This window comes from Hemibagrus wyckioides, linkage group LG17 (genome assembly GCF_019097595.1).
Source record: "Hemibagrus wyckioides isolate EC202008001 linkage group LG17, SWU_Hwy_1.0, whole genome shotgun sequence".
Lineage (NCBI taxonomy): Eukaryota > Metazoa > Chordata > Actinopteri > Siluriformes > Bagridae > Hemibagrus > Hemibagrus wyckioides.
The window spans coordinates 6,065,239-6,353,596 of NC_080726.1; the positions used below are offsets into that span (position 1 = coordinate 6,065,239).

At 38.0% G+C, this 288,358-nt stretch overlaps 4 protein-coding genes and 1 pseudogene across 18 annotated transcripts in view; 1 reads left to right on the forward strand and 4 right to left on the reverse strand.

Annotated features, from left to right (window-relative positions):
* Nucleotides 1-79,830, reverse strand: part of dchs1a (dachsous cadherin-related 1a) — a 120,169-nt gene extending 40,339 nt beyond the window's left edge. Inside the window, exons 1-2 of the mRNA XM_058413785.1 lie at nt 79,510-79,830; nt 65,460-67,280 (exon numbers count right to left, since the gene is read on the reverse strand). Of these exons, the coding sequence (XP_058269768.1) occupies nt 65,460-67,259 (1,800 nt within the window). The 5' untranslated portion in view covers nt 67,260-67,280; nt 79,510-79,830. The remainder of the gene's footprint in view (nt 1-65,459; nt 67,281-79,509) is intronic.
* Nucleotides 79,831-108,305: 28,475 nt separating this feature from the next.
* Nucleotides 108,306-108,496, forward strand: LOC131368574 (U1 spliceosomal RNA; annotated as a pseudogene).
* A 7,837-nt stretch (nt 108,497-116,333) lies between these two features.
* Nucleotides 116,334-136,123, reverse strand: brca2 (BRCA2 DNA repair associated). Of its 4 annotated transcripts, none has more exons than XM_058414209.1 (27): nt 135,965-136,123; nt 133,589-133,673; nt 133,117-133,332; nt 132,625-132,697; nt 131,996-132,045; nt 131,532-131,560; nt 131,317-131,434; nt 131,214-131,239; nt 130,286-130,352; nt 129,483-130,169; nt 125,860-129,390; nt 125,679-125,771; nt 124,557-124,620; nt 124,101-124,468; nt 123,503-123,687; nt 123,199-123,386; nt 122,947-123,117; nt 121,866-122,226; nt 121,322-121,477; nt 120,941-121,088; nt 119,936-120,045; nt 118,970-119,162; nt 118,448-118,614; nt 118,167-118,305; nt 117,462-117,715; nt 117,048-117,179; nt 116,334-116,937 (listed from the first exon to the last, which is right to left on the reverse strand). In XM_058414209.1, exons 2-27 carry the CDS (start codon nt 133,620-133,622, stop codon nt 116,665-116,667), a joined length of 7,833 nt encoding a protein of 2,610 aa, XP_058270192.1. In that variant the 5' UTR covers nt 133,623-133,673; nt 135,965-136,123; the 3' UTR covers nt 116,334-116,664. The 4 variants fall into 4 exon arrangements, with proteins under 4 accessions (XP_058270192.1, XP_058270191.1, XP_058270195.1 ...); XM_058414208.1 differs by having other exon boundaries at nt 131,184-131,239; XM_058414212.1 differs by lacking the exon at nt 129,483-130,169.
* A 2,947-nt stretch (nt 136,124-139,070) lies between these two features.
* frya (furry homolog a (Drosophila)) lies at nt 139,071-230,257 on the reverse strand. 9 transcript variants are annotated; one of them, XM_058413151.1, is made up of 62 exons: nt 230,104-230,257; nt 203,539-203,729; nt 195,806-195,859; nt 193,587-193,726; nt 193,053-193,143; nt 192,527-192,606; nt 192,364-192,444; nt 191,509-191,677; nt 189,869-189,961; nt 188,632-188,730; nt 187,302-187,403; nt 187,023-187,126; nt 185,519-185,627; nt 183,952-184,038; nt 183,575-183,746; nt 182,985-183,117; nt 182,045-182,152; nt 178,411-178,666; nt 177,348-177,530; nt 176,691-176,774; nt 175,497-175,756; nt 175,213-175,402; nt 174,944-175,068; nt 174,330-174,387; nt 173,171-173,262; nt 172,504-172,676; nt 171,862-172,022; nt 171,135-171,245; nt 170,752-170,906; nt 169,400-169,499; nt 169,131-169,305; nt 168,771-169,030; nt 167,601-167,747; nt 166,334-166,502; nt 164,996-165,086; nt 164,737-164,819; nt 164,115-164,265; nt 162,841-162,944; nt 161,877-162,044; nt 159,280-159,481; nt 158,749-158,870; nt 158,371-158,558; nt 158,154-158,248; nt 156,730-157,343; nt 155,933-156,030; nt 155,673-155,843; nt 155,030-155,170; nt 153,725-153,907; nt 152,554-152,724; nt 152,218-152,292; nt 151,956-152,126; nt 149,589-149,795; nt 147,913-148,056; nt 145,682-145,839; nt 144,554-144,797; nt 144,233-144,382; nt 143,223-143,321; nt 143,056-143,139; nt 141,486-141,503; nt 141,151-141,261; nt 140,539-140,744; nt 139,071-140,303 (listed from the first exon to the last, which is right to left on the reverse strand). In XM_058413151.1, exons 1-62 carry the CDS (start codon nt 230,159-230,161, stop codon nt 140,045-140,047), a joined length of 9,078 nt encoding a protein of 3,025 aa, XP_058269134.1. In that variant the 5' UTR covers nt 230,162-230,257; the 3' UTR covers nt 139,071-140,044. The 9 variants fall into 9 exon arrangements, 8 of the variants coding, with proteins under 8 accessions (XP_058269134.1, XP_058269128.1, XP_058269129.1 ...); XM_058413145.1 differs by lacking the exon at nt 230,104-230,257 and adding an exon at nt 222,129-222,513; XM_058413146.1 differs by lacking the exon at nt 230,104-230,257 and adding an exon at nt 222,129-222,512 and having other exon boundaries at nt 169,131-169,302.
* Nucleotides 230,258-233,537: 3,280 nt separating this feature from the next.
* On the reverse strand, nt 233,538-275,761 carry rxfp2b (relaxin family peptide receptor 2b). Of its 4 annotated transcripts, none has more exons than XM_058412834.1 (19): nt 275,473-275,761; nt 266,007-266,147; nt 264,688-264,765; nt 264,300-264,405; nt 261,935-262,006; nt 258,373-258,444; nt 256,868-256,939; nt 252,735-252,806; nt 252,347-252,421; nt 245,994-246,065; nt 243,933-244,004; nt 243,779-243,850; nt 241,493-241,564; nt 240,247-240,318; nt 239,905-240,134; nt 237,059-237,469; nt 236,747-236,919; nt 235,809-235,855; nt 234,735-234,870 (listed from the first exon to the last, which is right to left on the reverse strand). In XM_058412834.1, exons 1-18 carry the CDS (start codon nt 275,567-275,569, stop codon nt 235,826-235,828), a joined length of 1,989 nt encoding a protein of 662 aa, XP_058268817.1. In that variant the 5' UTR covers nt 275,570-275,761; the 3' UTR covers nt 234,735-234,870; nt 235,809-235,825. The 4 variants fall into 4 exon arrangements, with proteins under 4 accessions (XP_058268815.1, XP_058268818.1, XP_058268817.1 ...); XM_058412833.1 differs by having other exon boundaries at nt 236,747-236,965; XM_058412832.1 differs by lacking the exon at nt 235,809-235,855 and having other exon boundaries at nt 233,538-234,870; nt 236,747-236,965.
* Between the last annotated feature and the right edge of the window lie 12,597 nt (nt 275,762-288,358).

Consider the following 288,358-nt stretch of genomic DNA (forward strand, 5'->3'; position numbering starts at 1 on the left):
GATGAATGAATAAATGAATAAAGGCTAAATACATTGTTCAGCGTCTGTGGTGGTTTTTGTCCCGATGTGATCCAGATGTTCTTAAAAAAACACACAGTGAATAGTACACCTCCTTTTTCCTAAACATTTGTATTTGTATCTGTTTATAGCACATTATTTGTTCATTCTGAATGTATTCAAACTCACTATATCCCCAGTATTCATGTGAAAACCATGTTGAGGCTCAAAGAGACACAAAAGCTTTATACAGTGTCCTTTCTTCATCCTCATTGTTTTCAGCACAAGATTTGTGGAAAGGGACTAAAAAAAAGATGAAATTTACACGTTGTCTAAACACCCCCTTCGGACTGTTTACCTTTACTTAAAGACTAAACATCGTAAATGCTTTCAGGTGTTTTATGAGAGACCAGAGGATAGTGTTTATGGAAAGGATATTTCCATTGCAACTTGGTTTTAAGCTCAGTGGAAACAGTAATCATGGAAAAGTGGGTCAGAGACAATGGCAGTCAAAGTGTGGATTATGATTGAGCAGTGCTGGAAGATACAGCTGCAAAGGCCAAGCCCTTCCCGAACATGACTACATCTTCAACAGGAACAAGCTATTTTCAGTAAATGTAAGGTTTCACTGTTGTTAAAAGAGTAGAGTGAAAGTTAAAAAAACAGCAACAACAAAAAAGCACCTGCTTTTAACAGTGTTTGAATCACTTCCATCGTAGTTAAACTCTTTACCTCGCCATGGTTTTGTAGACATTCTTGCCATGGTCATGTTCTTCATATTTGCTGGTGGCTGGTTCAAATTTATAATTCTATGATCAAAGCATATATTTATGAGGAAACAAACAAATACAACACCAGCCGCATTCCGTCTCTGGTGTGTTTACAGAGTGGGGTTAGCGGGTTGATATTTTGAATAGCACTCATTTAGGCAGATAAACATGACAGCATGGTGAAAGACTCGACGTTCATTTCCAAAAGGAATAAAATCACAATGAAACAGTGTCACATCCTCTGAGTGCAGTTCATCAGTTAAATATTCCACTGAACTTTATTGAGAAGGAGTGGACACTGGAGCACATGCTTTGCACATCACACCACCACAAGAGAACATTCACGCTGTCTGACTCGGCAAACACACTCTGCCCTGACACAAGAAAGGGTAATTACCAATATTTAGTGCACGTCTGCCTTTTTCTGACCTGGCGCCATCATGTATCCACAGAGAAGCGTAGCTATGAAGACTTCCATCAGAACAAAAGTTTGGCTCATGCTCTGAGCTGCATCTGCATCTCATCAACAAACCATCAGCCCAAACACAGAATGTGCCACAACATTGCCTCACACTCCAGCACAACACAGCACAACACTGAGAAATGAGACCATGTTAAAACAACAGCATATTGCCTTCCAAGTTCCCTGGCTGGCAACCCCACACACACACACACACACACACGTTTCTTTTTCCGTGTGGCCTCAGGCACAAGACAATAGGTAGGTACTTTGTTAGACCTTGTGAGCACCTGGCAACAATGCGTTCTCTGACAGCATCAGGCCTTTAATCAAAGTCTCTGTGGGAGAGAAAAAAATCCTCTCATCCCTCTAGCTCATCATGAGGTGCCACTGCCAACTCTGTGAGCCTGTGCTACATTTAACTCTAGTGGTTCATACTACAGCAGCTTCCAGTCAAGCTGTGTTTCTGTTTTAAAAGCCAGTTTCAGTTTTGTGCCAGTACGGGGACTGTGGGAACCTGTATTCACAAACCAGCCACACAAATGTTGGAACTTCTATGCATGGTGGGGAAGCCAAAGCGATGTGGTACTCCATTTGGAGCACTGGGAGAAAAGTCTTTTTCTAGAAATCTATAAATAGGATTAAAGTGTAAAGGAAGAAGGAAGGTCAAATGGTTTGGATGTAAGTAGGAATGAATAAATGCCAAATTAAAAATGTTAAGGAATGCTAAGTATGCTAAAATTAAGTAGTCTGGGATAGATTTGTCAGATATGTGCCATAACAAGCTCTAAAAATTTCATTCATTAAATTAAAATGAATGTGTAGTGTATTGTTCTGTAATGGTTACTTATTTGGCATCTTACATTTTAAAGAATTTATGCAGTTTCCCTAAATTATTATTTTGCCAAAGGTCTTTTTTTAAGCATCTGGCAGACTCCTTCCACCCAGAATTCCTTCTTATGTCCATCGCATATGTCGTCATGCTACTACAAATAGATCAGCATCTAAGAATACAATTACGCTAAAACTCGGATGGAGTGGAATTAGTTTGAGTTGGTACAGCACCAAAACTATAACAAAATGGACAATTAAGTTCATAATGCAAGAGCAATATTAAAATATTTTCATATTCTTGGGAGGTAATATTCATGGTTAGCATATTTGCCTTGCACCTCCAAGGTTAAGGGTTTGAGTCCAGCCTCTGCCCTGTGAGTGTGTGTGGAATTAGCATGTCCTCCCCATGCCCCTAGTCCAAAGACATGTGCTCTAGGTTGACTGGCACCCAGTGCAGGGTGTCCTATGCCTCATGCCCTTGAGAGAGGCTGGATAGATTGGTGCATGGGTGGATGGATGGATGGATGGATGGATGCGTTGAAAAAAATTCAAAGAAAACTTGCCAAAAGCAAGACCAATTTGCTGGGTATAATAATGTTAATTATTAGATTATAATATGATTTATTATAGATTATTATTCTTTATGATAATACTTTCTATCCATATATCGTATTTAGTTACCATAGCTAATGTTTACTTGATAATTCACTATACTTTTTTATTAAAAGTTATCACAGCCCCCAAACCCACCAACACCTAAAAAAATAAGAAAAAATAAACAACCAGCAACCCAAGAATATTTGAAAACAGAATACCTGGCAACCCTGTTCAACAAACATCTGTTTCATTTGATATATAACTAATGGCAAACTCAAAAGTAAAACCTTGCTAACTTACTTTTACTTTATTAAGTCCTTTATCCCATTTTTAAGCACCTTTTCCCCTCAATAAACAAGTTAAACACATCCCACACATTCTTATCTTAACGATGATACAAACATCATTATACCGTACAACGGCTCTCAAACCTCTTCGGAATGAAGCGCTCAATACACTGTAGCGCCACTCACTACAGAAATTAATCATTTGGAGTGCGGCGAAATGGAGTGGACACGGAGACAAGAGTCTCTCGTTATCAAGTGCGTGAGGGTCAAAGGAATCATCTCAATTTACTGAAAAAACGCTCCATGTAAACAGTTTCGGGCCCATGCCATAAACACAGTTACACTCTGCTGCCTTTAACAGATATCTCTGAGACATGGGTTTGTCTAAAAGGAGGTCACTGCTCCTCTGCTGCAGTCCAAGCAGAAAAACACACTGGGTTAACGTAAATGGCGTAGAGGGTGTGTGTTTAGATTCAGCTCTGTAGTTTTGCTGGCAGGCGCATTAGTGAGTAAACAGATGAACGCTTTCATACACATGGGGCCTGGGAGGAAGAAAAAAAAGAAGACTTTTCTCAGTTTAAGATCCAGGAAGATGTGCCAAAGATGTGTCTGAAAAACATGGAAACAAAAAAAACCCCATAGTTTAAGAATAATTAAGCTGTCCAGTACAGTTTTGTCTCAGCTGAGTAAAGCGTGGAAAGGATCGACGCTGGAATAATGATAAGGTGTAGGGACACTCATGTGGAGGCATGTGTTTTGATGGATGAAGTGGCTAATGCACGTTTGTGTGTGCAACAGCCTGCGCAGCTGTGAGTGTGCCTGAAACCGAGATTAATTAAAGCTGGTTTGGATGTAAACCAATAATTATTCTTGTTAGCATTTAAAATTTGCAGCATTATGCGTGTTCTTTTTTCCTATTTTCCTCTTTTTCCTTCAAAGGAAGTCAAATCCTGATTGTTGTTTCGTGAAAAACTGCTTATTAAGCCACTCCAAATATGGTCTTTGATGAAATTTTGTTCCTAGGGCTTCTGCCCAGTGCAAACAAAATGATTTCAGTGGAGTTACATTTTATTGTGCAATGATTTGGTGGAATGCATTGGGCTGAATCAGACAAAACATTACCGCATCTAGATTGAAATCAGAGCAGGACACGAACAGCTAACTGTCCAGTTTGCAGCTAGCGTATAATCATACAGCACTCAACAGTGTCTCTGAGCAAACAAATGAGCTTATTCTGCATGCTAAGTGAAGAAAATATTATTAAGCCGGATTGAAAAAGGCTCCAATCGAGAGTTCTTCTAGCTCTGGGTTCTCTGCAATATGCTTTATGGTAAACTGCTTATCCAGCTGCCAACAGGACAAAATCCCAACAACCCCCTGAAGTTTTATAAATTATGGTGACGGTTCACTTCCAGGAGAATTAAGACGTTTGTGATTTGTGTGCCACTTTTAGCAAAGTTGATACATTTGGAAGCAAAAATGGAAGGTTATGAATTACAGTAATAAAATCCTCATGGATGTTTCATCAAATCCGACATAAATTAAAACAAAGAGAATAGTAGAATTAGTCACTCCTCACTCTGGAAATCCACATTGAGCATCAATTCAGATCTCATTTTATCTTAAAATCATGTATCTGGTTGTATATATTAAACACCTACATTAATTATCTTAAGCAGCTAATTACTTACATCGTGAACTAGTTATAACTGGTAGCATTCGGGGAATGAAGTAAGGGATAAACTACCCTGTGATGTACTACAGTCTAAACAGGCTCACTGGTTTTAACTGGATTGAAAGTGAAAGAATGGAAAAAGTCCAAGTGATGTTACCTATCCAGTTTCGTTGAATTTAAGCCCAATGTAGGGTCAGATTCCTGTTCAGGATTAGATCCCAAAGCGGTTTTCTGATGTTGTAGACCATCTGCATTAAAGTTTGATTTGTTTTGTTTGTTTGATTTCGCTTTTCTGATCAGTACAGGGGTAAAGAGTGGTTATTTGAGTTCCTATCAACCTGAACAATTGATATAACATCAGTTAAAATCTAAAAAGAGACTGTTGGATTCTGTTCTACAAACCAGTTACATTTACATTTACATTTCTGGCATTTGTCAGACCCTCTTATCCAGAGCGATGTACAAAAGTGCTTTGAAGTCTCTATTAATGAATTCATTAACACTAGTTCAATAGGTCACAGACTTAGGATACCATCAGCCTAAAAACTGTTAGGAGGATTTTCTTAAATACAAAACATAAAACAAAAAGGGAAAATAAAAGCTAGTTTAAGTGTTTCAGGAAGAGGTAGGTCTTCATCCATCATTTGAAGATAGCCAGTGACTCAGCTGTTTGGACATCTAGGGGAAGTTCATTCCACCACCTCGGTGCCAGAACAGAAAAGAGTCTAGATGTATAACCAACCTCTTACCCTGAGCGATGGTGAGACCAGTCAAGCGGTCCTTGTAGATCTGAGGGAGCGAGGTGCAGTGCGAGGAGTAATAAGGGCTTTGAGGTAAAAGAATGCTTGTCCATTCTTGGCTTTGAACCAATGGTCTGTACACCAGTACACAGACTGTACACAGTCTGTTCACTCTGTCCACTGTCCAGTTAAATCAGATGACTTCAAGATTTCGTAGACTTTAAAGAAAATCACACTGAATCAGTGTAATTATCCTGTAACGAATGGCTGTAGCAATGAATCTCGCAGCTGTTTAACTTTTTGTCAAATGATCAAGACTTTAGCATCCAGAAAGTGACCTTTAATTGTAATGCGATTGGCTTGCTGTTTCTTTGCCCCTCCGTTATACTGAGCAGCTCCACTTCTTCTTGGAGCAGAGTAAATATTATGAAAAAGAAAGCTGAAATGATTAAAACAGTGAGATCTGTTTCATAGTATTGGTTATATTTTGGGCGGCAAAAGTATAAGAAAACAAATCCCAAAATTCTAGAGAAATCGTTGATCTTTTTAAAAACATTTTTCCCCAATCTAAGAACATCTTTAATCCATTGTGTATGGGAATGAGTCATTTCCAGTTCATCAAAATCAAACATCTAGCTCGAAGTGGAACAAACGCTATGACATCTTTTTTGATTGGGAGTGCCACTTCAAACATTAAAACAGTCGCTGGGTTCAATTTTCTCCCGACTAACGTCTGAGATAATGTTGGCGTTGTGCCCTAGCATACACGTAATTTTCAACCCTGGTTCATGTGTCGTGTCAAAACTTTCCCAGCCCTCTATGAAAGCTTGTCTTGACGTAACAAACTGCAAAGTGTATTCTAGTTCTCTTTTACACTATCGTGCTACGATATCAGAAACTATCACATATGTAAGTTTTTTCCAGCGAGTGTTATCAGAACAGTCCATATTGCGATCTGAACATTTCCTATGCAGTCCATTTGGGTGGAAGCCTTCACCTAGGAGGCCAAGAACAGGTTCTTGAGCCCAAGACCAGCCTCCATACAAAGTATTTGAAGTTGTAGGGTTCTGCACCATTTATGGTAGAACAAAAGATAAGTCTGATTATGTAGGAGAAACGGGGTCAGTGGACCCACAGCAAAACCGGGCCTCAGGCTTAATTCATGGTTATCATAGATCAGTTGATAACACAGCACAGCTCATTTGATCACAGACCCCTTCCAGGTGGGGGGATAATTACTGTCTGAACAGAGAACCCGAGTCATGAACTGTGGTATCGGGTGGCGTAAGGTTGGACCATTGCACCACAGATGTTCAGCATCTTTCACACTACTGGACTTTTTATGATCTCACCATTTAGCAGCGTTGGAAGTAGACAGGATCTTGCGAGCCTAGATGTCATTTTTTTATGCTATAGTCTATTGTGATTTGGATCAGTGGGTTTAACAATATAAACATTTTCCAATTCACCAGACAGCATACTCACAGGGCTATTCCCTGACACCTAGGTACTATAAGGCATGCTTCATTGAGCTCTTCCAGTTTGCTTCAAAGAGGTTGTTAACCCACTCTAGCTCATGCAAGTGCATTTTTTATTATATATAATACACAATACTCCAATTGTTAACGACCAGCTGACTAAAATGAACAATAAACCATTTATTTGTCTACATTTTCTATATGTGCTTATGAAGCCATTACCATTTTCCAGGCTTTTAGATTAAAAACGTCAACTTTAGAATGTATGTGAGCCAGAGAAAAGGTTTTTAAATCTCTTGAAGCGCCGGAGTTTATGATTTATTATATAGATGATTTTATAATACAGAAAACTAATTAAATAAGGACAGCTAAATCTTTGTGGAACTTATTAACTGTATGCTCTCAAATCCTAATGAGACTCGAAATGTGTGCTTTAATAAAGGCAGGTACACTTGAAGGGTAAAGCTGTGAAGCGTATAGATACACACACACACACACACACACATATATATATATATATATATATATATAGGGAATGTCAGGATATTGCAGCCCAATCAATCACTGATCCACCCCGTGCTTTAGTCTGGGCATGCAATAGTCCAGGGGATAATCTTCTTTGGGGCTTTTGTACACCATAACTCTCTCAGATATGGGAAAGACATTGAAGATGTACTCATTAGAGAGCAATATATGTTTCACATTCTCCACAGCTCAAGATTTCCCCTGCTGGCATCACTGGAACCAGTGTCTGGCATTTTCAAACCTTTGAGTGACCAAAGGTTTGGCTATAGCAATCCAACCATGAATATTGACCCTGTGGAGCTCCAGACCAACAGCTTTGATGGAATCAGGAGAGTCAAGATGCAAATTTAATTCTGTTGAGTTTAGCAGCTGTGGTTTTATGTTTTTTTGGATACAATTCAGATTAATACTCAGACATCCCTTTCAGAGAGCTTCCTCTTGCGTCGACAGTGACTCCTGTTGGATGTGGTTTGTCCTTCGTTGTGGTGTGACGATGTTACCCTGGATACCGTGGCTCTCGATTCACCATAAAGACTTGCTGTCCTGGTCACAGATGCGCCAGAAAGACACACACCAACATTTTGTCCTCTTTGGAACTCTGATACGTTTTATTTTAGTAATATATTATGTCCAGCTGTGCTGTTACTCTGCTTATTCAATCTTCACAGTCTGCACTTATTTATAGAATGTGAACTTTTCACATGTCCATCAGCCTGTGTATATATAAGTGTGAATCCTCCAAAAATATATTGGCATGTGTTTTAATTAGTTAATGCCAACATTTTAGAATAAAAGTTTATTAAAGAATGACAGCTCATATATTTTTTTTCCATTTATACTTACACTTATACTTAATTATCGTGTCTGTGAAACCAGTTAATTCCTGCCATGTAAGTCCTTATGAATTAAGTATTCCATTAGAAGTGAATGAACACATTAATATAAACGATTTTATATTAATGTGATTTTTTTGCGACTTTTCTGAGAGCTGCTCTGAATAGAAAATTCGAATCAGATTTTAAAATTCCTGTTATAAATGACTGTAAGACAATCAGGATTAATGATCCGCATGCTGAGACACACCCCAGAGCAAGCATCTGTAATCGGATCAATCACTGGGTGGGGAAAGCATACGAGTGTCAGGGTCACGGGTCATGCAGATGGCCAACTGCTCCATCATGACCTTTCACCTCACTGCTGTTTCATGTGCCTTTTATTCATGTCCCACATATGAGAGAATGGTCAGTTGTATGTTCGTCATGTACGTACGACTGCTCTGGGACGTCACCGGGCATTTACAACCGAGAGGAGAGCACATATGGACGTGTTAACATGATGCATCAGTGTGTTGGAACATGGAGTCAGTGTAGAAAACCGGAGCCTTCAATTACACAACCAAAACATGGCAGACCGCAATATGGAGTAAAATCTAAGCATGGATGTGAATGACGTTCCCAAGAGCAAATTTAACGTCAAATTTAATCCCGATCCCTACTTTAGTCCTAAACACTAACAGCCATAAATATCTTTTTTTTTACCAAACTATTTAACTTTCAGGGCCACATTATATTTTTAAATCCGTAATACATAAGTCTTTCTCTATAATTAGAAACACATCATATTTAGCTACCTCTTAGCCATAGAAACATCCTTCAAAAAACCCACACAAACTAGTGTCATTAATAAAAGTGAACCTTGAAGATGGAAAGTTTTCAGCCAGCGCAAAAAAATAAAAAATCCTATTTGTCTGCGTTATTGCGAGACGGTGCCGATCGGAGCTTAATCCTATGGTGGAGTCCGACGAAAAGAATGCTGATTTCATGAAGATCAGCTCAACCACACAGCTCTAACCCAGACTGGGCGATGAGTCAGTTTTCTGTACCACTGATGCTATACCATTACCCTAGGGTGACTTTAAGAGTGGGGTGTCTTACTCTCAGAGGCCTGGCATGTCTGTATATCTGGTAAATATGTCACGTCAGATCATCTTGTACACATCAGACATTAAAAGTCTTTGTAAAGGATCCTTTAAATGTTGAGTAATAATCTTAGGGATGTGCTGGTATAGGAAAATAATCAACCTGACGGTCATGTGATGCAGCCTATGATTTTCCATTACTTTTATCCATTTGTGGCACTGAAGACTCCTTTCACAAATGTTACATTAACATCTCCTTACTGAAAGGTTGGACATATCACTGATTACAGATTTTCTGATTTATTTATAACTTCATTTGTATTTTTTTGCAATACAGTACGTCAGCTATGTTACTATGGAAACAATTACACAAACCTCCGATTTGACGTATAAATGACGTTACCGTACGTTGCTGAAAAAAAAAAAATCATCTATACTTTCTAACCAATCACATTCGAGAATTCAGCAGCAGTGATGTGTTACGCAAAATCAGTGCACAACGTGTTTCTCTGGAGCTTCGTACGGACCAGACAATAGAAGTCTTTAGCTGGGATCAGCTGACATTTTAACTGCCAGGGAATATCTCATCATCTCCAGAACATTTCTACATAAAACAGCTTGGCCATATGAAACCGATGACAAGAACATTAACGGGGCAAAGTCCATGTCTTTGATTTTCAATGGATTCCAGCTCACAATGCATGAGCTTTCAGTTGTGACAGCGTTGCCAAACCAGACCCCGCTGGTCAGCGTTAAAGTTCAGTCTATTAAGGCATGATTTTCATTTTCGACTGACATTTCCCTGCACGACTCTGAATAAAACGGGGTGTTGCTCTCATTCAACCTTCTAAAGAGAAATGTCAGTCTAAAATGAAATGACTAGAGACTAGTTTGTTAAACGCCGTTGCAGCATATAGACTGTAAACCCTTGCGTTCACTGTAACATATGGCTCATGACAGGAATTTTTCTTCATTAAATCACAGAAATTAAAGGAAGGTTCGCTGATTGTTTCATAAATTAAACCCTCAAAGTAATGAGGCACATCATGTTTTGTCAGAATTCTTTTTCAGCCTCATTTATCACGGTTTATCAAGTGTTGGAAAAAGAATAGACTTTTTATACAGTATCTAGGACTGAATGTATTCATTCTAATTATAAATCGATGTAAAACGAAGCGCTGTGCATTGAACTGCTGAACATCCTGAGGACCAAATCATGTTCTTTTTTTTTTTTTTTTCCAATCCAGCTCACTCCCAGACACAAATGGCTCCTTGTGGCTCTTCAGGGACTTGACCTGTAACTTGACAAAGCAATTTACAATCTGTTTCACTGACTCGAGATTCGATAACCAAGCACTAAGCAACTTTTACACCCAACACGAAGAGAAATCCATTGCTTTTAGTCTGTTTCAAACAAGAAAAAAAATTGCATTTCCTCCTGTTTGGTTGTGTCCATGTTCAGTATTGAATATCTCACTCCACAGTGGTGGTTAATATGAAGCTCATATGAAAGTAGACACTCAGAGCTTTAAGAATTTGGAGTGTTTCATAAGTATTTCTGTTTTTACCTAGCCGACTAGGGGTTAATATATTCATAGAAAAGTTCCACAAAAAACAAAAACTAATGGGTCTTTTTTCCCACATAAATGTCTCTATCTTCAAAGTAAATGCTGATATTAAACCCATTTCTGCTGTCTGAGATGATGCCCTAAGTGCTTGTTCATAAGCATCTCAAATTTGAAGGTGTTTATCTTCAACCACTAAAATTATGTGTAAGCTTATCCAACAGAGGGAAAAACACACGTCTCACACTGAAAGCTAACAGAGTCCTGACTCATTTTATATCAGAGTTTCGGCGAAAAAATAATTAGTTTATACTGATTGAAAATGACCGATAAGATGATTTCCATTTTTTACCGGAATGAAACACCGGTGTGCGTTGGGTTTTAACTCCCACACATTGTTTCATTCACTCACAGTTCAAGTGCATGAACTGATATCAATCTATACCATGTGCTGAATGCTTTCTTTTAGGCTGGAAAGCTTATCTGTTGGCATTTTTCAACCATTTTTGAGTTGTATTTGCCATTTTGTTTACCTCTAAACTCTTTCAGCCTTCAGCGAGTGCTCAATGATTCAGTGGGTCATTTATTGTTTTTAGGGAGTTTTTTTGCTTGTTGTTTTGTTTTGCTTTTAAAGATATTTTTTTTTTAGATTGCCCTGCATCTAACATGCCATGATGATTCACTGGCAATGAACTGTAAAGTAACATCATGGATAGCAAAATGTTTTCTTCTGGATTGTGAAACAAACAATCAGACCTCAACAAAATAAGAGAATTGCAATATTATAAAAAATAACAAAAAATCGCAATGATTCATTTTAGGTGTGATTAGACCATATATCAATTTGTCCAAACTAATTGACTCAACAGATGACTCCGAATCAATGTCTTAGCTTATTGAAACCGAATGACTCATGTCTTGTTGAGCGACTCAACGATTTCAACTCTGACTAATTAGGAGCAAAACCTTATTGCTAAATCCATTGTAATGATTTCTTTTGGATTGATGAGCACTCTCTAACATTTATTCCTGGTTTGAACTAAAAGCGATGGTATATATTTGAATTGTGCAATGTGATGATTTGTGAATAATTCATCCTTATCATATATTTCAAACATCCTGCACTGACCAGGTGCTGTTCCTGAAAAAAGCTCAGGGCTCAGGGCACATTCCTCTGAGATCATCCGTTGGCCCATTTTTTCCCCCTTTCATCTCCACCTACATTGTCTCACTGCAGGGTTATGCAACATGGTGAAACATATTTCAGCTCAGAGACATGTCATGCACGAGAAACCGCTCTATACCGAGGTTAATGAAATCTCGTGACGGAACAAGATTTATCATCTGAGCCTCTCCATCAACAACCGTCCACGTCAACTCACATATGGCTCATCTGTCAAATGCAGATTTTTATGTTTTCATGTTTATGTATTAGGCAAGACTTTGAAAGCACCTGTGACATGAAACACAGCCTTGTCTGTGCGTGTTTCATACATGGTTTATAATGTAGGATATGTCTCCAAACAGTTCTGCCACTTTTCTGTATAAAACTGTCAGCGCATATCTTTACGCCGGATGCTTCCTTGAAGGAACAATGCAAGGGTCTCATGTCGGATGGACCGAAAATAAGGAGGTGGAAACGGTCTCTGCGCTGAGATTTCATTAGAGGAGTAGGGGAGGTTAGCGGTCCTTGACGAGAAGAAACACCATCCTGTAAGTTTTGGTTCTCTGGACGAGAGGGTCGTTAAGTGATTTAGTGTTTAAAGCAAGCTGCATAATAGCAAAAAAAATAATAATAATAATTGGTGGTGTGTACAATTGTTGAAATAGATTCAATCTGATTAAACATACATGGCAGAAATATAAAAATGAAAAATATTGTGCTTTTTGTAGAAATTAGATTGCAGAAATAACCTTCAATTATTTGTCTTTTATTCAGAAAAATCCAAACAATTGGCAAAATTCATAAACAGTTATTTACATGAAATGATTATCCATCCCCACTGAAATCCTCCAGTACTGCACAACTGGTCCCAACATCTCTCAGGGAACATTTCTGTTCATCTGTTGTATATAACCTCCCAAGAGAGTATTTACACTGATGATACTCCTATTCTGTGACCTAGTGAACCAGTATTAATGTACTCATCGATATAGAGATTTCAAAGCACTTCTGTTAGTAAAAGCCAAATGCCATAAAGGTAAAATAACGATATAAATATACATCATTCAAAACGGGTTGTAAAATGCATTAAAGTGTTCCTGATTCATAAAACAGTCATCCATGAATCAACCGTCTTAGATGATTGGTTCAAAATGGTAAAAAATATTTCTGTAACATATAGAAAGTACAAAAGACTTGACTTCTGGATTCATACTGATGCACTGCTTCTGATTCTGATGGTCCAATATGACCAATCTAAAGATCTGGACTTGTCTAAATCACATGCTAGCTTCAGATTATAATCATACCTGAATAATACAGATTTGTAGCTACTGCTGTAATTATAAAGCCTATCCTGTCCTAATCCAAGGGTTCACAATCTGCTTATAAATATCCTTATAACAAAATTAATACAGTTTATCTACATCTGTGATTCATAATCCCTTTAACCGGCTTGTCACCCAGAAGAGGAGCTTCTCAATGCATCTTACATTTATGGCATTTGGCAAATATCCTTACCCAGAGCGACTTACATTTGCTAGGCTCAGGGGCCTAGCAGTGGTAGTTTGGTGGACTTGAACTCACAACCCTCTGATCATTAATCCAACACCTTAACCACCAAGCTACCACCTTCCACCAAATAATACTGTACTGATTTGAATGTCTGCTCCAGCTACAAGCAGTAGTATATTTTATAGCGTCTGATGTCTCGAGAGTGTACAAAGCCTCGTCGACAAGAAGTTCAACAAGTTCAAGACGTTCTTGCCAGATTGGATGCACTGTTTCAAGTCCAAATTGCGGTTCAGAACTCACCCCAATTCACTGTAAATCAGCCCTGAAATGTCACTTTGACAAATTACAACCTCCAGCCCAAGGACATTTTCTTTTGGCATAAAACAAATATAGCATCGTTATGGGGGATCCTGTGCAATCTGGCAACATCGAAAGTGCATGGAGGTGTTGATGAGCAGCACTTGAAGGTCTGTGAAGGATTTTTTAACTGCTTAATGCAAATCAAATCATTCGTAAGTGTTGTATTATGATGTACTGTAAAACTGCAGCAGTTTAACTGGAAACTTTAAGTATTTTCTAGCTCGTTTTTATTCTTTTGGCGCCAAGTGGCATGACTCATTAGGTCAGAATTTGCATTAGACCTAATATAATTCGTGTGCAGCATAAAATTGTAGTGTTGTCAGTGCCACATGTGCTCCCAAGAATAAAAATGTGTCAGTTTGGACCACGAGGAAAACTACAAGCAAAAAAGTGCTGAAGTTATGGTTATAACCAGTTCCATTAATAATTATGTCACTGAAAGGTCCTTACAAGGCTAGTAAGACAAATGTGTGTGTGTGTGTGTGTGTGTGTGTGTGTGTGTACAGAACTGAAGGATAAGGCCCCAGGACATTTCCCTGTTTGGAGTAACAAAATACAGAATTACACACAAAGACAGTACAGTATTTTCAACAAAAACACATCAAAGACTATCTGTCTAGACAGACTGCGTCTCCAACGTTGTATCTGGCAAAAAGAAGACGCTGGGCTGATGGGAAAATATCTAGCGCAGCTTAAAGACAATTTGGTCATATTATGGCTTTTCTATTAGAGGGGAAATCTGCTGATGAGGCACAGAGGGCCTGCTGGTTATGGAAATAGAGCCACATAAAACAACATGAAGGAAGCGCGTCGCTCAACACGGATTCGAATAAATAAGTAGCTCTTTAATCATTTTGATGAGGTTTCAGTTATTTTGACACGCTGTAATCTGGTGTACCATCACAAAAGAAAACCTGAGATTTACAGCGTGTGGTCGGTTATATGGCTAAGGGGTCATTTGGTATAGCTCTGTCCTTAAACACGGAGCAACATCGGAGCTTCAGGATAATTTCAGTAAGATATTATAAACAGAGTCATTCAAAGTTCAATATATACAGCGTGGCTTTTTGCATGTTTGTATGTTACTATAGTACAGCCAACCGAAAGGTTACACAAATGTACACAATACATTAAAAAATATAATGTATTCATTCATTTTCCATAAGACAAACTGGCTCCAACTCCAACTAGATTATTGTAATATTTTAATACAGTATGTAATCGGGGATGTGGTAGCTCAGAGGTTTAGGTGTTGGATTACTGATCAGAAGGTTGTGAGTTTGAATCCCAGGTCCACCAAGCTGCCACTGCTGCGTCCTTGAGCAAGGCCCTTAACCTTCAATTGCTCAGTTCTTTGAAATGTAAGTCGATCTGGATAAGGGTATTTGCCAAATGCCAGAAATGTAATTGTTGCTATGGTGACATTTTCTTTAAGGAGATGTTTAGCATTTTTGGAAGGAGTCTCCAGTGTCAGGACTTTGTAACAGTCTTTTTTGTTTTTTTTGTCTTATCAAAAACAGGCTGGTGAGATTCCTACCCTTTGTAGCTTCTATAACATAACTGATAACAGGAAGTAATGGCACAGCATTATATGCAAATATAAATAGATATACAAACTACTCCAGAATGTACTGTTCTAATAAACTAATCAACAGGCAACATTACAGATTCTATAATGAACTCAGAAACTACACTGACCTATTAGTTCCTCAAGAGCTCTTGGTTGCTGTTGTAGAAAGGACATTATCAACATTTACATTGTTTACTGTCCAGTTTCACCCAAATGAGGATGAGGTTCCCTTCCGAGCCTGGTTTCTCTCAAGGTTTCTTCCTCATATCATCTCAGGGAGTTTTTCCTCACCACTGTCACCTCAGGCTTGCTCATAAGGGATAAATGTTACCTTAACTTTAAACTTTATATATTTTTTCTATGTTTCTATACTTCTGTAAAGTTGCTTTATGACAACGTCCATTGTTAAAAGCGCTATACAAATAAATTGAATTACGCCATAGTGCTGCTGATTTTTTTCCCTTATATCAGTAGATCCAATGTGTTTTCTTCCTTATATTGAAATAAACACCTGAACGTAAGATCCTTAGCTGACCTCCAGGATTAAGGCAAATAACAGATTTACGAAAATAACAGATTTACAAAACCCTGGAAACGCTACTAATACATAACAAAGACCATTGTTGTATTATAAGACTGAAAGAAAGAAGGAAAAGAGAAGGATTAGAAGCTGAATCATGGGATCTTGTGAACTTTCTAAAAAAAATTTAAGCTCATTTGATGGGCTAACTATTCCGTCGTCACATGATAGCGGATGGCATATCCTCCAGCATAAGTGTGAAGGGGTTTAGAAGGTAGCGAGTGGGTGTATGATAAGGAGATCAGCCACTTTTCAAGGGGATTATATGTCATTTGGCGAAGGGGTGTGTGCAGACGAGACCACCGTGTGTAGCCTTAAACACGGCACGTCCGATTGCTAACATCAGATACTGCTGTTCAGCCGAGAATGCGGTGTCAAAATAAACCAAGACTGAGTGGACGACTGCTGGTTATATCTCAGAGGCGAAACGTGATTAAACGATGAGTAAAATCAACATGAACGCCAGGCTCTGGGACACATGGCTAATCTCATGCTAACTGTGTAAACGCTGATGAGATCAAGCTGAATGTGACTGAGGATATTGTAAAACCATATGGTCAGCAGAAGTGGAAGTCCAGGATAAGTTCAATCCACTGATAAAATACACCACTTCATATAGAGATTCCTTTAAAATCGTATTTTTAGCTTCTGAGCAGCATTCTAGTTGATGAAGCGCACTCCAACTTCCAGCTTTGGCCTTTTCAGCAGTTATATATTGGGTTATTGCCTGAAGACAAAACCAATCCACAATGTTCTCTTCTTGCTTATGAAGCACTTTTTTTTTTAGTCCAGCAGAACACAGCACTGAGCACAACAATGAACCCAGAACAGCTGATTTCATATTTTCACTTTCTGGAGACTTTTGTTAAGTTTATTACTGAAGTAAGCAGCAATTCCCTGAACATACAACTGAAAGGTGTTTTCCCCCTTTTTTTCTTTTCTTTTTTCTATCTATCTATCTATCTATCTATCTATCTATCTACTGTCTATTGGCAATATAGTGTACATATATATATATATACACACACACACTACCAGTCAAAAGTTTGGACACACCTTCTAATTCCATGGTCTTTCCCGATGTTTATTTCTTTCTACATTGTAAAACAATGCTGAAGGCGGCCGAAATCCACAATAATGTTGTTTGAACAGTTGATATTGAGATATGTCTGCTACTGATGCTCTGTAAATCCTTCATAACGGCTCTAATCTGAGGTGCTGTTAATTGGTGATTTCTGAGGCTGGTCACTCTAAATGAACTTCTCCTCTGCAGCAGAGGTCAGTTTTGGTCTTGCTTTACTGGGATGGTCTTCATGTGAGCCAGTTTCATCATGGTGCTTGATGGGTTTTGCAAATGCACTGGACAATACTGTTCTTGCAAGAACTATTCCAGAACACCTGACCTTCGTGTCTTAAAATAACAACTGACTGTTTTTTGTTGTCATTACATATGGATTACTTAAGTCCATGTGTGTTATTTCATAGTTTTGAAATCTCCAGTATTGTTCTAGAATGTAGAAAATAAATCCCTAAACAAAAAACATTGAATTAAAAGGTGTGTCCAAACTTTTGACTGGTAGTGTATATTATATATATATATATATATATATATATATATATATATATATATATATATATATAAATATATATATATATAGAGAGAGAGAGAGAGAGAGAGAGAGAGAGAGGGAGAGATTTAATAAAATAATTAGAAAAAAAGAAAAGAGGTAATATTGAACAGTATTCAAATATATACAAGTTATCCTGCTTCATCCATGATATGGTATCATACTGTATAGACATTGCATTCTGGGAGTCATATAATGGTCAATATTTGAGCGACCTTTTTCAAAATTGTTAACATAAACAATAAAAAAAGAAAAATCATACAAACAAGAAAACTCAAATACTCTTCACAAAATCACCAAATGCACATTTATGTAGAGTTCTACAACAAAGCTGGCAGAATCTGAAGGCCTATAAAATGTGAAAAAATTACAAGCTGTAGAAGTTTCTAGTTCTAGAAGATTCATTTTTTTGTACTTACTCACTTATCAGTTCAGGATTTGATGGTGACATCTTTTGTGCAACTTCGTCACCTTATTTGCTGCACAGAATTGAATGGAACAAATAATTGAATCTATAATTGTGACATACCTTGTTCATTTTTTCTAGAAAAAACAAAAACAAAAAACTGAATGATTAATCAAGTAACTCTAAAAATAGTCACTTTATTTTTTTGATTGATTTATTACTTTGATTTTTCTAATCAATTTTAATTGTATGATACAGGTTTATTTTTACTTGAGTTTCTCTGTAAAGACACAAAATACATATTTTCCCATTTTGTCCTTTCCATTACTTCTTAATATTTGTCACATTTTCATTCATTTGTTTTCTTCACCAGCAAAATATTTCAGCAGATGATACTGACTCATCTAGTCTTCTAAACATGAACCATCCCGAATCCTGCAGCAGATTAGCAAACTAATGACCTAGCTTGTTTTTTTTTTTTATTCAGAAGAAGAATTTGATGACAAAACATCATAATGTTTAAAAATGAATGGATAGAAAGATATGTGTTTATTCGATCAGTGTCAGACACGAAAAGACATGGCTCATCTGTTCGGAGTCTGCAGCGCTAGACAAAAGTGGAAATGCTAAGTGGCGCTATGAAACTTACTGATAACAAAAACAACTCTAATTAAACACTAACCGTTGTTGACAGTGAATCATGCTTGCCACTAGAATGCTAAACATTTTATATAAATAGACTTTTATAAATTTAACTCTTTTTCCCCAAAGACCAGAAAATGGAGTTTACTCTCGTTTGGTTGTGTCCATGTTCAGCATTGAATGTCTTTGTCATGTCTCACTCCACAGTTGAGGTTAATATGAAACTGATATAAAAGTAGACACTCAGGAATGTAAGAATTTGCTGTTTTTCATAAGTATTGCTGTTTTTCCCAAGCCTACAAGCGCCAACAGATTCATAGTTTTCAAAAATTTTCTTTCACACAAATGTAAATGTTGATATGAAACCCATTTCTTTTCTCTGAGATGCTCCAAGTGTTTCTTCATAAGCCTCTAAAATTGGAAGGTGTTGATCTTCAACCACTAAAATTCTGTGTAAGGTTATCCAACAGAGGGAACAACACACGTCTCACACACACTGAGTCCTGACTCATTTTATATCAGACTTGAGGCGAAAAAATGATTCATGCGTTTACACTGATTGAAAATATCATTTTACTTGTAAAAAGGGTTAATGGAATTCCTCAGGCTCCTCCACTCGGGATTTCAGCCTGACTTGCCATTTGTTCCCATGTCCCATAACACAGCACATTTACAATAACTACAATATGCATGAAGTGGTTTATTTAAAGAAGGGAGTACAATCTGAATAGATTTTCCATTATGTTCGTTTTTTAATTCTTCGGTTACCTCCTGAGATAGAACATGATACCCGGTGTGGTGAAATAGTGCTGGCAGAAACGTTCCAGTGTCGTTCTTGGATTTGAAACTAAACAAAGTAGCATTGGGGGAGTTGTTAAGAAACGTGCAACTGCACTTAATGCAAAATCCTCAGACAAACTTTTTGTCTCTGTTTAGGGGCCAAAAAAGAAAAAGAAAAAAAAAAAATCCTTGGCACATGCAGCATCTACAAGTGGAGCGCTAACCGTAATTCCCTCAGGAGAGTGTACAGTAGGTCTTTCCAGTTTAATCATATCAACGTCGCATTCCTGAGCGTTTGCATTGGATGTCAGATGTTATTCCGCACTATAAGATACATCAACGTTCTGCTTATATCCAGCCGACCGTGGGCAAGGGTTCAGAGATTAACGTGGCTGTAAAACAAACTTCACAAGTTGCGAAGTTTTGTTTTTAGCTGACTTGAAACATTTTCCCTGACTAGCAAGAAACGGTCATCTTTACGTTGTTTTGCTTTGCAGTGGGCGACCTGGAGGAAAGCTGGACTGACTGGAGATTCCAGCTTTGATAGGAGTGTGCTTTTCTGTGTAATGCAACATTACAGTGTATTAAGGCGTTAAAGTCGAGTTGTGTACATCATTGATATCATTGATACATCAGCATATTTTAGTATACCATTGGGTCCAGTTATCCCATGTCGGTTTATGTCTATTTTATAGCGTTACTGGTTAAGATTCCATTAACACACAATATGAACAACTCAGCATCAGAAACATTAACTAAATAACTAACACTTTTATTGATTGATGATTTTAGCCCAATAATTCAACATTCTTGTGGTTAATAACTGATAAAATTCTAAATTCCATATATAATTGTAACTTCAGTAAACTTTCAATTGGCTGTCATTAAATTTTAACTAATTAGTTTGGATTTTTAGTCATGGAATAAACAAACTGTCACTGAGGATCTATTTCATTAACATTTAAACAAATTAACACTCCTGATGTTTTATTCATTAAATTCATGATTTGTTAAATGTTAACTAATGCGATAAACATCTACGGAATAAAACCTTGAGAATTATATCTCAGTACCATGCTGAAAATAATTAGGGTTGGTGATGTGATCTAACGACCCTAAAGTGGAGCTAGGGTTGATTATTTTTCTATAACCGCACATCTCTAAATGTTTTAATCCTCTTACACCACAGACATTTCCCAAGGCTAACCATTTTTTGTATTTATTAAACAAGGGCATACTGTTTCTTTTAGCTGTTTACAGTTCCATTTAATGTTGTTGAACATAATGAAACAAGGTAGTTCCTGTTATCACTTGTGTTATAACAGCTATAAACACTCATTCCATCACCAGGCTTTCTCTCTCTCTCTCTCTCTCCCTCTCTATTTCTCCCTCTCTCTAACCCCCCCACTCTCCCCCTCGCTCCCCCCTCCTCTCTTTCTACCTCTCTCTCTCTCTCTCCCCCCTCGCTCCCTCTCTCTCCCTTCCTCTCTTTCTACCACTCTCTCTCTCTATTTCTCCCTCTCTATTTCTCCCTCTCTCTATCCCCCCCACTCTCCCCCCTCACTCTCTCTCCCTCCCCTCCTCTCTTTCTAACTCTCTCTCTCTCTCTCCCCCTCTCCCCCCTCGCTCCCTTCCTCTCTTTCTACCACTCTCTCTCTCTCTCTCTCCCTCCTCACTCCCTCTCTCTCCCTTCCTCTCCCTCACTCTCACTCTCTCTCCCTCCCTTCTCCCTCCCTCCGTCTCACAACTACAAAAAACCCAGCTTGTTCTCTGTACTGAGCTAATATTTAATATTTAATATAATCCTTAATATTACAGCTTTTCCTCTGACTGTTACAAAACACAAACACTGAAGTCTCCTACCATAAGTTCGAAATAAAGCAAGTATTAAATAATCTCCTCATGGAAAACGTTAGCATTTGAACATGAACACAATTTTTTATCTGTTTTAATGTGCAGGATCTACAATTCAACTTAAAGTTCAGAATTTAAATTCAGAAAATTAATCAACACGTTCTGACCAATCAGATTAGGGAATTTAGCATTCAGCACAATGCTAGTTAAGTGAACCTGATGTGAACTGTCACCCAGATGAGGATGAGGTTCCCTTCTCAGTCTAGTTCCTCTCAAGGTTTCTTCCTTATATCATCTCAGGGAGTTTTTCCTTGCTAGAGTCACCTCAGGCTTGCTCATCAGTGATAAATAGTAACTTATGATTAAACTTTATGATTTTTTTTTGTGTTTCCATACTTCTGTAAAGCTGCTTTAAGACAATGTCCATTGTTAAAGGCGCTATACAAACAAACTGAATTGAATTTGTATAGCACTTTTAAGAATGGAGCAGATTTATAAGAATATAAAATTTTGAAATAGAAATAAAAATTTATATACATCCCTAACGACCAAGCCAGAGGCAAAAACTCTCTGAGACGACACGAGGAAGAAACTTTAAGAGGAACCAGACTCAAAAACAACCTCATCCTCATCTGAGTGACACCGTATAGCATGATTATAAATAATTTCCCTTCTAAAACTGTACACTATATAGTCAAGTGCTTAACTTAATATAATAGTGTTTATAGCATGGTTCATTATGTTCTGTACATGGTACATGTCCTCATATACACACCAATCTATGACAATTTATAGCAAAAGCTTAGTAGTACTTGCACTAAGGAGGCCCAGAGAGAGCTGTTTACCTAGATAAAGCACAGTACATGAACTCAAGCATGACTCTTATCACCCAGTCACACAAACAATAAAAATCCAATACTTTCAAGCCCAGGTTGGACCTTCTTTCCTCCAACTATTCAACAGAGAAGACACTTTTATCTCAAAAAAAAAGAAAAAAAATAACCCATTCGGAAAATGTGATGACCTCATGCAAGTATTCGTACTGGAATGAGATAAACGAGCACTTAACTGCAATCAGCGCCGTACAAAAGGAAGATGTATACCCTGTAATGCCTCACAGCCTATAGCTGCACGCACATGCCTCTCATAAAAACTTGGGACAAGGCCATGAACACAGTGACCTGACAAAGAGTTCACTCCACGTTCAGGGAGTTTTGCACTGTTTGTGATTCATGTTCGAAATAAGGCCAGTGTGAATGGAAATATGGTCCCTAGAGGACTCCAGATGCTCCATAAATGATTTGGGAGGCCAGAAAGGAAGCTTCTTTCAAATGAACATGCAACAAGTTATAATTTTAGCTCATCGGTAGGTGGAAAAAGGGGATGAGAATATACGTCCTTAATTTTCCGACATCTACAGCAACCATTTTTGCTAGGGTTTGTATTGATGCCATGCTGGATCGGTCCACGATGGGAACCTTTCCAATATCAGACCAAACAACCTATGTCTGATCATGTGACCATGGTGTGACCATGCGTGAAACCCACAAAGCCATAAAAGTTTGATAAAATTACACTGTATTTCTCTAAAAACATGGAGGCTCGTTTCAGTGGTAATTACAGCCGAATGGCCAGGCTTTGAACTTTAGTTTCCGAGTTGGCCGAGCTCAGGGAGAGGAGCTCCAGCTGTCTTTGGCTTCATCGATTCTCCAGATGGTACGTGAAGAAAGGCTGAAAAGAGTCTTCCTCAAGGGGCTAACTAGCTGGCCCTGACTGAAGAATCCCCTGCATTCAAATTGAGAAAATGTTTGGACACGTGAATGTTAAATTGCCCCAGAATGTGGTTTTAAACCATCAAAAAATAATAAACACTGAATTATACATTATATTTTTATTGCCCAAGAAACTACTCAACTGGCATAATCATATCTCTACACCTCATAAACTATGCAAGACCTCCATTGCTTCCTGACATGTCAAATACAACCCTAGGTTAGCTATAGCATCTATAGCATAGTAAAGTCACGAAGAGACATTTAGCTTCAGTTACTAATTTGTACTACAAACCGATTCGTTTACTGACATTAATCAGTGCTGCTATAAAACTGCATTTACTTCAGGTAGCATTATTGTGAAGCTTGCCAGCTAAGCAACCGGATGGGTATCCAGCTAGTTAACAGGCCAGGTAGCTGACTGTGTGTCCGGCTAGCAAGCCAGCTAGGTAACTGGCTAGGTAACTTAAAAGAAGACACATGTTCGGTCTCTATTTACAGTATGTTCACACTATTTTCTCCATCATATATCAGCTAAACAAGCTAACTATCAAACTACAGTATTTAGCACTCTGGTTTGCTAACAAACTGAGAGTATGTATACTAGTTAGCGTAAAATTGAAAAAGATTTTGAGTGGTACAGTGACTTCTGCCCTTTTCTTTTCTTTTTAACACATACTAAAAAAAATTTATCACTTTGTCTGCTCAGTAAATTGGCTATAACTTAATAGGAAAGCACTACTTGATGCCCTTGAATTTAATTGTCTGTTCAGGTCAAGTCTCAAACATCACCACAAACTAAAGACTAAAGTATTGGCACCTGCTTGGGTTTAGGTGCATGAGCAGCCATTAAGTACAGGTTTGCTGATTTGTATCTTTATTAAAAGTGAAGTTTTGCCCTGCTTGTGTTTGTGTTAGAGAAGCAACACACACACACACCACACATACACACACCACACACAGCATAGAGGCAATCCTGGGATTTGATTTGTTGTCCAGTGCAGCAGCACTATAAAAATAAAAAGAAAATTATTCTTTTTTTTTAAAAAAAAAAAAGGACAACACTCATCACCTGAACTTGGCCAGCAAACATGGATTTCAGTGAAGAGAGGAAAATGTTATGCTTAAATTCAAATCACAGAGGCATGCTTTCCTTCACGAATATTCACTGCTTTGTTCTTGAAATTCATCATCCCAATCCTCACTCCCCCTCCAGAGCCACACACATACAGGACGACATGATGGAAACACCACCCAAACAATGACTAACCGTCTGTCTGAGTAAAGCTGTGATTGGGAGCACATGCCAAAACCGACCACCGTTACGCTGCTTTATCTCTGTATCTTGGTGTTGTAAACTGATGGATGAATTAACATTTTACAGAATACAAACTGTTGTTTGAGGAATCTTCAGAGTCCAGTTAGAAGTACCTATGTAATCATTTACAAATCAAATGTTTCTCTCTCTGTGATGGACTGGCGACCTGTCCAGGGTGTACCCCTGCCTTTCGCCCTACGTGCACTGGGATAGGCTCCAGCAGACCCCCGTGACTCTAATTAGGAATAAGCGGGTATAGACAATGGATGGATGTTTCTCTCTTTATATACTGCTGACCAGGACTAGAGCCTTAAAATGCCTTATTAATAGCACATAATAGCTTGATACTAAACACAAGCTAAGACATACAGCATTCAATTATTCAAACCTTAGTTTCCCAAATGAATCGGAAAATCCCACAAGACTTAATTAAAAATGCTTGGCAAAAGCCTTGATTTTGCTAAGTGAAAATGGATAAAAAAACAAAGCTGTTGGTGTCACTCCCCAGGAGAATGTGACATAACTTAATGCTGAAACTTCTGAAACAAAATAGAATAGTACTGCAGTAAAGGAAAGTCATTTAAACAATTTTACTTCAAACCGAGCACCGAGATTATACCCACATGCCATTTACTGAATTGAACAATAAGTTACACTTTCTACAAGTTTCTTTATTGAGAGCTTATACTAGTAGCTTCAGGTTCCATCCATCCATCCATCCATCTCTCTCTCTCTTCATCTACCCACTCATAGAACCATCTGTCTGCCTGTCCATCTATCTGACCCCCATATCCACCAATCCATCCATACATCCTCATATCCATCCATCCATCCATCCTTCCATCCACCTGTTTATCCATCCCCCCCTACATGTCCATCCATCCATCCATCCATCCATCGACCATCTGTCTGCCTGTCCATCTATCTACCTGCCCACCTGTCAGCCTATTCATCCATCCATCCTTGAATCCATCCCCTTTTCCCCATATCCACCCAACCATAATCTACACACCCACCCATCTATCCACCTACCTGTGCATCCATCCATCTAACCTTTCTTCCCTCCATACATCCATTTATCCACACATCCACCCTCCCACCAATCAATTTATCTATCCATCTGTCCAATTTATCTATCCCTATCCACCTTACAGAAAACAGTCAGATGGAGAAATTGGAAAATCAGGCTGAGCGTGTAAGTCTACAGTGACTGACAGTCAAGAATCGGACAGGTGGGCAAGCACAATAAGCTGCTAAAAGGCTTTTGTGAGAAACTGGAGAATGCCAGAGACAAATATGATTGCAGGAGTAAAAGACTGATGGCGAGCGAAAGGTCAGACCATAGTGGACCACGTGATTAGGAATTTTACTTAAATTACAGCTGGTTTTGTTCACCGTTCGGTTCCAGTTGTCATGGAGATGGCAGCAAAGTAGAATAGAGTCTGAACCTGTGATAACAAGCTCGAAGGAGGGCAGTGTTTTATTTTTTTTTAGAAACAGATTTCATGGATTGATCTTAAGAAGTAGAAAATGCATTGATGGAGACTATTACTAAATCTAATCACTTAATCAGTCACTCAATCAATCAAACAATATATTTCTTTCTTTCACTATACTGCCTTGAAATACTAAGGTACTAAGTTTTTTTTTTAGATTTTATTTAAAGCAACCAATTTTTTTGCTTATTTGTTATTTGTAAATTTGCTTATTTGTTTAAATATTAATCCTTTATACTTCTTTTTAATGGCATCATGTTGATATAAAGAAATTGTCTAATAAATTTGCATAAGCACTTGTGTTACACATCGAACATTCAGAAGCAGTCAGCTGTTCAGTGGTAAAATAAGTTATGGGATATTTCAGATGATGGAAGTGCTGTTTTTAATCCATCTTCAGTGACAATGTTTTTCAGGAGCAGAAGGAAGCCTCTTGTACCATATCCAAAACACACTGAAAATGTATCATCTTTTAATGGCAGCATGCAAGTCCCTACTTTATGCCTGTTATATATCAGAAGAGGAAATAACTTTTCCTCAATGTTTATGGGGACTTTAACTGAACATTTGATGAAAATGAAAAAGGAAGCTCTGTCAGCCAAGTAATCCAAGGTAAATGCATTCCACAGAGAGCGGGGCAACACTTTGGAAACAAAGAAATCGATTCTCCTTAGATCAGCGGAACTCTTCAAATATTTATTGGCACACAGAAAACGCTCGAATGCATTTTTGTACCTGTGTGGGTAAGTAAGAAAGAGATCTAACAACAGCAGGTTTTTTGTTGTTGTTGTTTTTTTTTAAAAAACCATTACCATTATGGCTTCACCCTCAGAAACACAAGCACTTTAAGGTGCTTTATACCATGGAGCTGTCGAGTTCTTGCTTCTGAGTGGGCCGAAAATGTAAATCCATTTTCTAAAGCAGCTGCTCAAACAGTATTTCTGGTCAAATAAATTTTATTGTCTCTCTTTCAAAAGAAAAAAAAAAGAGAGGCTGGTGTGGGAATGCCTGTTTATAGCTGCTAGAATATTACAGGTGATAACAGGCCCTACTTTCTTGAATGCACATGCATTAAGTGCAACTATAAATAGATGAAAAATTAAAAGTCTGATGTGTAATTCTTTACTCAATGAAAACTGTCAATTACCAGTTTCTGTTCTTTTTGACATACCTTCATAGAAAACTTAACTTGTGTTGCTAAATATAACTTTGCTTCTCTTCAAGCCACATCACACCACCCCATCATGGATATTTTCCTATAACAGCACACTCCATCATGTTTCATTCCTTGCATAATTTATAGATCAACCACAAGACAAGATTATGTGCCACCAGTTTGATCGTAAGTTTAAATCTAAGTTCGCTATGTAAATCTGACGCCATAAACCAAACAAGTGGCATTTGTTTCCAATCATGCATTTACAGGAAACTTCTGGCTGGTAGCGGGCTGATTAATTTACTACAAAAAAACAACAAAAACAAACCCCAAGACAATCCCTCCAAGCGCCACATTCGCTGCCAACAGACCTCAACAGTCTCCAAGGCCAACAAAGTAAGAATGGATGGCGCGTGGTGAAGAAATCCTGTTAGGCCCTCTGTTGACGGGCACAGACTTTGTGGCTGTGGAGACAATGCCTGTGTTCTGTTGCACCGGGGTCATTTTCATCAATTAGCCCACATAGCACTCAAAGGCTAATCCAATCGCACGCTGCAGCCTTTCTCACGCCTGCTAACACTGACTGAATTAGCCATGTGGGCTGTCGGAGCAGCAGACCCGGACGCAACAATGTGGCTTTCGGAACAGATGGAGAGAGAAACGAGAAAAGGGAGGAAGATTTAGATGTGTGTGGCGTGGAAGGAGAAATGGAAGTATGACAGAAAATCCATGACTAGTTTCTCAATCTGCTCAGTGAACCTTTCCACGAGCTCACGTTCTGAAAGCTATAATTCAAAGAACGCAGTAGCAACTTCAGATTTTCTGAATGAATGCCGTGGGATTCTAAATATAGTGAGTGTAGCATAGCCAGCCAGGACCAGCCTATCATTTACAAGTTGTACTGCAGTCCGTCAGCGCAGTTCAGTTTGACTGCAACTGAATGAAATTTTGCGCTAGCTGAGTGGATGTAAATAAAGGTAAACATCTGGCAAGTTCACTGACGAGCTCAGCCCAAATGGGAGGACGGAGTATCAAATGCCCGCTTTCAGCCAAGAAAAGTTTTATTCTAGTGACAAATCCGAGGCACAGTGAGATAACTCTCCTCTGGGGAAGAGATCGCACTGATTCATTGAAGATGAGGTGAACTCCACGCTGGCCAAAGCGTGAGTCACTTTTTCCAGAGCTAATGTGTGCCGAAAAACTGAAGAATTAAAACGTCGGTTCAGGCGAGGAAAAGGGTGCAGTTTGGAGCCAGTAATGCGTTCTAGCAAAAACTGTGGCACAAACCTTAGAAAATAAATATTGCTGGCTGCAATAAATAAGGCACTCCTACACTCGCCTCATCTTTATATGGACAACAATAGGAGACTTTGGCTGAACACATGGGCAGGCCCAGTGAGCTGAGGTATTAAAGAGGCATTAATCTGGTGTTAGCTCCTGCTCAGCCTAGCTGACAACTGCTTTTGCTCTTTTGTGGATGGGGGTCTCTTCTCTGCCTGGCACTGTAGTTAGTTGTGAATAGATGGTTCAGACCTGTGGTACACAGACTTGCACAGAATCAAAGCAATTTAAAATGAATAAATGATTTCAATTCAGTGTTGAAAGTTTTAGGAAAATAATCAGCAATAAAAGTGGTTTGATGTGTTACTACATCAGTGATGATTACTTTCCATTTCCTAAGATGGTATGTCCCAAATTTCCTCCTACACTACAGCAACTTTTTCAATCTACTTCATGTTACATGAAGAAAGTAAGTAAGTAAGTAAGTACTCTAAAAAGTAAGTAAATAAACCACAATTTCCTCATTTTCTTTTGAAGTTAACTTACAAAATAAATCTACTGAAAGCTTTCCCATTGTGGAAAACGTACTGAAAGCTCTGACACTGGAGACTCCTTCCATAACTGTTAAACATCACCATATCAACAAATGTCTTAATTCAAAACACAATTTATTATCAGTCATTGATTACTTCAATTATTTGTACTGCCATACAAATCTGTGTAAACAATCTACTATAGAAATTTCTGATAACAGTTTAGAATGAGGAGATTAAAATAAACCTGTGATTTTTATTTACAGCTCTACTGTTGACCATTCAGATTCAAGAACTGTGGGCACTTTTCAACACTCTGTAATATATCAGGCTCAGACAGATAAGTGATGGGCCTTGCTTTATCCATCTAACATTTATGATCTTTATTTATATCAATCACCTTCTCATTTTGTCTTGTACCCAGCTCTGATTTTCAACATTTAGAACCTCCTTTTTAGTTCTGGATAGGCATGAAACTGTAAGTGAGCCATCCTGGGGCCCATTAGGAATCTTTTACAGCAATTAGCCATGCAGAAGCCCAAGGGAGAGAGATAAAGCTGGCACACTGGAAGTCATTACGACAAGTGCCTTAGAGCTGTGTGTGAATTCCAGACTCCTCACTTACACGCACAGGACTGCAATAAGACTGCAATAAGAGCGAGATGCCGGTTACTTAGAACAACTTAATGATAGTTTGTAAACAAAGCAAGTATAAAATTTTCACCAAAAACTTTTAGAGGAAAGTTTATAGCAATACATAGAGGACAAGTGTAATAGAAATAAATAAATGAAAGAAAAATCATTAGAGTTGCTCTGTGCTGCAACTAAAGTAAGCTGTCTGTAGCTACTCTATGTGTGTGTGTGTGTGTGGGTGTGTGTGTGTGTGTGTGTGTGTGTGTGTGTGTAGTGCTATGGAAAAATCTTGAAAAGAAATTCTGTCAATTCGGAAAAAAGTTGCCTTCAAAATGAATAATAATGACCAAAATAACAGTTGATACCTAATAAATTCCAATTCATTATTTTTAAAGGAAATTATTTCCAGAATTGACAGATTTTCTTTTCAAGTGCCTAAGAACTTTCCACAGTACTGTACAAGCACCTTATAAATACCTAATAAATTTCAATTTATTATTTATGAAGGGAAATTATTTCCAGAATTGACTGATTTTCTTTACAATTTTTCCACAGTACTGCACACACACACACACACACACACACACAGCCTCAGAGATGCTCCACCCACACAATATAGGCAGTATATTTTACAAAATTTTCTGGCCACAATCTTCACAAATGTTAAAGACTACAGTAATATTAGCCTTGTTTTTTTACAGTATTGCATGTTTTCTGGTTGGCTATCTTCCATGTCAATCAATTTGCTTCTTTCTCTTAAAGTAGGTGGGTCTTAGCCATGTACATTAAAGAAACACACTCGATTCTGAGTAGGCACAGTAAATAAATAAAAAATAACTTTTTGGAAAACAAATAGATCATATAAATATCCTCTATTTAGGCATGCACATACACTATATTGCCAAAAGTATTCGCTCACCCATCCAAATAATCAGAATCAGGTGTTCCAATCACTTCCATGGCCACAGGTGTATAAAATCAAGCACCTAGGCATGCAGACTGTTTTTACAAACATTTGTGAAAGAATGGGTCGCTCTCAGGAGCTATATTCCACAGTCAACTGTCAGCTGTATTATAAGAACGTGGAAGTGTTTGGGAACGACAGCAACTCAGCCACGAAGTGGTAGGCCACGTAAACTGACGGAGCGGGGTCAGCAGATGCTGAGGCGCATAGTGCGAAGAGGTCACCAACTTTCTGCAGAGTCAATCGCTACAGACCTCCAAACTTCATGTGGCCTTCAGATTAGCTCAAGAACAGTGCGCAGAGAGCTTCATGGAATGGGTTTCTTCCATGGGTTTCTACCATCGTTCTCTGGAGTGACGAATCGCGCTTCTCCATCTGGCAATCTGATGGACGAGTCTGGGTTTGGCGGTTGCCAGGAGAACGGTACTTGTCTGACTGCATTGTGCCAAGTGTAAAGTTTGGTGGAGGGGGGATTATGGTGTGGGGTTGTTTTTCAGGAGCTGGGCTTTGCCCCTTAGTTCCAGTGAAAGGAACTCTGAATGCTTCAGCATACCAAGACATTTTGGACAATTCCATGCTCCCAACTTTGTGGGAACAGTTTGGAGCTGGCCCCTTCCTCTTCCAACATGACTGTGCACCAGTGCACAAAGCAAGGTCCATAAAGACATGGATGACAGAGTCTGGTGTGGATGAACTTGACTGGCCTGCACAGAGTCCTGACCTCAACCCCATAGAACACCTTTGGGATGAATTAGAGTGGAGACTGAGAGCCAGGCCTTCTCGTCCAACATCAGTGTGTGACCTCACAAATGCGCTTCTGGAAGAATGGTCAAAAATTCCCATAAACACACTCCTAAACCTTGTGGACAGCCTTCCCAGAAGAGTTGAAGCTGTTATAGCTGCAAAGGGTGGACCGACGTCATATTGAACCCTATGGATTAGGAATGGGATGTCACTTAAGTTCATATGCGAGTCAAGGCAGGTGAGCGAATACTTTTGGCAATATAGTGTGTATATATATATATATATATATATATATATATATATATATATATATATATATATATATATATATATGTATAAGATGTTTATCTGTACATAACAGTGTTCCATTATAGTTGCCTTTGATACACAGGTATCAAAGACATGATAAAGTGGAGATAATGCATATGCTATTTTTTCTGAAAAATATGTCCGGAAAATTACTTCAAAGCATTATTAAATATTAAACACAGTGTTGCTGGACCATATAAGAATAATCTTCGAAAAGCAACCACAAATATGCAAATTTACCGTTTACAAATTGGCATATTGATAGAAATGTGACTTTACTGAAGACGGTGAACATGTAGGCAAGTTTGGGTTTTTTTATGTATAATGGTACTCTATGTTTAAGTGCCATGCTAAATATATTATTAGTCATTTAAAGTCTTCAAACAAGTAAATAAAGAGCTAGTTTATAAATCCATGTTGCAGCATTAACCAAGTGCAAAAGACAGCACGACAAACAATTTACTCCTTATCTTCCAGTAATCATAAACAAATGAACTGGGATTTAAATACTGGTCAGCAGTCATTTAGATGCATAGCTGTTTACACTAAGGCTTTTGTATGTTGCGTTTGTAGCAGACGGAGGACTCTGGTAGGTAGCAAGATTACGATCAGCAGCATATGAACGGTGCACAGACCGTCCAGTGTATCAGTGAATTTGGAGACAAACCGGAGGAATGTGAGGAAGCCAAGAGGACAGAGGAACCTGCCGGGCAATCTTAGAAAAATATTATTCTCCGGTCTAGTCAGACCACAGCGGTCAACTGGACTAACTCACCATGACATTCAGCTCCCTGACCCCCCCTTCCCCCATCACCTCATCAACTGCCCCTACCAATGGCAAGCCAAGCAGGACCCATGGGATGGCGGCTTGAGGAGGGGTGCAGATCTCTCGTTTCTCAATTTCATCCCTCGGGGAGTCCGGCTTGTGTACCGTTTCACAAACAAGCCAAAGGCCAGAGTTCCAGGATGTGGGAGGAAGCTGGGCAGGGGGAGTGTGTGATGAGTGAAGACCAAACAACAGAGCAGTTCTCCAGCCATATCAAGCAAAAAAATTGTGCAAAACAGTTTAGATTTGTTTATCAAGGAATGATTTTATTCATCTGCAAGCACCAAGTGAATAGAATATTTGCTGCGACTAAGAGGAAGAGTTTCTGAGCATGAGGGTACATAAGACCGAGATCAAACAAATGTTTTTTCCAAAAGAGTTCCAAGCAGCAATGACAAAGACGCTGAGACGCTTGTGGAGAATTTTAGTTGATGGTTGGCACGTCATCACACTTGAACACTCATTTGTGACTGGCTTAGCGTAGGCGTGACCTGAGTATATGTTTGGGGTGTCTGGAGCCAAATGTGACACTGTGTTTGGTTATACATCACCATCTATTGCCATTCATAGGAATGATGGACTGCACCGTGTAGCAAAGGCAGGATCAGGCTGAGCTTCGTGCAAAATGGTGATGACATAAATAGCTTAACTAAGCACATTTCCTAGTCAGAGATGGAGCAGCTGCACATTTCTGGCACTCTGAAACATGGTAACAAACTTCTTTCTGGTGAAACAAGAAACTATCCTTACTATCCTTGTTTTAAGGGACCGTATCACAGACTGAACAGTAGAAGACCAATCTGCTGCCTCGTTCAGTGTTGGCTTTGTGTGTTTGTGTGCTTATTGATTGCTAGAAGTCTGCCAGATGGTTGACACTGCCAAAGCAATGTCACAGTGTAATGTTACAAACTTGGAGGAAAGCATTATCTGCCTTCTTCTGCATTCGCTACGATTGGCTAGTCTTGCTCTGATTAACCGGGGGTTAGATTAATAACATCTTTCCCTCTCAGAGACCACAGCCAATTTTGTTCTCTTGGCATCATTGGGATCTTAACTCTGCAACCTCCTGATGATAGAGCAAACGCTTTTCTGTTGGGCCACTCAGGAGCCACAAAGCTATTATTTGCTTTTTGAGCCTTCCTGGAATCCCAAAATTGTACATCAATGGAATTTTGGTTCGCTTTGAGACATGAAATGAATTCACCATGTGCAAATCAACAGCCTGCATATACCATACTATATTAACAAAAAATCTGGTAGTAACCTAAAAGTCTTTGAGGGTTCCAAGATTTTTGATTGGTTTGGAAAGCTCTGTGGAAGTCAGAGGTAAGTTCCAGACACCAGTTCCAGCAGGAAGAGATTTCCCAAACTGTACCGAGATCCTAGCACCATGTATCGGTCATCTCCCTAGGAGTCTGTCACTGCCAAATCAAAGACCTAAGTATAGGATATTAACCTCTACTGTTGGCCTGGTTTCCTCTGGAGATATTTAATAACGGGTGAGAAATCTGCTACTCGGCTCCAGTTTCAGGCCCTGACAGCTGCTTCTTTGAAGAGCGTCGTAGCCGTGGACCCGGCCCTGTCTTGGCCTAATCAGAAAGCTCTATCTCTGGGCTATTGACTTGCATGGGCTTGGGAGCACGGAGAGCCCATGGCTGGATGATTTGGCCGTTTCATTTAAGGCGGCTTTGTTCAGAGACACTCTTCATTTCCTCCTCAAGCACACAAGCGAGGGCAGACATCCAGCATCCCATAAGCCCCAGACGCAGCCCTGCACTGACCTTCCCAGGTCTCTAGCGAGCTGAAGTGTGTTTGTTGCGTGCGTGTTTCAGACAGAGATATTGAGTTCAGAGATTGCTGATTTATCTGCACAGACGAGCTGCTAATATAACTCTGGATCCTGGTGCTTTAGGTCTTCCGAGGAAGCGGATATGATAGGGCCCATTTATGAGGGATACGGACTTTATACCCTCTCAATCCTCTGGAGCATTAGCTGTGCCTGTGCTGAACTGTGATCAAAAGAAGGGCCTCTGCTTATAAGCTACCAACATGAATGAGAAATAAACACTTATCTTTTCTGCAATGATTATGTGGAAATTGCCTATAAAAATTCGAAACAAGGGTTTAAGAAAAAATATATAACAGAATTGAAACAAATGATCAGTGACACAAATTCGGTTGCTTTGATTTATCGATACGCAAGATTTAATCTGCGACACTGAATAAGAGCCTGTGAACATTCATTTTCTTTTATAACCTCTAAATCTTTTCAAAGACTGTACCTCTGAATATACGAGAGCTAAGGATGCATAGACTTTAACTGAGAGATATACAACCCATATTTTAGATAACATCAGCAACCTGACATAGCTATGATATAAATACTTGCGTTTATGGGAGAGCATATGATATAAATGTTGCAGTTGAGTTTGTAACTAGCATTGCTAGTCAAATCAGATTGTTAGCTACACTAACATTAGCTGAAGGTATTTTTAATATATTCTTAAACACTAATCAGTGGGGATAAGCGAGTGAGAAAAGAAGAAAGAACATACATACATACATGCAGAGAAAGATATCATTACAAACCAAAACGTTTAAGTCAAACCAGTTTATGCAAGAATTGCAATGACTAACTTTTTATTCATGCAAATATGAGGCCATGCTGATAATAATGGACCCGATTCAATCTATTTCACCTAAAATTGATGGAAGTGGCCTTAAAAGTGCGACCTTTCACTTTAATCTAAGTGTTTCATTTTAGATCCAGTGAGTAAAAGTGCAGAGCAAAATGGTGTCATTTTCCCGTTTCTTTTTTTTCTGTGATTAAACTTGGACTGTATAATTTTTTTTTTTTAATGATGCCGACCTTCTCAGTTCTCACATCCATTTTGAGCAATTACCTGCCATATTAACCAAAAGATCACTGATTCATGGTGTGATGGGTAACAAATGGAGTCATGACATAAGAAAAGCAGTGCTGTGTTTTCTTTTAAAATTAGACAGGCACATGGTTGATCATACCACCATCATCCATCACTGAACGTATACATTCTCCTTTGCAATCTGCAGCCCATTTCACTCGACTCTACCTAAACATGGTTCAGGGACAATCTGGCAAACATGAAAAAAGACCACCCTAATCATCCATCCACACGCTGCTTGGGAGGGAACTAAATTCAGCACCACTCCACTGCAGCACAGGGTTAATGAGCAGACAGTAACCAGGGACCAAAGGATTGGCGTGTCATTAAAGAGACCAAGCTTGTCTCAAAAATAAACGCTCGGCGTGAGAGAGCTCAATCGTGCGTCAGCCTCGCCCAAGAGCAATTACGTTCAAATGGGACGGTTTCGTTGGGATTTTTCCATTTTAAAAGATCATCTATTCATTGCCACGTTTACGTTCAGCCCCCTCCCCACTTTCCAATTTGCCGAGGGGTGGATGACAGTTGTTGATGGATTGGGCTTTTGGTGGCTGAAGCGGGCTTGGAAGGAGATTGCTACCAGATGAGAAGACCTTCATTGCTGTCTCCTCATTTCTGATGGTAGAGCCCCATTTTCCTTTCGCTTTGATGAGAGTGAGGGTAAACTCCCATGCGCCCCCACCACCACCACCACCCTCCTTCTCCTTCTCTAACCCTCTCAACCCCCTCAACTCAATCTGATGGTAGACTCCTGGAAAAAAAAAAAATCCTCGGACCTAAATTAATATGAACAGAATCCAAAGACAGCAGTGAGGATGGTGAGCGAGTGAGCGAGCGAGCTGCAGAAAATGAAACAGTTGTCCAAACTAAAAACCCCATCCTGGAGAAGCCACGTCTGTTCTGCGAGCCTAGCCAGGAGGCCAGAGACGCACATCATGCGGTAACATTTAGAGCACAGTCTGGGGGGGAAAACGGGTCTCAAGTATTCATAAGGCTTATTGTAATGAAACAGATTGTGGATGCGTGAGATGTAATGAACTGTTAAAGAGTGAAACTTATGATTGACAAAACGTTTTACTTTATAAGGAGGTCTGTAGAGATGGAAAGAGGTGGCAGATGCTTGTAGCTTTGTAATGAATGACTTTTGAGTGAGTCGGGAAAAAGAGAAGAGCCGAGGTTCTGGTTATTAAGTCTGGAATTTTTATAATAGAGCGGGTGCCTTTGAGTGCCTGGAACAAGCTGAGCTAATCTCCTCATGAGTAATGGGACTTTACTTTTACAGCAAGAGAACTGCAATGGTAGAGAAGTCAGATTTTAGGGCATGTGCACACACTTAGACAAGCACAAACACACACACACACACATGCAGCCCTTAATCAGCTGTAAGCAGATGGGGTGTATCAGATTGCACCTCATGCTGTGACTGAATGTAAATATTATCCTTTTCGTAAGAGAAGTATATGTACTAATGCAATCTTAGAGAGTATGAAGACAAAAATACTGCATTATCATCCTGCGGTTTGATCAGTGTACAGAGCCAAGTGCATTAACGTAAAAGAGCGCATGCCGATTTGTTCGCAGAGACCAAAGGAGGTCCCATGGGCTTTTTTCCACAGCACCAACAGTGCACTATAGCACATTCTCTGTGGGCTAGATAACTACATGTCTCAAGTCTCCACCGTCTATTTATATTCTCCTTATTTTTCGGAAGAAAGATTAAAGAAAAACAAGATAAAAACACACCAAGTTTTTTTTTTTTTTAAATCCTCCCCCTAAAAAGTCAAAACCTCACTCGTGGTCAGAAACAGAGAGAGAGAGAGAGAGAGAGAGAGAGGGGGGGGTTCAGAGAGAGAGACAAGCAGTATAAGGAAGGAGAACAATGTCAAAATGACATACACAGAGAAATGAATTACTGTCTACAAAACGTATCTAACGTGATCCAGATGTCTCCCTGAAAAAGAGAGAGAAAGAAAGAAAGAAAAAAAAGGCTGTGTACAGGCTCCTTAGTCCATTAAAATCTAAAGATTTCCAAAAGAAAAATATTTTTCCATGAATTTAGTTCCAAAAAGATGGAACATATAGGGCTGATTTTTTTTTTTTTTTTTTGGGCTTTCCTTACGCATTACTGTGACGCACAATAGCTTATCAAAGTGTTTACTACAGTTCATCATGCTCAGATCAGACGTTCATCAGCTTCCAACTTCTTTCATTCTTTTCACTGTTGTATTGTCAAACTAGCATGTTGCCAACCATAACTAGTCATCATGCAAACCAGTGCAATTTTTTATAATTATGATCTGAATAGATAGATAGATAGATAGATAGATAGATAGATAGATAGATAGATAGATAGATAGATAGATAGATATAGATATAATGTTACAGAAAAACTGCTCTGTTTATTGCAAATATTAAATTGTATTTATCCTTGTCAGGGTTGTAGTGCATATGGATCCCAGGCACACAGGGTGCAGGGTACATCCTTTACCCATTGCAAGGCATTACACACACACACATATACTCTTTCACCATGTACAGATCATGCTAGACTTCTAGCTAGATGTGGTGGCTCAGTGGTTAAGGTTTTAAGTCACAGACATGAAGGTGGTATGTTCAAATTCCAGCACCACCAAACTGCCCTGACTGGGCTCTCTGAAAAGACCAAAGCTTAGAATCAAAACAGGTAACCTAAAGATATAAAGTAACAATAAAACTTGCCTTAGCACCAATCAATTAATTTTAAATAAATGAATAATAAATATTTTAAATAAATAAATAAATATAATAAATGTATTAATATATTTTTAATAAATAAATAAATATAATAAATAAATATTTTTTTCTCTCATTTCTATCTCATTTTCTTGACACATGTCTCTTTGTAAGTTAGTCCAGGTGAAGGAGGTGTGGCTAATGTCAATATCAGTTCCGATCAAGTAGTATGGCTTCTAAAGTGAAGTCTGATTGAAGTGGGTGTGGCCTGAGTGTCTGTCAGTAAAGAAGGTGTGACCTCTGTGCCTGTTAGTCTAAGTAAAGGAGGTGTGGCTATAGCAAATGTAAGTTCCGGTGAAGTGGGCATGCCCTTTGTACCTGTAAGTTCCAGTAAAATGAGTGTGGCCTCTGTACATGTCAGTCCAAATAAAGGAGGTGTGGTCACTGCACACATCAGTTCCATTGAAGGAGGCATGGCTTCTGTACCACTCAGTTCCAGTGAAGTGGGCGTGGCCTCAGTGAGTAAATAAGTTCAGTTAGTTACAGAGGGTTATTCCAGGGATATTTGTTTGGCCATTGCTTTAGAAAATCTTTAGATAATATAGAATCAATTATAACAAAATAATTTCTAAAGAACTGCACACTCACATTACAAATAATTACCAAGTATTTTCTTACATCAATAACCAAACATCATATTACATAAACAACGCCGTCAATAGTATAAAAATAAATCTTTTGCAAGCATCAGATTGTTGTAATAAATGAATCAAATGAATAACCCTCATCCTCATCACCATATACAGAGATAAACACATCAAAAGGCATAAACTTTTAATGATAAACTTCAGCTTAGTACTACGAGCACTATTTCCTGCAGGGATAGATCAGTGCTCCAACAGACTGGCGGCCAAAAAGTGAGCAGTCTTTAATATAGTCTGGATTATATTTTAGTGAAACTGAATTACTTTATTTGTTTTTGGTTTTTGACTTGCACCGTTTGGCATGGCACAGGAACTTTTGTCAAACGTGAATCATTGTAGCTAAAAGAAAACAGTGACACAGTAAAACGAACCCTTGTGGCTACAGCACAATGCCAGCCCCGCACAGGCTGGTCTCGGTGCCAGCAGACCCCAAACAGAGAAACTAGGCAGCCATCGCCCACCAGATGGCTTTGTGGTCTCCCCCTTTGCGCTCGTGGCGCCTCTGAGGTTAGTAGGCGGCCCTCGCCGAGGCTCCTTCTCCATCCTGAACCTATTTTTACTCCACTTTCTTTCACCCCTCCCGCCACTCCTTTTTTTCAATCTTCACTTTCCCCCCACTTTCACTCATTCCTCTCTCCCGCTGTCTCTTTCTTTCATTTTCTTGAGCTGCGAATCCGTCTTTGTGCATGACAAGCAAAAACAGAGAGAGCAAAAAAAAATTAGGAAAGGAAGAAAAAAAATAAATCCGGCAAGGCTCTTAGCTACTCCTTAGGATTCCTGTATTTCTCTTTAACACTCATCCTTTCTATAAAAAAATAACCTATTCATTTTCTTTATGTATTTATTTTGCAGCATGGCTTGCCAATAAATGTCCAGAACTTTTTTGTTACCAGCTTGGCAGCCAGTAAAGACCGAAAAGTATGCAAGCTGAGCCATGCTGCATGTGATGACATCTCCTCAACATGTTTTCTCCCAGCATCTAAACCGGCTGAGATGAACACAAGCGTGCATTCATAACAGCCTAAGATCTAAACAAGTCTGACGTCTAAGAGATGTCTTGATACTTCCGTGAGGAGCCTTTTAAGTAAAACCTTTCAAGGTTGCCAAGTACGCTGGAGTGACTGTCACAGCAAACAGTGCAAGAGAGAGAGCATGGATGCTCAAAAGGGCTCCTTTGGCTTTTTCCTAAGACTTGCATTCAAAAGCTCTAAATGTCGCAATTATGGATACCAGGAAGGGATCATGGTGTTTAACCAGCTAATCTCACATGAGGAGTCAATTCACGTACAATGCGGCTACGTGTATGACCTGGGGTGAGGGCTTCTGCTTTCGGGTGGCATCATTATCATCACAATGCTCCTGGGACACACAGGCAGTTCTGATGCTAATGATTTATAGGAGCTGGATACTGCATATCGATGAATAAGTATCTAATGCTGGGGTTACAGTGCACAAATGATAATCACGAATCCCAAATTTGTTCAGTCCGAGCTGTGGCGTGTAGAGTTTTGTGCTGTTCAGAGTCAACGACTGGCACAGAAACTTAAGCATCGTCCAAGACGACAGATTTACTTCCAAATGGAGTTTCTATCCACAGCATGTACATAAAAAAAGCACCATTCGTGACTGCGCTACAGCCTCTCAGTGGTTGACAAAATCATTAAGATATGGCAAAAGCACTACCAAAGAAACTACTGACGACCTACCACAACCACACAGACCGCACAGAGAGGAAAAAAGCTGCGCTGCCACTGCCAAAGTCTTGAAGCAGTCGTCTGAGACCTCCATGTTTGTTTTGCTATCAGCATCTCATAGCAACAGCATAGCTAATGCTTCTGTACGGTGTTTTGTGTTCAGTTAAAGTTGGGAAATGAGTAATCCGTCGTAGTGTGTGATTTGCAGTCATTTGGTGTGTTTTAGGATATGCAAAAATAGACCGAAAGTGTAGAGTGTACAATCTTTTTATACACGGTTGGGATTTGGTGTACAGAGGATTTAATGAGACGTAAATGAGCTAAGTCTAGTTCTACACACTGTAAAGGGATGTTTTACCCTTTAAAGCTTTAGGCCAGGCACCCAGGACAGTCAGGCTTCACGTATACACTATGAGACTTTTTTTATAGCCTAAAAAAAGAAACATACTCTTTCATGATTTTCACAAAACAACATTTTTTATCTGGTATGCAGCTATGCCTAAACTTTATAAACAACATGGTGGTGTAACTCATTCATATTCCCACCAGCTGCTGCACTACACACTTCAACCTCAGGGGTGAGCTGTCTAATGCCAGATTATCTTTCCCTAGGTGGATTTATTAGAGTGTTCATCAAAAATCAATTAGCAAAACAAACTTTGCTGCAATATATAACTCTCACGTCTGCACTGCAAGCAGAATCGAGAGAAAATAAACCTATGAACAAATAAAACGCTTGACAGACCTGAATAATATCTGTTACATGCAATGTCAAGATAAAACCTTACATCTCATAGTCAAAACTCTGACCATAGACTTTGTCAAGGGCATGATCAAAAACATATATTATTTTCTCCTGGTCTATCTACTGTATTAGAGCTCTTAACTAACTAACTAACTGGGCAGACGTTACTATATAACACCATATTATTATAGATAAAACCTTAAACATAATTACTTTTAGCCTAGGCTTTCAGGTTGCAGAAAAAACAAGGGACTGGACCAAACACTGAACCTGTACTTTTACACAGTGGACTAGAATTTCTGATTTGTCCACATACGCTTCAGAGACTTTGATAATGGAATTTAGCTGTGGAATAATCTGAAGCCTTGGAAGAAGCCTTTATTATTGTCACATATCTATTACAGCACAGTGAAATTCTTTCTTGGCATACCCCAACTGTGGAAGTTGGGGTTAGAGTACAGGGTCAGCCATGATCCAGCACTTCTGAAGCTAAGAGAGATACAGGCCTTGCTCAGGGGCCCAACAGTGGCTGCCTTAACCACTTGAGCTACCGCTGCCACTATGAGACATCCATGTCTGAGAAAACAGGCTCTATATAGAACCAGGTTTGGTTCTTTGGATCAAAGATAGATGGTTCATTGTGTTTTTATTATTATTATTATTATTATTATTATTATTATTATTATAATTACTATTATAGAAAGAAAATCAGGATTCAAGCCCCAGTACTGCCAAGCTGCCACCATTGGACCCTTGAGCAAGGCCCTCAACCCCCCCGCTATAGGGTTGCTGCGTCATGGCTGACCCTGTGCTTTGACCCCAACCCTCCAAGGATATGCGAAGAAAGACTGTTGAGTAATGTATATGTGACAAATAAAGGCTACTTAACTTAGTAGTAGTACTGTAGTAGTGCTAGTAGTTACAGCAAACTGAAACACAGTATAAATTTATTATAACAAAAACATGATGTTATGAATAAATTGTATATAGCATTGATAACACCAAAACTCCTCCCTCTTATTGAAGTGTTTCTCTCATTGCAGTTAGAAATATTTCACAACTTTAATAAACTGTTCCTTGTTTTTAAAATATGTCTTTCATAAACACATCATTTCAAAACATCTCGCAGCGTTGTCTCCATAGATACGATTCCAAAAAGTAATGGCACTGAATCCACCTTAGGCATTCTTTGAATTATAGAGCTGTTTTAATATAAAAAGTTCATAACTCTCCAAAGGGTCTACAAAAAAAAAAAAACTTGTTGGAAGGGAAAAAGGTTCTTTTGGATAAGTATGTAGTACCCAAGAGGCCTTTCTATAGCTAAGATGTTAGTTTCCTAAAGATAAAGGAGAGCAGAGTAATTATAGGTTTGAGCTATAGCTAAATCTTCATCAACTATGGATTTAATCTATTTGTGATTGACGTGCCAAAAAACGTGCTGCCGTATCACATTTCTTCTAACTCAGCATTGCTTTATTTGTAATCCTTATCCCATACTGCTAACACTACCGTCATTCTTAGCAATCTTCAAATTCGCTCTGTTTAATTCATATCCAAACATCATTCACATAAACAGTACAAAAAAATAAAGAAATAAATATAAACACTCTGGGTTCCTTCCAGATCTCTTCCCAATACAATACATGGGACAATGCTATATTCCACACAATCTCTCAAGCATGGCTAACGATATTAATGTGCATGAAGTACACAAAAGTTGTCTCTGAAGTTCCAGCCAAGGCATTACGCTCGCTGAGAACGGATACCCATGCCCTGTGGTGGGGGAGTTTGTGGGTAAACACACCCTATTGTGTTCTGCTGGGTTCAGTGCACGCTGTACGCTACGGAAATTAGCGGTGTAATGTTAAACCGCTACGTTTTCTGTAGTGGGCGCTCTCCATCATGCGATGTCAAGCCACACATTTCAAACGGTAGCTGTTTAGGGTGAGAGTTGATTTGGTCTCAAGTGAAACTCGTATAAGAACTAGGAACGAGCGGTCACAAAGTCCAAAGAAAAGATTTGTACATTGTTTTTGTATTTAGTAAGGGAAATATTCTCATCGATTTCGCTTAGTTTTTATTCGGTGAAGTGACGAAGGGAAAAAATGTGCATAGATGTTAACAGCAGAGGGCATTTTATAGAAAATTAGCATAAAGTTCAGGCAGCTTCGGATCACAGAGCATCGTAAGAACGTTTACGTGGAAAATCTGGGACACGCTCCATAAGCTAGCCCACGGGGAGCTAAGAGAACACAGGGTTGTGTTTGCCTGCCATTCGTAATAGTCCAAAAATACCTCCAAAAAAGAAAAGAAAAAATCCTTCATCAAATCATCAGCTATCAAACGATTTATGACTGCATACTGCCACCTTGCTATATTAAGTTTTGTGCTTTTTTTTTTTTTTTAAACCACTCCATATTGTGCATATTATTTCCCCAAAGACTGGAGAGAAAAGTAGAAAGACAAAAAGGACAGACGAGTCCAACATTTACCCCTCGTCAAGCCCCCGTTTCCATGAGAACCTCACCCCAACAGACTGGCTTTCTCAGAGAGATTGACAAAGAGGAGACAAAGGAAGGGTGTTTGTTGACTAGTCAGAATTCATTTGAATAACACTCGCCACTCTGTTTTGATGCAAAGCATCTGTGTGGAATAAGATACGTATAATACCTATCTCTAGGTAAAGTTTCTGGAATTTTCTGGAAATAATTCAGTCAGAATCAGATCAGAATGAAAGAATGATGTCTGGATTCTCCAAAAATAAGACTAAAATAGAATATTACATTTTATTATTTATTTTTTATGATTCTATTTTATTGTTCTTATTTCTTTTCATTTATTATTATTATTTATTTATTATTTTATTATTTATTATATTATATTATATATATGCTTGTCTAATATTGGCCTACATCCAGTGTGAGCAATTTGATCAGGAGATGAAAGGTTTCTAAGTTTTTACTCAGACAGCATTGATAAAAGTAACAGAGACGAGTGATAGCATTAGAAAGAATCCTGTCTCTGAATCCCGAATGCTACCTCGTTAGTCATGGTAATTCCTAAAATCGTCCGAGGAACATGTCTGTACGTCTGCGAGCAGTGCAAAATCGATACGCAACTCTTTCCACTAAAAGCTTTCACACGGTCACAGCCACCCAAGCCTTTTTCGGAAGACCACACCAAATCCCTTACGCCGAGGGGCCTACATCTGCGACCACCTTTAATGAGGCTCATTTAACGAGCATTCGATGAACTGCGCTGTGGAAAAACCAGGGGCTCGCATTGGGGGAATAAAGAACCGCCGTCACCGCTAGTCAGATCAAAGCTCCAACAGTTACGAGCGAGTGTGAAGTGTTCATGAACAGGCGTTCGTGCAAAAAAAAACTGGGCTTTAGCGCAACTCCAGAAGTCTCTGAGGCTAATGAAGACATCAGGGAGCATTCACAGTGAAGAAAAGTCTAACAGGAGGCTTAAACGTGGAGTCAGTTCCTTCCACTTGGGTTGTAGACAGTTTAATAAGGGCATTCTGGACTCTTGGTAGCTTGAAAATATGACATCACTAAGAAAAGGACTGTATTGAGAATGCATGTGTTTATATTCTCATATTAATTTTATTGTCTTATGGGAAAATAAAAAAAAAAAATTATGACTCATCCTGTACAAGGCTTGTGCTCTACCAATTAAATGCTCTCTAGGTTGTAGGTGCCCCGCCCCTGGGGGTGTGTCTTTTCTGCCAAGGAATAATAAACTCACTCCTATTCACACTCTCCGGTGTTTATAATGATTTACAATCACACACTCCGGTGTTTATAATGATTTACAATCACACGCTCCGGTGTTTATAATGATTTACAATCACACTCACCGGTGTTTATAATGATTTATAATCACACTCACCGGTGTTTATAATGATTTATAATCACACTCACTGGTGTTTATAATGATTTATAAATCACACTCACCGGTGTTTATAATGATTTATAATCACACTCACCGGTGTTTATAATGATTTATAAATCACACTCACTGGTGTTTATAATGATTTATAAATCACACTCACTGGTGTCACCCAAATGAGGATGAGGTTCCTCATAAGGTTTGTTCCTCATATCATCTCAGGGAGTTTTTTCATGCCACAGTCGGCTTGAGCATTAGGGATAAATACAAATAAATTAAATATAAAGTCTAAAATATAAATAAAAAATATTGATCTTTTTGTTCTATATTTCTTATATTCTGTAAAGCTGCTTTGAAACAATGTCTACTGTGAATTGAACTCCTATTAGTGTCTGTTCTACAGCTTTGTGTGTAAGTTTGTGTATGTGTGCCTTTCTCTTACACTTCATTGTTCATTAATTTAAAAAGAAACAGTATTTTTATTTTTTATTTTAGAATTTAGGCGTGACAGAGAAATTTAGGATTATTAGAGAAATAGACAAGTGTCTTACCAACTTGGGGTGGTTCAGTACCTTGTCACCTCAGGCTCACTGAGAGTGAGATTCAGTTGTTATGCAGCATCAGGTCTTTACCACCAGAAAGAATGAGTAATATTTTGACAATTAATAATGTAAACATAAAATTTAACCACCACATCAACTCTGTTACTATCTGCGCCGCTGAAATTCGACTTCAGATCAAGCATTATGTCCAAGGTGGTGGCAGCTCAAGTGGTTAAGGCTCTGGGTTGATGATCAGAAGATCGGGGCTCCAGCACCGCCAAGCTACCCTCTCTGCTCTAGGGGCACTGCATCATGGCTGATCCTGCACTCTGACCCTAACCCTCCAAGGATGGGATATACGAAGAAAGAATTTCACTGTGCAGTAACGTATATGTGACAAATAAAGGCTACTTAACTTAATTCGAAAAACACAACATCTCTTCATCTCATCCTTTCTAAAGTTCACAAGTTACACAACTCCTTTGCTGGATAAGCTACCATCAAGCGTGTTAGATTTCTCAGGATGTGGTGCATCTCAAACGCTATTGTCTGTTTGATAATCCACGCTGACTTTCTGTTTCTAATGGAAACGCATCCACATACCAAACAAATCATGGCTCTCAGTAGAACCGACTAAATTCACACTTTACTATAAAATATTCCGATGATATTACAACCAGGATTTTCCTTCCACAACAATACTTACTGAGATAACAGTAACATTTAAACAAGCAGATGAAAGATATTTCTTATTTTCCACACAATAAAGTCATTTGTTTTGATGGACTGCTTGCCCAAAAGCAGTCTGTTTCTTTTCATCGATCCAAGTCAAACATGAAGGGAAGTGATAAACATGTCGCTGGTCCACAATGCGCTGGTGAATAGATGAGTTTGGTTTGTTTAAACTGGATCAGGGAAATCAAGGCCGGCCCACCTGGTGGTGGATCATCAGGAACCAAATCCAAGAGCTTGTGAAGCAGCAGGATTCCACACAATCCAATCACCCAAGCTTATCCATTTCATTTCAGACAAGTCCTGTTGAAAAGTTAACAAAGATCTGAGCAGCTGCTACTCCTGGCTCTGCCTTGGATTAACGCAGCATCTTACCCCGGTTTGTGCCAAAACTCCTTTGCATTTGTGTGTTTTGGCCAATCTTTTTAGACTACTTATTTGTAGAAGGAAAACACCAAATCCGGCACCAGTTTTACAAAACCTTATTACACAAGGAGAGGGGACCGGTGTGCAAGCAATGGCTCTTCCTTTTCTAAAGGTGTGTTGCATTGTGTTGTCCAGCAGACATCACATGATCATAGTTTGCTAACCCAACAACATAATTGCTGCATAATAGCTGATTTTGAAATTTTCTGTAAGGAGATATTTTGTGGAAGGTTCAGGTTCAGGTTTTCTGACCCAGAAAAGTCTTCGGGCCTGAGGATTTCAGATATTCACTGTAATTATTTTGTCATGTTACCATGGTTACAGCAGCTAAAATGTTATAAGTAACAACAAACTATAAAACACATAAAAAGTATAATGCGTCATTCTTTAATGAATAAAAATTTGTCATCGTTGGCAACGGGTGTGGAATAAGAGAAATAAACCACTTTGGGACACAATGTTAAGGGAAAATAATCAACTTTGGGGTTAAAAAGTAAGCTTTGCATCACTCTGCATCCCACCATGTCATCACTGATTATTTTTCCTATATCCACATGACCCCGAGGGTTTTACTCCTCACATAATGTATACATGGTAAACAGCTGTATACCCTGTGAGCACAAAGACGTTTAAAAGACGAAGTAAAAAACCTGAAGCCATATTTTCCAGACGTCTATGAAACCTTTAGAACTTGGCCAAAGTTTTTTAATGCATCTTTCAAGGACGTAGAAAAGACAGCTGAAAAAAAGAAGCGTATTTAATGACCATATCGCGTCAAAGCCAGGGTTTAAAATGGACAAGATCTTTAAATGGTTCGATTTAAGTCATCATGGACATCCATAGCCATCTGTAATCATTGTGCACTCACTTTGTAGAGATGTTCAACGAGTCTCAGCTGCACGACGGTCGATAAAGTGCATTGTGTAGGTGTGGGATAACCGAGGCTCGCTCTTTTTCTACCCTGATAGCCCTTCTCTTCTGGCGGAACAGTCTGATGGAAAATGGACGGTAAATTCAATCTAATCACACTGGCACTTCAGTGGTCCGCCCCGATCGTCTATCAGACGCCCGGGCAGACACACAGAGCAGGCGGAGAATGTCCCCACAGCCAGACACAAAGCAGAACCAAAAGAGAAAGCAAATAATAAAAGAAGCACAGGGGGAGGATGAGTGTGCTTCCTAGGCTGTCATGCTGCCACTGTTAGCTCAGTATACATCACATACACACTAGATAAACACACAGGGCCCCAGGAGCAGTGGCTTATTTTGTTGAGGAGGGGAAAAAAAAAAAAAAAGGACCTCGCCAGATACAGGCTGGATTAGACTCAACAAATGTGTGACCTTTAAACCAAGGTTGCTGTTACTTCTTAGGCTAAAGCTGTGTGCGTTAAACATTCATTAATCACAATCTAATTCACTGAGGTGCATTAACTTTTGTTGGCTAAGAAGATACGAACTGGCTGTCCTTAAAGGGACGATGATAAACACACACAGAAATGGGATGTTCTGTATCCTGACTGGACAGGAAGAAGACTGATAATTGAGGCGGAGGTGAAGGTGATCAGGGAATAGGAAGACCTGAGCACAAAACAAGAATGTGTCTGATCTAGCCAAGTTGTGAGTACTGTGACATTTCACTGGAGTGGAAAAAAACTGTAGGATTCACAGCATCCTTGTCCAAATCTCAGACACTCCAGAAGTCTGAAGTCTGGTTTGGGAGACTATATTAAGCCATGCTGTTTCCAGGTAGCTGCACACCAGTCTGTTTTTGTTGTAGCCCCTTCCTGGGAAAGTAGATGGTTCTTGGCTTTACTGAGTGACAAAAACTTCCAGACTCTCCAGAGATAGGTAGAAGTCTGACTTGTGAGATTCAATCAGACCTCATCCCTCCATCTAGCTTCAATTTGAGGATTTTTTACACTTATAAAGCTAAGAAACAATCTTTATATGCTCTCTCTCTCTTTCACTCCCTCTCTCTCTCTCGCTCTTCCTCTTTCCTTCTCTCCCTCCCTCAATCACTCCTCTCTTTTTCTTTTACACTCTTTCTCTTATTTCTTTCTCTTCTTTTGCTCCCTCTCTCTCTACCTGTCCTTCTTTTCCTCTTTCCCCCTCTCTCACTCCTCTCTCTTTCTCTTACACACACTCTCTCTCTCTCTCTCTCTTACACACACACACAACCCCTCTCTCTGTCTCTCTCTCTCTCTCTCACTTTCCCCCTGTCCATCCTCCACTCATCGAGCCTTTCACCCCTTTCCTATCACCCCTGTGTCTATGAGGGCCCCTCTCCCCAGTGTGCCTGTCATACTTTCTTCCTGTTTCCTCCGTAAGAGTCTCCTTCCTTCCGGACACTTTGCATTTCATTTTTTTTCTTTTTGTTCCTTTGTGCTAGAGTGATCTCTCCAAGAATCATTAGTGCCAAGAAGTTTGTGTGTGTGTGTGTGTGTGAGAGAGAGAACTAAATGTCATTTCTCAGTAGAATACTAATGAATGGTAAATAATCATGGTTTAACCATAATTGTAGGACTGCTGATCAGCTTCTTTTGCTGCAACAGAAATGTTAACAAAGACACACCAGGATCTCTGACTCAGTGAGCAAAACCAAAATTTCATTTCATTTAAAATAATTACTCAAAAAGGCAAGATGGTAAGGGTCAAGATTTAAAGACTAAAACACTCATACTGAGAAGGAATAAGGAATGAAACCTGACATGGTGTATGGTCATAAAGAAAACAATCGATTATGAGATGATGAAAAGTGGCCCATTATTTTAACGCTCATTTTTATGCTTATTTACTGACTGCTACAGACTTAGAGACTCCTTCCTTAATTTTTAAATAAACATCCATATACAGAAAACCGTCCTATGAGTCCATGTTCTCTTTGTTGGTTATTATTAGTTTTAGAAGTCCGTGTGAATTAACTGTTTCCACTGAAAGAAAGAAATATTTGGTCAGTCAGATTTAAATGCATAATTTACATCACAATATTGCAAATCACAACAAAACATTATTTTGTTGCCTCTAATAAGTTGAATTTAAACACGTTTCTAATGACTCGATTGAATGATGTAGAGTCAGTGTGATTGATTAACAAAAGTATTGACGTCAACCAGTGACAGTATGAAATCTCACAAGGATGTTGGGACTCATGGGAAATACACCGATCAGCCATAACATTATGACCACCTGCCTAATATAGCGTTGGTCCCCCTTTTGCTGCCAAAACAGCCCTGTCCCATCGAGGCATGGACTCCACTAGATCCCTGAAGGTGTGCTGTGGTATCTGACACCAAGATGATCCTTTAAGTCCTGTAAGTTGTGAGGTGGGGCCACCATGGATCGGACTTATTTGTCCAGCTCATCCCACAGATTAAATTAACTTGGATTGAGATTTGGGCAACTTGGAGGCCAAGTCAACACCTCAATCGCGTTGTTGTGCCAAAACCATTTTTGCTTTGTGGCATGGTGCATTATCCTGCTGAAAGAGGCCACAGCCATCAGGGAATACCGATTCCATAAAAGGGTGTACATGGTCTGCAACATGGTTTAGGTAGGTGGTACGTGTCAAAGTAACATCCACATAGACGGCAGAACCCAAGGTTCAGGGTTTGGAAAAACCATGCTCAAGTCACAATGCATGTACAGAACCTAACTGTGTTAATGTTACACAATTCAGTGACATAGACCCGATGTACATATTTGAATGAAGTAAATTCAACATGGGTTTTTTTTTCCAGTGTAGAAACGTATTAGAATCATCACAATAATACAAACCTGAGACTTGCTTTAGCACTAATTTAAAGCAAACTAGTCAATATCTAGTAATATCTCTAGTCAATTGCTATATAATGGGTGTATCAAAGGTTGTCTGAAGATGAACTGTTTCAGAAATGAGTATAAATGGCAAAGCAATCAGGCAAACAAAAAAAATGGCAACAACACACTCATAAAAACTCATCAAAGCTCTGGATTTTGGAATAACTTGAACTTCATCTGTCCAGCAATCAAGGGAGCCATTTAAGGACTTCTTCTTGGATCTACACTAAAACTAATTGCCACAGTGCAGATTCATCGGGGACACTGAACTCTGCACACTGTGGAACGCCACCAGGAGAGAGGTTTATAAATAATGAAGTGCGTGTAAGTAGTGCTGACAGCGATGGCGACAGAGGCTGAAAGTCGATGCCGACTTCGCTAGTGATTTATAGCACGCTGACTCAGACAAACTAAAACAATTTACCTGCAATGAAACGTCCAAAACCCCTGCATCGCTCTGGGTTAATAAAAATGGCTTTCTGCGGTGGATACCTTTCCAGTCCAAAATAAACCACGTTTTTTTTCCGGGTCTTTGCAGGTTTCCAAATGTTGACACTCAATGTTTTAACTCTGGGATGTATTACTTGAGTAACAAATCAGTGCTATTTTTGCTTGGAACAATATTCACCACAGCAGGACAGTCCAACAGTCCAAAAATTCTGAATAGGCATATGTGGCACAAAAAATAGCAATTTTATTTAAAGATATACAATGCTTCGCGAGGTCTTTGGGAGAGTTTATCAAACTAGTGGATGATGCTTGCCAGAGCTGGCTGATGGAAATGGCCTAAAGAGCCTAAGTGCTCTCTCTCTCTCTCTCTATGTCCTAAAAGAAAAATAAAGAAATGGAAAATTTGAAAAATAAGGTTCAATTTTTGTCATAAACACTGTTTCTGGATCACTAATGGGTTGAAGTGGATATAGATCCCCCACCCCAACACCACACACACACATAATTAATTACAGGTTAGGACTGATTTTTTTCTAGCCCAAGCTGTAGATCTTATCACACATCATTGCTGTGTCAAATACAATATATACACAATGGGTACATTTACATAGAGCCTAACAGTCATTTAATATCCCAACTGATTTAATAACCCTTGAATAATCCAACCAAACTGTGATAGGTTGTAGTTGATGGGTTTCCTATTTGGCGTGATGGCTTAACGTCCCTGACAACCTCTGCAGTCTCACTGAGTCACTTGTTAGCATCTTAAAAGCTTAAAAAACCACGAGTGGTGTATTACTGATGTACAGTTTTTTATGCTGCAGAATAAAACATGAAAATAATATTATTAAATATTAACCACAGACCTCATTTCAGGTTACAATGCAGATTACACACAGTAAAAATAAAATAAAATAAAATAATAATACTAAAAAAACGTGTGTAAAAACTTTTAATACTATAATACTTAATAGTGAGATAATACTTCTCAATTTCTAGTATTATTTCCAAACATCTGTAACATTAGAAGATGAGTAAAACTGCTAGACACTGGATATTTAGTTCCATTAGGTAGTATTAAAAATATGAAACAGTGACCCACTTTTCTGAGGTCACAAACTTTCCTTCTCTGCCTTTGCTTGGTTGATGTTCTGATGAAAAGGAAATCATTTAAAACTCGTTAAAAACACAAACAGTGTGATTGAACTCAGACGCTTCACATTGTTATGGTTGTAAACCTCTACACATACACATAACTTTCAGTCTTTATATGAGTTTCAGATTTTTCAGATGGGATACATATAAAAATCATAATCATTCGCATGTAAACACAGCCATTGAGAAACACCACTGATATTTAGTTATGCATTAGGGCTAAGCTGTTCAAGCCAGAATTACTATATAAGGCTAAATCCATCAAACAACATGATGAACATGATTGAGATACAATAAGCTCTTATAATCAAACAGACTAAATAGCCACCTTTATAAAACTGTGATGCTGGAGGGCTTTTAATAAAGTCAAGTCAGCTTTGGAGCAGAACTCACATCATGTATTACCCACTTCATCCGCCTTCAGGTCAATCAGTATAAGAACTGATGAGCGAAGAGCCCCTGTATTTTGGAAAATCCAAACAAAATCATGCAAATCCAAGGAAGGTTTCTTTGATTCCATCGAAAGATGACAATCTCTAACTCTTTGAACTGCACCATAAAGCACTGGCATCCTGGAGATTCTCTCTCAGTCTTAGAAAGAACACCTTAACTATGAAGAATGGGCCATTTGGAAAAACAAAACCTAATTTTGAACCTGCTTCAGAGAATGTTCTCCCCAGAGCCAGTTCCCTCTGCAGATGATATAGCATGACAGATCTGGAGCAGAGATCAGACTCTTATATCAGAGTTGCGTAATGACTGTATTAGACACCTTTTTGTCTACACTTTCTAACACTCGACATCTTGACTTGACTCATAGCAGGAAACAGATGTCCTCGATGGCCTGTTTTTTTTTTCTTTCAGATCGTCGTCAATCTCCTAACACTCTTATATCGTGATAATCTGTGCTACCGCTCTACAGAAAGATCTTTTTATAGTACTGAAAATTCATTGAACAGAACAAAGGCATTGTCATTTAGTACCTTCCTGGGCAATCCATCTAAAAGTGTTCCAGGCTGAGTGAATAACTTTTTAATAGAGGAAAAGTTAAAGCGGCTAGGCAAACAGCTAGTAAAAAAGAATAAGAGGTCGAGTTGTAGGTCGCTGTCTTTCCATTCAAAGGTCCATAAGGTCTTTCCTCCTTCCTCGAGATGGACAGTTTAATATCTCTCGTATTTATAAACCGTAAGGAAATAGTGTGATGGATGGTGTCACTGCTTTGGAGGGATTCACTAAACGTCTCCGATCTTTTTCCTCGATATGAGTTACGCATGAGCCGTATAAAGAAGGTTCTCGTCCATCATAAATCTCGTCTTCCTCCCGCATTCCTGCAGGTGATGATTCGAATCCCGCAGGTGCTTTTTGTGTTGATCTGGAGCGAAATATATGGCGGTTATTGCTGCACAACTTTCCACTTTCACACATAGCATATTTATTGAAGTTCTAACGAAGAGCCCCACCAGACAAATATTTACTGTGATTTATAATACGACTCGAAACGTGTTATGAAAGAAAGCACATTCTTGTTCATTAAAATGCATCTGAGACTGGCAGAAAGGACTGTCCCGCTGATCTACGAGCTGCAAGACGTCTTAAAAAAGACTTAAAAATTCCAGAAAGATGGTGCTTATGCCAAAGATGGTGGCTGTTTACAGCTTTGAGAAATTATAGAAGTGAAGGATCTACCAAATGTACGCTCTCTGGGGGTGTGAGTGAATAAGCTGCTGAAAGTATTTAGCCAAAACACTTTAAAGCAAATTGAATTTCCATTCTCCTACCAGTCAGACCGGACAGTTTTAATGCAGCATGCTATGATGGTACAAGAAAGACAGGATGTGAGAAAAAACAGACTTTCACTTGTAGAAAAAGAGCTGATAATTCAGTCTGGTGTTGTTTGGTGGAGGAACTTATGACTGCAGGTTCACACAGAATTCCTTTCAAAACATGGATCTATACAATGGTTTGCGAAAAGGTGAGCACTAGGTTCATCACTGGGAGATTTTAGTATTTTCCTTAGTTAAAAACACTTACTACTGCACAGAACAGAGGTTTTTGGGTTTACATGGCATCATAAAGGATGACCTGAATGAGAGATGTGCGAAGTTTGCAATATTTTCAGTGCAAGCACTCAGACCATGAAGGCGAAATATATACAGTTCTCCAGTCCTGTCAATGTCTGGTTTTATATTTTAGCTCCTTCTTTAACCATAAAAACCTTTTCCCTGCAATCAAGAAACTTGGAACAGGAAGTAACTTGATGAGTCGAAGCAATCACCGTGATGAGTCGTTAGCTTTCCCACCTGATACAGACCACATACCAGTTGAACCCCAGAACCCGGTTTTCAAAAGGACCAGGCACCAAAATCTGGACGTGTGAAAGTACCAATAATCAATCAGATCAGAAACGTTTCTGTCTTACATTCCCCTCGCTTTCTCCACACCTTCTGGGTGTTCTGCTTGAAGCACATATCTGTCTTTGACCTAGCATCAACAAACTCAGTGTGTGTTTTAACCAAGTATGCATCCACACACTTCATTTGTTCGGGTTCATATACAGTCATATATTTCAAATGAAATGCAGTCAGACCCAATTACACTCAGCCACCTTAATGTGCCCCATTAGCCTTTCGATTTTGTTCCAAACAAATCGATTCAAAAACATAAAATGGGATAATCTGACCGCAGCCAGTGGCTATGGACCTAACTTCTGTTCCTCAGCACTGTCAGCACTGTGGAATATTCCACCTCGCTCGTTATTGCGACTGGCAGAGTCTAATCGGAGGGCTGAAACTGCTGGCAGGCTGCGGGGATGCTTTCTTAAAAGACCTCTGGCTGTTGAGAGAGTTCTCTTGGCGGTTATAACGCTTAGGCCAAAAGACATGGAAGCGGTCGAGAACTATTACAAATAGCATTTTCATGAAAGTATGACAAGGGGTTATTTGATTTCTAGATAGGCAAAACATATCTGATTTTTATTGCTTAGTGCCACGTATTATGACTACTCTTGTTAGGTTTGTGCAGTTAGAGTTAAATATGCTAATGTTTTAGCCAGTATAAGCATACTCCTTTGATTTATTGTTCTTTAAACACAAGACATTACTTGAGCTTAGCCATTAGTACTGAGATCTAACCAAATCCTCACAGCAACGTCGCTCTAGTTTGTTTTTTTAAGCCGGCCTTAAGCTTGGTTCAGACACCCGCGCAATCCCTAGTTGCTTTATTATGAAGTCGCCAGGAGGTGTTCTTACTACTGGTTGCCATAGTAATAACGGTTATTAATGAGCACCACATCTAGCATTCCACTTAACAACAAATCAGTTGTCTAGCCTATTTTGAAGGGAGATTTGGCTTTTGTGGATAAAATTCAACAGCGTATATGTATATAAATATATATGTATATATACATATATATACATATACATATATATATATATATATATATATATATATATATATATATATATATATATATATATATACACACACGAAGCAGCATACTAAGTCACCCCATATTTGCATAAACTTTTTTTCTCAACTTTTTATCCCATTGACGTTTTGGACACACCAGTGGTCACTTGTGGTTCATGTAAAACTAGCTTAAGGCGGCAAACCAATCATTCTGAGCAAATTTGTAGTTAGCAATTTTACAAACATTTTAATTGTTTTATACAGAGATGTTAAAAGACAATGAGATGCAAAGTTAACGAAGCAACAAAATAGAATGAATGCTAACTCCATAGCACCACCACACTTAACAGATGCATTACGTATTTATAAGAGAATGTAACTGGATCATGCTAATGCAGCGTGCTAAATAAATGCAGTACTCTGTAGACACTTACACCAAACACCACAAAATCCAGACAACAACTTTACCAGAGGGACGAAGGGATTGTGCAAAGTGGGGGGGGGGAGGAAGCCAGGCAAGAAAGATAAGTGGTTTGAGTGTGTGAGAAACGAAAAGGAAAAAAGACCCACAGAAAAACAGAACAAAGAGACAACACAGAGACAGCAGACAGAACGAGAGCAGAGGGACTCATCCTCAGCCAGCTCCAGCTGCCCCCTCTGGAGACAACGCTCATGTTTTCTTTCCCTCTTACCCTCTCATCTCTCACCAAGCTTACACCCTCTCACAGACTCTCGGCAGCGAGTTGCCGAAACTCTGCTCACCTGCAACAGACAGTCTGGTGTGTAGACTACAGCTTCTGATGAAAACCCAGCAGTCTGAACACACGCTAAACACATTCCCACCCAAACTCATCCTCATCCCATCCTGAGCCAAATCTACACAGCTTCGGAAGCCCCAGCAGAGCCTTTCTCCTCGTAGACAGCTCGGTCTGAAGCACAGAAACGCAACTGTTTGCTCCTCTCAATGACACTGATTGTACACTTGCAGGCTTCAAAATGTTCACGCTAGCAATGGGTGCAAGGCAGAGCCAGAGCAATGACCGGAGCTGTGCAGCATTTGCAGTCATGTGTCTCGCTGTAAACATTAATTGTTTGCTTAATCTCCGGCTTTTGCCATTTGATAAGTTACTGCAGACAGCATGTTAAATAGACCAAAGCAAAACAATTAGCTTTCAGGAAATATTTGTGCTTTCATGCAAAAAAAAAAAGACAAAACAAATATCTGCTTTTCTGATGATGCCTGAGAGTTCTAGTGCTTAAAGGAAGGGTTCAGTGCAAAATCCAATTTACGCAATTTTCCTCTTACCCCAGCCAAAACACACTTGGTCTCTGAAATTTGCCTCTTTTTTTGCTACAATGCTACTGAAACCCAGTTAGTGGAACTCAAGCTCACTTACAATGGCCAAATCTTTATATAACCTATTCATTTATTCATCTTCTGTAATCATTTCATCCTGTCAGGGCAGCGGTGAATCTCTCCCTGGATGGGATGCCAGTCAATGTCAAGGAACCAAATACCTTCATATATCCAAACAACCCAAGGGTATGTTTTTGCTAACAGACATGTGGAGAACCTGACCTGGAGACTAACCTGGGTTCAGTATCTACCCTGGTGACCCTTTGAAGTAATGACCCTTTCCTGCTGCACCACTCTTCATGCAGTTGCTTCAAAGGACATTGGGAAAGCTAGTGTCAGGGACTGGACATAGACTTGAGTCAAAAATTTGCTGACTTTTAACTCGATCGGACTTAATTGAAAAAGATTTGCGACTTCAATTGGACTCCCAATGACTTGGAAAGACATTATACATTTTCAATGGCAGTAGTAAAAACTGGTACATTATAAAGTGTGCTGTGAATCCCAACAAACATTTCCAAGGTCAGCATTAAGCCACACTGACAGCCAATCAACTTGTACCAGACAGCAACAAAGTAAAAGAACTGCTGACTAAGTCCCTAAGTTGAAAGCAGCCTTCGCCTACAAGGACTGTGTTGTTTGCAACAACAAATAAAGGGCTGCAACTGCTTCAAATTTTGTTTGCCATTTAAAGTTGCATAAAACAATTCCCAAGGCAAAGCCAAGGAGAACTGAGGTAGACAGGAACTTTTAGCAAAAGGAGTCTACATCTCATGTGAAACTGAAGTTAAATATTCAGGTTTCATCTTTCAAATATCCATATATTTGCATTAAGTTATAAAGTTTCTCTAAAAAATGCTGAACACCAATTTTTAAAAGCATGCATAATAAATTTAGATTTGTTAAAGAGCATCTTAGCTTGATTAGGTCTTGCCTGGTGACTTGAATGCCAAGACTTGGATTATAGTTAGAGGATATACAATTTTGTCCTCTGGTAGAAAAAAACACTATTGCAAGCCACATAAGGTAGAACTTTCATTACGTGGACTAGTCACGTGTTGATGGAGTTCAAGGTTCTAGGCTGTAGTCCAATCCACACAATGCATACTAAGAACACACAAATGGTAGAGTAATACTAGTTAGTAAAATTCAATTCATTTCAGTTTTATTTGTATAGTGCTCGTAATAATGGACAAAGCAGCTTTACACATATATAAACTCTGGTAAATATATCCCTAATGAGCACCAAATCATTATTTCTGAATTCATTTAGTTTTGAAGTCTATTTTGTTGTTTGGGATGCAGCTCAAATATTTTCAACTCATAATTTCTCAGTGTCAGAGATGTGTTATGAGAATAAAACAACTTTATTGTGCACATCAACATGACTTTCACAGTCACTGAGTGCCAGATGAAAGAAAAAACACTTCAACAAGAACTTTTAGCTTGCCATCAGGCAATGAGCCCTTCTTGCCCAGAGGCAACATCTCAAATTGTCCAAAATGGCTGCATATGAAAGAAACATAATAAAGGCATCCAGTATGGCCACAACTGCTAGAGGCAGTACTTTAAATGATGCCAATCAGAACAAGCATTCATTCATTCATTCATTATCAGTAGCTGCTCAGTCAGGGTTACGGTTGATACAAAGTGGGAATGCACACTGAAAGGGACAGCAGTCCATCAGAGAGCACTGTTGTGTACACACACACCCACACACACACACACACACACATTTATGCACACCTAGGGGCAGTTCAGAGTAACCAATCCACCTACCAGAGTGTATTGAGGATGTGGAAGGAAACCAGACTCCCCAGAGGACACGGGGAGAACTTGCAAAACCTTGCATAAACAGTAACCTGAGCTCACTATCGAACCACAGACCACTGGAGCTGTTAGGCGTTACCCACCACACCACCACCACCACCCCCATCAGAACAAGCAGCTTTCAGGAAATATGGTTTATACTAGCCTTTATAGCCTCTGTGTTAATGACTGTTCATTAACCAGCACGGAGATGTAAGCTATGGAAAGTCACCCATATTGAGTCACATGTCAGGGTTGTCATAATTGTTATAGAGTTCAACTGAAAGGCATACCATTACAGTTTTGTTTAAAAAAAATCCAAAACCAGGCTTCTTACTTAAGGTTCATATTACCATCCATTCATCCATTTTCTATACCCACTTTATTCCTAATTAGGGTCACAGGGATCTGCTGGAGCCTATCCCAGCACACATTGGGTGAAAGGCAGGGGTACACCCTGGACAGGTCGCCAGTCCATCACAGGGCCACATATGGACAGACAACCACACAGACAACCACACTCCTATGGGCAATTTAGAATTGCCAATCAACCTAATGTACATGTTTTTGGACTGTGGGAGGAAACAGGAGTAAACCCACGCAGGCATGGGGAGAACATGCAAACTCCACATAGAAAGGCCCCTGCTTGTTCGAACCCGGGATTCGAACACAGGACCTTTTTGCTTTGAGGCCACCATGCTGCCCTTCATATTACCATTGATGAAGAAAATTGTCCATTGCAACCTTTCAGAAATGTCCCAAATCAGGTTTGTTTGAACTCCAAGGTTCCAGGGTAGAAGAACCCTGTACCCATGTTAATTTCCTTCTGTTTCTCTGGAATCCCCCAGTCTCCCAAAAGCATGGCAGTGGGAGGAGTGGAAACTGTAATTTGCCCCAGGGTGTGAAAATGTGGGTACATGGTATCCTGTAATGGATCTGTTTCCCATTCCGGTTGTATTCTTGCCTTGCATCTAATGTTCCTGGAATGATGCGTGGGTAGAAAGAACTATTTATTAAACCTATACCACAGTCATTTATACAAAACTACTTACTTGTATTATTCTCTTTATGTATTATTATCTTTAGCTTGGTTCTGGTCAGTTGTTGGGTTCTTACACTTACTTGAACCCTTAAGAATTCTTCAATTTGTCTTCAATGATTTAATATAGAAATTTTCCCTATTATACAGGGTTCCAAGTAAAACCTCTGTCGAAAGTTAAAAATTTGTACCTATCCAAAGAACCCTTGAGGAACCCTTGGAGAATCGTTTCTTTCTGTAAGATTGTATGCTTGGATTGCATTCTGCCTTAACTGCACATAACTTTGGATAAAAGTTATCTGCCAAAATGAAAAAAATGTAGATGTAATAAACGCAAATAGGAGATGATGGCTGCTCTTAAAAGTTCCTGAGACAAAACCACTGACTATACATAAGTCTTTCCTCTCCCTCTTCCCATTGTGTTGTCTAACTACTCTAGAGTGTCCTAAATATGTCAGTACTGAGTACTGTACCAGCTAGTGTATTCAGTCACACTTCGGTAATTCAGTATTAAGGCTGCCAGAAGCTTCAGAATGAAACTATTGAGATGAACAACCAGTAGTGATTTCAAGCCTACAGGCTCTGACCTGGACATTCCCAAATGTCCATATGTGGGTCCACTTTTAGGCCAACTTCAATGCCACCACTTGGCCTCAGCATAAGTGCCTGAGGAAGCATTATATTTGCTAACACATTAAGCAGCACATCTCATTTCCTGCAATTTGCCTGCTCTATGTAAATAGTGTGCTGTAACCACAGAGCTGGGGGAAACGTGAAGGCATGGCAGTTAGCGGGAAGAAAAAAAAAATCATGAAGAGAACCTAGAACCATCTTGCCTCAAAAAGCAATAAGAGATCATGGGGGCAGAAGACAGCAGTCTGCCACCGATGTAGCTATACATTTTCTGTTTTTCAGCACTTATAATTGGTAAGAGCTGGTGGTCACCTAGATTACATGGTTTATGTAAAAAAGCACTAACCTAAAGTAGTAATTTTAGCTATTTCAGAAAGCTCTTAATATTAACCGGGGCATCGTTTTCAAAAGTGAAGACTCTATGGAGCCATTTGTTTGGATAGTTATGTTCTTTTGTTTCTGAGCAAATCCTCTGCATATCCCTGCAGCTGCCCTTAATTATTGCATTTTATTCATTTTCTATTTCTTTAGCAACATGGGCTATTTGCAATTCATCATGTCTCCAGTAGGCTTTGTAATCATACAATTTATAATGTTCCAACTTCAATTTTGGTCCAAGTGGGATTGTTGATCCAGATATACAGCAATAAAAATTGTCCATGTATCTGATATCTGTTTTTAGACCAAAGAAACGTCTTTCCCTCAACAGACCCATAAAACTGGAAACCGATGTAACCAACTGGAAATCAAAGCTACAACTTTGTTAGGTAGAACCTTATAATTCAAAGGTCTCATTTGCATCCAGAAGCAGAAAAAGCCAATGTTCAGCTTTCTGGGCAAACTTTTTTTGAACTCTCCACTTCCTATCCCAGAAGAATTCATCATAAACTGCTTCCAAGCTGAATTTTTTTTAAAGCCGCTGCAAAAAGTGGTGAGAATGCAGACATTTGTCACTATGGAAAATTGCCTGGCATTAAACGCAAAAAAATAAAAGAAGCTGGCCTTTTATGACCAAGTCATTTCATATCAATAAAATAGCAGTTTGATCACAAGGAAAAAATTGCATTTGATGCAAATACTGAACGAAGAAAGGAATAGACATCTGACCATGAGCAAACAGCCATATGGTAGTGTGTTTGCTGCCTAATGAGGCATACAGACTTCCACTGTATTCCTGACCTGGCAGCCGGTCCACAGGGAAGCCTGCTGAGGTCTTCCGCTATCTGATAATATAGCTGAGACTTCAACATAAACCTGGCATTAGGAGAAACTATCAGCATCCAGCAAAGAGTTTTATGACATTACGGATCTGTATGATTCAACTCATATTAAAAATAATAAATGGCTAAACTTTGAAATGTGAGAAAGGTTATGGTCCTAGCGGAGTATAGCGGTTGCAGCTTTCTTTACAACTTTGTTGGTATGATATCCAAGAATATTGCTCTTGCTCTTTTCTACATATTTGCACAAGACTAGGTTATGAGAAGAAAAAAATTTGTATTTTCATATACATTTTTCACAGCTCATCAAAACCACAAAATAAAATGCCTCGTTCAAAACACACAGAACTCAAATGACCTTTAATTTACAGTTTCGGAAAAGATATTCCCATGTCTGCGGGATCGTTTGCTAGCTTGAGAGAGAATGTGGGCTTATAAAGGTTTTAGGCTCAAAAGAAATTCCACTTTTGCAAAATGCCTCTCGAAGAGAATGTTGCTTTGGAGTTTGAGGAAACACAATCTAGAAAGTTATATTTTATAGCCCAACACTCTTCTGAATGGTCATTACAGCATTTCAAAACTTATTTTTTAGCTTCACACCAGAGTAAATCGTTACCACACAGGCCACACACTGAAACAAAAGGATTTTTCCTACGATCAAAAGCTGCGTAATGGATTTTTCGGGGCTCTAGGACACAACACTAACACATTTTGGCTTTGAAAACTGATATACAGAAAAACACAAGAGTATAACATTAAAACAAATGCCTTAAAGGCGTTACAAGTATATTTTATTACCGGCTTTTTTTTTTGTTTGTTTACCTCCTCCGTTCACACAGGCTTTCACAAGTTTCTCTTTCTTCGCTTAACCCTCTCACATTCTAGCTGCTTTAGCATCGCTTTAGTGCCTTCAAACACGTCACCTGAACAATGTACTCTAAATTGTCCTGAACAAGGATACCCCATTGGCAATAAGATGTAATAAGATGATTCATAGATGTATGATATTTTCCCAGCAAAGAAAACATTTTGAAGCCCAATCACTGGGGCTTTCAAAGACAAAAGAAATATATGTTATATTAGTGATTTCTTTTCAAGGACTCTACAAACATAGAGATCCCTGCACCACAGGGTTATCAAGGCAGACAGGAAGCATCTCCAAGGCTACTTGGAAATCTGAAAGTTTCCTCTCTCTCCCTAATGACCATACCAATACTGTGATATTTCACTTCAGCCTACAAACATCTAGTATCTTCTCAGGTAGCACTGGAGCCCTGGAAATGATAAGTGCTGTCTGAAAAAAAAAAAAACATAGCACTACAGATAGCTACACATTTGTTCTCACGCTATCTTAATGATTTATGAAGTGTGATCAGATAACAGCTCAGGAGAGCCAAAGATAAAGGATGAGGCCCTGTCAAATCCTGGTCACTTCCATCTCTGGGCAGGAGCTTGTCACCATTCATTTCCCCACTTCAGCTGTCTGGGGTTTCGGCTCATTTTTCAGTGGAGCCACCATAATCTACAATCAGCCATGCACACAGTGAGGCAATTTTTACCTCCCTCCCACCCTTCACCCTAACTTTATTCCACCAGCACATCTAAGATGAAGCCTACCGTGTGGGAACTGTTATCAAGATTCCATCAAAGTACCAGACACAGAAAAGTGTAAATGGTGAGTGTCTTGAGCATAAAGCAAACTTAAGGGTCTAAGGAAATAAAGTGTACCGCTAACAAGCCCATGCTAACAGGCAATTGTGTAGGGTACTCAATCAATCTGAATGGGACAAAGGCCCTTCTTGGCTCTTTGTGAGGCAGAAACCTGCAGAGCAACCACACTCCATCTCGTTCATGGTCTTCTTTATTCAATTCATTAAGAAAAGGCAGTCTTGACTAAATGCACCAATTATGCAGCTGCTTCACATGGTCAGAATGAAAAACTCTCATCACCCCAAATAGTGGACACGGCCAAGTCCAAGTGTTCTAGCACAAGATACGCTTAGGGCTCGGTCTACATCTGTTACAGTTATTTACCAAATAGAGCTCACGCAGAGTATGGTGTTTTAATTGATCACCATTATTTAAGTGAAATTTTTTTAATATGTAGACAATGTTTTGGTGGCGCTTTACTATAGCAAATCACTACTTAAGTACCTTAAGCATGTCCGAAAAATACGGATAAGAAAATCTAAACAATCATATAATTTTTGTGATTATCTTTATTTTGGGAATAGCAAAACTATTAATTTATTAGTAGCTATACAAGTGGTTATATAAAGCTTAGACCTTTCTGAATTTTACATAATGAAACCTGAAAATGTTATAGTCTAAAAAAAATGTACATGGGTAAAATAGAATCCACAATAAAGTAAAACTGTAATACTGGCTCTAATTAAACTTCTTACACCCTGCCATTAAATGAACTCAGTCACTTAAATAAATCCTTAATCACAATACACCTATTCCAATTCCAATTGGACAAAAGACTTGTTTGGGTGAGTTTAAAGGTGGTGGGAACCTCTTCTCTGCTGCTCTGTTGAGGGGAGAAAGCACTCATCAAGAGCATTGCAGCAATGCTTGGATGTGGATTTGGCAGCGGTTTGCACCGTCTGTGTATCATCTTGCTCCCAACTGCTTTTGAGCTGTAAACCAGCTCCCATCAACTGCATCCAGTTATGGCAGAGCGTGAGAGACAGCTTGCTTTGGACCCTGGCCTTGGCAAGAATACTAAGTATGCTAACCCAAGCAACATGGTCTCGTAATAGCAAATTCATACAAATGTGTATGACTCAATTTGTCAGAAAAGTTGTGAATAGATAAGGTAAAAAAGTGGGGCGTAGTTTTTCTTGTGAGTGTTATTTGCATGCAATATACTGTATCAATTATGAGAGAAGAAGCAGAACTGTTCAAGTAGGGCCAAAACACACTGATCTGTCTAGCTTCATGTTGTAATTTCATATTTGACTCATTTTAGGTTAATAGATGCAATAAATTCCTCTGGGATGATTCTTCACACTTTTTTTCCCCCTTAAAAGCAAATTAGTAATTCATTTTAGAGAGCACTGCCCACTTTGTTCCTATCTGATGGCCCCTCTTTCAGTTAAAAATCACTTTACATTAAGCTGTTGTGTAATTTCGATTATTATTTGGCAATATCTTTACAAGGTTTTCAGTTCAATGCTACTCTACTGGTCAACCCGAAACAGAAAGGAAAAAAGAAATCTTTAGAAACACAATCAGCACAAATGAGATGAAATCACAGCAAGCCACTCAAGCCCTTTTCTCTCACTTTTTTGTGCTTCACCACATTTTTCACAGTCAGACAAAAGGCCATTTAGTCGAAATTAAGGCCCATTCATCATACAAAGCGGCTCGAGATTGGAACAAACTGTAAGTGCTGTTAAAATCTTGACTGTGTCTAATTTAGAGGCAGAGCCCGCTGCTTTTAAAATAAGCTCCACCATACCCTCTTCGGTACCCTGGAAACCTTTGTGAGGTGAAGACGAGGACAGCCAATAAAGAGCAAATCTCTTTCAGCCAGAGGACAGCAGGTAACTAATAACGCAAGGACTCCAATTTAAACACAGCTTTTCACTAAACTGTCCCAAATGTCCAAATCCCTTTCAGCTGGAACGTTTAAGTCAAGTTTCTAAAACATCTGTTTAGATTTGCAGTATTTTCAAGAATAATTATCTTAATTAAATGCAATTAAGAAACAAAATATTAAAGATAGATAGATAGATAGATAGATAGATAGATAGATAGATAGATAGATAGATAGATAGATAGATAGATCACTGCAAATGAAGGAGTAATCCTACCTCTAAGAAACATGTCCCTGCTGCAAGGTTCTCCTTAAGGGATGTGTTGTAGAACTTGCTTCCAAAAACAGGTTCATTGTCATTAATATCCTGAAGGATGACTTTGACTACTGCAGTGGAGGACAGAGGAGGTCTACCCCTGTCCACTGCCACAACGATTAAACTAGGTGTAGGGTCCGTCTCATAATCCAGCTGAGTTAGTGTAGTGATGATGCCAGTGACGGCATCGATGCTGAACCAGTCAGAATGACTCTCAAGATTCTGCAATATACTATACTGGACATCTCCATTTGGGCCCTGGTCTTTGTCTCGCGCTGTGACCTGTAGCACAAAGCTCCCTGGAAAGATCACTTCTGGGATTACCTGGGTGTATTCTTGTTGGTCAAATAAAGGTGGGTTGTCATTGACATCGGTAACCTGAATGGTAAATGAAGATTCCGCTCGCAAGGGAGGGGTTCCAGAGTCTGTGGCCATGACTCGGAGTTCATAGCGGTCCCGTTCTTCACGATCCAGGATCTGATCTACACATATGAGGTAGATGATATTATCTTTAGTTGTCAGAGCAAATTTTCCTTCTCCACCTTCCAAAGACACATTGACGTTAGAGTACTCCCCATAATCGGGGTCTGTGACGGAGATCCGTGCTACATACTGGCCAGGCTGTGCGCCTTCAGATATGCGTGGTGAGCCATCTTCACTAAGGAAGATGATGGTCATAGTGGGCTGGTTGTCATTATAGTCCCGCACATGTATGGTCACAAAGGCATTAGTGACCTCAGGTTGTGTCGCATTGTCCCTTGCCTGAACAACCAGCTCATGAACCTTCCTCATCTCATAGTCCAAGGGCTTGTTCAAAGTTATCACTCCGGTCTGGGAGTTGATAACAAAGTAACGATCAGGGTCACTCTGTCTCCTATTGATCTCATAAAGCACCAGGCCATTGTCACCCTCGTCAGCATCCGAAGCAAACACTTGCAATATGTTATTGCCTGGCTGCAGGTTTTCAGAGATCGTGGCATGATACCTGCTCTGATTAAACACTGGGGCATTGTCATTGATGTCCTGCACAGTTACATCCAGAATCATCTGGCCAGTCTTCTTAGGAGATCCACCATCAAAGGCCTCTAAGAGGAGTGTATAGGATGACCTTTTCTCCCTGTCTAAAATAGCATTGACTACCAAATCCAGATAAAGTACTTGATTGGAGCCTCTTCGGGTTTCAAGAAGAAAAGCCTGTCCCACATTTCCGTCTGTTATAATGTAACCTTGAGTTGTCAGCTGGTCCTTGTCTGCATCCAAGGCAGGATCAAGGGGAAATTTAGTACCTATGGTAGTCTGTTCTGGGATTTTGAAGGAGGCCCGTTTTCTGGGGAACACTGGAGCATGATCATTGATGTCGTTAACTAAAATGGTCACCTCCACGGTCACAGCAGTCATGGTAACCGCTATAAAATTGTATCGGTCTCGTACTTCTCTGTCCAAGACCTTTGCTGTCCTTATGATTCCCGTGCTCTCGTCGATGTCCAAGTCCGTACCGACACCTGTTCCCTCATGATCTGAGATGAAGTAAAGAGACGCTGTAACACCTGGGGGCAGGCCAGCACTAATATCTCCAACTACAGTACCTGCCGGTTGCTCTTCGTCTAGCTGGAGCTCCAGTGTACCAGGCACCATAGACGAGTGGGCTGTGAAGATTTCAAGAGCCACACAGAGAAGCACGAACAGCCTGCTATCCCATGTCCTGTGTTGATGGAATTGGTCCATTATTGTGCTTCCCTCTCTTCTGAGCACTTTCTTCATTTTAGCTGCTTTTTACCAAACCTGTAAGTACAAAAGTAAGAGGCTGTTAGCTTGAGAATCAAAGACTTGGCGTTTATCTATACAATAGAAATGATCTTTTCAGAAACAACTTGTTATTTCTTTAAAGGTTTTGGTAAGGTTGAGTCAAAAATACTTAAGAAGTATTCCATATTTGATATAGGCATATTTCCTCACAGTGGACACACATTTAGGTAAATTATTCTCACCTACGTCAACACTTTATTCTTCTCGCCAAGAGTAACAAAAACCACAGGGCCAGTGTACAAGTCCAGTAAAAAGACAACACAAGCCTATTTTATTGCTTTTACCTTCTTTTAAATTGAATAAGCATGGAACCTGTGCTACTGGCCAAGACAGCTTCATCGTGCTTGACGTGTAACAGTACCCTATAGTACATGAGAATACAGAGTTAGTGGGTGTAATGGAGACTCCGGGACCTGAGAAAATGTTGACACACTCGCACTAGCAGGGTGTGAGCCCTGATATTGGGAGTCTAAAAGACCCATAGGCAGTATTGAATACTCCCTCTGCAGCTATTCCTTTTGGTGTGTTAACTTGAAGAATGTATTTTGTACTAGCCATTTCATGCAGACCATGAATTTAACCAAAAAGTGCTGCTTGCATGGACAAACAAGTTTTTCTACATGGGTCTTGAACAGAAGTACTGACAGCTAGGTTGAGTCATTCAAGCATAACGGGCTGTTAACACAATGAAACCTTAATGGCAAAGATAATATATAGGATTATAATAAAGCCACTAATGTGAATTGGCTAAAGCAGAGGTCTACTCTCAAGTGCGCTCTTGGCAAAAAAATCTTTTGTACCGAAAATTAAAATCGTGCCTTGCAGACTTTCAACCATGTGATAATTAAGTCACTCAACATCTGAATTTCAAATAATTCCATGATCCAATATATTATTCAATGTATTATAAATATTATGTGATTCAGTATTTATACATGCTTGTTAGATCGAAAACATGGAACTTTATTTTTTTACTAAGAAAATAAGAAAGAATGATATGTTTTTCTTTTAGTTAATGAAAGGTAAAAGGTATAGAAAATAAATTACTCAGTAATGAACACACCTTCTTTAACGTATTAAACAAAATTGACTTTATTAAGAGCTGAGTCTTGCATGAAACACTCTGAAGAACCACATAAATCCAGAAGTACATTACAGGCAATGTAAAAGAACTCATTATCACTACTTTCACTATAAACTACAAGGGAAAAAATGTAAGCAGACTGTTTTAGTGTTCCGAAAACACTATAACAAGAGACAAAAAACAAGCTGCCTTACTTTTCTCTTAAAAAAAGAAAAAACGTTAAATCACTCCAGCTTACACGTCTACTTTATTAGCCAGATCAACTCTACTGGATTAAGACTGGAATTAATGTCTGTAGGAAACATGGTCTCCAGGAACAGGTTTAATGATCACGGGTACTGATGCAGAACTGCCAGCATTACAGGCACAGAGAAAACAAAATACAGAATTTTTCCCCAAACATCCGTTACTTAACAATAGAGAATGCGTTCATTCATTAATTTTCAGCAAGCGATGGTTGCAAGAAGATTCCCACAACTCAAGCTCAGGATCAAACCTGTTATCATGGAGTTGTGAGGCAACAACTCGTCTCACTGCACCATCTTTAATAATAAGCAGCTCCTCCATTTTTTTTAGCCAACAAAGAGACCACAGTCCTGCCCACTTGGTTGCTTTTGGCTCACAAGACTGAGGTTTGTGAATTCACAGGTCCAAAGGTCACCTAGATAAACTCAACCCAAAACCAAAATAACCGCTAGCAGGAACGCATCCGTCCTTTCCACTGAGTGACCTTTACCCTATAAAAAAAAAAAAAAAAAATTTCTGGACAAAAATCATAAATGCTCTAACACCTAAATGCTACATGAGCTGACGGCTCCTCTGTAGTCGCTGAACTTGCGTAATGTAAAAAAGAGTGCGTTCTTTTTTGATGGAGATGATTTAGAAAAATGCTTAAAGGTGCACATATTACAGGGTCTCATGTGAATACTTATATGTTTCGAGGTTGGTGGTAGTGCATGTGCGTGTGTGAGTGACAGATGTGTGCCGTGTGCCTGATTGTGGTGGTCTGTCTACCCAATAGCGGTGACAGTCTGTGTGTGTGTGTGTGTGTGTGTGTGTGTGCGCGCGAATGAGAGAGTGGGGATGGAGGGCTCCACGCAGTCTGGCCTGCACCCTCTCTGGCTTTGCTGCATTGTAATTGGGTTGTGCTGGAAGGCTGCCTGTGCATATGGGAATCCAATCCTCATTTAAGTCTGTCAGCGGCAGAGCGACTGAAGCACTTACACACAAGGAAATGCTCACACATACATAAGACAGTAGGAGCACACACACACACACAGACAGGCAGATGCATACACACAAAAATCAGGGAAAAGGAAAAAGCTTGAGTCATGCAGATATTACGATTCAATGTGCATAATATCAAATATCCGCTACCTCAAATGAAAGCGCTATTAGCAAAGATGAAAAGAATTGTTTTTTTCATTCAGACAGAGAGGTCATACCTCCAGTGACTGCCCCTGGAATGGAAAAGGGGGTCTCTAGAGATTTTGGCCCTCTACCTAATGGATATAGCAGACCTCTACAGTCCACACTCGTCTTGCCCTGTGTCAAATGAAGCTAGACCACTGCGGCTCTCCCGTCCAAGATAGCTTTCTTATTCTTGCATTTAATACCTAGTTAAAATATATGATATGAGGAGTCTACTGCTGGTTTGCTTCCAAAGTGCGGAGGCTGTAACACACCACACAGCCAGACTGATCAAAGTGTTTTCTTTCTTTTTTTCCCTTTTTTTTACTCCGAGGGAGTTCCCAATGCTTAAAAAAAGAAAGCTGCACATGCTGCTGCCAAGGTTTCTCAAAATATACACTTTGAAGATATTAAGAGTTTATCCTGCCAAGAGGTGTGAGTGCTTATTTGAAATGTTTTGGTCATAGCAAGAAAAAGAAATAAGAATTCAAGGAAGATTTCCTTGAAAAAAAAAAAAAAAAAAAATCACTTCAGGTTGAATAATTGAAAAAATAAAACCCGCTGAAAAATCTGTTGAAATCACACGTAATCACTTCTTCCAGAGTAAAACACCTCTTCTCTAGAGGAATTCCCTGTACTGATGGCAACAATTTGTAAATGACAAGTTAAATCGAATACCCCTTCGGTTTGTCTTTCTAGGGTAAAGATTCAATGTGGAATCCTACAGAGTGTTTTTCCCATCAGTGAAAGTTCCAGGAAGCTTAGAACCTTTAATAGAAAAAAAAGGTCACCATTAGCAAATCTGTTAAAATCACAGCTACTTGATTCTTAGACGCTGCGGTCTCTAGAGTGAGATTTTTTCCTGATTTAAATGAATCCCATCCGGGTAAAATAACAACATGAAAAAAAATATAATAAAAACAAATGAAGACCTAAAACTGCTTAAGGTTCTCTGGAGAATCTTTTAACTAATCCTTCAGATTTTTTTTTATTTTATTTTAAAATTATTTATTTATTGTGTATTTTATCAGAATTTCAAAAAAGAATGTTTGGGGAGATAAAAAAATTAAAATAATAAGATGGTTTGGACATGTCCAGAGGAGGGAGAGTGAGTATGTTGGTAGGAGAATGTTGGACATGGAGCTGCCAGGCAGGAGGCAAAGAGGAAGGCCAAAGAGGACGTATATGGATGGAATGAATGAGGATATGAAGCTAGGGTTGAGGATGCAGTAGATAGGGATAGGTGGAGAGAGATGATACGCTGTGGAGACCCCTGAAGGGAAAAGCTGAAAGAACAAGAAGAAGAAGAAGAAGAAGAAGAAGAAGAAGATGATAATGTAAAAAAAAAACACACACTCCTTTAATTTATTGTGCATTTTATCAGAATTTCCAAAAAGAATGAATCTTATAACTCCCCCCTTTTATCCCTTAAAAAAGTAAAATAATAACATAATGTAAAAAACACTCCAAAAATTTGTTATTTATTTATTTATTTATTTATTGTGCATTTTATCAGAATTTCAAGGAATCTTATTCCAAACAAATCTTTTGGGAGATAAAAAAATAAAAGATAATAACATAATGTAAAAAAAAAAAAACACTCCAATTTTTTTTATTTATTGTGCATTTTATCAGAATTTCAAAAAAAAGAAAAGAATGAATCTTAGACACCAATAAATAAATAAATAAATAAATAAATTTTGGGAGATAAAAAATAAAATAATGTAAGAAACACTCCAAAAATCAAAGCCTGTATTACCTCAGTATAATAGAAAAGCAGTTATTACAACGCATACACTGACTTCAGCTTCAAGGCAAACAGCCCCAGGATGTTGGCTTTATAACGTCGTTTCAAGTTATATGTTCATGGTGTTACAACAAAAATCTGGAGGATTAATCGGGACAAGGTTTTCATCCTTCCTTCCTAGCTCCACCTTTAGGTCACATGGTTGACCCTGAAGCTAAGATGACAAAGCGCACGTGGTGTGTAATTATAGAAAATGGCCCAGTTGAAGGAAAAAGAAAACATTCACTTTGTAAATGCCCCAATATCTGCAGTGATGGGGTCTGACAGTACTAAAGTGAAAACAGGCCTAGCTTATTTGCTTAAAAAGCATGCCCCAATAACATGTAATGGTCATTTTAAATTCCCACTGACCCTTAAAAAGCTCAGGGGGATTTTTAGCTCTTCTGTAATGGTGTTTAAAGCACACATGAACTCTTACATCTCTGTTACTATCTCTCCCGATGCATTCAGCCAGTAGTTCTGTTTCACAGTACCGGTCCAAATAGCTGACAGAGGAGGGAAAAAAATGAATCTAAACAAAGCCAAACAAAGAACACTGTCAAACACTGTAACTCTTCTGCCAAAGTGAAAACAACCACAGCTGGCCTGAGCAACTGCGTTGTGTCTCGAGCGTCCAGGATGTCATCTTCCCACCGGTGGATGTTCAGCATCGCCTCACAAACACCTCCACTATCAACACTGGACATTCTGTTTAAAAGCCTGAGTGCAGAGCCAAATAAAATCTACTTAAAAGTTTACATTTCTCTAAGGTTCATTTATTCAAAAGGGTAGATGAGGAAAAGGCAATTTATTTGCCAAAGTAGCCGATGTTATAACCGGGCTATGAATAGGGTTCTATATAGAGTTCTACCACACTGTTTGCATAAGGTTTGTGTTTTATGGCTAATATTGTTTTATTTACATTATATTTAGCTTTTTGTGTAACCACATTTAACTTCAATACATCCATCTATTCTCTCTACTGATTATACTACACAGGGTCACAGTGAGTCTCTCTCTCCCAGGGGAAACAAGGGGCACAAAGCAGGGGACATCCTGGACACGGTGCCAACCATCACACACACACACACACACACACACACACACTCGCACACACTCATACTCACACACACTCATACTCACACACTCACAGACACATTCATACTCATATACACAAACACTCACACATTCACACACACACAAACACAACTTGCATACACACACATACTCACACACACACTCATACACACAAACACACTCACACACAAACCGAAAGGAAACCAAACATGTAAACTCTGCCACACTCAGGACAGAGGCAGTAATAAACCCCAAACATTTCATTATTTATATTGAAGTTTATTTACATTTATGGAAGGAGTCTCCAGTGTCAGCCCCAGTGTTATACGCAATATCAACACTGCTGCTCATATTCAATACAACAGCATGACTATGAGTGAGAAATAGCTTTTGTACAACACGTCTATAAACAAGACATCCAGTAACTGACGTGTCAGACACAACACGGGTAAATATTGTGCTTATTTTTGCTCCGTCAATGAATACACTTCCCAAACGAGCCACAGCTGGATAGAGTGGTTGCCTGTTGCCATGGTAACACTGAGGCTGACTGACAGCCTGTATTAAGTGTAGTAACCGTTCCAGTGTAATGAGCAGGTCTAGAATTGGAATTTTATGTAGTGAAACTCAGACATGAGGATACACACACACACACAGTTGCTGTTGTATTAAATATCAGCACTCATAGAACACCACTTTTCCAATCAAATTTTAGTGAACCGAGGTGATCCACTGTGATAATGTGGTAGCATAGTGGTTAAGGTGTTGGGCTTCTGATTGGTAGGTTGTGAGTTTGAATCCCAGATCCACCAAGCTGCCACTGCTGGGCCCGTGAGCAAGGCCCTAAATGCTCAGTTGTATAAAAATTGTAAGTTGCTCTGGATAATGGCATCTGCCAAATGCCAGAAATGTAAATAAGCAGGAAGTTTTCCACCACAGGAAAGTCTTCAAGAACTTTGAAGCATTCTCCAGTTTCTAACACATTATCTTCAAGCAGGGGGCAGTGGTAGCTCAGGTGGTTAATGCTCTGGGTCGTTGACCAGAAGATCTGGGTTCAAGCCCAAAGGTTCAATCTTGAGCAAGGCTCCCAACCCACCCTGCTCCAGGGGCGCTGCATCATGGCTGACCTTGCACTCTGACCCCAACCCCCAAGAATGGGATATGCCAAGAAAGAATTTCACTGTGCAGTAATGTATATGTGACAAATAAAGACAACTTAACTTAACTTAAGCGATGCTCCAAGAATGACTCCTCATAGTATTTGGACTCTATAATAAAGACCAATGTGTTTTGTGTATGTTTAAAATAAACAGTTAAAAAGCAAAATGTTCATTAATAAATACAAAATTGTGAAAATAGTAATAAAACAGTTCAGGATGTGCTGTTTCTAGAAAACTTTACCACTCTGGATAGTAGAAGTAACTCCCAACACTGCATTGTTGATTATTTTTTAATAATAGCATGATTTATTTCTTCATTCATCTATACTAATGGAGCATCAGGATCCAGAGGATCAACCAACACCTGCACTGGCTCCATGTAAGAGCTCAGCTGGTGCCGGACATCACAATTACAGCCCAGTGATTTAAACTCGGGCACTCATTCTCCAACACAAAGTAGTATATAACAACGATCGTGCTCTCCTCTGAGTAATATGGCGTCACTGAGAAGACGCAGATGCGTTCCTTGAGATGAGATAAGCTGAAAGAACGGACGGAGATCCACGGGAGCCGATAAGGCTGGCAGGAAAAAGAAAAGCACACCGGCACTGATGTGTGCACACTCTTTGTGTTACAACACACCCTAACACGCACGGAAAAAATAATAAATAACAGTGCCTCTCTGCATGGTTTATCCACCGGTTGGCGATCGGCGCTTTCCCACAGCCGCCGACCCGGCGTGTGTGTTTGTTGAACTGTTTATGGAGGAAGGCTGGAAAAAAACAAGGCACTACGCGTGCTGCAGGGGCCTTTGAACATGACACCGGCTGACACAGCTTCAGTTACGCTGCACTGATTGGAAACATCTGGCGGCTCAGAGCGAAGGAGTTCAGTCCAGAGTTTACGGAGTTCAGTGTTTGCGATTTTAATGGAACACAGCCTAGTCCCTCGTCGTATCTATAGGATGTATCGTTTCTGCTATCTCTCTAACCATATGGAGAACTGGATCTTCCAATAGTTGCACCTACTGCTAATAAATCAAAACGGTGTGCGAGTAAAAACATCTTTCATTTGTTCCTGTTCTTGGGCCTGTGCCTTAGGACATGAGGGAAACAATTAGCACGCACTCTGCTTTGATAGCTATCGCATTTATGTTCTTTATCACCTGGGAACATATCTTTGTTGGGCTTTACCATCTCCAGAACCACACGTACACCAAGAGTTATCTTGATTTACAGCAGAACAAGAAGTCAGAAGAGGAAACGGCTTCAAGATTGCAGTCGCCAGTGGTGGGCAAAGTAGACATCTCCTGTACTTAAGTGAAAGTAGAGATAATCTAGTTCAAATGCTACTCCGCTAAAAGTCCTCAGTTTGAATTGCTACTTGATTTACAGTACAAAAGTACGTGTATCCAAATGGACTTAAGTAAAAAAGTACTACGTTTATCCGAGCTCTAACGGTAAGTTGTCTTTATTTGTCACATATACAATACTGCATAGTGAAATTCTTTCTTCGCCTATCCCATCCTTGGGGGTTGGGGTCAGAGCACAGGGTCAGCCATGATGCAGCGTCCCTGGAGCAGGGTGGGTTGGGGGCCTTGCTCAAGGGCCCAATGGTGGCAGATTCTCAGCTCTGGGGCTTAAACTCTGATCTTCCGGTCAAACAACTCCGAGTCTTAACCACTTGATCACTTGATGCTGTTGTTTTTTTAATAAACTATTCATTAGATGTGAGAAGAATCTGTCACTCTACTCTGCACATGTGAGCAGAGCAGGAATCTGAATATGAAAGAGTCTTTCTTCTGTTTTACAACTTCTACAACAAATCCTGCAGGTAAGGACACGGGTCATGGGTGGTCAGGTGGTCAGGGTTTTATTCCATCGTAGGCTCAGGCTGTGATACTGCAGTTTTAATGCTCTACCCAACCGTTTGCGCTCGCTGCATTTAATGAAATCAAAAAGATACCTTACATTGGTTCAAAAATAATGTGTGCGCTCTAGCTCGGTTTGCTGCGCTATAATTGGACAACTGATTTTTTTTTTTCTTTTTTTAATATGAGAGATGTGGGATAATGTAGTAAAATTGTATACTTTAGTAAAGTACACATACTGGAAAATTACATTTACTTCGTTACTGCCCACCACTGGCAGTCGCAAAAACCGAAGGGTGATGACGCCGGGGCGATAAAATGACCCCGAGTTCAGTACGGCAGTAAAAAAAATATGAGCAGGTAGAGTTTAATGAGAAACTCCGGGCAATCACCATCTGGTATGCAGTGTACACAGAAAAGTTTCTGGACTAACCATTTTGGAAAGACATGATGAAGATAATGATGATGAAGAAGAAGATAATGACTTTTATTTCATTAAAGAACCAAGCAATCCTGTGCAAAGATTGTAGAAGATCACGTGTCCTCAGCAAGTTACCAGTGTGGAGCCAAAAGAACGAAATCCAGAGTGATGTAAAGTTATGAAAGTGGTTGTAATGAGGGTTTTTTTTTTTTTCATGGCGCTAACAGAACGCAGTTCACCTAAGGCAAGAGCTGAGGAGTGAATTACTACTCTACAGGGAAGAGTGTCTACTGACATAATCTCTGGATTGTCTTGAAAGCCCAGCTTCGACTCAGAGCATCCATTCTTCGCCTGTTTTCTTTGTAAACTCTATAAATTTTTCTCAAATCCGGTAACTAATAAAAAATGGCTCGAGCGTTAAACTCCTTCCTGTCGATTTGGCACTCGCTGCTAAACCAAATTTTCTCCCGGTCCCCTCCGAGAGCTGAGATTTACTGATCGATTAGCTGCAATCTGCATTATGTTCTCTGGAATCAAACATTCAGTTCTCCCTAAAAGATCATCATGCAAATGACTCGATGCCTAAATACATCGTTTTTCAATCCTACGTAGAAGAAGGAGCGCAAATCAAACGGCTTATGACGCACAAGCTGTGTGAATCCCAAGCCAAAAAAACAAGTGAGCAAATGCTTGGCAGTTGACAAATGATCTAAAGTTGCTAGGGGGGGAATTGGGTTGTACTGCCTTTTGCTAGTAAGCCAAAAAAAAAAAAAAAAAAAAAAACAGTCAGGAGGAAACAGTAGCCAAGTCATGAGCAGTGTGGGACCATAGAAACCATCAACTTTTTCAATGAGACTTTGGAGTTATAGTAACCAGAATTCATTAGTTAAAGAAAACACACTCTCGGTGCACGGACACGGCGCTGCTACTATAATGAATATTAATTATGGTAACCCTCGGAGGATGATTAGGAATGTGGTGTGAAGGAGCCTCAACATGGCACTTGTACAAATGGGCAGTACTGAAACTACAGCAAACAAAAGAATTCCACTGATAGAAATTTCACAAAAACAAAAATCAATTTACAAAAAATGTCTTGGATGAAGAAGGGGCAAATATATATGCACAGGCATGATGGCTGAGAAAGAAATGAAATTAGAGCTCAGCCACTGTTATTCCACATGTGTGTAGTTCCATGAGGTGGGTGGCTTCACTAAAAATACTTCAATTCTCAAAAAAATGCACTTGTGCAAGCAATGAGCAATAAAGTTTGCCAGAAAGCAAATGAAATATTCTCTTATCTGATTTAGAAAAATCACAGAGCATGGTATTTTGGAGATTTTGAAATCCTACACTGTTTATGTATGTACACACTGTGCTACTTAAATACACAAAAAAGAAGAAGAAGACGTTGGTTATGAGTATACACAGCGAGAATTCACAATTCAGCTTCCAGAAAAAAATGGCTCTTGGATTCAATTCGATCTTGTAAAGAATTATTTTACGGGAAAAAAAAAAAAGAAGAAATGGTCAGAGTGCTCTTAACTTCAATGAAAAAAAATAAATAAATAATAATAATAAAAAATGATAAGACTTCAGAGTGTTCCTGTCTACAATTTAGCATCAAATCAAACATCTCCAAAAAAAAAAGGAAAAAGATAGAGGGGAAAAAAAAAGAAAAGATGGCCACAATGCTCCCGCATGCAATTCACTATCTAAACACAGGTTTTTGGGGGGCAGAAAGGGAAAAAGGAAATGAACAAGAATTGGTCGGAATAAACAGTGCCTCTGCACTGAAACATTCAGGAATCAGGGGGAAATGGTTTGCATAAACTGGACATGTGTGAAATTAATTCTTAAACATAAATATTAAAAATAAATAAATAAATAAAAATTAAACAATTTTTATTATTATTTAATTAAAAAAAAAAAAAGAAATGAAATGGAAAAAAAAATCATATAGAAAAAAAAGTTGGAATAAACAGGATCCCTGCATGAATTTCACTAATTAATTATAAATAACTATGTGGGGGATGTAAGGAGTTGTGGAGGTTGCTGTTCACTGCAATTCACTCTCGAACTTTCAGCTTTTAGGGGGAAAAAAAAACAACAAGAAAAAAAGGGGGGCGGGGGAGTGGGTGGGGGGGTCAAAAAACACACCGTCCTCTTGCATGCAATTCAGCTAGGTGTGTGGGGAGAAAGAAAAAAAAATAGAATTAAAGTACAGTGTACAGTCCTGTCTGCACAAACATCCATCTTTTTGTGGGATGGGCAGGGTAAAATGAAAAAAAAAGGTCAGAATACACTGTGCTCCTGCATGCAATCCAGTCTCAGACATCCAGCTTTCAGGGGGAAAAAAAAAGGATGGTCAGAATACACAGTGCTCCTGCATGCAATTGACTCTGAAACATCTCGATTTGACAGAAAGTAGAGGGAGACAAAGAAAAAAGGGGAAAATGGTGAGAATACAAAGTGCTCATGCATGCAGATCAATCTCAAACATCTCGATTTAACAGAAAGGAAAGGAAAGGGGGAAAAATTGGTCAGAGTGCACACTACGAATGGATAGATCCAACTTTTTAGGGAAAGGAAAGAAAAGGAAACTGGTCACAATGAAATGAAATGAAATGAAATGAATGAAACGAAATGAAACGCTGAAATGCTGCTTCTACATACAGTCGACTCCTAAACATCCAGCATTATATACACTTTGTATATCACTTCTGCTGTGTTTAGTGCAGCCTACAGGACTGCTCACTGTAATTCATAATTAAGTGCATAACATGAGCTGATGTTCACATCCTTCTGCTTCAGCTCACATGCATCAGCACACAGAGCTCGATATCTGTGCTACAAAGGTCCATCATTTACTCACTGACTCCCAGTGACTTCACTAGAGCCAGAAATGAATGTTAATTAATAAATAAATGATTTTTTTTTTATTAATAAGACGTGTTTACAACTTGTGCCGATCTCAGAGGTGTGTGTGTGTGTGTGTGTGTGTGCGCGCGCGCGTGTGTTCATCTCATTCGATTCATTATTGCTTATTGCAAAAGTGCACGAGCAAATTAACTACAACTTCTAAGAGTGTGAATGATGAGAAATTATTTCTCTCATTAAATGAACAACAACGACTTTAAAGATGGTTAAAATCAAATTGTTTGATACTCGAACGCAGCATATTTATGAAGAGAAAAGCTTGATACTGATGGAAGGAGGGGGGAAAGTAATAATAATAATAATAATAATAATAATAATGAACCACATTAGGAAATGAATAACAATCTACAGAAGGGAAGATTTTACAGACAGCATAAAGTTTACACACAACCACAGAGGGACACACACACACACACACTCTGTCTCACACACACACTCAGCAATCAATGATACTTACACTCATCTGCTCTTGGTTTGCACTGAGGCTGATTTTTCCCCAAAACTGTGCACTAAAAAGTCTTCTCTTACTCAGAAAGGAAAAAAGAAACAAGCGATGCTGAGACAGTATCCTCTTAAATTATATCCATCTCCCGATCTGGTCCTCGTGGGTGTGTGGTAAAAACATTCCAGGTCTGTGTGTGTGTGTGTGTGTGTGTGTGTTGTTGAGTTTCCAGTTGTCAGTGTGTAAAGATCTGCGCCGCTTTCTAAACGGATTTCCCAGTGAAAGTGTGCCTGGTTACAACAAACCTTTCCAGCATCCAACTCTTCACTCCACACTTTCAGGGAACGCACACGAGACCCCGCCCATTTCTGCCCCAAACCACGCCCATGGTTTTTTTATTTGAATCATTTAAGCGCCACGTGCGGGACCGTAGCCACGCCCCCGTCCCTCTGTCTGAAAAGGTTGGACACTCAGTTTCGAGCAGACTTTGGTGCCCCCAATCTGCATAAGAATGAAATTACTACTGTTGTGAAAAGTAGAGGCGTAGAGGTGAAAAAAAAAAAAAATCTCAGTAAAGCTCCTGCTTATTTTTCTAAAAATGTGTCCAAAATAATCAAAGATGACAAGTTCAAGTCACGTGTTAGCTTTGTTTATACAGTGCAGACATTTATACAGTGTATATGATGTACAATCAAACAAAATGTGGTTTCTTTAGGACTATGGTGCAACACAAACAATACAGTAGCACAATACACAAGTGCAAATACACAACAGTGTGAGACGAATGCACAATCTACTATAAATACACAAGGTGGAGCATGTTAACTAGTCTTTGTCACATATACATTACTGCACAGTGAAATTCTTTTGCATATCCCATCCCTGGGGGTTGGGGTCAGAGCGCAGGGTCAGCCATGAAAGCAGCACCACTGGAGCAGGGTGGGATGGGGGCCTCGAACCCCGATCTTCCAAACAATGACCCAGAGCCTTGACCATTTGAGCTACCAACTAGACTCACACTCAGCCTCAGTGCATACAGTGGTGTAAAATAATGTATTATAACAGCCCAAGTGATGATTATAGGATGGAGTATGCCTAGCTCAACTAGTCCAGGTGAATTTTGGAGGCAGCAGTACACTGAGTATTCTTCTTCCTCAATGAAGTCAGGTGATGGTGGTAGCATGGAAGCTCTGGTACCCTCTTTCATATAACAGGAGGGGAAAAAAGCCCATGAGAGGCTTGGGAAGGGTCATCTACAATGCTAGTGGCCTTGCGAATGCAGCGGTTGTAGTAAAAGGCATCAAAAATGGAAAGAGAGTGTCTGATGATCTTCCCAGATCCTCTCACAAAAGGTTTGAGACTGTGCAGTTCTCATACCAGAATAAGACAGCTGGGTTGAATATCACACCTAAAACATCTACACCACATTACCACCCAGGTTTGCATCGTTGACAATTATTTTCATTAAAAAGTTTTTGACCAGACTTTAGTGAATGTCCTACACTGGCTACGGCTCTCACATCACAGCTGCTGGTTTTAGAGATTTTATATATATATATATACATAGAGAGCAGGTTTAATCGACTCAGTTTGTCTATAGCTAACACATAGTCAAAAAGTCACTAGAAGTCAAAGAGCAAATGAACAGAAGAATAATTTAGACAAACAAACTGAGTCGATTAAACTTGCTCTCTTATATATCTCTATAACATCTAAAACCAGCAGCTGTGATGTGAGAGCCATATCCAGTGTAGTGGCATTCACTAAAGCCTGGTCAAAAACCGGCTAGATACTAATGTGACACTAAGCTAAGATTGAGATTTTTATTGCATCAGTCATCTTTTGCAACAACACAGCAATTTTTTGGTCAAATGTCATGAGCTCATTTACATATTAAACTTGATAGATCAATATCAATCTGGATACCGGAGACGTATCTGACCACAAGTGAGAGCGTGATTAAAATCTCCTATGAGCTTACCATCCTGATACAAGATACAGGAAACAAACATGAATAAATGGAATAAAAAAGGGTACTGTATCAATCTGATTTGTTGAGGAAAATATCCAGAAAATGAATTAAATTAAGGGAATGATATGGCATGGCATGGCAAATGAATTGATATAGCACATTTTATCCAGGGGATAATTCTAGGTGATTTTAAAGAGAGGAAAACATTACAATATTTAAAATCAACTTAATATAGTCAAAAATATCACTATATTACAAACTGAAAAAGAGAAACTGTATATAAGAAACAAAAACACATCTATTTTTTTTTTTATTATACCATGATTCTATTATCATATCAACCACTTACATTTTAAAGTAATAGAGTGTGCAGGAAATTTATTTATTTATTTATTTATTTATTTATTTATTTATTTATTTATTTATTTAATAAATAACCAAAACACAGTGCATCATCTCCCTGATACAGATAATTAGCAACTGGTGGGATGGAAACTTTCTGCTCATACATCACTGGCTAGTTTAGATACACCAAACTCATCATGTCACGAAAGAATTCCCACCAGTTTCCAATAAAAAATCTGCTAACACTATAAGAGGAAATTCGGTGGGATGCTGATAAATAATAGATGTTTTATTTCTATCTTTACCCGGTTGCTGAACTAAAGAACACATGACACATCGCCAGTTAATGACTAATAGGAAGTGTTTATGTGTGTAGTCAGTATTTGTGTATTTCAAGCTCGGTTATATCGAGTAGGGGTGGATCATCTGGAGGGCTGGTAAACTGGAGGCTAAATTTATTACTCAGTGTTTTAGCAATCATGCTAATGCATAATCAGTTTGAAAGGTCAGAGTACAAACATAGATAATAAATGAATAGAGAACATTGATCAGGTAACTGAGAAACCAGATGTAAAGATGTAAAGATAAATATCCACACCTCATCTTTTAGTTCAGTATTGAATATGTTTGTCATGTCACACTTCACAGTGATGCTTAATGGCTTATATGAAAGTAGACACTCAGGCGTTTTAAGAATTTCTAGTGTTTCATAAGTCTGTTTTTCTCTAGCCTACTATGGCCAATATATTCATAGAAAAGTAAATGTTGATATCAAACCCATTTCAGCTCTCTGAGATGCCCCAAGTGCTTGTTCCTAAGCATCTAAAATATAAAAGTGTTGCCTTCAATCACTAAAATTCCGTGTAAGAATATCCAACAGAGATAAAAACGCTGCTCTCACACTGAAAGCCAACAGAGTCCTGACTCATTTTATATCAGACTTGCAGCGATAAAATAATTCATTTGTTTACACTGATTGAAAACATCCAAAAAGTCGATTTTCCATTCCGCCGGCAAAATTGGAACATCGGTGTGTGTACCTGTTTTCTTTAGTTTGGAATGAAGCCTTGAATTCTTTCTGAATGTCTATTGAATCGTGAGATGAAGCTACACGAGCACAACAGAACCCATGTTACATAACGCTGTTCAGTGACTTGCTTGTAATAACATTTCTCTACCAGAGGAGGTGAATTTCCAAAATCTTTAAGTGTTTAGACAGACTACAATGGTTTTCTTAGTTGTCTTTTTAATGTGAGAAAAAAGACAACATCTCAGAAGACAAAGGTTTAAAGAGCAGAAAATCCTGGCTTGCTGCGAGTGGGTGAGAGCGGGCCAGGGAGGCCTGTAACTGAACGTTTCCTTCTATCTGCCAATTGTCTGGTTTGAGGGAAGCGTACATTCGGACTTTCATCTGCAGCTGAAGAAAAGCCATGACCTTGGCTTACATCCTTAGCCCATTGGTCCTGAGGGACAGCGTAAGCAAAATCACTGTCTGTCTGCACATAAATCCTCCTGACATCAATTTAAGCAGAACACTGCTGAAGTATTTATATGAAGCAGACTCCAGTCAATAGTTCCATGATGGCATGGTGCAGCAGCACTACTCCCAATACAGTGTCTTTAAAGTGACTGTATACATTATGGAGATGTTCTTTCTACTGTACCTGGTTTTCCAACAGCATAGTGTTTTATAGATTTGGTGCTGTAAATGTCATTTTAAATTTCGTCAAGGACATGAGGATGACAGTGTGCAGCTCTGGCAGATTCCACCAGCTGTGTTTGACAAGTCATCGACGTCATGTAATAATAACAATGATCTTAATTATTAATGAAAACAATAATCTTAATTATTATTAGGTATATGCTATGTATCTACTCCCTACATAACCAACATTTACATTTGTCAGATGCCCTGATCCAGAGTGACTTCCATTTTATCTCATTTTATGCTCATAACTGAGCAATTGTTTAAAATGAGAGTCTTGCTCAGGGGCCCAGCAGGGGCAGCATGATGGACCTGGGATTCAAGCTCACAACTTTTTGATCAGTAGTCCACCATCTCAAGTACTACTCTACCACATCTTCATTAAGTGAAACAATAAATGGGTTTGGGTTAATGATCAGATCAAACATGGAGTGTGTGGTTGTGTGAGTTCACAGACGAATCGCCAGACTGAACTGAGCTGACTGGAAGGATACAGTAACTCAAATGATCACTCTTTACAGCCGGGGTGAGAAGAAAAGCGTCTCAGAGTGTACAACATCCCAAACCTCGAGGCAAACGAGCTACAAAAGTAGGCAAGCTCTATTCCTATCAGCCAAGAGCAGGAATCTGAGGCTAAATTTGAGGCTGAGTCGGAGGTTTCTGAGAACTCGGAGCCTCCTACCTAAATAGAGCAGCCACTGATACAAGCTCTCTGGAGTCTGGAGTCATGTATTAGAATGTTTTTAATAGAGATCAGCAAACTGTAACTAATCACACAAAGTGAATCTGAATTGAACATTCCGATCTGATCAGTTAGATATTTGTACTAATTTTATTTTGTCAGTTTTTATCTGTCACTCTTTGTTTTCCTAAATTTTTACCCCATAAGGAGAGACATTTAATTCCATTGTACCTTGTGCAATGACAATAAAGAATCTATCTATCTATCTATCTATCTATCTATCTATCTATCTATCTATCTATCTATCTATCTATCTATCTATCTATCTATCTATCTATCTATCTATCTATCTATCTACATACCTACCTTTCTATCTTTCTATCTATCTATCTATCTATCTACACTATATTGCCAAAAGTATTCGCTCACCTGCCTTGACTCGCATATGAACTTAAGTGACATCCCATTCCTAATCCATAGGGTTCAATATGACGTCGGTCCACCCTTTGCAGCTATAACAGCTTCAACTCTTCTGGGAAGGCTGTCCACAAGGTTAAGGAGTGTGTTTATGGGAATTTTTGACCATTCTTCCAGAAGCGCATTTGTGAGGTCACACACTGATGTTGGACGAGAAGGCCTGGCTCTCAGTCTCCGCTCTAATTCATCCCAAAGGTGTTCTATCGGGTTGAGGTCAGGACTCTGTGCAGGCCAGTCAAGTTCATCCACACCAGACTCTGTCATCCATGTCTTTATGGACCTTGCTTTGTGCACTGGTGCACAGTCATGTTGGAAGAGGAAGGGGCTAGCTCCAAACTGTTCCCACAAAGTTGGGAGCATGGAATTGTCCAAAATGTCTTGGTATGCTGAAGCATTCAGAGTTCCTTTCACTGGAACTAAGGGGCCAGGCCCAGCTCCTGAAAAACAACCCCACACCATAATCCCCCCTCCACCAAACTTTACACTTGGCACAATGCAGTCAGACAAGTACCGTTCTCCTGGCAACCGCCAAACCCAGACTCGTCCATCAGATTGCCAGATGGAGAAGCACGATTCGTCACTCCAGAGAACGCGTCTCCACTGCTCTAGAGTCCAGTGGCGGCGTGCTTTACACCACTGCATCCAACGCTTTGCATTGCACTTGGTGATGTATGGCTTGAATGCAGCTGCTCGGCCATGGAAACCCATTCCATGAAGCTCTCTGCGCACTGTTCTTGAGCTAATCTGAAGGCCACATGAAGTTTGGAGGTCTGTAGCAATTGACTCTGCAGAAAGTTGGCGACCTCTTCGCACTATGCGCCTCAGCATCCGCTGACCCCGCTCCGTCAGTTCACGTGGCCTACCACTTCGTGGCTGAGTGGCTGTCATTCCCAAACACTTCCACGTTCTTATAATACAGCTGACAGTTGACTGTGGAATATTTAGGAGCGAGGAAATTTCACGACTGGATTTGTTGCACAGGTGGCATCCTATCACAGTTCCACGCTGGAATTCACTGAGCTCCTGAGAGCGACCCATTCTTTCACAAATGTTTGTAAAAACAGTCTGCATGCCTAGGTGCTTGATTTTATACACCTGTGGCCATGGAAGTGATTGGAACACCTGATTCTGATTATTTGGATGGGTGAGCAAATACTTTTGGCAATATAGTGTATCTATCTATCTATCTATCTATCTATCTACATACCTACCTTTCTATCTATCTATCTATCTATCTATCTATCTATCTATCTATCTATCTATCTATCTATCTATCTATCTATCTATCTATCTATCTATCTATCTATCTATCTATCTACATACCTACCTTTCTATCTATCTATCTATCTATCTATCTATCTCATGCTACTACATATCTATCTATCTATCTATCTATCTATCTATCTATCTATCTATCTATCTATCTATCTATCTATCTATCTATCTTTCTTTCTTTCTTTCTTTCTTTCTTTCTTTCTTTCTTTCTTTCTTTCTATCTATCTATCTATCTATCTATCTATCTATCTATCTATCTATCTATCTATCTATCTATCTTTCTTTCTTTCCACCCATCCATTCTATCTATCTATCTATCTATCTATCTATCTATCTATCTATCTATCTATCTATCTATCTATCTATCTATCTATCTATCTATCTATCTATCTATCTATCTTTCTTTCTTTCCACCCATCCATTCTATCTACCTATCTATCTTTCTATCTATCTATCTATCTATCTATCTATCTATCTATCTATCTATCTATCTATCTATCTATCTATCTATCTATCTAGCTGTTCTAGTAGCTGTTCCATCATGATTATCTCAGTAACACTTGTGTTTAGAATATTTGTTATTTGTTGTTGTTGTTGTTTTTATTTTGCACTAAGCTGTAACCATGAGTTCATTCTCCACAATGTTCTGAACATATCTTTCTTTTAAAATATCAAAAAGAGAACTGTTCGTTTTGGTCAAAGTGCTGAGATGGAACAGCTGTTGGAGCTCTTCGAGTACACCCGCATATCTGGTAACAATTTATTTTTATTTATTTTATTTTGAATGGGGAGGGGGGATCAAGAAGAAACAGTGGACATGGAATTCATAAACAAGACACACATTAGGGTTTTCGGACAGGAGATGAAGCTTTTACAAAAAAAATATACAGGAAGGGTTATTTATATTAATGGTGTTTTGGGGTAAGATAGGAAAAAAATGTAAAAGGAAATTGAGTATAAACAATGACTTCATGGAGATGGATTGTTAAAAAAAAAATCATCCTGTAACAGACTGACACGTGAGGAAAAGAAAGAGAAAAAAATGAGAAAGGAAAGCCTTACACAACACAGAAAAACGTCAGTTTAGGACTCGCAGATCACACGCCACATCATCATTTACCTGCATGTGTATGTTTATGTTTAATTATATATAATGACTTTTGAGCAGATTAATGCATAGAAAAAGCCTTGTATGTTCTACAGTATAAGTAAACTAACCATGCACATGGATCACTATTTATTAGTCTTGGTTTAAATAACACTGAAAAAGAAATGCTTAAAGGAATGAGGTCAGTGAGGGCCATCCATTCACAGCTACAGTCCACTTCTTTATCATTAGAATGGGGCTTGATTTAATTATAAAAATCAAGACGATCTCTTTACATATGGAGTTGATCCTAATTCACTAATTATGCCATGTAAACATCTCTTCTTTTCTACATTATTAACTCATAAAGTTAAACAAACAAATGATTGTGTTATAATGCATCATAGCTAGATAGATCAATACAACCATGTCTCAGTGTGAGTTTTCTTTTTCCTTCAAGATTATTGTTTTAGTGCTTTACACATACACACTTCTGGTGTGGAGAAATCTGGAAATTGCTCCTGTTTTGTTGTGCATTAAATGTCTTTGTCATGTCATATGAAGCTCATTTGAAAGCAGCCACTCAGAGCTTTAAGAATTTGTAGTGTTTCAGAAGTATTTCTGATTCTACCTACTAGAGGCGAATATATTCCTTGAAAAGTTCCATTAAAAAAATATTTTTTTCATACAAACTGTTCTATTTTCAAACCCATTTCTGCTCTCAGATGCCTCAGGTGCCGGTTTATAACCATCTAAAATGTGAAGGTGTTTAACTTCAACCACTAAAATTCCGTGCAAGGTTATCCAACAGAGGCAAAAACACACGTCTCACACTGAAAGCCAACAGAGTCCTGATTCATTTTATATCAGACTCACAGCCAGAAAATCATACATTTCTTTACACTGATTGAAAACGTCTCATAAGTCGATTTCCGTTCCACCGGCAGAACTGAAAGCTAGTGTACTGGTTAAAAACCAGTGGATTAAAAAAACCCCATTTAATCCAAACATGTCTAAAATTTGGAAACGATCACGTCTAATCAATTCTGTACCAGCTGTCGAAATGTCCGAATCAATCCAGTGCCCTCTCATCATCATCAATACAGAGAAGAGCTCTTACATATTCATTATGGCGGCAGACGAAATACGTTTAAACGTAGCCAAGAGAACCCGAACTCGTTGTATGAATCAGTGGCGTCTTTTCCAACTGATGTCAGCATGAACAGACATCACTGGAGAGATGATGATGGTGATGATGATGAGGCTGGTGTTTTAATGCTGCGAGGGATTTTTACCTCAGGTGATGAGGCAGCGACTGATGGATGATGCTGGTAATCAAGCCGAGATCTCATTTCCCATTGTTAATTTGTTATTCCATGATTAATTAAATGCAAACCAAATCAATAAGCAGTTGCTTTCAGACAGTCAATCACACAGGCAATGGTGCCTTTCAGTGGAAATGGAACGAAATCTTTAAATGTGATCTACTTTTTTACTTTTGGGTTAATCAGATCTTAAACATTACTGTGGTGGAGAAAAATAATTCAGTCCAGGAAAGTCTGTAGCTTTCCAAACTATATATAGCATAAAAATGTCAAACTTGGAGCGTGTGAAGGTTTTCCCAAGCTGAAACACATCAGAGTTTTAAGACTTTCAATAGCGAAGCTATCCAAGAATACAATGACCTCATGATTCAGATCAGAACAGGTGACTTGACCAGCGATTACAGTTGGGAAGTGTATGAATTATACATGCATGCTGATCTAGTAATAACAGACTGAAGAAATAAACAGTCATATTTTCATGAAAAGGAAAGGACACCTATGCCGTAAAGCATAAATCTCCTCCACCAAACAATAACCAGCCAGGCAATTTTTTATCCTCCTAGCCTGATACAGTAACAGTATCTGCACGCTAACCTGGAAAAGCAGAACGTTTTTAGATCTGACTCACTCGTGTGGAATGGCTGCCAGAAAAACTAGCGCGAGACACAAAACACGCAAAGATAAATGTCACATTGGGAGTGTTTACCGTTAGCCCAGTGGTAACGCTGATTAGAGAGATCTATCACAGGACCATATGTAGCCAATATGGCTGAGAACAGCTAGAACTGGGATCAGCTGAGCTCTCATAAACTCTCAGGACTGTGTCTTATAGCTTCAATGTAATATATTTATGGTCAGGATTGAGACCTTTTAGACGTATCAAGACGTCTTTGTCATATCCACAGAGTCATTTCCACTGCAGATATGAACGGACACTGTCATTATTTTGGAGTGAAATTCTATATTAGCATAGGGCTATATTAGTAATGTAGTAGTAGTAGTAGTAATATTCGCATAGTGTGATGTTTTCTACTGTGTACTGTTTAATGACTGCTACAGAAGCAGGAGACATTTTGATGCTCGGCATCTGATGGCCAACTGACCTGATTATGCTTTTGACCTTTTCCTACAGCAAACATATAGCTATCCGACAACTTGATTAAAGTGTGACGTTCAGGAAATAGTGTGAGAAAATAGCTAGAGGGATTTTAGACATCTTTAGGAAGACGGACATGTTTCATGTTTCACCACTGTGTTTGTAAAACTGGTGCCTTATAATGTGTAATCTTTGCATGACTGCTAAGTCAGTAAAACTTTTCTATATTGTTTTCTTGAAATGTATTTATGGTTTCTTACAGTAGAAGTGACAAAATTCACTATATGGTCAAACATATGTGGATAACCGTCCCTCAATCGCCACAAAGTTGGAAGCTGGGTCTTTTAATTATGTAGCATTACAATTTTTCTTCACGGCAACTAAGAGACTTGAACCTGTTTCAGCATGACGATGCCCCCCGTGCACAAAGCAAACTCCATGAAGACATGGTTTGTAAAGGTTGGAGAAGAAGAATTTGAGTGTCCTGCACATAGCTTCACTCCAACATCTAGAGAAAAGCCTACACAGAAGACTGTAGCTTGTTATAATAAGGGGGTGGGGCCAACTGATCTGTAGGTTCTCTGTAGTTACAACAAAATATACTGTAATATTTTACGATTACAAAATCGAGGATGTTGTGGCACTGAACCCAGATGCCAGAAACTCGAAGACAGTTTATTAGTTCAATGTCTCCATTACACGCAACTTCTCAGGTAGAAAGTGATCTAGTTGTCTAGCATTATCTAGCAAGTTTCTATAGATAGATTTGAGGCAAGCTATGTATTTAATAAGCAATCTAATTTAGGCATATTTGCTAAATGAAGCTAAGTGTGTTAAATGCCACAGTTAGCAAGCTAAATTCTGTACTTAGCAACTTAGCTAAGATGAAATAATTTAGCATTTCAGACCGGTTATTCTTCCAAACTGCCTGCAACTACTTAGAAAGGTGTCTGATCTAAGAGATTATCATTATTATTATTATTATCGTTTTTATCAGCATGCAATTTCTGCCACCATAATACAACATTTTAGCAAACAAATTCTGCCTCGCTCGTGAAAATCACTGTAGTCTCCTGCTGTTTTATTTTGCTTAACATTCCCATCTACGAGACCAATATAGACACATAGCAGCAGCAGGAACCCATGTTCACACCTCACCTGAAGACTCTTTTTATTCCAACCCAACTCAGGTTATCCACAGCATCGCTTTACCGTCCCACAGAGTCAATATTTCAAACGGCAAGCAATTTCTTACTTATTAAAAAAACCCTCTATCTTGAACATTCACACAGAGCACTAGCTATATGCCCATCAAGGTTGACAGAGGAGTATTACTTCATTTTAGATTAGAAGCCAGTTTAATGGAAACTCAAGGTTGTGTAACGTCTGCTATATTACTTTGAGGTCGGGCTGCCATTCACAGCATGCAGTTGTGGCGATTGTAATTCTCCTATGATGGCTATTTTGGTGCCTGTTGGCTGAGCCGTTCTGCAGAGTAATACAGAAAAACCCAAAGAAGACTGTTTCACGTCGTTTCTTTTTATTGTATTTAAGTTTATTTACCTACGGGCTCTATTCTAGGCCTCATTAACCTTAGTACCTCAGGTACTTGGTGCAGGGATGTGCACACAGGGAATGATTTAACAATAATGATGCGGTATGTAATTTTATTACAGAGGAATAAACACTACCCAGACTCTGGATGGACGGAATTTAAAGCCACCACTTTATAACAATGAGATATGAGCTTGGCTCTGTTAGTATTATCTATAAAAATCCAATGGACCTACATCAGTACAGTGGCCTGGATGGACAAATATGGCAAAAGCGGTCCTTTTATCGTGGTGTTTGAGTTAAAGAGGATATAAACACCATGCTACAGATCTCCTGTGAATAAACATCAATGATAGATGCCCACTTTACATGTAAACACTGCAGTGCCAGTGTATATGTCCTGCCTGATGCCGGATTACGAAGTAGCGAAGGAACAAAAGAAAGTGTGTGTGTTGAAAAGGATAACCTTCGAAGGCTTAGTAACTGCACTGGGTTCACAGATGGTTCAAATTAGCCAGAGCAATACTCTGACCTTCTTGTCATCTTCCCGTACCCGGGTTTCAGACAAAAGCACTTTTATAGGCATCCTGTTTAGTGTTGCTTAAATCCAGAAACTGCAGCAGTAAGAGTGAGCCACTAAATCTAGTAGAAGAAAAAAGAAAGAAAGAAAGAAAAGGTCCATTTCTAAAGGAAATGTGAAATAGAGAACTAGAAATAGAGCAGTGATTCGTTTTGACACATTAGAACAAATTAAAAGGGTTATGTTACTAAAATATAATAGATTTTAAAAACATTGATACAAGTACAGGTTTATGCGAAGGTTTTTACACTGCTAGGACAAAAGAAATAGAAATACCAAGGCATTAAAAATATATCAAACATGAGTGGTTTCACAGCTTCTATTACAGAGTAAAGACAGCTACAGACTTTCCTGACTTGTAATACAGTCTGTATTTTTGTCAACATGTAGAAAAATACATTCAAGTTTTCATTCCCGGCTCCTGAGTGGGTCAACAGAAAGGCTGTAAATCATCCAGAGGTCACAGGTTCAAATCCTGAAGATGCCTACAGCCATCCATGGTCCAGGAATGCCAAAGATCAAAACGGGTCGTGTTCTCAGTGCGGGATGGACAGCATTATTCTCTTTCCTGTCAATGGAAGTAAGACTAGACAATTATAAGCATCTGTTAGGTCATGTATGCGGAAGAGGGTAGAAAGCACTTTCTCTTTAGTCTCTGTGATGCAGGATAAGCAACAGTTCAGAAAGATCTACGTGTCTTAGAGAGAGAACTCAGGGCTTGGCTTGAGGATGAAAAAGTTATGTACAGGTGAAGTAATTTTTTAACATTTCTAAGTATAACTATAATTAATGAAACTCAACATCATAGTCACAGTTTGATTTTAAACCCAATGCTCTGAAGCTTAATTACTTTTTTTTAATAATTGTCATCTTTCTCATACATATCTCTCCTTTAAACCTCACTGTTCCACCATTTCACAAATGGATGTCTGGTACTAAGGACCTCCATATGAACGTACCTGTTGACTGGAAATCCACCGGAGAGCAAGATTATTTTGTTCCACTTTAATTAAATCTGAAATATTTTGTTAACCTTTGGAGCAGGAGGAACACTGTTCCTTTCATTTCACATGTCAAATCAGCACATGACACATGTATAAAGGCATCGTCTGCTGCTACTGAGAATCCATAGATGTGGAGCGGAGAATAATGGCACCATCCCATTGACCAGCCTGTCGGCTAGACGAGTGGACTCAGGACTCGATTTGGCTCTGTTGAAAGAGCAGAGAGTTATTGTTTCCACGGTAAGAGCCGGAGCAGAGTTCAATTACTTCTGGACGGAGATGGCGGGATGTGAGTTAGCGAAACCCACAGAGGCCTTCCGTCACTTCAAAGTGTGCGGCTTATCGACCGTTTGCATCAGCAGCCCTTCTGTGTTTGTACAAGACAGCTAGATACAGAACGTGTAAGCAAACATTGCAGGCTGTCGATTCCTTGCACTCTGCTATCAGTGTATTATAAACACACTTTCGATTATTAAATTCGATTTTTTTCCCTCACTTCCTACATACTTTGAAAGCACTTTAAAAATTAAAGAACTGAGCGACGTTACTGTACTGAACTCATTCTGCGTGTGATAAAGATATCCACTTTACTTGATTTGACACAGTGCTCTCAGAAGGCTGTTGGAATTCCTTAACCGCCAAAACAAAATGTGTTACTCCGCACAATAAATGTTGTTTACAATAAACAGACATTGCACAACTCTCATTATTACGAGGGAATGCCTTTTAGAGAAGGGAAGAGAAGTGATTAGATAATTAATCCCAGTCTGGAATTGCTGCTTTATCCTTTGGAATATTAACAGCAAGAAATAAACACAGTAGGCCGATTCATATGCAGGATCAGATCGGGTTTATTCAAGAGCTCGTTCCATCTGTTTATTTATTTTTACTTGATTTAATCCGAGCCTTAAGCTAAAAATCTTCGTTTCTTCTCTTGAATGGTTGAAAAATCTCATTTGGATTGGAATAGAGCTGTGGATTCAAGTCGAACTCACTAGCAAGGGCCCTTAAGGGGATGAGACTAAATAAAGACAAATGCAAGGGTCTGTGGTGTCCACCCACAAATTTGTGGAATGTCTCTGTTTGGATGACTGATGCAATTCCACTTCATCTTCCCCGCCGAATGCGAAATACGTAGATGACTTATTAAAGCCTCTGAGAACGCGCATTGTGAGCCGTGCAAAGGGATTCCTAAGCCAAGCGGCGTAAAACAACACCGGGGAAAGAAGAAAGTGCCTGAACGCATTCCGTTATTCTGTGAAAGCCACACTGGCTGAATGAGTGCAATTCATTTTGATGAGTAAGGAATGCAGGTCCCCCCCCTCGAATGGTAAGTGTCAGAACAAGTGCACTAGAACAATTAGTTTGTGTAGGCAAATATTTGTGCTATGTAGAGTGAATAAAAGGAGACAAAATGAGCGAAGAAGAAGAATTCTCTTAAGATCACTTCTCGGCTCAGTGATCCTCAGGATAGGTGGGAGAAAAATGCCGTTTGGGCTTTTGGTTTTGACGCGAAGTGAGACGTCCAGGACCACACAAGAAATTTATAACCTCCCTGGAAGCAGAAAACGTTTAAATGGAACATGATTTATTTAGATCTATTCAATCCATCACTGCTTTAAGAAATGATTTTAGTATTTTAAGAAAAATAAGAAGCATCTGACAAGAGATAGAAGACAGAATTTTTTTTTTTTTTTAAATTAATGAATAGAATGTGGTGTAAGAGGAAAATAATCAATGATGGCCCAGCATGAGGAAAAGTTAATACACTGTTAATACACTGAAGTTGGTTATTTTCTAATTCCAGCACAACCAAAAATGATTTATTTCTCTTAAACATTTAAAATTTTATTATTATTATTATTATTATTATTATTATTATTATTATTATTATTATTATTATTATTATTATTATAAATTAAGCAATGCTTCAAATTCTTTTATCCATTTATAGTTACTATTAAATGTTCCCCAAAACAAATTAATTCCTATTATCTCATGCTATAAGAAAAATAAACAGTCGTTCCCTCTCATCGGTCATTTTTTCCCCCCAGTTACTAAGAAACTGGAAAGCTAAGGCTCTCTATCCTGGATACTGGAGACTCCTTCCATGTTTAAATAAACATTAAATAAATGTAATTTATTAAAATTCTATTTTTATGTCACCTACACAACCGTACACAGAAATGCTTTTTGAGATTCTGTGTCATAGAAAATAAAATCAATTAAATAGTCCATCTCTGGTTAAACTGTGTGGAACATTCACTTTATAAGCCACTATGAAATTGTTACCATAGAAACAATAACGTATAAGAACAAACGCTACATAAACCTGCGATTTCTCTCAGACACAAATATTGTGAAAGTTGCTGTTAAAGAAAATTAATCAGCACCTTCTGACCAATGACAATTCAACATGACTGTGGTATTAAAGGAAGATTAAACAGTTTCAAATGGCTAATTATTCATATCTTAACCATTTTTGTGACCTGATTGACCTAAAGAAAAATCTGTAAATCATAAAACACTGAATGACCAGTTGGAATAATCTACATTTCTTTGTCTTGCTCATTTTTGTTGAGGTATTCAAATACAAAAGTCCAAACAAGGACAAAATAGTCATGGCGTGTTTTGTTTAAGGAGTACATTCCCTTTGTGCATCTTCTGTTTATTTGTATATCAAAGTGTCTATTTAAAGTTGGGGTTTGTTCTAAGTTAGGATTCTTTCGACAAAATCCATTCCAATCCGTTCATTTCTAATGGGATTCAGGATCTAGCGTGCCAGCAGACACCCACTCACCAGATCGAGGGAGCAGGAGGCGACAGACTTTGATTGAGCTCTTCCTCTTTGACTCAAACAGGCAATCCCATTCTAGGCTTTGTCTTTGTGGAAACTCATCCTGACCACACACATGGACGTCAGAAGACCTGGCAGCGAAGGTTCCAGTATTTGCAAGGGAGTAGACATGGAGGATTTCACATCCACAAACAACAGCAGAGAATGTGAGGGAGTGGAGAGATTGGACATGACTGTATCCTGCCTACTCAATAACATAAACATCGGTGATGAGCAGTAGCATTGAAAAGGCTGTAAGACCTGATGTTTCAAATTAAACAAACCGGGATGTGTAAATCAAGCTTGATGAACCAGGAGACTGGGGGTGTGTTTCAGAAGCTGTTAGTGAATTAACAACAGTGTTGTATTTAGTCAGTTAACTGACTAAACAGATAACTGTATTGTATGGAAGATACAGTCCACTCATTACAATGCAAAATAAAAACCTAAATTAAATATATTGTATTCTTTTTAGCTCGCGTCACCGTGGTGGCTCATATCAAATTAGACACTCAGGGCTGCAAAAAAGTTTTCATCTACTAATATAGTCATAGAAAAGATTCAAGATTATGGTTTTAGTGCTTTACACATACACACTTCTTGGGAAAAAAACTGTTAGGTCCCTGTGGCTAAATTCTGGTAAATAGCCAAAAAATGGAATTTGCTCCTGTTTTGTTGTCTCCATAACTCAGCACTGAATGCCTTTATCATGTTCCACTCCACAGTGGTGGTTAATATGAAGCTCATTTGAAAGTAGACACTCAGAGCTTTAAGACTTTTTAGTGTTTCATAAGTATTTCTGTTTTCACCTAGCCTACCAGAGGCAATATATTCATAGAAAAGGTCCAAATAAACCCCAAAATGGTTATTGTTCCATACAAATGTTCCTACCATCAGAGTAAATTGTGATATCAAATCCATTTCTGCTCTCTGAGATGCCACGAGTGCTTGTTCATAAACATCTAAAATATCTTCAAATTCTGTGTAAGGTTATCCAACACAGAGAAAAAGTCCTGACTCATTTTATATCAGACTCACAGCCAGAAAATCATTCACTTCTTGACACTGATTAAAAACGTCCCATAAGTCCAGTACATTCTGCTGTAATTCCCATAGTATTCCCAGGATTGGCTCTGGATTCATTGTGACTTTTATCTAGATAAAGAAATTAGCTGAAGAAGAAATGGATTCATTTGTTATATCAGGGTTTGTTTATATAATTACTGATTTCAGCTGAAGCTATTTGATTTATAATAGAAAGATGCTTCCTGCTCAGGATTAAACTGATTTATTACTAATGTCTGTGTTACATTCCCATATGCACTGGTGAATCACTGAGGAGGAAAACGAGCAGTTTGGAAGCTTCTGTTTCAGGAAGTGTCCTTTCTGAACAGCTTAAAATAATTTTTTGATGCGCTGAAGCCAATATATTTCTATAGCTATATCTTCTTTATCTTTGTCTTATAAATATGTAGCCTAACATTTAATGTAACCGAGCACATACAAGGTCCAAATCACACAAAAATAAACTCAAACAGCTAACTGTGTAGCCAGCTAGTATTTTTATGTTATCATCACATGTCCAGCATCATAAAGACAATCATTAAAAAACACCAGTTCGAGGCTACATCAAAAATTCCAATAGTTGACCGCCCCCAAGTGAAACAGGACTCTATCATGAGAAGATAAATCACAGAATTGCCTTGTTTTGGAGGTTTAATGTAAACGCAAATGATTTAATATGTATGTAATTCCTCCTTACCTCTGTGTTGGAGTGACATGTCGCTTTATTCATGAAGTTCTGAAGTACAAGACATGGTAAATTCTGTCAAGGAAGAAAACAAACTAACAAAAACAGATGATTTATAGTTTGTTCTGCCTCTAAAGGGAAGTTCAGAGCACTTACTGGTATGGTCTGATTTGAAGTTTATTCATCAACACAGTGTAGAAAATTTCTAAATGGTATCATATACAAAATATTTTAGAAATCTGTGAATGCAATAAAATTGTGATTGACCTAAAGTGTAGTAATGGGACTTGAATGAATATTAGTTGTTCACAGCCTTCACGCATGTGCAACGGTTTAGTTAGCTACAGACACACCCAAGCATCCCTTCTCAAAATAAATTCATTTTAAAAGTGTATTTATTTATTTTATTTTTTTAAGAAGGGATGCTGAGGTGTATCATTTTGATCTTTTTAAAAAATATTTAAAACAAATGAATTCTTTAAAAAAAAAAACAATTTAAAAATTTTATAAAAAAGTTATAAAATAAATCATTAAAATAATAATAATAATAATAATAATAATAATAACCTTGATCAGGAAAATATAAGATGATCAAGTTATGCTATAATTGTTAATTTTTTTTTTTTGTAATTTAACATCAACAAATAGATTTAAATAGATTTAGGTTTAACGAAACATAAACAGTAACAAATCAGCAGCACTTTCACTGACTTTCACAATTTGCATGACTGAACTGAGACAAGAATGCAGTCAGTATCCTGTGATTGGGTGAAATCAGTGATTGTATTGAAGTCCTGTTCCTCTTTTGCCTGCTGCAGGTCATTACAGAGGAACTGGATCAGTTAAGCCTTACAAAATGATAACATCCTACTCACTGATGGTGGAGAAACCACTTTATTCCTGATTTCTTCCTGAAATGTGGAGCCATAAACACGGATGTTGGAAAGATTTGCAAGAACTGCGTTTGTGCGCCTCATTTCCCTCCAACTTGAATCAAATTTATTAGCAGTAGTTTTGTAAATGAGTTTATTTGCTGATAAAATACTAGTCTGTAAAACAATTGACACAAAACAAACCACAGTCTCCGATAGTCTCAGGGACGAAAACTTTTAGATGATTTGAGCTTAACTACAAACGGGTTTGTATTTCACAGTAATCAGATTTAATCAAAAAGCAGTAATGGATTTTATAGTTTCAATGATTAGTCCAGACTCATGATTAAACAAAACCCTACGCAGAATTCTCCTGAGCCAAAAGCATTACACTAATGGCTTTATTTTTCTCTGCTTGTTCCTTTGAAACATTGCAGAAAATATACACGAATCTATGCAGATGTTTATTTTGATTAATAGCACAATGCATCGACAAGGTTGTGTACACCACCTACACACGTACAGTATTTGTGCATAAATGAGGCACCTTTTTCAGACTAGAAAAATATCAGATTACCACAAAGCCTAGAAAAAAGTCATTACTAGTGAATCACAAAGATTGCAAAAATTTGAATATACATATTTAACTCCTAGTATAATTAAAATAATCTGAAAAGTGTTATCATTTTATATGCTGCTGGTCATTTACATTCTTTTTAAATTTTATTTTATTTTATTTATTTTTTATTATAATTTTTTTTCAAGGTGGGAATTTTATATCTCTGTGTATATCTTATATAATATAAAAAAATTCAGGCTAAATTTACTTCAGATACTTCAGGTAAATGGTGAAAACCCCCCACAAATCTTGCTGTGACGTCAGAATGGCTATAAAATGTTAAAGAAGTAAATACAGAAATACAGTGATAGCATTAACATGATGTAATATTCAACAGTCATCTTAAATGTTTTTGCTTGGTCCGCTTACCCGTCATTATTTTCTCGTTTGTCACTAAAGTAAGAAAACTAAGACTCCCATTCCAGTTTCACCCACTCTCACTGTTCATGCCAACACTTTTTACATTACAAACTCCATGTCCATGATAAATGTGTGGATGCTTCCAGGAGAAGTCGCTCAGTGTGAGTCAGGGGAATTGTATTAATGTTCGCTTATTAGCTCCCCGCAGTAGAGGCTTTACTTTTCCATAAACACTGGGTGCAGGCAGAAATGTAAATAATTTCCTGGTTAACCTCATCAAAATGGAGGCCATATGCAGCACTGCACAGGACAGAGACCCAATTTCAGCCTGGACTCACACTGCAAGTTTGACGTGACAACCTCATTCATTTAAACAGGGACGCAGGTTGCCAAGCTTCCACCCAAAGATGCCATTGTACCAGCTGGGCTCTGACGTCTCCAATTGACTTGACTTGCTTTGATTACTGAGCTCGGGCGATATGCCCAAATCGCAGCCAGAGGGGTGTCTGGGGCCATTTGTTTCTCTAACTTCGTGAACGGGATTTCTTTGAATATGGCGACCTTTGTGGTCAGGCTCATGTGCATACATTTACATAACAAGAAGAGCAGCAGATGAGAGAGTTTAGCAACAGGAGCTGTCAAGATGCTCTAACCCAGACAGATGAGTTGGCCTCCTCCTGCTCCTATAATAAACGAGCGAATAAATAAACCAATGCAAACAAGTTGATAAAAACGACGGCTCTCGGAGTGTGGTCTTCATTAGCACTGTGATAGGCTCGAGCTGACGGCCATCCTGTTATTCTGAGACGGTCTGGTCTTTTGGTAAATCACAAAAAACACTTTGATGCTTAATGTAACTCAACTGACTAATGATCCGACGTCAACGTGTGCCTTCGCTCATCCTTTCATTACAGGCCGCTTCCTCTCACAAAACGGCACCGCTCTTTGAAACAAGACATAAATAGCTGAGCGACCCACATGCAGTGGGCTTCTCAAAACTCATAACAAACCATAAACTGCATCAGTGACACCACGTCTTGGAGGTGTTTCTCTGTCATGGGAAGGATTTAAAACATGTAGAACACAGGCCTGGTAGCAGAACAGAGAGAACATGTTACTCATGTAGAAGCCTCTACGCTGAATACGAGGCCATGAGCTTACAATCGAGAGCTGGCGTTCATTAAAATCCCCACAATCCAAACAAAGGAGACGTCACAATGCGAAATTCTCAGACCTGCATACAGTACATGTGTGCGTGTGGGTGTTTATTTGACACTAAGAAAAAAGCATGTGGAATTATTATAATAACTCTAACGCAAACCATATCAAAGACTAGCTGACTGTATATGAGGCCCGAAGCGTTCGGAGTTGGATGTGTACAGATTATTCGAGTTTATAAGTGAAAGCAGACATCATGAGCTGTATATCCTTTCAGCGCATTTTACTGCCAATTCTAAAGCATGTCCGTCTTCTCCAGAGAGAGAGATTAATGATGAACAAAGAACTGACTCACAAAGCATAGAACAGCTCTGCGTATGGACGAAAAGGAGATGTGAAGTCAAAGGGCGTATTGAAAGATTCAGACCAGGATCCATGTGTATGGAGTACGAATTTTTTAGTATCTAATTACTAATTCATTCCTGGCAAAAATGTCAAAGAAAATAACAAGCAAAAGTTTCAAAAGCTAAAAAATGCAAATACAAATAGTAAGATATACATTTGAGTTACTTACTCTAAAATATACCTGCTCCTTTAATGTGCTTTTTTAATATTTGATTAAATTTTTATTTTATATATTTTATAAAAAAATATATATATTTTTTTACATTTTATTTATTTATTTATTAGAAAATTTGCGTTTCTTTTTTTCCCTAGATTTTTTACCATTTTGCTTCTAACTTGTGGAACATTTTTCATGGCTAGACAGCAGCAAGTCACACAAGTGCAAATTAGTCAGCTGGAAAGTGGAGTGACATGCCCTCTGACCCCTTAGCCATGCTGACGCAGTGATCCGTGGTGCCTCACTTCACACAGAACAGAGCCGGGCTTGAACATGAAACTTACCTTAAATTCACACTTGCGTTCCTAACCACAATCTGTCCGTCTCCAAAAAAAAAAACAAAAACAAAATAAACTAACATTAAATGTTGTATGCGAGAGGCTGATTTACAAGTTACACATTTAAACGTTTTTTTGCAGCTTTGCAAAAGTGCAAAGAGTCCAAAAGCTGAGCCGGTCTCTGATCTGAAAGTGCTGGATCTTCATTTTTACTGACGGACATACCAAACAGGAGTAAGAGTTTCCAACAAATCCAACCAAACCACAATACTGTGCTGAATGTTTCCCAAACTGGTTTTTACTTTCTCTGTGTTTTTGATAGTCACACTTTTATACGACACATTTGGGTTTATTTCTGAGACCAGTGAGCGATCGGATTTTCCTAAAATACATTTCAGAGAACCGCAACGCCCCGTTCCGCAGTCATTATTCTGGAACTGTGGGGGCAATCGGTACACTACAGCAAGCGTTCATTTTCAAATCACAGAACCTGAAAACTCACTGGAGTCTCATTTGACTGACACAAAAACAAACTCGTGGTCGACAAGTTTTACTGCATGTTTCATGTATCTAAAAACAATTCTTGTTTTTGGCAAAGGTGGATACATTCTGCTGCTCCAATCATTATAGTGCTAAAGGATTGTCCTTGACAGTAAAACCATGCTGTCTCCTCCACACGGTCTGCTGGTTCACATTTAACAGATATGATTTTTTTTCCTCCATTAAAAGCATTAATACTGCACAGTCTCTAAGATCATATACTGACCTGTGTATAACCTCAGCATCATCCACGCTGTCATCCACGGGAGACCAGTAAACTAATGGAGCACGCTGTTGTGAAATCGACACCCTGATGTAACCCTAAAGCCAAAGCCAGCATACACGTCTCAGGTCACAACAGATGTGAGGTAACACGGCTGACACAAGTCACTTCCAAGTGGTGGGGAGCCACTTGGGTTCTGGATGAGTGACGTACCTTTGGCTGACTTTACCACGAAGAAGACTAATAGACAGATGTGACTGCAAAACCGAGGTTCTTTAGGCTCGAGGAGTGGCTGGAGGTCTTCCTGAAATGAAACCTAAGGTTAATAACGTATCCAAATCCTCGGCGTCTTCCTGGAAATCGACTTATGTCTTTCTGAAAAAGTCTCTCTGCACCTGCTTTTTTATTTAACCTTGCTCTTATTCAGAAATCAAAAGACATCAAGGTCTTACACCACATGGACCATAAAGACTTCTAGAATCTTTTGAAACAGAAGTAAAACATTTAAGATATCACATTATAGACTATATAGCCAATGGTCTGTGGATAACGGACTGTCACGCTATACGCTTGTTGATCATCCCATTCCAGATTTAGTCCCCTTTGCCGTTATAACAAGCTCCACTCCTCAAGGAAGGCTTTCCCTTATATTTTGTAGAGTAGGGATTTACCTATTAAGCCACAAGAGCATTAGTGAGGTCAGACATGGAGGAACCGGTGCATAATCTGCATTCCAAATCATCCCAAAGGTGTTTATTGGGACTCCAACTTTGGCAAACCACACCTTCACCCTTCTTTGAGAACAAAATGCTAGAATATGTTTGATTCCCTAAATTACAGGGAAGGGAAATTGTAATGCGGTATACAAAGACAAGTGTTTGCCTCCAATGATGTGTTAACAGCCTGGGGAAGAACCACATATGGGTTTAGGTCAACTTTAGGTCATATAGTGTATGTAGTAGTGGTGCAGTGGGTAGCATTACTAGCTATTAGATGCAAACGTGAGCTTGAGTTACTGTCTTTGTGTTGTGGTGGGTTAAATCTAGATTCTCCTGAAAATATGATGATAATTCGATTGGATATGTTACATTGCTTCAAGCTGTGACCTCAGGGCAGACCTCTGCAGACAGACAGACAGACAGACAGACAGACAGACAGACAGAGAGAAAGAAAGAAAGAAAGAAAGAAAGAAAGAAAGAAAGAAAGAAAGAAAGAAAGAAAGAAAGAAAGAAAGAAAGAAAGAAAGAAAGAAAGAAAGAAAGAAAGAAAGAAAGAAAGAAAGAAAGAAAGAAAGAAAGAAAGAAAGAAAGAAAGAAAGAAAGAAAGAAAGAAAGAAAGAGAAAGAAATTTGCATCAGCATACAAAGCATTTTCAGAATACGAACAAACCGATCCAAACCAGACACTGGCTAAGTTGCATGTACGTCCGGGAGCCGTTCAAAGGTTCTTTGCATCAGTGGAAAGCCAAGCAAAGCCAATTGAAGTGAGTTTACTAATTTTACGATTTTATTTATTTATTTATTTTTACAGTCAGTGAAAAATGTTTGGAAAGAGTCAACCCACAATACCAAGGTTGCCTTGCGTTCGAAAGCTAGGTGATATTTTTTTTGTTGACAGATTGGTGGTGTGGGTGATCTGTTCTATTTTCAGCCCAAGCTTGGTGGCAGGACTTCCTGTGAGGAGCCTTGACATGGAATGCTTGGCTTGGGTCAGTTCTTTGTAAGCAGCCATACAGTTTACATACGCTTCGTATTGGGAATATTGCTCATATTTTTGGGTGGCTGGAACGGATTATCTGCTTTTACATTATTTCTTATGGGAAAATTCCTTATACAAATTTTCACCTTAAGAACTTGCCTCCATTAAATTCCAAATTAAATTCGTATAATCATATATATACTTTGATATTAAAATGATGGATAATGTCAGCTAGCTCAGTCAGACATTAAACAGTAAAGTCATAATTATGGAAATGATATGACTACAATTTACATATTAATCCATCTACATGTGAATTAATAACACTGTACTTTCCACTTTGGGTTAGTTGATACACCATGTTAAGAAACTTTAGGTATCTCACAGCATGTGTGCACACAATACAAATAAGTTGCATCCATCAAAATATAGGAAGGCAAGAGACGGACCTACGGTCTGATGGCTATATATACACACACAATATTAAAGCTCTGGCTTCAGTTCTAGCAAGACTCTTATTTTGACCAAAACCAGACTTTTACATCCACACAATGGGAGTGAATAGTGGCATATTGTCCATATATATACAGCCATCAATTCCAACACAGACTACTGCTGCATGTGCTGAAAAGCTGCGAATCTCAAACGGACTAAATGGAACTCATTTATCTCACTGACTCACTCACTGATCTGCTGAACGAGAGTGGCGTGACTCTAGATATTTACCAGAAAGAATCACTGACTCATGGAGCCTTGAACAGGTTAGGAATACACACAGTTGCAAAATAGAAAATAGTAAAAATAAAATAAGTTTCCAGAAAAAACATAGAAAGATCACATAATGGAAACCTAGGCAAAAGATAGCAATGGAAATATGTGGTTTGCAGTTTAAGGTTCGTTAGCAGCAACTAAGTAAAGGAAAAACTGATACTCATTTGACTACCTTAGTGATTCATTTAAAAGACTTGTAAACCTTTGTAAACAAAACATGTCTTTACAGTATTTAAAATGACAATAAATCGAATTTCAGCATTCATCAAATCTGATCTGATATCCAGAGCCTCAGATCAGATCAGTACTTAAGCCTTACAGTATTATTTTTTAAACTATTAAGTATAAGACGCATTATTCTACCAGCATTCTGTAATCACTTTCCCCCCTCTAAGGAAATAGAGGAAATCAGTCGTAAAGCCATCTATGGGAAATAACAGTTATCGTTTTCTGTCCCTCAATGGAGCCAAACCAAAATAAAGCTTATGTGTACCCCATCCACACCATAAATCAGCGTGAAAGCAGTTAATTTGACCCTGACTGTGAAGCATCGGGCAAAGAAAACATCCAGGAAAATGTTGGAACCATCAGGAAATATTTACTGAGATGTATTAACAAGCGTGCAAAATGGCTTCCTCCCCGGTGTTTACATGTTCGGAGTGGTGGACATATACATTTCAAAAAGCCTGTGAAAATAAATGGGTCATATTAGGATCACAACATCCCTGTGGTTTAGTGGTAGTTTAATGGGAAAAGAGGCAGATTCGTCCACTACTTCAAATCAACTCCACCTTATGGGATGCATCAGAGCTGTGTTGTGCACTGAGCCAAGGATGTGTACCGGTAACATGATTCAGAGGATATGTTCATCTGATTTAAAGCTAGTTTGCTTTTAAACTAAAACTATTGCATTCCCTAAAGCTTATTTTACCTCAAGGTCCTGTACTTTGCTGGCGAATTAGTTTTTTTTTTTTTTTTTAAAAAAAGAAAGTTGGCCTGCAAAGGGAAATAACTATAAACTACAGCTCCTGAGTCGTCCTAAAATAAGTCTAACAGGTACACTCCACATGAGAACTTCAGCCCCACCATGCTACTTTGAAGTATTAACCATGCACAAATGTTTTATGACGTGAAAGAACTCGTAGCTGTTTTACGGCATACGGCACAAACATTATAATCAGTACCACGCAATTAGGTCTGCTGACCAGCCCGGCTCTAAAAATACACCAGCTGCTCCATCCATCAGGGCACATCCAGTTGAAGCATGTGATTCTTTGAATGCGGATGGTGAGCTATGATGATGTAAACGTGGAAATCATAAATCAAAAGCATGGTGGAGCCTTTTGAGGAGACGGCAGATTTTTCCTCTCCCTGTCATGTGGGTTCTGGGCTGAAGCAATGAGCACAAGTAGAAGGGAGCAATGACTCACTGCTTTGGAAAACTGGTGTACACAAATGGCAAAATCAAGGCTTAGTGGAAATTGAAATCACAATCAGAAATGGCGTGGATGTGTACAGCTTGGAGTTCTGCCATTTTATTTCCAAAACTATATCAATATTCAGAATTTTATTTGTTTTATTTTATTTTATATGTAGTGTAGTAGATGAAAGCTTTTTCCATAACACAACCTAAACTCTTTAAAAGTTTCTTGGGGGTTTAGTAAATAGTTAACAATTCTATCTTTCTAAACAGAATCTACTCAGAACCTTTTTCCAGGGTTCTTTATAAAATCTTAAAATTTTCCTAAAGAGATTTCCTCATGCAAATTCCACTTTTTCTTCCAATTTGGTCATTTGCCCTTTTCTGCATACATAAACTCATAAATGCCTCTGACTGAAAGGAGCAATGATATTGCATCGTCAGGATTCAACCTCAATCTCCTCAAAAACAGGGTGTACTTTTATTAGTTGAACCACCTGGGAGCCAAAATCCCTTGACATATTTTCCATATGTGGAATTTATTTTCATAAGAATATAGGATCAGCAAAATGACTGGTGGAAGCAAGGCAAGGCCTTTTAAAGCCCATCGCAGGAACACTGAGCTCGAGGTGGGAATATACCATGGATGGTATGCTAAGATCACTACACACAAACCTTTTCAGCTTTGAGAATATATCATGTATTTTGCAGGTGGGAGGAAACCAGATAATGGAGAGGAAGCCCACAGTGACAATGGGAGAACAGGCAAAAGTCTGTCAAGAGAATAATCCAAGATCAAGGTTGAATTTGAGACCCTGAAGCTGTTAGTTTATCACTAGTACCAGATTCACTGAGACTAAAGAGATAACCTGGAGGTGCCACCATCTTGGGATTATACTGTGTGCAAGGCTAAAAAAAAAAAAAAAAAATCTAATAACTTTATTATGGGCTCTGATATGAAGGAACATCGAAAAAAAAGAAGACGACCCTTTTATTTTCAGGTTACTGATGGTATCTATGAGGATATAGTGAAACCAAACAAAACATGGCAAATGTCCATTTTGACCTTGTTAAATATATTGCATCGAACAATCTGATTATTCAATGCACAAAACATCACATGGGATAGAAAGAGTTAAAAGTAAAATCCAGCTGCATTCTGAAACGAATCCATCAAATTACCTAAGAACATAATCTATCCAAGCAGCTTTCACCAGCACTTGGAAATGAATAGATAATTGAATTAACTTTCCCTAAGAAATATTTTTCTGTCCCCACGCAGGTCGTTCATCTGTGTCACTAAAGCCTTGTGAGCCAGTGTAAGCTGAATGACTTGTCTTCATATTTGCGCTTATAATAATGTTGCTATCCTTCATCAGCCAGCTCAGAGGACACAGGGACTTCCAGAACGAGCAAGACAAAGAGTCTGGGGTTCAGCCACTCCAGGAAAGAAAAAGTACAAGGAGAGCAGCCAGAAGACACAGTTTCCACAATGTAATCCTCCGAAATGAGACAGAGAACAGACTGGACGTGTTAGAGGAATTTATAATTCATGGCCTTCTGTGTAGACTCTCTTGATCCATCGAATTAGGTCAGTACCAATGTTTGAAAGTGTGCGAATGGAACGTTCAAAACATGTAAAAAAGATGTTCTTTCAAAACACCTTTTTTTTTTCTGTCATCAGACTACTCTCAGAATGAGAACCAGAAGTCAGGAGTGCTAAATGAGGAAAAAGGTCATTACACAGGAAAACAAATATGACCAAGTAAATGGATAGACAGAAAAAGGTCAGACATGGATGAACAATACTTCTGATACTTCCGATGTACAGCTTCATGACCTTGCCTTAGAGATGTTATTTTAACAGCATGCAGAGAGGCAGAAAGAGAGAGAGAGAGAGAGAGAGAGAGAGAGAGAGAGAGAGACGTGGCAAGAGACAGAGCGAAGAAAAGAATAACAGGGTATAATATCCAACCAAGTGTTTTTCTAATCTCTACAGGGAGCGTGAAGGAGAGGAAGACCAGGCTTAGCCTGAGTTAGGTGAAGTGTTAACATCAGACATAAAGTACATTACAAGTTGCAAAAATACATCTTTATCATCTTTCCACTTTTACTTGTAAAAAAAAAACAAAAAAACCATCTTTGGTTTGGGTAACTATAGTAACAACAACTAGGCATAGTAAAACTAGGCTAGTAATACTACCAATTGCCCACAAGCTACAAAAAAATTAAATAAATAAAAATAGAAAAGAAAAAATCATGAATGTTGTCTTTCAGTTACTGCCTTTTCAGGGTCGCCACAGTGGATTGTCGATCGACATATTTTGCTAAAACAGATAAAAAGCATGATTTGTAATTCTTTAAAAAATTGCTGTGGTATAAGAAGGATAAAATACTTTGGGATATCCTGTCATAGGAAAAAAAAATCTTAAGGGTGGAGCCTGTTGTGTCAGATTATTTGTCCATAATAGCTGGGAAGCGTTTAATTTCTTACTTATCAGAATCATTACTCGACTAAAAGATAACATTTCTAGAAAGATTCTAGACCGTGGTACTCACTACTATACTATGTGGCAGGGGCAATACCATGGTAATGGTATCATGGCAATACCATGATCAAGGAGGTGGTTTGCACAAAAAGCGAGGCTCAGCCATTGCACTTGGGCTGTGCTGACCTTTGTGAATTCCCCAAATGCTGGAATCTGGACTGCATAATTTCTAATTTCTGCGGTACTGCATTCGTGCTCTCCCTTTTCCCCTTTTAGGGGCAATGGTGGCTCAAGGGGGAAGTAATAGCTTAAGGGGGCAGTGGAGGCTCAAGGGGGCAGTGGTGGCTCGAGGGGGCAGTGGTGGCTCGAGGGGGGAGTGTTGGCTCAAGGGGGCAGTGGAGTCTCAAAGGGGAAGTGGTGGCTCAAGTGGTTAAGGTTCTGGGTTGAGGATTGGGGTTCAATCACTGCTCCAGGGGCACTGTGTCATGTCTGACCCTGTGCTCTGACCACAAGCTGGGATGTGTGATGAAAGAATTGTACTGTGCTGTAATAAATAAGGCAAATAAAGGCTTCTAAAGTTATATAACAGACAGCAAAGCTCAAAGAGGAACTCTGTCTGTGCCAATCATATCCAAGTTATATATATATATATGTATGTGTGTGTGTGTGTGTGTGTGTGTGTGTGGCATTCAGACATTTTTCCTCACAGTACAGCAAGCTCTAAGCAGGGAATTGGAGTTCAGAACCAGATGGTAATCACGTGAAATATGTGAATAGGAATTCACCTCAGTCAAAACTTGTACAATGAGCTTTCATTTGGCCGCTTCTACCACCATCAAGGTTCAAATTTGAAATGGTCAGCAACCTATGCTATGGCCAAATCGCCCTGAGAGTTTACAAAAAAAAAAAAGAAAAAAAGAAAGAAAAAAAAAAAAAAAGAATAGAGGGGGTAGGTTTGGATTGCTTCCCAGCACACCTGCCCTTCATTAGAAGATCCCCAAAGTGCATGTGAGATTTCCCATCCACAATAATCCAATTTAAGAAGTAGCCTGATTTTATATGGGAAAGCAATCTGCAATTTGGGATTAAAACATCACGGATGAATGGAGGTTAGCGTTTGCAGAGTTGGAGCGTTCAGAAATATGACTGTTTAGTCAGCTCATTGCAAGAGACAAGGAAAGAAAGGAAAATATGCAATTTGCTATAACTTTCAAAAGGCAAAAAAAAAGCAGTTTAGAACGCATTTTTGGTCAGCAGTGGGAAAGCATTAGCTAAATAAAACATGCTTGTTAGGGATTATGTTTAGAAATGTCAAACAACACAAGGATGCATCTTTCAAACACAGCACTAAATACAGTACAAGCAACAGAGCAACCGTATCTGTTGTTGTTATTCAATCAATGTATACAATTCTGACGTTTCCTCAGACCAGACCATGGTCACAACATTTAGAGTTAGTCCACTTTATGGGATTAGTTTAGAGTTACAGGCTCTATTAGATTAGAATTCTTAAAATGTACTTCTTATTACTTTTTTATTTCTACTATACAATTATTGCATAGTATGTGAGACCATTGCCACAGTAGGAGAATTAGGAGAATTGTCAAAATACATAGTCCAATAGTCCACTGGTAGCTATAACCACATTAATTTTGCAAGTCAGACCTCTTATTTAGAAAGTCTGGTAAGTTTCATCAATAAACGTTCACAGAAAGTGGATATGACCGATATGACAAATGAACAATCACAGATCATTTTAGTAGCCAGATGGCAGTGTGCTTTAAACAACAAGCTTTTTTCTTTTCTTTTTTTTTTTTATTTCAATGTCTAGTTGCGTCCACAAAAGTGTTCATAAAAGGATGTGTGTAAACATTCTGAAAGTTGTAGTGCATAAAAATGAAGCAAAGAGCATCCTTTGGCTGCATAACCTTCAGTAATCCTCAGAAAGGCGTGCAGTGTGCTTTGGTAGATGGTTTACCAACATAATTATCTCCACACAAGTTTTCTGTAGTATTTTTAACATGGCTTGATTTGCCGCTGTAAGCAGGATGAGATTTTTGCTTCAGGACAGCCTGCATTGGAATTACTAGCGCTGTTTTTAAACCTTTACAGACATATGACTCAAATATTGAAAATTCAATAAGCCTTCAGACATGCGAATTTGCCCTGTCCTGGCCTACGCAGCAACAACAACATCTGTGTCTTCCGTGAGGTGGATTTCTCCACATCTGGGCCGCATCCTGATGTTTTTTAAAGGGGTAGAGGGGACAAGAAGGCAGCTGCGCCCTACGGTCCCAGGTGGTTGTGATTGGCAACGTGTCAGCCTGCTTGTGAGAAGACCGATCTTTGATCCCTGGCTGCTGTGTTATCGTGTTAAGTCATGGGCCACACACACACACACAGGGGAATCCAAAAATGCTTTCGGTGACGGTTGTGGAAAACACTGCCATGTTGTCAGTAGAAGGAGAAAGCAGAACTTAGGCTAAGCCTGAAGATCTACGCCCGCATGCCTTTTGTGCAACATCATAAACAAGCAAGAGGTATTTTTTCTTCAAAGGGTGGGTGTATACAACAAAACAGGGTGTGTACTACAGAATTTGAACAACTCCTGATATAGAAAATCAGGGCTGATGAAAAGAAAATAAACCGCCTCAAATGACTGAATATCAATACAAGGATCTATATGCTGCCGCCTTACAGTTTCTTCACTGACGCTCAGGTCATGGCAGGGTCAGTCAATGCACAATAAAACATTGGTGCTTGTAAAAGCATCTTCATAAATAATCAGTTTTCTTTCCCGTCACCTCCCAAATGCTCAGGTGTGTAACTTTTATCGCCTGGAAAAGGAACATAGACGGGAGCCCACATGTGGTAGTTTCTCTACCATATGGACTCCTGACTTTCATTTACACATGCAGAGGTCAAGCCCTGCATCTTGTTTTAAAGCAAGGTATTTTCGGAAGCAGAGCGCATTGATGTGGAACTTCAAAAATAAATGCTGCGTTTACAGAGTGGAAAATGCTGCACAGGCCACGCGGCTTCCTCTGGTGTTGGGCGTAAAACACGTCCAAGCCCCTTTGGGAGGCCCGAGTGCATGTCTAACAAGTTTTAATGAGGCAACACGGCCAACAGCTCGCCATGCAAGAAATAATCATGTCTGGCACCATTACTCATAGCTCAAGTATTTAAAAAGATGTGTGGAACGTGTTGGAAATTTCAGACATGTGGAGGGCACCGTGTCACAACGTGGTGACCCTAAGAATGATGTGAATAAACAGAAGACATTTGACAAAATAAAGATGCATAAAGTTCGAGTGTCTAAGTTGAAGAGACTTAGAAAAGGTAAAAGCAGTTTTGAGAATCTGATTGCCTCAAATTTTGTTCAGCCATGATTACTAGCAGGAACATAACTATTATCCTGGTTCCTATTATTAAAGTTTCCAAAATGAACCTGACTAAATCAGGTAGTGCTGTGGCCAGAGATGGGAATGAAGTAAAGCTGGTTTAGGATAATAAGGGAGTCTGGTCCCAGTAAAGCAGTACTGAATTTTTTTATATTGGTGAAGACTTCAGCTCAAATGTATCTAAAATTGACTTCACCAGAACTAAGAACACATTAGCACGTCATGGTAAAAGGTATATAAAACACCTGGCATGCAGCCAAGACTTCATGAAATAAAACTGAAAAGATCACACAAAGTCTGCAGTATATTAAATGGTCCATGGGGACAATTTCCTTCAACAATGCACTTTTATTCCACAACCAGCCCAAACCTGTCAAGCACTCTCACACTCTGGTTATAATTATGGTGTAAGAAGTCTTACAAGATGAAACTTCAGCGCCTTTTGAAGTAAACTGCCCTTTCAATGTCATTATTACAGCTCGCAAAGTATTTGCCTACAGAACTTGTAATTAAATTAGAGACAAAAAAGCTGGGAAAGCTGACCAGCTGACACCAGAAATAATCAGGGTTCCGAGGCGAATACGAAAAACTCAAAAGGGAGTTTTTTGGTCCACTTCCTCCATTTCAAAAATGCTATGAACATAATTATCAGAATCGGGTCTGTTGGGATGTGTTTGCAGACAAAGCTCAAGATGGAACACTGGGTACAAGTAAGAGAATTCACCCTAGGTGTGAAACTGGAGAAACCAAAGGAAACCCACATGAAAACAGGGAGAACATATGAAACTCATATGAAGCTCTGGATCGAACCCAGGAACCTGTCCCACCAGGACTAATAATTCCCAACAAATCATTGTAAAAACAATAAATAACTCTAGAGCTCAAACAACTACTTCATAGTAAAGACACATTATATGGCTAACACTATATGGACACATGAACATCACACCTACATGTGGTTCTCCACCATTCTGTTGCTGGAATGAATCTGTTTGTGTTTGCACGAAACAAGGTCCATACCAACATGGTTCTTCAAAGTTGGTATAGAGGAACTTCAATGATCTGGACACAGCCATGACTTCAATTCCACGCAACACCTTTAGGATGAACTAGAAGTGCTGTTCGGTTAACATCGGTGCCTGAACTCACTACTGCTCTTGTGGCTGAATGAGCACAAATCCCCACAGCCATGTTCCAATATCCAGTGGAGAAACCTTCCAATAAGAGGTGAGGCCATTATACCAGCAAAGGGGGGCTAACATTAATAAGGACTTAGTCCATATTCATGGCCATAGTTTTGGAAAGGAAAGTTCAAGAAAAACATCTGGTTGTGCTGGTCAGGTGTCCATATGCTTTTGGTCATTTAGTGCAGCTGGCAATGAATTCATTAATGCTTCATTAGTTTATATTACAAAGGAACACTAAGGGATGAACTGCATCAATCACTGTGTTTAAAAATAAAACTGCATTTGGTGGAATAGAGCAAAGAAAACAAAGTACTCCAGTGTATAGGAAGACTTTTCATTAATGTCCAGAGTTCATCTATTCATTTGTGTTCAACATAAGAAGCCCATACGTTTTATCCATCAGGTATACTGCTGAGCTCATCAGGTTGCCCCCTTTTCACAGATTCATTCTCATATTTATCAATCTTTTCTTAAAAGCACATGGTAAGCTGCCAAACTCTAACACAAGGGAGGTCATGTGTTTGATGGTGAGAACCAGGGAAGGATTAGAAGTGAGGAGGATGATGGGGTTGAAAATGAAAGCAGTTAGAGAGGATAGTATTTAGGGATCTCAACTGTGGAAGGAAGGGTTCTACATGGCTCAGCATGTTTCCTGCTATAAAAAGGTTTCAAAGGAAGATTACAGAAATAAGAGATGGTTCGGTTAATTGTTATGGTACATTTTCCTCCAAACACCAGAGCAGTATTTCATGATTTCCAGTACATTCAAATCCTCAGGTCACAATATCAGCCCAGTCTATGGTCCATTGATAACCCACTGCCTTTTAAGTGTATCAAATGAAAGGCTCATCCAGAAAATAAACCAGGGATGTTAAAATAAACTGGGCATCATTTTGCAAATTTCTGAGTCATGGAAATATATTTCTCAACACTGTTCTTCATGTATGGTCATGAGATTAATGAATTTGGGGGTTGACAAATGAGAAAGCAAAGAGATTTACAGCAGGGTCAGTTCATGGGTCATTCTGCAGGCTCTGCTGTGCCAGACCTCAGGTGGTGGATCGACAAGGTCAACTGTCTGTGAAGCTCATTTCCCACTGAAAGCATGCAAAACCTGGAGAGGAAGTGGTACAACCGAGAGTCGACTGGGGAGCGATGGAAATTAAATAAAGAGAGGGAGTGTAAGCAGCCAGCCCCTGTGCTCCAGTGTAAACATAGCCTGTGCAAGGTCAAGAGCACAGAACAAAATGGAGGCTTAATCAAAAGCAAATGCATGAGCTTTATCTTTAAAAATGAGGGCGATTGATTCAGGCAGCAGTCAAATCCGGGACGTCGAATCATCAAATGAGAAAGTGCAGGAAGTCATCAGGAAGATATTACTAATGGTTAGCTATTATGCGACACAAACTTTTCATGCCCTTGCACAGTAAACAGATATTCCATTGCCATAGCTACATTAGAGTAACGTTTAATAATAAAACATCCATATTAAAAATAGCTGCAATTACCATCATTGACATATAAACTATTGATTTTTTTTTTCTTAAAAGTATATACTTCATGGCTTTACGTCTCAGACCCCCATTTTAATACCACTTACTTTGTTCTTCTGGGTGAATGAATCAGGCCTGTGTTGTAGAACACAGTTTTACGGCTGCTGTAAAGTGCTCAAGCAATTATTAGATAAGAAACCCAACCTAAATTATGGTTTTGGGATCTGGCAAGGCTAAACGATTGCTAAGCAATGGTCTTAATTCTGCACAGTGGGGTTGCATAGTGGATAGGGCAACTAGAGGGAGTGTCTGCTCCCTATCACTGTACCTCATTTTCAACCCACTCATTTTAATGTTTCAGTTCCATTCAGAAGAACCACGAGAGAGAACAGTCAGCGGCAGACTAAGTGCAAGGATTAAGGCAACTTAAATAGGACAAAAAAGAGCTTTTGGGGGGTTTTTGTTAGCTTATGTACTAAGTCTCTTAAGGTTTTTTTTGGTGTGTGGGGTGGGGGGTCTTATTCTAAATCAGACTTCAGATGAATTTCAAAAGTGTGTTACTACGATGTTTTTAGTTGTGCAGCTATCTTATCAAAGGGGCTCTGATAATCACACCTTTTAAACATTGAGCTTGAAATAGCTCAGAAGTTCCAGGAAAGTCCAGGTGATTAAAGCAAACCCTTTTACTTGGCCCTTTTTTGTGAATAGGTCAGCTGGTACGTTTTTAGATGATAATATTTTTTGACTAAAAAGCGCAAAGTCCCACCTACTTGGTTTCTATTGGCTCAGAGACAGAGGTTGATGTACTGAAGGTCAAAATTCACTTAAATAATGTCAGAATAAAGCACAAATAACTGCTACCTGAAGCAAATGTGCATCTTTCATGTACCACCTCTTTCCCCTTCACTAAACAAGTGAATAGAGTGAATATTTTTCAGATGTATCGCTATAGCAAGAAATCAAACATTGTAAACACTGTATTTGAGAAAGCTCTGAATTTGTGCTTTGTATGAGTTAGTTTTTAATAGACACACACACACAATATTATCTGTTAAAATACTGAAAAACTAAATGTAAGAAATCTGTACTACATGCCTCATTTTCTGGCCACTGTCTGAATCTGACCATGTATTATGTGCAAAAAAAAAAAAAAGCATTTCAAGGGAAGGTGCAGAACCTTCCAAAAAACTGCAGTACTTTCTCATTAGCGGTCACAAGTATTTTCGGAGCTGATCTCAGGCAGGCATTTTGGCCAAGTTGACTTCGGAATGTAGAGGATGTGATCATTCACTACAAATGTAGGGTGATTTTTTTTTTTTTTTTCTTTCCTCATCACCAAGCAATACACTACTTAGAATAGAAAGTCATTTTCTCTAAAATGAGATAACAGATGCTAAACTGAACAACTGCAGAAAGAGGCCAGTGGTGGCTGTTAACTGAGACTGCGGACTTCAAACTGACATGCCTGCGGTTTTCTAAGACCGTTTTTGCAGAGGCAGTAGATTATGGGGCTGTTCTCCTCAAGCCTGGAAAAAAAAGAACATATTGCTATATAGAGCAAAGGCTGCTGTAGTGTGGATTCTCTATTTTCTTTCTAAACTATATATGTTATACATATGTTTTTTCTGTTGCTGCCCCCCCCCCCCCCCCGATAAATTCCTTATCTACCTTGGCATTCTTTGGCTTGGAGAAACACCTACACCCACAAAGGCATCCACACAGAAGAAGTGAATCTATATTCATTTAATTTCTTCTGTAAACATAGTACAGCTTCCTGTTTACTAGAATCTAAACATGTAAATGCTTTGTCAACAATTCACTATTAATTGAAGTACCTACCACGTGAGGTCCAAATGCATAGGTTTTGCTGCCCCCTTGTGTTTCAATCATGGAAGTAGCAGCATTCACAAGTCTCTTTTGTTCAAATTTGCTGACTCCAGAACATACCAGAACAATATAATTCAACCCCAATGCAAACTCGCTTCTCAAGCTTCTTAAGAATTGAAAGATACTCAGACTTTAAAAAAATAAATAAACATTTATTAACCTTTTTTTTTTTGGAAACTGCCAAAACGACATAGAATAGTAAGATTACAGAAAGCATCTCTTGTGCAATTTTCAAGTCATTTCAGTAGCAGTAAACAGTAGAAATATATATGGACCATATTTGGACTATTAACAATAAAACAGTCACAACACAGGAACAGCATCTTCCTCCTTTTATTCCTTTACCTTTTTGGATCTTTGTTCCACAAGCTGAACCAGGAATCTTACCTCAGGATACCCTACACTGCATCTACTACCTCTTCAGGTGTTTATCATGGCCAGTTCTGCATCATCCACCCTCTCTTAGTTCTCTGGTGGTGGAGTTGGAACTGTCTGGGGATTACGAGGAGTCTCGCACCTCCTGGGAGGGTTGAATGTCTTGCTGACTCTGGGAGAGCGGACCATTCCCAGAGGAACGAGGGGTGCTGGGTTTTGGAGGCGTGACAGGTACTCTATACCACGCTTCCTTTTCACACTCCTGGGGTCCTTGGTGTCCGAGTTTCCAGTGGGTATAGGGGTTCTTTTGCTCACAGGAGTGAAAGGGGAGAAAACTCTGCTTGTCTGATGGGGAGTTGCCTGGGAATAATGACAAAGTATGGAAATTACACTGGATTTGGCTGTCCAGTTCATTGCTGTGTCTTTCTATTATATAACATATTTAATAGTAAAACAATAAATAAACTCACATTATTCCTGAGGTTTGATTTTGGCATCGATGGTAAACCTGGAGTTCCTGGGGACTCACAAGAGTTCAAGAAATCTGTTGGAATCAGGTTCGAGAGCCTCTCTTCAGCAACTATGAAGAAATGCTCATAATCCTGTATGGAAAGCAATCAATGGTACATAAATCTGCAGGCAAAAATATTTTCCATTTGAGCATAAAACAAATATTTGCATGATTCTAGGTCACAAAGAAATATACAAACTGATCTGAAATGGTTCATTCTATTAAACGTGTCTAAATCTGGGTTTATAGAAAAGGTATTTGATGCATCACTGCTAATCATTAAGATCTCCAAAATAATTTTGCTCTGTTAGTTAAACATATGTTCTGAACAAATATATAAACCTGACCAAGAAGTAGAAACTGCCCTGGTTACCTCAACAAATGTCTTGAGACGAGAAATATCTTCCTGTAAGTAGGCTTCTTTAGGGTTTGTAGAGAATAGTGCTTGTTCTCCAGCATAAAGGCTGGGGACTGGGCCAGACTGCTGTCGGAGTTGCAGGTTGCTTACAGCCAATAGAGCTAATGGCTTTACCAGGTCCTTCAGAGCAAGGAGAGCCAGGCTGCTATAGATCCTCACAGAGACAAAGTCAAACTTTTCATCCACTAAATACAATACAGGAGACGTACCTGCAAATAACAAACATAATAAGAGGGAAATGGGTCACATCATCATTATGCAAAATTTGTCTTCTAATTAGCATGAGTTACAGGTTACACCACTAAAAGAAACCTATATGCTGCGATTTCATTTGCTGAGAGTCCGAATTGTCAGGGTGAATGTTTTTAAGCTGAAAAATTAGTACTTTTCATACTTTTTGTTCTGATCAAATAAATGATTATGTGCCAAAATGAAGATAATACAACATGAAATCACAAGCTTCTATAATCACAAATGCACTACATTGTGCCCTATACACTAGCTGTAACTGGCGACTAGAGCTTGTTGCTCTTTCATGACTTATTCAACATATTTATTTTTAAGCAGACAAAACACAGAGACATGTATATTGTGGATAGGATATCATGATGGATTAATGACAAGTGATAACACTCAGTTCCAGTAAACAGTAAAACAAACCTTGTCTGTCCAAGATGGAAATGACATATCCCACGAGGTCAACCTCTCCACATGGAGAGCTGAATCCAGGGCTCTGAAGATCTCGGAATTTTACTGATTGTCTTGCAGGAAAATGCAGACTTAACCATTCTGGGCAAACCTGTTTCACAGTACCTGAGAGTTACTCTTCGATGTCTGTTTCCAATAATGATTGAACAGCCAAAATGCAGCATATAGAAATATATTTCAAGGAGTTCTTTCAAATCATAAGACTGGTGTTAACGTAAACACCGCAGCTTTACCTCAATGTCTTGAAACTGTGTTTTTTTGGTGGCTGTGAACTGGATGTTGAAAGTGCCAGAGCATTTCTTGGTCTCTGATGTGGCCAGATGATAAGCCTTGTATCTGCAACCCTCTCTCAGTAAGGAGCGCAGCTCCACAGAAGGCCGCCAGATATTTAGTGTGTATACTGGAAAACGTACAAATTCAGTTGCTCAAATATTAGCCATAGTGTAACATGCATTCTGGTTAAAATATTTAAGCTAGTTTGTCTTCTTATGACAACATTAAAAATAAAATCACCTATTATATCTACTCACAATGGCTGAATGCAAATAAATTAACATGCACATACAGTAGCTTCTTGATTTGTTAGCTGTTGGTTTACAGAGCTTTTGCTGCTACAGAGACCAGACTTTTTCCTCTGGGGAGGTTTTTTTTTTGACAGCCAAGCATTACAAAGCGTGTTACAAAACGAAAAAGTCAGTTTTAATTTTTTCTGCAATCTATAATCTGAAGCATCGGAACACAGGATAATCACTCACCACAGCTGCTGTGCAAATCATTAGCATCAGCTATGGAAAGTTTCCAGACAGGAGTAACATCACGGTTAGCGCACCCCCCCTCAGCCTCCTGTACAGCCTTGTGCACCCGGTCCTGTAACTCCGCTCTCTTCCTTTCGGTTAATGCTCGCCTGTAGTTACTCACAGCTTTCACCTGCTGGGTGCTTAGATAGGTCTGTGCATATAGAAAATGCCTGTGAAAGCCTCAGTTCAGAAAAAATTCTCCCATTGTGTTATGTGACATTTTAAATGAACTGGTGTGTGATGTGTGTGATCTATTCTGAAGTGAACATGACTACACCCTATTCCTACACCCTTAACTGTATTAACCTTAAGGGCTTTTTCCTGTATAATCATTAATATTTATGCAAGCGAAAAAAAAAAGTATTGCAACTTAATAATAAACAGATGGCAACACAAACTTCACCCATGCTAGCTAGTAAATATATGAGCAATGCACTATTAACCGAAGTAGAGATTAAACCCTAAATCCAAAAGCTTTCGGAGCAGCTTTACTTTTAGCCGTTTCATTCATTTGAGGCACAAGCTATAACAGAAAATGCGTTTTACTTGCACTTGACCTTGACATTTATAGTTAAGTCTATTTGTTGGCACAGCCATTTTTCTTTCATTCAGCAAAAAACTGAGCAAAGAATCTCAGCAAAGTTTCCATCAGTTTCTTGCTTCAGAATTACTGTTTTAACAAAGCCTTGAAAGTAAAGGCATTAGATACTTCCCTAGGTGAGATTAAAAAAATGCACTGCATCAAATGTTGGTAGTAGTGTACCAAGTATTCAGGAACTCATAAGATCAATTTATTAAGGCTTTTTATTTACTATTTGTTAAAAGTAACTGCTGAAATATGGTTCCAAACACTCATAGTTCATCCCTCTGATTATTCACAGTAGTGTTTATCAGAGTTTGGTTATATCTGATTAAGCACTTTACCTCCACAAAAGCTGGATCACTCTCCATTGCTTCATGAATCACCTCTCCTTCCTGCAGATTCTTAATCTCATGCAGACTAAATGTTCTGCTTCTCCTGGTTTTCGTCTTTTCTGTAAATTCACAAATAATGAGCATTATGTTGTAATAATTTTCTAAAAAGCATTTTGAGGACTGTACATAAAGGAACCAGGTGTCGCACCAGGTGTACATTTTAGATTAGACAAATGCAGTTCTGGTTTATCATTTTGGGCTATAGATGACCAATTCACACCTTTATACACCAGGCATAACATTATGATCACCTGCCTAATATTGTGTTGATCCACCTTTTGCTGCCAAAACGCAACAAACTGTGATGCACTGTGTATTCTGACCCCTTTCTATCAAAACCAGCATTAACTTCTTCAGCAATTTGATCAACAGTAGCTCGTCTGTTGGATCGGATCACACGGGTCAGCCTTCACTCCCCACGTGCATCAATGAGCCTTGACCGTCCATGACCCTGTCGCCGGTTCACCACTGTTCCTTCCTTGGACCACTTTTGATAGATACTGACCACTGCAGACCGGGAACACCCCACAAGAGCTGCAGTTTTGGAGATGCTCTGATCCAGTGGTCTAGCCATCACAATTCGGCCCTTCGTCAAACTCACTCAAATCCTTACGCTTGTCCATTTTTACTGCTTCTAACACATCAACTTTGAGGACAAAATGTTCACTTGCTGTTTAATATATCCCACCCACTAACAGGTGCCACGATGAGGAGATATTCAGTATTTACACTTCACCTCTCACTGCTCAGAATGTTATGACTGATCGGTGTATGTAAAAAAAATGATATGCATCCAGTTTGTTTAGTACAGAATACTGCTTTATACTTCAAGATGATAAGTAGTTTTATAAAAATCAATAAAAATGCAGTCATTATTCCTCCCCTAGCAGCAGCACCACAGCTGGATACTGTGGCATACAAAGACAACAATAAGTTGTCAGCAATATATCCTACCTTCGTCCTCTTTCTCAATCTGGGCTTGTATTTTGGAGAACAGGAGCTCCATGGTCTTTTGTTTGGTACTGTTGTATCGTGCTGCCTCTCTGTCTTCAGCTCGCTCGTTGCGAAACACAAAGACAGAACCTGGCTTCTTCTCCATCCACTATTTGATAAGACAAATGTTAACAACCAGAATTAAACATGATCCAAAGACAAGCTTTAGTCAGATCTGGATTTCAAGATACTGTTGCAAAAAACATGTTTTTAAACAGATGCACTGGTCAATACCGCAAACTTTAATGAAAAGCTACCAGGGGCAATATTAATGCTGAATTAGAACAGCATTGGGTTTGAATAACATTAGAGAATTATTTGATATTGGTAAAGCATCATCACCTGTGTTGGGTAACTCCTTAACACGATGATGTCCACACAGCTCACCACTCCTCCATCAGCATAAAGTGATGAAAGTAACAGTGGAAAGGGTCGAGGGTCTTCATAGAAGCCAAGCTTGGTGTCCCAGCGGGCTCGTCTTGTACTGTTTGCCGAAATCTTTAAAAAAATATACAATATAAAACAATTGTTGTTTAAGAAAACAAACAAAAATACAATGTTTAAAGCACTTGTCCAACAAACTGTGTAGAGAAGATTTACAGAAAAGCAATCCCTTTTAACTCATCAGTGTCAATTTATCAGGAAGGTACTGCACTGCATTTCACTCTCATCAGTATGTTGCATTCATGCCACACTGAAATGCAGTTAACGTCTGAACACAGCCCAAGCCATGCTCAGGGGTTGAAGGGTAGTAACGGAAAAAGAGAGAAAGGCCTGAAAGTAACATGTTCCAGCATGTGTTGCCATAGAATATGAAGGTTATGATTTTCTGTGTGGCATGATGTCCTTATAGCACAAACAAAAAACAAAGAAAATGTCACCACACCTTGAGCATGAGAGACTCGGGAGCCTCTAAAGGAGGACAGGCATCCTGAGAGCCAATCAACTCTGCGCCATGGATAAGAAGTTTCACACCCACTCTGATACGGCCTTTTCGCAGCATGGCAGACAGAGGTAAGTCCAGCAGTGCTTTAATGGGATACCAGCCGTCAGTAACCCATATGACTGCAGTGGGTGACTCAGGCTTTGTATTTTTGGTGTCCATGGCCTCTTCTGACCTGACTGGACATTGGTCACCTTTGGCAATTCCACACACACAAAGCACTATGGTCTTGGCTGGTGTGTCGTCTCTCTCTATGATCTTCTTCAGGGCTGATCTCTGACTGTGGTCCACCTCAACGTCATACCTGAAAATAAAAGATTTACCCCAATACATTATAAACAGCTACTAATATTTGTTCTTCTTGTCCTTATCAGTAAAACACAGTTATTATTATTATAACAGTTATTATCTAACTTCCTTGTCACAGATTTGCATTCTCATATTCCTTGGAAAAAAAATATCTAAAATTAATATAGAAAATTTTCAAAATGGAAAACTTTTCAGATTCCAACTCTTTTCTAAATGACACCACGTGTTGCTTTATGCCCACAGACAGAGATGTAGGTAGAAACCTTTTTTGCTAGATGCCTCAATTAACTTTGTTAGTTAGCTAAACAAGTTCAAAACAACAAATACACAAGTATGTGAAAATAATGCTTAAACTGAAGAAAGACACTAAAGAGTGCAGAACAAAACAGGTAGTGTGTCATGCTTTCATTAGTTTTATCTTACATTTAAAAAAAACTTCACCACCAAAGGAATCCTCTACTGAATAAGAACATGGCTTGTTTTTCACAACTCTATTCTACAGCTATTCTATTTTATTTTTATTCTAGTAGCTAAATATTATTGCAGATATTTTTAGGAAAGCATTACATTGGGCATGGTGGTCACAGCTAATAAATGTATGAATTGTTCATTCCTGTTCTATCAACAACGACTATTCTAGTCAGTCACAAAAATGTGTGCCTAATTCTTTGGAATACATACAAACAATATACCTGTACATTGTATTAATGCATACCTAAGTTTGAGCTGTAGGAGCACCTGCTCTGGAGTGAGACACCGACCACCCATCACTTCTGGGAAGGCTCTTTCCATGGCGGCTCGTTTCCACACAACCCACCGATAGTGGTTATACACCCATGCTTCACTTATCAGTTTGGGGTCAACTCCAGGAGTATCACATAAGGCTCTGCCAAAGAACAATATTCCAGCTATGACACTACCGAATGTGAGAAGAGATGCTACATATGAACAGAAATATCTTTCTTACCTGTAGAACTCCTCTTTACCCAGCATTCCCTTGTTATCTGGGATCAGCCAACCACCATCAGCCAGCTGAATCCCTCCATTCACTCGGAGAATCTCACGTTTGAAAAACTCATCACAGTTGAACCGGAACGACTCTGCATTCTCGCTGGTTATCTGGGACACTTTGAAGGATACACCATGCTGATAGAGCTACAGGAGAAAAAGCTTGGTAGTAGCTAAAACAGACTTGGGTGTTTGGAATGGTAAAAACACACTAATACACAGAAAAATGAATGAATGAATGAATGAATGAATGAATAAATCACCTGCTCTTCTGTGTGTAGCTCAGGACACTTGTATCCTACAGCCACTTTCAGAGAAATTCTGCTCACCCTGGATGTCTTAGCCAGGTAAAAAGTGCCAGGTAAAGGTCGAACTCTCTGACGCTTCTTTTTACTGATCCTCATGGTCTGCATATCTTGTGCTAACTCCAAGGACTGCTGCCAAATGACTATAACAGATGAGAATAAGATCAAAATTAATGAATTAATTGACATACACAAACAAGACAATCTTACTAGTTGTTGGTTTATTGAGGTTCTTTAAAAGACATTTAAGAGTGGTAAATATTTAAGAATAGCAAAGCAAAAGTCCAGCGTGATCGCTGAAAGATGACCAGTCGTTAAAATATAGACAAGCCAAAGTTCCACCTTCTCATTTTTCACCTTTTGAGTGTTATTCTCCTTGTGACGTTTAATTTACAGCCAAAATACTACACTTTCTCACCATCACCACCTCCACTTCCTTTCTTGAATCTCAAACCACTTTTTTTAGGGCAGCACACAATGGTCAAAGATTAGACACAAACGTAAAATGTGTAAAGGGTTCCAACACCCAAAAGGACTTTTTAATCAACTTGCTTACTGTTTGTTTCATCAGGGACACCGGTGTCATTTTCCAGCTTCTCCTTTCTCTTGGTTTCTCCTGCTTTCTGGTCCTCTGTTTTTTTAGCTGAGTGGTAGTTGCTGCTTTCACAGCTAGAGCTTGTGATGGCTGGGGAATCGCCGGAAATCTGTGGTAAAGCCTTGACATGAACATTACCTGATGTATCTTTCTTTTTAATGGGTGGAACAAACACACTGGGAACTTGGGCCACAGCTGTGGGAGCACAGTTTTTTGGCATTCCCTCCTTCAGATTTTTTCGAAAAGGGGGTATAAACACTGGCGCTTTGGGGTCTGATGGCCTCTTTTTTAGGTGATCTTGGTTAGCCGATGCTTGGCCAACAACATTCCTGTAAGTAAAAAAAAAACCTTTTACTTCTACATACTTCTAAAGGCAGTTTTTTCTCTGAAAATTCAGGTCTACATTGCTTTGCATACCTGGATGGATAAGTGATATTGGGTTTCAAGTTGTATTTGAAGACACTTCTGTCTCTCAGAGTCCCTGTAAATGTAAAGCCAAGTGTATGAGACAAGCAGATTGGATTAATTATGGAAAAAGATGCTTGGAGGCATGCTGTTATGTGAAAATAATCAACAATAGATTGATGTGATGTGACCCAATGTGAATTACCATCCCAAAGAAGACTATTATACTGTAGCTATATCATATAGCAACAGCAAGTCCCGGAAAGTTCTCAATGATCTCTGTTTTATGCATTAAAAAGGTGCGATAGTCCATATTATCCATTTTTGAAAAGTAATGTGGAAAACTCTGTAGAAATTATTAAAAAATAGACCAACGGGCCATTGTCTTGGAACAAGTGTAATACATAGCTTTAAAATAAATCAATAAATAAAGAAAGAAGTTCAGAAACCTGCTTTTCAGCATAGAATGTTGTTTGTATTTGGACCACCCCCAAGACATGTCCCCAATGCCCCCTTCAAATCCTCATAAATTATTATGGGGAGAAGTTTATATTGTATGCTTGGCTTTGAAGCAGTTGAACGTCTGAACACACTTGAAAGTGATGTCATGACAGTCCTTGTCAATAGTAGCTCAACTCTAACTCTAGTTGAACCACAATAACTTATAAGAGTTTGTGTATAGGCTCAATGAGTAAAAAAAGAAAAATCTAATCTTATTCAACTTCACATATTTACCCATTTATCCATATTTTCACAAATCTTACTTATGTACTTTTGGTCTGTTTACAGTGAAGAATGTCTGAGAAAATTTAGTCCCTGTTATCACTTACATTACATACATTACAGCCAGCCCCCAACCCACCCTGCTCCAGTGGCGCTGCATAATGGCTGACCGTGCACTCTGACCCTAAACCCTAAGGATGGGATATGCGAAGAAAGAATTTCATGGTGTGGTAATGTATATATGACAAATAAAGACCACTTAAGTCTCAGTGAATGCGCTGTTTCAAGAGCAACAATATCATAAAACCCGTGCTGCTGTTGTATGAAAATGAATCATCCAATCAGATCTGAGTTTTCATCACCGGTGTGACTTAATAAGAACAATTTTTATGCTCATTTTACAAAACTAACCGTTGGGGCAGCTTTTCACCGGAGCGCAGGCTGTTCCGTCTTTTGAGATCTGGTCAAACTCTGAAACAAGTCTTCTTTTCAAAGGAGGTTGACCTTAAAATGATTAAAACTTGCATTAGTAGTGTGTAACAGAAAAACTTTTTTTCCCCCTTGGCTAAAATCTAGAGCTGAAAGGTCTTACCTGTCAAATGCTCGTCATCCGAAGGCCGCTTTCGTATTCCTGTGTTCACCCCTGAGCATCTCTCCTGATGCTGAGTAGGACTTTGCCTAATGTCAGTGTCCAAGCTATTCAACAAAGCGTTCTCATTGAGATCATCCTCTAAAAGTGCTTTAGTGCAAGCCATTGCTTCTTGCTCAAAATATTTTTGCTGGGTTACAGTGCATCCGTCAAGGTTTAAAGAATGGCAGCTCAGGAGTGAAGGATTATCCTGAATGGCCTGTGATGATAGGCGAGATGGACTAGTGGCTTTGGTGTTTGGCACAATTGGTTTCTTGTTAATATGTGTAGACAGAGCTTCACTGGTAACTTCACCATTAGTAACTGGTTGCGTTTCACAGTCTTTGAACATCTCAAAAGCTACCGCGAGTGCGGATTTTGACACGCAAACACCTTTTCCGCTTGCTGTGCTAAAACCAAAATTTCCTGATCCCACATGTTCAGCCTTTGGGCCTCCATTAATAATGTTCTCATGTCTTTCTTCAGATTTTCCAGCATTAACTGGCATGCTTTCATTCTTAGTGTATAAAGCTTCACCACTATGGCTTGCATGTTCGACTGAAACGTCTTCACTACTGACAGACACGTCCTTACACTTGTTCAGCTCCTTTTCCGACACAACAATATTTTTGTTACTGGCAGCATCGGAAGGCAGTATGCGTATATGCTCAGTACCTGTTGCTGACGTCTTTGCAACTGACATATTACAGGGATCAGGTCCTAATCCATCCACATCACAGTCAGTAAAAAGACTCTTTGCTTTCTGGAGGGCTTTCTCAGAAATGGCAACTTTCCTTCCACTTGCTGTGCTAAAGCCGCAGGTTTTTCCTGAAATAACGGCCTCATTTTTGGAAAGATTCCTCTCTTCTGATATTTCCAATCTCCTTTCACCAGGTGAAGCAGCATTTGAATCATCCAACATAGCTCTAGCTCTCTGAAGTGCTTCGGCTGAAACAGACACCGCAGCACCACTTGCTGTACTGAAACCACAGCCAGATGGTGGGTGAAGAGTCTCAGAGGGGGTTTTAGTGAATTTCCTTTGGACATATTTATTCAAATCTGTGGAGTCTTTCTTTAAAGTCTCTTTGTTCAGATTGTCCATTCCAGGCAAATTCACCATGTTTCCCGCAACTGCCTCAAAGCCGCAGTCATCCATCACACTTGTGTCGTCTCTTTTTACTTGAGAAATATCCACACAATCAGGATCACAATTTTTAAAAAACGTCTTGGCTTTCATAAACGCTTTTTCAGAAAAGCTCACTCCTTTACCACTTGCCATCTTGAATCCGTTGACAAACGTGTGCTGGCCTGTATCTCCTTCAAGATCCAGTTTTGCATTCGTTTCCTTGGATTTCGTTTCATCCGAGCTTCTCGTGTCGTCATTAATATCTTTGAAAATGGTTTTTGATTTCTGAATTGCGCTTGCTGAGACAGACACTTCTTTGCCGTTGGCCATTTTAAACCCATTACTCTCCACGGATCGAGGAGCTGGATACACAGCCTGTTTTATGTCAGGGCTGTTTTCAGAATTGTGTTCTTTCCCACCTTTTGGTACAGATCCATCAGACATCTTTGATTCGGCAACTACATCTGCCAACACAGAAGAATTGTGTACTGAAGTCCAAGAAGTGGCTTTTGTTTCTGCAGGAGAACTGACACACTTGGATTCTTTATCATTTACAAGTTCATTTAGAAGTTTCTTTGCATTTTGAAGAGCGTTTTCTGAGATAATTATTTCCTTCCCTCCAGCAGTACTAAATCCAAAATTGACTGTGTTGTTCCGAAGCAAATCTGGATTCTGATCTATAGTTCCTCGTAGTGTTTCCAGATTTGTTTTGTTACACGTTTGTTTGCACATTTCAGCCTCTTTGTTTATTGAGCTTGCATTTCCATTACACAGATTCAACCTTGGGTTTAGTTCAAACTCGGATTCCACGGCAATCCTGGAAAACGTGTCCTGGTTGTCACCTGACTGATTTTCCTTTTGTTTAACAGTGTCTGCTTTGCCATCACTCTCGAGACCAGAGTTTCCCTCTGTGTCTTCTATATCTGCAAAAAGGCTTCTTGCCTTGCTCAGACATTTCACAGAGATGGTCCCGGCATTTCCTTTTGCCGTTTTAAAGCCAGAACAAAAAGACTTTTCTTGCAGACTGTCATCTGCCTTATTTGGCATTTCCCATGGAATAGGACATGACTTCCTGATATTTTTACTTTGAATAGCCACGTCTCCTTTCATCAGGCTGTTCGGGACTGAAGCATGCACATCTGCCTTGGACTGATTTTTTTTTGACACCTGCCTCTCACTTAAATCACAGTTAAAACTATCATCAAAGTCAATACCAGCAAGTATCTCAGGATCCCACTCTCGCTCAAACTGCAGGCTATCTGGACATTTTGAGTCCATCTTTGTGGGTTTAAACTGGGTAAACTCATACTGGCTGCCTGCCTCCTCCAACATACTACACAGCTCGGTCACATCCGCCCTTTGCGAAGCCGTCAAAGACGAACTTCCATCATCATTACCTGTGGAATGTTGTGAAGGTTTCCGAATGTTTTTCAAGTCAAATTTATATGGCTTGGCACCTTTTGTATTGCAGACCTGCATATTGTTATCTGACAGAAATGAATCAAACTTTTCTTCATCTAACTCCATGAAAATGTCTTTACATTTCTCGATATTCACAGATGAGACAGTTATACTTTTGTTAGACGCAGTTTTGAAGCCAGATTCATTTGTTTGGCACATGAATGTGCTAGGAATATTCTCTGCAGCTGCCTCAGACCTTAAAACACTTTCATCAGAAGCTTGTCTTCCAGCTTCATGTTCATGCTGATAGCTTTCTGAAGGCAATTTCTCTCCAGCAGCGTTTGCTATAACAGGTTTGCAGTGGTTCGTACCAAGTTTCATTGGTTCAGTTACACGTGAAGTGCCTGTGTGAGTCACATGCTGTATGGATTCGTCTAATGCTGCTTTGGCTTTCATTAAAGCTTCAGGGGGGACTACAATAATTGCATTATTTGCTGTTTTAAAACCAGAATGAAGATGTTCCGTGTCTTTGCTCGAGAATGTTTCCAGGCTAAAACCAGAACGAACCGTAGGACAGCCACTGTCACAGACTGTGCTCTCAAAAGATTGTATATTTGTGAAATTAATGACTTCTGCTGTCTGATGATCTACTTGACCTTCACACTGTATCACAGCTTCTGTTTTAGTTTGCATTTCACTTATTTCCATCACAGTGCAATTTGGGATTAAAACACACTCATGGCTGCTCTGTGCACATTTTTGTGGTGCTTTTAACAAGTTCACTTCCTGAGTGAAATCCTCTGCAAACGCTTTGCAAAGCTGAGACATATCAAGGTCATGGTCTAGGTTAAGATGTGCAGGATGATCCTGCTTTACAGTAGCTTCTACTGGCTGGACCAACCGATCTCCAGTGTCTGTGTGTGCATCCTCTGGAGAAGATTCATGGTAGTGTTTTTCAACCGCAGCATCTAAAAAGAGATGACAAATGAGAAGAGACGTTTAATACTACGAATAGGTATTATAAGAAAATGTAGAAAGTATGAATGAAAAATACTCATACTAGTGAAGTTGTGCATTCTTTTACTTTCAGAATTTTGCACTCGATACACAAACTTTCTGGGTTTTCTTGAGAAGGTAAGTGCAGGAGATGCCTCCAATAAAGAAATTCGCCCCTGAGACTTCTCATGACACAATTCAGGAGAGAACATCTGTTGTTTGGACATGCATGCAGGAGACTGTGTGATATGGTTTGTACGATCATCACTTTTGACTGAGGAGTCTACATGAGGACTAGTGAGTTTACTTGAGATGCACACTTGGTTTGTCTTGGAGTCTTGAACATCAGATAAACTCAGCGGAGTCCACTGTGTAAAATCCTTATTATTAAGTTGACTTGAAAATAAAGGAGACTTTAAACTTGCAACAGCAGTGCTGGTAACGGTTTTTGTCTCAGATGTACAATCTGTAGTGTGCTCTACTGTCACAGGATTTGACTTTACTTCCTTAGTAACACCGTTCACTCTCTTTTTTCTTTCCATGGTTTTAACCCTTCGCAGGGACGAGCCGCTGTTCATGAAGAAGAAGGACAGCACGTCCTCTGCTCCATCAAGAACACTCTCCACTGCGTTCCGCAAATCACTGTCCTTTATCGCATCCGGTACCGTCTGCCTCCAGACACCTTCTATATTGTCAGTGGATGAATCTGATTTTTGTTCTTCTGCCTGGACATTCCCATCGCTTAGCGTGTCTGTGGGAAAATGTCCAGACAAATCCAGAAATTTAGCATTTCTATTTTTCAAATGAGATTTGAAACACGTTCCCCATGATAGATTTAATCCAAATTAATATGCATACAAGACTAACCATTGTGCTGCACACTGGATGTTGACTCAGAGCCTTTTGAGAGTGATGGAAACAGCTTTCGTACAATCTGTATAGAAAAATAAAACAGAGGCTATAAGATAAAACTAAGAAAAACAAATAACAAACCTGTGTTCATATAGTTCAACAAGTGACAAAGCAACAGGCAAATGTTCAATACGCAATTTCAGTGATTCATTGATTTGACTCTATGCAAATTAGGTATGACGCATTACAGAGACAAATCTGACCGGCTTGAATGATGCATCAGACTGATCTCATGGCATGAGTGGCACAAGATTTATTCAACTTTATGCTGCATTCATGGTGCCACAGCAAGCAGTATTTTGCCAGTTTTTATGAAGTCATGTGGGGAAAAATGTGGGGGGTGGGGTGTTTTGGTCCTCGGGCCTCCATTGAAATGGGACATTTTTTGCTCTGGCTTGAGTGACAGGCCAGTTGAGTAGTTTTAGATGACAACGTTCATTACCTTCACAGAACAGCGCTTAGCATGGCCACTGTTATCAATTTAAGCCGTGTGTCTGTATATTAACTGATCTAAAGCTAATAATGCTGTAAACTAATTTAGAAGTAGAGAGGGGGAACTTTACACTGTCTGTAGGGCAATGTCGATTTGATGGCACTCTGTAAGCGAGAAAGGAACTGGTAGTCAAGTTGACGAGGTGGAATCTCAAGGGGACTACACAAGCATGCTACTACTAAGCAATATGGATAGTGTACAGCCACAACAGTAGCATTTACTGCACACCAGTGACACATGTGACTTGTCTTTGGCTAGTGGGAACACAGCATATAGTGAACTGGACACCCACATAAATTTTATACTACAATAAATTAAGCTATTAATCCCAGACTAAAATGTGCTTAATTTTCTACTTACAATGACTTCTTTGTCTCTGAGAAAACTTACTGGTGAAGACTGGCCTTCTGTTTTGGCTGTTGAAACACAATGCTGTTAATATCAATTATTTAGACAAACAAACACAAGCCTCTTGATAAATGGCTATACTCACATAAAATAACAGTGGGGGTCAATGCTGTTGGTGTGTTAAAGGAACTGCTCCAAGATAGTTCAGGGTTTAATTGAGCTCCAAGGCTCTCACAGATGCGCTGTGCAGATGAGGCTTGTGTCTAAAAAAACATTTGTGAAGAGCATGTTTGTATTGACAATTTTCAAGTAGATTTAGATAAGAAACAGAGGAGGATATGATATAGAAATGTGTCTTACTGTTAAACCTGTTGGTGTGTCAAGTAGATCTGTAACAATGAACAAACAATAAGTAACAAGACTACTGAGGGTTGGGGGATATTAATATTTAAAAAAAATATGAAAAATATGTATTGAAAGATATTAAAGTGTGTGTAGAATAACAGATTTCAGACTGAATAAACAAAACAAGGCTATTATATAGCATGCCAAGTGGGTGTAATGTGTTATGATTTATTTTCACATAACAGCATGGTGTGGAGTGTTATTCCATATCGCAGAGAATTTCCAAAAATCACAATGTTTAATCTTTTAATAAAGAATACAGGAAACATTTTAAGTAAGATTTAGGTTGTGGAACATCTGAGAGACAAGTTATATATGCAGTTTGTCCCAATTTTCCCAAGAAATCAGAAAATATAAAACTCCTTCTTAGAGAACTTAACTGTGCTAGAATAAATTCTAATAAATAAAAAGTTTCGTACCCAAGCATGCACCGGTCTTTAGTGGTCCCCAGTCTTTTTCAAACCGCTGACTAGAGAAACAAAAAGACAAAGACCTGTATTTATACCTCAAATATGAAATTGTACAAACATATTCTCAGCAAGGGACAAATCACTTGCCTGGACTCCACAAACAAAGGAACACATCTGTCAACTATACATCACAGGGAAAATCTTTTCTTCACATATCCCAGCTTGATAGGAAGGGCACAGGTTCAATCATGTTATGATGACCCACAACCAGAGAGGGTCAAGAGAACAGTGCGAAAACAGTCATAGCTTGGCAGTGCTGAGGATTTACCCCCGTCCTTCTCATTTGAAATCTTGAACCTTTACCACTGAAACCTTCCCCTATATATATATATATATATATATATATATATATATATATATATATATATATATATATATACACACACACACACATACACATATGTGTATACATACACATATATGTGTAAAGTAAAGAGAAAACACCACAGCTCATAGCCAAACACTGGCCAGAAAATTATATGTGCTATATTAATTCATTATTATTATTATTATTATTATTATTATTATTATTATTATTATTATTATTTTAAAGCAATTATTAGGGCCAAGAGAGTTACCTGTCTTTAGCTAAGTCAAACAGACATGGGCTTGATTCTGGACCCGGTGGAACAGGAAACAAGTTCTGTGTCCCTGTTTTGTAAAGAAAAAAAAGATGTTTCTGGAGTCATTTGAAGTCTCTGTAGATCATAAAGGCTTGCTGTGGGTTATAAAGGTTTCATTACATTGGAAAAGCAATTGTAATACCTTACAATTTATAATACCTATTCGTAAATTGGAAAAGTCTTAAACACCTCCAAATAAAAAAAAAAATGTTAGTTTTATTACAAATACAAATATACTTTTTCTCATTAATCATTCAGGACAGAAAATACTGAAAGAATATTGTGAAATCAATGATATCTCAGTGTGCAGTGTGTGTGTGTGTGTGTGTTGTGGTCATTTAATCACAGCATCGATATTCTCCAATCACACCATTCTGTTAATTTGCCCCTCATGTTTTAACCTCTGATTTATATTTTCTGTCACTGTTAAAAATAAAGCTTGCCTACCTGAATTGGGAGTATCTTCAAGACCTGAAGGAGGAGAATGTGGCCGTCTACGCCTGAATATTCTGGGTGTTGAACACATCTGACTGTCCAAGACCGGCGTCTTTGCTGGAGCTTTGAAAATGTCCTTGTCCTTATGTGCTGTGGAGTTATCACAGCCATCTTCAGAAGCTCTCACTGTCAGCTCTTCAAACCAGTCTGAGTTTAGTGGCCCGAGTGCTCCAATTAAACAAAGAAAAAAAATGAACAAAACAAACAAACAAACAGCAAGTTAAAGTTAAAGGTGAACACCACATTATGACAAAATGCAAAAATGTTTACTTTCATTTTATACAGACATAAACAGCACATTGCTTATGATTTCGAAATTAAAAAGGAGTCTTTCCCGTCATCATTTTCTTTATTAAAACTAAAATCCTAAATCGAATCATTCACGGAGTGTGTTGTATCACCTCTACAAACTATGCACAAGTACCTGTTTCAATCTGATGGAAGAAGTCGTCAAACATTTCGTCTTGTGTTTGTCAGAGCAAAGTCGACGAGCTGGCCTTCGAAGAGAGCTGCAAAGAAGACAAGACTAAATATTAGTATAAAGATGAAGGCACAAATCTGACAACTGCACTTGCTCTAAAGAAATCTTTACCATATCAAAGATCATATAAGTATATATTTTATTAAAATAACAGAATGTTTTAAATCCATTTGTTAAAAGGCTTAGACTGTGTTAGAGCAATTCTAGAAAATTTCTCAACAAGTTCTGATTCCTGAATTCAACAGCACTGTGCTAATAGGCATTTTCATTTTTTTTCGCAAGTTGATGCAACCCTCATAAATAAATACACAACATATGTCGAAAGCCTGTGAAATACAGGTTAATTTACATGTCCAGCATTTTAAGAGTCACATGAAATCAGCAATTTAGTCAATGAAGCAATAAAAGACAACTGAAGTGCTAGTAAATGTAAAAACCTAACATTTGTACTAAATATAAAAATGAAAAGCATTTCCCAAACCCCACAATCTTCCTTCAGAATATTTTTAGTGTTGCCAACTTAGAGACTTTGCCAGATTTGCAAGAAGAAGAAGCCTTTATTATCGTCACACATACATTACAGCACAGTGGAACTGTTTTCTTTGCATATCCCAGCTGAGGAAGTTGGGGTCAGAGCACAGGGGTAGCTATGATACAGCACCCCTGAGGCAGAGAGGGCCTTAAGGGCCTTGCTCAATTTCCCAATAGTGGAGCTTGGTGGTGCTGGGGCTTGATCCCTGATCCTCCGATCAACAAACCATGCATAACTTTATCAACTTTTACACCAAAAAGTGCCCAGTGACAAACATAGCAACTTTTTGATTGCTTCATGACTGTCCTGACCTCAGTCCAGCTCACCAGACACATGGTGACAGAAGAGTTGAGAGAGCAGGTTCACTGAACCCATCATCAGTGTGTAATGCTTAACTGTGTTGAGACTGTGACCAATCACTGACCGCCACTGTTCCCAAAGACCAATCACTATTCAACACGTTCCCAACATCCAATCTCTGATCACTATTGTCCCCAACAACCTATTACTGATCAGCATTTTTTCACAACCATTAATCACTCATCACTATTATTTCTAAAATCCAATCACGAATAATCACTGTTGCCAATGACCAATCACTGATCACCACTGTCCACTATTCCCAATGACCAATCACTGATCACCACTGTCCACTATTCCCAATGACCAATCACGGATCACCACTATTCCTAATGACCAATCACTGATCACCACTGTCCACTATTCCTACTGACCAATCACTGAAACCACTATTCCCAATGACCAATCACTGATCACTACTATTTCCGATGGCCAACCACTGATCACCACTATTCCCAGTCACCAATTAATGATCACTACTACTCCCAATGACAAATCACTGATCACCACTGTCCACTATTCCCAATAGCCAATCACTGATCACCACTATTCCCAATGACCAATCACTGCTGTCCATTGTTCTCAAGCACCAATCACCACTATTCCCAATGACCAATCACTGATCACCACTATTCCCAATGACCAATCACTGATCACCACTACTCCCAATGACCAATCACTACTGCCCACTGTTCTCAAGCAAAAATCACCGATCACCACTATCCCAAATGACCAATCACTGCTCATTATTATTTGGCCGAACTTAACACTTGTTTCATGTTGATATTTACAAATAATAATGAGTGTCCATTAGTTTAGATGTTAGTATAAGATTCAACCACACAGTGCCATCTCTTTTTTCTATAGAAACAAAAAAAATACATTTCTTAATTAAATAAGTGTAGAAACTATTAAAGTAAAACAGTATTCTGATCCATTTTATCTGAAAATCCTCTTTCTTCATATACCCTAAATTATAATTTGACATACATACGAAAATTGTTTGTGACGTCATCCAGCGACATTTTTAGCTACTTTCCCCTGAAACGATTTGGCGACACTGCAGTTTTCCTAATTGTGGTGTAAACCCTGCTGTTTTAATTCGGATTATTTATTTCCTCATGTTTCTTATGCAGCTACCTCAGCACCAAAACAAACTCCACACATGGAGAGCTAGATGGACAGCTCTTATTATAACAGCTGACTCCACATTATTACAAGCTTATGAAGGTTAATAAAACACACACAAAACACAAGTGTTCATGACAACTAATTTTACATCCTGACAGAAAACATGCGCGAGCTTGAGTTTACCCGGAAACCTGCTAGCTAGCTGGCTAACAGTTTTACCTCGCCAATAAACCTATTAAAACTGAGGTAAAAGTGTTGTTTAAATGAGTTATAATTGTAATAAAGGTGCACATTACCGTCAGCCAAACATATCGGCATCGTTTTATAACCCGCTGACATCTGTCATAGCCGTTCCTAATATCTTTTAACAGCAATAGCTATTAGCTTTAAGCTATTAATCTGAATTCTTGCTTGTCACGGACACATTAAAAGTTGCCGCCTCTGGTTGTGTGTCCATTGATTTAACAAACCCGCTGGCTCTATCCCAAATAACGCCACGCTTCTTAATTAGGTACACTGCACATGCTAAGGAAAAAGGAGTTAGTGTGCACTACCTAGGCCACTAGACTTTCCTGTAGGAACACAGCCAGAATATCGCGCCCGGGAAATACTGGAAAAGCCCAATGAAATGTGAGAATTGGTGTAAGGAGGCGGGCTTAAAAGGAACACGGACCAATCAGCGTCGACTTAGAGCTCCTTTAACAGAGCTTTATGAAAGATAAAGTTCGTTTAATATTATAGTTTATGTAATAGTTGGCACATACTAAAATACCGTATAGCTTACTTTTAACTGATCTTTACACAGAAATTGAAGAAATTTATGCACACTATTTATGAAAATAGTCTGTTATTTACCATTACTGACACTAGAGGGCGATAATGCACTTATACAGATTATCGTCACGCGCTCTTGTACATTTTTACATACATTATATTGCCAAAAGTTTTGGGACACCCCTCTAAATCATTGAATTCAGGTGTTGTTTATAAGGGGCTGGGGTTGACCCCTTAGCTCCAGTGAAAGGATCTCTTAATGCTTCAGCTTCATACCAAGACATTTTGGACAATTTCATGCTCCCAACAGTTTGGGAACAGTTTGGGGATGACCCCTTCCTGTTCCAACACGACTGCACACCAGTGCACAAAGCAAGGTCCATCAAGACATGGATGAGCGAGTTTGGTGTGGAGGAACTTGACTTGAGTCCTGACCTCAACCCCACAGAACACCTTTGGGATGAATTAGAGCGGAGACTGTGAGCCAGGCCAAAACTGGGACGTCTGCCTTTACATGCACATGAATGTAATATGGAGTTAGCCCACTCTTTGCAGCTATAACAGCTTTAACTCTTCTGGGAAGGCTTTCCACAAGGTTTAGGAGTGTGTTTATGGGAATATTTGACCGTTCCTCTAGAAGCGCATTTGTGAGGTCAGGCACTGATGTTGGACGAGAAGGTCTGGCTCACAGTCTCCGCTCTAATTCATCCCAAAGGTGTTCTATCAGGCTGAGATCAGGAGAAACAAAACATTTCATGTTATGCTGATATAGGTAACAGCAACTTCACTTCCTGCTAGGCCACGTGACGTCACACCAACATGTCACTGATTGCTTTCTTATGTCAGCATGCCCTGTTGTGCTACCAAAAAAAGTGACAAATTTGTGAAATTGTATAATGATCTGATGAATGTTATGTAATTTGTGATTTACTACATCTGTACTCTTTTATTTAGTTTATTTATTGTTTTATTTATTTCTTTAATGTCTTCCTATATTAATGTTGTAATCATAATGTCATCCAATGTTATATTTAACGTTGAAGTTAATTGTTTACACATGCAATTAGAAAAAAAATAATGCTCCGCTGTGGTTGCGTAATGTGTATGTTTAATCAGTTTATTTTATGAAACTTCATACCAAGTATTGATGTAATTTTCTTCCTGGATGTTTTATCTGTTCTTTCTTTTCTGTACGCAAAATTCCCCATTGTGTTTTACTCTTTACTTGTACATGGATTGTTAGTAATATAATAACAACAATAATAATCAGTGTTTTATTATTATTATTATTATTATTATTATTATTATTATTATTATTATCAGCTTTCTTTCCAGAAAAGCCAGCCTGTTGCTCCTTTCCAATACGCTTCCTTACTTAGGTACACTGTTAAGACCATGGATAAAGGGTTATCAAACACTACCTAGGAAACTTAGCCATCCTATAGGAACACAGCCACATCACGCCGCGGAAGAATTTGTTGAAACACCCAATCACATGTCAGTATTGGTGTAAAGAGGCGGGCTTACAAGAAACACGGATCAATCAACCTCAACATTGGCTTCCCATTGGCTTCCCAGAGCAGAATGTGGCGGTTCCTGAAGATACTGTTAGATAATGGTTTAATAAAACATTTAGTGTAATAAATAAATTTTTCTCTATCAGCAGTGTCTCACTGTGTTTTATTTCTTGCTTTGGATAGTTTTAATATGTGCATTCCTGCTAGATTTTAACTTGGTAACTTGATTTTTATTTATTTATTTATTTATTTATTGTTTTTATCATTTCCATCTGCCTGTTTGTGTTTCACATATTAAAAATAAATTGTAAAGAATATGCATTAAAAAAAAAATAGAACGCTAATTTGAAGACTGTCAGCAAAATTATGGCCTAACATTTCACTCCGATATTATTGCAGTCTCTGGTTTCATGCATATATATATATATATATATATATATACTACCGCTCAAAAGTTTGGGATCACTCAAAAATTTAATTGTTTTATTCACCACCGCTATTATATTAAAAAATATAAATTTATATTTATACACCACCGCTTGGGATCTATCATTTGGGATCACTTGCATATTTCAGCTATGGAGGAAGACTCCATCAAGCCAATCCATCTTGTGGGAGATGCTCCAGGAAGCATGGGGTGAAATCTCATCAGATTATCTTGAAAAATTGACAGCTAGAATGCCCAGGCTGTAACTGCTGTAAAAGGTGTTTTTTCGTTTGATGAAGGCAAAGTTTGAAGAAAACATTCATCATTTCTATCAATATCATTATTTCTAACTCTGACATGTCAGCATGTCCTGTTCTTTTGCTATATTTTCTATTCAGACTAACAATAACAAAACAAAACAATAAAATTTTTAAGTGATCCCAAACCATATATATATATATATATATGTGTGTGTGTGTGCGTGCGTATATATCTATAGGTGGCCTGGAAGATCTTTAATATTTTAAATGTAAAACTTTCACTGGTAATGAGTTACTACAATAGTATAATAAACCATATATAAAAGAAGAAAACCTACATCTACATCTAAAGGTTAAATGATTTTACTTGTTCATGTTCTTCAACATCAGGCATGACCACAGGAGGATGCAGTGTATGGACACGTTATTCATATTTAACTTTATTCTGCAACAGAGATTTAAAGAACACAACCTTGTATTTACAAATTAAACACATTTCTCAAAGTCTAGCAAGTCTGGATCATCCCTGTCTAAGCACCCAGGTCTGCAGAGTCAGAGGACAAAATAAGATGAATAAAACAGAAAGCTAAAAAAAAAGAGAGAGAGAAAAAGTTACAAGCACGCTTCACTCATACATACTGTTATGTACAAACACAACCTTTGATTTGAAATAGTTTCATATGTTCATAAATATCTCTATTCTCTTCTTATGGTACATACATTTGCATGCTTGGCCATGTTTCCTTCTATAAAACTATACCATCCAGAGCATGTGGATGTTTTGGGAATATAAATAAGTCTCTTATATGCAACAGTAGAAAGCAAAAAACCTTCATTAAGTAGTGGATGACTTTTCTAAGCATCCAGGTCATTCAGACAGTAGCACTGCAGCAACGTAGCTCTGAGTTGTGTCTGTGTGTGTGTGCGTGTGTGTGTGTGTGTGTGTGTGTAGTCATTATACTGAGGTGCTTAATGGTCATTTTCCCCAGATGAGCCCAAAATCATCTTCATTAATTACTGATCATGAAGAAGAAGAAAAAAATACAGCATCATTCCAGCTGCTACAGTATTCACGTAGCCTGAATACGACAAAAAAAATAAAATAAAACATTTTCAAAAGATACAGTAAGTCTTTTTAAAGCATTGCACATTTTCCCTTAACCTTTACAACGGTAGACGTGAGCCTGGCGTTCAGGAAGCTTTGGTTTTGCCAGTGACAGAAAAAAAGAAAAATGGCCCTGTGACATCATACTTACTAGTTTTAGTGCAATACTCAAGGCCAAGGAGTCTTTTTCATTAACTAAGCTTATAACAGATTGTCAGATGTATCCAGTCTAACGTGGACGGACGATAGTGAGTTCAGCAGTGTCTGTGGATCTCCAGTGGAAAAGCAGCACCTCAGAGGCTGATCCCAGTGGCACTGGAGTCGGGCAGGAAGGCCGTGATGGCGCTGTAGCCTTGCGCCCGCCGAATCATGTCCCTGATCTCGCGGTTAAGCTCGGTGAGACGTGAGCAGGCCTCGGACAGGTCTTGCTTACAGCCCACTAGGGCGAACGTGCCTGTCTGACCCAGCGTCTGGTGACGGAAGTAGATGTTCAGGAGAGTCTGGGTCTCGTCCTCAGAGCTGCTGCCGAAGATGTCGCTCGGCCACAGCCTCCTGCGATGCAGAGCAGATTCACAATTCATATTCACATCAGTGTTTATCAGAAAATCATTATCATAGATCTCTTTTTAATCCCACTTCCACCTGCTCTTACAGCCAAGTATACTCGACAGCTCTTGATCTAAAACTCCCTGCCTGCTGAATCACTGCAGGAGAATTAATCTAGCTATTAATCCAACAAGCTATTTGTTCATGATAATAAAAGCAGAAAAGACCTGAATGGTTATACCTGCACTCCTGAATGTAGAGGATGGCTGTGGAGAACTCGTTGTTCCTCAGGCTCTCCAGGATGGCCTGCACCGCCGCCTCAGACGAGCTGAAGGAGGGATCGTTGGACGTGTTCGTGTCTTGCACTGCACGCTCTCCTGCAACCAAAGCTGCTGCTGCTTGTAGTTTGTTCTTTAGCTCATTCAGTTCCTTGGACATGTTTACAAGCTAGAGATGAAAATAATAATGAGATCTGGAGGCTTGGATCGTCACAAATTAATACTTGTCATGACACTAAACTATGGATTACATGCATGAAAAAGGAACTAAGAGCTCATTAGTTGAATGGGTTAATATTTAAATATAAAATTAATATATGCTATGACCAAGGCCTGAATAATACACTGTTTAAAAAAGCAAAGCTATTAAGGTTTCTGCATCAGTAGGAATTTCTGACCATGAAGCTCATTTATAAATGAGGTGTGGTGTAAATTGTTTTTGTAGTAATTTGGCCCTGACACTTCCTTCTAAGGAGACGATTGGGGTCAGAAAAAAGGAACCTTGTAGGATGCAAGCTTCAGTCATCAGCCGTGCCCTGATATAAATTGTGCATGTTCATTCCTGAAGGTCGTACCTCTGGGACCGAGCTGATAGTGTAGACTTCACTGATCAGTTTACAGTAAGACTGAAAAAGCAGGAGCAGTTGAAAGTGGAGTTTGTACAGTCTTTGACACAGCTCCAGTTGCTAGAAATAAAAGAGAGAAAAAAACACATTTCATCAGTGCTTGCTTCAATTACTACACGATTAATAACATTATAAGGCAAAACCAAATACTGCTTTTATTTTATTTTTTTATTAGTACAGCAAACCTCTGTACAGGGATATACAGTAAGTATAATGAAAGAATAAAGAATAACGAGGACAAATCAAGCTGGGAATAGGTTGTAGAAAGGTTTTCTGAAACTTACTGCAAGAGTTTCCATTTGCTATAAAGCAGGCCATTTACAAGGGAAAAGGTTAGAGGTGAGGAGAGAGAAAGTTTAGCAGTTAAAAAACAAAACAAAACATGCAGCCCACCAGACAGGGTAGGATGAAGCAGAGGCTTGATTTGATTGACACATGCACGGCCAGACGGACGGACGGAGCAGACGGACGGCAAAACGGAGATGAAATATGAGGCAGCTCTGCAGCTCTCTTATTTCAAGCCAAGCACAGATGCAGCACTGCCCTCTCTCACAGAGACTCTGCTGGGACAGCGAGACCTGTTACAGCTGCTTTATACCGGTGCGCTAAAGTGTATTTGCGTCACAGAGGGTGTTTATGGGTAAACTTGGTGCCCTGTCAGACTGATATGTAGTCTCTTGCGCTGCTATGCAAGTACTATTAGCAATACAATACTTCAATTTTACTACATTGCTCTGATGAAGTGTTATAACAAGCAGGAAAACATCCAGAAAATGCTGACATATGGTGAGAACACAAACTTAACCTAGCCTAAGAGTGCAATATATTGATAGAGAAGTTCAAAACCAAACCTAAAATGTTTAGTTTTTTTCCACACAAATGTTTGTATCTTCAAATTAAATGTTGATATTAAAGCCATTTCTGCTCGCTGTGATGCCCCAAGTGCTTGATCATAAGCAGCTAAAATCTGAAGGTGTTTATCTTCATCATCTAAAATTCTGTGTAAGGTTTTCCAACAGAGGGAAAAAACACACTGAGTCCTGATTCATTCTACACTAGACTTGCAGGGATAAAATAATTCATTTCTTTATACTGTTTTCTATTGTACCAACCAACTTAAACACCAGTGTAGTGGTAGTAAGATCTTATATTTATGTATAGTTTACCATGTGTAGGTTTTATGTAGCCCTATGAGCACAGCCCTTAAATGTTTCTGAATTAAATCTCTCTGTGTAATAAATCCAGCTGTGAGGAAGTGAAAATGAACGAGTTATGTTACTGAACATAATGTATTCCTGCTAAATCACATCCTTCTACATGCTCATCTGCCCAGCAGAGTCTTCAAATAAACCCTGAGACGTGAGAGGGGTTTTCTTTGAATGATATGCCAAAGGTTTCCAAACAAAGGCTGCTCTGGAAACAGGCTTAAAGCTCAAGAGTCAGAGGACAAGACAACGATTTCACTCACAGAGCTACCGCAGAACAACCGACAGGCAGGAAATGTGAGAGATAGATTGAAACGGAAGCTGAAATTAACCTGGTCATTTAACGAGTCATATCTATACAGACAGATGATAAATAAGTACCATGCATCACATTTGAGCACCTCCATAACACATTTAGATTACTCACTTGTTACCATGGAAACAAAATGTTCTACATTGTTACATAACAGTAATCAATGGCAACGTACAACGTGAAATTCTGGATTAAACAACGTCATGACATGAGCAGTGGGCAGCAGGCAAGCCTACAGTGGTCCACTTTGAATATTTGCTCCATTCTGAGTCACATTATGAGATTATTTCTGACTTTTATGATGATTATGGAGTACACACTGAAGTAAATTTATACCTTTTCTTCAATTTCGGAATTCTGGAACTTGACAATCCCGTCTCCTGAACCTTTCGGAAAAGTAGCCTTGCAGTTTCGCAGCCACTGAAACAAATATGAATGATACGTGAGGTGTTGAAAAGAGATTTGAAATGATGCATTGAGAAGGGGAAAGATGTTAGACGTACTGAGATGGCTGCTTCCTTCCTGTTGTTGTAGGTGTCCAGGTATTCCTGGAGCTCCAACACACTGAACTTCATTTTCTCCAGCAGACCATAGGAGACAATCTGGAACAGATAGAAGGTTTTAGGAGGAGGAGAAAAAGGTATATATATAAAAAAAGACCACTCATGACACTAAAAGTTATTTTAAGTGGCAATAAAAGCTGAATAATTTTTTTTTTAAAAAGCACGAAAAATTTAATGATAAAATATAAAAAAATATATTAAAAATAAATAATAAAAATAAACTACAGTAATATAAATCAAAAAGTATTAAAACATGTATTTATATATTTGTTTGTTTGTTTATTCTTAAATTCTTTATTCCACTACCTCCAAGACTTTTCTGTGACTGTTGTGGCCAAAAATGCTTATTATAATATTTTATTATTATTATTATTATTATTATTATTATTATTATTAATGTATTTATATTAATGTATTTATATTAATGTAGATATATGTTTTTACATATATATAATAAAATATAATGATAATATAATGCATAAAACAAAAATGAAAATCCTTAAATTTTCCCACAATATTAAATATAAAAATAAAGTAAAAATAAAGAGCATAAAGTGTCATTATTTAATAACAGCAACAACAACAGCATTCCTTAAAAATGAATAAAAGGCATTGCCTAATCACTGCAGAGCACGAGGAACAAAACATTATAAATGTTCTCCCAAATCTGTAAGTGCTGTAGGAGAACACTTCTAAGAGGTTTCTGGTGTTTTTTTTAAATCTATGGATTTACACTATATCAATACGCAACGTTGTGCGTTTATTATTCGTATTAAATTACAGCAGCCAATACTATCAGAAACGTATTTCTATAAAATCTCCAAAATCTCAGAAAATAAGCCCAAGTATATTTATTCTGCCATTTAGCCTAAGCAGCACCGATTTTTTTGGGCCTGAGTAGTATTGTGTTTATGTGGCTTTAACGTGGGTATAGCTCTAGCATTACTCACTGTATCAGCATCTAGAAACAGAGTGGGGCACTTAAAGCATGACGTTAACATCTGTGATGATCTGACGAACTTTGCTCCTATTCCACGAAGTCCATCGCCAAGGAAGCCAGCAGCATCACACGTCAAGGCACAGAACTTAGTCTGGACATTCTGAAAGAAAAGATAGACTAGATTAATGAAGAACCCACAGATTAGTGATGGAAATCCTGTAAGAGGAAACCAAAAGGTTTTCCAGGAACATGTTTAGAATAATTCCCACAGTATAACAGAAGATCCAGCAGTTTTAGCATTTTTGAAGCCTCAGAGTGAAGCGCATCGTACCTGGAAAAGTGAAGAAAAGACATGGAAGGTGTAGACGGCGCAGGAGCCATCCGTGTCAGCGACTAGCTGGTTAAGGTGGCAGCGCCAAGCCTCTTCAGCGTCATCACACACCACCGGCTGGAAGGCAGCCAGGATGGCTGAGAAGAAAGGAGACGGAGGGGGAGAGGAGGAATGAGAGTCAAGCAGGAGATCCTCTCTGTCATCTTCAGCCATCGTTCCAGGACTGTGCTGATTCCCAAAGCGACTGAAAGAAAAAAAGGACGATTGTATGAATAGAAGATCACATGCAGAGGCTGTCAATTTCTTTAATTAATCATGATAAAACCAAAAAATTTAAAAATTTGAAGTAATAAAATACATATAAGCAATTAAGGCTAACATTAATGAATGCTTGAGTAAAATTAAATTAAATTAAATTAAATTAAATTAAATTAAATTAAATTAAATTAAATTAAATTAAATTAAATTAAATTAAATTAAATTAAATTAAATTAAATTAAATCATCTAACTGAATGAAAGGCAAAATAAGAGACTGATATTCACCAGAATCGGGATCTTCATACACAAAGGTCATACAAAGTGATTTTCATAAAGAAAAAAATAATAATAAAAGCAATAATAAATTGCTGAGATAAAATAAAATAAAATAGTATAAAATATCTCCAGATTGACTGAAAGGCAAAATTAATCTGACTCAAACAAAGTGCTTTTAATAATAATAATAATAATAATAATAATAACAACAATAGAAGCAACTACAAATAAAATTAAATAAAAATGTAATTAAAAGTGCAATTCTGTAGCCAAAATGAAGTGCAAGTCCTACAAGCATGTAAATCACAAATAGTAACCTGGATTCAATAATGTGTGAAGTGAACCCCTCTAGGAATTGGCTTTACTTATGCTTAACATCAAAGCTAAATGCTATTTCACCATATTTAGTTTGGATTTATCTGATGGTACTGGTGGATTTCTGAGAATTCATTACTGAATGTATACTAGAAACTCATAGGCTTAAACTAAAACAGGCCATCTGTATCAATAGGGACATGCCTTCTTCTCTAAAAGGTATATTTAGTATTCTAGGTATCCTGCATGTCATCATTAAAGCCATTTAATGGTCAAACCTGGCTGGACAGTTGGGCACCATATCTTCTTTTTCCTCCCCGTGAGCATCCAGAGACACCGTGTCAGATTGATCGAAGCCACCGGGAAGCTCGGTAATGCAGAGAGAGATCTCATCCTCATGGAGGCTTGTGTCCTCGTCCTCTGCTGATAGCTCAGTCTAATAACAAACACCATGAAAAGCTGTAAGTAATCAGAAGCTGTGAAAATGCACCACACTTCATCGCTCTTTCACTGGAAACTCAATAACAATAATGGAAAAGTAAACAGTTTGTGCTAGCAGTGTGTAACTGAATCATGCATAAGCAGTCAAGCAAACACTCATGCATGATTATTATGCGGCTCATTACGTGTTCATCTAAAACTAAAAAAATTAAAAAAAACGGTAACTATACAATTCTCCCAATTTTACCTTCCAGTAGCCAAGAGGCATGTTTACTGTCTGAATGCACATTTTCTTCTACATGTAATGACACATATTATGTAATGGAAGTCTATCTCACCCAAAATCATATATATTTATGATTTTATATATGATTATCTACATCCAAATCTTTATATACAGAACTTACTACACTGCACACTGTTAAGTTACATAATGTCCTGTTTTTGATATGGAATTTCATAAAGAATATCAAAGACAGGCTTTTTACTGGAGCTATAATCATAACTAACTATATACTCTAACCATGTACTATATATTATATTATAATCATAACTAATACTAATTAGCACAATTAATTTTTTTGTTGTTGCTAAAATTCCACTTTTAATTTTAAAAATCTGGCTCAAAATTATGGAATAAAACATGACAACACACAAAGTTAGCATAATTAACCTAATGTTAATTACTTTCCTATAAAAGGAACATCCTGAAGTGTTTTATTCCACTTATACCACAGCAATTTACCAGCAGTTTAACACCTCGTTCTTTTATCCATTTTTAGTTACGCTTAATGTAGCCGTTTAGTAGCTACAAACATACATTCCTTCATTGAACATGAAAAGCCGACTGTTACAAAGCACTGGCTCTGAAGATTCCTTACATAAAAGTTAAATAAACATCTCCTTTACCAAATCTCCAAGCATTGCAGCAACAATTATACATTTTGGTTTATTAAACAACATTATTGTTTAATCAATAATTTTTGTTTATTATCCGTCTTATTATGTGAGATGTCTGATACGCAGGTTAATGAGCAGCTTCTATAGCAACTATATATTATGAAAGGCTTTAATATAAACCCGTGATTAGACTCTCAGTCAGAGCTACACTCTTACACTGTTACAAAAAAGAATAATTGTTCTTTTGACGAATCAGATTCAAGAACAGCACTGTGCTATAATATAATGGGAATAATATAGTTATAAGTTGAATTAAGTTAGAAAATATGGATCTTTGCTATTTTATGTAAATATTTATTGAAACATTAGATTGTTCTAGCTTAGCAATGCTATCTGAATCAACGTCATGTGAAAAGATTTTTAAGGGGGACCAATTTTCATTGGGCTTTTTTCGTTGATCAGCTGTAGAAACAAAAGAAATTGCAAATTTCTGAATTTTAATACAACATAGAGGAATAAATTATGGACACACTGACCTTTTTAGACTAAGTTTCTTCTTGTTGAGTTTCTTTTTTCTTTTGTTTTTCTTTAGGGTATTTTTTTATATGGTCAAATCACAGGAAATTGAGAAAATCGTTGGAAGACTATAAGACCCAGAGATCTTGTCTAATATATGAGGCCACAGGCAATGTGTACGCTCGCTTCCTTTGTAGCGCCAAGCTTAATTTGCATGCAGAGGAGATCTGAGCCCAGCTACCTCAGCGAGAAGCCGTACACATTGCCACGGTAGCCAGGATGTTGCCACCCAAACCAAAAGCAATGTCAGTTAATATAGCTAGATGAAAAACTTAAAGCCATGAAGCTCCTAAGTAGTGCTAGAGTTAGCTGATTTTCATGCGGCTATGTCTACATACAGAAATCCCATATCCTGCCATGGTGTTTAAAAGAAGCAGGCTGTTAATAAACAAGATGTATAGCAGCGAATCATAAGCCTGTAAGATGTTAAACCTGAAATGTGTGCAGAGGTAAAAGCAGAATCTTTTCCAAAAAGAGAAAGCAGAACGTGATTTTAATCAGCAGGGTTAGTAAAAAACTCGAGAATCGAGGTGCGGTAGGAGTAGGAGTGACTCGGCCCCCAGAAATCAGCCATTCTGAAGGCCTTATTCACCCGTGGGGTCGAGTCCTCGGGCGTTGAGGCTTGAAGACCAGGCACTGATGGGGGCAGAGAGACGGAGGCAGCTGGCACAGGTTCCAGTGAGGAAGGAAGTGAGTTCATGTGGTTCACCTTCTCAGTGGGGGACATCATGACATTCTGGAAAGACATACACAGGATCTTACTTATAAATGCATTAACAAAATGAAGAATTTGATTCAATTTAGGAATTAAGAAAAAAAGGTAGTTCTACTATGCTGTTGGGGTATTTTTTATTTTATTTTGCTGGTACATTTCACTGCAAATCAAGTTCTTCTGCCTGATCCTCTTTATCCTATGATGAAGCAACAAAATGCCATCATCCATTAAGGCTCACTGTGAGTGATTTGATGGGGATTAAAATGATTAAATCATATTCTATGGCCTTCACACTCACTATATCTCAAAGTGGCTTAACATTGGTGATTTTGGATTGATAGTGCTATTGACCACCATCATGAGAACACCAACTGAGGCAAAGTCTTTGTCATTCCAGTACAGTTCCAGAGACATGAAGAATCGACAACAAGGAGCAATGAAGAATTGAAGTGGTGAACCAAAACCTTACTAACAAGTTCACCCATCAAAAGGTGTTGCATCTGTACTAAAATATTGAATTTATAAGCATTATCTGTGGGGATGTGTTAGTTTAGTGGTGAAGCTGTTGGACTATTGATTGGAAGGTTTTGAGTTCAAGTCCCAGGTCCACCAAAATGTACCTGCTTGCTGATAACCCTCAGTTGTATAAAAGATGTAAATTGTAAGTTGCTCTGGATAAAGTTGAATGCAAATGAGTTGTTTTGATCAACAGAATACAGTCTATTTATTGCTTTAGTCCAAAGTCACGCCCCAAAATATCCACAGCATTGACACCTGAGAGTTCACACCTGGCATTAAGGTGCATCCTGGGTGATCAGCATTACATACAGGTGTGAGAGGGGTCAAGATGCATCATGATCCAAATCACATAAACCACATTCTGAGGTGGTCTGGGACGCTCATGAAAACATCTCATTTGTAGCGCGTCCCAGGCAGTAATGAGGAAACACCTAATCGACTACATCATCATCCTAGCTGAAGTATTTGTTATCGTTCTGGAAATGGTGTTTAAGTGTGGAGGTCTCGACTGCTTGGCTAATAAGTAAAGATGATGCTATAAAAGCAAAGAGGAAAGCTTCCAGTCTCACACAATTAAAACATATAATTAATAATTAATACAGTGCATACAGATGCATGAGATTAAATAAGCATAAAATAAATGCAGTAGAAGACTCAAGTAATAAACATCTTTCTCCAGCAGAAATAATATATGCTGTATATAAAACCTGATCACAAATGGTCAGTAGAGACGCGCTCATAATGCTAGGGGTGAACGGTTGTACACTTGATCTGATTTCCGATTTGAAAGAAAACATGATTGGCGGTCAAGACACCTTTTAATCCTCATTGGCTGGTTGGAGTAACATCACTTGTGTCATCTCCTAGACCAGACAGTGCTCTAAATATACAACATATGTAACTGAAATTGCTTCCACTGATTACACTGATTACTTCCTGCCAGGTTGAACATCCACTAGCAATTTTAACTAGATTTTAAGATCCTAGTGAAACTAGTGCTATGTTGACATCAGAACAACAAGATTTTGACTCACAAGCTGTGAGGAGGCCAAGATCTGGCTGACAGTAAGAGAATCTTCCTCTGAGGACTCGTCTGAGTCATGGCGGGCAATGGGTCTGAGGCTGGGCGAACCCCCCGACTGTTGACTCTCATCTTCCTCCAGGATCCGTTGCTCCACACGGTCCAGACTGTCTATAGAGCGCCTCCTTGCCCCCCAGTTAAAACTGTCCACCGTCTCTCCCTGGCACAGAAACACACAGAGCAGATTGGGGAAGAGTTTCATGCTTCCATATACAATACATACTTTTATACACACTCATGCTTCTAAACACATTGCACAAAAGCATACAGTGTCATGCTTCTTTATAGATGTACCCTTGACGTATCCATGTATGTAGATCAGGCTGTCTGACTACTCAACTCCTGGCATGAAAGACATCAATGACACCAGTAATCACATGCACTCATATCTGTTAATTACTCAAAAGCCTCCAGAGCCATGATGGCCCAGCTTGAGGAGAGCTTCATGCTGACATAAAGACCATCTCAGAAGAACGATAACTTTTTGCTGAAGGAACATCTCCCCATGATCTAGAACTAATTCTAGATATTATTATAATTGACTATTTTTATTTAGAGAAGTTCCATGTTACTGACTGATTAGGAGACTGTTCTACTTAGTTAAGCCGAGCTTAGCAATGTTCAAAAACCAAAACAAATCATGCACCAGATGAGTAACACCATGCTCAACATCGCAAACACACACACACACACACACACACACACATTTCAGGAAATGTGATAATACAGATGTACATAATGCGACAGTCCTTGCACCAAATACACCTAGAGCTTACCTGTAACTCCTTCACGGTACAGACATACATAGAAAGAGAGGAAACCATTGAATATAACGTCAGAGGCCGATGTTTGTCATGTTGTTTTATAAATACTACAATATCATATTCCAGTTCTACCAAATGATGATGGTAAAAATGATGAGCAAAACCTAAACATTAAACACTATGAGCTTCAACACGCAGTGTATGAAAACACACAAATATATAAACGCTAAACTAAATCCAATCCTTTTCATCCCACTAACCCCATCCACAGAGTGATTATATCATGTTTGGTTTGATTTCCAGTATTGATTATACTAGTAGAGCACTAGTCTGTGATTTTTTATCTGACAACACCATAGCACAGACATCAGTACATTCATTTTTACTCATAGGTGAGAGAATGAGGCAGTTGCGTAATATCGTGGGACACGGCATTAACATTCATAAGAAAAAAACACAGAAAAGTTCAACATAAATTAGGTTAAACATAAACTGGGTGAAAATAGGATAGCGTGGCAGAGTGGTGTATTATTGTATTCAGTATCTATCTGTATTGTTCAAGCCAAAGTACAGGCAAGTTTTTCACAGCAAATGAATTACAAATATCCTTTGCTATCAAGGTCAGTATAGTCTACAGTAGAACTACATTATATTATAATAAAGCGGAAAACGTGTGTATCTTGGCTACACTGTGTTGCCTTGAGTCCATTCATCTTAATGTAGAATCATATGTTTGATTGGCTACATATCCATCAACCATAAAGCCCTAGACTACACAATAACAAACATTCAGCTAAAAGCCCTCGCTTAAAGGCTTTAATAGTGTTCATGCTGCCTGTTGTCAAAAAGTCTTGATCATTTACAACAACAGGAAGTGAAGCCAGAATTGGTGAAGGTGGTGCTGGTTGGAACTGCTGGCACAACTTGTGTATGTGAAGTATGTGAGAAAACTCTAACAAAGATGGCTGAACTCCAAAATAAGGTAAATGTTATTTCACATTTGAACAAACTGAAAGGCAATGCCCCTGACTCCAACAAGTCTAAGCTCGTTGTTCAGCTCACATATTCAGAAATATAGCTTGACCATGTCTGAATCAATGCCAAAATGTAATCAGTTCATCTGGTGGTAGAAAGGATAAGTCTATTCAAAGCCTACACCTATCATTTGAGATATTGGAAAAGCAAGAATTTTACATCAATGGACTGACACACGGACAGACAGACCAATGCCCAAAATCTTTGATAGTCAGTACCTCAACATGAATGTTTCAGGAAAATCACTGGATGAATTAAGTTGCTGAAGAAAACTATTTCAGATATTTTACCTGCTTGTGACCTTGACCCTTTTGTTTCAGTTTCAAAAATCAGTTCATCTGCTGGTTTTAATTATAATTCTATATGAATTCACAAACATTTAACCACTTAGTCTTGAGATATCATGCTAAAGACATTCTCAGACAGATAAACAGACACACCTAGTGGTGGAAGTAGAGGTATATAAACACCCAGCAGAAGCTTTCTTGTTTGCATATAGCTGGAAATGAAAGGCCTCATACCTCTCCATCCTCCAGCTCCACGTCCAGGAAGTCAAAGTCACGGAAGACACGGAACTGCTGTTCAGAAGTTGTGTCATCCATGTTGTCTGGATCCCGGGTCCCTTCCTCTGAAGACACCAGACTGGGCTGGTGATCGATCAGGTCCAGCTCTCCGCAGGATGAGAAGATCACCTGAATATTCAGAAAAAGTTTTATTATAAATCTTATGTTATATTATTATAATTCTTCATTTATTTCCAAGAATTATTTCAGTTTCACTGACCGAAGGGTTTTTACTGAGCCCCACTTCCTGTCCACACAATGTCAACACGTTCACCAGTTTCTCTCTTGTTCTCTTCTACAGGATGAGAAGGGAGGGAAGAAAATTGGGTAACAAATCATACGAAGCACATATTTATAAATCTGGGCTCAGAATTCTTCCTAAATTGGCAATTATTCTTTATAAGCCATTTTTATCTTCTTAATAATTCTCTCACTTTCTTAACATATAATTAATCCTCAAAAGAACATTACGGTTATAATATTCGCTAATGCGTTCATGTGTGTAAAACTGTGTGTATAGGAGTTGTGTATCTCGGAACACATGTTTAATACACACCTGAGATGACTGGGGTCGTTTCCAGCTGACGGGCACCAGCACGTGGTTGGTGTTGTTGGAGCCAGAGGAGGTGGAGGAGGTGCTTCGGGTCACGACCACCACTCCTCCAGCCTTCTCATCCCTACCCGGAGAACCGCGCAGCTCGTCATAGCGCCGACCAATTAATGGCGTCTGAAATAAACAAACAAACACACACAAAAAATTATGTAAAATACAATTAAACAAATCCTATCTATCTATCTATCTATCTATCTATCTATCTATCTATCTATCTATCTATCTATCTATCTATCTATCTATCTATCTATCTATCAAACTGCAAAGTTTTACTTGTGTCTGTATGTGAAGGAGGTTAAAATGTGTGCCTGTGCTAATTAACCACACCCTGCACGTGTTGTACATAAAAAATAGGTTTAAAAACAAATGTATTATTCCTTGTGAAAAGTGCTTCGCTGCCTCATGCCTTTTTGTCTCATCTTACTTGCCCATATTCAGAGCCATCAATAAAACAGCGTCTGACAGGCTGGATCTCGTTCCCCTCTAGTTCAGTAGCTTGGCTCAAAAAACGTTTATCAAACTCACTGCCAAGACGGCTCAAACTTGACAGACTTCTGTGACAGGATCCAGCTCCGTTGGATTTTCTATTTGCTTTCTTTCTGTCTCTCTGGCTTTCATGAGGCTGAATAGACTGTAGTTTGTATCTGACAGAGAGGTGAGATCTGTTTAAAGCCTCTAAAAGGGCTGTCTAGAGCTCTCACTTGCTTCGGTGCACGAGGCACCAAAACCGGACTGACATCATTTCCTGGAATTCATGCAGCGCACAAATAGCTCAGTGTTTAGTTCCCACACACCGACCGAGCTGGGCTTTCCCACACACCAGTGCCTTTAATCAACGCTTTACTGCCAGCTTTCTTTAGAAGTGTAAAGTAGAAGTGAAGCAAATGCACTTTCCTGACAGCAAAAACTACAGATAAAGGGCGGAGGAATAAGAACAAGACCCCGCCTTGGAAAACTTGGTAACACTGGGCAAGTATGCCAGGACTGGGTGGTCTTATTTTTTTTTAGAGAAAGCCTCACACAAATTTCTTACAATGTGCACAGAAAAAAGGAAAAGTCTGTGTAAAAAACTAAAAGGAAAAAAAAGGAAAGAAAAGAAAAGAGAGAAACTCACCTCTGAGATGTCAAAGTGGAAATCGAGTGTCTTCCCGGGCAGTGCTTTGGATGCCGCGTCCCACACACGTCTCACGTCCACATATGAGACGCTGCTGCTGGAGGGAGACGAGGGAAGGACCAGACTAGCAGAACGAGACACAACTAACTTCAGAATGTTCAAAGCTTCCTTCCAGTGCGCCGTCTGGAATGCACACACACACACACACACACACACACACATACACACATGTAAACAAAACATCCACAGAACACGTGCACATACAAAACATTACCCACACACACACACACACACATATATATATATATATAAACAGAATCAGTCCAGACATAATAAAATAAAACAGAAGCAGAGAGCCTTCTTACATGCACCTGGATCTCCTTCTCTGTGTGTGTGTGTGTGTGTGTGTGTGTGTAGGCCTCAGTTATGTGGAGGCTGGCCAAGAGGGCAGAGTGTTTACAGAGAGTTGCTGGGTGTGTCTCTGGATTTACTGCCCAAATGCAAGGAAAAGGCTGAGAGATAGGAAGAGATTAGCAAAGCATTCTGGGAAATGAACTAGCAAAATTTCAATGAAATGAGATAATGGTAAATTGTGAACTGATGTGCAATTAATCCCAAGACATCAAATGATTAAAAAAATCCATCAGTGTCTCAGTTTCAACAGTTTTTGCTGCATATTTCACTGTTTTTAAAAAATCCTGTACTCCCTTTCACGTCATTTATAAGCTTAATGTTATAATACTATGTTGTCACCAGTTCCACTTAGGTACAGAACAAAAGAAAACATTTGATATATCCTCAACATCCTCAACGTAACATCAGTGTGAGTGAAAGTGCTCGAAATCCATGAATATATTTGATCAACCAAGATATGTGGCTATGAGGCTAAGCTAGGGGATGTGATAGCTTAGTGGTTAAGGTGTTGGACTACTGAAGGTTGGAAGGTTGTGAGTTTGAATCCCAGATCCATCAAGCTCCCACTTCTGAGCCCCTGAGAAAGGCCCTTAAACCCTTAGTTGTCTAAAATGAGGAAAAAACGTAAGCCGCTCTGGATAATAAATCTAAACCAGAATCAAGAAAGTTCTAATTCTATGAGTTTCTCTTACATGACAAAGTTAAAGATGTACACCTCCAACTAATGACCTGAAATCTAACACTCATTATGATTTAAACCAAGAAATCATTGTACCACAGTAGAGAGAGAGAGACTGATGCAGAGTGAAAAAACCCCAACTAAACTTTGTAGCCACATGTCAGACCATGTAACTGTACTGTAGAGACTGAAAGAGAAAGATCTCATCGTACCTGAACAAACTTCTCGATGGTGTTGAGCACATCCGTGTTGAAGCTCTTGGCCTGGATTCCACTGAGCTCCATGTGTGTGAGCAGACTGTAGATAATCTGCAGGAGACTCTGCTGCATGGTGGGAAGGCCTTTCTCCAACAACTGCCAAGACATTGCATCACATCAGGTAACTGTCTCAGAGGGAGCGCCTCTACAATCCCTGACCGCTAGCTGAGAAATTAGCTGTGACTAAATTAGGGAGAAATTTTTTTTGGGAAAAAAACAAACAAAACAAAAACAAAGAAAAATAAAAGCGAAACAAACAAACAAACAAACAAACAAACAAACAAATAAATAAATAAATAAATAAATAAATAAATAAGAATTTTAAATATAAAAATAAAATAAATTACTTTTTAAACTGTTTAAACTTTCATTTTTCATAAATTATTTTTCATATAATTCTAATAATTTTCTAACATTATTTTTGGTGCTCAGATAAAACAAAAAAAAACAAACAAACCAAAGAAATATATACGTAAATCTACTTAATTTTTATTTTTAGGTTAATTTTTTTTTTTTAGAATTATTTCATTTGATTTAATTTGTTGTTGATTATATTATTAACACACAAAAGCAACATTTTTGCAAGGTGCATGTTTACCTCAGCCATGTAGGTCACCATGCAGAGCGTGTTTTCACTGAAGGCTTCATGCAGGTAGCGACACACCACGTTGACCCAGGACACGCAGTCACGTGTGTAGGAGTGTGTTTTGTACAGAGTCATCACATGGGCCAGGTTGGACAGCTTTGAGGTCTTCTCATCAATGCAGATCTGAAAATTAAAATAATCAATTATTAGAGAAAAATATCAAGCCTCTTCAGAAGAGCTATGCAACAGTATATGGGTTCAGCTGAGCAGACCTGAGCTATCCTTTCAGCCACGTCTTTACAGAACTGAGTGGGACAGTCGAAATGCTGGACCAGGTGAGGGAGGAGACAGAGGATGTTCAAAGGGAAACCTACAGACGGCAACAGGACATTTTATAAACCAAGACTAGTTATACCGCACTCATATAATCTATACTAGAACAAATATAAAAAAGTAACAGCTTATAAACAGTCCACTATTAAGGCTCGCGTTAATAGAGGCATAACACTGTATTACTGCTAACACTACACGATGATATAGCAGCGTTGTTAATAATACTGCAATTAATACTACATAATGATACATCACTAATAATTCTACTAGAGTAAAGTTACATTACGTTATGCATAATTAACATGACATTACTCCTATTACTCATTTATTAAAGCAACATTAATACCAAGAGCATGTTAATAGGTGAAGTACTAGAAATTATACTTTACTAGAGCTGAACTAATACTAATACGAAATAATACAATTAAATGATACGTCACTACTGATATTACTAGATTAAGATTAACACTGCGTATTTCTTACAAATGCTACAATACCAATACCACAAATGCTACTCTATATAGATGAATCACTGCCAAAATTAAATTTAGGCTAGATTATTATAAAAACTATATGACGATTATATGTGGATATTTATGGTTACATTACTTTCGGCATTGCATTTTAATATTAATGAATAATGCATTATTACTAAGAAACAACATTATCCATTTAATTTGTCTGAGACAGTATTAATTAAAAAAAGATCTTCCAAGTAAACCAGCTCACAGCACACCTATGGACTGGGACGTGTCCACTACAGGCAGGCGGGAGATGGGCGTGAGCTGGGAGAAAAGCTGCAAAGTGAGCTCAGTTGTGGAAGCTGAGGTAAAGCCCTTGAGCAGAAGTTGTTGGAGCCCAGAGAATCCAATCCACCTCAGCTGGCTCTGGATCTTCTCCAGCTTTTCACGGTACTCTTGCTTCTCCAGAGAGACATGGCCAAGCAGCTTACCCAGCAACCGCAATGCCATCTGGTACTCAAACTCAAAATCTGACTCCATGAGGGACACGGCTGCCCAGAAAATGGTGGCCAGGAGGTTACGGGGATGGTTGGCGTTGTCAGGATTGATGGACAGGACATCATCAGTGCAGGAGTTGGAGGAGTGGGAACGAAGCTTGGCCAGGTTTCCCTGGCGACGATGGGCATGGGCATGGAGGCGGTCCAGGGTTGCACTGCGAGGAACTTCAGAGGAACGTTCTGCCTCACCGAAGCGCTTAGGCACAGAGTAGCTTCTCTGATGACGGATTCGCTCCGATGCCGTTCCTGAACCGGGGACCAGATCCAGCTGACTGGTGCTCTTCCTGTTCATTGTGAGCTTCTCATCATTGGGAAGGTCTGGAGAAGAAGCCCTGGTAGAATATATATAATATTTATGTAAGAAATTAAGTTTGTGTTGACTTCCTTTTCTGAAAAAAGTGAGACTGATAACATGTGTTCTGTTCCTTCCAAATTACACAACATTAAACCTGACTATAAAAGGCTAAAAATTATAATGTGTTGTGTACAATGACTCCCATAAATGATTATTTTTCTATAATAGCATGCCACCATATGTTTACTTACTTATTTACACCGATCAGGGATAACATTATGAGCAGTGAGAGGTGAGTAACATAAGTAACACTGATGATCTCCTCATCATGGCACCTGTTAGTGGGTGGGATATATTAGGCAGCAAGCCCTTAAAGTTGATGTGTTAGAAGCAGGAAAAGGATTTGAGCGAGTTTGACGAAGGGACGAATTGTGATGGCTAGACAACTGGATCAGAGCATCTCCAAAACTGCAGCTCTTGTGGGGTGGTCCCGGTCTGCATTGGTCAATATCTATCAAAGGTTTCCTTTAAGTCCTGTAAGTATCCATGTTAGTACCTATGGAGGCCCCACCTTGCAACTTACAGGACTTAAAGGATCTGCTGCTAACATCTTGGTGCCAGATACCACAGCACACCTTCAGGGCTTTAGTGGAGCCCATGCCTTGATGGGTCAGGGCTGTTTTGGCAGCAAAAGGGGGAGCAACACAATATTAGGCAGGTGGTCATAATGTTATGCCTGATCTGTGTAGAAAACCACTATGAAATATAATTGAGTCTTTGCTAAAAAGAGAGCGAGCATAACATGAAGCTTGAAGCTCACACCAAGCTTAAAGTCTGTGGCTGTTACCTTGTAAGAACCGTCATTAGATCATTGTTCTTCAGGCACTCTGCTAGGTTGTCCACTACAGATTCGAGAGTTAGGAGAAGCTCCATGACGTAACCCTGAGAAAAAACATAAAAGCATAAATCAGCAAACCTGTTATCAGTCTTGTTCAGTCAATCTTTTTTGACTCTCAAGATACAAATCAAATTACAAATCAAAGTATGTGTGTAATCCGCCTCACCTGGACCTCGTCACCATGTTCCCCCACCACCTCGACGAGGCGAGAGAGCAGGTCGGACACGGCCAGAGCGGAGAGAGGCTGCCTCAGAGCACGGAACAGCTGTAAGGAGCGGCCGGCGTAATGTCTGGACGAGCTGCACAGAGCTGTCTGCAAAGCTACATCACTCAGATGCTGCTCCAAACAGGCACCTGAACGCAAACACACACACACACACACACACGTCACACACAAACACCACTTCTATATATCAAGTACTGCTTTTATTCCAAAATGTAGGATATATGAAATATGATATTTAAGAATTTCCCTCTATCTATATATATAATTATAATAACATCATCATCATCATCATAACTGAAAAGCACTTGTAGGACTTACCTGATTTGGACTCTTTAAAGACAGATATGACATGATGCAGGAAGTTGGTGAGCTGCTCTGTGCTTTTCGAGTGTGGGTTTTTAGGGCTGATATCTTCATGACACCACAACGGTCCATATGGCCTAAAGATAGCAGGAAATCATAAATATTAAGACAAAATTAAGTGATAAAAACTGTGCATTGATATGGCGAAGTTTTCTAGAAGAAACTGTATATAATTATAATATAAATATATATAAATATAATCATATACTTTTATTTCTTATTCATAAGAAAATCATTTGTCTAAAACCTGTGCTCTGGTAGTGATGTGTGTTAGCGTTTCAACCTTGATTAAAAAAGAGTGTATATGTTTTTGATATTATTTTATTAAAACATATTTTTTTTTCATGTAAAGATTTTCCATGTTAAATAAATCAAATTTCTCAGCATTTTTCAGGATTTGTCCCAAACAATTGTAGTGAATGCAGATCGCCACTAGGTGTCAGACAAATCAAAGAGTGTAACATTTAGAAGCGTGTAAGTGTTTACCGTGTGCTGAGGAACTCCGCAAGCTTGCTGCTCTTCTCATCAGTATCAGTGCTGCTCTCCAGCGTTTCGGACTCCTCAGGGGAGAAGTGTGGGAGGTTGCTGCTGCTGCTTCCCAGACTCAGACTCGAGGATGTAGATGAAGAGCTTAATCCAGAGTCAGGCACCGGAGACACCTGGGCATCCCGCAGGAAATCCACACCACCTGGGGACGCAACATGGTCATGATCGGGGTCAAGAGAGATGATTAATTAAAATAGGCTTGGGCTTAAAGCATAATCAAGTCCAAAGGTTTCACTCTGCTACTATGAAATTTACAGATGAAGGGATGAGACTGCACATCAAGGTTTATCTCCAATTAAGGTGCGAACTTAAAGTGTTCAAGTGATCAAGGGTTTGCGAGCATGAGCATTTGGGATAAAGATTTTTTTTTTACATTCCTGAATGTCGCCAGCAATAAATCCTTAATCCTAAATCAGTATCATTACTTAAGATAATTATAAATAACTTTCTGATGGCAAGTTCACAATTCTAATAGAACCTCAGCATATGAATGCCCTCCCTTATGAATTTTTGCCTTATAATTTAGAATAATTATAATTTTGCAAGAATTTTGCATCAGTATACGAAGCATTTTCGGCATATGAATGAACCGAACCGAGTTGAACGCATACGTCCGGGAGCCGTTCAAATCTTGTTCGCGTCAGTGGAAAGCCAAGTGAAGGCAACCAAAGTGAGTTTACGAATACAACGATCTTTTTTATTCAGAAAGCGAAATCTGTTTGGAAAGAGTCAACCCGCGATACCAACGTTGCCTTCGGCATGCGTTCTAAAGCTAGGTGATTTCTCGGGTGTTTTTTTGTTAACAGATTGGTGGAGTGGGCGGTCTGTTCGATTTTTATTCCAAGCTTGGTGGCACGACTTCCTGTGAGGAGCCTTGACATGGAATGCTTGGCTTGGGTCAGTTCTTTGTAAGCAGCCATACAGTTTACATACACTTCATATTGGTCGGATTATCTGCATTTACATAATTTCTTATGGGAAAATACAAATTTTCACCTTAGGAACTCGCCTCCAGAACGAATTAAATTCCTATGCCGAGTTTCCACTGTATTACACCACAGTGAAGTTAGTTCTCCATATAGCATAAAAAGCAAGGTGGCTATATTCTGGGTAATGTGTGTATTGACATTAGTTAGCTCATAGATTAAACTTAGATTAGCCAGTTATTTTAATTTTAATATCCTTTGTGACCACAATGCTGCTTCATTTAATCCACCTTTCCTGCCCTCTGACAGATCCCTGTCCATTATTACAAGAGGTTTCTTTATGTATGCAAATGATACTTACAAAGAATAAGTGTCACACACACACACACACACACACACACACTAAAACTTATCACACATGCACAACTGTGTTAATTAAAACAATGGAATGAGTCAACAACTGTTTAGAATAGGACACAAATATTCTGTAAGTGTTTCGTTTAAAGATTAAATGTAAAGAAATCACTTTTACGGTAGTGTGAAGATGCAGGGAATTATTAACATAGCATATAATATTTTATATAAATGTAAAACTCCGTGTACAGCAACACATATAATTCAAAATGTCAAGGAAGTTGCTAGTGAAAGAATTTAGTCAATTTGAGTCCACGTAGCACAAAATGAAACAATAATGCTACAAGAAAATACACAATAATAGACAAAATAACATAGAATGTATAATGTATGTTTATGTAGACGGTTGATTTAAAAAAATAATCTCACATCAGACACATAACGAGACACAAACCGGCAGCAGAAGTGAGGGTACGACACGGGGATTAATCTCAGTCATAGTGTTATGACAGCATACAGTGAATAATATATGATCTGTGTCGGCTTGGCTGAGACCAGACACGCTCAACAGTGCGACGAATTCAAGACCTTGTCTCACACACCAGTCACTGGTAGATGCCCCTTTTAGGGCTGGAAGATAAAAACTGCGCAGTGGAATTCTCTAATCAGGGCTCTAATCAAGTATACACGTGATTGTTTTTGGCTCGGCATTCATTTTCTGTTAAGTGCGTCAGATGAGAATAGAAGTGCTGTATAAACCTACTTTAGAAAGTCGGTGACAAGGTTTCCTTCTAAAAATAGTTCATGAGGATTTTCAGGACAAGCCACAGGCCTACAGAAGGTCAAAGGTCAGAGCTAACATGAAGCACTTTTACAGTTTTTGTATTTAAGGATGCCTTCATTCAATGAAATCCTTAAAGTTACAACCTGAGCGTAAATTTATTTATAAATATATAGTCCATAGATTTTGGTTTGTTTATGCATATTTAAGCTTTCCACCAAAAAACCTTTTTAGGGCTTTTACCATTGTGCCTTTAGTAATAAAACAAACCTTTAACCTATTTTCTTTGCCAATGCACGAACTTCCCATCTGTCATAATGTCTTACACACAACCCTAATTTGACAAAACCACACCTACTGATACAGCAAGCAACAATCCTAAGCTTGCTGTGGCATCATTTCTGCCCTCCCTTTCTGCCAATCTAATGATTTTCAAAAACCCGAATTGTGGCATGTAGCATGCAACACTGCTATACCTGTGTAGAAGAACTCTGTCTGGTAGCTGGGTCGGGTGCCGGGATTTTTGGTGTACGTTAGCCTGGAAGAGACCAGCGGGAAACTCCTGCTGCAGGAGACCGTGAGGAGCAAGTGCAGGAGGAGATGCTTACAGTGCTCGAACACCTCGGGCCGACAGTGGTCCATACCTGAGACGGAAACAGTGGGATCTAAGACTAACTCTATAATGAGAGTGTTTAAGAAATAAATTAGCAATGGAAACACATTAACTACAAAACTATTAGTCCTTCTAGGCAGATGGAATTTCTGCTCCATTAAATGTGACAGAATGTCCGCAGGAGAAACAGGAAAATACACACTACCATATAAAGCATTATGACTTTTTCTGAATCGTTCATAGCTCACAATCCCAGTCTTACGATGTTTTATGATTCAGCATGAGGATTAATGACATTTTTACACATAAAAAGCCTCACCTGGAAACAGGATCTTGTTACAGACGGCAATATGTTTGCATTCAATTAAAATACGCTTTTAAAAAATATTTTTTTCATATACAAAAGTCTCTGAATGAAGAGATCCGAGCATTCCACGGATTTCTGTAGAACGACAATATAATATCAACCAGCATGAATCAAGCTCAGAAAAAGGATTTAACCGAAGAGAAAACAAGATAGTGACAATTTCTGAGCTCCGTCTGATAAATATCTTCATGTCTCATGGAGATTATGATGGCTTGAATTATGGACTGAATTATGGTACGCACAAGCACAAACTAATTCTATTCCTATACACATATAAACACGGAAAAATGGAAGGGTTGCATAAGGAAGGGCATCTGGCATAAAACCTTTGTTAAATCAGACGTGCGGATCGGATTGTCCGCTGTGGTGACCCCAAACAGGAAGCAGCTGAAGGTCAATGGCAACAACAACACATATCAATTAATAGAAAATGGAAAAAAGCCGGGATATTCTAGCTCACCCAGAAAGAGGGCATGGAGCAGCAGGGGCAGGTGTATACCCCAGTCCTCTTTCACACTGTGATCCACCACCATCTCCGTCATAAAGATCACAGCTATATTACACCTGAGGATCCAACACAGAAACAGGCTCAAAGCCATGTATTATGCACATTATATCATGTGTAAATAGTATAATAAAATTAACTTTATATACACCGATCAGCCATAACATTATGAGCACTGACAGGTGAACTGAATAAGACTGATGATCTCCTCATCATGGCACCTGTCAGTGGGTGGGATATATTAGACAGCAAGTGAATATTTTGTCCTCAAAGTTGATGTGTTAGAAGCAGGAAAAATGGACAAGTGTAAGGATTTGAAATTGTGATCGCTAGACAACTGGATCAGAGCATCTCCAAAACTGCAGCTCTTGTGCGGTGTTCCCGGTCTGCACGGGTCAGTATCTATCAAAAGTATCCTTTAAGTCCTGTAAGTATCCATGTTAGTACCTATGGAGGCCCCACCTTGCAACTTACAGGACTTAAAGGATCTGCTGCTAACATCTTGGTGCCAGATACCACAGCACACCTTCAGGGCTTTAGTGGAGCCCATGCCTTGATGGGTCAGGGCTGTTTTGGCAGCAAAAGGGGGAGCAACACAATATTATGCAGGTGGTCATAATGTTATGCCTGATCTGTGTAGTAATAAAATTAACTTTACAATAAATAAAATAAAAATAAAAACAAAACAAAAAAAGATAAACAAAGAAGCAGCTTTGTGCATTTTCACCTTACTGACCGGACAGTCTACGTTCGGACATTTAACCCACTATTAAAACAAATTTCATGGTTGGGTGTCATTATTATTTTTCAGGAGGCTGTATACAGACAGAACATATAGCCTTTATTACAAAAATAAGAATGAAACCTATTAATGAAATTTGATTTAATGATGATTTAATTAATTAAGCGAATTAACTAATGCTATGAAAAGCATAACTTTTCAAAGCTTTATTACTTAGATGTTTCTCAGAAACACAAATCTTCTTTAATATAAAATCTTTTTGCCTCAAAGACATTTTGTTTCACAAGACATGAAATCTGCCACAGAACATTATTTCTAGAACAATTTTTTGTCATCAATTATCGTTCCTTTTAACCCTTGACTGTGTGATAATCAAGAAATATACATCTGCTGCACTAAACAAGCAGCACACACCAGGAGCAACTGCATGAATTCTTTTAATGAACTTAATGTTTTCTCTAAACATAAAAAGCATAACCGGTGTAACCTGTGTAACGGCCCACGCAGGGTCACGGTTTCGGGCAGGAAGTCGACCAGAGGGGCCCAGCAACCTCCGTTAGCCGGCATGGGCAAAGGCAGCGGCTGATTGGTCTCCAGGACGTTCATCAGCCAACCAGCGTATGGTGGGAGAGGCTCATCTGCATGTCAAGGAGCAAATGTACATTTTACTGTATTTTTATGACATATTTTTACATACATTATCCTTTACTAATGCTAGCTTTTACACAGCTCAATAAATATATAAATAAATAAAAGTGCATTGTCAAAAAAGACAAAAATGTTTGGAGCAGGTAGGGTTAAGGGCCATGCTCAGAAGCCCAAATCTGGTAGCGCAGAGGCTTGAACCCTGACCTTCAGTTCAGTCCAGAGCCGTTTTATCATACAGGAAACCTTTTATTAAAGACACCATTGTGAGAAACTAATAGAGTAAAGATTTTTACAAATAAACTGAGATTTTTCCTCCTCTTCAGCTTTACCCATAATCCACGTCTGCGAGTCACAAAGCGAACATGCATTAACACAGTATATGTAAACCGGGCCTCAGGCTGCATTCGGGCCTCATTCAGTCTCCTCGCATACAACAGCACAATTCAGTGAAGTTCACTCACTCTTCTCCTCGTCGTATGAGCCTCCCGAGCTGTTGCTGTAACGAGACTCCAGACGGATATGAGCCCTCATCATACTTTTGAGTCTGGGGCAAATAAACACATAACACACAGACCCGCTTGTCAGGAATTTGTCACACAATATAGCAATTAAAAGGTTTTAGATCATTTTACTGGGTGGAATTATTGTTGCACATGCTGCAGCAGATATTTTAAGTGTTCATGCATGCTTGTGATAATGTGGCAGGTGTCACTGCTTTACCTGTCCTCACTTTCTTTTGCCATTTTTGGGTCATCGTTGTCAGGATTGTTTTCCTGGATGGCGATAACTGTATTGCTGCTGGAGGTCGTACCTGTACAGATGGTTTTAACACTCCTTTTATCCTCACATTTACAAGCATATTTTGCCCTTTAAACCTCTAGGATATAATTTTTATCCAGGTTTTTTGTCAGGTAATTAATGTTTCTTTGTTGATTACTTAAACAGCTTTTTAAATAAAACATAACTCCAACCCACCCCACCACCCGAGTCTCCTAAACACCCAGAATTACTATTGTGTGACTATAAGATTATTTACAAATCAGCATAAAATCTCACTGATTGACCTCAGATTTGGAAACTTTGGAAAGTCAAGGATAGTAACATGACTTTTTCCCTCACCCATGTTGTGTAATCTCTCAGTGGATCACAGGTATGTTTATGTTAGGTTAGGGCCCTAAAGCAGAGTAATGTTCTTACAGATTATAAAATTGATTGTTATAGGGACCTCAATATTATCCAAAAAGACCAAAGCAGATGAACAGCCTGGGGTCAAACTGAAAATGTGTACAGGACACTGAAAACATATCATCATGATAATTTTATGTCTACCTGGTTGCCTCCATTAAATTAGCAAAAGTCATTAAATATTAAGCAAAAAAAAAATATGTCAAAGATATACACTGTTAGTCAAAAGTTTGGACACACCTTTTAATTCAATGTTTTTTGTTTAGGGATTTATTTTCTACATTCTAGAACAATACTGGAGATTTCAAAACTATGAAATAACACACATGGACTTAAGTAATCCATATGTAATGACAACAAAAAACAGTCAGTTGTTATTTTAAGACACGAAGGTCAGGTGTTCTGGAATAGTTCTTGCAAGAACAGTATTGTCCAGTGCATTTGCAAAACCCATCAAGCACCATGATGAAACTGGCTCACATGAAGACCATCCCAGTAAAGCAAGACCAAAACTGACCTCTGCTGCAGAGGAGAAGTTCATTTAGAGTGACCAGCCTCAGAAATCACCAATTAACAGCACCTCAGATTAGAGGCGTTATGAAGGCTTTACAGAGCATCAGTAGCAGACATATCTCAATATCAACTGTTCAAAGGACATTATTGTGGATTTCGGCCACCTTCAGCATTGTTTTACAATGTAGAAAGAAATAAACATCAGGAAAGACCATGGAATTAGAAGGTGTGTCCAAACTTTTGACTGGTAGTGTATTTAGAGACATTAAACATTGAATGGGGTCAAATTGACCCCAAGAATAATAGGAGAGTTAAATTTGCTGTGTGAAATTAAAAATGATGCCTATGTATAATGTATACCAGAAGTTGTAGTAGATATTTTGCTGGTGGCTGAGAAGCGGTAAAACGGGGGATTGTCGCAGTGCACCACCATGGGGTTGACCGGGTCAGTCTGCTGGAGCTCAAACAGGAGCTCTTCCATTGTCTGGGTGGTGTTGTTCCGACACAGATAGATCACCACCTTCTTAATCTGAGGAGACACAAAGAGAAATAGAGACAAAAAAGTCTCAATGGATTGCATCATAAAAGTCTATATAAATGACAAGACTATGATGTTGGATGGTGATGGTAATGAACTGTTCATGGTATTGTCAGGACTACTGGTGCGGTTAGTAAATTTAAACAAAAACAATGAATATATTATCATGAGGTGTGGCAAGGGGTAACACCAACCCAGGATATTGTCCCTCCCTGCTTCTTACATTCTACTATAGTATTAGGATATCACTTCCTGGCACCCTAGTACACATATATACTGTACAAACAAATAACATTAATTAGCCAAATATTACAGTTCTGATGCTGTTTGTCTGTAACAGTACTGACACTGATTCTGAATCGTCTCCTGATTTTATGCCACCTGACCATCACATCCATGAGCATCAATAAGCAGGCTCTCCTTAAACTTTTGCATAAATGCTGAAAATGTCTTTGTATGCACTAACATGACTATTTATTCACATTTAATTAATTTTGTTGGGTATTTGATTAATTCTGTTAACTTTTTGATAGAATAATTCAGTCAGTTAGTACTTGGAGAGTACTTGAAGTACTGTATTTATACTAGAAATATTGACAACTGGGTTGTTAGAAATGGAAAAATTCATTAGCATTGGCTCTTAGTTAAAATGTGGAAATGTAGAGCAGCTCACGTAATTTCTGCTCATTAAAAGAAACAGGTGAGAACAGGAAATAAACTGGCTTAACCAAATTAACCTATATATAGAATGGGCGTTATTCTCTTAAGTCATGCTCGTGTCTGCATGAAAATAGACCCATGTTGATGTGTGACATGCTTTGGATTCTTGTGTTGTAGCTTAAGCACCTCGGCACTGCCGGTTCTAATATTAGGTGTTGTCTAACATGAGCTTTTATTTAAATTCTATTTTCAAATGACACACATCCTTACCTCCACCCTTTAACTGTGACAATAGCAAACAATCGTGATAAAGTCAGCCTTAAAAAAACTGCCTAGTGATGAGGGTTTACAAATACAAACAAACACAAGCAAAATTTCAGTTAGTTGAAGTAACTGTATTTCCATGCTGTGTAGTCACACAGGACTCACATGTGGTAGGAGAAGGGTGTCGCTGCTGACGCCACACAGGCTGATGAGAAACTGCAAGGTCGTACGCAGGTTATTGCTCCATTTCTCATTAGAGATCACAGCGTTCCAGGCTTGCTCCATCTCTGGGCCTGGCACATCATCACCATACTGACATGCACAAAAGAAAGTAATGCACTTTCCATTGGTTCATTATTTAATCAAATTACGCAACAACAAGAAAATGAAGCACAATATATATATAAAAATATATATATATAAATAGATAGGAGAAGAAGGGTACAAAGTCATCAAAGAGATAAATATCTCTTTAACAACTTTATTTACTTTATTCATTTTATCTTACTTCATCAGAGTTTAATTCTCACCTCATGTATTGCACCACTTGACCCTAAGAGTTTTTGCAGAAGCCCAATAATTCACATACTTCTTTTGTCTTTACTCTTAGACTGTTCTGTTGAAGGGCTTCTTCATTTAATCAAGAGTTCTTGGTCCCCCTTAAAGGGTTCTAGTTTGAAACACTTTTAACACAGTTATAGGGTTCTACATAGAAGAACCTTTAAGAATTCCCTCAGAGAAACCATCAGAGAAGCTTTAAGAGCTTCAATTTTGAGACAAAATTTCACATTCCACCATTTTTTAAAAAAAAGATAAGGTTTATTTTCTATTTACAATACAGTACACGCTTAGAAATGGAGTGAGAAAGGGATTCTCTGCATAATTATGCAACTGGTGGAAGTGGTGAGCAGTTTTGGCTCATTCGTTAAGGCTCTAAGATATTGATCAGAAGGTTGTCAGTTCAAGCTGCCACTGTTGGGCCCTAGAGCAAGGCCCCTAACTCTTCCTGCTCCAGGGATCCCATATCATGGCTGACCCTGTGCTCTGACCCCAGCTTCTTAACAAGCTGGTACACAGCATGTGAAGACAAGACATTTCTTTACATGTAATGTACTGTATATGTGAGGAAAGTGTATTTCGTCATTAAGGGTTCTTAGCTGCCCAAAATGGTTCTAGTTTGGAAATGGATCACTCCAATAATTCCGCGTATACTAGAGATTTTGTTAACTGTATTTTGCCTTTTGCTTGTAACTACATTGTTATTGCTATGACAATTTTCCAAAATTTCATTTACCTCTGTAAAATTACAATTACGACAATGTCATTATGGATTACCTTAGCAGTCATAAACATAAGGTTGTTAAGGACAAGTGAAGTTGCTTGTGCTGAGCCCCAACCGGAACCCGGGAGGTGTAATGAGGGAGGGGCTATACAGGGACCCCGCCTTCTCTTCTCCTCTACTGGGAGGGCAGGGGTGGAGGTAACAGGCAGTACACCGCAGTCCACCAACTCGATGTTTTTGAGCCACGGCAGCAAGTAAGACAACATCACCTGCCTCCCATTGGTATGCGTGGAGGGAAACCTCTGGCTGACCTCTGGAGATGATGGATCACGACAACAGGAGAAAAGGAAGGGTTGCGTATGAGTTTTGTACTTTGGGAAACAGCAAGACATTAACACACATTAATCACCTACCTGAGAAGAGCGGCAGGGTGAGTTCTGGGTACATCCTGGCAAGCTGGGCAGAGAGCTGGCCAACAGAGAGACTGTATAGGGGGGGCAAAGGTCTGTGTGTACCATACAGGATCCCGCTACTCCTCTCGTCCACTATCCTCTTAGAGTACACACACAGCTTAGACTCCAGAATCTGCTAATGCAACAGAGTGCACACATTTAATCCATGATACACTGATACATCCCATGGTTAATTTTTTGGTTGATGAGTGATTTTCATCCATAATCACCTGCATTAACTGCATAGAAATCTCATAGATCTCTCTGCTGTTGTTTGACGCTTTGAAGAGGATGAGATTCAGCAAGGTTACGATGTCGCATGGGTAATTTCTGCATGAAAAAAATATCACTTTTAAAATGAAGTTCAGGCAAATAATTCTTTATTTCTGGATAACATAGTACAGATTAGAGACGATACACATCATGGACACACCCCTGCAAATGCCAAGAGTGCACGCAGTGACTAAATTTAGCACAGCAATTTTACTACACATGATTGCACTAAATGAAGCTCTTTGTGTAAAAGTATGCAAGATGACACAATAATTAGAACTACATGGTTCAGACACTCCTCAGAAATGTAGGAATACTTAAAAGGCTGAAAATAAAGTGTATGCTTCATCTTACATACACAAATATGATGATATGAAAATGCCTATTTTTGATATTTATCATATAGACAGGTGTATAGATACAAACTGTAAATTAAGACCTTCTCATAACTTTGATGTGTCATGTTTCTCTATGGTGAGCTACAACATCTTCAAATTCCCAGTCTCCGAACCAATCACACAGTCCCTATTTCCTATCGCAATGACTAATTACACAGACTAGTCTTTTGAGTATAGCTTAATCTATTCTTTTCTGCTGGAATATCACCTCAATCTGCCATAATCTGTATACAACATAGTGTTATCCAATTGCCAGTTAAAAGGTGAATGATTTATATTGAAGCCAGCACACTACAGAGCATTCATACTGTATATTTACAGCAACTATGGGATGTGGTAGCTTAATGCTTATGGAGTTGGACTACTGATCGGAAGGTCCACGAAGCTTCCACTGCTGGGACCTTAAGGAAGGCCCTTAACCCATAGTTGTATAAAAACTTATAAAATGTAAGTTGCTCTGGATAAGGGAGTCTGCCAAATGCTGGAAATGTAAACTCAAGTGCTCTTGTAGGATGTGGTTTTCTATATAAGTGAATACATATCTTGTATAAATGCTCCTGCAAACAATTGTCTGAGAATTACAAGCCTGTTGATTTTCCACAGCGCATGGGACGCTCGCTTTAAATGCTGCTACACCATGCAAATTTCATTTTGCATAATAAGCAAAATGGACCATGTTGAGTTGTTAAAAGTCACTGTTAGAGTACAGAGTGAATCTTTTGTGCTTTAAAATTGAAAGCACATGAACAAATCTTGTATCTTGTAAGTGCTCTGGAATTAAGACACCTCTTACACCTTAAACCTTAGCTGTAAAAACCTTATTACTCATTAGCAGCATCCGTATTTGATCTTACTGCAGGTTATGTTGAGGAAACACACTCTTGCATGCACACGTTTAATTCCAAACCCACCTGCTTCCACAGACAGTAGCGATGGCTTTGAAGCAGCCCGAGGCGAGCTGGTACGAGCTGGTGTAGCAGCGATCCATGGCCCAGTTGAACAGATTGGCCTGATCTGGGTTCAATTCCAGCAGGAGCACCACTACCTCACAACCTAGTTGATGAACCTACAGGGAACATCACAGTGCTAAATAATTCTCATTAATCATTTTGATTTTTTTTTAGCTCAAAATCTTCAATAACGTGAACCCTTGAATGGATAACAACCCCCCCCCACGTTTGAGACTCCATTGCAGCACAATAATATAACCACAGCTGATTTCCCACTGATCAGATACAGACAAAGGAATGGTCATTATTATTGCAATGTTTTGAGATTGTAATGGATGATGTACCCGCAGATCTTGGCAAGCTAAGATGTTATCCAGCCACTTGTAGAGGTAGCCGTCTGGAGAGAGGCCGACGTTGTCAAACACTGGACCACAACAAAGCACAGACGACATGGCCTGAGAGAAACAGGGGAACAAGGACATGTTTAGTCTTCAAACATATTACTGTGAGAATGTGAGATTGGAAACCAAAGCATAGAATACTTATAATAATTAATAAGTAATAATTGCTATCATAATAATTAATAATTTTAGCAGCATTTGTGGATTTAAGTACAGGTTTATGTTTGTGGGTCTCAGTATTTTTGGGTGGTTATTAATATTAATGGTAGAAGGAGTAGTCGTAGTAGTTGGAGGAGGAGGAGGAGTATTAGCAATATTAGTACTGTTAATAATAGAAGTAAATATAGTTGTACTGGTATTAGTATAAGGATATAAGGTATATTAATACATTCTTGTGATTTGACATCAATATATGAACTCTCTCTCTCTCTCTTTATAACTCTATATATAATTCTACATACATAAACTATTTTGGCTCTGGAGTGTTCTTTCAGAATTATAGATACCCTGATACTGGAACACCTTCTCTAATAAACATTAAAAAAACTTTTTTTCTCCCATTCCCTTAATACGTTATTTATATTTCTTGTAAATAGACCCAAATATCAAAAAAAAAAAAAAAAAATTTAAAAAATCCAAAGAAAATCTTGCTAACTCAGTGTTCCTTTACCTTCAGGGCACAATACTGATATCGAGTGATTTGATGGTTCCGGTCGCTGTAGCGGTCCAGTGGAGTGAACATGATGCTGAAAGGACCAGCCCATTGGCTGAAGAGGATGAAGAGGTGATGTCGTAGGCTCTGCTGTGGAAACAGGAAGCGTCGATGGTGCACTGGAGACAGAGAAAGATGTCACTGTGAGTCAGATTTAACCTTTGTAGTAAAGCATTTACCATGGAGGATGCTATTTTTAGAATTTACATAACAAGCAGTACGTGAACTCTGGTTCAGACAATGGCTGATATTGTGACGCAAACATAACATTTGGTACTGATTGTGAAATCTGAATGCTCGTCTGTGTCTCTTTAAGAGGAGGTCTGAAATAGCCGAGTACAGCTTGTAGTTTTGCCCATGACATCAGTATAATCTCTGCTATTTTGGGAAGAGATCCGTAACCGCTATCAGACACACAGCAAGGCAACATTTCAGTTAGTCATTTAATAATAGGAACAGCTTGGAGTAAATCATTTGCCACATTTCTGTTCCATCATGGAGAGTCTCATCTCAGGAACAACAGTCACATTGTCCTCATTCAGATGCGCCTCTAGGTTCTACACAGAGGGAACTCTTTTATTTTTTGAGTTTGGTCATTACCAGGGACACACTGTATGAGGTTAGCCACCATGGAGCTGAAGTGGGCTCGGATGTCTCTGAGTATCTCTACATCTTTGTCGTTCTCAGCTTCCAAAAGCATCCTGGTCAGATCCACATACTCCAGAAAGAGAGCGCCGAGAGCCAGAGTGTCACGTTCTAGTGCTCCATTAGTACTGAGAGAGACAGAGACAGAGACAGAGAAAGAAAGGACAGGAAAATTCAATAAAAATGCAGTTCAATAGAAAATATAGGGTGTCATAAACATCTTTCCCAAAATGATTAGGATAAAGTATCATTCCTAGAAATGGAATCAGCTTTGTTTATAAAGAGCTCTTTCAATAGTTGATCACTAGTTTTTAATGGATTTCTACTGTAGAAACACATGCACTAAAGGGGCTGTATAGTGGTATATAATGCTTTTAAGTCATGCACTATGAAATGTGCATGTATAGAGTGAATATGAAGCCATTTTGAAAGTATTAATAAAGAAAAAATGTAAACATATTATCTTTGGTAAAGATTTTAGGACGGCAGTGAATGACTTGACAAGATATCTTGGCTTGTCCAAGAAATCAAGCAATAGGAAGGCTAATATTAATTAAAAAAACACACAAAGCACACACATCCAGTAAGTACAGTGAGATACAGTTGAACATATTCCTCTAACCTGTCGCTGATAACCCCAGAATCGGCCAGCAGCTCGAAAATCCTGAGCAGCTGGAGCCTCAGGAGATCTCTTCGCTCTCTCCGTTTCTTATTCTGATAACAAGCATAACAAGAGCTGGGTGATTGCAGGAAATTGTATCCATAAAGAATGCATCATGTTGTTTTTGTAACAGAAATGAAATAGAAAGGGAATAGACACTGCACTCATGCTCTATAAAATTTTATTCATGTTCACACTACTGTATCTAAGTATTTATATTATATGTCTCAGGCATTCTAAGGTATCTTGGTATTGTATACACCGACCAGGAATAACATTATGACCACCTGCCTAAAAAATGTGTTGGTCCCCCTTTTGCTGCCAAAACAGTGCTCATGACACCTTTCTATCAGAACCAGCATTACCTTCTTCAGCAATTTGAGCAACAGTAGCTCATCAGATGGATCAGATCATACGGGCCAGCTTTCGCTCCCCACGTGCATCAATGAGCCTTGGCCGCCCATGACCCTGTCTCTGGTTCACCACTGTTCCTTCCATGGACCACTTTTGATAGATGCTGACCACTGCAGACCGGGAACACCCCACAAGAGCTGCAGTTTTGGGGATGCTCTGATCCAGTGGTCTAGCCATCAAAATTTGGCCCTTCGTCAAACTCAAATCCTTAAAGTTGTCCATTTTTCCTGCTTCTAACACATCAACGTTGAGGACAAAATGTTCACTTGCTGCCTAATATATCCCACCCACTAACAGGTGCCATGATGAGGAGATCATCAGTGTTATCCACTTCACCTGGTCATAATGTTATGCCAGATCGGTGTATGTTCCTAGCTTATGTACAAGATGACCGCTGAATTCAGAAGTGAAGTGAATTCACACAGAACAGGTGAACACATTAAGACAATTAACCAGTAGAATGACAAGGGTCAGGACAAGAGCAAAATCAAACCAAAGGAATGACAAATGTATGAAGAAAATCCTTCAAAAACCTAAAGAACTCACTGAATTTGTGATACAGGGCTGTATTGTTTTAATAACACTTAAATACATTTATAAAGCATTATGAACACTTGATTCATAGGAACCTTATAATAAACTGACTGCGCTAACACAATGCCTGGATTGGATTTCTCCATATGTATAAATCTTATGTAAATGTTACCTCTGGTCTCTTTTCCAGTGCTTCCTTCATCAAAGGGTGCAATTCTTCGATCAGTTCTCTGAAAGAAATGCATAACAAATTCAACAAAAGTACAGCAATATATTATGTTTCTATGCTGTCTAGGGCAGTGGTAGCTCAAGGGGTTAAGGCTCTGGGTTGTTGATTAGAAGATTGTGGTTCAAGCCCCAGCACTACCAAGCTGCCACCATTGGGCTCTTGAACAAGGCTCTCAACCCCCCTGCTCCAGGGGTGCTGCATCATGGCTGACCATGTGCTCTGACCCCAAGCCTCCAAGAATGGGCTAGGCAAAGAAAGCATTTCACTGTGAGTAATGTATATCTGACACATAAAAGCTACTTAACTATAATAAACTGCACATATATCATCACATTATAATGCTTTCAGAAGACATTATGCATTGCTAGAAGTATGAATTACACTTTGTCTGTTGTGATGCATTATAAACTGTGCACATGATGCATAAGTAGTGTGTCTTTGACTATACAGAATGTACTCAACAAACTAGTATTTGGTGTGTACTTGATTCTTTTAGCAATGTATTGATAAATAAGGGCACTGGTTAGAAAATGGTATCTTTTGGATGGTTTACAAACCTGAAAATGAGTGAGTTTGTGCGACCGAAGCCCAGCACCAGGGCCTCTGTGATCTCGATGCTCTCGGAACGCATCAAGGGAATGAGCTGCTTTAATAGCCATGCTACTGACGGTGTGCCCACGACCTGATTCATAACACACATACACACACATCATTACACTATGATCTATACAGTATCAGCTGAACATACAATACTTAAAACTTTCAAAACTGAATACACACACACAGCCAGTGAAGCTCAGACATGTTGTAATATCTGTTAATTCACCTTGTAGTCATGGCTGCTGCTGTTCTCACTAGTAGGGGTCATGATCTCTGGAGCGGAGGCTCGTAGATGGCCAGGGCTCATGATGCTCGGCTTGGCCACACCGAAGCACAGGATCAGGTAGTTCCTCCACAGAGACACATAGTTGTCACCTGAACCCACTGCACTCATCTTTTTAGTATTAGGTGGGTTGCTAATAGGGATTAATTGAAAAAAACGATTTTAGGCATCAATGATTTATTATATTATTCAGCATTTATGTTTCACTTGAAAGAGCTGTGTCTCACCTGGGATCGATCACAGGCATGAGCAGCTGCAGACGGGTGAAGGCGTATGGCCAGGCGTAGCTCAGCGCTGTAGGACACTGCTTGGGCAGATGTTCCTGTCTCAGCAAGCTGAAGAGGCAAAGGGCCCAAGGGTCCCGAGCCCACTGAGCCACCACCCACACCGACGAGGGGCTGCATACATCGTACTGACTGCTGAGGAGACTCCCACTCCACTCCACTAACCACTGCAGGTCAGCCTGATGTCCAGCAGGCATCGATATCTGACGCACACACACACACACACACACACAGAGTTATAGCAAAATAAAATAAAGACTAGACATGGTAATGAGATAAATGATACAAATATAAGTTTATGCTTGAGATTTTTAATAAAGGGTAAAGGTTCCCCAGAGCTACCAAATTGGTCATTTCTGAATGTAAGATCAGTCTTAAAGAACTATATACATCTTATACCTTTTATCCGTTTGTTTCCACTTTATCTGTAACTTTAACACTTCCAAAAATGCTAAATACTCTTTTCCATATTAAGAAATACACAATTTATTATAAGGTCAACAACCTGGAGCCTTAACCACTTGAGCTATCACTGCCCCTATTAGGTAGCTCAAGTGGTTAAGGCTCTGGGAAGATTGGGGTTCAAGCCCCATCACCACCAAGCTGCCACTGTTGGGCCCTTGAGCAAGGCCCTCAACCTCAAACCCCTGCTCCAGGTTCCTGACCCCTGCGCTCTGACCCCAACCCTCCAAAGATGGGATATATGAAGAAAGAATTTCACTGTGCAGTAATCTGTCAATCAGCTGTTGGTGTATTAGATACTAATATATTAGAACGAGCATATTGATCTAAACCTGTGATCTGACCAATCAGATCTGAGAATTTTATGAATCGTACCTAGGATGATTAATCAAATAACATGCACTCAGACGTTTGGACCTGGCAGTAAGTGATGATTCTCTGCAGCACTGAACACACAGTCTCTGTACAGTCCACAACACACACAGTGTATGAAACTGAGTATTAATCCATAAACAGAGGCTGGACAGGCCAAACTAATTTGTGCAAATGTGAGAACAGAGAAGACTTTGTGGCTATACAGAGGCTGCTTCTGTGCAGGAGGCTGAGTTAAACTACACACACACACACACACACACACACACACACACATACACACACACACTGAGAATTGCTTACAGAATCGCTCAGCACATGTGTGAAGCTCTCCAGCACCACCGGGCTCGCCTGGTCCAGCACGTCCAGCATGGGCCTTTCATCATCCTGTCCAACACACACATCCACCACACGCTTGTGTTCATAAATACTTCTAAATTTCCCTCTTTTTTTAATGTCTGTAGCAGGTTTATAACATTTTCCTTGGCCTGTGCCTTCCTTATTAAACCCTCAGTCAGATGCTGGAATTTCTAGTTGATCATTCTTTTGCGTACTTCTTGTAATGTTATGTCTGTAATATGACTACAACTGTTTGCATTTTTATGACTGTCATAAAAACTCCACCTACCCGTTAAGGCAGTTAGCTGCCCCATGTGGTAAATTAGCAATACTGTTACAGCAGATTAAACCCTGTTCAGATGGGATTAGTTTTACAAGGGTTTTTTTTTCTTTTTCTTTTTGGTGGGTAATTTTTTAATTTGTGATTTAGGTCATGTCTGAATCTGCCTTGTTTTTGTCAAAGTAAAATAAAAGGTCTTTTGTCAATTATAAAATCACAGGAAATTAACATCTGTTCAATCATAACCTGTGGAGAAATCAGTCTACACACACCCTAATTCTCCCAGGTCTCTCAGGTGGATTGTATTATAAATTTAATGAGGGGTGTGTGTGTGCTCTAACCTCAGAGTGTGAGACTGTGAGCAGGAGGAGGCGGAGCTCGCGGAGCACAGACACGGCTAGTTTGCGTGTAGCAGTGTGACAGGAGCAGAGCAGCACGAGAGCGAGACCCTCGAGAGCACGCAACACCGTCGAGAAAGGGGCAGCGTCAGCACGGTGCCTGGAGCCGGACACACCCTGTAATAACTTACACACACACACACACACACACAGTCAGATAGTATACACACAGATATAAAACATATAGTATATACATATTTACAGATATAGATCTTTCTCTCTCCCTCACAAACACACGCTCACACACACCCACACTCACAACCATTTAAATGTATGAACACACAAACATACACAAAGATACACACATACAAAGTATACACACAGGAGTAATACAATATGCACATGCACACAAATACATGAAAACATGAATCCATGTACGCACACATTCACATACACTCTGTAACAGTACACACATTTCACAATTCACACATATAACAACATATGCACCTCCCCAAACACACACACACACACACACACACGCAATTAAGCAAACAAAAATGTCGACATGACACACTCGTGTCAACTGAGTTCTATAAATCTTCTGTTTTAATTCATTATACAAACACGAAATGACGTAGTTAATGGATTTTGGATAGTTTTTTGGTTTTTGGACGGAGATTAGAGCAACAAAAAGGTGTGAATCATCTTCATGACACTCTGACACCACCCACCATCTGCATCTCCACCTTAACCTCAACTCCAAAACCAATAAAAGCTCACATTGTTCATTTGTCATCACACATTACATTTACATTTCTGGTATTTGGCAGACGCCCTTATCCAGAGCCACTTACATTCTATCCTATTGTTATACAACTGAGCAATTTAGGGTTAAAGGCCTTGCTCAAGGGCCCAGCAGTGACAGCTTGTTGGACCTGGGATTCAAACTCACAACCATCATTAGTCCAACATCTTTGCCACTAAGCAACCACATCCCCAGGATCATACTGACCAACTTTAATCAAGTTAGCATGCATAAATATAAGAGTAATTAGTGATGCGTTACCTCGCTCGAGCATATGTTGGGGTTCTCTGTGCTCTTGCTGGATGTGAGGAGAGCGAGTCTCCACTGGGTGAGGAGCTGCAGGAGCAGTTTGATGGAGGAGTGGAGAAGGGTCTGCTGTGTGTCCTGAACCTCTCGCAGCAGGAAACCGCTGTATCCCAGCAGCACTTCCTCCCTCCAGTCAGAAAAGTCCAGCAGCAGACTCTGAAGGGAATTCTGGGCTATCAGACGCAGCTCATCGTCCATGTGGATGGTCAACCTATTCACAAGACACAAAGAGTCAAGCACTAGACTAACTACATTTTCACTGAGTAAACAAATTAAGCAGCAATCAATCACAAGACAGCTGCAAATATGCAATAACAATACAGAAATAATAATGATAATAATAATAATAATAATAATAATAATAATAACTGATGAAAATAATAATTATAATACTTATAAAACAAAAACAACAATAATAAATAAAATAATAATAATAATAATAATAATAATAATAATAATAACTGATGAAAATAATAATTATAATACTTATAAAACAAAAACAACAATAATAAATAAAATAATACTAATAATAATACTAATAATAATAATAATAATAATAATAATAATAATAATAATACTAATAATAATAATAATGGAAAATTTTGGTTTACAACAAAAAATAAATAAATAAACAAAAAATAATAAAAAATAAAAATAATCAAATCAGAAACCAGCCTGGATGATGGAGTTTATATGATACAATCTTTGAAAAAATTTCCTCACCAGCCCCTTTTTTTCCTCATTTTCTTCACTTGAATGTAAAATACACAACTTGTCATGTTGAGAAAACATAAAGCACAACATTGCCAGTCCTAAGTCTAAAGAAAGAAATCCTAAATCTAGTACCAGAGAAGTAAAGCCAAAGCACTGACACTGAAGACTCCTTCCAAAAATACTAAAGAAATATCTCCTGACAGAATTTCAGTGCTTTTACACATTTTATTCATGCATTAATGAGAAAGGTGTTGTTGCTATACAAAGAATGAGGACATTAATATCTATATGCAATTTGCATTGTAGCCTTCTGACCAATCACAATTCAAGAACACTGTTGTTGTTGTTGTCCTTTCGGCTGCTCCGTATTTGGGGGTGCCACAGCGGATCATTTGGTCCGCATGTTTTAATTTGGCACAGGTTTTACATTGGATGCCCTTCCTGAGACAACTCTCCCATTTAACCCGGGCTTGGGACCAGCACTGAGAGTTAACTCTCCAGTGGCTGGGTTAGCTCCCTGCCCAGGAATCGAACCCGGGCCACGGCAATGAGAGCGTGGGATCCTGCCACTGGCCCACCAGGAGGCTTAATCAAGAATTCAACACTGCTCTGGTTAAAATCTACAAAATAACCTGAGAGTGTCTGCATATTTAATTATACAAAGGGAGTAACATACTGTTTTTATGTTTTATCCACACGTTCATGGCTTCAACTTGAAGATAATTTACACCTAATTATTATTGTTTTAATGTACTTGATGTGTTTCCTTTCTGAAGACTAATGAAGTTGAATTTTTTAAGAATGGCATCATTTTACAAAAATAATAGATTTACACAATTATTACAAGCTTAATGTTAATTTATCAGGAGCAGAGTGGATTTTTGGAAACTTTACATAGACAATAGATTTTGGAAATAGCATTAAATTCATACAAGGAATCTGGTAGCTCAGTGTTTAAGGCTTTGGGTCACACATCAGTGAGCAAAACCCTTAAACCTTCAACTGCTCAGATATCTCCTGCTTCAACTGTAACATATTCATTACTAAATATTAGTTACATATGACAGATATCCTTTATTTTTCACTTCAAATCTACCTCAACATTTGAGTGTATAAATAATGAATTTTCTATTACGTTGCATGCAGCAGGAAACCAGCACTTGAGGGTATCACCTGCACTCAAATAAACCTGCTCAAATAAACCTAATCCTTTAAACATGAGGAATTAGACCCAATTAGAGCAGTTCAGCTATCAGATTGCATTGAGACGTCCAAATTAGCCAGCAGCCAGCAAGATATCCCTTTACCCAGGAGTCTGAGAAACCAGATTAGCCGTGCATTTGTGCCTTTGTGCTTCCTCTTGTGCATATAATTTAGCCGAAGTCGACATTATTAGTTTTCACAACACGTGTGCACCATGAGTGACAGAGGAAAGTTGTGGGTTACAGAAGAGAAGAGTTGCCTTGCTGTGCATAATAGGACCAATATACAGTCATACCCCGCCCTACGTCATTAATTGGTTCCAAGAGACGTGACGTAAGTAGATTTTTGCTGTAAGTCGGAACTGCCCCTACGAAGTGCTGTATATGTTCCCTATAATGACCTATGAATGCATGTTCTGCATTTTCTTATTTTATAAAAATAATTTTGTTTAGTTCGGTTTTATTAGCCATTTTTCATTGTTACTATGTGCCGGAGGGACCGATGAAAGGTTGTGTAAAGCGCCGTAAATTGGATTAAATTCTTTAATTTAATATTTAAGGATGAGCGACGTAAAGTCGAAACGGCATAAAAAGGGGCACTACTGTAATAAAAAAGAAACCATGGCGAGTTGAAATGGTTGTGTTCATTACGGGCATTTGTGATGAGGTAAGAGGAACATTCATTTATTGAAGGTTCAGTAGAATCCAGCGAGGTCAACGCTGCAGAGGGCATTGGGAAAAATCCCACTAGGATTCTTTCCAAAGCAAGCGTGCCCAGAGTGAAGACCTATCCCCTCTGTAAAGCCCTATTTTCTAACATAATGAATCATTATGGGTAATAATCCTAATAATTCAGCAGCAGATAATATTTCAGCATTTTTCACTAGAAAGTCTGAATTAAGATTTGATAAAAAACTGAGGGATAAAATGCAGCTTTCCGAGCTGGATTACTTTCACCAGCAGTGTAATGGTCACCAAGAACAGCGCTGTTCACATTTCCGGTTTCTCTCTAACATGAAAAACTGTTCTTTGTTTTCTAACTTTATGAAAGTGGAGAAAAGAGAAGCTGGTGATGTAATGACTATTTCCTGCAAGTGATATCATAAAGTTGATGTAATCATTAGCAGTAAAAAGCTTGATGGGTTTTTTTTTTTTATTAATGAATTACAAACTGTAATTTTTGGCAATAATAATCAACTTATAGGTGATAACAGTAACTCCTCTTCATGTCAGACCACATCACACTAACCCCATCACCTAGCCTCGACACACACACACACACACACACAGACGCACGTTCCTACCGTAATCTTAAATAAAGCTAGTGTCATGGGGTCATGCCAGGATTCTGCCCTACACTAATTACCACCAAAATAGAGCTGAACTAAACTTAGATGAATTGAGGAACATTCCCAAGATACTGTAACATAATCCCTGTTATTTCTGTGGCTGTTACCAGTGAAGCCTAATGTATGTCAGTAATTCTTGTTTAATTAATTTGTCTTGATAAATTGATAAAAACACTGTATTTTGTATTTACCGTTTGTTATTTTTTTTGTTTTTTTAAATAGACGTCATAACAATATTGTCAATACGCTGTTTCCGAAAGGATCTCCAAAGTGCTGTCCTATAAGACCTGCCACTCAATATCTTTCTCAAGATCACTGACTCACCGAGATAGCAGGTCAACGAGCTCGGGCTTGGTCATGCCATCAGGCAGGATGCGAGGGATGGCAGCTACACACGTCCTAAACAGATCGATTTTGGGCTTCCTCTCTCCTCTGCCACACAAACACAGACAAAAAAATACAGTTTAAGTATATAATACCACCATCACAGCAATATGGAAAAAAATGTGCAGTCATAAAGTGTGTTTATTACTATAATTATAATTTGTACTTTAAACAGCCATCTAAGGCACTTAAGGAAAGGCACTACAGGAAAATTGGGTAACTTTCTGAAATAACAGATGTCATATTTAATCTTTGGCAGTTTTTACTGGCTCTTATTTATGCAAATGCAGCTGCTTCGTATATTGGAACATGCATAAATTTGCGTATTTTATAAAACCAAATATCTAGTTTTCGGATGTTGTTTCAATTTATATATACATGTTATACTGAAAACAAACTCTTAAAATGACTTTTTCATCATAAGAAATGATGTGAAATTATTACTTCTTTATTATTTAGTCAAGAAAACAGCATGCAGTGTTATAGGGAATCAAAAAATCCATCTAATTAAGGATAGAAATGTATGCACATTCCATGAATGCATTTTATCTTGAAGATTTTGAGATTCTTGGGGACAGTGGTTTAATGTGTTTATACTTAAATTAATGTGGTTTACATGGTTTATGATAACAAATTAACAGTTATTATCTACATAATCCACAAAAAAGGTTTTCAGGGATTTATAACACAATGTAATACTGCATAGTGGATGGAACTTAAGCCTTCTTTAAAGTAAAGTGAAGTAATCATATCCAGACTGTGAAATTAAACTTATTTGTTATGTTTAATAGTCCCGTTGAAATAAATGTTATAGATGCAAATGACTGACTAACAAACAGGTCCTTATACGTAAATCTGGCATGCTGTGTGTCATACTCACGTGATCATGTCCTCTGGTTCCTTATTAAGCATCTGCGCATTAGTAAGCATCATGCAGCGACCCACTTCTTTATCCAAATGCCTCAGAATGTTGTCTATGGCTTTCCGAACTTGGGAATAATAGAGGGACATTCCTACATGGCAGAAAATGGGATAAAAGATAACAAATATTTGAGTTTTTTTTTTTACTTATAGTTACATAAATAACTCATACGAAATTTCTGGAAAACCTTTTTATTTAAATCTTTTATTATTGTTTTTTTTTTTTAGGTAGAATCTGCTTTAAACTTCTTATACAGAATTAACTTCACTATTTAGGCTTATAAACTATCTATAAACTGTTAGGTACTGTTTACATGCATTTTTTAATCATGCATGCCTACACTTTACAAAAAAAACAAACCAAAAAATCAAATAATAAAAATATAAATAAATGAATAAAAAATAATAATAAATAGATCAAACACATAAACAAACAAATAAACAAACAAACTTTTTTTAATTTGATGAGTCTTACAGTATAATTTATATGCAGTATACAGTAGAGATTTCTCATTTTTACATGGGATACGCATGCTGTATATCAGTCACCTATAAGTTTGGCCTCCTCATCAGTGAGCGCTTTGCTCAGATATGTTTTTTTGACCCGTAGTGTGTTCCCGGATGGAAGAGTGACCCCCGTGTTGGGCATGGGCGGCTCTCCGTCCTTCTGCTGCAGCTTATCGGCGATGACGAGGAATGCACGCAGGCCTATATTCATCCTCTAATGTACACACAGAAGCATTAGAAAAAAGAAGATAACGTAATGGCATTCAAATACATTCAGTGAGTAAGTCACTTTACTGCATTCTGTACTGAAAGCATCAGTGGATGAAATGGAACTGCAACACCATTAACATAACACACACAACACAAGACAATGCAGAATATATTGATTTAGTGTAACAATTACTTTATAATTAATGTACCTCTGGATTAAGACTAAAAGCTTTTGCCGGCTTCCCAACACACAGCAGGTCAAAGATGACTTCCTTCATGGCAAAATCAAGCCTTTCCTGTAACAACACAGTAAAACAAATAAATAAAATAATTAACACCGTCACGCTGGCAGTGAAACAGGTTTACACCTAATTTTTTTTAACTTATAAAATGGGCTTTATTTAAATATGTATTACTTACCTACTTTCTACTTACTTACTTACTTAATATTTATTTACTTTTTATTTACTATTTACTTACTTTTGACTTACTTATCTACTATTTATTTACTTACTTATTTATATACTTATTTGCTACTTATTTACTACTAACTTACTATATATTTGCTACTTACTTACATTCTTAGTTGATACTTACATAATATTTGCTTGCTACTTACTTACCTTCTTATTTTTCCTTACTTAATTGCTTACTACTTACTTACCTACTTACTACTTACTTACAAACTTACTTTTGACTTACTTACTGACTATTTATTTACTACGTATTTACTATACACTTACTATTAATTTTGATTTTCTTACTATTTATTTACTTATTTATTCACATACTTATTTACTACTTACTTGCTTACTTACTTAATATATATTTGCTACTAACTTACATTCTTATTTGATACTTACCGAATATTTACTTTGCTACTTACTCACCTTCTTACTTTTTACTTATTTAATAGCTTACTTCTTATTTACTTACCTACTTACTACTTACTTACAAACTGACTTTTGACTTACTTACTTACCTACTTACTATTTATTTACTGCTTATTGACTATATACTTACTACTCACATTTGATTTACTTACTACATATTTACTATTTACTTATTTGCTACTTACCTACTTTTTGCTTACTTAATATATATTTGCTACTAACTCACATTCTTATTTGATACAGAATATTTACATGCTACTTACTCACCTTCTTACTTTTTACTTACTTAATTGCTCACTACTTGTTGACTTACCTACTTACTACTCATTGTCTATTTACAAACTTATTTTTTACTTATTTACTTACTTACTATTTATTTACTGCTTATTTACTATATACTTACTACTTACTTTTGAATTACTCGTATACTTAGTTACTACTTATTTACATAATATTTATTTGCTTCTTACTTCCCTACTTACTTTTCACTTGCTTACTTTCTACTTATTTAGTATTAACTTACTTGTTACTTACGTACAACGTATTTACTATTGACTTACTACAGATTTACTACTTGCTACTTACTTACCTACTTACTTTTTACTTATTTACTATTTAATTAAATACTTCCTTAATTATAAATTATTTACTAGTATTAATAATATAAATATAAAATACTAGTACTAGTATTATTAATACAGATTTACATATTATAAAATACAGATTTACATACAAAACCTTTGTCTGATAGTTTTATCAATGTGTTGGCAGCATTTATTTGTAAAAATAAGAAAGCAGGCCTAGATTAGGTTTTGCATGTAATTCATTTGGGGGGAGGGGGGTCTGGGTGTTAGTTGGAATGTTGCATTTGTATTTTCTTTACCTGTGCAATGAATTGGATGATCTTGACAAAGATATTAAGTGGCATGTCTTTTGGGACGACACTCCGGGACCCTTTCGGGAACAGCGTAGTGACGATATTGTTAAGACGTCTGTTAAAAAAAAATTACAGTGTATCAATTATTGTTATCAAAGAAAAAAATATTATTATATAATTATTAAATAAAGTCTTCACTGGTCACAGCGACAGAAATAACAAGGATTACGTTACAGTACCGAGAATTTTACTCAATTCTTCTAAGTTTAGTTCAGTTCTATTTTGGGGTAATTAGTGTATGGCAGAATCCTGGCATGACCCCATGGCACTAGCTCATGGTAGTAACGTGTGTCTACATGTGTGGGTGTGTGGTACAGTGACAGCTTCCAAGTGCCTGGGGCAACTGCTTGACCTGCAATGTGCTAATCCCAGCTCATATCTTTACAGCCTGCTAAAGTGACAAAGCAACTTCATTATGCTAGAGGTTAGCTGGGGTAGATGTAGACTCCTATAGCCTGTGACTAAAGACCACTAAATCAACCGCCAACCCAACCCCAAAGCACAGTAGAGTAAACACAAAAGACCAAACAAAATGTGATATAATGCACACTAAAGAAATGTATCTAATGCACTAAGAGAGCTAGAGTGTTTGCTATTAGAAATGAATCAGTGCTTTGTGTGACTGCACATCAGTCCAGTGGCATGGTTTATACCTGCCTTATTGCTTATTGCTTACAGGGTTATGGATAAATCATGGCTACAGAAGCAATAGGGTATTAGAACAAGCACATTAAAATAAACCCTTTACATATAAACAGCTAGAATTATTGTCAGAGCTGCTGCTATAGAAAATGAATTGACCTTCGGACTAATCAGATCTGACAATACAACACTGTGGTATTAAGTGTCATAAAACTCTACTCGTTTTTTCATATCTAATAGAAAAATAATAGTTCGTTATAATCTCAGTGTTTGAGACTGTACCTCAGTCCATCTCATTAAAGTGCTACTGCAGTTATTCAGTTATAGTGGACTAAATGAACACCCGATAGCTCAAACTGAATCCACTGAGTTATTTTAGTAAACCTAATAAATCATTGACTAAAAAAGGTCCAAACAAACGTCTAGGGTCCAAAATGGAACCATTCATTGTTTGCATCCAAACCCATTGCCAAATAAGGCTGTTAGCCAAGTTCTCAGACTTTTCCTTTTTCTGTCCTCCACCCGCTCCTGGCCCTCCTTCACTAATTACACTGAGGCACTGAGTTCATTTAGTCTCTCTCCACACACACACACACACACACACACACACACAGTGACGCCACTGGGTGGGGTACAGAGTGTATGTTATTTATTTCACTGCTCCAGCCTGCCTATAATCCACCAAGAAAGATGGCATTGATGGAGCAGGCATGATGACGTAAACACCACTTCCTGTGGCTCTGCCCAGGTCTGGCTCTCAGTGGGGTTTTAACTGCAGTAATCTTACACAACACACGTGCACACTCACCCCTGTGTTGCAGTGTTGCTTTCACACTTGATACGGATCATGTAAACCCAGAGGAGACGGTAGAGAGACTCCAGTGCTACACGGGCCATCTTCGGGTCTTTGCTCTGCACAACCGATACAATTTTTTTAATACAATTTTGAATCACATTTAAATACAGATACGGTGTATGCAAGGAAATAAAAACTCCTGTGTACAGCATGTTGTGTTTAAATACCACCTTTTCAATAATACAGTAATTACAGATAAGTACAAAGTATAAGAAGGGCAACATCCACTACCTTCAGATTTGAGAGACAGTTGCTGAGGAAGACATGCCATCTGTTGAGGAAGAACTGTTTCTGACTGACGCACAGCAAGCATGTGACGAGTGGGTAAAGAGCCTGAGCACAGAGACCGACAGATAATCAGGATGTTTTCCAACAGAAACGTGTATGTATTTGGACTTTTATGAAAACCTTTTCATTTATTTTATAAAAATATGTCTAAAAACCTCTATATTCTAATAATTTCCCAAGTACAATGTACACCGATCAGCATAACAATATGACCACTGACAGGTGAAGTGAATAACACTCATGATCTCCTCATCATGGCACCTGTTAGTGGGTGGGATATATTAGGCAGCAAGTCAAAACATTTTGTCCTCAAAGTTGATGGGTTAGAAGCAGTAAAAATGGACAAGCGTAAGGATTTGAGTTTGATGAAGGGACAAATTGTGATGGCTAGACCACTGGATCAGAGCATCTCCAAAACTGCAGCTCTTGTGGGGTGTTCCCGGTCTGCAGTGGTCAGTATCTATCAAAAGTGGTCCAAGGAAGGAACAGTGGTGAACCGGAGACAGGGTCATGGACGGCTCATGATGCACATGGGGAGTGAAGGCTGGCCCGTGTGATCCGATCCAACAGACGAGCTACTGTTGCTCAAATTGGTGAAGAAGTTAATGCTGGTTCTGACAGAAAGGTGTCAGAATACACAGTGCATGATGGGTCAGGGCTGCTTTAGCAGCGAAAGAGGGACCAACACAATATTAGGCAGGTGGTCATAATGTTATGCCTGGTCAGTCTAATTCCATAAACAAATCTCTACACAGAAATGAACACAAAATCAAGCAAATTCTGTGATATTTAGCGGAGACTGCAGTATCTCATAATGACTGCAGTTTATGCAGATTTGGGCCAAGACTCATCATGGAACGTCATCTCAACAAACGTTCAGCCAAAGCAATCTTCAATTTACGTACGTGAAACATGAGTACAGCTATCATAGAAAGTCATTACATATGGGTCTTCACTGGTACGAGTTTAAAAGAAGAATCCTCTGCTTGGAATTTTGCCTATTCATAAGAAAAAGCACTAGACACTCTGTAAGCTGTGCATTTAAAAAGAAAATCAAGCATTTTTGTGAACAACCTTCACAAGAAAATTCCAGCTAAATCCTAACGCCCCTGAATCATGTTATTCATAGATAATAATTTAAATAAAGACACAATATATTAGGTGTTATTAACATCAGATGAGTCAAGAGTCAACAATTATTTCCACATTGTAAACAGAAAACAAGGTTCTACTTCTGAAACAGAATGAGAGCTATACAGAGATAGCTTCTAACCAGAGAGTGTTTCTTCCTAGAAGACAGATCCAGCGTTGTATCATATAAACTTTCCACAAAGTTCCTCAAACAAGGAACATTGACTTCATTCTTCACAGCCTGCCATTAAAAGAAAAATGAACAAGGGGTCAGCCAAACAAGGTACAGCCACAAGAATACATAATATAGCTCGTGTTATAAATAATGTATTACGAGTTTGTTTCTTGAATATAGAGTAAATCAGATGGTACCAATGATAACACACTGATAACAAATTTTTGTTAATACATAAGTAAAACATATAAAATGTTAAGGGATTCTCAACAACTATTCACTACATTACAAGTATTTAGTTTTCTTTTTTCCTGCCTCCAAATCATCCGACCATATATGGTTCTTCACCCAAACTGCTGCTCTAGCATCAAGATTTCTCTTGACCAGACCTCCGAGGCCTAGCCCACTCTTGTTTTATTATGACAATACCCCTGTGCAAAAAGCAAGCTCCATAAAAATAATGTTTGCTGAATTCGATGTGTAAGAAAAAGTGGTCTGTACAGAGCCTTGTCCTCAACCACACTGAACACCTTTGGGATGACCTGCACCAGGCCTCCTTATTACTTCAGAGCATTCACTTAGTAATGCTCTTGTGGCTGAACAGCAAATCCCCACAGCAACATTATACAATTTAATGTAAAGCCAGAAGAGTGGAGGCTATTGAAACAAAAAAAAGATATTAATGGCCATGGTTTTAGAATGAGATGTTCAAGGACAGCTGGTCAGGTGTCCACAAACCTTTGGTCATACACTGTACTTAAAACATATAAAATGTAAAACAGTCCCTCTCTACTCATGTGTCATTAAACTTGCACCAGATTCAGAACAAAGCTAATCACATATCCGTTAGAGGCCATTAAATCAAAACCTAAATATTGACACACTATATATAAGATGGCATAATATCCATTAATTCATTTACATTTAATTTGGATCTGTTTTCATTAATCAAACCATTTTTATTAAAGTTCTTTTTAAATTCTATTTATTTATTTACCAAAGTGAAATGGTTCATCGTGTGATTTCTGTGCATTGAAAAGTTCTGTAGGGTTCTACATACATAGAACATTTAATGCTTAACCATCATGGACAAGCAGAAACCCATAACAGGTTCAAATCTGACCTTCATTTCCTTATTTGCCCCAGACTTATACAAGCAGAAAGTCAGAATTTGTAGCACCTGAGCCAATACTTCTCCACTTACTGCTGCAACAGGCACCAAAATCTCCACAAAGAGACCAGCCAGAGCCTGTTTGATATCTTTGTCTTTCACTTCCAGGAAATACTGTGCACACTCCTGTAACAGAGAACATAGTGGGGTTTCAGATGCCTGCTCTGAGCCGTACTAATCACTTCACCCACAGCACCAGTTCAACAACATCCCAATGCAACTCTACTGTAAATGATTGTACTGCATTTATACATATGAAATCTGTCTTTGTCGCTGACTGTCATCAGGGGATCACTTTCAGTATGAAGTGTCTCATGAACACAGATGAATGGGCCACGTTTTGGCAAAATCTATCAAAATCAATGTCATTTGTCTCAGGAGTTGTAGTGACAGCAACTACTTGGTAGAAATAAGCCTTTATGTACTGAATGTACTGTATATGAAGCTTTATTCATGTTTAAATCTAAAATATGTATATAAACACATAATTATAAGCTTTATTTATTTGTCAGCCAGTATACAGTGCCTTAGAGCAGAAAGGGTTAAGAGACTTGCAGCTTGGCAGTATTGGTGATTAAACCATGACTTTCTATTCAATAACCCAAAGACTCAACCCATTTAGCATTAATTTGTATAAAGTTTTTTTTTTATAGAAATATCACTTCTGTTAGAATACCAATAGCATTGTCAGTTATCTTTGTTAAAATTTGTCATTTTATTTAGCATTTTTGGTGCACTTTCACTTCCTCTCTTTTGCGTGAGCGTCTTTTTATATGCTCAGTGCGATGATTATTTTGACATCGTTGAAAGGATCCAATAACGCCACACACCTACTAAGTTCACACATATTTAAAACTGTTAGTAAGTGTGAGATTATTTGTTGTCGTTGGAACGCTCTGGCATACGTCCTTAATAGTCAAATATGGCAGAGATCACATTTCGCAAACTCATTTTTCCACCCATTGAAAAAAACATGCGTTTGCTTGCAATGTTCTAAGACAGACTGTACTGTTTATATAGCATACTGTATTTGATAAATGCACAAAATGTGAAGTTTATGATCTTATTACAAATACCTCTTATGCTGTTTAACACAAAATGGTTTCGGTCAGTGAATAATCATCGCTATTTTCCTAACACTATATCCTTATAAATGTAAATAACTTTTTGCAAGATATTACTTTGAATAAGTCATTTTTGCTCTGTTCTGGGTTACAACATCAACCGGCTCCAAAGACTCCAAATAAACACAAGTTGTCGATCTTGTTTTTTTCCACATGGGTCATTATTACAAAAATAGATCTCACAGTTCCCCTATAAAGTTACTTTTGAGGAAGTAATGTGTGCTCTTATAATAATTTCGACACACCCATGATGTGATAAGCCTGTGCAAAGCTTTCAAAAGAAAAAAAAAAAATGATTCCATTCATTTCAAAGGTACTTCTTCACTGAACTGGGTTCGTAAGTGAGACGATAATTAAACTGACCGGCGAAAAAGAAAACATCTGGAAGCATTGGTCTAAAGCATGATGCAAACGTTCAGTTAAAATGTTGCATAAATATCAGTCTGTGTGCTATAAATAACCCAATACAGTTTACATAACTACTGAGAACATGTTGTATAACTTCCAGGAAACTGCAACGTTCATCACGTTCTCATCACTTTACAGTACCTGCATGAATTGAAAAGATGCCTCAAAGTCCTCGACAGGATACATCTTCACTCTGAAGAACTTCAGACCCATGATGAGGCTGATGGTGCTCTGGATCACGCAGGGGTTCTGCTCCTTCTGACGGAGCTCCTTCAGCTCACTCAGAAACTTCTTCTTCACAGCAGCGAACCTGAAGCAGGGCAAAGAGAGGAGGGAAGACAAGATGAGATACATGAGAGATGTGTTCATCACAGCCATTTTTTCAGCTTGAATTTAATGGGATAATGCATGGCACTAAGTGGGATATATTTTTAATTAGACTAGGGTAAAAGATTTTTCACAAGATTTTTGGGAATGCATTCATTTTACATAAAAATGAATGAATGAATCTATCTATCTATCTATCTCTTACTTCAACTCTCTCTACTGCAACCTCTCTCTCTGTCTGTTAAATGTTAAGTTGTTTCCCCAGACAAGTAGTTTTGCTCCGTATCAAACTGCTTCATCATGAAGACTGATAAAATATATTTGATTTATTTGTCACTTTTCTTGGTAAAAACGTGTTATTTTAAAACGGATTTGTTATTATTCTATTCCAAAATAGTAGAATATATTACACACCACCCAGTCCAAACACTTGGCTGGTATTTTAATAGAAAATGAAGGTTTATTAATGCTTCCACCATTATTTGTTAGATAACAGATTTATCTCATTTAAAAAGCAGCAACTACACCATCTTGATACTGGAAAAAGTAACTAAACTGTGTTAAATTAAAAGGGGGTGCTCATTTTTTTTAGAAGCCCATGGTTCTCCAGTGCATTTCCATAAAGCATGCATTGTGTAATGTTCTTTTTTGTGCGTGTAAGCTACTCACTTTGCCTGAGCCAAGACTCCTATTACTTCTGCATATAAATCTGCTACAATGTGCATATTGGTCATATTAGGACCATTGTACCTGAAAACATGCAGAAAACACCATATGTTAAACTTATAAAAAATAAGTGATTGTACTGGATAGAAGCAGATCTGAATATTACCCTTCTTTGTATTTAAAGTGCTTAAAGGCCAGTTCAATGACTTCCTGAACCAAAGAGTCGAGGACAGGGTGGAGAGGCATCTAGTCAATGATGAAGACAGAAATTATTAGATAGTTTATATTATTAATATTATTATTATTATTAAAAGCATATTTCACATGCTACATTCATTTTTTTTTATTATCTTAAAAAACATGATCAGGTTTCGAAACCAATATATGTACAAATGAAATTCAGTATATATGCGCGATTCTTGTTTTCGTTACTGTAAATGCATATTTTTGTCATGTATTCATTGATGCACATCCATACAGCTTAAGCTGACTGATCATCTGAGACCGAATCAGTTCTTGTTTTCATATCATACAACATACAACTTTTCCTGAACCAAGCAGAGTTTTGGCACTCAAATTTGCAAAGACACGATGTGGTAGATTTTATAGAGCAATAGGTAATGCTCTGGTGTCAATCCGGCTGCTGAGGTGCCAACTAATGAGGTGTTGGCTTGACTGAGATAAGACTGTACCTGTTTGAGTACTTCTATAAGAACAAGGGAGAAGATGAAGTCGATGGCCAGATCTCTCCTCTCCAGTAGATAATCTCTTTGCTGTTCATCACTGAGAGAGAGAGAGAGAGAGAGAGAGAGAGAGAGAAGAACAATGACTAGATGTAAGCTATACTCTTCCTCTCTGTCTAATAATATTCTACCGTGATGAAACCCAGCTCTCCCTGACTCATAAGTCCTGGGCTGGACTGATGTGATGTCACTAGGCTATTTTGGCACTATTGAATCAATCCATCCAGTCAAGCCTGGAGGTGAACATTTTAATGGTCCATTATAGTGTATTTCTGTTATGTCAGTGATATTTATTAGAAGAAGTGTCATACAGTCCATGGCAGAGAAAATACACCCACCCAAACACACCCAGAGAGAAAAGTAAAAGGAATTCAATAGCAACAGAGGTCTATTCGGAGTAAAAAAAATAACACAATGTGTCTGACAACACAGTTATCATTGCTTTCATCTCTTATCCGTGTGAAAATGGGAAACAAGTCTCACTTTTTGGACTTTGTGCTGGAGCGTGGTCTGTACTCATGGGATTCATCGTCCACTCCATTCTGCCTCCTGTACCAGTCGAACAGCGTGCGGAGGATAGAGGGCAGGCAGTACTCTGCCAGGGAACTCATTGTGCTGATCAGCTGGAAGGCAAATGATTTATACAGTTATATATATATTAATATGCTATATATATAGACAAGCATTTCCATAGTCTGATGGCTAAGAAGAAAAACAGGTGTAAAAGATGGTCTTTGTTTGCATTTTAAAATGGTGAAGAAAGACACAATCTCAGAGATGAGAAAAATGTGCTTTTTTTTGACAAAACAACACATTTTGCTTTCAGTCTGACTGTGACATGAAGGAAATGTAAGGTCGAGGGTGAAAAGAGAGGAAAGTGGAGAACAAAGTAGCAGAAAACTAAAGGTGTGGTCACACTGGATATCTGCCTTTGTGAATTTCTTTACCAGAGTTAAGAATTATCAGTGGTTCAATGTATGACGTGTTTCTGGCAGGAAAGCGAGAGGTTTAGTGAAAAGCTAACCTTTTTCGACTAATTTGTTGTTGAAGAGGAGCAGAAAATGCCTGCTGCCCTAAACCCATGCTTTTCTGATAGATGAATTCTTAGGAATAAAGTTCATGTAGAAGAAGATAAGACTGAAGAAGGTGAATCCAAAATTGACCCCCTTTATTTTTGACCCCTAACAGATGCTAATTTATTTATTTATTTATTTATTTAGCATACTGTATCCTCTCTTAATTAAAGTAACAGCCTTATTGAGCATTTTATGATTTTAGTTATCCTGATATTGTTTACTACATAGTAATATCAAATTATACAGAAACATTTGTACAGAAACTTTAATACAGAAACAAAACCATGACTAAACTTTTTTTTTTACTCTTATTAAACAGTACCTTTACTATAAACAGGAACACCAGAATGTAGCACTGCAATAAACAATGGCCTACATTTGCATATTGGATACTGATTGGCTATTAAAATGTATGATGTAATAACACTTGCATGTCACATTTTAAAGCCTAACGATCCAGCTTCTAATGAGATTTCAGAGCTCAACGCTGCTTATAACAACGTGCCAAAAACTCTGCAGTGACAAATTTCACATTCCGAACAATCCTCACAAATTCATTTTACCCTTTTTTTACGTGATTATGTAATTAATAAAATCAACTGATTCATTCGACAAAGCTTGGATTTTTAAAGTTCCGGATAAGTACAGTTCTCATAAGAAACATAGAGAGGGCTAAAGAAAATGGCAAAGAAATGGACAGTCCCAGTGGATGAGGACAGGATTAGAACAAACAGAAAGGAAAAAGATGTCAAAAAGACAACTGAGAACAGTATATCTAAGATAGTAGCGAGGAAAGGAGCTGGTAAGGGAGTGAAAGAGAGAGAGAGAGAGAGAGAGAGAGAGACAGACAGAGAGAGAGAAAGATAGGTTTGCGGCTCAGTGAGAACACAGAGAACTGTTCATTCTGAAAGAAGAATCATCTCACTGTGAGACAGCTGAAAGACCAGGAACTACAAACACACACACACACACAAACATGACCCTGTAAGCCCTGAATAAGCCTGCTATCTACCTGTCACGAACACCCCCCTCCCCACACACACATATCTGTCCATGAACATAAAACTGTTTGCTCACCAGAGGTGTTTTTTAATGCTCTAAGATGGCACATAACAGTGTTTATCCAACAAAGTTAATTAAAAAAATATATAGCTTGTCCAAAAAAGTCAGCTTTACAAACTGCTGATGCTGGAGACTCCTTCCATGAATGTTAATTAACACTGTCCCTGCTGGATTATTGATAAGTATACAGCTAGCACTACTTTTACAACTGCTGTTGTAGAAAACGGTTAAACAAATACAATTTATACAACAACAACGAACTATCCAATAATCCTGTGCTGATCCGTAATCTTTACCATTCACTCGTCATTTATAAATCATTTCTGTATTCCCAGTGATGAGGGCCGGAGCGATCCATACGCATTTCAAATAAAATGTCAAGCCTGACTGGCTCAGCAGATCAGGCTAAAAGGTTCCCGTCTGCAGGAGCTGACATTTGGTCATTTCTCAGATATCACATTGCCTGTATATGTCTTTGTCTGTGTGGATGTGTGAAAGATCTCATCTTTATGTCTATAAAAAACAACAGAAGAAGTTTAATGATGTGCACTGAAAGGCACTTACTTGGTCAAACTGTGGATCCTCGCCCCTCTGCAACGATTTAGTTAAAGGCTTCTCCTGAAAAGAAGAACATAAGTTACATTTATTACACCTATTCAATTCAGTTTTATTTGTATAGCGCTTTTAACAATGAACATTGCCTCAAAGCAGCTTTACAGAACATAAGACATATGGAGCAAAAAGTTCAAGATTAATATTAGACATAAAGTTTAAGATGAAGACCTAAAGACCTTAACCCCTAAAGAACAGTCATAAAACTAGTGCATTCTATAAAAGTGTAGTAAAAAAAAGTATGTATTTAATTTTATTTTTAAGATTTTATATAAGAAAATTATATGCAAACGTCACCAAGAGATTGCTTTCATTTATAAAATAAAATAAAATAAAATAAAAATACATTTAAAATAAAAATAAAAAATCAATACTGAATTTAAGAAATCATGTCATTAAGGTTTCAAAAGAAATGTTAACCAATCACAGGCAAATATACTTTATTTTCCATATGGTTCCCTGGTTGAAAATGGCTGCACTTTGTTATTAAATGAGCAAAATGTTTGGGTTTTAGCATGAAATTAGCAAAGAGACAAAATGTAGCTAACTAGCATCATCCATGGACATTCTAATCATTTACTTAAAATGTATTTTTTTTTAAAGTAATCATTTATTTTCAGTCTGTAATATTGGCAACATGGTTACCTTTGTACAAAGTGACCAGTTAATATCACAACGTCAATCAGAATAAAGAAAAAAAAAAACAATTATTTTACTTTTCTTCATGATGGATATGTGACTTGTGGAATATTCCAAATATTTAATAGGGGTGGACGTGTTCAGATAACAGGGTCGAGACAATGTTGTGGGAGAGTAAAATTTCATAAGTTGTACTGGATGACTTTGGATGAATTTTCACACATTTCTGCAAAAATAACATGACTTTTAAATGATTTAAATCCAGAATGACTTTTATTCTAAAGTGCAGTTATGCTGGATTGGAAATGGGACTTTTAAATGATAAATGATAAATTCTGCCCTAATTGTGGAACCTTCCACCTACATGATTCACATAAAATGCAAGAAAAAGTATCAGAGGCTGTCTCTGGTCAGACAATCCACGCTTTTCCCATGGCTGAGTTATTCAATGACACATGAATAAGACATATAAGGTCACGCTGTCGGCTTCCTTACAGCTCAATCGAACACTTTTATCTGCTTTACCTTTTAGCTTTAAAGCAGCGCAGTCAAAACAAAAGAAAAGTGAAGAGTGCTAAACAAATCTACCGAGCCAGACAGACAGGACACTGAGGTCAATTCAATTTCTGCTGATTCAGCTCAATAACAAAGCCTTTTAGTTTAGGCCTCATAAATATTTCAGCTGAAAGTTGTTCTAGAGCAGAATTGATTAAGCTTATATTTATAGAAAGTGCAATGTTCTTTTCAGAAACAAATACACTTTGGTATGAGCTTAATGCAGACATTGATCATGAGTTTTATGACACTCAACAACAACAACAAAACATGGTCTGCCCACTACATCACTCATCTGAGAAGCTTTTTCCGATTTATTTAAACTGCAGACAACGTTCTCGACATTAATAAAGCTGATAGGAAGGTAGGAGGACTTTACATTTAGGAAATGTTCCGAAGATTTACAGCACAGTCTCATCTTGTAGTCCATCCTTTCTTTTTATAGGCTGCTGTAACCTGTAATGGCATTCATTACCTTTTCCGCCTTCTCGCATTTCTCTGTAAATCTTCCTCGACCCTTAAGTCTTTTTGACTTTCTCAGCATGTTCGCAGGAATGTTGTGAAAAATACTGTCATAGACTTGTCTAGCACAACCCACATAAAATGCCTGTCTGAACCTTAAGCACATGAATCATCAACAATGTGCTAGCATGAAAATGGCTAGTAACTTGACTGTGTAATATCTACACAGGAAAACAGAATATTTTAGACTTAATATCATTGGGCACTGCTTGCAAGGAGTATTTGTTTCTACACAACCTTGCACTAGCTTGGCTAGACTTTAAGACTTGCACCTCTTTCTTAGCATACATTAGAGAAAACCTATAGGACAAGAGCATGGCTAATATCGTACTTATTCAGTCCGTTTTTTGAGATATAGTGCTAATAAATTTAAGACATAACTTAATGACATTAAATACTAACCAGATATTCCATCTGACTGTAAATATGTTTGCTAACCCCTAAAAATCATCAGCTTTTATCTGTTATATGACTGATTATTTTTGACAGAAAAACATTAAATGACACCATATTATAAAAAATATTCACATTTAAATTGGGTTTTTATTAAATAATAAATTTAAGAAAATCACTTTTTAACCACCAGATTTAGTGATAGTCACATTTTCTCAGAACTTTTTAGAACGATTGATGCAGTTACTATAAAAATAACAGAATATCTTACAGATTAAAAATATAAAAAATTACATAGGCAACCCACAAAAGCATGGTCAGAATGCTACACACACTTTATCCCTGAGCAGAGGGCAGCAGGTGCCAGTGCCCGTGGCCAACGTTCCTAGCTGACGTATCCGGCACCATTCTCTAATATCCTTTCACCTTAACTTGACCCTGTCATACATCTGTTTTTATTCCTTGGCCTTATTCCTGGCTTGTCTTCACTCCATACCTCTCTAAAGCCAGTGATCACGTAAGCAGCAGCATGTGATCTGAGTTTCTGGAGTGAGGAGCCAGCATGATAGAACAGGATAAATGTTGTTTTGTGTTTCCTACTGATGAACTGCTGAGTAATTTTTTTTTCTCTACCCATTTTCATGCCCAAAGTATTTAAAAAATGGAATTAAAAAATGTTTATTGGGACTATCAACAATATGAAAGGTATAATATAAGACATAATATAAGAAAATATTTTGGGCTAGTAAATTACAAGAGGAAAATGTCCCAATATCTCTTTCTTTTCCCAGTATCCTAGTATCTCTTGGTGATCTCGCATCTTTTCCACATTATCCATTTTCTCTAAAAGCAGTACTACACTAATAACTTAGTTGTGAGCAACTCACATGCACCTTCTACAAAAGAATTCCTCAGTTTGAAGCAAATAATTGTCCAGAATGTGTTGGTGTGCTGCAACTTTGCAGCAAATTTCCATTTCACTGGAACTAAGAGGCCCAAACATGGTCCAGCACGACAAAGCCCCTGTGCACAAAGCAAGCTTCATGAACTTTACACCGTGTTTAGATTGGAAGAACTCAAATGGCCTAAAGACTTTTGGGATGAACTGGAACCCTGGCTGTATGTCAGGTCTCTTCGCCCCACATCAGCAACTGACCTCATTACTGCTCCTGTGACTGAATGTGCAAATCCCCACAGCCATGTTCTCAAATCTACTGGAAAGCATTTCCGGAGGAGTGGAGGCTATTATAGGAGCAAATGAGGAATCAACTTCATGTCAATTTTTATGGTTTTGGAATTGGATTTTCAAGAAGAACATATGGGCATAATGGTCAACATACTTTTAATCATACAGTGTATTTCAAGTTTAAACAAAATGTATATCAAGGATCAAGTTCTGAGGTCCCAGCGATAGCTCCCAAAAAATATACAACTTAGAAAGAATCTAAACAGAAAACTATAAAACTATACAAATATAACTTAGAAAGACTAGACAGGTTAATACTGTAGGGTAATAGACAGTGTAATAGGTTATATCATGGGTTACATTACTACCAACAGTAATCCTTATAACTAAAGAACTAGCAAATTGACTGAATCCAATTCCTTTTCACCTATAACACAATCATGGGTCTGAGTAAATGCTGTGACAGAGCTAAAAATTCATAATTTAATTTAATTTATTTGTCACATATACATTACTGCACAGTGAAATTCTTTCATCTCATAACCAGTCCTTGAATAGTTGGGGTCAGAGCGCAGGGTCAGACATGATGCAGCACCCCTGGAGGTTGAGGGTCTTGCTCAAGGTCCCAACAGTGGCAGCTTGGTACTGCTGGAACTTAAATCTTCTGAGCAACAACCTCAATCACTTGAGCTACCATTTACAATTTACATTTATCCCAGGCAACGTACATTTATACAACTGAGCAGTTGTGGGTTAAAGCCTTTTAACCATCTAATCAGTAGTCCAACACCTTAATCAATGACCCACCACCCCCTGATTTAACAGATACAGGAAAAGACATTTCCATCAACACACAATACACAGTGGGTTCTCAATAGAAGTTTCACCCAAAAGCTTTTTTTAAAAGGTTTGATTTTTAGATTCATCTACAGAAATAACAGAATATCAGAATAAAGCATCCTTAATCTGAGCACTCTTAGAAAAGTCACAGTATTTTATTCCTTGTATCCTATAGGATACAAGGAATATATGGATTTAGCTATATATATATATATATATATATATATATATATATATATATATATATATATATATACATATATATACATATATATATATATATATATATATATATATATATATATATATATATATATATACTTTTTTAATTTTTATTTAAATAATGAAATAATAAAAAATAGCTAGCTAGATCAATAGATAAACATGAATTAGGAGAAATGTTACCTAAAGGTTGCATCTAGCACCCTAAAGGAATTTTCAACCATGTCCCTGTGAAAGACAGAATCAAGGGCCCTATGAAAAACCTTACAGCAGAGGGTTTTCCTTTTTCCTAAAAGAATTTAAACACTAACTCTTCCTTCCTTAAAAATTAATAATAATAATAATAATAATAATAGCTCCATCCATCTATAAGTCACCCAATGACTCTTGATGAATCTATTTTCTAGGAGTTCACATTGAGAAATTTAGGGCTCCTGATGGTTACACCGACATAATGCTTCTATGTTAGAAAAGGTTACTAGTGGAACAGTTTCTATAGCAACGTCATAATTGTTAAATTTTTAAGAGTATACTTCTATTTCCCACCTCAGGTACCTTGTCTTCATTTTATTCCAAGGTGACTTTTGTCTATTTTAAAGAAAATATTTGACCACATTTAGTACAGACATCTGTTAGAAATCTGTATTTCATTCATTCAGAATATAAGTTCAGTCTTATATCACTGATGAAGACTGCGGGAATCCCATTTGAGAGGTACGGTACTGCAGACCTTAGCGCTTAGTTTTACATAACTGAGGAACTGCATACTCTAAGACATTTTAGAAAGGCTCAGTTGAGGAAAGGAGGGTCAATTTTAGCTAAATAGTGTGCTATATTAAGTTTCATAAACCAATATCCTGTCTTCTTCCCATAGGAAACAGAATCAATGTAAGGGCACATATTGATTCCTTCTCCCTTTTAGCAGAGAAAATTAAATTTCATTCCATTTTCGCCCAACTGAAAGCTAATGCCTGAAAGTTTTACCCCACTCTGGCATGTCCTTAAGATTAAATTTCTGACCCTAAGTTATGCCATTATATGTAGGTTAACTTACTTCCTGTTCTGCTTTACACTGCCAGATGAGGGTTTGTGTAAATGTTTTTTTAGAGAACTGAGGTATGTGACATAACAAGTTCTATTATATAAGGAATAAATGTATGTATGAAGCAGTTACAGAAGTTGATCATTTTCCAGTAACAGTAGTCCTGAAGTGTTTTATCCCTTTTATCCCACATGAACAAATTTTATTTATTAAGGAATGACACATTGTGTGTTTATGTTTATCATTCCATTTAAGGCTAAGGAATATCCACAGAACAAGCTAGTTCTTGTCATGACTTAAATTATAACAGTTATAAATAGACAGTCCCTCATCAGCTTCTCCTTTTCCTCTTTCTTAAGGTTAATAAGACCAAAAAAATCCTGACTGTGTCGGAAAACTCACAGCTACACAAGTACTACTGAAGAACCTTCTAAATGTCCTGTAAATGTTAACTAAATGTCCCATCACAATCATTATAACCAATGATTACATCAATAATTATACACATTTTATCCAAAATCCATATATGTGAAATGTCCATTAAGTCCCTGTATAGAAATGACGAAGTATTCAAACAAGCACATTAACATAATCCTGTGATTTGCAACTAAACTACTAACAAAGCCGCCGTTAAAGTTAAATGCTGAAAGACAAATCTTGTGTCTGTATATTATTAACATACTTAACAACACAATGCTTTTGTTTATTTCAGAAATTCAATGCAATGTGGAGATGGCACGGTGGCTTAGTGGTTAGCACGTTTGCCTCACACCTCCTGGGTTCGAGTCTATATTAATTATGTTCTATTTTATTATGATCTACAAAAACATCCAACCAACTAAATTTCCTCTCAGATATGAAGAATTTGTAAAAGTACGACGTTATTAAATGGAATAAGCAGGTTTTAAATCCCTGAATTGATTAGCAGCATTGAATCAAAGCAAGACGAATCACAGACACCACTGATTTGACTACTAGATCACTTGCATAAGTGGCCAAGCCATGAGTTTGACTATTAGATGAGGAGGCTGAGAGGGCAGAGTGCAGAGAGTGTGGTGGTTACTCAGAAATTCAGGGAAATGACCGATAACAAAAATCCAAAAGCACGAAGCAGGAGACTCCAGTGAAGATCTATGAGCTGCTCTCCAACAGTATTAATCAATAAGTTTGTACTTTTGTCTATCTGCATTAAGCCAGCTTTAACAACAGAGATTCAGAAGATGGCTAAGACTCCTTAGTAAAAAATTACACACGATCCAAGAGTTAATACTGAACAACAGGAAGAGGGATAGAAAATAGAATATCCATGATACTATCAAGGCCAGGGGAAAAGCCGATTAGCAAACAAAATTCCAGAGTAAAGCACAGAGATATCAGTCCGTAAACAACGGCTGGGAATTTGCACGCTAAAAAGAGGAGCAAGACTTTGCGACATAATCCTCAATTTAATTGTTCTTATTTAGTTCATAAACTAGATGTGACATCAGAACAGGGAGTGATCGTAAAACAGGAAGTGACTTTTAGTACTCGTGGGAGGTGGCCCTTCTGCTGGCGTTAATGTGTTATGAGCCTAGCTAACAAATTTTTGACGGATTTTGCTGTCACGGAAAATTATTGAGAGTTCTTTGGAAATCTTAGCTAGCATAATTTGTAAATCTTACTGTCAATTTTAGTTCCATTAAAAGACAGACAATTACAGTTCTGCCTCAGATCGTTTTTAGGGCACTGGTGGCTCAGTGGTAGGTTTCTCAACCTGCCATGCGAAAGGCCCAGGTTCATTTCCCAGCTATTGCACAAACCCCAGCCACTGGATGCAGTGCCGGTCCCGAGCCCAGATAAAATGGAAGGGTTGTAAAACCTGTGCCAAGTTGCTGTGTGGAGCAGTTGGTCTGATGTGGCGACACGTAAGGAGCAGCTGAAAGAGCAACAACAACTTGCACTCGGACAGATACAAGCATGGTATTGGCAATGGCGTAAACATTGCATATACAAAATGTGTGCTATTAAATCAAGTGTGGTCTGGTGAATTGGGCTGTAGACAGAATGAGTAGCTAGTATGTATGACAATGTGAATTGCTGTATCGATATACAAGAGCCCTGGTCACACTAATCGCTAACAATTTTTCTTAATCACAAGTGTGTCCTGAGCATCATATTATATGACATGAAGAATGTACATTATCACACAGTCTGTTATAGAATTCAGCCATGATGCAACCAGGATCATCTTAAACAGCATAACGAAAGAAAGTTGTAATCACACAGACTCCAGCCAGATTTACTCACCAGTGGCTCGGCCATGACAAGTCGGATCTTGCGCTCAGAAAGCGTGGTGAAGTTGGCAAACAAGCTCTTGAGGACATACTCGCCAGGTCGGCTCTCGGGGTCCACGTTGATCGACATCATGGTCCCGGGGCCCTTTTCGCTATGAAGGTGGTATACAGGAGCCACAGGAGGCTTGCTGTATCCAGGAGAGGCTGTCAAAGATAACACACATGTATGTGAGTTAACAAACATCTGGCTGGGAATGTGGCAAGTTCAAACTAAATACATACGGCAATACTGAGAAGCTTCCTCTTTCTGGTTTTTACTGAAATGACACAATAACCCATGTGCTTCTCAGGGAAAAAAAAAGCATTTTTCCTAAAGCCAGTATGTCAGACGTGAAGTCATTTCCCATGTTCTTTGCCTTTCTAACAAACACGGCTGAGAGCACTGGCCGCTCTTATCTCAGCGCAGACAAACGGAAGTAAAACGCCCAGACTCACAGCTGCTGTTCACATTCCTCCACTGAATTGTGACATCATTACGGCAAAAAAAAAAAAAAAAAATTAGGATCGAGACAAAGAGAGAATTCACAAAATCTACAACCACATTTTCTTGGAAATAAAAATGCTTCTTCTTATTTCAAAGGAAATTAAATGTGCACTTTAAAACTAGATCTAGATCCTGGTTCTACCTTTCCAGGCTCTAATCCGTGTAGGAAATAAAGCTTTTTAAGACGTCTGCATGTTAAATAAAGTTCAGTCAGTATCTGGTGGTGAATATAAGCAATAATAAAATATCTTTTAATTCAAGAATGACATCATGGTTTTTACCTGATGATGGGTCTATGTAATGTCGCAGAACCTCTGTGAAACAGGTTAGTTCCTGTAATCAATTATATTACCAGCTAAAAACAGGCATTCCTTCATCAGGTTCTCTTTTTTTTTCGTTCTCAGAGACAAAAAAAAAATGCAGCTTGTCATGTCACTGAGAAACCACGAAAACCCTACATCCTGAAAACGTTCCTGTTTCAGAAAATGTGAGGTTACGCTGCCACATCTGACTGTTTATTAATTCGAAATAAACGTCTTCTCACAGAAAAGGTTTTTCCGTGCAAGTTGTGATGATAACGTATTAATACAAACCTGCGAACTAAAGAAAGCGCTGCTGGTATAGAAAATGAATAAAATACCTTTTAACCAATCAGTTTTGAGCAAACAGTAGTACTTGCAGTTGAAAACCTATAGCGAGTTTTTGTACTTAAGCCAGATAGTAAGGAAAACTTACTATCATTTACAGTTTTTTATGATATATTTGACTATATTTTTCTGAGCAAAAAAGTCACTAGCAAACACCCAAGATCAATAATCTTAACGTTTTTTTTTTCTAGTTACACACAGGTGCTACTGTACAGCAGAGGTGTTAAAGGAGGGAAACAAGCCAAAACACTCACCCAGTCAGAGCACACAGAGAGGTTTGAGCTGAACACCAAATGCACACACCTCTAAAACAGACTCCCTTTCTCTCTCACCCACATCCCATTTGTAATAAAACCAGTATATATATATTATATATAAAGTATATGAGCTACTACATTACATACAGAGGAAAAATCTCACTGTCTCTCTCTCTCTCTCTGTCTCTCTCTCTCTCTCTCTGCACATACCCAGACCCTTGATGAAGCTGACCATACTGGCTTTGCTCCAGCACATGGCTGTACCGTCCATAGTGGGACACCGGTGTACTGTATCCATTCTTGTTAATTTTCACATCACACGTCCTTATCAGCCGTTTCTACTGCATCTCCAGCTTGCTGCGTTCCCACACACAGCCTCCATCCCTATCCGTAGCCCTCAGCAGATCGGTGGTCGATCCGGGGTCTGCGGCAGCGTGTTTTCCAGTGCGCTTGTTGCCGGACGTCTCTGTGCAGAAGTGTGATCAGTTTGTGGCTCATGAGACTGAAGGTCAGGTTGGAATTTTAAGCTGGGGGCCCGGGCATGTGTGGAGGACTGACACGCTGCAGTGGCATAGCTGCTTGGCTATATTTATCCCTGAGTACACACTATACTGAGAGATCAACCCACCCACACCACCAGTGTAAACACCTCCCAACAACACACACATACACACACACACACAGTTCAGCTTGACAGTCCACAGTCAAACTCTTTTTTACACATTTTTTCAGAAAATGAAGCAACTACATGCTTACCACAAACTCAAAAGTTACCTTAACCCCCTAAACTCTTTAAATCCTAAATATTCCTTAGATTTCTGAGGAACACTGTAAAGCTAAAACAGTGTTTGATTCCATAACAGTTCCATATTATTTAACATGAGCAAACCATTAACTTCAACAAAGGCTTGCATTCATCGATTTGTACGGAATAAAATACATTAGGGTATTCAGTTATAGGAAAATAACCAATGACAGAGAATATCAACCTAATAGAGCAGCATTATTTTGCTCTTATATGACTGCAATTTTATTTATGTTAAAGAACAACTCCATGCCTCATGTTGCGGAACATCAGTATGATATCATACTTCCGCTTATCACGTACATTGTCATTCTCTTTTGAAGCTAATGTTTTAAAGCTTGAAATGTTACTGAGAATCTCCAAAGCACAAACTCCTCCGTCCTGAAGACTTGCTCATGGAGGGAAATTATATGTTACAAAGTGCTGCCGTTGGAGGCTCCTTCCATAAATGTTAAATAAACGTCTCCTACAACAAAGCTCCACCATATTAATGATTATTACAATTTTCTTTGTTAAATAAAGAGCACGTTTTAGTATTTTTCCCTTATTATTAGATTTAGATTTAGAAACGTCTGACTTTGAATGGGCTGTTACTATAGAAACAGCAGCATATTAGAATGAGTGCATTAATATTATAAACATAATATTATTGTATTATTTTATCACAGGTTGCAGGTAAAGTGTTTTACACCATAAAATAACCGCAATTTATCTTGTTATGTACTGATTGTTACTATGTACGACCTAAAAGTTGCAGTACATTTAGCAGTCATATGATTGAATGTCAATAATATGTTTATTATATGTAAAAATTGGTGCATTTAACTGTAGAATGATGAGTATTATCAGGTACATGTCCGAAGTAAATGTGTGTGTGTTTGTGTGTGTGACTAATCTAGCTAATCTGGCTCTTGTATGCAAATTTGCATACTAGAGCTTGACTCAGACAGAGAACATTACATCATCCCTATGCTGAGGAGGATATCAGAATGGTGCTACATCTAGGGGTACAAACCACATTCACCCATTGAAGCCTGCATGTCAATTTGTGTCTGTTAGGTGTTTGTGTTCTTACTGTTTTAATGGAATAAATGATGCTTATTGTATAACAGGCTTTTAACACTCAAGACACAGTCCTGTCTGTAGACATAAGGCTTCATTTTAAGCCAACTGCTATATCTCTCAAAGGGGTGGAACCTTATAACCAGCTGCTAATCAGTAAATCAGGAATGAACATGACTGACATGTCAATCAAAAACGCATCTGTGCCAGTCGGAGTAATTGGAAAGTTTCATAACTGAACCATAGGTTCTGTTTTATTATGTGCGTTCTTTTCTGAAAGTGTAGCTAGCGGTCATTTCCTTTATCTAGCAGCTTAACTGCTCTCTTTGGGATAAAATGGATGGCATTGCTAACCTGAAGACCTGATTTTGGAAAAGTCAGAGAGGTCCTTATAGCTGTATAGCTGTCTTGGTACAGCAACGTTTCCCAAGAATTTCCCTCATGGGGTCAATAAAGTATCTATCTATCTAAATTGATTTGTTCTGTTTATTATTCTTCTTTGATTCCAAAACCCTGTGGCTGAGTGAGACCATGTTAGAATGAGTGCATTAATAACTATAAACTTAAGTGCTACACACACACACACACACACACACACACACACATACAAACACAGTGTAGTGCTTCTGACAAGCTATAGTCAACCTTGGAATGTTGGAAATGTTAATGAGTAAATCCCAAACAAAATTCAGCAACAAAAACAAAGAAAAAAAACAATAGAGAAATGGAAAATAATTAATACACTAAAAGTTTTGTATTAGTATTAACATGTTATAAAAAAACAAGAGTAAGTGTAAATCCCAGGATTTTCAGAAATCAAGGCCCATCATTCATTTAATGGCAAATGTTTACCAGATATATGACTATACGATAAATCTGTTTAAGAAAAGGGAAAATATTCAAATAAAATGAACTCACTGTCCTTCTAATTAAATCTGCTAATTAATGACACACTTAAACATGACCCTAGCCTAATTTTAACCTCAATAACTAACATTTTGTTCCAACAAACTGTCATCTATTCCTTTATTTCTGGTGGGATTTGGTTCCCAACAAAATATAAAAGCATTTCTGAAAACACCCAGGCATAGGCTCATACTGTATAAGCATCCACAACAACTTCCTGCTTCACTTTCAGCATGGGAAAAATCTTCCTTCAACCCAACCCTCTACTGTAAATAGTGTAGGAAGTTATTTAACAGTTAACTCTATAAACGGCCCTTTGGGGAAACTCTGTGTAATTATGAATAAATGGGGACTCAAAAATCCCCCTCCATTCTCAGATGTGTATCATCTCTACACATTTAAAGCAACCTCACAGCCCACACATTTGATATTTCAGGCTCAGGATTATTGATGTTCTCACAGCATGGAGTGGGTCATGAGTGAGTTATCCTGCACAGTTATGTGGTTCACATGATATCACAGCACAAAGCTGAAGTGTATTCTGTGCACTACATGAGAAGCAGGATTTGTTCATTTTACCAAATTGAAGTGACACAAATCCTTTTTTATGCCTTTAAATATCTGAGAAGTTGGTCATGTGACATGAAAAATCAGAATTCATGTGGATTTGAGGTGCATGAACATATCATCATCATCATCATCATCATCACACACACACAAAAAAACCTACACCTGAACCTAGGCTAATTTTGAACTCAACAACCAAAGAAATATTATTAAATGAATGAATGAATGAATGAATAAATAAATAAATAAAGTTCCCACAAAGTTAAAACTCTTAGACATTTCTATATTTGTGGGGACATTTGGTTCCCACCAACATATACATACATGTCCATATGTCCTTCTTCCCAGAGGCCAAAAAAAATGGAATAGACGCCAGTGTACTGGTAAAAAAAAAAAGGTTAAATGTACCTTTAGCTTAAGGGGAATAACTGTCTATTTATGTATATTTAATTATAATTAAAGGTGCACTTTGTCCACATTTTGGGATGAAAGATTCATATTAATGGTACAAAAGGTAAGGGATAAGCAGACTTCATTACGTTAACATACACTGCATGTGTGCGTGTGTGTGTGTGTGTGTGTGTATGTATGTATGTGTATATGATGTGATGAATGACTGATGAGCTCTCTATGGAACAAAACCTGAACAATCACCATCTGCTAGTGAAAGCCAGATGTCCTTCACAGAACAAGACTGACAACCGGATCCTGAACACAGGAGTCTCTTTTTTCTGAATCCAGGAGCTGGGTAACTGAATCAGGTGATGCTGAAGAGTTGAGCTGTGGCTGAAAACATCCAGATGACTTATGGGCATGTCACTGCCTTTGCCTGGTGAGAACACCAAAGCACTGAACTAGCACTGAACTGAGATAGACTACAGCTCATTCTAGCATCAGAAAGTAAATATCTTTAGAAATAGCTTTTATTTGTCACATATACACATTACTGCACCATAAAAATCTTTTTTCACATATCCCATCTTTGGGGTTTGGGGTCAGAGCAAAGGGTCAGCCATTATGCAGTGCCACTGGAGCAGAGAGGGTTAAGGGCCTTGCTCAAGGGCCCAAATTGGTGGTGCTGGGGCTTGAACCCCCGATTTTCCAGTCAACGACCCAGAGCCTTAACCACTTCAGCCACCAAACCATCAAAACCATGACAGAACCATTTTAATCCTATGATAGTAGTAGAGATTATTATCATCTACTACAAAGCTCCCAACCTTCTGATCAGTAGTTAAATGTCTTAACCACTTCTCCTGTACTACTGTAACATAATACAGGCAGACTTGTGAGGGTGGGAACTGGAAGATGAACAATAAACAATATTTCTACTTCTATTTATCGCAGGTGGAAAAACACGGCCACATCTTAAAGTCTGATCTTTCAAGTTTTCCACTGAGTCTGGGGAAAACCAAAACAACACAAGAACATTAAGGAACTTTTTCTGTTTTATGGGTCATCTACAGATAGCATCAGAGGCAAAAAATAAAAAGCTCAGCAAGTTTGACACGACTCCTGCCTTTTCTGTACTTTCTGATCTTTTAACTAAAACAAAAATATGTAATGTGCATCAGTTAAGTTTAATCATATCAAGCTTTCTAGCATCCTCTAGCTGCCTCCGTTAAATACACTAGGGATGTAACCGAATACAAAGACATAAGACATTGTTGATAATGAGACCTATACAGATACAAAAAGGTGACCAGGACATTAAGTCTAGAGGTGTCAAGAGGCATTAGGACTGAGATCCTCCAAAATTGCAACAAAAAAATCACTTGAACAAGAACGTTTCACTTTCATGTGAGCGAAATAGCCGTCAGAAATTAAACTTAAAGCCTTCATTCATTCATCCTTAGTAACTGCCTAGGTACTTAAATTGACTCAAATTCGGCTGCTAGAGTTTTTTTTAATAGTATGGGAAACGGATGAAACTAAATTTGTATGGAAATAAAACGAATAACTGTGCAAGTGGAGCTAAAAAAGCCCTCCATACATCTCTTGTTTAATTATGAACTCGATTGCAGAAACTGAAGCTAAGGAACTCACACCATGCTCACAATACTGGCATTTCTACCTCAGGGTCAGTGTTTTCCCGTTTTCCTGGAGTTTATATAAAAGTACTGAAACAAATATGAATATCTGGAGCATTAAAGTACAGAAGCATTGTGTAACATCCTGACAGTTTACGAATCCAAAACAGGACCACTATCACCTTAAAGTAAGGCTGACTTAAGATTACTTTATTCCTTACTTAAGTGGCCAGATCGGATGTGGTATAAGTCAGGGATGTCCAATCTTATCCACAAAGGGCCGGTTTGGGTGCAGGTTTTCATACCAATCAAGCAGATTATTGTGTATTTCAGCCGCCTTCAGCATTGTTTTACAATGTAGAAAGAAATAAACATCAGGAAAGACCATGGAATTAGAAGGTGTGTCCAAACTTTTGACTGGTAGTGTATCTCTTCTGATTATTGCATATAAATCCATATTTCTAATACTTCTTAGAATTTTATAAGAATTTTTATATATAACTCCACATTTGAGTGTTTATTGACTGCCATTACTTGGCAGTCCAAAGAAATGTGTTTACTGAACTTTTTGACTACAATGAGATATGGAGCTATGAATAAATGCAGATCATTAAATAAATAAAATGTATTCAGGAGTGCATGTAATAGTCATATTTCATTCAACGCAAAAAGAAACATATGATGCACTGCGTGATCGATTAGTTGTTGTTGTTGATCTGTTACAGAACTATTCTAGAACAAGGCACTTTCTGTGAGTCAGTATGGATAAGAGCTTCTGCTAATTGTCATAAATGTAAATGCATTTGAGAAGTGCTTATAAAAACAAGAAAGCATCTCCATCTCATAGTCAAGAGAGTAAACTCCAAGGACGCAGCCATAAATCAAACCATCCCTAATTATATTAGCCGCTAAATGGAACGAGAGATAAAATTTTAAAGCCTCTTGAATCTAAGTAGAAGTGACTAGAATCCAACAATAACAAGAAGAAGATCAACAACAGCATCACACCCCACAGTGGTTTAAGTTACTCACTGCTGCTCCAGGACTTTAGCAGAGACTTGATGCTGATTTCGAAGAACCCCGTGTCCTGCTGGCTAGCCATGGCGTGTTTGGCTGTCCCGTGAAGAGCAGGCACTCTTTTCATGCTCCGTTGTTTGGGTATGTTTATGTATTTGCCCCCCTGCCTGCTGCAGCCTGGCCGTAAGCAGGCAGGTGGTGTATGCTGCTCTCGCTGCCTGAAAGTGATGCGATAAAACAGTGCTGCTTCTGACGAGACTACACACTGCTCCAGCTCTCCCCTTTCTCCTTTCCCTCCCTCTTTCTCTTTCTCTTTGTCTCTCTCTCAGAGGCAGGTTGGTTTTAAATGCCCTTGCTGGATCAGACACTGCTTGGAGACCGAGAATGCAGGGAGGAGAAATCCTCTTAGCCAGCGTTGCTAATTATAACCTCTGTTCGCATCTCAGAGAGGGACTCTTACTATCAGAACTGTCCGGCCCAAGACATGTATCATTCAGGCTGCTCATCTAAAGTGTTCATCCAAACCCCAGAGGGAAAGGAACTAATTAATGCTGCTCAGATTTTCAGCACAATCAGTGGGTTTTCTTAAAAAAAGTCTGCCTTTTGTTACAGCCCACCTTGAAGCAAACAAAGTGATGACACACCACTGGATACAGCAAGCTGACAAATTAAAGGAAAAACTGATGACTCTGTTAGACTGTAGGGGGCACTTATTTTTTTTGGCATGATTTGGTGTGCCTTTGAGGGAAGAGTCGTTGCAAATCGATACAAAGTTCTTCCAATGTCCTTTATCCTATGACGAAACATTTCTACTCTGAGGGAAGTGGTCTTTTTCAGGATGACTCCGTCCCCATCCACAGGGCATGAGGACTCACTGAATGGTTTGATGAGGATGAATAATTCCTATAAGCCATGAACATGAAGAGTGAGCAGAGATTGTGGAGTGATGTAGCTGCCTGAACACTTTACTAGCACACTTTATATTGGTTTTTCCTTTAATTTGTCACCTGTCTGTATAACATACTGAATGTCATATGTATTCAATTGACATTTTAATCCAAAGTAAGTGACAAGAGATGCTTAAAACGTGTCTCTTTTACAGTCCTGTGATTTAACTAACATGACTGTAGTGCAGAACTGGAACATCAGAGCTTATAGTGTCTGAGATTCAAAAAATCATTGGTCTTTAGTATCAATTTTATTGTACTGAACCCCTGGAAGCAGATGAAGTAGAATCCATCCATAGAATCAGAGTTTATTGTGAAAATATTCTAAAGAGCAAACAATCCAAATCTAGAGACAAAAACGTGGTCAGGGACTCAGGCACAGTTTAAGAAACTAAAACAGGCATACAGGGAGGCAATCAAAACAAAAACGCAAATCCAAAGAGCAAATACGAAAGAAACCAGGTACACAGAATGACAATAACAATTGCAAACAAAATAACGGCTTGGTAAGTTTTACAAGACTAACAATACTTTGTGTAGAGCAGAGACGTGAGCGTGGTTATAAAGGGATAAACTCTAAAGTGCCCTTTGACCTGTGGCTGGTGTCAATATTCGAGCGAGGGTGTCCTCTTTGTGCTCAGGCAAAGTTGTCCTATTTATACTGGTCAGGGATGTGGGGATCCTAGATCCCATCTCTTACACCTTGGATAAAACACCAATGCTCTGCAGGACACCATGCACACACACATTCCCACACTCAGTCACACCCAAGCCAGGTCACCTACTGGTATGTTTTGGTGATGGAAGGGACCATGAAAGCCTATGGGAAACCCATGCAGGTATGAGGAAATTCCACACAATGAGCTCAGGATTGAATTTGTAAAGCTGCTTTGAGACAATGTGCATTGTTAAAAGCGCTATACAAACAAATTGAATTGAAAAAAATGAATTTAGGACCCTGGAGCTGTGAAGCAGCAAGTCTACCCACTGAACCACAACACATTTATATTATAAACTTCAGGTGATTTTACTTAATTGCCATGTGGGCTTTGTACTACAAAACTCGCAATCAAGACATGACATCAAGACACAGAGGATGAGCAGCACATTTGCTAAAAAAAAAAAAATGAATCAAGGACTTCAGAAACCCCCAGAATTAGACATTCCAAATCAAATGAATGATTATACTGAGAATTGGGAGGATTGTATTAATTTTTAATGCAGTATATTGTAATTTGCTAACAGAAGTGACTTTATCAGCGTAGTGATAAATGTAACACTCACGCTGATAATATGATCTGCTGATGTATTTCGCGCAGTCAGCAATCTCTGGTGCCTCAGTGAGAGATCAGCTGTATGTCTGTCGTCAAGAATCCCAAACATTTACAACATGCTGGCTTGGCACAGATAAAACATACCTGTTCTGTCAATCAGGCAAAATTTAATTTCTTAGAAAGCGAAAATTCTCATTACAAGGGGAGCGTTTTCATTCATACACCAAGGTGAACAGTCTGCTAATTGAAAACTCAGAGGACAGATACGCTGTATGATACGGGTAACTGTTTCCAGTTACAAGGTAATTTTGAGCAGCAGGACATACACTATTTTGCCAAAAGTTTTGGACCACCCCTCCAGATCATTAAATTCAGGTGTTGTTTTTCGGCGGTTGGGCTCGGCCCCTTAGTTCCAGTAAAAGGAAATCTGAATGCTTCATCATACCAAGACATTTTGAACAGTTTCCTGCTACCAACTTTGTGGGAACAGTTTGGGGATGACCCCTTCCTGTTCCAACATGACTGCACACCAGTGCACAAAGCAAGGTTCATAAAGACATGGATAAGAGAGTTTGGTGTCCTGACCTCAACCCGATAGAACACCTCTGGGATGAATTAGAGAGGCTAAGGGGCCAAACCCAGCCCCTGAAAAACACCTGATTTCAGTGGTTTGGAGGAGTGTCCCAAATATAGTCCCAATATAGTGAATGTACTCCAGTTTTTATGCTGACTTATAGTGCTGGGTGCTAACAGAGTTCATGAAATCTGGATTAAACTGTATAGGTAGCTACAAGAAGGAAATTTTAAAAATAATAAAATAAATAAATACCAAAAAAATTCGATTGCAGTTACGTTTTTATTAATTGCAGTTACAAAAATGAATGAATGAAAGCGAATGAATTAAAAATCTGAACTAAAATCAAAATATATCTATATGTTTATCTATGTATGTATAGATTAAGATTGATAGCTAAATAAATAACTAAATACTTACTGAGCTAGAAATAAAAATCTTACACTTGTATTTTATAAATGTGCTTAAGTACAAATTTTGCGCTTGAATCAAACTTCATCATCTGACTTGATAATTTAAGCAAGCAGCATGATATATGATGCTAAAATAGCAGTAATGCACTTCCATTAGCTACAGATTTATAGTGTTGAAGCATTCTTACTGTCAACTATAGTAACTCTATTTTTCTTTGATTTTTTCTTTCACCTAATACTATTCCAACATTTACTTACTACACATATATTTGTAAAGTCATAAGAGCTAAAGTTTTACCATGTTCCTTGCTTCCTTGGCACTAATTTACTACCAGTAACTGAAATTGTGTAATCTAAGGCAGATACAGTACATTTCCACTGTAATCATTTGTTAAGAAGCTGCACTTCCTCTGTTAACACTAGATGTATTGAGATAAACAGGTGCATTTTCACTTAACCCAACTGAAAGTTGCTAATATGAATTCCTACTGCAAAGATAAACAGATTTCTTTGTTCTCGGGGGCGACTAATAACAAGGATGAATAAGATTAGTGAATCAGTGGGTTTGTAGGTTATTACTCATGTCCAATCCATCAGTGTACACACACCATGCCGGTCCAGGACATCACTTCAGTAATCTTATTAGCTTTTATTCAGCTACTTGACCTTCATTACATAATGCACTGACTTATGTTTATTAGTTCAGCTGGACTTTTTACGTAGCTGTGAGCTGAAGGAGATTTCCTACTGGATAAATGGTTTGGAGGAATAAAGGATGCTTATTTGTCTTGTGTATAGTATTATCAGAATCACATTTATAATCTCTTAATGTTATTTTAGTCAAATACTTAGATATTTTTAAGACTATTTAACTGAAATTAATTTGAATGACTGACTGCACTGTGTGTTAGTGTAGAGTAGTGTGTGTGTTATAGTGTGTGAATTATAGTGTAGCTCATCTTGGTTTGTTGTAGTGTGTGTTCCAGTGTAGTTCGTTATAGTGTAGTATGTCTTACATTGTAGTGGGTGTTATGGTGTGTGTTACAGTGCAGTGTGTGTTGTACTTTGTCTTGTAGTGTGTCTTACATTGTAGTGTGTGTTATGGTGTGTGTTACTGTGCAGTGTGTATTGTAGAGTGTGTTACACTGTAGTGTGTGTTGTACTTTGTCTTGTAGTGTGTTACAGTGCAGTGTGTGTTGTACTTTGTCTTGTAGTGTGTGTTACAGTGTAGTGTGTGTTGTACTTTGTCTTGTAGTGTGTGTTACAGTGTAGTGTGTGTTGTACTTTGTCTTGTAGAGGGTGTTACAGTGCAGTGTGTGTTGTACTTTGTCTTGTAGTGTGTGTTACAGTGTAGTGTGTGTTGTACTTTGTCTTGTAGTGTGTGTTACAGTGTAGTGTGTGTTGTACTTTGTCTTGTAGTGTGTGTTACAGTGCAGTGTGTGTTGTACTTTGTCTTGTAGTGTGTTACAGTGCAGTGTGTGTTGTACTTTGTCTTGTAGTGTGTGTTACAGTGTAGTGTGTGTTGTACTTTGTCTTGTAGTGTGTTACAGTGCAGTGTGTGTTGTACTTTGTCTTGTAGTGTGTTACAGTGCAGTGTGTGTTGTAGAGTGTGTTACAGTGTAGTGTGTGTTGTACTTTGTCTTGTAGTGTGTTACAGTGCAGTGTGTGTTGTACTTTGTCTTGTAGTGTGTTACAGTGCAGTGTGTGTTGTACTTTGTCTTGTAGTGTGTGTTACAGTGCAGTGTGTTGTACTTTGTCTTGTAGTGTGTTACAGTGCAGTGTGTGTTGTACTTTGTCTTGTAGTGTGTTACAGTGTAGTGTGTGTTGTACTTTGTCTTGTAGTGTGTGTTACAGTGCAGTGTGTGTTGTACTTTGTCTTGTAGTGTGTGTTACAGTGCAGTGTGTGTTGTACTTTGTCTTGTAGTGTGTTACAGTGCAGTGTGTGTTGTACTTTGTCTTGTAGTGTGTGTTACAGTGTAGTGTGTGTTGTACTTTGTCTTGTAGTGTGTGTTACAGTGTAGTGTGTGTTGTACTTTGTCTTGTAGTGTGTGTTACAGTGTAGTGTGTGTTGTACTTTGTCTTGTAGAGGGTGTTACAGTGTAGTGTGTGTTGTACTTTGTCTTGTAGTGTGTGTTACAGTGCAGTGTGTGTTGTACTTTGTCTTGTAGTGTGTGTTACAGTGTAGTGTGTGTTGTACTTTGTCTTGTAGTGTGTGTTACAGTGCAGTGTGTGTTGTACTTTGTCTTGTAGTGTGTGTTACAGTGTAGTGTGTGTTGTACTTTGTCTTGTAGTGTGTGTTACAGTGTAGTGTGTGTTGTACTTTGTCTTGTAGTGTGTTACAGTGTAGTGTGTGTTGTACTTTGTCTTGTAGTGTGTTACAGTGCAGTGTGTTGTACTTTGTCTTGTAGTGTGTTACAGTGCAGTGTGTGTTGTACTTTGTCTTGTAGTGTGTTACAGTGTAGTGTGTGTTGTACTTTGTCTTGTAGTGTGTGTTACAGTGTAGTGTGTGTTGTACTTTGTCTTGTAGTGTGTGTTACAGTGCAGTGTGTGTTGTACTTTGTCTTGTAGTGTGTGTTACAGTGTAGTGTGTGTTGTATTGTTTGTTGCAGTGAATTGTTTGCTGTAGTGTCTGTTACAGTGTGTTACAGTGCAGTGTGTTGTAGTTTGTCTTGTAGTGTGTTACAGTGCAGTGTGTGTTGTACTTTGTCTTGTAGTGTGTTACAGTGCAGTGTGTGTTGTACTTTGTCTTGTAGTGTGTTACAGTGTAGTGTGTGTTGTACTTTGTCTTGTAGTGTGTGTTACAGTGCAGTGTGTGTTGTACTTTGTCTTGTAGTGTGTTACAGTGTAGTGTGTGTTGTACTTTGTCTTGTAGTGTGTGTTACAGTGTAGTGTGTGTTGTACTTTGTCTTGTAGTGTGTGTTACAGTGCAGTGTGTGTTGTACTTTGTCTTGTAGTGTGTGTTACAGTGCAGTGTGTGTTGTACTTTGTCTTGTAGTGTGTGTTACAGTGTAGTGTGTGTTGTACTTTGTCTTGTAGTGTGTGTTACAGTGCAGTGTGTGTTGTACTTTGTCTTGTAGTGTGTTACAGTGCAGTGTGTGTTGTACTTTGTCTTGTAGTGTGTGTTACAGTGTAGTGTGTGTTGTACTTTGTCTTGTAGTGTGTGTTACAGTGTAGTGTGTGTTGTACTTTGTCTTGTAGTGTGTGTTACAGTGCAGTGTGTGTTGTACTTTGTCTTGTAGTGTGTGTTACAGTGTAGTGTGTGTTGTACTTTGTCTTGTAGTGTGTGTTACAGTGCAGTGTGTGTTGTACTTTGTCTTGTAGTGTGTGTTACAGTGCAGTGTGTGTTGTACTTTGTCTTGTAGTGTGTTACAGTGTAGTGTGTGTTGTACTTTGTCTTGTAGAGTGTGTTACAGTGCAGTGTGTGTTGTACTTTGTCTTGTAGTGTGTTACAGTGCAGTGTGTGTTGTACTTTGTCTTGTAGAGGGTGTTACAGTGTAGTGTGTGTTGTACTTTGTCTTGTAGTGTGTGTTACAGTGCAGTGTGTGTTGTACTTTGTCTTGTAGAGGGTGTTACAGTGCAGTGTGTGTTGTACTTTGTCTTGTAGTGTGTTACAGTGTAGTGTGTGTTGTACTTTGTCTTGTAGTGTGTGTTACAGTGCAGTGTGTGTTGTACTTTGTCTTGTAGTGTGTGTTACAGTGTAGTGTGTGTTGTATTGTTTGTTGCAGTGAATTGTTTGCTGTAGTGTCTGTTACAGTGTGTTACAGTGCAGTGTGTGTTGTACTTTGTCTTGTAGTGTGTGTTACAGTGTAGTGTGTGTTGCATTGTTTGTTGCGGTGAATTGTTTGCTGTAGTGTCTGTTACAGTGTGTTACAGTGCAGTGTGTGTTGTACTTTGTCTTGTAGTGTGTTACAGTGTAGTGTGTATAAGTGTATTTATAATGTCTATTAGAGTGTACTGTGTTGTAGTGTGTTTTACAGTGTAGTTTGCGTTTTGTGTATTTTGTGGGTTTGTTACAGTATGATGTTTGCTGTAGTGTGCATTATATTGTGTGTTACAGTGCAGTTTGTGTTGTAGGGTGTGGTTCAGTGCAGTGTGTCTTGTAATGTACAATACACACTGTATTGTGTATTATAATGTGTTATAGTGTGTGTTACAGTGTATTGATTGACATATGTTATCGTGTGTGTTACAGTGCAGTGTGTATTGTAGTGTGTGTTATAGTGTATGTCAGAGTGCACTGTGTTGTGGTATGTGGTACATTGTTTGTTACAGTGTATTGTTTGCTGTAGGGTGTGTTATAGTGTGTGTTTCAGTGTAGTTTGTGTTGTAGTGTGTGTTGTGTGTGTTACAGTGCAGTGTGTGTTGTAAGCAATTTGTTGTGTTGGATTAAAACCCGTAACACTGTGCAAGTCTATACTCCTGTAGAAGAGGCAGTACTTTAAACAGGCAGAGATGTTACGCTCTACTTAACAGCTGAATTTATTGATCTGATATGACACCCAATAGCTGATACATAGCTGTTTAATGCATAGGTTTGAAGGGGTTAGCTTAAAGAATCATTTTAGCTAGTGGAAATTTTGCAGACAAAAACGTGGATACATTTGGAACTGTGGATTTGTTGGATTTCATACAAATAGTAAAATATACTAAAATGAATGAAGACTACCTTAGCTAGTTATAAGTGACTATACTGATATTACAGCATTACATTATGTGATTTTTATTTAAAATATCATCACATCCATAAGTTCTTTTTTTTACAGAACATGTGATTTCTACTGATTGGTAAGTAATCCATTCATATCAGCTGATTGTGTCACAGGATACAGTCACAAGAGATTTACAACATTTTGAAATTACTTTAATAAAAAATGTGGAGGGAGTAAAAGAGTCACCACATTTTTAGGTTTATATGTGAAAGACACATTGCGACATTTAAGAGGAATGCAGTAGTACCAATAATCTGGAAAATGAAAGTTCAAAATCTTCCAAATAACTAAAAGTACTTTCACTCCTATTAGTCCAGGGTTTCCAAATATTTTGGGGGAAAGAACCAAAAGACATTTTCTCAATGTCTCAAAGCCAAAGGGTTGACAATTTGGTTTCTTCTTGATATTTATTGTTATGCTTGAGATCCATATTTAATCATGTTTCAAAATACTGTAATTTAATGTAATTTAACACATCTGGCTTCTTTGAACGTGACTTGCACTAAGATAAAAAAAGAAAAAAAAAGCAGCACAGAAACATCACAAAAAAAATTCTCTCTGGATAATGGCGTCTAACAAATGCTGTAAATGTAAATATAAATATAAATAAACAATTTATAATAGTTTAATAAATAATTTATTATTTATTATAATTATATATATATAATTATTTATTTAATTAAAAATAATAGAGATTATGAGTTTCTCTCACGTCATCTACTAAATAAAATGACCCACATGGAAATCCATTTATTTTTACAATATTCAATTCATAGTCAAATATCTTTCTCACTCCAACTGAACTGTGCTAGATCTCTACTGGAACTCAAACAAGAGCACCTTGCCCAGACCGACTGACTGTTGTTTTGACCCAAAGCTGAGCGTCAATGCTGCATTTCCACCTAAAGAACTGGACTAAGAGGAAAAACATAACAGGGGTTGGGCCAAATGAACTAAATACAAATGCATATCTGAGAACACCCTAAAGAAATATTTCCTGTTGTACACACACAATAGAAACAAGCTTCTGTACAGTTATTGAAGTCAACACAGAGTTCAAGAGCATGAGTGTAGGCGGCTTTGAGCTGTCACATTAACAGTTTATGAAAAGCATTTCAGACCACGGGTGAAGGACAAGAATGTGAAGCATGTGGGATGAATGCATACATCCATGTAGTTTATCAGAACCAAGTCAACTCCCTTCAAGCACCCGGTCTCCTCCCTATTCCTGCCACGTTCCAACTCTCCCCCATCCCTCCCTCCTGTGTCTCTCTCTCTCTGTCTCTCTCGCTCTCACACACTCTTTGGGCTTCTATCTCTTCTTTTACTTTCACTTCTTGCCTCATGATTCCTGCATGCATTGTTTTTCATGCTCTTCTGCCAAATGTCACATAGTCAAACATTTCCTCCTTCCCTGAACATGTCTTGTTCCAAGAATAGGGTCAACTTTTCATTTAACAAAACAAAATCACACTAAGAAAACTCCCACTGCTCTTTACAAAGATACTAATGGCAAATTAATACAATTTATACTGTTCATGGGGTTCCATCTGCATATTAAATGACACAATTAAAACTGAAATAATGCTGTAGGTTAGATATTCAACCATGCAAATAGACTAGTAATAGTGACCAGTGGTTACGGATGGAGTAACTCATGTTAAACTAAAGAAGGTCGCCCTTACTGGTTTAACAGTGTGAGCTTAGTATTCACTTGGGTGACCAATCAAAGATCACCATTTTTTCCCAATAACCAGTCATTGATCACTACAGTTTCCAACATCCAGAAATCGCCGTTATTCCCATCGACCAATCACTGACCACCATTTTCCTCAACAGCCAATCACAAATCACCACTATTTGTTTACCCACACACTTCTTCATTTTTCATTTTACTCCATTACGTCACAAATAACACTATTTTGTAAATCCATAGATAGTTTGTTTGTGGTACTGTTACCAAATTCTTCTTTCTAAAAAGAAATAATTTGGCTATTATTTTCTATTTTGATGGTGAAAACACCCTTGTACTGTGTTCTGTGTGTCTTCAAAAAATCTTCCATCATCATGTAGTAACATGTTTTGATATGCAAATGCCCATCACAATTCAAATAATATACAAATTAATATACAAATCATCTACATCACCAGCTGTTTGTCTGTTTGGACAAGGATTTACCACTTTTACCTGAAAAGAGTTGACAACACCGAGCTGATTATGGCTGTGTCCCTTTTATTACAACACAGCATAACTGTCTAAAAAAAAAACCCCAACCTGATTACATTCAGTGTGTGTGGAAATCACACTTAGGACGGGTTCATTTAGCCATATTTAGGCAGACTGCCTGTTTTTAGCTACAGGGTAAGAGGAAAATAATGTCATAGATAGCTAACTCTCAGGGAGAAATCCAAGACAAAGTTAAAAATGATATCAAAAGACTTTCACGTGGTTTCTTAAAGCTCTTAAAGCAGACCAACTTTTGTTTACTAGAATTTAGCCAGAGGGTTTTTTCCCCCATAATTCCACACAATGAAGTTAAGCAGGTTAAATGAACAGCAATAATATAAACATTCGCCCACACCTTTGTAGATCAGCCATGTCAAAACATGCCACTTGATTGCAAATGAGCTGCTCATGAGAAACCTGATTCAACTCAAATCCACGGCAGAAATCTAGCACCTTGTACTGCTGCCCCTAATGTGTGCGTTGTTTTAGCGACGAGATGTAACATTTTTAAGCTGACCATTATAAACATGGCCATGAGGTAAGGCATTTCACGCCTGCTTGAGAGTAGTAGCTGTAATTTATAGGTCTACGTCCAGGTCTCTCATAAGCTCAGCAATCACCTACATGACAGAATGCTGGGCCTCTGCTTGTAGCGCATCTTCTTCAGCTTGCCCCGGAAGTCCTCGGGTAAATTAGCCATCCGCTCCAGCATCATCCTGTCGTGCCATGTGCACAGGTCCGTCTGCTCCGGGTCTAGCATCTCCAGCTGGCACCGTGCCCACTGCCCTTCAGCCTTTCCTCCGCAGAAACACAGACATCTGCTTTTCTTTACATCTGCTGTCTCAGTCCAGCTCTTCTTCTTCTCCCTTACTTTCCTCTTGTACTATAACTTTCCCTGTATTTGTGTTGTTGCTCATGAGAGCATGTGCATGTGAAAGTGTGTGTGTGTGTGAGTGTGTATGGGTGTGTGAAGAAATCCAGGCTGGCACATTTTAACACTCCCTTCACTTGTCAGAGCAGTTCAGCCAGTTACAGTAGAGCAGCTCATGGAAATGTGCAGGTGGAGAGAGAGAGAGAGAGAGAGAGAGTGTGTGTTAGTGTGTGCACGTGCTATTCACAGAGAGGAAGTGTGGTGGTCAGCCAGGGTGTGCAATTTGCAAAAACTCCCCTCCTTAAGGCAGCTATCGCAAACAAGCCATTTCCTCCACAGTCATTCCCTGCTCAAACTATACGCTTTGTTTTCATGCTTCAGTAGTCTGGAGCATTGTCAAGACACAAATTCAGCCCTTATGACATGTACAGCCTATATAACATGTACAAAATTACACAGTAACTTAGAGTAAATTAAGAATAAAATAAAAATAAAATAAAATAAAATAAAATAAATAAATAATCTCTATTTTACTGTTACACTTATAGTGTCTGCTTTATCCGTTGATCCATAAGTTATTCATAAATAAGTATGCATTTTAATTGGAAGGCTATTTTCTATTGACTAATATTCATATTTGTTTACCCTTTCATTCAAAGAAAACATATTGTTTTTTTCAACACTGCTGTTATACTACATAAAAGTGACAATTGTCTTTGATCCAAAGTTTTGTTTTGTTGTTCGTTTTTTTGTTTGTTCGTTTTCTCCCTAATCAAACAAAGCTGCCGTATCATATGATCTAATTCGTTTTCAGTTTGTTGAGATTTTGATGATTCACATTTTTCAAAATGAATGAATCATTTGACTCTGAATCGATTCTCACAATTCACTGACCAAATGAACAAATCAACTGTCCGTAAAACTGACTGTCACGATTAACCAGTTGGGCCCTGTGATGGACTGCTGACCTGTCCAGGGTGTATACTTTCGCCCAATGTGTGCTGGGATAGGCTCCAGCAGATCCCCATGACCCTAATTAAGAATAAAGTGGGTATAGAAAATGGATGGATTAACCAATAGGTGTTTCTTCATGTGGAATAATGAAAACCTTATAAGTAAAAAAATTATTTTCAATTTGATCAGTTCTCATAATTCCATTTACAAGAGTCATACAAAATGAACGAATCGTTTGAATCATTCTCAAATAACTCAGCACGAAAAAACAGGCCTCGCAGTAAATTTCCGCATGCAGGCTGTTGAGGCAGAGGCAGAGGGATTCCCGTGAGTGAGTCCTGTGTAAATCATTGACACTTCCCAGCTTCCCATATAAAAAAAAACGAGACAACAGCAGCCCACGCCTAAATGAGTGAGGTTTTTCCAGAGTTGACACACATCTGCAATACAAACACACAGTATATACTCTAAAAGTCTGTCTTCGAAAGTTCTCTGGATTTCTAAACAATAGGAGTACTGTATGCCAGGAAAAGTCCAAAGTGACTGCTTGTTCACACCTGAGAACATTCATTTTAAGCATGCCGTTATATTTGGATTTGCGTGCAACCCTTAAGGCATCTCAATGTTTGCGGCTTACATCATATGAATTCGTGAATAACTAATAATAAATTTTAGGATCAAATTGTAGGGGTTCTTACAGATGGACATGTGGATTCACTATTCAGTCATGGTCTTATATATATACAAATGTTTGTGTGTGTGTGTGTGTGTGTGTTTGTGTCTGTGTGTGTTTGTTTGTTGTTTGTTAGCGGTCAAACCTGAAATATAGGTCAGCCCAGTCAAACTGCATGTTCAGCACATGCCATGCCCAGGTAAATTGTTCCTTATTAAACTAATCAACAGCCTGACATCTTTACACAATCACACACTCCCACGCCTAACTGTGAAAATCAAACACACACTGCTTATGAGAACTCAACAGCACTATGGTTAATAAGTCTCTAAGATCATCAGAAGAGCAGGCCTATTCCGAATCAGATGCGATCTGGAGCTCACAGTCTGTGCAATAAAGCTGTTGTACCCTAAACACAATAATGTATTATTTCCTTCTGTATTTCTGTATATATGTTTATGTATTTTGTGCGTTGGCTATATTAAGAGTTGGCAGATCTGTCGCGAAAGAGCTTAATTATGTCTTGTCTGAACACAGACATCTTGGAAAACAGTGGCTTAAAGGGGAAAAACAAGCAATTCCAAAATAAAATAACTTTATCCTTTTTAGTGTTTAAAATCAGGATTTGATGCTGTTTATAACTTTATATCCAACTCATACCATTGCATATGTAAAAGTCTGAATGGATGCAGCATGTTTGCAAAAATTCTTTGTAAAGAAAACGAAAAGTTCTGAGATACGAGAGCGCCCTCTAAAGGCTGTCCCGCTGCAATGCAGTCAGTGCTGTTTAATAAAAACAGTAACCAAGAGAAAAACCCATCCACACACCTTTAACACAACACAATCAGTAACACATCAGCAATCCAATCCAATCCAGAAACATTTCCTCAAAATTCTAACCAACTGATATGCTACAGATATGTGAAGATATTCCTCACGTATGTGTTGCTATTCCCAGTCCCAGTTCAGAAGTATGTCAGGTCATCTATGACAGCACAGGTACATAAACTGCTCAAGCAATGAGCCCAACACCTCGGACCAGTGGAGAAAATTCAGCAAGCGTTGCCATGGAGAGGAACATTTGGGTTTGCAAAGGCAGAGCGAGGCCTGGTGAATAATTGATAAGCAGCTATTATTAGTATAAACTCATCTAAAGTTAACTGCCTGTTGGCCTGCATGTCTAACATCACAAAGTGGAAAAAGGAGGACAATCCTGATCTGATACAGGAAATTAATCAACCAAGAGACACAGTATGGCCTATAAATGATCCAGCTCCATAAGCTGCTCTTAAATCACGTATATATCAGGAGTTGTAAAACATTTATCAGGGAGATGAAAAGCTTGTACCCGAGATATTCAGCTATATATAATTTTGATGTGCTTAAAACATACAATTCCTTACTTATTGACTTGAAATATGCTTGGTGAATTTTAGCAAGCAGCCAAAATAAAAGACATTTCAAGAAAATTAATTGGAAAAAAGTTGCATTGTGGTTATTTGTCAGAAAGAGACTTGAAGTATGTTTCAGTACGAGCTAAAGCTTGTAGTTATATAACAGTATATACAGCAGAAAAGGGTTTTCCTAGGACACTACACATAACAAAAGCTTGTTATGTAAGGAATAAAACACTGCTTATAGAAAAACAGTCGACGATGGGGTGATGTGATGTAGTCCGATACATCGCGTAAATAAAGCGCAGTTAATAATCACTCTGAATTCGATAATTTTCCAATAACAGCATGTACTTATGTGTTTTATTCTACTACAGCATAGTAGTGTTTTAAAAGATTACAAATAGAAATTATTTTCAGTTCAACACATCATAATTTGAACTGTTATCACTGACATTATGGCGGTTCAAAAAAATTATAATAATATAAAAAAAAAAAAAAAAAAATAATAATAATAATAATAATAATAATAATAATAATAATACATTTCCATCTTGTTTCCAAGAAATGTTAAACTCCTGTCCTGAAGAAAAATAAAATAGAATAAAATAAAATAAATAATAATAATAATAATAATAATAATAATAATAATAATAATAATAATAATAATAATGAAAATAAACAATGCTGACAATTAGCACTGGAAAATCTTTCCAAAAATGGTAAATAAATTTCTTTACAGAAAACTTCACCATGTGAACGATTATACATGACTGTTTATTTGTTTAATATAGTGAAGCATCAGATTATTCAAGTCCCAGTGATTTGAGCAGTACAACAAAAACATCGGTGTATTGAAATGAGCACATTAATAGAGCTGCTGTTATGGACAATTTCTCAACGCATTTCACCCAATCAGATTTGAGAATTCATCATCACTATGGTAAATCAGTCTCTAAGATCATCATCATCGGCAGAGCAGGCCTATTCTGAATCAGATGCCATCTGGAGCTCACAGTCTCTTCACCACATTCCTGTGTGAAAAAGTCCACCTCCTCCATCTTCTACACAAATCTTTCACAGACACCTAAATGCCAGAAAGTCTAAAGAATGCATGCATGTCTAATTTGTAATAAATGAGCAGTCTTAGGAGTCTAATGATGCATTCTGGATGATTAGAAAGAACTTTGATTTCAGTGATTTTCTGAAACCTTCGAAAACAGAAGTAGCTGGTACAAATGAGCTAGCAGAGATAAGACTTCCTGTCTCGCAAATCTCAAAAGGCATTAATACGTGATTTTTTTTTTGTCATCCGATTCTGGATTTAATTCTGAAATCTGGCTTTTGTGTTTAGTTTCCAATATATAAAATGTTGACGCATGTTCCATATAACTTTCCATATAAACACATGTAATAGCTAGTAAATATTTATAGCCCTAAAGGTCAGTTAGACACTACCGCTACTTCATACACTTTCTTTAAGCTTTGTAAGCTTTCTTTTTCCCTTTAAGTCTACTGAAAATGTGCTGACAACTGGCATATGGTTATTATTTCTGAAAGGTTTCTCTATAATATGACTTTTTTTTGAAAAAGAGTATTATTCTACTGTATATTTCTGCCTTATTCGCTAGCAGAACCAACCGGAAAATTCACCCACACCTAGAAGAACTATGTTTTTTAATCTCATATAGGCAGCACAAGCCAAACACAGAAAACTGTAAATTTTAAGTGAGCACAAATCTCTGTGACGAATCTACTGTCTCTCTATATTAAGACACTAAAGCTGTAATGGAATAGTAATGGAAAGGGCTTAACAGGTTCCAGTCTCAGCATCGTATATCTGCAGTTTAAACAGGCTAGTAGGGTTAGGCCACAATCAAACATTAATAAAAACAAAAAAAAGGGAATATGAATATTTTGGCATTCACACATATTACAGTGGATTTTTTCTGCTTTTGTTGTACCAAGATATAACAGTATAATATTTAATGGTCAGTGGGGGAAAAACTATTTCGGGAATATTTTGCAATATTTCATGAAAAAAACCTAAAATCAGATGCAATTACAATTAATTATATGCAACATAAATAATTATAATATTTCAGGAATAAAGTCATAATAGTGGGTTAATGGAGGTTTTGTTTCATTTATTGATGGAGAAATCTCATGCAGTGGTCACCTTCAAGGCTACTGATGGTTCCATCTGCATCCACATCAGCTATTTTTTTCCCTGATACATTATAACTCTTTACACTAAATTCTACAATGTTGTATTATAATTATTTAAGCTTTTTCCCTAAAATGCCAACATACAGCAGCAACATTAACAGTTCCATCCATCGGGAGCCTGGAGTCCATCCCAGAGGACAAGGCAGGGGACACCCTGGACATAGTGCCAAGCCATCACAGGGCACAATCCCACACACTCATCCACACACTACAGACAATTACGAGATGCAAATCAGCCTACAACGCATGTCTTTGGACTGGAGGAGGAAGCTGGAAAAAAAACCCTGAGGCACAGGAAGTACATGCAAACTCTTCACACACACAAATCAAAGCATGCTTACTGCTAAGCCACCAATCGCCTTACAGTTGTAAAGAATTTTTAAAACATAAATACATCTAAAATAGACAGAAGGTGATGAATAAGCAAGGCTGGATTCTTTCTAGCTCAGACTGTAGACTCATGCAGGCTATCAGTGACAGTCGTATCAAGTGATTACACAGAAAGAAACAGACTCTAGATCTGATTTCCATTTAATATGATATTGCAGTGCTGACACATCATGTAACACGTCATTGGAAGTGACTGAAAAGTGGATGCAATAAATGTGGACAAGATGGAATATTTACTTTATCATGCTTGATTTTTTTCTTGTGGAGGAGAAATGAAATCTAGATAGACTAAGCACATTTTGTCTAAGATAAGTAAACAAAAGAGCCAGGAAAATATGAACCCAGGAAAACATTTCAGACTTACATTAATTGAAATTTTGAATGCTGCTACCTGTCCTTTCGTCCTCAGGTGTGTATTTTTATGTCATATATGAGAATGTGTGACATAATAAAGTGCTCGACTCAGATATCTTCATTGTGGAGCTATTGATAGATATTACAGCTTATCTTTCCCATTTTATTTCACAAAACTGCCATCACTGTACTGAAACTAGTTCTGAAATCCAAAGGGACATGGACTGGGGTAGTATGTTTCCAGAGTTGAGACTGCTCTCCATCAAAGGGCTAGCGCTTTCTGCTTCACTGATAATGAAGGCTTTCAGAGTATTCGGGTCCTCATTCTGCACCTGTCCCCAAAACCGTCTGTCCGTCAACAGTTCAAGGAGGAGCCGACATGCATTTCGGCAAATGCAAACGAAGAGTGACTATTCAGAGGAGGAGATTAAATCCCATTAGCCAATAGCAGCACAGGGAACCAGGTGCAAAGCCTGTCTTGATCTGAGGCTCTGCTGCCGAGTATCCGGTTACAGCCAGGTGATTATGTTCGTCTTGCATCGGTCATTGATACGCATAACAAGTGCTCATTGTCCATCCATTTTTGGACAGGAAAAGGAAATAAGCCAGACGCACAAAGGAGCATTACACCTTTGCACTGGTGTCAACCGACTCAAGTGACATGACACGCTATAGTTATGTGACTGGTCCTGTGTCACTTTTGTGTGTGTGTGTGTCATGTCATTATAGACTAGCACATGAACAGGCCAATGATTCATTTAGAAGCTTTAACACATGCAGCAGCAAAAGATTCACTGGAAATTTGTGAGGGCGGATGAAAACGAAAAAATAACACTGCAAAATAAAGGACAGAGGAGGAAACACGATTATGTAAATGCTTGGTATCAGCACTGCTATCAGCCCACACACGCATATTTATAGCGGAGCTCTAAACACACATATCTGGTTGCCTGAGAAACAAGAAGACGGTTTCTAGTGAATAAAGTAATAACCATTAATGATATGGATTTTTATCATGTTACGTAACACAGTAAAACTTCAGTTCAGTCTAGTTTTTGTGTAATGCTCTCTAAACTTGCTCATGTAAGTTCAACATCCGACAGAAACACATGCAAAGTCAGTAAGACCCTAGGACTACATCATACACTTTTGTTAAATAAGTATGTTTTATTTTAATAATAAATTCTACCAAATTCTTTCAAATCCTTTATGTGGCTCATAGGAAAATAAATCAATTTTATTACAATCTTAATTCTCATGTGGTTCATCTGACTGTCCAGCACAGAATGATTCTATCTATCTATCTATCTATCTATCTATCTATCTATCTATCTATCTATCTATCTATCTATCTTTTGCAATACTTTTTAGTCTGTCACAGGAAGTGGGTTGCTGTTATTGCCAGTGCTGTGCACCTTCCAAAATTAACCAAGTGAGAAAGCTACTGTGGGCTTTGATAGACTATACTTGCCTTATTCAAAGAGGGAAATTCACCCATACCTTGTTGCTTCAACCTCACAAACACTAAAAGCAAGAGTTTCACAGATGATGCGAAACCAGCCACAGAAACGGATGCGTTAAAGTATGTACAAGACTTGGTGATGCTACTACACTGCTGTCTCTGTATTTCGGATGCTGCAGTTGAAATGAAATACTGAAAGTGCGCAACAGGTTGCAGCCTCACCAACGCGTCACCGAGATCGTTTCATAATACATGGAATAAACGAAACGTACCGTAAGAGAAAATGTGCTCTACAGCATCCTCTGGTCTGGTGGCTCGGTCCGAGTCCATAGAGCTGGTGCGCACTTAGAGCTGCGGCTCCGACGCAACTGGGCCATGAGCGCGGCACTGCGCGCCCCCGCCGCGCGCCTCCTCCTCTTCCTCCTCCTCTTCCTCCCTCTCACTCACAGAGCACCAGCGCGCCACCTGCTACCAGTCCCAACCTAAATATTATCAGTGTACACACTGAGCAAGGCTGGGATACCGTATTATTATATAATCCCTAATGAGTAACAGAAACACTCAGTTTCACGACTTGGCTGAATTAAAATTAAAGTATGATATTAAATGGCTACTTTCCCACTAAATTACCTTTGTTATCTATTGCAGAATTCCTACAAAACTCTTAATAATCTCGCCCGTTATGTCTTGACTGTTGACCGAATCAACTCCTCGAATCTGTGAGTCGATTCCTGACGCTCACCTCAAAGAGCCGACTCAAAGAGCTGAATCAAATAAACGACTAAAAGAGCCGAAAGAATAGACTCGTTTTCATAGAACACACGCGTGCTTATTAAAAACAAGGTTAAAACAATTTTATTCATCTGGAAGGAACTTTCATTTTGAAGACTAACGATTTGTAAAGATTAAGAAGAAGAAGAGGAAGAAGAAGAAGAAGAAGAAGGCCAATAAGTAAAATATACTGTTATAAAATGAAGTAGGAGAAACAACAACAGCAACAACAAACAAACAGATATATACACACACACTATATTGCCAAAAGTATTTGCTCACCTGCCTTGACTCGCATATGAACTTAAGTGACATCCCATTCCTAATCCATAGGGTTCAATATGATATCAGTCCACCCTTTGCAGCTATAACAGCTTCAACTCTTCTGGGAAGGCTGTCCACAAGGTTTAGGAGTGTGTTTATGGGAATTTTTGACCATTCTTCCAGAAGCGCATTTGTGATGTTGGACGAGAAGGCCTGGCTCTCAGTCTCCGCTCTAATTCATCCCAAAGGTGTTCTATCGGGTTGAGGTCAGGACTCTGTGCAGGCCAGTCAAGTTCATCCACACCAGACTCTGTCATCCATGTCTTTATGGACCTTGCTTTGTGCACTGGTGCACAGTCATGTTGGAAGAGGAAGGGGCCAGCTCCAAACTGTTCCCACAAAGTTGGGAGCATGGAATTGTCCAAAATGTCTTGGTATGCTGAAGCATTCAGAGTTCCTTTCACTGGAACTAAGGGGCCAAGCCCAGCTCCTGAAAAACAACCCCACACCATAATCCCCCCTCCACCAAGCTTTACACTTGGCACAATGCAGTCAGACAAGTACCGTTCTCCTGACAACCACCAAACCCAGACTCGTCCATCAGATTGCCAGATGGAGAAGCGCGATTCGTCACTCCAGAGAACGCGTCTCCACTGCTCTAGAGTCCAGTGGCGGCGTGCTTTACACCACTGCATCCGACGCTTTGCATTGCACTTGGTGATGTATGGCTTGGATGCAGCTGCTCGGCCATGGAAACTCATTCCATGAAGCTCTCTGCACACTGTTCTTGAGCTAATCTGAAGGCCACATGAAGTTTGGAGGTCTGTAGTGATTGACTCTGCAGAAAGTTGGCGACCTCTTCGCACTATGCGCCTCAGCATCCGCTGACCCCGCTCCGTCAGTTTACGTGGCCTACCACTTCGTGGCTGAGTTGCTGTCGTTCCCAAACACTTCCACGTTCTTATAATACAGCTGACAGTTGACTGTGGAATATTTAGGAGCGAGGAAATTTCACGACTGGATTTGTTGCACAGGTGGCATCCTATCACAGTTCCACGCTGGAATTCACTGAGCTCCTGAGAGCGACCCATTCTTTCACAAATGTTTGTAAAAACAGTCTGCATGCCTAGGTGCTTTATTTTATACACCTGTGGCCATGGAAGTGATTGGAACACCTGATTCTGATTATTTGGATGGGTGAGCGAATACTTTTGGCAATATAGTGTATATATAGATATATATATATAGATACATACATATATCTGTTTGTTTGCTGTTGCTGTTGTTGTTTCTCCTACTATATTTGGACTATATAGACTATATTTGCCAAACGTTTTGGGACACCCCTACAAATTATTGAATTCAGGTGTAGTCCAACATGACTCTGCACCAGTGCACAAAGCAAGGTCCATAAAAACATGGATGAGGGAGTTTGATGTGGAGGAACTTGACTGGCCTGCACCTCAACCTGATAGAACACCTTTGGGATGAATTAGAGCGGAGACTGCGAGCAAGACCTTCTTGTCCAACATCAGTGCCTGACCTCACAAATGTGCTTCTAGAGGAACGGTCAAAAATTCCCATAAGCACACTCCTAAACCTTGTGGAAAGCCTTCCCAGAAGAGTTAAAGCTGTTAAGGTTGCACAGGATGAGAATAACTCCTTATTAAATTCATGTGCATGTAAAGGCAGACGTCCCAGTTTTGGCCTAGCGCACAGTCTCCACTTACACATATTATTACTGAACAAACTGATGTCTTGAATCATGTATTAATTAATAATTTCATATGAAAATAGTGGCAAACTTCGGCTCCTCCCCGTCTTTCAGTGCGTTCTTCAATCCGCAGACCGTGGCGTCGCAGAGGACAAGTGTGTGTGTGTGATCAGGAAGACTCGTATTTGGCTTGTTCAGTACTCAAATGTTATACACATCTATGCCATACAGTGGAATGCTGCATTAAGTTTACCATCCTACCCTGTTAGTCAAACCTTTATTTTTATTAAATTAATTAATTTATTTTTAATTATACCCTCATTGGGGATTGACCCCCCTTAAATGAAAATCCTAGAATCGTCCCAGGTTGGGGGCCTTGCTTAAGGGCCCAACAGTGGCAGCTTGGCAGTGCTGGGGCTTGAAACCTAGCATGGAAACACTATGATGTAATGCTTAAAAAAGAAAAAAAAAAAAACTATGATACAAATTTAAAAAGATAAATTTTTATTTGCTTTGGATTTTTTAATGATTGAATATAACAGAAATACTATAAAATTATTGGACAGTAAAGAAATTCTGAAAATATATATGTAGCTTATTTAATTACAGGGATGAATAAAATTTCCCATTATGTGACATCATAATTATACTAGCTTAGTACATGTATAAATAAGCAAACAAACAAACAAACAAACAAAAAAAAACATGTAGTTCAACATTCTAAAACTCCATTACAGAGCTATGGGTGGAATTTGAAACAAACAAAGAAACAAACAAAAAAACTAGAGGGGATTTCTAAAATGTACAGAATATTGTCAAGCTTTGTACTTTTAAAAGATTATGGGCATCTATTATTTAGATTCATAAATCTATTGTTAAATATAATGAAAAAGGATGTAAATAGAATCTTTAACATGCAGGATAGAGGACAGTTGCAGGACACAGGACACAAATACATACTAAAAGCACATTTATTAGGGTTAATCCAGGAGTCAGTACACCAGGTGGGAATTCCACAGCAGCACACTAGAGCAACCCATAAACCACCAGCCATCATGAATTCAATTCAAGCTACTGTATCTGTGGTCTAAAATCATGAAAAAGAACAAAAATTAGCGACGGGACCAGAAGCCACTGCTTAATAATACAGATTTGCACATGCAGTACTTCACAATCTCAACAGGAAAGCAAAAGGGTTTAAACACACAAATTAGACCCTTGTAGGTGAAAGTAATCAACAACCTTGTCAACAAATTAATGAAAACAGGAAACACTGACCATACACTGGAACAGATTTGTTCAACACAAAGGACGGATGGGGCCTGAATATGGTAGGCCAATGTGGATGAAATCAGGGCACATGTCACAAGTTCGCACAATACAAAAATTAATTTTGTTCAGATTATGCTTTCAGAATTCCAAAAGCCCTGAAACACAAGTTGTGGGGAAAAAGTGTCTTGTAGTTATTAAATTTGTCAAGATAAAAACTCTTAAGTCAAAATCATGAGTATATTAAAATAATGTCATTTGTTAAATCTACCAAGAATGACACACCTTTAACTGTGACTTTGTCAGCATTATAAATGTCTTCGTTTTATACACATTTAAATAAAAGTACACATTTCATAGTATCTTTTTCTAATGGCAATACAATGCTTATGAGAAACTTGAATGAGGTATCAGTAGAAAAAACAGCTTAGCTGCATGTCTTCTGGAGAATGTTTTCTCACTAATATGCTAGTTGCTTGGTAACTAGCATTGTTCAGTAAAATGATAGCTGAATTCCTGTAAAACATATTTGGTGTACATGAATATCATGTCTAGTAATACTGTGGTCTGTCCAGGACAAGTCCCATTCTTTGCTTGTGTGCTTCGTGTACATATCCATTACTGGCTTTCATTTCTTGGATCAACATATAGATCGACATCAAGCAGAACAAAGCAAAGGCACAGTATCAGCAGATCTCCAAGTGGGGATCCAAACCTCTTTTCCATCAGTTTATATTCTCACGGAATACATGTTCATCTGAAACTCATCTAAACTTAAACTTTAAGATGGAGGTCCGTGGCACAAAGTCACGTGTGCAGTATGGACGTCGTGAGTTTTCTATTTCGATGACTGAGCTGGATAAACTCTTCCGTTCCTTTCTGAGGGTGGAGTGTCTTTGCCATTGGCACAGCATCAGCTCTACTTGCTCTCGGAAGAATCTGGTAGTCAGAGTGTACAGGATAGGATTCAAGGCACTGTTGATAGGTAGGATGAAGATTACCACCCAAGATGTGATTGTTCCTTGGAGGGAAATGGAGAAAACAATGAAAATTCTGAAGAACAAAAGTGCATGTTTGACAAACTTATAAATATATCATGATATAACATAAATGTGTAGCAGTGTGAAGAAATCCAACTATGCCACTGACAAAACAGACTGATATCAGAGTTTTGTGTCTTTAGTACTTTTCACACTATGCTTAACCCCTTGTTTTCATCATTCTAAACCCTGCATTTAACCCTAGGATAAGGAACATTTCAGACTTAATTTATTAATTCAGTAATTTAAAGAAGCAGAGTTAGCACTGCTATTTACTCATCATCAAGAAATCCTGCCCTGAAGCAGAGATAGCAACACTTTTGCCAAACATTTAGATAGATAGATAGATAGATAGATAGATAGATAGATAGATAGATAGATAGATAGATAGATAGATAGATAGATAACACTGAACATAACGGAAGTGCGTGCCATAGAGAGGGGGATACCCCTGACAGGGAAAAATTAATGGATATCAACAAAGACCTGGTAATCTAGATGACAAACTTATAAAGGAAGAGAATGCTGTGAAAGATAACAATACCAGAATGGCAGACCTGAAATTTTTTTCCTGCGTTATGCGAAAGCCTAAGCATGAGACAAGCCGTTATTTAAAGTGGTCACGTGTTGTATTTATTCAGTTGAGGTTGCTGACTGTGCAAATATGCAATTTAGAAGGTTAACCCATGGTTTAGGAATGTACAGTGTGAAATGTGAGACCATGAATAACCAGGATTAACTGTTAAGCTACGGTGGCCAAGAAGTGCGAAACAAAATAACAAATCTGAAAACCAAATAACAAATCAGAATACACAATGACAAAATAACAAATGTGAAAACTAAACAACAAATCAGAAAACGCAACAACAATTCAGACAAACTGGAAAAGATAGGTATAATTTGTGAATGGAATTCTTACCGCTCAAGAAACTTAAGTCACTCAAGATACAGAGAAAGTCCAGCAGGCTGCAGCAGTAGAAAGTGGATTCATGTGTATATGAATGCTCTTATAGAATTCTATACATCCTTTAATCTGCAATAGTTTTGTCTTTGAAACATACCTTCATTCAGGTGTGTTTTTAGACATCACAAACTAATCTTTATACCAAGAATTGCTATCAGTATAAATTCAATGTTGTCTTTGTTTGCCAATGGAAATTTTAGTTATTTTCTTGATTGGTTATTCTGTTTTGTGATTGGTTATTTTGTTTTGCACTTTTTGGCCACCTTATTAACCCCTGGTAAAGTGTGAGCAGTGAAACAAGATGAACCAGGATTCCCGGAGTTTATAATAACTGAGGGAACACTTCTTGAAATATCTTCTGCTGAAAGTCTAATTCTATTAAAAAATGATAAAATATTCTTTAAAATGCATTGAAGGTATTAACTATAATCATGCCTGACATGATTATATTCATATGCGGTTTCTTTAGAGCCCTAAGAAGGAATACAATGAATAAAGGAGAAAAATTATAAATATATATGCAGTTTAGGAAAGTTTTAGAAAGCTAAAAGAGTTCCTTAGAGGCTTCTACTTCCCGGTGCCAATAGACCTTTGGTCTGTTTAGACAATTTTTTTTCATATTAAATATACTATAACTTATTATACTCTACAACATGGTGTAAATAAGGAGATAGAGAGACCACAAAATTCCTAATCTTAAAAAAATTAAGATCCAGGCTCCAGGATTCAAACTGGAATGAACTACAATTGTTTATAATATAAGGATGATTAGGAGATCTGGATTCCGGAGATCAGTTCAGTATAAACAGCAGAATTATTAACATGTTTAGTCTTAATGCCAAAAATGAATGTAATCATTTTTGAGGGGAATTATGAGCATTTCCTGCATCTACCTGGAATCTCCACCTCGAGCAGAGAGAGAATTTTGACCAGGAATATGGGGATCCAGCAGAGGGCATCAGAGAACACGATGAAAAAGAAGCGATTGGCCACAGCCACGTCCTTGTGCAGCCGGCTGCGCAGCTCCGTGGCATTAATGCCTGTCTTGTAGATGGAGTAAAACATGCTGGAGTAGGAAATGACGATGATGAGGAAGGCTACTAGGTTAAGTCCTAAACACAACAGAGCATAGAAAGGAATACACACATTTACAGTGATATATTATCAAGTTGAATTTGAGAAGTTTTCCATATTTTCAAACTCACCTAGAAATATGCCAGTAGAATATCCCTTTGCTGTAGGTTTCTCTACACGTTCAGAGTGCAGAGGGAAGCAGACGCCGTTTCGGCCATAGTAGTTCCCGAAGATCTCATCGTTAAGCAGCGGCACAGCGGCAATCAGGATTCCTATGAGCCAGATCACAGCCAAAATAATAAATGTCTGACTTTTCCCTGGCCTTAGGTGACTCAGTGGGAACACAATGACCAGAAACTTCTCCAGGGTCAAATAGGTGAGGAGCATGACCGACACCTCGGAGGACAGCATGGCAAGAAAGCCGATGGTGCGACATTCAAGGCTCTCCATCCACACATAGGCGTTCTTGTTGTATTCTCCACGGAACTTTACATCGAAGACGCCCACGAAGAAAAGGTAGACGCCCATCAGGCAATCTGCACCTGCAGGGAAGGTGTCATGGAAAGAAGAAGTAAAAGCATGATGATATAGGAAGATAGAAACTACAGTTTTGGTTGAATATAATCAAAAGTTTGTAATCTAGAAGAGGAGAGGTGACCAGGAAGAAGATTATTGTTGATTATACCTTACATATGATCTGTCATACAATGGAACTGCTTAAATCTTGAATTGGATTGGTCAGAAGCTTATGACTAACTTTTTCCAATGCACTTGTTCTAAGACTATTGGCATAAGCCAAATAAAAGAAAATTTTACTTTTTAAGTAAGAAAAATAAACCTCATCGAGTTTCATGTAAGGCATTTATGCAAAGATTCACTATGGGAAAGTCTTCAGAACAGAGCACCATAACAAGCAGTGCATTTTATCTAATTAACTTGAATAAAGAGAAGTATGGAAGAAATATGTGGCAACATTCACATAAGGATGCATCACACCACCTTGTCATTGATTATTTCTCTATAACAGCATGTCCTGTCATGTTTTATTCCTTACCTGACAAGCCGCCGATGTTAGTAATAACTCAGAGGTGGGGATGTGTTGCCAGAGACGCATCATAAGACAGGAAAATATGGAGACTTAATTAATGCCGTAGATTATTTTGTCCGCCCAAGCTATGCATTGTCCTGGGGCACTGCAAAATATTTACTCCGTGACTGATGTCTAAAGAGGCATATTTCTCCTCAGCAATTCACAGCAGAACACAAAGTTCTGCTCGTGGAGAAGAAATCACTTCAATGGGACATGGCTCAGTGCTCTCATAAACACCATAAATTGCTAATTAAACAATATGCTGCACTTACCCTTCGATATAACATCTCGACTTCTAGAGTAGGGAAGATGGTTGGACAACCTCCTACAGTACATGAGTTATCTATTTTTTTTTTTTTATGTGATTCAATATTTCAGAATTCTGTCTACTGACAAAAAAGGTTGCTGCATTTAATGGCACTGGCTTGAAAGCATTGACACCTATTTCCCAAGGGAATGAAGCCAAAAATGAGAAAATAGTGCATGATTCAGGGAGGTAATATGATGAAATCTAAGGTGTAAGAGTGGATCAGGAGAGTTGACAAGATTATACAAGATTAGAGAACTTCTGTCAAGACATGAGAACTCTCAGTGACTGCATGACAAACCTGGAGAATGTCACCTATAGAGGCATCTTGGGTTATTAAGAGAGATAGATGAACAGAGATAAAGAGAGAGAGAGAGAGAGAGAGAGAGAGAGAGAGAGAAGATACAGGGAGTGTCTGAGGGAATATCTGCTCTAGCAGGAAATTGTTTGACTCCTGTCCTCATATGTGGAATGGGAGAGAGCGTGAGCGGTACAAGGTAATTCTTTTAATGCACCATCTGCTCTGCTAAATAACCTAATCTTAATCGATATAAGGGCTACATTTTCAAAGCCATTCACAAGGCACTGGAGATGCTTAAATATTACTGAGAAAACAGCCTCCTTAGCAACATATTCATGAATGACAGGTGTTGTGAGAGGGGGGATCGTCATCGCTGAGGTTTTTCATTGCTATAAGTAAGAGTGCAGATACAAAATAGAGTCGATTTGTATGTTTAATATGTGAAACAGGCTTAAACAAGGCTGAAGTAATCAGCTCTCAAAGTGGGGATCATGATGCACAGGCAGGGGAGAAATCACAACACACAACTTTTCAAAAGTTATTATATTCATTATTGAGTTTACGGAGTTCTTAGCTAAATGTAAACTTGAATTTAATCCAAAACTAAAAACCTGAAAAAAAAAACAAAAAACCGATAAGGCTAAAAATAATTTTCAGGAATATAAAAATGCTTTGAAATGTTGAAGCCCAGAATATTGTCTCAATTGTCTCAATAACCGGAGGCTATAAATAATTTTCAAGAAATAAATAAGTCAGGAATAAAAAGTGTGACAGCTCTAATAAATAGACAAAATATTATTGTGAATTATTGGCCATAATATTGTCACATCTGCAGACTCACAGTTCAGCATTCGCCTTCAGCGATCACCTTCCCAGCAACCATCCTTCTAATTGTTTTCACTTGTGTTAAATTATGAGTGTTTGGTTTATCACTGATTATAAACACCTCTGTTTTTAGATTGTATTTTTTTTGCGAAGTATTTGTGTCCATGGCATCACCAAGCCTGACTTTTCGATCTAGAATATCCAGGTTTTTGACTTATTTTCTGTCTTTATACTTCAGTAGAAGTGAAAGTGTCTAGCCCCTATTGTCCTGTTTGTGGATCGGCGGACCTGTGTCTGCTCTCACTCAGTGTTTGCTTGAAGTTATTTTGGATATTTCACTGGAGCTGTTCCTGATTTTGTTGATCGGTTCCTAATATCTGATCCTAATATGAGCTTTCCCTTTTTCCCATCCTTGATCCAGAACAATTTGAATTTGTTGTACTGTAATACTCACAACACAAAACCTTGATGCAGATGGCATGCAGGTTGTTTTCCGCCCGGATGAGCGTGCGCATGCCAATAACGAAGAGATTCCCAAAGCAGGTGACGAAGGCCATGACCCAGACAGAGACACGGAGGACTACACTGGCAAGGAGGTCTTCGAATGATGAGAGACCGTCTGAGTTGGGCTTGCATTTCCGGACATGAGGAGCGTAGGAGCAGTACTGAAATTTCTTAAAGTATCTGTGAAAATGTTAACACAACAGTTTGTTATTATTGGTGGCCCCAAAAGGTATCTCACTATTAATACCCTTGTTTGATGGATGATTGTATGTAATGAAAATCATTGAGCTACATGTAGGAGAGGTTCTTCAGTGACTGGAACATGCGGGTCTGGATGTCTGGGATCTCCACTCCTTCCAGGCCCCTGTGGAAGTGAGAGGAATTTCATTGGTTATTATCCGTCTCTCACAGGATAAACTTCAGTGTGTTCTGGGTTGGACTGCCACAGAGGCTGGCTCTCTGTTCAATTTGTGTTCCTTTTATAAACTCACAGCCCTCGGGCTGGAACAGTACAAAATCTCATTTCAGTACACACACTCTGGCACAACATACACCCTGGACTCTGAATACAAAAATGCAGAACCAAAAAAACCCACTTTTTTGTAGTACTATAATTGAAAAAGTAAGAAGAAATAACTATTTGGTATTTAACTGCTGAATTTTATCAATTAATGTCATACAGAAGCCTTTCTATAAATTAGGACATAATGGAAAGTGCAAGGTTACCAAGGTTACTTTTTTTTTTTTACTTAAAGAAACATCTCATGTTGGGTAAAAACAAAGAGCTCTCTCAAGACCTTTGCAACCTTATTGCTGCAAAACATACTGATGGCACTGGTTACAGAAGGATTTCAAAACTTCTGAATGTTCCAGTGAGCACTTTTGGGGCTATAACTGTCTTGCTGAGAAAAATTGTGATGTGTTTAATACTTATTTTACCTGCTGTATAAATGATTATATATACAGTATATTTAATACTCCAGAATCATTCTATCACACGATTGCTATGGTCTTTATGGAATTCTATCCGTTTACATTCCGGCAGTCAAAATGTCGGCAATATTTTAGATTTTGCGACCACAGAAATGAGTGTAAACTTGAGCAAACTTTGCAATATTTGTCCTCTTACATTCACATGCATCAAACAGCTATCATAGAATGTCATGACATATGTGCTTCACTTGGTTGGAGTTTAAAAGAAGTATCATGTGCTTGCAATTTTGTTAATTCAAAGAGTTTTCCACAAAAATGCTCAACAAACTCTGTAAGATGCATCACTAATTAAAAAAAACAAAACAAAAAGCTTCAGCAAACTCAAGCATTATTGGTTGTACCAGTATGCAAAAATAAAATAAAATAAAATAAAATAAACAGTCAAATTCTATTTAAGCACATTTAAATGAATTACCACTCATTAGACTTATAGGTAGCTGAATTCTACTAAAGCAATGTCCTGCTTATTTCTAATCAATCAATATTAAGAGTGTTATACGAGGTCATATTTCTATGTCTCGTCAAAATACCCATCCTTTACTCACAGTGACTGGAGCTGCATGAGATGATCGAACTGACTCAGGTGGATGTGACTTAGTGGGTTTTGGGAAAGATTCCTAGGAACAATAGAATACACAGTAGATAATGTGGTACAAATGTAATAGAAAAACCAGCAAACATGACATGATAAATAATGTACATAATTAGATATCTAAATTACAAAAAGAAAAAGTAATAGCTCCCTTAAATATACAACAATAGCTCTTTAAGGTACATATAAATTAATGACAGTCTGCTAAAATTACAATTGCCACAGATTCAAAGCTGTCTTGAGACTGAAACATAATAAACATAGTTCAACTGTCATCTGTCTGACATCCTTTTTAGTTTATTATTTATTTGGATAAATATACCGAATATTTATCCTAATCTTATTAAAAAATATTCATCCCTTGTGTTATGTTCACTCTTTGGACCCTTTGGGATTGTCAGGGTCAAATATTTGGATTTTAAAAGCATTAAGAAATAAAAAACACATAAAAGTCCATTACACATTTTGTCTTTATCTCAATTCTAAACAATATAAATAACATTTGTATTAATATTTGCACCTACTAGATCACATTAAAAATGGTTGTGATAGTTACAACTTGTGTAACAAACTATCCTTTAATCAAGATATTAGTGGCATAAATCAAGAAATGAAACAATTTTATCATTTTGATCTGATTTAACAAATACAGGTGACGAGCAACAATAGAAGCACGAGAAACAAAAGATTACTTCAGTCACTGGTTGTGAAATTCAGCTCTGAAAAATACATCTGCGAATGATTTATTACAAATTTAAAACACTTTAAAACACTTTTAGTAAAAATATAAAATTTGACCTGAACACCACACAAGGGTTTGACATATAGCAGCTGTATTTAACCCGATTTAGTGTGTATTTAACCTGATTTTGTGTGTATTTAACCTGATTTAGTGTGTATTTAACCTGATTTTGTGTGTATTTAACCTGATTTAGTCTGTATTTAACCTGATTTAGTGTGTATTTAACCTGATTTAGTGTGTATTTAAACTGATTTAGTGTGTATTTAACCTGATATTGTGTGTATTTAACCTGATTTAGTGTGTATTTAACCTGATTTAGTGTGTATTTAACCTGATTTTGTGTGTATTTAACCTGATTTAGTGTGTATTTAACCTGATTTAGTGTGTATTTAACCTGATTTTGTGTGTATTTAACCTGATTTAGTGTGTATTTAACCTGATTTAGTCTGTATTTAACCGATTTTGTGTGTATTTATCCTGATTTTGTGTGTATTTAACCTGATTTAGTCTGTATTTAACCTGATTTTGTGTGTATTTAACCTGATTCAGTCTGTATTTAAACTGATTTAGTGTGTATTTAACCTGATTTAGTGTGTATTTAACCTGATTTAGTGTGTATTTAACCTGATTTAGTCTGTATTTAACCTGGTAATGCAAGGCTAAGAAACAGCTAAATATGTTGTTAGAATTAACTGTATATGTGCCAGAATTCTGAAGGACTAAAAGTAAGAGTATCCTTGTATGTAACTTTAAGGCTTATGAAGAAGTTGTTTATATTTGCAGTGTAGAAGTATTAAAGACGGCAAATCAGCATTTAACCATGTAATAAAGTATGATTAAGACAAACTTAGATGATAATCAAAAAACCCCCGCCAGAATTATAACCAGAATAAAAGAATGGTGAATAAATACCTGCGTCACAACCATACTGATTCAGATAATATTCAGGCATCTCCACTTTGGCAGGTTTTCAATACTTTTTGACACCTGAAACCCCGAGTCTTTGAAAGTATTGATTTGTGTTTAAAGAGATTTTCCATGATAAAGCCAACTCATCGGACCAGAGATTGCCTACAGTGCTAGAGACGTTAGATCAGAAATGGGAAAGGTTTCACAGACTTGTGTGGATTTTTCATTTTATTTTATTTACCCTCTCTGGTCTAATTAGTGAACTGACAACATTAAAGGAAAAGACGGTTTAAAGTCTAAAATAGGAGGCAGACAAATTTGCATAAGATGAAGTGCCACTATGACAATTATTTAAGTCTGATTTATAGGCATAAACCAGACACTAATTTTTAGCACCATCCAGTCACGTAAGTCGGTTATCAGACTCTTCATAAGCATTAAAATTGTTATAATTGCATCTTTCCAAATTTTACACTGCTATATATGGAATATTTAGAATATTCACCAGGCTTAGATGTTATGAAAGCTCACATATTTATATACAAATCCCTAATTCAGACGTTCCATTTGTTCCAAAAGAAAACTCACAGTATCTGTAAAGACTGCAGACCCTTGAAGATGTCCAGTGGCAGCTCTTTTATTTGGTTTCTAGAAAGATCCCTGTGTAATGCACAAAAATATCGTTATTGTTAATAAATATATGTCACATAATATAACACTCAGACATTGCGGTCACACTCACAACTCTCCCAGCACTTGGAGAGATTGAAAAGTGTTTTCCGGAAGCTTCTTGATGTGATTCGCTCGCAGTGATCTAGGAAGAAGAGCAGAGTGAAGGACTGTGAAATCACTGGTTTATTGAGAGAACACTTCATTTCATTTCCAATGGAGAAAAAGGGCAATGACACTCTGGTGTGAATGGAAACTATAAAATGAAGTAACATATATCTATAAGTAATAACCATCTGATCTAACTATTCATCCATTTTCTGTAGTGCTTATTCTACAAGGTGTTGTGGGAAGCCTGAGGACTAGGGCAACGGGCAGGACAGACACACACACACACACACACACACACACACCATGGACAATTTAGAGATAACAATCAGCCTACAATATATGGCTTGGACTGGGGGAGCCCCTCTCTCTCTCTCTCCCTCCCTTTCTTTCTCTCTCTCCCTTTCTTTCTCACTCTCTCTCTCTCTCTCTCTCTCTCTCCCTTTATTTCACTCTCTCTCCCTTTCTTTCTCCCTTCCTTCACTCCTTTTCTCCCTTCCTTCCTTTCTTCATTCCTTGTTTATTCTGACTAAAGGTTCATCCCCTGCTGTAGACTGTGATGATGAAACACCATTAAGGTCTGCTGTAGTTTACTTGAAGAGAACAGTCTAAGAGTGCAGATGAAACCAGGATCTGTGTGTTTGCACTCAATGTTTCTTCATTAGCCCGTGAATCCTTCCTTAATTAAAGGATGGAAAAAGTAATTTCTTGCCCAAACAAAGGATATGTTGAGACATGCCTTGATGGTGTCCCAGGTAATATGCCCAAAATAGCTGGTGACACAGGCTTTTATTATAAATATGGACCAGGTGTTATAGGTGCTGGACTTAATTAATCCTAATCCTAATCTGCTACACCATCAATCTCTCATTTACATAATTAAATAATGAATCAAAAGCAAGAGAACAGCTCTCTCTCTCTCTCTCTCTCTTTCATAAGACCAAAAGATTTAATGGTCGTCACTTGGGCTTCACATCAATCAGTAAGTTTACATGCAAGCAAATAATCTCATTAGAAAGTCTTCATGTTGTTGCTGTTGTTCCAGCTGCTCCCTGTTTGGGGTCGCCACAGCGGCTCATTTGGTCCACATGTATTGATTTGGCACAGGTTTTATGCCGGATGCCCTCCCTGATGCAACCCTCCCATTTTATCCAGCCACTAAAAGTTAACTCTACAGTGGCTGGGTTATCTCCCTGCCTGGGAATCGAACCCTGGCCGTGGCAATGAGAGATTTAAAAGCCTTCATGTAATGCCCCTTCAAATGATCTGACTTAGCTTGATCCCAGAGACATTTTGTTTGGATTGAAAGGACTGGAATTGATCTGAAATAATCAGAGAAATAGGAAAAAATCAGCCATGTAAATTCTTGAATCCAGGTGGTGCTGATCTGAAATAATCCAGTAAATAATAAAAACTTTTTCTTAACCGGATTCAAACAGAAATTTTGTTCGGAATATGTGGAATTCACATCTAACCACTGAAGAGTTGGCTCCCAAGCCTGGATAAAATAGGAGGGTTGCGTCATGAAGGGCATCCAGCGTAGAACCTGTGCCAAATCAAAAAATGCAGACCAAATGATCCTCGAAAAGAGAGCAACCAAAAGAATAACAACAACAACAAAATATGTAATGGACATGTGACAAATATTTAAACTGGATTGCTATTATAATAAGATCCACAATTCTGGGAAGGCTTTCCACTAGATTTTGGATTGTGGCTTTGGGGATTTATGTTCAATTCAGCTACAACAACATTAGTAAGGTTAGGGTGAGGAGGATTGGGTGAGGAGACCTGGAACACATCAGGTATAGAGTCTCTCTCTCTCTCTCTCTCTCTCTCTCTCTCTCTCTCTCTCTCTCTCTCTCTTTCTCTGTCTCCTCTCTCTCGATCTCATCCTATCTGCACTGCTCCGTGAAAAGCCCCTTAAGTCTTTTCACTTCTGTTTTTTTCTGCCCTTCCTTCATCCTTTCCATTCCTTATCTCCAGATGTCTGTTGCTTTTCTGTCTCTCATTTCCTCGTACTCACAGGACCGTGAGCTCATCACAGGACAGCAGGGTGGAGTAGTTCAGCCTCTGAATGCAGTTCCCTTCAAAGTCCCTTTAAAAGCAAGAAAATGAAATGAAGATATGTGATAAAATGCAAAAGAAACACATTGTATGTTGCATAAGAATCTCAAATCTAATGAGATTTACTTCAATTAAATAAAGGGTGTTTATAGTACACGAGATAAAAGCTGATTTGTGGGTAAACAGAGCAGTGAATTAGGAAACATCATCCCTTATATCATATCCCAATATCCCAATATATTATATCCCAAATCTCCCTGACATACCCGACACGTGAGATATGAGTCAGTGTGGGAAATTATAAGCAGTAAATGAGAACACGCTGTTCCAACATTGTTCACACATCCACATGAGGGACAAGCTTAGAGCACCATTTGTCGTTTTACTGCCTTCTTCATCCCAGTGCTTAAATGCGATATGTTTGGGGGGAAATCCATTTGGGTGTCAGGACAGCTATTTTAGTAAATGCACTTACTTAATGCACTATGAATCCAGAAAAGGTTGCACAAGAGCTCTCATTGTTTGCAAAGCAAGCTTATTTAGAGGAATCCCCGATTGCTCAGATTTAGTTAATCATGCTAATTAGACATTTGGGAGTCGCTGTTTGAAGGCAACAAGCAAACCATTCAGGAGAATTCAGCCGGCATTGGAGATTTGGTTTGAGAAAATCCTGCAGCATTCTCATTCTCTTATCTCCGTATTTGTTTTACATTTTGAAAAGGAAGGTAAAATTTTTTTTTCTTTTAATTGGATTCTTAAAATGATACCTCTAGAGGTACAGAGTATTAGCCTCTGTCATTTGCATACAATAAGTTGAGTATGATTGAAGATGAATTTTTGAAAGCAATTAACATTTATTTTCCAGCAACATCTGAAATGCTTTAAATTGCTGAAACAAAAAAATGTAATAATTTCACTCCATCGAGCATATCTTCTTAAATATTAATCATTTCCTAATGAATCTGGAATACCAATATGAGCTACAGTTTTTTTCTGTAATTTATATTATGATATATGCCCACTGTCCACTTTATTAGGAACACCTGTACACCTGCTCATTCAGGAGGAAGAAAACCAGTGGATAAATTCATGCAGATTGCAGGTCAAGCACTTTTAGTTAATTTTCACATAAAAAAAAAAAAAAAAGATCTCAGTGGCTTGGACTGTGGTGTGCTTGATACTACCAAACAGGCAGGTTTGATTATTTCAGAATCTCCTGATTTTCACACATAACAGTCTTTACACAGTGTTTACATAGGATGTTTCATGGAATGAACAAGTTTTTAGATAGATAGATAGATAGATAGATAGATAGATAGATAGATAGATAGATAGATAGATAGATAGATAGATAGATAGATAGATAGAGATTTTAAGCATACAAATAAATAAATAAATAAATATGAATTGCAAATAAAATACAAATACATACAAATAAATGATACTTATTCTACCCTATATACACCCCTACATAATATATATATATATATATATATCTATCTACTTATATACCCCTGTGTATATATATATATATATATATATATATATATATATATATATATATATATATATACAGGGGTTGGACAATGAAACTGAAACACTGGCCAATTTAGTGTTGGAGGTTTCATGGCTAAATTTGACCAGCCTGGTGGCCAATCTTCATTGATTGCACATTCCACCAGTAAGAGCAGAGTGTGAAGATTTAATTAGCAGAGTAATAGCACAGTTTTGCTTAAAATATTGCAATGCACACAACATTATGGGTGACATATCAGAGTTCAAAAGAGGGCAAATTGTTGGTGCACGTCTCGCTGGCGCATCTGTGACTAAGACAGCAAGTCTTTGTGATGTATCAAGAGCCACGGTATCCAGGGTAATGTCAGCATACCACCAAGAAGGACGAACCACATCCAACAGGAGTAACTGTGGACGCAAGAGGAAGCTGTCTGAAAGGGATGTCCGGGTGCTAACCCGGATTGTATCCAAAAAACATAAAACCACAGCTGCCCAACTCACTGCAGAATTAAATGTGCACCTCAACTCTCCTGTTTCCACCAAAACTGTCCGTCGGGAGCTCCACAGGGTCAATGTACATGGCCGGGCTGCTATAGCCAAACCTTTGGTCACTCGTGCCAATGCCAAACGTCGGTTTCAATGGTGCCAGCAGCGAAAATCTTGGGCTGTGGACAATGTGAAACATGTATTGTTCTCTGATGAGTCCGCCTTCAGTTCAATGGGCGCGTCACTGCCAAGGACTACGGAACCATTCTGGAGGACCATGTGCACCCAATGGTTCAAACATTGTATCCTGAAGGCGGTGCCATGTATCAGGATGATAATGCACCAATACCCACAGCAAGACTGGTGACAGAGTGGTTTGATGAACATGAAAGTGAAGTTGAACATCTCCCATGGCCTGCACAGTCACCAGATCTAAATATTATTGAGCCACTTTGGGGTGTTTTGGAGGAGCGAGTCAGGAAACGTTTTCCTCCACCAGCATCACGTAGTGACCTGGCCACTATTCTGCAAGAAGAATGGCTCAAAATCCCTCTGGCCACTGTGCAGGACTTGTATCTGTCATTCCCAAGATGAACTGATGCTGTATTGGCCACAAAAGGAGGCTCTACACCATACTAATGAATTATTGTGGTCTAAAACCAGGCGTTTCAGTTTCATTGTCCAACCCCTGCATATACATATATATATATATATATTATGTTTTGTTTGGCAATATTTCTTTTTATGGAATAAATTAATAATTTTTAAAATACAGTGATGGGATGGTGTGATGTGGCCCATTGTAAGTGTTTTATTGCTCTTATGCCACAACAATTTACTTAAATTATACTTAAAATACTTGAGGTGTTTTTTTAATTTAAAAATAAATAAACTATTTTGTTTTATATGTTTATAACTATGTTTTAATGTTGAGGAGCTTCTGGAAAACAAATTCCTGTAATGACATTTAGGCAGCTATGAACAGTCACTCCTTCACCAGCTTGTCAAAGACATAGTAATGAAGTTTGTCATGTTATGGAGAATTAGCAAGACTGTTACAAAGCACTGGCTCTGGAAACCTCTTCCATACTTCCAATACTGGAGTGCTGATCATACAAGTCACTGTGAATTAGATGCATTTTTTATCCATCCATCCATCCATCCATCCATTTTCTGGAGCATGTATCTACAAAGGATACACAAGGAGCTTGGAGTCAATCTCAGGGAACTCAGGGCACAAGGCAGGAGACATGTTGGATGGGGTGCCAACCCATCGCAGGGTACAGTCACTCACCACTCACAAATGTAGAGAAGCCAATCAGCCTATAAGGCAGGTCTCTGCCTATAAGGCAGGACTCGAGGAGGAGACTGGAGTAAATGTGCTAACCACTAACCAGAGATGTAGTAGCTCGGTGGTTTTGGTGTTGGCCTACTGATCTGGAAGTTGTGAGTTGGAATCCCAGGTCCACCAAGCTGCCACTGCTGGGCTCCTGAGCAAAGCCCTTAACCCTCAATTACTCAGTTGTATAAAATGAGATCAGTGTAAGTTGGTCTGAAGAAGGGTGTCTGCCAAATGCCATGAATGTAACCACCGTGTCCCTCTAGTTCTATTATATAAATGACAATGTATTAGTACAAGCCTCAGAGTAAGCCCAGGGACTGGTGTCAGAGCTGCTTTTGTAGAAAACACCTTATCAACACCTTCACATTCACCATAAAAGTTATCACAGAGCCATCACCCCTTCAGTGTATATTTGTAATCAAACCCTAGACATGACTCACAGTCTACACAGGAAATGGAGTCTCATTGATGTGTAACATCCCAGAATCAGCTGGCTTTAAAACCTGGTCCTTTCTTTTACAGCCTCCTTTTACATACATGGTATGACTGATAGAAGAGCTAAAGGGAGAGAAAGACAGTATTGCCGTTTCCTTTACATGACACATATAAATATGAGACAAACAGCTAGACTACTATTCTATGACTATTCTATTCTAATCTCCAGCAGCACTGTTTTCCAGTTCTGCACTCTGGGCCATCAGTGCACAGTTAAAGCACTCATTTAAATCAGCGAGGACTTTGCTAATGAGTTTACTCAGAAGTGTCATTGCAGAGAAAATACTCTAATGCAGTACAAGACGTGCAAGAGAACAAAACACCATAACAGGGAAACACTGGTTTAAATCTTGCCTTAGCTCCTTTTTATGCAGGCTTTGTTTCCATCTGGAGCATTATACCTGAACCCAAATCAATCATACTGTATCTGCAAAACACATGACATGTCAGCTTCAGTGCAAATCAATCAGTGCTTCACCATGCAGGACATCACTCCAACACAAAACACGCATATACATCAACTTAATATATGCTACAGAGAGAACAAGACTGAGATGCAATGACAAAAGGGAATTACATCCACAAAAAGCATCAATCCTGCTATTTTTTTTTTTTTTGATTGAATGGCCTTGATATTTAGAAAAATACAAAAGAAGTTCATCTTTGGGTAATTATGAAATGTTTGCAAATGACTCACAATGGGGTTTTTTTTTTGTTAAGTAATATAATGAAATGAACAATTACAGCAGTGTACTGAGCCTTTATGATCTTACTTACTTCCTAAATATGTATTTTAGAAAGAAAAATGAGAAGAAATAGCTTCCCTTTAGGAGCGGACAATAGTTTCATCTGGACGCAATGTGCTGGGTGAAGATGTAGAGCCAGGAAAAAAGAAAAATGACTGAAATCAGATGTCTTGGTTATGTGAACGCATACAGGCTGTAAAGCTTGTGTTATTTTTCTTTTTTAAAAAAGTACATTTGATTTCAAATTGTATTACACATTATAAAATTTTGATAAAATTATTATGTACATTAAGTATTATGAATCTAACTGTAGATCAGGTATGATTTAACACCAACTTTATTTAAGCACACACACACACACACACACACACTAAAAACAGTCAAATACAACAAATGTGATGGGTTTATATTAAAAAATAATTTTATACCATTTGTTGTTATAGATTATTTTATCACCAGCCCTCAAGTTCTCAACTTTATTGTAGACGTTTCAGATTTGTTGCTCAAGACAGACTTGAAGTCCATAATTTTGAAATAAAATTATTTTATACTGTGTATGTATTAGAGAACTAAACCAACAACAGAAGCTATTGTTTCAGCAAACACAAACTTTACTTTGGCAGTCTGTTGTTCAAACTACAATGGGGGGATTAAATTAACCATGAATCCAAAAGGTTTGAATTTTTTTCTTATTTACTGCTAAAATATAAATAAATAAAAATATTTTTTCAGAGATTTATAGTACAGTGCTGATTGGTCAGAAGATTTATTTATTTATTTATTTATTTATTTATTTATTTATTTATTTATCGATTTATTTAATTTCAGCAGATACTGAAACTTTTTTTCTATTTTATTTTATAGTAACTTACACATGGATTTTTTTTTTAACAATCTGCCGGACTAACCAGTTTACAGCTGTGTGTAAAGTAAATGTTTTCTCTGAGGAGATGTTTAGCAGCTTTTTGGAAGTAGTCTCCATCATCAGCACTTTGTTTAGCAATCAGTAAACCTGTAACTTTAAGCTTTCAGACCAGTGCTTTTTGTCTTATTGTCTTACTTCAAGAGAGAAAAAAACTGTTTATAGCTGCTAAATATGGCATAAATGGAAATAATTAACAGCTGCACAACATAAACTGATAACAAGTAAGATATGTTATAAAAAAGTAAGCATTGCCAAATGAGAGGAATAACACACTTTATGCTGTTACTGAAAAACTTCACAGTGTGAACACCAGCCACATCACACTAATTAAATGGAGAAGAAACTAAAACTACAATGAAAGAACCAATTATACGAAAGGACAAATGATAGAAGCATAGGTTGGTGCTTTGAATGAAAGGATTACAACCTTCCGTTTAACATAATTGGTATTTAGAGGAATCACGGCATGAACCCAGTGAAGCATTACAGACGTGAAACACTTAAAAAATAGAAATCATGACTGCGGATGCTGATCTGCCTTTATGTATGTGCGTGTGTATGTGTGTAATAGTTTGCCCCACACGTCTAGTGTCAAGATATTAGATAATAGCCTTTCCACCTAGCACAACCAGCCATCACTACAAATTAGAAACCTTATCAGCCAACAGAGGGAGCACTTCTGAAACTACCTGGTATAATTTGACCATCATTCTTCCAGACACTAAAAATAAAACACAGAACATCCGATGGACAGAATGATTCATTGTGTATCCGAAAGCAAGGAGAGAAAAGAACACACTTACAGCCAGTTGAGAAAGGGCATGTGTCTGCAGAGTCTGGATGAAGGAAGCCGTTCAAGCGAGGTGTTCACCAGTGACCTGCACATACCACGACCTACATCAGCTATAATTACCCAGAAACCATTTCACCCTGCTGCTGCTCCTGCAGCTTCTCCCTCTAAACACTGAGAACAAACTGAAGACTTGAAACTTCAATTTAACATGACTTGTTTTACTGAGAATAAATGAGATACATGTAATGCGGTGTTTGCTCGGATTATTGTGTAGGCAGAGTAGTTTCTACACGATAAACCAATGCTGGTCACATTAGCATATATTTCACTTAAAAACAATAGAGTTTTTAATTAGGTATTAATTAGGTATTTTAATTAGGATTTAATTAGGTACGTACAGGAAGAAGAGAGACCTCAGGCCAGTGAATGTGTTCACAGTGATGCTTTTCAGGGGATTGTCATCTAGAATTCTATAGAGAGAAAATAAAAATAGTTCATTTACCACTTACAAAGAAGTGAGAAGAAAAAATCATAAATGGTAAACGCTTTTATCGGCTTTATTGACAAGTGGCCTGGTGCTAGGCTATTTTTAAATAGAGTGCTAATGAACACTGAGGATAGTGTCAAGATGGACAAATGGAATATGTTCAGTTAATTAAAATCACTTCACTATATATAAATAAGTACAAACCTATGCATAGCATTCTTTGGTCTATGGTAAAACTGAGTTCCTGGTATATCAGAATCAGAAACAGAAAAAGTTTTATTGCCAGGTACAGCAAAGGGTCAGCAAGGAGCACTTTACAGTACTAGGAATTTGTCTTGGTGTCAGGTGCAAACCTATACACAGGTAAATAATTTAAATAAATACTGTATAAGGTGACTTGTATGGAAATTAGTGCAATAGAAAAATGTAAAAAGTGAAAGTGACTGTAACATATATACAGATGTGAGGTATGTACACAATGTAGAATAAGTATTGTGTACAAAAGTGTGAAATTGAATGAACAGTAGTGCAATTTAGAATGTGGAAGTGAGTGTCCGGGGTGGGAGGGGGTCATCTGGAGGTAAGTGGGGCACTGTTCAGCAGGCTGACTGCAATGGGGAAGAAACTGTTCTTGTGGCATGAGGTCCTGGCCCTGATGGACTGGAGTTTCTTGTCAGAGGGGAGGGAATGAAAAAGTTCGTTTCAGGGATGAGAGGGGTCGGCTGCGATTGGCTGCGATCTTGGCTGCACGTCTCTGGGTCCTGGAGAGCTACAGCTCCTGGAGAGATGGAAGACTGCAGCCTTCTTAGCAGAGTGGATGACACGCTGAAGCTTGGCCTTGTCCCTGGCTGTAGCTGCAGCAAACCAGACTGTGATGGAGGATGTGAGGATAGATTCGATGAGGGCTGTGTAGAAGTTCACCAGCATCTTCTCAGGGAGGAGGAACTTCTTCAGCTGCTGCAGGAAATACATCCTCTGCTGAGCCTTCTTAGTGAGGGAGCTGATGTTCTTCTCCCACTTGAGCTCCTGGTTGATGGTGGTGCCCAGAAAGAGGAAGGACTCAACAGATGTCACTGGAGAGTCATAAAGGAAGCCAGGGGGGAGGGGGGCTGGGTCCTTCCTAAAATCCACTATCATCTCCACTGTCTTGAGAGAGTTGAGCTCTAGGTTGTTCATGCTGCACCATGACACCAGATGATCCATCTCACCCCTGTAGGCAGACTCATCCCCATCAGAGATGAGGCCGATGAGGGTGGTGTCATCAGCAAACTTCAGGAGTTTGACAGACTGGTGACCAGATGTGCAGCCGCTGGTATACAGGGAGAATAGCAGAGGAGAAAGGACACAGCCTTGAGGGGATCCAGTGCTGATGTTCCGGCAGTCAGACACATGCTTACCCAGCTGTCTCTCTGTCAGGAAGTCCATGATCCAACTGCACATGGAGTCAGGCACATTCAGCTGGGAGAGCTTGTCTCTAAGTAGAGCTGCGACAATATATATAGGGGCTTAGCAACCAAATTTTATACCTCACAAAAAGCTTGATTAAAATACTGCTCAATTATGCCAGTCTGAACCCTACAGCTGGGATGCATGCATAAGTTCCTTCATTTGCTTACAGAACAGTGCTGACAGACAAGGACCCACTGCACACTGACGAAATAATCAACAATAATCAGTGTTCAAGATGGCGTGCACCCATATGGGGCTTTTTAATCTGTCCATTAAAAATCCTACAGGGGGTCCGTTGAGCAATGCAAATGTGTAAGGATGTCATATTTAAATGGCAGCATGAAACTGCTTGGGAAAAGGGAATTAATTCTTCAAAATTCAGGTGAAGATCACAGAGAGATCATCAACAATACCCCAGCTTACTGACTAATATAGCTTTCAGTCACAGACAGACTTATGTTCCCATAGTGAGGATTTACAATCATACAGAAATCATGTTCAGTGATATTCAGATCTCAGAAATAACTACAAACTTTATTTTCTATCTATTTAATGCAAGAGTTCTGCACACTGGGTGGAGTTTACTTGAATCTATTTAGTACACATACTCTTGCAAGGAATGGTTCTATATAGACCTTATATATCGATATGCGATATGCAGCCTAAAATGGTTCTATCGCTTGTTTTATATATATATATATATATATACATACATATATGGAACCTTGAAATTATTTATATAGGACAATATATACATATATATACAATTTTTAAAGGGTCAGTCGAAAAGAACCAAATGTAGTCTTTGAATCCAAGTTAGATGTTACTTAAACTTTAATGGTTCTTTGTCAGGTGCTATAGTTCTCTGAAGAACCTATATGGAAGGTTCCCATTACACAAAATGTTCTTTGTTGTCAAAAAAAAAGACTTTTTAGATTATAAAATTGTTCTTTATGGTATTTATACTGTGTTATATACAAATTTAGACAAGAAAATACATAAAATCCATAAAGTGTGAATTTAGTTCAACAAAAATAACAGTGCTTTATGAAAAATTTCTATACATACTGATAACAACAAAACTCCGCCCTCCCTCTTAGTGTTTCTATCATTTCGGTTTGAATGTTTTCACCAATTTAATAAACTATTTCGTCAATAAGTCCTTGATAAACACATCAAAACATCACAGCGTTATCTACATACAGTATTCGCACGGATTTCCCTTTACACATGCTTTATGAATTATAGATCCATTTAAATAACAAAGATTCATTCATAAGGGTTCTAGATTGAACCAGTTTTTTGAAAAGGGTTCTAATGGACATGTAGAAAACCCCAGGGTTATATACTGAACCCCAAGGAATGTCTTCTTATAAATAATGCACCATTATAAATGATGCACCATGATTTTTTGTTTATTTCTGCGTAGCCCCGCCCACTACCATTCCTGATTTGTATCTGTACAGAAAAAGGTATGTTCTTGCTGATCTATAATCAATAAAATTTCCTCTTTGCTTCAACAATAATCTCTACATGTATTTTTCTTTTAATTCATGTTTATATCATTTTATTAGTTTCATATATTTCATTATTCTCTTATTTTGGCCTGATTTAAAATGCAAGTCTGTTGCATTAACTTGAACCTTTAAACATGATCATCTCATTCTATGGGGACATCATAAGATTGAACTTAAACAGTTATAATCACAACACAGAGCTGAGAAGCAACAGTATTGATGACTACAATATTAGTATAATTTAAATATTTAATTACTTAATATTATTAAAAATAAATATCAATGGAACTATTGCCCTGCTAAGAGCTGCTGCAGCATAAAATGCATTGATGTTCATCTGTATACTGAAAATACAGGATAAAGTGTGGCTTTAACCTTTACGCATTTGCACATAAACTCACTGGACTCTGGTGAATATTAGGGGCACGTCCACCTGCTCTTTCATGCAATTATCAGCTAATCATTTGGCAGCCAGGCAATGCATAAAATCATGCAGATACAGGTCAAAAGCTGCAGTGAATATTAGCATCACAAAACTGGAGGGAAAATGGGATCACAGGCCTGGTGGGAACAGTGGACAGTTGCTTTAAAAGAGGCTGGTGATGATGTGCACGTGTAAAGATATTTAGACGCGGTTTAAAGCCACAGCCTCTCCTTTATCTTTAGCATACAAATGAACATCAATGCATTTAATGGCCTGCTAAGAGATCCTGGAGCATAAAATGCAGAACTCTTCTGACCTCCCTTTTACAGCTTCTCTTCAATGACCACAGAAGCAGTCGATTAGCATAGCAATTTAAAGTAATATAAACTGTAGATTATTTCGTATATATTTAAGGCTGTGGTAGTTCAGTAGTTCTGCTTTATTTCAAATCCCAGGACTGAAAGTAAGCCACTACTGAGCTTGTAAGGAACACCGTTAGCAATGAATTATTTAGCTGTATGCTTGGATTGAGTTCTACCTGTTAGTCATCTTGGATAACAGCATTCTTTTAGACCTCAAGTATATGTTTATTTCAGTATATGCAACAGCTAAAGGTTTGTGTAGGACTTAACTGTTTTTCAGTCTTATACTTACAACCAGTTGAGTTGGTGGAGATCAGCAAAGACTCCATGTTTTAATAAAGTGATGCAGTTTTGGCTTAAAGACCTGCAACAGAATTGAAATGTTAACATACAAGAGCAGTGCAATCTTTCCAAAGCACATGTTTGAGGAAGTCCACAGTTCTGTGTGGAGTAGCATTTAGTAAACACCTTTACAGATGTTCATACACTGCATGAGATCTGATGAGGGTACTGCACACACTGTACAGTATGAGCCAGATGACATGACTTCACTCAAACTAAGAGGATTTATAATATATAATAATAATGTCTGGGATGAGTTTCACACGTTCTCTCTGTGACTTTCTCCATGTGACTTTCCTGTGCCCAATTCCTCTTACCTCCTAAAAAATGGCAGTAGATGGATTCTCCCTAGGTGTAAATGGGTATGTCTATAATATTCCCAAATCCATTTAAATCAATTATTGAACATGGATGAATGTTTCGTTTAGGGTTTGTTGCACAGCTGTAAACTACTGCCTACTAGACTATTAAATCTAATTGTAGCTTGTAATAAAATGAATGCATATTTTTGAATACCTAGATATAATCGTTTTAAGAAGAAAGAGTGTGTTATTTTGTCTCTATAGCTGAGCCTTGAACAACAGAATTTCAGCTTCCAGTCTAAATCTTTGTTTTATACATACATCTAGTTATTTAACTCAAAGTGAAATATTATTATGTGTATAATTATGCTAATGAGCAGAGCTACTGAGAAAGATAAACACTTCTCCCTTCCTTATCTCTATGCATGAGCTTGAAGGTTTTTTTCCCCTGGCAACTCTGTTAAGATGATTTATTCTCATTATAGCTCCAAATTTTAGTTTTTCAGTCAGATTAAATAATTGAAATGGACAGGAAAGCAGTTGTTGGTCTCTAAGCTGTTAGGTGGCATGCAGTCAGTTAAAGGTCAATTGTAATTTCTTAAGCAATAAAATGTGGAATGAAAAATGTGGCATTTTATGGGCTCAGCAGGTGCAAAAGATTCACATTTCAGGCTTCATTGGGACAATCCACACTGAGCTTCAAATTCAGATTGAAAATGAACCCAGGTCCACCAAGCTGCCACTGCTGGGCCCCTGAGCGACGCCCTTAACCCTCAATTGTTCAGAGAAAAAATGTAAGTCGCTCTGGATAAGGGTGTCTGCCAAATGCTGTAAATGCAAATCTATATTACAACCTTGTACACAAATTAAAGCCTGGAAGTAGATTTTGATCTAAATAAACAATAAACGCATAAAAATTCTGATTTTAACATTCAAATTTCTCATTGCTTATTTAAAACCCTTCTTTAGTATGACTTAAAACAGATGGATCAATCAAACCACTCAAATAATCATATAGACGATTAGCCAAAAGAACCAAGACACAGGAATTCACTTTTAAATAAATGACATCAAACACCAACAAATTTGTCTTTACAAAACATCTTTACTGAAAATGTGACCAGTGGAATTTCCTAAACAGAAATATACTCACAGTTTCTGCAATTTGAATAATCCTTTAAAAGCTCGATCAGACACAGAGCTTATGCAGTTATCCTGAAGAAATCTGAAACACACAACAGCAAAACCCACTGATAAGAGGCTTATTTCAAAGAAAGATCTTTTGTTATTAACGTTGTTCAGGAAATCCTGCACTGGCCAAGACTTTTTAAGACTGATTAAATGCAACTGAGAACAGGACCAGTGTATGTAATGAGTAGATAAATTGAGCTTGATGAACTTGATCAATTCTTTTAATGATCTGTGAACTTGCTAAGGGTCAGTCTCCTGGATGATTTATGTAGTGCACACACACACACACACACACACACATGATAATGTGATAGAAAGGCATGTCACATTCTTTAGAATGAATTACTTTTTAACAAGCATCATGTTAGCAGAGTACAACCCAGTGACATAAATTGCTGAAATGTAACATTTCCATTTAAAATATAGTCTTTAAAATAAGTTAAAATAATTTATCACCAAAATTGGACTTTTCTGTCAGTTAATATGCTACTGATGAACAATAAAATGCAAGAGAAATGATTAAAGCAGTGAAAGCATACCCATGATTTGTCTCTTTGCACACCAGAGGCAAGGAAAGTAAAATTCCTCTCCATTATAGATAGTGAAATTTATACATTGCTCAATATTGTCTTCTTACTATTTCCTGTATTCAGTCAAATGTGTTCAGCTGAGATTTAGCCAGCAGGGCTATTGGCTGCTACTTAACATTACTAGCCTATTACTGGCCTGTTCTGAAATGTGAAACCTGCCTGTTAGTGTACAGTAAATGTATTTATTTATTAATTTTTTTATGATTACTCAGACTTTTGGAAAGTACGCTACTCAGAATTGCTATTCCATAAATAAACATCTTTGGCGTCATATGGTGCTAATTAACAATTACCAGTCTGTTCTTTTGGCATGGGAAAACATGCTAATACTGTAAACCTTACCATTAGGAGGCAGTTATTATTACATGCAGGTGTAACAGAGACAGGTGCAGCCTGTGATTGTGTAGACAAAGCATGCTTCTTCAGGAAAATCCAAAAAATCAAGACAAAGTCAGACAAGGTGAGATTAGACATATCCATAATCTTTCAGGTCAAACAGGCACATGATAAATTCTGGAAGTTGGACTGGCACATGCTCAGATTGGCACGGGAAATAGAGAACAATACTAAGAATTAAATATACAACTAGAAGGGCAACAAGTAACATGTCTGAACAACTAACAGTGATCAGGATACAATATATGAGAAAATGGGACTGATATTGAAAAGAATTAGGGCAGATATTACAGAATAACCCGTCAACCTTTAATATGTGGCTCCTGTCCTGGGCTAACTGTGTGATACCATTTGTTAGTGACCTCATCCTATGACTGTGATATTTTAGGTTTTGACCTAGAAATTCTTTCTGTTCTGTTTTGATGAACATGTGCCGAACATGGACGCTCCGTGACAATTTCTTCTTCAGTAATTTAAATAAAACTTTTCATAATAAACTCGTGAAACCGCCAGTGAATACATCGACATCTTATGTTCACCTATAGATAACACTGAATATTACATCTTTCTTCTGTATAAATACTCCTTGCTCCTGATATCAGCAGAGGTAGCAGCAGCAGCGCGACTCAGGCTTCTCCTCCCCTATGTGTGTGTATGTGTGTGAATTCTAACACACACATTCTATGTACTGTGTCCTACCACTTAGACTGCATCAGAGACATATGTACTATATGCAGACAAGCAACAGGGATAAAGTAGAATTTCTGGCAACCGGTGGAGGACACCTTCGCTGGTCAAAGACAAGGTTGTAACAGAATTAGAATCTGTAGTTAAGTGAAGAATATGGACTGGACAGTGCTGGGCCCACTGATCTAACTTCTGCCTTAGAATAAAAGAAGAAACAGATCTAAGACAGGATACTGGAAGTGCAGCAGACATTTAAAGGATTCAGAGGAACAGTGATGTCCATTGAAGAGCACAGATATGCTTGAGGGGAGTGGCAAACAATTTTAACATGTCTAGAATGTCCACTGAAACAGACTCTTTCCCTCTCTCATGCACTGGTATATCCATAGCATGAACCGGATGAGTGTGAGAGATGTAGCAGTCTCAAGAGGATATTGTTTATTTGACTGTTTATTTGAAGTAATCTGAGAATTACAGTCAGTAAACCTGACAGAGCTCGAAACACGGGCAGTGGAAATATCCATAATCCATAACTAGGTTACGCTGGCAAAGGAAAGAGAAAACAAGAAACAATGCTTGGAGCTGAATTAGTAATACACAATGATACTTTCTCCAAGACCTTAGGCGAAAAAGCAGGTTAAAAATAAAACTAGTCATGGTTGCAACAGTTTAATCAGAAGAGAAATCCTGTCAAAGCTTGTTAGTAGTGTTTATCTGTAGTAAAGTATATGGCTCTGAGTTCTCCAGTGGAATAGCATTTTCTCAAATTGTTCAATTTAGCTATGGTCCACAAGATGATTGTAGTTCAGAACATCAAAATGAATTCATTTGGTATTAAAAAAAATCACTCAAAGTTTATTTAACTGATTTTTTAACATCTCAGTAATCGTACTTATAAAGTAAGTACTAAAGGTACTGAAAGAAATTATCTATGATGATTAAAGAATTATTTTTTGTTTACCAGACATGAGTTTCAGACAAGCTTCACATTCTTTATCCAGTACAGTTACATAAGCAAAAATCCAATCTAGTAACAAAACAGGAGTGAGTATTTTGGTAAAATGCTTCATAGCACTGCAAAACCTGGGTTTGGAGCATCACTAGTAAAGGGTAGCAAAGCTATAGGAAGAAACACAAGGAGAAAAATGATGAAGGAAGCAAAAGAATTGGCAGATTTCCCTTACAGGATTAGAAGGCAGCTGCAAAACTACATCAATCACTGTCTGGTAATATATAGGTCATCTGTGTATATGAGGCAATATGAGGCATAACTGAAATGGAGGAATAGTTATTAACAGAATTATGCGAATTCACAGAATTTGACTGGATTTAAATAAGGACTGGGATGTAAATGTAGACAATAAGCAGATTTAACTTTGGGAAACAGATTAAGAGAAATGTTTGATTGTGTAGACCCAATCTGTATAACATAAGTCCAGGCTACAAAGCTGGATTTAGCAGAGAAATGATACATAAGATGTAAATATTAGGAGATGAAAGTTCTGATCTATTATTCATCAATTGGTATTGTTGTGCAAGGTAATGGCTATTGCTATGCAGTTAACAGCATAAGGAGAATACAGGGTGACCAGATCTTCCACTTTCTTCTAGCCAAAAAAGTAATTACTCACAGGATGCTCGCTGACAATCTGGCTTCAAGTCCTACATGCTTTAGACTACTGCACGCTGAGATCTGAACATAATTCTTTTGACAATTTCATATTTAGGCATTTGTACTGTGTACAGCACATTGAGGTTGGGTTGTGTCAAAATCTGCTACTGTTGGGGTGGCATGAAAATTTAGTCATGGTTAAAGATACAGAGGAAAAAAATAAAAGTGTATGGACTTACAGTCTTCGAAGTTCTGAATATCGAATAAAAGCATTTTCTGGTAAGACTCGAATCTCATTGCTCTTAAGAGACCTGTTGAAGAACAAAAGAGCAGCAGTTAGAGGTAATCCATGCACATGTGTCCTTCACCACATAAAAGTGTCTTTTTCTGCTAATGAGTACATACACAACTTAGGCTCATGTCCTGAGAAATTCGTTTGTTTGATCATTTCTGTTTGACACGCAGTGTGAACAAGCACTGATGCCAAAAGAGCCAGAGCTGACTGTACCACCTTAAGAAGAAAATATCTTTTATTTTATCACAGCAGGACTGTATAACTTTGATCATATTGTTGCAACCAGCAGTATTCTATGGGGTTGAGCTGTAAAAGCTGGAGGACTTGTACACTGAGATCTTTATGACCAACCCCACTGCAGCTCAAAAAATATCACATTATGTTCAGTAGTGAGGTCCAATGCCCAAATCTCAAACACTGGCAATTTTACAGGTAAAAAAGGCAAACACTGGTCCCAGATGGCACCATAAGACTCTTTACTGATTTCTGGATGCACAAAAAAGCCAATAGGATTCACTCCTAACCCTATATCAGCCACTCCATTATCTCATTTATTGAGCCAGTTTCATCAATTAGACATGGTCAGGGATTTAACTTTGTTTATTTTTCAAGGGACAGCATCTAGTACATACAGTGTATAGTTTCTTTGGAATGTCCTCTGAACATATGCTTCAATCAATGAGATTATGAGGAAAGTCTGACCTTTTTGTACAAAACAGCTGTTCAGTATATAAAAAAGCTTACATTTAAATAGGGAGCTAGAAATAGTGCAGAATATTCGGAATATTAAATATTCAAGATATTGAATGTTTGCTTTGTTTTAAATATTTAACAATTCTGTTTATTTCCAATATTAAATCCCAGATTTTTAATGTGCCCTCAGACTCTGAATCCCACATATGTGGAGTTGTTTTAATTCTGGGCTATTCAAGAATTCAGATATTATTTAGTAGGTAATGGTCTGACCCTGGCAATTTATATGATTTATGTGTCATGATAAAAGGCTGTTCTAAAACTTTAATTGTTAAAAAGCCTGCATTCTTCTGGCATTTTTCAAGAAATTGCTAATTTATGGTCATACAGACTTATTTGTTGCCAATGAGTTTTTACTTGCGTCTTTTTATCAGTATACTTCTATTGTCTGTGTCTAATTGTTTTGTCTGTGCCATTTAACAAACACCTCTTTTCCATATTTACCTGAACAAGCATGAACTCCAGCTTGGCACTGATCACCTTTCCAGTGTCAAGCAATGCCTCTTGTATGCTAACAATTGTTCCAATGACCCACAGCAATTCTCTATATGCCAAGACATCTGTAATGAATATAAACTACCCTATTGGGATACATAGGTTTTGGTGTTAAAGTGTGTGGGTTGTAATTAGACTCTAATTAGCTCTCTAACAGATTAAAATCAAGTGTCAAAACGATGAGGAAAATTAAATCTTCCGGTATAAGCACAATTTTTATAGCCTTTTTCTAAAGACTGTGTACTCTATATACTCGTCTTTTCCCTATGATGTTGTACAAGTACTACATGCTCCAAAAAAGATACAAGTGCCAGTGCAATTAATCAGTGATGTCGCTTATGAAATAGGTAATAACACTGAAATACTGTTCTCACAAAATACTGATGCTATTTAGGAAGTAGGTAATAACACTGAAGTACTGTTCTGACAAAATTATGATACTATAAAAAACAGTTACAAAAATTCTGGTTACAAAATGCTGCAAAACCCTTATCCAGAGCAACTTACAGTTCACCACATTTTTATACAACTGATGGTTAAGGGCCTTGCTCAGGGATCCAACAGGGGCAGCAAGTGGGATTCGAAGTCACAAACTTCCAATCAATAGTACAAACCCTTTCCACTAAGCTATCCATGATTATGGGTGTAAGAGATGATTATGAATATATGTGATTTGTCTGTTTTGTGAGGTGTCTATAAATACCCTGAAGATCCATTCTCAATCTCATCTCAATGCTTGAGTTTAATCATTTTTGCAAATTAGTAATACCTGAATCTGACTCAGTAATAGAGTATACTGTTTTTTTTTTTTTTGCCTTTGGGGAACCGGCAGTCAGTCTGTATGTGAGTTTGGATTAAAAATTCTCAAGTCTTTATCAGCAACTGCGTAAACAGCACCCTGGCAGTCAGGTCTGAAATGGAAAATTGCTCATCAGCTACTTCTTTAGGTACTGAGTGGGGATGTAAGTAAGTATCAGCTGCAGCTACAGCCTAAGTGGGACTGTCAGGAGATTACTGTGTGTGCCTGCAGGCTGGTACAAATTGACAATGAAAGTACATACAGGGACGTCACATTGGTTGACACATGCGGCACAGAATTCAGGCTGATGCGCACACACTGGAGCTCCAACTCGATGCACTGACAGCGATCAGGGTACTGCTGCAGAACTGTGTACGAGAGAGAGAAAGAGAGAGATAGAGAGAGAGAGCAGAAAGATGAAAGCAAAAGAAGAGAAGGAGAAAGTTTTTAAAAATTTATAAAACCCACAAAAAACACAAGTGTATTGATTAAATTGTGTTATCTGCTATAGTGCCTTTAGTATCTACACACTTTCTAAAGAAAATGGAGCAACTACACGGTGTGGTCTATAACTTCCGACTGATTCCATCGACCCTGCCTGCTTTTAAGATAGCAGTAAAAAACATAAATGAGCTCAGGTGTATTCTTACAGCAGTCTGTGGACAGATCACGTCGGCCCGATATCTGAATGGTCCTGTCGAAAAAATTGGCCCAGCCACTGTTATCTCCTACAGGACACAGAGAGGATTAGCAATTTGGTGCAGCAAGTTCAAGCTGTCCGTGTAGAAAAGGTCAAACATGCACATCTTCACAAACAGACTCGGAGAAAAGCAACAGGTTTGTCAAGACCTTAGAGAGTTAGCAGGAGAGCTGCATGAGTTTGGTTTAGCTTTTTCAAGAACATGGACATGATCGTGTCTGGACGTCTTAAAGCAGTAAGTAAGGTTAGTCAGAAAATGTTTAAAAATGTGGGGTTACTTATATACAGTAAATTTAAAACTAAAGCCAATACACTAATACTAAAACTAACTCATGACAAGATAAGAAGGACAAATGACCTTAGAAAACCATTCTACTGGAATTTGGACAAAAATCAATCAATCAATCAATCAATCAATTCCTATCAGGTCTATGTGCAATTTATTCATCTTTTTTTCATTTTGAAACGGGAAGAAAAAATATAGACACAAACAAAATATTTAAAAGTGTGTTTCAGTTTTAAAATATCAAACATTACACTACGCTCTTGTATTTATCCATTTTTATTATTATTTTTAATCAGTTGAAAAATAAAAATTAAAGATTTAAAATTGATATAAAATCTTGAATGACCCTGATGTGCTCAGGAATTACTGGTCATATTTAGGATTTGGTATATGTACCACTGATATGGATCACTGCATAAAAAATAATTAATTAATTAATTAAATAAATAAATAAATAAAGAGCAAGTGCATGATGGTAAAGGCTGATAAAGAAAAAAAAAAGTTTAAAGGTTTAAAGTGGAACAATTTAAAAATCACCCTAAATTGTTATAAATTGTATTTATTAAACTAAAAAAAAAAGAATTCATTTTAGTGTGCACCAAGTTACAAAAAATATTAAAAAGTAATTTCCATAATTTCCCATTTTGATAAAAAAAAATGAACAAATGCAACATCTGTACAGAAGAGTGAAATGTACTTAATTATATGTGGTGAATTTTTTATTTGCTACGGATAAGGTAGATTAAATCGGTTAAATAAATAGGTGTTTAAAAAAAGTTATAAAATCTCTGGAGTTTTCCATTAAGGAACAGATTTGTTCCAGTTCAGTCCCCTGAGGTTTTCACATAAAATCTACTATACACACTTACATGATCCCTGAAAGCAGAGTGGAGTGTTAGTGTAAGAAAACGTGTGTGTGTTTGTGTGTGTGTGTGTGTGTGTTCGTGAGTGTGTGTGTGTGTGTGTATGTGTGTGGTACTGACCACAGTGCTCCTCATCGGCTCCATTAGGACAGTCCTCTTGGCCGTTACAGTGCAGCACCTGAGGCAGACACACGCTTACATTTCCACACGGGAAGTGGCCGAGTGGACATATCTCAGATGTTAACCATGTGCTACTGAGCCCTATGCCGAAAAACACAGACGCGCACACACACACACACACAGCTCATTTACATACACATTTACAATGTCACTTAAGATTCACCTGCTGGATAATCAAAACTGGGCTCATTTCCATATAAAAGGTTATTTAATCAAGCTTCTATTAATTTAGAATTTTGATATTCTGTTTTCTAGCTTCTTCTCAGTAATGATCCTGCCCACTATCATGGACCATTTCCCCTCATATCACCAGCAGCCTGAGAGAGTGTAATTTGTCGTGCTATCTCTCTCTCTCTCTTTTTTTGCTGTATCTCTAATTATTATGATGCCAATCAATCATAGCTCTGAGTCCATTTATGCAGACATAAATTAGTAGATGGAGCTCGGCTTTGAGCATTTTCAGGAACCTCATGATGTCATGTCATGTATTAGCATAAAAATCAGTTTAAGTAGTACAGATATTTAAACAAATATTACATAAATCTATGCTGTTAAAGGAAGATCCTTATTAAATAAAATCTAAAACGTTTTACTTTAAAACTTTTCTGGAACCAGCACAGAGACTTTGGAAAAGCTGTGACTGTACATTCGATGCAGTGATAAAGGCAAAATTAGTCATTAAATATGTTTAGTTCACAGCTGTATAGATATCGGTGGCATGGTGACTCTGAAGGTAGCCTTGCTGCCTCACATCTTCAGCGTTTCCATTGTGATCCTGACCTCAGGTTAATGAGTTTTCTCCAAATGTCTGTGTGAGTTTCCAGCGAGTTACACATTTATCACAGTACCCAGCTGGTGTTTAATGAACCCCTGTATTCAAATAAACACTGAGGGCCTACATTTAAATGAGCACTTATTTAATCTATTAAAAATCTATTCATCTTTACCTCCTGATTTTTTAGCTCAAGACTATTCTTTTGTCTCTGACCAAGCAACCTAACCCTGAGGATCTCGATCTTTTTGATAGAGGCTACAAACCACTCTGGATAAGGACATCTACATGCTAAATGTTAGTGGAAAAAGGGCAACAATTTGTCCTTAAGCAGGGCAAATTATACTCTTTGAGACTCCTGGTCATGGGCTTTGGTGATCTACTGATGATATGGAGAAAAATGTAAGCAAATGTACCCGTCTAGTGACATTTATATTAATTGACATAATTAATATTAAACGTTCTGAACCTCCAAAAACATGCTGGTGTGAAGGGGCATGGGTTTGTGTGTGTCCATATGTGTGTTGCTGCATTACATCCAGGGTAAATTTCTGCCTCGCATCCAGTGTTCTTGGGGTATAGACCAAGATAAAGCTTACTTTCTTACTGAAGATGAATTAAATGAACTATGTAATTGTAAAAAGTCATTTTTGTTTGTTGCTAATTTCAGCTGCAACAAATATGAACAGAATATAAATTTATAACTATTATGCATGTGTATTATTATCTGACATTTATATTCTGCAACATATACAGCAATCAAGAACAGAGGCAGGGTCAGAGTTAATGCTGAACGCTTGACGAATAATTTAGAATGAAATTAACGTCACACAAGAAACAAGAACATATGAACGTAAAGGTCGTATTTCCTAAAAAATCCGAATAGAGATTAAAAATCTTAAATGACATGACCTTCAGAAAGTTGCACCGAGAAATTACCATCAACTCCGGTTGAAGACAAGACGAAAAAATGAATCGCAGGTGTCGAATCACTGATGTTTGATAGAGGCTCCGAAATTTCACAGCGAGTGTATATAAGGAATATGGACTGCAGCTTGAAATGAACATTAAGCAAGAACAAATGTCTTATGTTTTTCAGAGACATGAAGCAAATGAGTGATTAATACTCATATAAATATTTGTCTTGCCATTTTAGTTTTATAGCATTATATCCCCAAGATGGCAAAAGCATTGCACTCGATTACACTCATAAATCAATAATGAGGGCTAAAAGAAGAACAGGAAGTGGGCCAATGTTCCTGGATCTGATGCTAAACCTAACAGAAGCTCTTTACTCCTGCGACCCCTGGGTGCACTTCCAAACTGGATAGAAAACACACATGAGTCACGTCACATGTGTTCCATGTGCACAAACCTGAACTTTAAAGCAGTTTCAAGCTTCATTGGTCATGTCCAAATTCCTAGTGTACTGAAATGATCTACTTTTACTTCCGTTTACCGTAGCTGGATATACAGTATAATGAGATAGCCAGACACCATAAGACTAATCACAGGTTTTCAAAAATGCATTACTATTTCTATAGTAACAGGGATGTGTATGGTACTTGGACCACATAAAAAGACAAATATATGGCAAAAAGAAAAATGTCATGATGAGGCTTTTAGTGCGGAGCCGTGGATTTTATAGTGTTTTCAAATATTTATGGAATGAGTCTTTTATTTTACAGATTTATAATGTTCTGATGTGGAAAATGTTCTGATGTTGATTTCTTTTTTTTTTTTTTGTTATAAACTTTCTGTTATAAAGTGAGAGTCTGGTGACAGAACGATTGTTTGTATCTGCATAAACTTGCTAAAAGTGATAAAAAAAATGATCTTTCATGCTCCATCGACATGAAGTGTAACTATAAATGTTTTAAAAGTATGATGTCATCCATTAATAAATTAAAAAAAATGTAATCAGTGGCAAATTGCTGTGGTATAAGAGGAATAAAACACTTTAACTGCACTTCATGTTGAGTTGCACGACAAAACCCTGTCACTGATTATTTTGCCATTACAGCACACAACCCAGGAGATGTGGTAGCTTAGTGGTTAAGGGACTGGATTACTGTTTGGAAGGTTGTGAGTTTGAATCCCTGGTCTACCAAGCTGGGCCCCTGAGTAAGGCCCTTAACCCTAAGTTGAACGAAATGTGAGCTGTTCTGTGTAATGGTGTCTGCCAAATGTAAACGGTTTGCTTTGTTCCATACAAAACAGCCAGCAAAAGGACATGAGAAAATTCACATCCACATCTGCATGCACAAAGAAAACAGGAAACACGTTCACTATAAAATACATGAAAGACAAGGCAAGTTATCCATCACTGCAAACAAGAAATATGCAGTAAGCTGTTTTCTGTGTATTAGCGTATCATTCTCAGCATTCAATTCTAATTGAGTTTGTATATCGATCTAATAACCAAAAGTTCACTGCACTCCAGGTGGCAAATGCCAAATATTTTCACTCTGAAGTAATCCTGCATCAAATTCGTGGTCAGCAGTAAAGTATTTGGCAGAAAAACACGACTGCTTTGCTTCTGAAGCGTTCGCCATCCAAAAAATATCAATAAAAATGTTGAAAGTCAGGCTTGTTGGGATAAATGCAAATGTGTAAAATCTAGAACCTGTCTCTGTGTACATTCAACTATAGGTCTCTGCTTTTTTCTGTTATTCATCTTAAAAATATTAAGTATTTAGTATTTTTTTTTTTTAGTAAATCTAATAACACTAAACCTTTTGGCTCCTATAGGTATTTAAGCGTAATGAAACTTCTAGATGTTTTAATTTATTAAATGTATTCATTCTTTAGAATCCTGATAGGTAACTGTTATATTACTAACTCTAATCTCTGTAAATTCATACTCTCTGACTTAAAATAACTCTTCTCAGTGTCGGCCAGAGGACGATAAACTGCCTCTGATCAGTTTTCTTCTCATGATTTCTCCTCTTTGTGAGTTATTCCTCACCGTTCTGCTTTTGGCTTGAGGTCCTGTGGCTGTAAAGCTGCATCGAGACCATATGTATAATAAAAAAAATTGTTAAAAGTATATATTTTTTTGTTATTCAAGTGCAAATTCTTCATCTTCACATGCAAAAGGACTAAAACCGTATCTTTGAAATAAATCAAAGTTTAGCTTAAGATTTACAAAGTGTGTCTGAAGCTTGAAGCCAGCCAAGGAAAACATTCACAAGTCGTTCCTCTGTGCCTCTGTCTCGTCCTTTGGCTTTTCACACCAGAGATTGCCCTTTAGCTTTAACTTTGTGTTTCTCTAAATGCAGGCTGTCTAAATTGTCACCGAAGGCCACATATGGAAACATTGCCTCAGCTGGATGACCTGACTAATTCAGCCAAACGTAACGAACAGATGTGATGTGACAGTGTTAAAACCCTGAAGAAGTTCTTCCTTTTATGCAAAGGTGCATAACTGGTAGTGTTTGGCCTTAATGACTTAAGTGTTGCTAGTTTAAATCCTTCAAAGTGGCAAGGACCTCTGACTCTAGATTCTTTCCAAGACGAAAGAATACATATAATATTTATAAAAACAGTTGATTTCTCAGGGAGACTTTATGGACCATGGACTACTATAATTGCACATAACATAATGTCGCTCCTTTCAAGTTGATTATGGAATATTTAAAAAAATAACAATGAAAACTCTTGCATTAAGCACATTTTAAACCAAACCCCAGCAGCACTATGTCCATTATGCAAAAGCGGAAGTGGTAGCTCAGTGGTTAAGGTGTTGGACTACTGATCAGAAGGTTGCGAGCTTGAATGCCAGAACCACCAAGCTGTTGAGCCCTTGAGCAAGACCCATAACCCCCAGATGTATGAGATAAATGTAAGTTGCTCTGGATAAGAGCGTGTACCAGATGCTTTGTAAGTGTAAATATAAATCTAAAGTCATATCCCACCATTATCAAGCTGCCACTGTTGGGCCCTGGAGCAAGGCTCAGTTGTTCACATGAGATGAATGTAGGTTGCTCTAGATAAGAGTGTGTGCCAGAAACATACACAATATTCATGCTATATTTTCATTGTGTACCCACAATCTAAACCTCACACTGGTGATAATTTAGCCTGTATGACTCCTGTGCCAGTTAAAAATCCTATCTTTGTCAAAGTCCTAACTGCAACAGCATGTAGAAGTGAAAATCTCTGGTTTAACAAATTTTATGTGATCGTATACATATACAATGTGATCATATGAAATGCATGTTAAAATATTTCCAGTGGAATGACCTCCTAGTTGTTTTCTATGTTTTGGATCTAACAGCTGAGATGAGATTTTGAGAATGAGAACTACAAATCCTGACTTTGACCTGCTGCAGTTGTTATTTACACATTTAACAGGGGTGCTTTAATTAATCATATTATATAAGAACTCTTACACAAAGTGATTTCTAAAAGCATCATTAAAAATAGAAATATAAAGAACAAGATCTTTCTGGCTTTAATGTATACCAATTCAATGATATGTGTTATTGTTTAGGTAAAGATCAGTTTAATACTTTAGATACAGAAAGCTACATAAGGCACTATTTTATGTATCTGTCTTGTAGTTCTTTGAATGACCTGTTTGCACTGGACTGTTTGCTTCTTGTGAGTAGGTTAATTTCCTTTTTTCGGCCATTTGTTCTGTGTTGTCTTATGGAGCTCTGTGTCTTTAAGTAGCACTAAGGTCCTAGAGGGACATTGTTTCCTTTCACTCTATATATATCATTTATGACTTGACTCATTCTGTGGATTTAGATTTTTTTTAAACAGTAGATCTATATATTTTTTGTCAGTTCTTGTAAGTCAATCACAAAAAAATTACAGTGTTAAGATTGAATCAGAGATTAAAACAGCTTCAGAACGCCTGATTCTCACCAATACAATTGATAAGGATCCACCGCCCTGCAGAGCTCAGCAACAACAATTTTACTGTGCAGATGCTACTTGTGAAGTATATCAGATGTGTTAGATTATGGCTGTAACTAAACTCTTCTGAAATCTCCAAGCCCAAAGTTTGGCCATAATTAACAAAGTGAATTCTGAGCAACCGTTCCTTTTTTATTGCGAATATTCTCAGCTGTGACTCAGAATTCCTTGACTCCAAGCCTCACAGCACACATCATGAAACACAGGAAAGTCCTAACTTGCTCATTATAACCTGCACCTGCTTCATCTACGCGAAATGAGTAATAGTGGTTTGCTACAATCCGTTCCCTCCATGTTCATTAAAGTTTCCTTTCTCATTGATACTGACCATACAAAAGCTTTTGTGTACTTTCATATATTTAGGGCGGCACGGTGGCTTAGTGGTTAGCATGTCGCCTCACACCTCCAGCATCCTGGGTGCAAGTCTTGCTCCTGCTCACTGTGTGTGTGGAGTTTGATGTTCTCCCTGTGCTTGGTGGGTTTCTTCCCACAGTCCAAAGGCTGATTGGAGTCTATAAATTGCCTGTTGTGTGTGTGCCCTGCAATGGGTTAGCACTCCGTCCAGGGTGTATCCTGCCTTGATGCCCGATGACTCCTGAGCACAGGCTCCCCGTGACCCGAGTATAGATCGGATAAGCGGTACAGACAATGAATATATTTAGGATTCATGGTTTCACATTTTACCCTCGTATTGTCTTCCTGTTGACCGTCCAACTTTTGTCCTCCCGGGTCTGTATTGACTTGGTCTGTTTAACTGTAGTGTATACTTATAACCACAAAATGTACAATTCTTTTCGCCATTTATGGTCAATATAAAAACATGTGAAAAACATTTGAAAATGAGTCGGATTTGACCCTGAGGACAACAGGAGGGTTAAGGTTCTACTTAGTTCCACAAATGGGTCAGGATGGTGTCCTGCTGAGGGCTGATGTGGCTGCAGGTTTTCATTCCAACTGTTTATCTTGATGCTCGAATCAGCTAGATGATCCTGTTTAGTTGGGTTCCTGTGCACAACTCTACAGTGGTTCTCCATTTAACACTAGAACTACTGACCTTCTAAAGAACCCTTGTGTAGTTGTGTATTTTTGTTATTTCCAACTTTATTACACAAATATTTTATGTTTTTATGGCATGTAACAAAATGATGGAACACATAAAATCTGTTCTAACAAGATGTCCTTATTTTTTAATTCTTCATATGGTATTGTTTTGCTGGCCATGAAACCTTGGGTGTTTCCCATGATGCACTGCAAGCACATCTCTTCTAACCCTGAAGAAATTACTTCCAATTGATAGCTCTAAATGCACAAGTTTTCGATGTACGTTATCAATAAAAATTCTATTTCTCAAGTCGATCGTCTCTTGTTAGAGAATTTTTATTTGAAATGTATAATAAGCAACTCCGCAACGGCACACCAGCACCTGTCTCCCACATGTTAAGGCAAAGACGAATATCCTTCCTGTATTTAGAATAGGTCCCTAATTCCCTTCCTTTTTTCTTCTCTAATTGAATTTAATTTCACTCATTTTAACAACAGACAAAACAATCAACAGAAGTCTGTATGAGCAAGCCACAGGAAAGGAAAGCCTACATGGGATAATAAGAATAAAAAGAAGCCTTCAGATGCAGCAGATAGATCAGGAATAAGAGTCTTCAGATAAAGCACACTCTACATCCAAAACCTTTAGCAGAAAAACATGTTGATCAGGAGCGTCCATTACCGCATGTAAAAATCTAATACCTTGAGGAGCTTAGTTTCAGCTCAAATCAAGTACATCAGGCTCCTGCCAGATGTGGATTTTCTGTGGATCATGTGCCGAACACAATGGATCATGGAACACACACACATGCAGCATTATATCTGCAGAAGTCATAATGAGCACCTTTACCATAGGAGGCATTAAGAATTACATTTTTAATTATATTTCATATCTAGTGACATCTCTGGCTGCCAAACTCACAGCCACCATCATCGTTCTTGCTTATCTTTCTTTGTCACAAGTCACGTTCTTTCCGAACGAAATGAAGCTCAGTGATAGTGCTCAACTCTGCCTAGAAATACAGTCTGTCTTTCGTCAACTTGTTGCATTGTCATCATGCCACCATCACATATTTCTGGGCACAGAATTTCATTATCAATCGCCTTACATGCACTACTTTTAAATGCATATGAATGTATAACAGACAAAAACTGGTGAAAGAATTACTTCATTTATTATTGTTTAGCAACTGGCAACAATTTTATTTCCTAATAAACAACGAATGGTGCAATAAATGTGAATTAACAGTCCAGGATGTGAATAGATTTCTACTATGCCAGACCTTAGGGGGTATTAATGGGGCCACTGCTGGAGATCAAATCCTTCTTTTAAATCAGTTTCCAACTCACAGCAAGGCAGCACTTAATCAGAGCTAAACTGTTATGGGAAAGAATAAATCATTTTTCAGGAAAAAAAAAACCCACACAGTCGTGGATCACGCTTTCAAACAACTGCAAGGGAAAATGATCATTTCCATCCATCTTTTGGAACATCCTTAATTTTTCCATATTAAGCTTACTGGAGTAAGTAAAAAAGATTTGTAACATTCTAACATCCTCTAAATAACTGTGAGTAAACCTTACTATATTATGCTTACTCTGAAAAAAGAGCTCAAACTCAAGCTTTTCCACACCGGGGATATCGCAGCACTGTGAACTAATCTACTGTCTACCTATCAGTGCTAAACAGATGGATCAGTGGAACTGGTAATACTTAGATTACATTCAAGCTGAACTGCATTAACAGGTTTAGCAGAAGTGGCACACTGGGTTTCCTGCATAATGCCAACCAGGCTAAAGCTAAAGCTTCTGCTGAATTTCCTTTCTCATGTAAATGCTTTTAAAACTTTTAAACCTCTCTCTCTCTCTCTCTCAACCAGTCGCAGTACCATGATCAAATATAGACACAAAATGACTATGTAGATGTGAGATGTGAGTTATTATTATTATTATTATTATTATTATTATTATTATTATTATTATCTGTAGAAATTTACAGAAAATTATTTTAAGTTTAATTTGAAAGCAAACAGCACAGGTTAAATGTGATAATGAGGAGTTTAGTTAAGTTAAAGCATTATTATTAAAGTATTAAAATTTACTTACTTTACGTAATAAATATTTGCAATAATAATAATAAAAATAATGATAATAATAATTAAAATAATTATGGTTTTAATGTATCTTAATTTTACTTTTAGTTTTAAATAACTACTTCTTCTATTTATTATTATTATCATTATTATCATTATTATGGATCAATACATATTTAACAATCTCTCTCTCTCTCACACACACACACACACACTATATATATATATATATATATATACATATTTATTTACTATACATATTTAACAATCTCTCTCTCTCTCTCACACACACACACACACTATATATATATATATATATATATGTGTGTGTGTGTGTGTAATAAGTAATATATATATATATATATATATATATATATATATATATATATATATATATATACATATATATATATATATATTACTTATTACAATATCAAGTTTCAACTGTTGATTTGTTTTTGTATTATTATTATTATTATTATTATTATATACTTTCTTTAATTTTTTAGCACTAATAATAAAGAATAGTAATTTTAACGCTTATTCCTCACACCCACACAGTGTCTGATCTTACCTCTGACTGTGGACATGAACACTAGGAGAGACTGCACCACTGAGATAATATCCAAACAGAAGGACCCGGTGCCGGTGCGGTGACTGCCTGAGCTCATGATGGCTTTGTGCGCAGAGCCCCACTCAAACCTCAGCTTCACACACACCTCCTGCGCGTCTCAACACACACCCAAAGTCTTCTGTAAGCTCCATGCCATGAGCCGACGGCAGCATGTCCGGGAGGAAAGTGCTGACTCCTCAGCCACAAAAGTGACTGACTGACTCTGAACACCTCGCTCGGGCTCCTCACACACACGCGCACACGCGCGCGGGCACACAAACGCACGCACGCACACACACGCACGCACGCACACACACGGGACGCGTCTATCATGAGCTTTACGGTAATGAAATAATGCCACAAGAACCTAGGCATGAAAGAAAACATACGGTTATCTGTCATAAACGGAAATTTCCCCTTGAACCATAAATCTCTCATTTATCACGATAACAACTTCAGCTAATTCGTAAATGAAGAGTTTGAAGTGAAACAATCAGCTATGATATGATGATGATGATAATGATAATAATAATAATAATAATAGTTTAACGTCATAGCTTGATGATGAGTAGGGGAGATCAGGGTTTGTTGTCACACAAATCCTTAAATTTCCTGAATGTTATACATTACAGTGGATTAAATACCACACCATTTATTCCAAATAAAATAACATCGTATCTAAGTTCATATTTAGTATTTATTATATCTTCTCATACACTGAAAAAAACGATACTCTGGATCAACTTAAAAAAAATTGCTCCAATTTTATACAGCTAATTTTTTTTTACTTTTTTTTTTTGTTTTTACAAAACATATTTATAACTTTATTTTATGTTTTATTTTGATTACGTGTTAATCAATTTTTCTAATTTTCCCCCCAACACAAAATATTTGCATCCACGCAAGTCAAGAACTGTGTTTTCTACTCTGGAACAACTTTATTATTTCACTTTATAAAAACTTAAAATTGATCATTACATCCAAATGTAGTTTACTTTGGAAAAAAAACAATTGCTGTGATTTTGTTTTTAAGTTATGTTATTAATTTTTCTTAAGTGTAATTCCATACAAATTAAAATTTATAATTGTAGCTAAAACAATATCTTGTCCTGACTTAAATCCAAAAATGTAGCTACAAATAAGTTTGTGTAAACAACTTAAATGTGAACATGAATACAACCAAAAAAAAAAAAAAAGTACTAATACATTTAAATAGTTTTTTTTTTTACTTCAGATGAAACTAATAATTTCCTCAGAGGCAAATTTATTAACAATGGTTAAGTTCTCCTCCAAAGACACATTTATTATGTATTTTAAAATATACATTACCTTTTCTTTGTATTGTTCTATGAAATTAAAATCAGAAAAACAATGCTTTAATAGAAAAACAAAATAACACATGAATAAAACAAAGTAAACTAAACACAAAACACATTTTAAATCCAGAAACATAAAAAAGTAGAGTGCACAACAAAAACACTTAAAGAAGAAAAATAAAAAGTGCATCATATCAATTATGGTCTTTGGATTAATACACAAGTCAGAAGTCCATTCCAAGTCTTGCAAGTGCATGGACAGTTCAAATAGATGCATGGAAAGGAATGGTGACGTCCATCATGTCTGTGTTCAAGCTTATACTGTTTGAGAAGCTCAGATCTTCGCAAAACTGAGGTACCACAGTCTTCGCATTTCCACATTCATAGGAAGACTAGGAAAGAAAGGAAAAAAAAGACCTGCTTTACCAATTAGCACTCAAAACAAATCACAAAAGGCACCACTGTAAACTACATCGATTATATTTGTTTCAGTCCTCAATAAAATTAGAATTTGCTGAAAAAAACAATCTAAGGACGGGCACTGTGGAAAGGACAAGTATATATTTAATTTTAGTATTTAACTCTTGTCAAAAGCTACTAAACAGGAAAAAGCCCATGGCTGTCTCATTTTATTGGCTAGTTAATGAAAAGAAATTTAATCTGCAACCATTTTGTATCGGTCACTTCCAGATAAACTGTAAAACAAATGTAAATGTAAATTTGCTAATGTTTGCTTCATTTTTTTAAGGTGTTTAAAGCTTTCGAAGTGTTTGACAAGCAATATTTCCGGCGAGAAACTGTAGGAAAATTGCTCTGGAATTTTTACAGAGGCCGTGTGAGAAAAACACAGACTTGGCAGATTATACAACATTAACATTATACATTTTATGCAAGTGAACCGGATGCCATGTCTGTGTGGGTCGTACACGTTATCAACTCCAGCTGGCCTTAAGCATGCAGTTCCACTACAAAAAGCATGCACTCCTATAAAATTGGCATGTTTTGTAGTTAAGATAAGATTAACATTAATTATTACATTGTTAATCAACCGTTGATGATTCAACCATTGGCATTTAAATTGAATTAATATAAGCAGGGAACTCGGTGAAATAGGCTTAGTGACTTAGAAAGTCAGCCGTTTTTGAAAATAGTTTTGAGCTAGCTAGCTAACGTTAGCAAACACACCTGCCAAATACATTCTACGAAGTAGTTGTTCCTAACCCACAGCGTACATGCATGATTTGTGTTAGCATACAAAAGACACATTTACTTCAACAGTGATATACATTTGTCTTCTTTCCTTGTGTAAATGACCTTTCTTTTGTAGTACACAAAATTCCCTTTCCCAAGTGAGAGAAAACTGTAATTGCGGCCAGCAGATTCTGGTTCAGACTGATCTGGTGCGACACGTGACAAGGCGACCCTTTAGTTTGAAGTAGAAATGGGCTTTGAGGAAACAGATTGCACGTAATTTTAACCAGTGGAGGCGGTGTTTGCTTTTAAGCAAAGTAAAAATAACAGTTTCCGATAAGAAATCAAAATTGTCTATCAGAATAATGAAGAAACATACTTTAGATGAATGACACAGCAGTTTTACTTTTTTCAGTGTACCACATTGTGTTTGAATTATTGACTGTTTATGCACTGTGTATTCTGACAGCTTTCTATCAGAACCAGCATTAACTTCTTCAGCAATTTGAGCAACAGTAGCTCGTCTGTCGGATCGGATCACACGGGCCAGCCTTCACTCCCCACGTGTATCAATGAGCCTTGGCCGTCCATGACCCTGTCACCGGTTCATCGCTGTTCCTTCCTTGGACCACTTTTGATAGATACTGACCACTGCAGACCGGGAACACCCCACAAGAGCTGCAGTTTTGGAGATGCTCTGATCCAGTGGTCTAGCCATCACCATTTGGTCCTTCATTTGCTGTTCACTTGCTTGATGAGGAAATAATCTGTGTTATTGACTTCACCTGTCACTGCTCTGAATATTATGTCTGATCGGTTTGTATATATTTATTTATTTATTCATATACATTCATCAGCACATACACAGGGACTTGTACGGCAGAAGCTTCACATAATTCAAGGCTAATATTAACCAGATTTTGTTGGTGGTGGTAGTGGTGTTAAAACAGTGCTGTTGTTTAAAGAAAACTGTGTAATGATTGATGTGCTGACTTTTTCTGTTAAGAGACATTTACATAAGGAGTCACAGGTTTCTCAGGTCTCAGACACAGGACTTTGTTAAGTCTTTCCCACGTTTCAGTTTTTGGTAAAATAAGAGACAAATGTCTGTGGTATAAGTGGAAAAATACACTCTACTGGTGTTATACAAAAAATAATCTTTTAATTCATTTCAATTTATTTATTTGTATAGCACTTTCAACAATGGCAATAGACTTAAAGCAGCTTTACAGAACTATAGAAATATAGAAAAGAAAAAAAAATCTAAAGTTTAAAGTTAAGCTATCCATATTTTATCCCTAATGAGAAGCCTGAGGTGACGGTGGCGAGGAAAAACTCCCTGGGATCATATGAGGAAGAAACCTTGAGAGGAACCAGGCTCAGAAGAGAAGCTCATATTCATTTAGTGACATTGGACAGTAAATAATGTAAATGTAGATAATGCCCTTTCTGCAACAGCAACCAAGAGTTCCTGAGGAACTAATAGGTCCGTGTCTTTTCTGAGTTCATTATAGACTTAGAACTAATTCCTTCATGTCACAAGTTGACAGATGCAATAGCAGTTCAGGGACGATGTGATAATCCCAAGGTGGTTCTTTTAAGATTATTTTTATTTCATTTATCATAACAAAATTTAAGCTAGCATCACCCAGACATGCCTTACTTACATATATCCACACAGTCTGTCATGTTACACAATTCAGGTCAATTCCGTTTTAATTGAGTTTTATTCATTATTTACTTTATCAATTTTAATACAGCAATTTCAACAATAGTCATTGTCACAGAGCAGCTCTAGATCAATATATTAAGGCAGGATAGAAATGATCAGATTTAAATGAATGAGCAAGGCAGAGGTGATGGAGAATTTCTGAGATGATAAGAGGAAGAAATCTTGAGAACCCAGACTCTACTGCTAAAAGTCACTACTCCCTTTACTTCTCATAGGAAAATTAGGATTTTTACCATTCATAGCTAGGTCCTTTTTTATTTCTGAAGGTCAAAAATAAGAAAATTGTGCCAGATTAGAGTCACGTTGCACACATGTAATCGAGATAATGACCTTAAATCACAAAGTCACACAAAACAGCTGTGTAACTTTTGAGTTTGTGCTTCTGGTGTTAGAGAAATGAGCCGTGAGACAATTAAATCAGAACATTATTGCTTGTTAACTTTACACAGGAAGCTGTCTTGCTGTGAGCTTACATATAAAATACACAAACATATTCACCACCTGCAGGTGAATTAGGTCGAATAAAATAAAGTAGATAAAATAAATCCTGCTGTTTGCTGCACTAAACCAATCACAGATATCATTTAGAGAAAGCTGGTGTTAGTAAAGATGCAATGACAACAAATGACAATATTCTGGAACAATTTGGAATAAAAACAATGGGAAAGTTGCGATCTAAAAAATGTACAACAATGCAACAAATCCGTGTCATCAAATTATTTTCCTCTTACACGAGATGCGCTTTCTTTATAATGCCATTTTATTGGAATATCATGTTGACCAGAATACTGACCAGAAAGGCATATGACCGATGTCATCAAAAATTATTTGTCAAAGAAAAACCAAACCAAACAAATCAAGAAATATCCATTCATCCTGTTATTCCTGACTTCTGTAACACTTTATAACTGAATATTTAGCTTTTTTTCTACCAGCATATTCTGAGTAAAAACTGCATTTTGTTTATATTTTCCCTTATAATTTCAGGTGTTTAATTGTAATCAAAGGATTTAATTTATCCTGCTTTAACAACCAGTTGTTCTTTACGATCTGGTCTGTAGTTCTAGTTAATCGAGTTAGTTCTAGTTACATGCAATATGTGTTAGTTAATCATTTAAAAAGTTCTAATTTTATTAGGAAAAAAAAAAAAAAAAAAAACAGTGACAGGAAGAACATACAAGAAATAGGCCCCTACACAGACCGGCTCCAGAAGGTCTTTAAGCTCATGCCCTTTCACCCTAATGCTGCATAAGTGCTCTCTTGGCTGGAATGTATAATAATTATAATTTATGTGTGTTTCTGTGAAAAGATGTAGCCTGAGTGCTCTTGTGAACATGGACTCGATACACACATTAAATAAGATCCCCTTCAGCGAGGTACAACTGGCTCAGCCTGCTTCAGGAATTGAGTTTGAATTGAATTTGAGTTGGCTTTGGTTCCAAGGGCTTTGTGGCTAGCAGGGGCCTCTTGTGATGCAGGAGTGGCATATGTTCACCTCTGCAGCTACAGATTAGAGGAGGTTGGAAACCAAAATCCAGTAACACCTTGCATACCAAAACAAAAATTTTTGGAAGGTTCATTTACAGAAGCAATGCGAAACATGTTATTTACATATACATTTCTGACATTTGGCAGATGCTGTTATCCAGAGTGACGTACAAAAGTGCTTCGAGTTCTCTATCAAGACTGGTTCAGCAGGTCACAGACTTAGGATACCGTCAGCATTAATTATTTATTTATTTATTTATTTATTTATTTATTTATTTATTTATTTTTAATACATTCAACAATACAAAAAACAAACAGAGAAAATAAGAGCTAAAGTGTTTCAGGAAGAGGTAAGTCTTCATCCATCGTTTGAAGACGACCAGTGACTCAACTGTTCGGACATCTAGGAGAAGTTCATTCCACCACCTCGGTGCCAGAACAGAGAAGAGATATGTTATTTGTAAGAATTAAGATTATTCTATTCAGTGTATGAAGCAACATGTATGAAAGATTTACACACACACATACTGATCATAACATAAAAATAACATAACATAAAAATCACCTGCCTTGGTTGTGCATGACCCTGTTGCCAGTTCACTAGTTCCTTTTGGTAAGTACTAACCACTCTATACCAGTAACATCCCACAACACCTGCTGTTTTGGAGATTCTCTGATCCAGTTGTCTGTCCATCCCAATTTGGCCATTGCTCAATCCAACGCATCAACTTCAAGAACTAGCAAGTCTCTTGTTACCTAATAGTGTATATTCCACCTCTTGACAACATAAGTAACAAACTAAATTTATAATCTGTTAAACAGAGAAGGAAACTGATCTATTGTGACTGACTGTATTTTGTCCAAGCTACATCCGTAGTTTACAGTGAAAACTTTAATATAGAAACTAAAAGAGTTTTTATATTACCTGTCAAGGTCCATTTCCACCCCTGCAACATGTTCGAATAATATATTTAATATTTAGTAACATTTTGTGTGGAGATCAGACAGAAATGTAGAAAAGGTTGTAGTATTTAGAATTCATCATTTAAATTATTTACAGCATACATCAACCATTATTAATATTACATTATTAATCATTCTAAAAGGCATATGAAAGAACATCTCACATGACATTGCCACTGAAATTGATTCGAGCAACATTCTAGACTCCTCTTAAAATAAAGTTATTTCACTATGCATAATTGGCCTCAATGTCCCTCTTCTGATAGTATAGTAGTTGGGCAGTAGTTTCACATGGAAAAATCTGTGAGCCTAACTATACCATTATAGCATTTAAATACTGGATACAAATATTACTGTTTACAAATATACTGTGTTTTTTTTGCTAACCACCAGAATAAATCTTTAAAAGCAGTTTCAAACCCATTACAAATCAAGCAAAGCTACACCTTAATCTCTTCACTGAAAATAGCACCAGGTATTAGATTGAGGAAGATAGCTGTATGAGTATCAGAAGGTAGAAGTTGAATGTAAGACAAACTGAGTGATTTATAGGAAAAAAAATTTAAGGACTAAAGAAACCACTTAAAGTGAACAAATCACAGACACACAGTCTGAAAGGAGAAGATGTTGCAAAGACATTTGGGGAAACGATCTGGTTTATATACACTGAAGTAAATTAGGCTTAACAGAAAACAGGTGAATTCAACTGGCAGGTGAATGAGAGTGAGGTAATGTCTGGACTGGACTGGATTGTGAATTGGTGCTGGTTTCTGGATTGGCAGTGGATTTAGATCTGCCACCTCAGTGACGTTGAAACAAATGAAATGCTGAATTTGTGTAAACTCAGTTATATTACACTTCATCCCTTTATATTTGGCAGGTCCAAAGGTTTTTTTTTTGGCCAAAAATTGCAGCCTGCTTGGCCGAAAGGGCTTGAAGGAGAATCTAAAAAAAAAAAAAAGATTTCTCAGGTGGCAGAAAAAAACTTGGGGATGAATTGAAAGTTTGAAGGAAAAAGACTGTAAAGAAATCTCCCAAAATAGATAATAAAAATAATTAAAAAGCAAACCTTTAACGTGTAACTTGAATTTAACCTTTTTTGCAAACTGAAATAGAATGAATTTTTCTGTAGAGTGACCACTGTACACTCTTAGAGTAAAAAAAAAGTTCAGTAGTGCATTCTCAGAATCTTCTTCTGGGAATTCTAAGACACATGAATCCACCCTAAATAGGAATCAATTTGATTATAAAGCACCGTGTACACTCATATTCAAACCTTGGGCCATTTTAGGGTAGGTAATCCACCTACATGCATGTTTTGGGTGGTGGGATGAAAACGGAGAACTGAGCGGAAACCCATGAGGAAAAGGGGTATTTTAATAAGTTTCCATATTCTATTAATAACTGATAGTATTGAATACATGCAATATTTCATACTGTGACAGCTTTCTATTCTTCTAATCATTTCTGCACTCTTTGGGTTGGTGCATAAGTCTGTAGCATAGGAATTTCAGTGTATATAAATGCTTAAAGCACTCGATGCACATGACAGTAAACTGAAACTGAAACATCTAGAGTTCAAGATCAGACCAGGGACCCTGGAGGTGGCAAGACTACTTGTTGTGCCAACGTGCCACCCAGTTTATCCCTAAAAGTCCCATATGTTTTCCATTACAGAAGATATTCTAAGCAGAACTTCTTTGAAAATGAGAGCTGTTAAATATCCAAAGAAACCTTCAGAAACCCTTTTCTTTTCAGAAAGACTGCAGCCTACAGACAAATCCAGAATTGTTTGTAATGTTGATGCCAGAAATGGGAAGACGGCTCATAAAAAAACAGCATTAATCATTTCCACAAATTTCTAAAACGGAACTTTTAGGATTGTAAACAATTTTTAATTGACTTTGGTTGAATATAAATGTGAGTCACTTCACTAAACAGAGAATTAAACACTTTGCTTCATCAAGTTGTAAATGAAGACAAGCTGGCTTGTTTATGCTCACAGGTATGGCTTTTGGCAAAAGCTCTTATCCAGAGTGACTTACATTTATCTCATTTATGCAACTGAGCATTTGAAGAATAAGGGATTGCTTGAGGGCTCAGGAGTGACCTTCTGATCAGAAGTTTAGTGTCTTGACCACTAGGTTTAGGGTTAGGGTTAGGTTTAGCCTCTAAGCAACCACTACCCTTGTTACTGCCTTTGTAATGCCTCCATGAGAAGATGGCTGCCACCCAACTACCCCTGGACATTTTTCTTACTGATTTTAGCAGGACACTGGCTGGGAAATGGACAGATTGTTTTAGTTGAACATTGTCAAAATGGAGGAACTGGAGTGGGCTGAAAGAACCACTTGTAAGGAATTGGATATCTACTGGATGTTTTTCTGTAAAGCCCCATTACATTGTTTGTGCTCCACATTCAGTAAAAGACTTCTGATGAGATTACTGTGTCATTTAGAGAAATGGAATGATGTCCTTAGCGCTTACGCCTGTGGAAGGCTATAGAGCTTTGATTGCACTTCATAGTGGCTTGTAATCAGTTCTGACCCAAATGTGTAAATCAATGTGTTGCCCTTCAGAAACGTGAAAACAATGACAATGATGAAAGAGACAGGGATAACAGATTCGCATCACTACTGCAAATCACTGGTGCATTTTATTTTCTTATATTTTTATGTGTACTGAAATGTCTCAGTTAACAATTCTGCCGTAGGTAATTTATACCATGTGCACAGCATGGGTCCAAGTTAGTCATATTCTGTAGGGAATATTTTTTTAAACTCTCACAAAACCCCACATTATCCGCAGTCCCATACTGTCACTTTAATTATACCGAGACAACAAAATCTGTCTAATCAGCTTCGATCTCTGATGTCAGAATTGATTTATTTGCCTTTCAGTGATATTAATTCAGTGTAACAAAGTTAACAATGTTCATATGTTGATATGCTTCAATTGTGGTTAATATTTTGAAATACCAGCTGTTATTAAAATAACACAAATGTAGTCTTTTGCTGTGCTAAATCATGCTACATTCAATACCATATGTTTTAAGTGTACTAGGTTTTTACATAGTCTGTATTTTTCCATTATTTTAATAGACATAATTTTAATACAAATATTGAACATTATAACCTTCATATAAAATATTACATTGTTGAATACTAGCTTAAATTTACACATTTTAACATTGTAGCCTTGAGCAAGTTAAACACTGGATTCAGCAGCTAAGCCTAAAAAGTGAGAAAGCATTTAAAGAACAGGGCTACATTAGGAAATATACAATATTAAATCTACAGTATTTCACTGAAATGATCTATAAATGGTTTTATCTTTCTAAACTTGTGCCATTAGGTTAAAAAGAGGCCATTTTAGCAAATGGAACAGGAAAAATGGTCACTTTGCCTGAAGCTGTTTTAGACAGACTCTCGGGTATGTGCTGTATGAAAATGACCTGACATTCACTGCATTTTCAATAAACCTGAAAATGGGAATGAATCCTGTTCCCTTCACTATACTGTTTCTCTCTAGTGCATATTAAATCCAGAGACTGACATCATCTGCAAACTCAGCATGTGGTTTTTGTGAGAAATAACCTTCATAGAGCATCTGAAACAGATGCAACAATTTCACGTTTTTCATCGTCACTGAATATTGCTTTCATTTTATTTATTGCATAGAAATCATACAATAAGACGACTGGGTTACCATCTAATAATAAACCCTGTGCATGAAGGAAAGTTCCAAGAAAGTATAGTACATTGCATATGAAAATGTCATCTGAAAATGTCCACTGTGCATAAACTAGGATCTTGATTGAATAAAAGGCCATCTGACGTGCTGAAATTACCTCTTACCATTACAGTAAATTTTTAATCTAAATTTGATACAGGACAGGACACAACAGAGCAGTTAAGGGATAAGGGTCTTGCCTCACGGACTTGGTGTTGCTGAGGTTTGAAATCACATTCTGAACACTAGCTCAAAACCTAAAAGACTGGGCTTCAGCTGTGAAAACATTGGAAGCCAAGACTTTTACTGTTGGATTCTTCTCATTCCCACATTTAAAGTCTGTATAAAAGCTTAACAGGAAAAGAATCATAAAAGAGTAAGCCATTTCTAGTCTGAACTGCAGTCTGTTTAAAGAAGGAGGCTTAAACCCATAAGCAAGCTACATTCATCCTGAAGGGTTTATTGGCAGCAGTAGGATTTATAGACATACCAACACACAGACTGGAGACTGAATCCGGCAGCTTATAACCAGCTTTAACCAGCACTTGCTACTCTCTCAGAATGAAAATGGTAACTTATTTGGACAGTCAGTATTTCAAAATATTTATCATGACTTACTGCAACCTGTAGATTATTGTATGTTGTTCCCTGCCATCTGGAAGGAAAGGGCAAACTCAGTTGTGAATGTCTAAACAAGTATCTGTCTTTCCTGGGTATGGCATGCTATCTTTAAAACCAAAGACATGTATGTTGCAACAACAGTTAAATGTTTCAGGTGGATGCCAAGAACAGGAATATGAGGCTACAGTGGATAATGAAACTAGACAGTTAAAGATTGGAAAAACATTTCTTGTTTTTTTCCAATGTTCAACTGTCCAGTTTCATTGAACCTGTTCCCAGTGTATCCTCAGACACCAGGTCTTGGCTGAGAGGACTGGAACCTGATACGGTCTTCTGCTGTTCTGCATCAAGGTTAGGTGTGCTGTGTGTTCTGAGGTGCTTTTCTGCTCACAATGTATGTAAAATAGTGCTGAGGAAGTGCAGAGATGTTCCTGTTCAAGTGACAAATACAACATTTACAGAAAATATGAATTCCTTCAACAGAAGTGCAAGCAAGTTTATATGCTTGTACTGTAAATACTTCCTATTTACAGTACAAGCATATAAACTTGCTTGCACTTTTGTTTGGAAGAATTCATATTTTCTGATCGATTGTGCTGGATGTTGGCGGCTTAAACAAAAACACACTGACAAAATGTTTTTGATGGGTGATTTTCCCTGGATCCTGTTGACCTTATTAATGTAAAAACCTGAGCTAAATATATCAGCAACAAGATTGAAGAACAAAAATGTAGGGAACAAAACTGAATTTAAGAATTTAAACTTTCCATACAATTTAGTTTTAATTATATAGCACAATGGACATTGTTGCGAAGCAGCTTTGCAGGAATATATCAATTCACAATATGAATTTTAGATTGAAATTTATCCCTATTGAGCAAGCCAGATAAAATGGTGGGGAAAAAAATGTTTAATAAAGCTATGAAATGGCTTCCTTGTGATAAGTAGACAGGAATCTGTTATGAAATGACCTTCTCGTGGTACTTATAAAATTATTATGTTATGGTTTGCTAGGAATTTTGCATTGTGGTAGTACCACTTGTAGAATAAATGATGATGATAATGTAAAACATGTCTCTGCTAGTGGTTTTGACTCGCTTACATAACCAGCCTACTGGTTACAAAGGAAGGAAACAAATCCTTCTGAAAATTGTATCTCTACCTCTGTATTGTTTGATCCCTCAGGTGAGATGTTTCCCTGTTGGTGAAATGTTTGGAGACTTCCATTTCCTGCATTTTAAAATACCATCCCACATCCAGAATGTTTACGTAAAGATATTTAGTTTTTATTCTCCCTTAAGGTATACAGAAACTCATAGGGTGCAAAGACTATGACAAAAATAAAAGGAAAAATAAATGTTTTGAATATAGACTCTGGTCAGAAAGGGCTCTGCATGAGAGATATTTTCCATTTTCCAACTGAGCCAAAGAAAAATAGAACATTCTCAAATTTGCCAGTTTATGGCCCAACTACTTCCAGAGTATTTAGGTCTCAAATTTAGTAGTTATGCATTAATGGTGCAGAATCTGGACAAACTGAGTGACAGATGGGGAGCCATACAGTATATCACACACAGTGTAATCTTGGAGGAATGAACTTCCCCACATCACCTAGATGTCTGAACAAGCAGTCACTGGCAGTCTTCAACTGATGTTTAAAGACCTTCAATCATCCTGAAATACTTAAACTAGCACTTAAAAAAAGCAGTGAAGCAGTATCAGTGTATTCATTGACAGAGATTTCAAATGCATTTCTATAAGTCGGACTGGATAAGGTTGTCTGACAAATGCAGTAAATGTAAAT

Excerpts from the sequence above, each read along its gene's own strand:
- brca2 (XM_058414208.1), bottom strand. The coding sequence starts at position 133,622 with ATGTTTGACGACTTCTTCCATCAGATTGAAACAG. Across the intron at positions 133,333-133,588 it reads CTTCCATCAGATTGAAACAG|CACTCGGGCCACTAAACTCA; the intron begins GTACTTGTGCAT and ends GTTTAATTGGAG. Across the intron at positions 120,046-120,940 it reads GATTGAGAAAGAGGACGAAG|AAAAGACGAAAACCAGGAGA; the intron begins GTAGGATATATT and ends GTGAATTTACAG.
- frya (XM_058413145.1), bottom strand. The coding sequence starts at position 222,264 with ATGCTAGACCCGGAGCAGACGGACCTGTGCACATGGCACGACAGGATG. Across the intron at positions 175,403-175,496 it reads ATGCCTGTGATCGATCCCAG|CAACCCACCTAATACTAAAA; the intron begins GTGAGACACAGC and ends AATCCCTATTAG. Across the intron at positions 172,677-173,170 it reads TCTGGGGTTATCAGCGACAG|TACTAATGGAGCACTAGAAC; the intron begins GTTAGAGGAATA and ends TGTCTCTCTCAG.
- rxfp2b (XM_058412832.1), bottom strand. The coding sequence starts at position 275,569 with ATGAGCTCAGGCAGTCACCGCACCGGCACCGGGTCCTTCTGTTTGGAT. Across the intron at positions 262,007-264,299 it reads TCAACCAATGTGACGTCCCT|GTCTCTTAAGAGCAATGAGA; the intron begins GTATGTACTTTC and ends GTTCTTCAACAG. Across the intron at positions 236,966-237,058 it reads TTCTACTGGCATATTTCTAG|GACTTAACCTAGTAGCCTTC; the intron begins GTGAGTTTGAAA and ends TGTTGTGTTTAG.